A 254,277-nucleotide genomic window follows, 5' to 3' on the forward strand; every position below is an offset into this window, starting at 1 on the left:
TCTCTGTCTCTGTCTCTCTGTCTCTGTGTCTCTCTCTGTGTCTCTGTCTCTCTCTCTCTCTCTCTCTACACACACACACACACACACACACACACACACACACACACACACACACACACACGTATGGGGGGATTTATTGGAATGACTTACAGGCTGCAGTCCAACAATGGCTAGCTGTGAATGGAAAGTCCAAGAATCTAGTAGCTGCTCAGTGCCACAGGGCCGGGTGTCTCAGCTGGTTTGTATATGTTGTAATCCCAAAGAAGCATGCTCCAATGCCAGTGAAGGAATGGATGTGCTGACAAGGCGAGGGCAAGCAGGTGAAGGACAAACACACCCTTCCTTCTTCTGATGTACTGGTATAGGCTTCCAGCAGAAGGTATGGCCCAGATTAAAGGTGTGCCTCAAGATCTGGATCAAAAGAGTGAGTCTTCCAGCCTCAAGACCGGATTAAAGGCCTGTGTCATCCCACCTCAAGATTCAGATCAAAAGCCTGTGTCTACCTGCCTCAAGATCTGGATCACAGGTGTGCCCTCCATTTCTGGACTGTAGTTCATTCCAGATACAGTCAAGTTGACAGTCAAGAATAGCCACCACAGAGCCTGTACCAGCTAGCTTCTGTAACCAGGCAAGGCTTCCAGTGGTGGGACTAGGACCCTAAACCAGCCACTAAACCTTTGGCCCAACCTGTCCTGCCTGCAAGATGTGCTGGGGCAATGGTGGAGCAGGGTTTGTGGGAGTGGCCAACCAATGGCTGGTCTAATTTGAGGCCCAAACCACGAGAGGGAGCCCATGCCTGGATGCCCAGGAGCCAGAAGCTGGATGGCCCAAAGACCTAGAGTGGAACCAAACATGATTGACAAAACAAAAGAAAAAGTCAATGAAATGTTTCCTAATTATATTCTGCTATACTCATAGATCAGTGCCTAGCCCAATAGTGATCAGAAAGGTTTCCTCCAGCAGCCGATGGAAGCAGATGCAGAGACCCACAGCCAAACATTAGGCTGAGCTCTGAGAACCCCATGGAAAAGGGGGAGGAAGGATTGTAGGAGTCCTTTTAAAAGTGTGTTGTGTGCATAACACATTAGGGTTGGGTAATGCATGGCTTTTAGCCCCGTGGACATCTCTACACTGCCATTTATTCGTGTTCTGATGATCACATAGAGATGCAGACTAAATGTGTTTTGCTAGAGTTCTGCACTGGCAGCTCTTCATTCCCCATTGCTGTCGGGTACATTATAGTCTCGTCCTGCTCTGTAAGTACATCTTTGGACATCACAACATTCAGAGCTACAGAGGCTCTTGGTAGTTTTCCCTCTAATTGAAAATAAATGCATCTTTTTGGGGGACTATAAATTCCCATTCTCAGTACAGCTTTCTGAAAGATGGCCTTACTGTAGAATGTATAAAGAACTAAAAATTCTTTGTATGCATTGTTTTAAAGACTGCTTAAATTTGTAATCCACCTCCAAAAGTGAACATTCTTATAACAAGGACTTTTTAACATATTAAGTGGATCAATAAATTCCAAGCAAATGGTGCATGGTAAAGGCATTTCTTTAATCATCAGGTGTAATTATCCAAGCAGGTTGATGATTCTAACAAAGTGGTACAAAATTACCAGTTAACTTGAAAATAGATTCTCTCTGAAGCCCGTATGGAAAATGGCAACTTCATTACCTTGAGGTGTAGCTCATTCAGCCGAAGCACTGATGTTCCTGCAAACCCAATGTTTCAGTTTAGAAGCTCTATCTAGTCCTCTCTGGGGTCCTCTACTAGAAAATCAGAAATTCCTTCGCCTCTCTGCCAAGTCCGTCTGACATTAAGAAGCGATTGCATATACAGCAAGGGTTCATGAGATTCCTTTTCTCTGTATTCATCACGACTGTCATCATTTTTGTGTGGGGTAGGAACTATGTTCGCTTTCATTCATTTTACAAGGCATACAAAGCAGAAAATTCCAGAATGGCCTGTCACAGTTCCCTTACGTAGTGCTGTCTCCTGACAGCAACAAGCAGCCATATCCTTGGCCCATGGAATTTAAATGACCTTATGTTTTGTCTTTAGTTAAAAAAAATGAAATTATAAAATAGAAAATTCTATGAAAATGTTACATCAAGTTATTTCAAGTAGTTACAGACATTCTGTTTAACTCTAAAAGACCTATTTTTGCTTTATTTTGTTTTAGCATTTTTACAAATTTGAAAATTTCATACATGTCGTAATCATATATACCCCTCAGCTCTTCCCCTGAACCCAGATCCACCCCCACCACCCTAGCCCCCAACTTTATGTCCATCAACTCCAATTTGTGCCATCCAGATACTCCTGGGTATAGGACCGTCCACTGGAGTGTGGCCAACCTACCAAGAGCCACGCTTTGAAAGGAAATTTACTCTCCCTCCCTTAGAAGGCATTAGCTAGCCATAGCTCTTCAGCTGGGGGGAGGGCTCATGAACCCCATGCCAAAATGTTAACTGGCTTGATCTTGCATGGGTTTTGGGCAGGTTACCATACTGTTGCCATGAGTTCATGAGTGCATCCTTGCAGTAAAATATATGAAATTAAACTCCTTAACCTTAAAAAAATTTTTTTGGGGGGACAAGGTTTCTCTGTGTAGCCCTAGCACTTGCTGGTACTCAATCTGTAGATCATACTGGCCTTGAACTCACAAAGATCCGCTTGCCTCTGCCTCCCGAGTGCTGGGATTAAAGGCGTGAGCCACCACACCCAGCTCCTTAACCATTCTTGTGTGCACAGTTCAGTGATATTAAATAGTTCACATTATGCAACCATCACCACTATTCATCTTCAGAACTTTTATTTCTTCCTAAATTGAAACTCTGTACCAGTGGAGCACTAACTTCCCATTTCCCCTTCTCCCTAGGCCTTTACAGCCACTATTTTGTTTCTGTTTCTGGGAATCTCACTATTTTAGGCATCTCCATTCAGTGAACTCATACTTTTTCCTCTTTGAGACCGCCTTAGTTCACGTCAACACAATTTCTTTAAGGTTCATCATATTGTAGCATATGCCAGCATATCTTTCCCTTTTAAGGTTAAGTAATATTTCATTGTGTGCCTATGCTATATTTTACTTACCCATTCTCCCATTGCTGGCTGCTTGGGCTGTCTTTGCTTTTGATTCTTAGGGATGATGTGGACACAGATAACCATTTGAGTCTTCGTTATCAATGCTTATGGGCATGTACCTAAAATGGAATAGCTGGATCAAATGGTAAACCTATTAATAAGTAAATAAATAAATGTTTTTTAATAACAGGAAAGAAAAGAAAATTCTTGGGTTCTGAGGCTACCTTGTCTTTCCTGGGCCTCAGAGCACTGTATCAGAGAGCACTGTATCAGAGAGCACTGTATCGGAGAGCACCACACAGGGTTTGAAGGTGATGTCTCTCTTAGGATAGCTGGTGAGAGAAAAGCCCCCCCCCCCCGATATCTTTTGAATGCCTTTTTTTCTATTTAGAGAAAAGTTACCGATTAATCTTTGAGGATCTGGTGTAATGTTTTCCATAGTAGCTGTGGCGTTTTCATTTCCTACCAGCGGGACACATGTCCTGCTTGGGTTTTGTCAACTTGGCACAAAACCAGACATATCTGAAAAGTGGGGATCTTAATGAAGAAAATGCCTCCATCAGATTGGCCTGTGGCAGGCCTGTGGGGCATTTTCTTGATTAATGATGGATGTGGGAGGACCATCCCAGTGTAGGTGGTACCACCCAGAGAGGTAGTACTAAGCTGTACAAGAAAGCAAGCCAGTAAGCAGCATCCCTTCACCTCCTCTGCTTCAATCCCTGCCCTCAGGTTGTGGCCTTGAGTTCCTGATGTGACTCCCCTCAGTGATGGAATGTCACCTGACAGCTGTAAGATAAAATGAATCCTTTCCTCCCCAGTTGCTTTTGGTTGTGGTGTTTTAGCACAGCAATAGGAAAATAAGACAACACAATTACTATAACTTTAAGCCTTACCTTGACTCGATGATCTGGATGCAAAACGGACTAACTCAGGTCCTGGGTAAAATAGCAACATGAAAAAGCCTGGTTTTCAGAGGCCATAAGTGATCCTGGACAATGAGACTTACTGTTTGAGTGTCTTGATTACTTTTATTATGTATCCATGGTTTCCTTCATTGGATGAATGTCTTGGATAATTCATTCATGGAAGACCACTTAACTCAGCTCTACGAAACCTATATCCTCCACATACCGATGGGGACATTAGTGGCAGATATTGAGATCACCTTTCTGGATCAGCTACTAGTTTGAGTAGGCACTTCCAGAAAGAGAGCCCTGTTCAGATTTCACACAGAGCCCCAGGAGAACTGCTGGTGACCTCCTTTGCAGGTGCAACAAGGCAAAAGCCTACAACAGCGCTTTAAAGATAATTCTGAAGGCTAAGGAAGGGGCTGTATAATGCACTCAAGGAGACAGCCAGTAAAGACAGCATGGATCAGGTCTACAGAATTTCAAAAGCCTTGTGTTCACTTTGATTCCCTAGCTCAAAAATCTTAAGCCACATTAAACAACTTGTTATTCCCTATGAGACAGGCTGGAAAGAGGGAAAGGTTAACAGGAAGTAGGAGAGAAAAAGAGCTCACCTTCACCCTCTTCGGTCGACTTCTGTCTTGCTGACTAGAGACTGCCCGACCCAGAAGCTGAATACAGACACTGTATCCCTTTCCCAAGAGACCACAAACAAGACCGTAAGATCACTAAAAATCGTGTTCAGGATAAAAACATACGTCTTAACTTCTCTGAATGACCTATGGATAACAAAATTACTTTGTTTATTTTTACAATTTTACTCATGTTTTTACCTTTGTTACATTTCTTCCTCATATGCAAGCCTGCTCAGTGCTGTCATAAATCACCCTATAATTTCATTTATAAAAAAATTCCTGTGATAAGAAGTAAGTAGGTCAACACATTCTTCTCTCTTTCCTCAAACTTAGTTATATATTAATCCTTTAAACAATATGACTCCCAGAGCCCCAAAGTTCCTGATACAGCTGCTGCCGAAGCATTTAGATGTATTGCTTCCTTTCCTAACACTTGTACTTGACTCTCTTCAGATGTATCTCCCTTCTCCTCATCAATAAATCCACCATTTGCATTCCGAGTCCACCTGAAATTCTTTTCTGTAGCAGCAGCATTCAGTGAAGAAGCCTGGCTGCACTTGAGAAGCGACCTGAGGATCCCTCAGCAGCAATGTTGAACTTTGACCCCTCATTGCTTGTAACACCCATACCTAGTGATTATGTATCTTAATATTATCTGTGCTCTTATAATCATCTTATCTTCATGTGTTGACCTCTTACAGTGTCAGCCCTCAATCCATAGAGCTTCTGATTTTCTCTAGAGTCAACCATTTCGTCTTCTATGTGTCTTCAAAATATCACCCAAACCCAAATCACAGCTCAAGACTAGGCCAGCAGCGCCTTGCCTCCACGGCCACATAGTCCACTTAAAACAGGGCCCTGGGAGGCAGGGCCTCTGCTCCTGTAGCCTCCCTGCCCAAAAGGAAACCCACAAATCCTGTCTTCACACTGATTGCTTTGAGACATCTCATAGGCAGAACTCAAGTCATATTGCTAGTCCCTAATGAAATGAAAAAACAGAGTGAACTTGTTCCCTTATTGGACGGGCAGATTCAAGGCATCAATTTCTCTAAACAGAAAAAGGCCATTCAGTAGGTACTGGGTGCCTTCTCTCACCAGGTATCTTTGTAAGGGTGACATTGTCAGGTGGAGGATGGTGGTGCATACCTTTAATCCCAGCACTCCAGAGGCAGAGGCAGATCTCTTTGAGTTAAAGGCCAAGCCTGGTCTACATAGAGTTCCAGGACAGACCAGGCTCTGTAGAGAGACCCTGTCTCAAAAAAAAAAAAGAAAAGAAAAAAAAAGAAAGAGTTTTTAAATCTTGGGTGATATTCTCTGACACACTGCTGTGGAAGGCAAGGAGGCCTGGGAGTCCAGGAACTTTCTTTTCTTAAAAAAAAAAAAAAAAAACACTACTTTTTTGGTATGTGTGCACATACCTGTGTCCTGGATTGTGCATACAGGTCAGAGGACAACTTGCAGGAACTGACTCCCCTTCCACCATGGGGGTGGAGGGCGGGATCCTGCATGTTTCTTTACTATCTCAGCTTCCAACTTCTAGATTATTATCCAAAATACTTCATTGTGGGCTCTAAGCAGATGCCACAGATGCTTGTGTCCCTCAGAGAAGGCCATGGTTGAGGTATGCAAGAAGACCATGATGTATAAGACCATTCCAGGTCATCTGGAAACAGCTCCACTCTGGAGAAACGGCTGTCTCTTACACAGTGAAATGTAGGCTTTGTGTAAACCATGGAGAGCATCTTTACAGTCAGATATATTCCTGTCTAATAAAATGCCAGTCATCGGCTGTTCTGGTACTATCATCCCATGTGAAGTCACTGCTAGCGCGGCCTGTAGACATCACCACTATTCAAATCTCCAGCAGGCATCATTGGAGTACTGAGTGTGGACACAGATAAAGACTGGAGACCGTGGAAGCCGGGAAGCCGGGCTGATGAACAGGCAGAAATTTCCCCTTTCTTTGGGCTGATCATCCCAAGTGTTTGACGATGGTAACAGCAGCCATGCCACGCTTCACATCACAGAGAAGCTGCATTTCTGTCTCCGGGAGCATGCTCACGATCTTGCCAGAGTTTGTCTATGAGTGTACATGCTTTATTAGTGCTTTCTTCTATCATCAGGAAGCCCTGGCTTTGTAGAGAACAAGTACACCTTCCCACTTGCTGAAAAAGTCAAGGCCTTCTTGGCCGATCCTTCTGCATTTGCGGCTGCTGCCCGGATAGCCATGGCTCTGATCTCTAGAATCCTTCTTTACTTTTTATTATTTTTTATATTTTTTTTGTGTGTGCCTGTCTGGATTCTCTTACATGCGCTGTTGGCTAGTGCTTAAGTGCCTTGGTCCTATCTACCACCTCATAATGCATGTGGTACTTAGAGGGGACCTAAAGTATATGCAGAGACCATGAGACTTATCCAGAACTTTCTCTCAACCCCTCTTTCCTCTACACCATACTCTGTCCTCGGGGTAATTTTCCATAATCTTTTCAGTGAAGTTATAAGCATAATTTGAATTTTACAAACATTTTCTGAGAACTTACAAATGATATATGCAAATCAGGGTGCTTATCTGGGCATGAATTGCTGTCTTCGCTTTTAAGAGTCAAGTCCCCTGGGTCTTTTTAAATTTTTTATTTTGTTTATGTATGAGTGTTGTGAGGTCTCGTTTTTATGTCAACTTGACACAAATTAGGGTCATCTGGGAAGAAGGCAACTTCATTGAAAAAATTCTCCATAGGCTTGGCCAGTGCTCTTAACCATTGAGCCGTCTCTCCAGCCCCTCCTCGGCTGTTAACTCAGGAGTCTTGGGAAGCTTGCTGTTTTGGTTACTAGGAAAAGCCAGTTTTTCCTAGTAACCTTTCAAAAACAAAGCACAAAAGGCCCGTCTTAGCAGAGGCATTTAATGCAGGGACTGCGGGCAGAAGCATGTGTGTATAGGGTCAAGTAGGAACATGGGGGAGAGTCAGGAGGCTTGTGTTCCGTCTCCCTCCCGGAGGATCGGAGCGAACCTCTGGGCCTCAGTCTTCTCATTCACTTGTTTTGCAGCTTTAGTTCCCCCTTGGCCCTCAGGCCCATGCCTTCAGTTGGACTTCATTCCTTGTCTCCTGGGCTCCCGATGCTGCTGTGGTTTCTGGTCGGCCCCCTCTCTCTTCCTCTGCACGGTGCTCCTGCTGGTCTTCCTCCCTCTTCTGTATTCCAGCCTTCCCCCTGTCTGCCTCTCCCCGCCCCCCTCGACTTGCTCAGGTTTCTTCAGTATCAAAACTGAGGCCCTGCTCTCCATCCTGTGCACTCTTAACTGACTCCCTTCAGGGAGCCGTTTACAAACAGAATTTCACCCCTGCAGTTCACACTTCCCCACTTATGAGTCACTAGCCAGGCCTACGTCCTTAGGCACTCCACTGCCACCACTTCGGCAAAGTTCACGAGGGCTGAGTCTGAGACCCTCCAGGTTCCTCCATACCTGGTCAGCACTGATACTTTCACCCCCTTCCTCCTCTAACCATTCTTCTCTTGTCCTAAGTTTCCTGTGACTCTCCTCTGCTCTGGTCGCTGTTTCTTATTGTTCCGTGTTGTGATGTGGCCTTAGTGTTCTTTCCTATGACATCTGATGTGGTCACAGGAGGCACAGCACAGCTAGAGAAAACAAAGTTTATGGTACTCACAGGTGCTAGTGACCCCACTCAGGACCAGGAGATCAAGAGGCAGAAGACAGGGTTATTGTGCGTATCAAAGATGGGCTTCTGGCTGAACCCTTCCGTCTTAAAAGTTGACTACCCCTGGGTGGGAAAGATCCTCGGTCTCACCCAAGTCAGAAAAGTTTGTTTCTTCTTTAAAAAAAGATGTGATACTTGAGCTGGGGTGTAACTCAGTTGGTATACGTGCTTGCAGGTGAGGGGGGGTCTATGAGGTCTTGGGTTCAATACTCAGTACCGCATGAAACCAGGCACGGTAGTACATGCCTGTAATCACACCTCAAGGAAAGAGCCACACAGCAGCCTTCAACGCTGGTGTCTCCGTGACCCTGAACACTCTCGCTGTGTTGTCTGTGCAGTCTGTCCCCGGGTCGCTTCAGCTTCCGTCTCTGTGCTGATGACTCAATGATGGATATCTTCAGTCATCCATCACATCTGAGCTCCAGACTCGTAAATACTCCTGCGTACTAGAAATTTCCATCTGGAGCTCCAGCAGGCATCTGCAAGATATGTCTAAAAGAACATTCATCTTTCTTCTAGAACCTGTTTATCTGCTTCTGGTCCACTTTCTAAAGAATTCTTCCTTCCAGTCCCCAATGCCAGAAGCCCAGTACGCTTCCTGATCCTTCTCTTTTTCTCACCACACACGCACGCGCACGCGCACGCGCACACGCGCACACGCACACGCACACGCACACGCACGCACACGCACACGCACACGCACGCACACGCACACGCGCACACAGTTCCTCCCTGATTGCTGTGGACTTCATTCAGCCCCTGGGCATCCATTCCTCTTCTTTGTGTCACTCTTAATTCTGGTCCTCATCATTTCTCATACAGGATAGCATCTGACTGATCCTTGTATTCAGCCCTGCTCCCCACTAGACCCTCCTCTACACTACACAAACAGTCTTACTTGTATGAAATATACAGACTTGATAATAATACAACTGTTTCATGGATATCTACCAGCCAGCTCAGAGTAGGTTTTTCTAGAAGAAAAAATTGATCTACCCCATGATCTGTCCTTTTAGTGACTTCTTTCCTCACCCCAGGACCAGAAATCAAACCCAAGGTTTCACATGTGCTAGAAGAGTAATCTACCAACAAAGCTGCATCTCTCGCCCCTTTGATTGACAGATAATTGCTTCTAGGAAACAGTTCAAACTCTTCAAAGTATAATGCACAACTATTAAGATTTGGCTAGTACTGGGGTACAGTTCAGTGGGAGAACACTAGCCTAGTGTGCACTAGTCCTTGTGCTCTGGTCTCCTACCACCCTCCCTAAAAGACCTCAGTGCACACCCCTATGAGACTGTAAGGTCCTGGCAGACCTCGGGCTGTGCTCCCCCACTCTCCTGTAAACTTTAGACTCCTCATCTTTAGGAGGGCTTCTGTAATAGCTACCTCCAAGTAGAGGCGATCATTTCCTCTTTTGTGTCTTTCACATATATAGTTACAACTTTGTCACAATCACTTGTGATTCATTTACAGCCACCTACACTATGAACTCTTGGAGCGGAGCCTGTATCTTTCACATCTTTAGAAATTAGCATAGAGCTTGGCAACCTGAGGCACAGTCGACACTCAGTTCCTGCTTGTCAATCTGGCCCCTGATTACTTCTCCAGTTTTGCATTTGATAAGTCTTTTCCTACTTACTTCCTCCTCCTAAAGTAATCACCCAGCCATGTATCTAAAACTTATCTCTTACGAGTCCATTCCATTTTAATTTATTTGAGTAGGTAGGAGTTAGGCAGTAGGTAGAATTAGAGGGGTCATGAACAAAAGGGGGCTCCTCCATCCTCCTGCTTCTGATCTCTAACTCCCACTGACTGACACCCTGGAATTTCAACATGGCTAACTAGACTACCCGCTAAAGCACCACACACTCCTTTCTGAGAAATCTCACCAATGAGGTTAAGAGGGCCAAAGAGCCATGTCTTACGTCCAGCCCTCCAGTGACCTATGTGTAGGACTTCCTTTCACTGAGGCTTTTTACTAGTATACCCCCTTCTCTACAGGAAGGGCTTCACAATGTGGAAGGCTCCTCTTCAAGGACAGAATTCTGTGAATTCAAAAATATGAGTGCCGGCACATGCTTCCCTTCATATCTGAACTTGGTGGGACTACCTTTGAAAGCTGCTGGTCATAGGCATGACTACTGCTGAGGAGCGTAGGGGTCCTCTCCTCACGCTCACGCTGGAGTCTCCTCTGTCCCACTCTTCTATTTAATCAATACACTCAATGGTTTTGTTCCCTATGACCTGAAATTCTTTCCTGTGTTGGGAGCCAAGATTCTGCTGCACTGAGTTGGAGATCTCTGGGGATTTGAGGGGGTCTCAGGCTATACTGCCAGCAACATCCAGTTGCATTTCCAGTTGCCGGTGACATTTTTCTACCCATCTGCCCTGCTGGAACATAAGTGCCAGGAGTTCAGGGACCATGTGTGACAGATATCCTGCATCTCCAGCACCTAGTGCTGGGACTGCCACACCGAGGAGCAGGCAACATTTGTGAGCATATGAATTAAAGACTTAGACTTGCTGATTTCCAAGGTCTCTTCCAAATCCCAAACTGTATTATTTATGATTCCAAAAACTGTGACATAATCTGAAAGTTCCCCCTCAGCAGATGGTCTGAACAGTTGAAGCACCAATTCAAATGGTTGGCAGATATCAAAGTAAACATTGAAGCCAGTGGGTCGGAATGAGGGGAAACACCCCAAAGGCTTAGGAACACGAGCAAAGCCGGGTCTCGGCGTCACAGGTGCCCCTTTGCACCTGATGGTGGCTCCCATATGTTCCCTCTGAAAACGTGTGTGCTGTGAGAGCTTCTTAGGTGGTTGTTTAACAACCGTCCTGTGACTAAACTCCACTGGCAAGAAATGAGCTGTAAGCACGTTTCTCTGCAGGAAAAAAAAAAGGCTTTCCATGTTTCACTCTAATTTGCTCACTTTTGCAAACTAAACACAAAATTATGTCATTCATTTAAAATTATGTTTCTATTCTGATGGAACTCTAGGAAAAAGCCGCCAATATAAATATGCTTCTCCCTCCCCCCCCCCCCCACACACACACAGGGTTTCCCTGTGTAGCCCTGGCTGTCCTATAGACCAGGCTGGCCTCAAACTCAAAGATCTGCCTGCCTCTGTCACCTGAGTGCTAGGATTAAAGGTGTGCACCACCACCTGGTAATCTAAATATTCTTAAGATTATGAACTTGCCAGGCAGTGGTGACACACGCCTTTAATTCCAGCACTCAGGAGGCAGAGGCAGGCGGATCTCTAAGAGTTTGAGGCCAGCCTGGTCTACAGAGTGAGATCCAGGACAGGCACCAAAACTACACAGAGAAACCCTGTCTCAAAAAAACAAAAGGTTTTAGGTCTACAAACATTTGTTGACATCCATTTTATTTTTAGGCCTAGCATCTTGGGGTGTGGAGAGAAAGCGAAAAACATGTAACACAAACATTCAGATTAATTGAAGAATCAACCATAAGATAGATATGATGTAACAACTGTATGTCTACATTATTATAAAATAGCTTATGACAACTTAATAGGGCTCAGAAAAAGACATTTCCTACCAGATCCATGAATATAGAGGGTCTTCATTTAGAATGATGAGCAGAGCAAAGGAGTTAGTGAGGTGAACAAGCTTATAGACTTAACACAACACACACACACAACACACCCCCCCCCCCACACACACATACACACACACACAACACACACACATACACACACACATACACACATGCACACACACAAGGCTGGATATGGATTGTTGCAGGTGAAGACTGGCCATTCTGCTGAATATGATTTAGAGAGTGACTCTAGCTGTTACTGTCGCCCCATGAGCCCCTTCACAGGACTCCTGACTAGTCCTTTCTCCCACGTCCCACCAGGAGCCCGTGTGTGATCCTGTCCCTGTCATATTTGGAACATGATCCAGGCTCACTTGGAGAAATGCACTTCTCAGATATCACGGTGTTCCATTTGACACTGTTGAACATTAATTCCACTACCCCACCCCACACCCCCTAACCCCCACCCACACCCCCCACACCCCCACCCCATCAGACTGATGCAGAGCTCATGCTCTGTGGAGATCTTTGGTGTTTTTAGATGGGAAGGGACTTGACTCCAAGCAGACAACCTGAGTGACTTTGACAAACATATTTTTCTGAGGCTTGGTTTCCTAAATTCTGAAAGGAGATTATTACTTTCCGTGACCTAAATTATAAAAATTAACAAGCGTTGATGGGCAGTTTGCCTAAGGTCACACAAGCTAACTGGAAAAAATGGGATTTAAGCTTGTCCGTCTCTCTCAGGCTTGTGTCCTACGTAGGAAGATGCTGAGGAGTCTGCAGAACACGCTGGAGCTGTAGTTCTGGGAACTAGGAGCTGTAGAGCAGGCTGGCTCAGATTGTTCTGTGGTAAGAGATTAGAATGCAGATGTTTATGGCAGTCGGTAAAACAATGGAATGTTGGCTTTCATTTTAGACTACTTGAGCCAGAACTTGACATCTATCTGGAGTCCAAGTGACAGGTTCATAGTTCCTTTTGTTTCATCCCTGAAGGCCAGAGAAAAGCAGGTGGAGAAGAAAGCAGGAGACTCCTGTTGTCTGCCTCTTTCCTACCTCCTGGCTGTGAACGCAAAGACGGATATGTCTTTACCGCTCGCACAGACTGAGATGTCTACTAGGTCCAACACACATAGAAGTGTCTTCATTTCTTTGTGCCCCAGAACAATTTATACCATCATCCAAACCAGCCCCAGGACCCACCTCACCTGAGTTAACACCTACACCCGAGGCCCTGAATTCTGCTGCACAGCACGGGACAGTCTTCAGTTCTCTGCACCCTGCCTGATGGTCTAAGGATTTCCCAGCCTGTATTCACCTGAGTGCTTTCTGTGGAGCAGCCTGCCCACACCTTCCTAAGGTCTGCAGGCATTGAAACTGAAGAAACTGAGGAATGCACCTTCTTACGCTCATAGCTAGGGACCGCTGCACCCTGAGGTAGGAGTATAGGAGTTCTTGGATAGCTTCCTGGTGAGTTTTAGTCCTCAATTTGACATGGTCTAGAGTCTGTGAGGAGAAAGCACAGTTGAGGAATGCTGTGGGAATGGATGTGAAGGATTCTCTTGATTATGACTAATCAGTTCATGAGGGCCCAGACAACTGTGGGTGGCATCATTTTTGGACAAGTGGTCTGGGATGTATAAAAAAAGCTAGCTAAGCATGATCCAGAGGGCAGCATCCCCCCAAAGTTTCTGGTCCAGGTTCCTGCCCTGACTCCCCTCAGTGATGGAGGATGATCTGTAAGATGAAATAAACCCCTTCCTCTCTTAGGTTGCTTCTGGCTGTTCTGTTTGTCACAGTGACAGAAAAGAAGCTAGCTGAGACCAAGATTTTGTTCACAGAAGAAACCCAGAGAGACAGAAAGCAGACCCATGATGGACAGGGGTAAGACGCAGGAAGGGGGTTTACTACAAAGGAGTGATGGAAATGTTCTAAAACACATCACACCAGTCCTTGAGTTCACTACAACTCATTAGCCAACGTGCAGTGAATTTTCTGGTCTGCAAATAACACCTTGGAGAGAGAGGAAAGAGACAGAAGGAAGAGAAAAGACAAGGAAGAGAATGAGCTCTGGGCTAAGAGCCAGACCACGAGCTTGAACCCGGGGAGTGAAGCCCCAGGATGATGGCCTCGGGACACAGAGGGCAGCCAGGAGTTCACAGTGAAAACCAGGATGCAGACGTCTAACTCGAAGGTCACTCAATTCCCAGTGTAAACTTTGGAAAGATGAGAGTTGTAAATCAACAATGGCCGTGGCAGAGTGGGTAGTTCCCATATCCATTTTCTTCTTCCACGACAAAGTTTTGCGGCACTGGTCCAGCACTGGGCTGAATTTACAGCCAGAGATTGGTAGAAGAGCTGTTGTTTCTTGCTTCCAGGAATCCTCTAAATCTATTTGAATTTTAAAATGAGTTCACAGCCAAAGTTACATCTACAGAACAAGGGCAGACTGAAGCCAGTTGGCCAATCGGGCTACAGACTTCTATCCTCCTACCTCAGTGCTACGGCCACCAAACTGTATTTAAAAATGATGTCAGTTCCGTATTTGTTTTTTTGTCATAGAAGGATAAGGCTGAATGACTGACAGAAACTGAGCCTATGTTAATCACTGTTCTATAGCTGCTCCTCACTCACTGCCCCCAAACACACACAAAACCTCTGGAAAGAAGAATGGCACACCCAGGCAATCATAAAGGTTACCGTCTTTAATTATATCTTCTCTTTTTGGACAACACAGATCACATATGGAAATGAGAAAGGACAAACTAGGAGGCGAAAATTGTGCAGCCACAGATACACTGTCCTGGGCTTTTTTAAACCAAGGAAAGTCTATTTTGTCATATAAATCTTCTGTATACTACAAGGAATAGAAGATAGTAGACACATTTAGTTTCTTTTCTAAACATTTCTTTTGTTGCTGATTTTAATTTCCTTTTTATTTAAATAAAATATAATTACATCATTTTCCTCACCTCCCTGTCTTCCCTCCAACCTCTCCTATGTATCCCCCGATTCCCCTTTCAAGTTTATGACCTATTATTCTTTAATTATATTTATATATATATAATTATATATATTCTTTAATTACATATATATATATATATATATATATATATATATAATATATATGAATAAATATGTACAGCCAACCTGGAAAAAACAATGTCAGAAAGTGGTTGCCCTCCCGCCTGCCCTGCCTGAACAGATGTCCTTTTCTCTCTGTCTCTCTTTCTCTCTTCCCCTCTTTTTTCCTGCTTCAGAATTCTTGAGAGAGAAGAGACAGGAATTAGTGCTGTGTGTGAAACAAAATCATTCCCAATACCAGGAGGGAGACGTGGGCTTTTAATATACTCCACCCCTACCCACAGCAGGGCATGACCCAGCATCTAGGTGCGAGCTGAGAATTTCTAGAAACCCAGTGTTGCTCAGCATCAAGAACTGACTTTTGTTAACCAAACTCCCCATACTCTTAGTAAACCAGATGCCAGTTTATTAATTGAAAACGAGAGACGTACCTTCCTGTTGAGCGATCTACTCCTTGCCAGGGATCCAGGGTACACCATTTCTTCCATCTGGGCAGCCTCGTGCTAACAGAGCCACAGACTAGATTTCCAACAGACTCTGGAAAACAGTTGGTGCTCAATAAACATTTGCCAAGTGGAATTTAATACTGCCAGGGTCAAGACTTTTTATCTAAATCATTTTTGACTGGACAGGAGCTGGGGGCATTTTAATCCACCACCATGTGCAAAGCTGCTTGGCCAGACTGAGGTTTGGGTTTCTTTTCTTACACAGCCTTCTTTAGAAAGGGTATTATTCAGCTGGGAGAAGTCACCTGGCAAGATGTCACTCTGGTTCGTTTGTTCTCTTTACTTTTGAAATGAACGCTATAAAGGGTTGCACCAGGTCTTGGGTAACAATAGCGCACACAACTACAGACTGTCCACTGCCTGTCCCTGAAATAGATTCTCCAGGAGGAAGAACAACGGAGCTGTCATTCACTGAATTGTATGGGGAAACAAGGATTGGAACCGAAGACAAAAAAAGAAGTATGAGTCAGTAGCATCCAATTTAGCCTTGAGGGTAGTATGAGGCATGCAATTAGGTCCATTTTTGTGAAAATTACATTGTTTGTAACGGAAGTGTCCTGTCTGTTTGTCAGAGCCCTGGTGATGAGGTCCTTGGCTGATAAGGAACCTCTTCTCAGGATCCAGAACACAGGCCTCTCCTTGGACCCTCTCAAGTCATTTGCTGAACAGGAAACCCTAAATTTTCCCCAAACCTCCTATCCTTCAGGCAGGAGGAATTCCGGGTCTGAGATTGAAGAAGCATTGCTGGGTTCTCTTCGCCTCTGTGGTGCTGCTCTTTCAAGATGGGGGGTGCCTAGGACGCTGTCCTGGGCCTCTCCTTATTCCACCGTTCACCTATGAAACCATACCTATACCTATAGCTTCGGCCAACACCTGCACTGTAGAGGGTGTGGACACTCAACACGTACACCCCACTGACAATCTCTTTCACTCTTTACAGACACCTTAGGTCCCTCTTCAGCAAGCTCCATGCTCAGGTCACTAAGCCTCTCTGGCAGGATCTCCTTGGGTTTGGAGGATGCAGAGATTCAATTCTAGCCAGGTGTGACGGTCCCTGCCATCTGGGAGTCTGAAGCAGGAAGATTGTCATGAGTTTGAGGTCAATCCAAACTACACAGTGAGTTCCAGGCTAACCTGGACTACAGAGTGAGACCCTGTCTCAAAACAAAACAAAACAAAACAAAATCTGTTAACAACTAAGTTCTAGTATATCCTTCCCTTAGTTAATCTGCAGAGATTTTTGTCTAGATTTTTTGCTGTCCAGTACTTGCTGGAATCCAGAAGCCTTAGCTGTTGGCCACTGGTCTTTCTCTTCCTGTTCCCTCTCTAAGCTTTATCATTACTGTGGCTTCAATCTCATGAAGATAATTTCCAATAAGCATGTCAGGTCCCATGCCTTACCTGCCTTCTTTACCCTATGCAATAGGATGATTTTGTTTCCTTAAAATAGCCATTTACCATAGCTTCAGCATCCGATCCCCACTTGGAGGCGGAATGGAGGAGATTCTGCCATATATGTCACACTGTCTATGAAGGCCAGGTTAAGCAGCTCTTTAAAATGCTTACAACCACTATGGATTTTTTTCCCTGCTTCTCTAATGCACTTTCTCAGTTTCCGCAGTAAGGAAGTCTTCTATAATCTGGAAAAGGGTAAGAGAAGAAGCCAGTGGGACAGTCATTCTCGAGGTAGAGGGGAAGTGACGCAACAACGTATGGTCTCCCTCGCCAGCGACGCTTAGCGGCCAATAGTTCTCATGTGCCAAGTACATCCTTGCCAACAGAGTTACACTCAGCTCAAGCCCTTCACTTTAGATACCGCTTTCCCTTCACGTGGCCTGGCTACGGAGGGATCAGAGATTATGGTCAACTTTGAACTTCTCATTTGTTTTCCTCCTCACACAGGAAAGTCTTTTCCAACCTCGCCCTGGAAAAGGGACCGTATAGTATTCATTTTGTAAGCCCAGAGTACTGAACTCACTGTAGAGCAGAGGGTAAACTAATAAAATACCATGCCTCTGTGCGAAGGAAAAGCCCAGAGGCCAGAGAGATGGCTCAGTGGTTAAAATCACTTGCTGCTCTTGCAAAGAATTGGAGTTTTGTTCCCAGCATTCATGTTGGGTGACCCATAACGGCCGTTAACCCCAGATCCTGGGGATTCAACACCCTCTTCTGGCCTCTGAGGCCACCTGTACCCATGTGCCATAAAATTCATAGACACACACACATAAAATACACCTTTTTTTTAAGAGAGAATTTTTTGTTGTTGTAGAACCATCTCCAAGATGTGAGTGAAAAATGAGCAACTTCAGAACAGTGTGTATAGTCCTGACCACTAGACTGCATGCTTTCAAATGCAGAATTTGGGCTGACAAGATGGCAAAGGACATAAAAGCACTTGCTGCCAAGGTTGATGACCTGAAATGATTCCCCAGAACAAATTTCCTCGTGGTGACCTCTGGCCTCTGCATACACATCATGGCATGTACCAACACTCCCCCACACACACACACACAAAATAAATGTAGAAATAAATATTTCTTAAATACATTTTCTGTGAATTTTACAGTGATTTTGCACGTGACAATGATATAAGTGAGTGGATGAAGGACTAGAATGCATATTAGAGTTACAGATGTGTATTGGATGACTCGTCCACTCAGAGAGAGTTCTCTGTTTTTCAAGTTTTCAATGGAAAATTCCATACAGAACTAGAACAGTAAACTGGGCCAGGCCGACCAGAAGTGTCAACAATCAGCCACTCATAGTCGCTCTAGCTTCATTTTTACCCTAGCCCCCTTCTCTCCCACACCTGTTGGTTGGCCTTGAAGCAAATGGCAGAGACTCAGGACTTAGGAAAACAGGGTCATTTTGCACATGTCTGTAATACGTTGTCATTCCTAAAAGCTGAGTTACTCCTTAAAAACCATCAAAGCAGCCAGGCGGTGGTGGCACACGCCTTTAATCCCAGCACTCGGGAGGCAGAGCCAGGCGGATCTCTGTGAGTTCGAGGCCAACCTGGTCTACAGCGCGAGATCCAGGAAAGGCGCAAAGCTACACAGAGAAACCCTGTCTCGAAAAAACCAAAAAAAAAAAACAAAAAAACCATCAAAGCATGGCATTAAATTTCCCAGACCATTTCACAGACATCCTTTTTAGACTTACTGCTTTGTGATTCGTAAAGACGCCAAACCACTTTCCCCAGAGCAGGCCACTGAATTCACTGTCAGCCATTGTGGGAGCTTGAGTAAGTCAAGTCTCTAATCTGAAAAATGGGTGCAGTGTGGGCAAGTGCCGTAGCATTTCATTCCTACTCAAACCTTTTCCAAAGTCTTCCTGAGGAGCTCTTTTGTGTGCCGTGGCTCTCAGTGCTGCGCAACAGTGGATGCCAGTCGTGAAATGTCCGGGAGACCATTGAGATTCAAAAGGAAAGTTGCAGTTCATTCCTGGGGCTCTGCAGGAAGAACTTGTTCCTGCTATATACCCCTGTAGATGGAATTTTCTCCGGTCCTGCCTTACCCAGCAGTCCAGACAAATTTCTCTCACCCACAGTCTCACAGCCGCTTATAAAATAATCACTTAGAGGCTTATATTAATTACAAACTATATGGCCTATGGCTTCAGCTTCTTGCTATCTAGCTCTTTCATCTTAAATTAACCCATTCCTATAATCTATATGTTGCCATGTGGCCATGGCATTACCGGTCTGCTGGCATCTTATTGTTCCTTGGGTGGCAGGCTGGTGTCTCTCCTGACTCTGCCCTTCTTCTCTCTGTATCTCTGCTTGGATTTCCCCCTCCCGACTGTAAGCTTTCTTACATAGGTCCAAACAGCTTCATTTATTATCCAGTGGGAACCACACATATTCACAGCATACAGAAAGACATCCCACGGCAACTCCCTTCTCTCCTGGAGACTATAGTGAAACTCACTTTGCACGTTGTCCAGAACTGTACCCCTGGTTGTCCGCTTCCTAAGGTGGTCAAGGAGCAATGGGCTTCATGTGGACACCACAGGTGACAAACAATGCTGTCTAAGAGAAATTGTGGAATTCAAGTCTTCTTCTTCCTCTTCTTCCCCCCATCCCCCCCCCCGTGTGTGTGTGTGTGTGTGTGTGTCTGTGTGTGTGTGTGTGTGTGTGTGTCTGTGTGTGTGTGTGTGTGTGTGTGTTGAAAGCATTTACTGACCCACATAAACATCTATTTCTATTTTCTGCCCAGTGTTGGATATGGAGCCCATAGCCTGGTGCACGCTAGCCAGGCACTCTACTCCTGAGCCCCGTAAGTATGCATTTCTATATAACTTCTTCTAAGGTTGACTTGATTCTTTTATTTTCTTCATTATACTTTAGCGAACTTTCCTCTTGATCGTGGGCCTGTTGTCCTGGCCTGCACCAGATGCTGTGTCCCCAGATGCTCTGAAGATAATGTCCCTCTTCAGTGTATTCTCGCTGTTCTATTTACTATACGGTGCCTGTTCACTGTGCCCCCAAAACCACCATTGGCTTATCCACCAGGAGATCAAGTCCGGGACCAGCATAGACTCAGCTCCCATCAGGAGACTGCTGCTGTGGCTTCACAATAACTCGGTGTGTGTCTTCATCTAATCCTTTCTGCAGCCGTTAGCAGATGGGCATCTTGAGGCCCAGAACAGATAGATAACATGTCTGGAGTTAATAAGTAGGAGATCCCAGATAAAAACCCAGACATCTCACACACTTAGCTATTCCCTTCTACCACTTAACCCCCAAGTATGTGGTTCTGAGAAGTGGCAGCTGCCTGCTTCTTCAGAGTCAGTATCCTTTATTTCAGCATTTCCTGACGTGTCTTCTCTGGGAAATCACTTATGGCTTCATTGCTAATAAATTCACTTAATTTAGGAAATGTTGTACATTGTGTTCATTTTGAGGCGTTTCTGAAATCACACGGATGGGTTAAAGGTTTGCTGCAAGACAAGCATTGAAGAAGTCCATGTGACACTTTTAGGCCAGTGTCCCCACACCTAAGAAGCTTGGGACCTTTCCTTAGCACGGAGCAGTCACTGGTTCCCGGGAAGACCCCACACTGTTCCACAGGTTTTGTTAAGACAAAGCCTTCCTCGTCTAGAGGAGGTTACAGGCTCTGTACAAAGGGCATTCATCGGTCTGATTGTCCTTCTGGCCACTGCACACCGAGGCAGTGGAGGGGATCCTGTGGTTGTCTTGTGTTGTGCTGTGTGCAGGCATAGGGAACACTGGAGCCACCTGACCAGTGAGCCTCCCGGCTCCACACCGCTGACTTGTATCAGAAGGGAACAAGGTGAAATTTAAGCTCCGGCAATTATTGTCGGTATCCAATGTCTCCTTCTGTAAACACTACATCAGATTCCATAGAGATAAGCTTCCCAACTTATTTCCACGAAACGCTCCAACTGGATCCGGAGGTAGAATATGATGTCACCGGCTGGCTATAGCCATTCTCTAATTAATACCTGGCCAAAGGATACATGGCTCTTTTGTTCTAAATCAGGACTACATCTCATAGCCATTCCTCCACGGCAGGGAACCCAGACAGGGATGGGCTGCCAGGACACGGGATCATCCGAGGCCGTGGTAGTAGAGATGGACGTAAGAGGCAATGGTGGAAGATGTGGAAGAAGGAGAACCAGAAGACACACAGATGTCTCGGGCCCCAAGGACCTGCAAGGGTTTGTGGCTACAGCATTGATTGGAGGAGCTCCTGAGAATCTGTAGTGAGTCTGGCTAGGACTTTACTGTGCAGCCCTAGGCAGCTTACTCAGCTGCTCCTTGCTAATGGAGCACTTCCCTTTATCCTTTCCCAAGGATCACTCCAGGCCATTATGAAACACGCACTTTCTCATAGTCTGCCCCAGCAGGACTGAATTGCAAGTTCAATAAATGCCTGAATGAGTCAGGTGATGAGGCAAGTTGGGGGAACACTGCTGCAGTTGTTCAGGGATCTTATTCAGCAGCAAGGGCCTCAGCCCATCCCTCCTTCAACTTAATTTTGTAACCCGGATTGGGATGCCACGAAAGTCTGGTGGCAAAGCAGAAGAGACCATAGGCCTCATCTTCATCTTCTTAGGGTTTGGGAGGGACTCAGACCCTGCAGCCAAGGTCAAGACTTAGTGTGATTTAGATTCAGCTAGAATAAGTTCATAAATATTTTTTTTTCCCTTCTCTGTAGACCAGACTTCCTTGTTGTGTTAGTAGGAAATTCTAGAAGCGGTAGCTTGAAGAGCTGATATTAGTGCTATTTCAATATCTTTTATATTAAACTTCTCATCTACTCTGACTAGCCAGGAGTTATTTATTTATTTTGAGATGAACTTTTGCTGTGTTTCCCAGGCTGCTCTTCAGCCTGTGGTATCAGCAATTTTTCTCCTTCAGCCTTCTGAGTAGCTGGGATTACAGGTGTGCCCCATGATGTCAGCTTTAGTCAAGGTTATTCATGGGACATTGCTGTGGTTTAGATAAAGCTAGACTTCATACCCCAAAGGTCACGTGCTAGATGCCTGGGGAGTGTGGCAGTGTTGAGATGGGGTGGAACCTGTAAGAGAGGGAGCCTAGTGGAAGGCAATTAGGTCACGGGGCACTACCTCTGAGTTAGTTCTCTGAGGCTCATTGTTATGAATAGAAGCCACATGACCGCCATGTAATATGTGCAAAAATAAGAGGAGAAAGAGAGGGAGGCAAAGAAAGGAAGAGGAAATAAGAGAGAGAGGGAGAGGGAAAGAGAGAGAGAGAGAGCCATTCTCTTGGCCTCCTAAGACCTTCAACTTCTTTTCCACTTCTCCACAGAGCTACGGTCCCGACAGGGATTAGCAGCTGCAGCACAGGGGTCTGAGCAGCCATGGAGACTCCTGCCATGTCTTACACCTTTTCTGTTTGTTTGCTTTTGGGTTTTTGTTGTTGTTATTGATTTTTTGTTTTGTTTTGTTTTGTTTAAAACTGGGTCTCACTATGTAGGTCAGGCTGGCCTTGAATTCAGAGTACTCTGAATTCAGTCAGTACTCTGACTCTTAAGTATTGGAATTAGAGGCCATACCCAGCCAACCTTCAATTCTCTAAGCTAATATATATATATAAAGTTTTAAGTTTGGGGTACTTTGTTATAGCAACAGAAAATGGCCTTTAAAAAGTACATGCTACATGCAGAACTAATAATAAAAATTAGGTTAATATGTCCCTACTTTCTGAGTATTAAAAAACTTAATTTGGCTGGCAGTGGTGGCTCATTCCTTTAATCCCAACACTCGGGAGGCAGAGGCAAGGCAGGTGGATCTCTGTGAGTTCAAGGCCAACTTGGTCTACAAAGGGAATTCCAGGACAACCAGAGCTACACTGAGAAACCCTGTCTTGAAAAAAACAAAAAACAACCCCCCAGACCTCACTTATTTTGATTTGGGAATAATGAAAAAGTCCAGAAGGTGAGGGTTACCCAATACTGTGAATATACTCAGTGTCGCTTAACTGACTGAACTGGTAAATGTTATATATTTTGCCCCAGTTGCAAAAAAAAAGCAAAACAACTTGTTCAGAAGACCAAGTAATAAACCCGTTAACATGTAATTTAAGGGGATCTCTGAGGAAAGTAGACCAGACACCCAGCTTTGTGATGGTTTGAAGAAGGAAAGAGTCAGTGGACTGAAGAACTTCACAAAAAGGAGAGACAGAACGTGCAAAGACAACAAGAAATCATACAGAACAGAACAAAAACGTGCAAAAAGAGGGAGTCTGTTCAAGAGGCAACGCTCATATTATGAACTAGCGTAGGGGTGGGAGGGATCCGGCAGGCGCATGAGGGGGCAAGGAACCACAGAGAAAATGACGAAAGGGTAGTCTCTGTGGGTGGGACATGATTGGGGGACCCGCTAGTCTCTGTGGGCGGGACGTGACTGGGGGACCCGCTAGTCTCTGTGGGTGGGACATGACTGGGGGACCCGCTAGTCTCTGTGGGCTGGACATGACTGGGGGACCCGCTAGTCTCTGTGGGCGTGACATGACTGGGGGACCCGCTAGTCTCTGTGGGCTGGACATGACTGGGGGACCCGCTAGTCTCTGTGGGTGGGACATGACTGGGGGACCCGCTAGTCTCTGTGGGCTGGACATGACTGGGGGACCCGCTAGTCTCTGTGAGTGGGACATGACTGGAGGACCCATTAGTCTTTCACTTAATGTGACTAGAGCGATACCGTCTTGATTCCAGGAGGTGCTCTGCAGACTATTCTGTTGTGTCATCCTTGCTGTGACTGAGTGAGGACAGCCACAGACTCAGCTGTGGGGGAGGTGTGTAGAAAGGCCATCTCTTTGCTGCCCTTCTTCCCCAGCCAGCAGCCAGATCATCCTTCTCTGCCTTGCACAGGAAGTAGGAAAGAGCCACGGGTGGGCCTTAAAACAGTAGCCAAGGATTGGGATGGTGGTGGGGAGCAGCATAGGCCAGGGCTTTGTGTGACAGCCAAGAGAGCTCACCACTGAGCCGCAATGTGAAATCAGTGGTTTCCAGAAAAGATGTTACCCACTGTGAGGACCTAGACTTGCAAGAAGACTGTTTGGAATGGGCGAATTAGAGGCAGGTTCTAGGAACCGGAACCACTGAGGTCTCCCAGATGGGGCTGGGAAGAGTGTGGGAGTGGGACTGTGTGCCTGATAAACTAACCATGCCAGCCAAACCATCTGTGGTCAATATGGCACTTAGTAGGCGTTCAGTAAATATTTGCTACGTTGAAATGGGTGGTAAGCCTACATGTGTCTTGCTCTGCATTGTTTGGGGTTTGTTTTGTGTTATTTGTTTGCTTTTACCTTACTGACAAAGGATCTTTTCATATTTTAACAGTTGGTATTTGATGAAGATAAATTGGGGCAACGAGGGATTGATGTACATCTAGAACTGGGTGGTCCCCTGGGTACTAAGACCATGATTTCATCCCTACACTTCTCTCTCTGGTAAGACCACCCTTGTCTTCCCTGTGCCCACTTGTGTTCACTTAACACACTCTCCTGCACTCAGACACAAGCTCTCAATGGCTCTCACGTCTCCCTTCTGAACAGTTGACATATGATAGCTAACTGCCTGCTGGCATGTCCTTTTTCTTTTTCTCAGGGCCTGGTGCATGCTGGGAAAGTGCCCTATCATGGAGCTAGATCCCTAGTTCAAGGATGGCACCTCTTGTTTGTTCCTTAGATTCCCGTATCCCAGCATGTCTAGTGCCTCTTTCCCTCCTGGATTCCACATACATGTCCACATACATGTACCACCCTAGCATCTCCAGGCAAATGTCCCGGTGCCACACATAACTTCCAGGTTCTCTCATCTTGTGGATTCTGCCTCAGACACGGCTCTGGGGTTCAGCCTCATGTGTTTGTTTCTTCACTAATTTTCTTGTTTAGTTAGTGACCTGGTATTTGCTGTCAATGCTCTGGTAAAATGCTGACCAAAGCCAATTTTCATCTTACATGTTACAGCGATTCGTTGAGGGAAGTCAGGGCAGGACCTCAAAGCTGGACGCTGGAGGCAGGAACTGGAGCCGAGACCGCAGAGGAATGCTGCTTACTGGCATGCTCTCCGTGGCTTGCTGGGCTTGCTTTCTCATACAACCCAGGAGCGCCTGCCTAGGGGTGGAACTGCCCACAGTGGGCTGGGTCCTCCCGCAATCATTATTCATCTAAAAAGTGTTCTACAGACATGGCCACAGGCCAGTCTGATGGAGGCAATTCATGAGTTGAGGTTCCCTCTTTCCAGGTGATTCTAGTTTGTGTCAAGTTGAGAAAAAGTAACCTGCAGTTAGCATACAAAGTAACGGGTTCATATAGTGTTGTACTTCTTTCTCCTTCTCCATGGCTGGTCCCCTTCTTCACCCCAAGATGTCCCTGCTTCTGCTTTGGCATCACATGTTATGTGACTCACATATGCTCCCTCTCTTTTCTCCCTTCAGACCTCTTCACATCTACATATGTGTGTGCAGATATATGCACACCTATAGAGTTGAAATATAAACTCCACACATGAGGAAACATGGAGTAGTTGTCTCCGTCTGATTTCTTCTGCTCAACATAATGATCTTCAGCTCCGTCCATTTCCCTGCGAATGTCGTGGTGTCATTTGTCTTTGTGGCTGACGGAAACCCCGCTGTGTCTATCTATCTCATTCTGTCTACTCATTCACCTGTTGATGGACACCAAGCCTGGTTCCACAGCTTAGGCCTGGCCTGTTTGAACCTGACCCATCCCAGCTAGTCCTGATTTACAAACATGTGCCTGTCTGCTCTGTTGCTTCCAGCTACATACAAACCGTCCACACAGCACTGGTGTCTCCTGGAGAGAGCAAACGGAATTCAGAACTCACTTTTTTTCTGCCCTGTGTCTGTAGGGTGTAGCTAGAGTTTTCCTGCCTGGCCCACAGTCAGGACAAATCTCTCTCACCTGCCAGTCCCACAGCCACTCAGACCCGACCAAGTAAACACAGAGACTTATATTGGTTACAAACTGTATGGCCGTGGCAGGCTTCTTGCTAACTGTTCTTACAGTTTAAATTAATCCATTTCTATTAATCTATACCTTGCCACATGGCTCGTGGGTTACCAGCATCTTCACAAGCTGTTTGTCATCATGGCGGCTGGCAGTGTCTCTCTGACCCAGCCTTCCACTTCCCTGCTTTATTCTCCTCCTTGTCCCGCCTACACTTCCTGCCTAGCCAATGGCCAATCAGTGTTTTATTTATTGACTAATTAGCAACATATTTGCCATACAGAACATCCCACAGCAGTAGGGAGTATCGCACCCGTCTGGCTTCCCAGAGTCCTGGGATTTTTTTTCCTTCTGCAGAGCCCTAACTCTCAGGATAGCCCAGACAATGAGCCAGGATGTGTTCCTTTTATCACTAACCATTTGCAAATGCCTGGAGCTCCGGGGCTACTGTCTGCTTCTCTTTGGACATCAGTAGTCTTAGAGAAGGCTGCACTTTGAAATCCTCTGGGAAGTTTAAAGGGTAACTGATGTTTGGACACCTCTTGGACCAGTTACGCTCTCTGGAGGGGGGCCCTGGTGTGAGGAGTTTCTCAAGGCTCCCGGGGTGATTTTAATGTTTAGCCATGGTCGAGAAGAATGTGTTTGAAGCATCTATTTCTACTTCTTCTGCCTGACAGGCTCAGCACTGTGTCCAGTCTCCAGATTGCTCATTGCAAGTTCCCCAGGAATAGCTTGACTCTGTCCTCTGTCTTTCATCCAGGAATTCATCTGTGTACTCTGTAGCTAGGACTGGGAAACAAAAGTAATTAGACATTCGGGTGGGCATTGGATGTGTTCTTGCTGCCACCCCAAATCTACTATTCTTGATTTTCTTCTAGGTTTCTGCTTTAGTCTCCGTCTCAGACAATGGCTGTCTTGAGAAGCTGCCCCCGTATCTCACCCCAGCTTGCACGTTAAACAATCCATTTCCCCCCAACCACAGTGATGGGCTCAGCATGCCTGTCCCCAAGGCAGGCCTGTCAGTCACAGTGAGATCCAATTCTAACATTTTGGTTTGGCCTGTAGTTCTTGCTAGACTTGAACAGGAGACGGGGTCTCAGAAGAGAGCCTGTCTAAGCATGGGGCCCAAAGAGAAAAACAAACCTAGTCCAGGGGAGGGACCCTGTCCTTGAAGACCACAGTCCAGTGGAGGAGATTCAGATGTTGAAAGGAACAGAAGGAACGGAACAGGTGACGGTGCAGGACAGCTCAGGGCAGCACGACCTGGATGCCCCTGTGCCCCTGTAGGCACTTTGAGCTGGCTGAGCAGCTATGGTCGTTTCTATTTTTGCCTCAGCGTGTTTGAGTCTGTTGGGAGTCAGCCAGTGAGGTCCAGCCTCTCAAGGTTGTGGGATTGTTAGAGGACCAGCCCCTCCCCCCAGCAGCAGCAACTCCCCGCCCCCTTACTCTATTCATACCTGACCTTCACACTGATGCAGACCCCTTCTCTCCTTGCCTCATCTTGACTGAAGCCTGTGTCTTGTAGGTCTTTTTTAAACAAGTTTCCCTTGCCTCTGGTCTCTGTCCTTCTAGATCATTCTGTCCACTGATGCCAAGAGGATCTAAGACATACAACTGAGTATGTTGTCTCCCTGTATCAGGACTTATACTAGGTATTCCCTGCAGCATACAGAATCAAGTTCAAACTTCGCACGTGACTCTCTGGCCTCTTCCCACCATCCGTCACTGAGTCAGCCACCTGGGCATTTCTGTCACCAATGTGTGTTTGTGTCATTCCCAGTAACACCCTTGTATCTCTCTGTGTTGGCTTTCCCTCCCAAATGCCCTTTAAAGCCATATACGCCTTTTCTGCAGCCTTATTCCGGCAGAGGAGGACCTCATGAAATTTATTAGTTTTCTTTCCTGGCTAAGTTGTCTGAGGTCCCAAGCCTGCTCAGAATAGGTGTTCAATAAAGGTTCAATAAGTGGATAAACCTTATCAACAACCTTGGGGACTTTGGGGGTGGATGGATTTGAGAAAGATGCCGGCCAATGGGAACACTGAAGACTATTTATAGCTCACTTTTCTAAGGGAAGGTACTTAGCTAGTTTGGAAACTGAAAGGTTGGAGGTTGGTGATCCAATTTTATCTAGTATCTCAAAAGAGACAGGTTATCACTCTTCTTTGACCACCGTGGAAGGCTTTCCACACGGGCGAGAAAAAGTATGTGGCAGGGAGTGCATGAGCTGCTTGTTGAGGGAGTAGCCTCCAGCATCCTCTGACCCGAGATAGGGTCTCAAACTCACCATGCCCTTTAGGATGGCCTTGAATTCCTGATCCTCCTGCCTCTACTTCCCAGATGTTGAGATCACACACAAGTACCGCCACACCCAGCTTCCGGTTAAAATGTTGATTATTGTGACCACATCAATTCAGTCACACTAGGAAAACAGAAATGTCACCCTACTTCTGCCACCAGTCAGTATACTCACAGCGAGTATGCTCTATGGATGACGTAAGGCAACAGGGACTGACCAGGGCCCAAACAGTCATTACCTCATCTACTTGTCCTAACGTCCAATGAAGCGGCCCACTTCAGAGATGAGAGAAGTGAGGCTGAGAGAGGGAAGACGTTGTCCAAGGTCACAGAGACGGCCAATGGCTGAGCCAGGTCTCCTTCTGCTGCCGTCTCTCGGCTGTGATCCTGAAGCCCCATCCATATGCACCATAGTTAGAGAGCAGCTGTAACCCAGCTTATTTTATGAACTCATCTTTACACACATCGTACACATCACGCACTCCTGATCACATCAGTCCCTCTTGGATCTGAGGGACTTTTGTCTTTTGTCCTGAGATGGCTGTGGCTGGCTTGGGACCTGTTCTCGAGCCTCTTTAGCTGGTCTCTGTGCTTTCACTCTTATTTTTCCCAAGCCAAGTTTCAGCTGAGATTCCTTTTTTAGTATGTTTTATTTATTCTTTGAGAATTTCATACATATATACAATGTGTTCTGGGTACATCTACCTTCCGTCCGACTCCTGCTGAGACTCCCCGTTCCCAATGCCAATGTCCCTCCAAACTTCATGTCCTTTTATTTTTTCTTTTTAGAAACTCACTGCGTCCAATCAGGGCTGCCAGTGTTCACGCGGGTAAACGGTGTCCACCAGTGGTGTCAGCCCACTGGACTCTAGAGACTAGAGCATGGACCACCAACCGGGGACTCTGCCTCTGGAGAAATCTGACACTTCCTCCTCCCAAAGCTTGTTCCTTTCTTGTCCTTTCTCCCAGAAGGCAGAGTGACCTTTCACAAACGGAAACAGAGCGTGGCATTTTCAGCCCGTTTTTGGCTTCCCATTGTGTTTGGATAAACCGCAGGTTCTCAGGCTAGTCCCAGGTCCTCACCTCTCTCACCTGTCTTGTGTTTGCTGGACTTTCCTCGTTGGAACCACACTGGCTGACCGACTTCAAGTTTTCCACATGCCTTATTCTCTGTCACTCCAGAAGTCTGTGCAGTTTTCTCTGCCTGGGACCTCTTCTGCATACCCTTCCTGACTAACGCATCTTGGCCTCAGGCTTCCTAAAGAGACCATTCCTCACTAGCCTAAATTAGAGCCCTCAGTCACCCAGGTCACAACTTGGTATCTGTGTAGTCAGGGTTAGTCTAGTCCATGCAGTCTTCCAGTGAGATGACAGGAGGACTGTGGCTTTCCTTCTGAGCACTTCATGCCTAGCACCCATCATGGAGCCAGGTACACAGTAGATGATCAATATTTGTTGAAGGAATAACTGTTTTTCTATCTTCACAAATATGGCCTAATAGCTTTATAATATTTAATAGTTATCCATTAATTCATGACTTTAATAAGGCATTTGTTTCATATGCAATTGAGAATTGGACTATCTCACGGTTGGAAACAATGTCCCGTCTCTATCAGTAACAGCAGAAACCCGGCTCACTAGTATCAGTTTAGTAGGCTATGAGTAGGCTGACTTTAGAGACGACCCAGAATGAAGTGTCAGAATGTTCTGCAGGCGAGAGGAGAAGAATTATCTTGTGTAACTTGTTTGCATTTGATGAAGACAAAACTGGAGCGTGGAAGTATTTAGCTGTAGTATAAAATATATTTCTTACTTGGTTTCAGCTTAAAACACTGAACTGTGTTGATTTCGATGGCTTGATGTGGGAGTCATGCAAACATCATTAAATCTTCAGGTCTTGCCTTGCTGACACAGAGACTGAACATGCTTCAAATCACTTGTTCTGGATACTCACCTTTCTGGTACTGCAGCTGGCTAACATCTGCAGGACTGAGCGCACAGGAGGTTCTCAAGAATGTTCCATTTCTTTTCACAGTTATTGATAGTAGTGTGTGTGTGTGTGTGTGTGTGTGTGTGTGTGTGTGTGTGTGAAGGCAATTTCCAGGGTCAGTTCTCGTCTTCCACCATGTTCCAGGGATTGAACTCATGTCCTCAGGAGTGGCAGGAAGTGCCCTTACTTGCTGAGCTATCTCCTCAGTCTGACTATTTATTTTTTATATTATTTTATACTATTTTAGATAATTTTAGACATTGGGGAAAGTTTCAAAAATAGTATAGAAAGCCAGATGTGGTGGCACACACCTTTAATTAATCTCAACACTTACGAAGCAGAGGCAGGTAGATCTCTGTGAGTTAGAGGCCAGCCTGATCTACAGAGCAAGTTCCTGTTCATCCAGGGCTGCATAGTGAGACTCCATCTCAAAAACAAACAAACAAAAACAAAAAATAGTAGAGAGCTTTCCCCTGGTCCCTTTTGCCAGCCACCCCCTTTGGTTTTTGTGTTTTTAAGGCAAGGTCTTAGTATGTATCTCTGGCTGTCCTGGAACCCACTCTGTAGACCAGGCTGGACTTGAACTCAGAGATCTGCTTGCCTCTTCCTCCTGAGTACTGGGATTAAAGGGGGAACGTACTATGACTGGCCTAGCTTCCCTTTTAACATCTTATATTACCATGGAATATTTGTTATAACTAAGGGACCAACATGGTACATTATTACCAAACTCTAGACTTTGTAGGGCTTAATTTTTCTTTTTTTTTTTTTTTCGAGACAGGGTTTCTCTGTGTAGCTTTGCGCCTCTCCTGGAACTCACTTGGTAGCCCAGGCTGGCCTCGAACTCACAGAGATCCGCCTGGCTCTGCCTCCCGAGTGCTGGGATTAAAGGCGTGCGCCACCACCGCCTGGCATTTTTCTTAATCTTTATTTATTTTTTTTTTATTTACTATTTGTGGGAGCAGGGAGGGCTTTCGTGCCATGGTGCACACGTGGAAGTCAGAGCACATTTGTGGAGTGGGTTCTTTCCTGTTGACATGTTTCTGGGGACTGAAGGTTAGTTGCCAGGCCTGTTTGGCAAGCACCTTTACCCAGTGAGCCCTCTGGTCAGCCCAAAATTTTATCAGCTTTTCTCCTGTTTCAGGATCTAATTTAGGCACCACATTGAGCTTTGCCGTATGCCCCGTTCCTTAGTCTCCTCTGGTCTTGGAAATTTGTCTGTCTTTTCTTGTGTGTGATGACTGTGACAGCTTTGAGGACTGGTTCGGTGTTTTGAGGACAGTCCTCACACTCACTTTGCCTGCACTTTTTCTCACTAGTAGACGGGTGTTATGGATTCGGGGGGACTATCACGTAAGTGAAGGCTCTCCTTCATCCCCTCTTAGAAGAAGTATGTACCGGCCACGAAACATCATTGGTAATACCGACCTTAGTCAGTCTTGTGGTTAAGCCAGCAGCTGGGAGCGGCTTTCACTCTAAGGGAACTCTTCCGTTTCCTGTAGTCTGCTCTGGAGTCAAGTCACCAAGCCCTGTCTATGCTTAAGTGGAGCAGGGCTGAGGTGACGGCGATGGTGATTTTTAAACCATCCTGCATATACTTATTTTATACATCTCACTGTTAACTTGTGTATCCTTTGTGATGGTGGGGGCGGGGGAGTCAAAGTCCCACTATTTATTTAGCCCTGATTGGCCTGGATCTTCCTGCCTCTGTCTCTGAACTGCTGGGATGGCAAACACACGCCATCACGCCTGGCTATGTATCTATATTTGCTGCTATAGTTGTATACAAGTCTCTCCGTCTCTCAGATTGTCACTCTGGCCATTGAGAGCTCCTTCAGTGGAGCCCTGTACTCTGTGGCATGGTGGAGGTTTGTGTGTTTGGAGAGGGCGTCTCCCAGCACAGCCCAGGCTGCCCTTGGACTTGCGCTGCTCCTCCTACATGCTGGGGTTACAGATGTGAGTGCTCAGCTATAGCTGCAGTCTGGGGGCATGTTCTTATTTGTGGGCATGACGAGATGCTTTGGGGAAGCCAGCAAGGTGGCTCAGTGGGTAAAGTTCAACACCCAGGACTCACGGTGGAAGGGAGGACTCCCTAAAGTTGTCCTCTGATCTTTGCATGTGCACCGTAGCATGTACATACTTGCACTCACACAAATAATGCATGAATAGTAATAATAACGATAACTATAAAGATGTTTCAGGGATCAACTTGTCACTTTCCTGACTCACATCAGCTGTTTCTCCAAGAGCTAGCTCTTGAGAGCAGGAAGCCAGAGAGCTGTGGAACTCTGGCTTGTTAGGGAGTGTGCACAGTGCTTCTTTGCCCAGGGGGCTTTGGTTGAATTGGTGGGCACAAGGGAGCTGCTCTGTTTCCTTTTGTTTTTGTTTTTTTGTTTTTTTGTTTTTTTTTGGTTTTTCGAGACAGGGTTTCTCTGTGTAGCTTTGCGCCTTTCCTGGAACTCACTTGGTAGCCCAGGCTGGCCTCGAACTCACAGAGATCCGCCTGGCTCTGCCTCCCGAGTGCTGGGATTAAAGGCGTGCGCCACCACCGCCCGGCTTCTGTTTCCTTTTGTTGTGACACTGGTGGTGGAGTTTTAAGAACGCCGGCCGAGCACTCTACCACTGAGTTACAGCCCCATCCCTTCACTTCCTTATTATTACTGGCTTGGCTATAGCTTGCTGATGAGCTACCCAAGGTTATGTGATGATGTGGTCCAGTTAGAACGCAAACTCCTCAGCCCAACATTTGTGCCTAGTGGTCTGTTCTGGAAGCCTCTGGTGCTTGCACAGAATGACAAGCAAGTCCCCGAGCTTGTGGTGGTCCACGCCTGGCCTCCAGCCTTCTAAAGCACCGCTTGCCCTGCTCATTCCCAAATATGGCTGTATCCTAACACTCACTTGCATTTTCTCAGCTCCTCTGCTTCTCATTGGCTGTTTCCCCATCTGTTCCCTCACACTTGCTCACTAGGTATCCTTGCTTCCTCAGATGCCCTACAGGTAAACATCCCCTTGGCCCTCCTGCCTACTGAGGCAATACCTCTTCCTCTCTCCAGGACTAGCTCCTACTAGGCCTAGATCCCATCTTCCCCTGCTTTCTCCAAGGCCACCTCTTTCTTACATCTTCAGCTGTCCCCATCACTGGCTTCTCTTCTACCCAGTTTTTATCCTACATAGGCTCTCTTTGGCCGAGCCTCAACCACCAGCCAACACAGATTCTCTCTCTCTCTCTCTCTCTCTCTCTCTCTCTCTTCATTTTGGCCTTCTTGAAATAGTAGGTTTCACCCATCATCTCCATTGTCAGCTAGGGCCACTGAGATCACAGGAGGAGAGATGTTCCACAATGAAGTTTGCCTGTACTGGCCTCCATGGAGGGCCTCAAATAGGGAAATGAAATGCCCATCTCTTGGGAAGAGTCCAAGATGATGAAAGAGGGCCAGAAAAGATTGTTCCAGAGGATGACACCGAGTACAGAGCCATCAGACAAGTCTCCAGAGAAGCCACCAGCCTTGGTTGAAGGAGAGGAGTAGAGAAGCAGAAGCCACATTCCCCATGCCTCACCTCTTGGAGTAGCTCGGAGAAAGTGGAGGAAAGAAAGTGCGTCCCTTTCCAAACCTTGAGTCTGGTCGCCTTTCCTCTCCCCTCCCCCAGAGCCTTCTACCCAGAGGACAGCCAGTTTAATCACAGAGCACTTGACCTCCAAGGTGGTTCTGCCCCCCCTCCGCCTCTCCCCCCGACCGTGAAGCAGCCAGTGTGATTCACCACCCCACCTGTTCAGCCTCATTGCATCTTGCCAAGCTGATGTGGGTGTATCTTCTCCATCCTTGGAGCAGAAGGGAACTCCCAGCCAGAGCTGGGGGCACTACTGGGCTCCTTCACTCAGAGATTCTTGTCTTCCATACCTCTAATACACAGGAGCTGGCTCCTGCTTGTAATTCCCCATCTGCTAGCTTCTTTCTTGGCCCCTACTAGTGACACTGTCCCCATAGGCACCTTGGCACAGGCCTGGTCTTTGGAGTTTAGCTTATGTTAGATGTGCCTTCTCCAGGACTGAGTGGTTATTGGTCTTGGGTCTCAACAGGCTCACCTGTGTGTACAGACCCTGATCAATGCTGTGTAGAAGGGGCTTGGTCTATTTGCTTATGCATTCAACAAATATTTGTGGAAGACTTTGAATATCCATTGTAGGGAGTGGGGCTACAATGATGGGCAAAACACCATGCTTTCTAAGAGTTTGCAGGTGTGTCCGGAATATTAAACCAATAATTTTACAGTGGATACTGCTAACAATGCGTGCAAGGAAGAAAAATACACAGGAACAATGCCATCCATGGTCTCAGGTAAAGCCTCCGAAGGAAGTGACAGCTTAACTGAGATCTGAAGTCTAAGTAGGAAATACGAGGAGAAAATCTTCCCAGTCAGAGAGAATTGCACATAGGAAGGCTGAAAGAATAGCCAGCTGGCTGGAGCTCAGAGAACAAGGGCAAAGTGAGGGGAGAAAAGACTGGAGGTGGTAGAGGACTGGGCAGGCTCATCCCAAGGACAGTGGGAGGGAAGCCACTGATCAAATCGCACTTGAGAAATTTCTGACCTCAGTTTAGACAGGGGCTGGTGCTCTCCTGAGGAGAAGAAGCTAGCTAGCAGGCAACAGTTGCCCAGAGGGAAATGAGGCAGGGGTAGGGTGGTGGTCCTCTTCCAGTTGCTTGTCCTTGCCTTCCCCCCATCCCTGTCCAGAGATGCCAGTCCATGTGGGCAGCATGCGCTCCGCAGCAATCCTGTGGAAGGCCCAGGGAGGTGATGGTTAGGTTGGTACCAGTGCTGGCCTTCGGTAGGGAATCAGGATTTGGTGTGTGGAAGGGGGCTGAAGAGACCGCCTTTAAGCCAAGGTTAAGGAAGTCTCTTAAATTTTGCCAACCCGCTATGTTGAAGGTGTGCGATTCTGTCTTTACCCAGCGAAGAGTCAGGGCACCAGCTTTGGACTATAGGAGCCTCCCTGCTACATTAGCCTCCAGGATTTTAATGGGGTTGTTACTCTAAGGCTACCCAGCCAGACAGTGGGCAGGAAGACGGAGGTGGGCTTTAAGGAGGGAGGTGGGGCAAGTCGTGGTCCTACTGATCTCAGCTCTGTGGACCTGAGCTCTACCTGAGTATATGACCTTGGTCACATCATTTCTCCTCCCTGGGGGGCTTGGGTTCCCTCATCTGCAAACTAAAGGTGGCCAAAAAGTCCCCGCCAGCTGCGACTTCAAGTCCAGCAGCAGGCGGGACATCCCGCCCGAGGCGCAGTGCCAAGCCTGGCAGGGCGCGCGGGTGCGGGGTCGACCCAGGAGAGGAGGGGGCTGCGGGAAGAAGCGGCGACTGCGCGGCGGCGTGCGGCGGGGTGTGGGGGAGCTCTGCACACGCTGCCGCGCCCCCGGCTCCAGGCGGGCGGCGGCGGCGGCCCGGGGGCCACGAGGTTACGTAAGGAGCGGGCGGGAGGCCCCGGCGGCTCCGCCCGAGCGCGGCCGCCCAGCCCCCGGCCGCCCAGCCCCCGCCCTCCCGGCCGCCTGCGCCTGGCGGCGGCCCCGACACCAGCACAGAAGCCGCGCAGCCGGCGGAATGGAGCGGCGCCGGGGCTGAGCCGGGCGCACTCGGGCCGCCGCATGTGCCGCGCGGGGAGCAGCTGCCGAGCGGGCGGACAGCGAACGCCAGGGGCCCCGTCGGAGCGGCCGCAGGAGCAGCGCCGGAGATGGGGTGAGTGAGCTCGCGGGGCGCCCGCGAGGGGCTCCGGGCCGCCGATCGCTTGCTGCGGCGGGAGCTCGGGGCACGGTGGGGGGGGGGGGGGGTGTCCCCCCGGCCTGGGCGCGGACTTTGCGCCCGGAGCCCACGGCCCTTTCTTTCTCGGCTAAACCGGCGCGGAGACACCTGGCGGGGACCCGCACCCGGGCTGGTCTCGGCGCTTCAGCCATTCCGCGGTCTCCTTGCCCCTGGCGCGACCAACTCCAGGGCCTGGGTCTGTGAGTGTGAAGAGCAGTTTGCCATTCTTCACGGCTGCATGTATTGCCAACGACATTGAAATCGAAGTTTTCCTGGAAAGGAAACACACCCAATCATAACCCTTCGGCGTAGGAATAGTGGGCTTGCAGGCAGCGTTGAGATGGCTGAGGATGGTGGAAATCTGTAAGGAACCTAGGTGAGGCTCCAGATGCTCAGTTGAAGTGACTAATGTTTCTGAGTATATAAAGTAATTTTCAAAGCGGGATTGATTTCTCCTCGGCGTCTCTCCGAGCACTAGGCGCTGTGAGTCAGGAGCCACTGTGCTAATAACACTGTAACTCCTTACCTCTGCTCACCGATGCGAGCGAGCGCACATTCACGGTGCTTCTCCATGCAGGGAATGCTTATTGTGCTTGCTCTCCACCTGAGGAAACCGAGTCCAGAGTAGTTGGGTGACTTCTTCCAGCTTGCACAGCTGATGCATTTGTAAAACGGGAGAGTCTAGTGCGTGGTTGCTCATCGGCAGAGGCAAGGCCACTGCCTGACAGGGACCACGAGGATGGTTGGAGTGAACCAGAGGTCTTGAATCTCTGTCCCCTGCTGCTGAGCCTAGAATTCTTCGAACAGCCCTTCGTGGGACCCAGGGCCTTCTGCTGTATAGGTCTAGAGAAGTTGCTTCTCTTTGGGGATAGATTAGTGTGGGAAGGCATGGGTGCAGTGGAAAGAGGCAAGATTGCCCTGGTGGCCTGACCAGTCCCTATGGGTCAGCGGCTTTGCTGTGCCTAGCTCCGGGCAAGTCTCTGGAGTGGCTTTCTCCCGGGGGCAGGTAGAGTTTTGGTGGGAGCAGAGGCAAGCAAGGGAGAGCTTGGAGAAGGAGAGTGGAGGGCTGTGGCCAACAGGAACATGGGGGACAGAGGGGCCCAGCGGAAATTTGCTTAGGAATATTGATGCCTATCCAAGAGATTTAACATGTTGGGCAACTGGGGTGGGGGGTGGGGGGACGTGATAGACAGAGTCACCCTAGCTGGGTGGCAGATTTTTATAACATTTTCAGCCATCTCTCAGCAGATATGAAAGAGCTGAGCTCTGAGCAGTGGGAATCTTTGAGGCTCTCAGATTTCATACTTAAAAACAAAATCTTTGGGAAGGAGTTAGCAAATGTAGGTCTCAAGATGGGAGATAAAAGGACCTGGAAATTTTAACTCTTCTCCTGCGCCTCCCCCTCAGCTGACACAAACCCAGAGGAGCCCACTTGCATATCAAAAACAAACATCGAAACTCTGTGGTTAATGTGGTTAAAATACGTCGGTGGAAATGAAAATGTTTACTCACAAAAGCTTAAAGAAAATACCAGAAAACAGTTTTTGTTTGTGGAAAAACAGGGAGGAGTAGCTTGGGCATTTTGTTTTAAACATAGAACATGTCTTTCATGTAATTTTAACATCACTCAATAAATGTGCATTACTCACTTCTTGTAGCTAATAGCTGATTTGTAGCTCTTAGCTCTCCCTGCCATTTTAAAATATAGTCCCTTCTGTAGTTCGTGTGAATGTACAAGCCATGACTGTAAAATGAGATGGAGTTAGAGGCTAGGTAAATAGTCCAGGCAGAGGAGGTGGATGGAGGGAGCCATTTTAATAAAAAACAGAACTACTGCCATCCTTTCCGAGAGTTGTGTAGGATGGGAAGGACGAGCAATAACAGCAGCCTGTAGCAGACCTGGCTGGGGTCCTTGTCAGAGCCCCATCAGACCGGACAAGGATTTAAGGAAATAAAGAGCCAGCCACCTGACTTGACTTCCTCACTGAGGCTGCATCCCCCCTTAGGTGTTTCCTGCCCTTTCACTTCAGTGAAGTGTCCTGCATTAGGGATGTGATGTCTCCAGTGTGTGTGACAGCATTCCGAGGCAGCTGCTTTGTGCGGGCTCCTTTCAGGCATCGCTCAGACATTGCTCGACCTTTCCTTCTACACCCCTTGCCTCCCCTTTTGTGGACAAAGTAGCAGCCACAGACCGAGGCAACCCCTCCATCTTCCTGCCTGTCCTACAGCAAGAGCGAAGCTGCCACTCCCCTCCTGCCTGTTTGCTGAAAGGCCAGTCTTTCCTGCTGCCCATCAGCTCTCTACTGGTGTAGACTCCGCCCATCCCCCTCCACCTTCTCAGAGGACCACTTTCTTTTTTTTGGTTTTTCGAGACAGGGTTTCTCTGTGTAGCTTTGCGCCTCTCCTGGAACTCACTTGGTAGCCCAGGCTGGCCTCGAACTCACAGAGATCCGCCTGGCTCTGCCTCCCGAGTGCTGGGATTAAAGGCGTGCGCCACCACTGCCCGGCAGAGGACCACTTTCTTAAGGCCCTATCAGCGTCAATATAGGAGCTCCCCCTAGTTCAGAACCGTAGGAGAGAACTCTCTGGCAGTGTCAGGAGTGTGCTAATCCATATGGTCGGTTACAGCAGCCATCAGCCACTTGAGGCCACTGGGCACTTGAAATGTGCCCAGTGTGACTCAGGACCTGACTTGAAGTAGCCACATGTAGCTAGTGGCTGCCATATCATCGGGCAGCACAGTTTGGCCTTTCTCATCTTCAAAAGAACTCCCCGTCCCCATCCTGCATACCTGTCCTGCTTCTGTTCCCCTGCCTCGTCCTTCTGAGGATATCTCAAAGATAGGGCAAACCCATCATCTCCATTCATTTTCTTTTCCTACCGTTTGTTTGACTTCCACACTCCAGCCTGGCTTCTTCCTTTACCTCAGCATAGACACTGCTCGATGTCCGCCCTTTCCCCACCCCTCCTCAGTGTTCCTCACCAGTGGTCCTTCCTCCCTGATTCCGCGCCCTCCCAGCTCTTCTGACACCACACGCCTCTGTTTTTCCTCTCATGTTGTTGATGGTTCTGGTTCCGCCTTCCTACTGCTTGCTCCTTTATCTGACTCCCGGTGGTGGCGATGCTTAGGAACTTGTCCTGGTTCCTCTTCTCTGTCAATACTCTCTTCCCTGGTCATCTTATCTGATTCCTCAACTTACCCTCACAGCCCACATGGCTTTAAGTATTACTTCCGATATGTCACCAGCCCTACATTTTTATTCCCACCACAGACCTTTCTCTGGGTGTCTAATTCATCCATCCCTGGAGCTCTTGCCTCTAGTTCCCATCGTCCCTCTCTCCTCCCACCCAATCGGTGGCCCCACTGTCTTTCTGATAATTTGCCCATCATCCTTGGTTCTCCCCCGTCCCATATCCAGGCTGTCATTGGCCCTGTGAGTTCTACTTTCCAGGTTCATCTGGAGCACGCACACTCTCCAGTAACCATAGCCCTGGCCCCAGCCCTGGCCACCATTGCCTCCTTCTTGGATGGACGTACTTTTCGACACCCCTCACCCCCATCTTCCGCTCTGGGTTACCGTCAGTCCATTCTTTTCCTAGGAGCCGAGGGACTGGCTTTTAAGATTGCAGATCAGATCTTGTCACTCTCCTGTCTAAACACCCTTCAGCAGACAAAGGCATGGGCCTCTGCCTTATCTCCAGCGTCACCAGTCACTCTGTGGTGCCACTTACTACATTCTGAAGATTCCTGGCCTCCATTCCAGAGGAACCCTCCATCCATCGCCTCCCAACTTTCCCGACGATCTCTTTCTTTCTTCACTTCCTCTCAGCCTCAGTATAGGAGTAAGGACGTTCTGGCTCAGCCTTGTCCTGCAGAATTCTCTCCAGTGCCAGGAATGCGCTCATCCGTATTCCTGGGGCCTTCGGGTGCCTGAAACCCTCCTACCCTGGCTTTGCAGACATCTTCTCCCCTTCCTTCACACTATGACATCCAGAACACTGGTTGCCATAACTCTCACACAGTCCCACCTGTGTACCCTACAGTCCCTTGCCACAGCACACCTGTCATCGTCCGGGTTTTGTTGATTTATTTATACCCCATCACCCTCTGATCATTGCACAATGATAGGACTTACCTCCTCACCCTTGCATCCCAACGTGCGGTTCAGTGGCTGACCTCATAGGCCTGCCGTAAAGAGCTTATGATTGAGTTCCTCTCTGCATGGTGGAAGCCTTGCTTGGATGCCAGCCTGAAGTTATGATGCTTTTTGGATTCCCTTCTATATGATTTTCTTAAGTGGGGAGTCACAAGACCAAGAGAGAAAGGAATCACACTTGGATACAGTTTTGTTTTAATGCCAAAGCGGGCATTCTGCTTTGATTGTGATGTGGGTTCCTTGTCAGGCAAGTATTGGAGCTGTAGATTATCTTCTTACTGTCTATAAATGGCCCGCAGAAAAGGCATCTTGTCAGCTGTTGTGACTCGCAGCTGATTTCGCCAGTGTTTACAAATAAGATTGGCTGTATTACTGGCTTGCCTGTGTTTTGTTGAACTACGAATGCTTGCGGTGGACGAATGCCACAGTCTTGGTTATCTGATACAGTTGGCTGCCTTTCAGGGATCTATACTGCTTAACTTCTGATGTTCTTTCCCACCTCGGAACCACACTGTGTTCTTTTACAAGTTACAGGGCTTTACTTTGGGCTCTTAGTTAACTAAAATAGAGTCACTCAGGGGCTGGAAAGTTGGCTCAGTGGTTAAGAGCACTGGCTTCTCTTCCAGAGGACACAGGTTTAATTCCTAGGACCCACATATGGCTCACAGCCATCAGTCCCAGGGGTTCTAACACCCTCTGCTGGCCTCCATGGGCACCAGGCCCGCACATGGTACATAGACACATAGACATATATGCAGGCAGACCAAACATCCATCACATAAAATAAAATTTAAAAATATTTGAAAATGAACTTGTCTTCTCTTGGTCCAGGTTTTTTTTGTTGTTGTTGTTATTATTCAACTTCACTAAGGTTCATTCGAATCCTTCATCTGTGAGACAGTTGTCCAGTGCTGTCGGGGACCCAGAGATGAGCAGGCCCACTGGTTAATTCCTGCCTCTGTGGGTTTTATGTATTTAAAAAGAGAGATAAGCCACATATTCAGGTACTTGCTTTGTGTTTAAATGCTGTGATGGAAACAAAATGTTATCATCTGAAAGGTCTAAGATTTGATGGTGGGATATCCATGTATTTGGGGAGTCTAGGGCAGATGTCTCACTGGAGAGGTACCAAAAGGCTGTTGGCATTTAGGATCACTCTGGTTCAATTAAAAAGCAATCTCCCGGGCCGGGCAGTGGTGGCACACGCCTTTAACCCCAGCACTCGGGAGGCAGAGCCAGGTGAATCTCTGTGAGTTCGAGGCCAGCCTGGGCTACAGAGTGAGTTCCAGGAAAAGCACCAAAACTACACAGAGAAACCCTGTCTTGAAAAACCAAAAAATAAAAAATTAAAAATTAAAAAAAAAGCAATCTCCCTCAGTGTCTGCACCGGGAAAGACCCAGAGTTTAGAAGGGACTAGATACCAAATGCATAGATATCAGCTGAACAAATAAACAGGTATGAAAAAAATGTTCTCTTTGGACTGTTTTTGTTTTGTTTATAAAATTCAACTGATTAGGCAACCTTAAAAATTAAGGAAATGAGCTCCACGATCCTGGGGCAAAGTAGGTTTTAGATGAGCAGTTGGAAGAACTCACTGAGAAAGAGGTTCACAGACCTAGAGGAAGAAAAGCACACCACATCAGAGATTTGAGGGGAGAGTGTTCTTGGTAGAGTCAACAGCACGTGCAAAGGCCCTGAGGCAGGAGCATGCCCAACATGTTAGTGAACAGTGAAGAGGGCCAAGTGGCTACACCAGAGTGAGTGGTTAGAGGTCAGAGGGTAGCAGGGGCTGGACCAAATGTCTGCGGTCACTTCTATTTGGGGGAAATGTTATCATCCATACTGGAAGCCTCCCGCCATTCTTAACCTTGACGGTTATAGGACTGGTCATGGTCCCATTTGTGGCTTTTGCACAGTCCCCTGAAGAAGGACTTGGAGCGGAGCAGGTGGTTTGCTGTTCTTAACAGTCTCTGGTTTGTAGACATTACCATGTCTCTTTTCTGTAGTGCCTCTTGGGGAGTTTAGAGTCAAGCACACTCATCAGAGCTCATTCCTAACTGTTCTCCTAGCTCAGGTTTTTGGTGTGTGTGTGTGTGTGTGTGTGTGTGTGTGTGTGTGTGTGTGTGTGCGCGCGCGCACATGCTGACCAATATCTACACATGTGGAGGGAGGCAAAAGGTTGGTATTGGGTGTCTCTGTGTGCCTGCGACTGACTGTCTCTGCATCTCTCTCTCTCTCTCTCTCTCTCTCTCTCTCTCTCTCTCTCTCTCTCTCTCTCTCTCTCTCTCTCTCGTGTTTTTGAGACAGGGTTTATCACAGAATCCAGAGCTCACCATTTCAGTCAGATTGCCTGGCCAATGAACCCCTGGGATCCACATGTCGTGTCTCTACCTCCACATTGTAGACATGTCACCACACCCAACTTTTTTTTTTTTTTTTTTTTTTTTCGTTTTTCGAGACAGGGTTTCTCTGTGTAGCTTTGCGCCTTTCCTGGGACTCACTTGGTAGCCCAGGCTGGCCTCGAACTCACAGAGATCCACCTGGCTCTGCCTCCCGAGTGCTGGGATTAAAGGCGTGCGCCACCACCGCCCGGCCACACACCCAACTTTTATGTGGCTGTTGGAATCGGAACTCAGGTCCTTAGTGCTTCTGCAACAAACACTTTACCCTCGGGGCATCTCCACAGCCCTCTAATGCTCTAACACAGTTTTACGGCCCCATCCTTATGTGGTCTTTACCCTTTCTCATCTACTGTGTTTTTGTTTTTAAAGAAAATGAGAATAGCTTTGCTTTTTTCCCCCTAATTATAAGAACATTGCATGCTTGTACTAAAGAAGAACAGTGTGAGGAAGGAAGTGAAAACGACTTGACATCCCACATCTTAGGGATAACCTCATCAGCAGTTGGTTATCTGTCTTTACAGCCTCTTTTCCATGTGTGTATGACTGTGTGTCTAGATGTATGTCTACCAAGGGAAATATATTTTTAACAAGATGAAATCATTCGGTATGTCTGTTTTGTAGCATGCTTTTTACAACAGCATCAAAAAATATTTCGAGTGGCCATCTTCTCCTGCCAATAATTATAAAAACACATCATCATTTAAATCTACACCTAATTCTAAGTTGTCCTTTTGCCAAATTGGATACATTTTTGTCAATCTGCTAAGAACAAGGCAGAATATTTTTAAAAAGACTTTTCAACAATTCCTTAAGGCGGTTGTTGGCTTTAAATGAATTACTGAAGGGAAAAATGGCAGAGAAGACCAAGATCACAATTAGCGCTGGGTAATTTGGGGAGCCTGGGTAATTTTGGGTGAGTCACTGCTCCTGAGTGAATCGTGGTGAGGACATTAAGGACTCCTTGTCGTTGCTAAGGGTGGGTGCTGGACTGAGACCCAGCTGCTCAAAGCATACATCCTTGTTTAGAAATACCGGGCAGAGTAATTCTGCTTCAAGCCTCAGATGGGATAGTTCCTTGCAAGCGAAAGCACCGTGCCCCATTTAGAAATCTTTTTGTGCTTCAAAAGACCATTGTCCATCTCTTCAAAGAAAATTCCCTTAAGGAAAGGATTGGCAGATATGTACATGCAGGAAGGACATTATATTCTTTGCTTTAGTTTTAAGACCTTTTTTTCCATACAAAACAAACAAGCACCAGGACTGGGGGGTGTAGCTCAGTGATAGAATCCTTGCCTAGCGTGCACAAGGCCCTGGGTACTATTCCCAGTACCACAGAATACACACACACAACACGCAAGAGTAAACGCACATGTACATCAGCAGTGTCTCCTCAGCCTGAAGCATTTAAAGCTTCGCTTTGGCTCGTGGGATAGACACAGAGACTTCATTTGAGAAGACAAGAACTCCCCTCAGCTTCGTCGACTGTGAAGCAGAAAGCATGCACACAGTGTATTTACAATAGAGAAAAGGGGTTTGCAGAACACCAGAAGTCCCCAGTGTACGAGCCCTGGCCTTCTACATCGAGAGAGTTCCATTCTGCTTAATGAATTGAGCAAAGAGATGCATGGCAGGGGCCGGAGCAGGAGGCTCGGGGTGTTGTTTCTGATTCCCTGGCCTCTTCAGCACTGCTGTGCTGTGTTCCTGCATCTTCTAGGTACTGGGCTTGCGGGCGGCCCCCAGCGTATTTATAGGTTTGGAGGTGAGAGCTGGCATCATGCACCAGTCTCCTAGCGGGGTGTGTTCTGTGTGGGAAGAGGCAGGATGGAAGCCTCTTTGAAAGCTCTATGAAGTCTCCAGTACTTCTGCCACCAAGGTGCTGTTAGTCATATGGTATCATTCTGGTAGAGATATAATTATTTAAATTATATTTCAAATTAGCTTGTTAGAATAAAAATACACTTGTGGGGAACACATTTAGACATTTGTCAAAGACTAAAGAGATTTTTTTTTCAACAACATTTTTATTCACAAACTTGATAGTCTTCTTATTATTCCTCAGAGGAATGTGAGAACATGGACTCTCTGACTTAAGAAACCGTTTGGTACATGGGTGCCTCCTGGCCAAGGGAACTATTGATCCTGGCTTTCCACTGTGCTGGAGTGAGGGGGCTCAGGTAGGCTCTGCTGTTTGCCCTTCCTGGGAAACCCTGGGTCTGGATCCCTCATGAGAGCAGCTGAGCCCAGCCAGGCCTTTGGGAGCTCTGGGGCATCCTGTCTGGGTCATGGGGTAGAGCTGTCCACAGGGACCTAATTAGTGAGGAACACTGCAGAGCCACCGACTCTGCTTTGGAGCCCTTCCGAGGTCTTTAATTGGGAAAGTGTTTAATTGGAGTTGTTCAGATAAGTGGAGAAAAGAGGGTTGCTTTGGCTTCTGCATCCTGGGAGAGAGGGGTAACTGAGAAGGGCCTCATGGGAAAAGGGATGCAGCCTGTTCCAGGATGTTCCAAGGGGCAGGGCAGGGAGCTGTTGGTGGTGGCGGCATCGAGTGTATTTTAGCTCAGATGACATGAAGAAGTGGCCCCTGCCTCCTCCAGGTAGATTCAAGATAGGTGCGACTGTCTCACCCACTGAGGACTGTGTCCTCATGCAGGGCTGTCTGTTGGAGCTAGAGAGGGCACAGATGAACAGATCAATCCCCAGGCCCCTGGCTGCTGTGTGAGCATGGATAAGTCATTTCATCTCGGTAAGAAGCCGCCGTCTCGCCATCTCGTCCACCGAGCTACACCAGAGCCTCAGATCCACTGTCCTCCACCTGTTAGCTGATTGAGATGGTCAGGGATCGGTTAATCCTGCTCTCAGAGTGAGGCCCGACCTGGGCAGTGGGGGCCCTGGCTTGGAGATAAAGAGGTGTAGAGGGCCAAAACATGCTGTCGTTGGACTTCAGTCTGTGGGCAGTGAGGGGATAGTTTCCACTCTGAAGGGAAGAATAATTATTTCAGGGAAATTTTTCTAGAGACAGTGATGAAGGGCAGCATAGAGACTTAGGAGATTAGAAAGAAAGAGACCTACAGGAGTGATCCTCAATCTTCCTAACACTGCGACCCTTTAATACAGTCCCTCATGTCGTGGTGACCCCCCAACCATAAATTATTTTCATACCTGTAGTTTTGCTACTGTTATGGATTAAAATGTAAATACCTGTGTTTTCCGATGGTCTTAGGCGACCCCTCTGAACGGGTTGTTCAACCCCAAAGGGGTCGAGAGCCACAGGTTGAGAACCACTGCCTTACAGGAAAGAGCCACAGTCCAGGCAGGAAGTGAGGAAAGCCGAAAAGGAGAGAGCAGACACGGCACAGACAGTATCGTGCAAGCCTTGGGATGGTTCCAAGGTCACTCCAGGAGTGCACACAGCGCAATAAACATGCGTGTGGGGATCTCAGCGGGGTTAGGAGGGGTCTTTCTTGTGTGCTTGTCTAATCTGGACACAGGTAAACACATCAGGGGAGACTGTGATGTCTGTCCTCTGACATCTCATTTCATCCTGGAGACAATCCTCGCTTTCATAGTTGAAACTGGGTTCGGGAGATTCGGCAACCTGTTCAAGCTCTTAGCCAGGAAGTGGCTGAGTTGAGAATCGAGCTTAATCCTGTTAGAGAATAAAATTGTTCTCTGGGCGCAGTGGCTGGAGGCTGATGTCCTCATGATAGAATTGCTGGAATGAGAGACATAGGTTGAGTTGTCAGCAGTGTGGACGCTTCTAGGGTTGGTGGCTGATGGTGGTGACCCTGGCTCAGGCTCGGAGCGGAAGGGAGCGGAAGGGTGACTTTCCCGGAGGAAAGGCTGGGAGTTCAGTGTCGGGTGGTGAATTTCCATGTGTGGCTGTCTGTCCACTCTAGAAGTACAAACTCAGCAATTGGGATAGTCACACAGTCTTGGGAGCCTTCACCTGATAGAGATTGACCACCCAGCCAGGGAAAGAGTAAGCTAAGACAAAACGTAAAACCTAGGCAAAAAACCACGCTTGCAGGGAAGAATCACCAGGTCAGAAGGGAATGAGACTGGGAGACTCAGATGCAGACGAAAGCGGAGGAGACGGGCCGTAGAAGCGATGGAAGATAATGCTATTAAGTGGGCTATCCTCAACAAGACCAGGGACTTCCTAAAGCTTAGAGGATGGTGGACCCAGAAGGTGGCTGCTGCTAAATATAGTGGCAGTGGGAGTGTCAGGGCATTGATGGAATTTGAGAGGGGATTCAGCTAAGTGGGAGAGCCCAAATCCACTCACAGTTGGAGAGAGAGTAGAAAGTGATTGCAGACGAAGGTGAATGTGAGGATAAGTCGGGGTCCAAGGAAGGGTGAGTTTCGTTTTGTAAGTAGAACGCGTTAGGAGGCCGAGAGCAAAGCAAAGGGGGTATTGGCGATGTTAGAGAAAGAGGCGGTGAGGTTGGAGGCAGGCAGGAACGGAACTTAGGAGTCGTAAGCCTCTGGAAGTTCTCCCTCCAGGTCCCAGAAGAACTTGAGAGCAGGTGTGTACTGTGGCACTTTGGTTTATCCACTTGCTTATTTTGCAGTGCTGGAGATGGAAGTCTGGGCCTCACGCATGTTGGCGAGGGCCCCACTGTGGAGCTGCACTCCCATCCCCATAGCGTTATTACACTGGCAGGAAAGAGGAGGGGGCTGGGTCTGCTGTTCCCTTTCAGGGCTAACTGAGGATTAGCCAGGAGCTGGGGGCTAGATCGAGAAGAAAGGGAATGAACTGATGAGCTGCTGTAATGGATTGGGGCAGGGAGATAGCTAGAGCAAAGACAGATTTATCACCAGCCTTCAGGGGGCTCTTGAAGAATCAAGAAGATTATTTTAAAGGTGGCCACAGCTAGGCAACTAGCCAGCATGCTGAGAGATCCAGGTGCGGGAGCAGAGGCAGGACGCCCTGGATCCCATGGTCAGTGATGGTGGCTGCTCTGATCAGATTGGGAGTGCTTTGCCATCCATGGATGGGGGACCCATGCAAGGAAGGAGCACTTGCTCCACCCTATCTATGGGTGACCTCTCTGCCTTTGCATCTCACAGTAGCATTGTTCCGTTGTTAATATTCTTCCAGACTTTTTCTCTTAAAAAATGCATTAAAATTCTCACCAGCATGACCTCTTTGAGTAATGAGATCTGTAAGTTTATTAACCTCTGTGAGAAGTGGATTTTCTTGCTCCATGGGAGCGGATAATCTCCTGGAGGGAGTGAACATTAATGTTCAGACTCGAAGGGCTGGTTGAGAGCAGAAGTAGTGTGGGGGTGGCTGTGGTGTTCTGCTCTCTCCCTGCACTGTGTGACTTAGCATTTGTGCCATGGAAGATGGACTGGTGATTTCCCCACACTGCTGTCCCTCAGCCCGCTCGGAAGCCCCTCGTGGAGACGGCCAGAGAAACCCTTGTTTCTTCCAGTAATTCCAGTTTTCTGAGTATGGGAAGAAGAATGTGGAGATGGTGGTACTGAGTCCAGACAGCATGCTACCACACGGCCCCGTATGACCATGTTGAAACACATTCTCCTTTGTTACCCCAGTGGTGGCCTCCAGATCTGCATATGTGTGGATACTTGACAGAAGCCACTTGGGAGGCATTTGGCTAAGTAGTGATGACTCATGATTTCAGACTCATTAGTTTGACATGTCCAATAAGTTGTCACCTAGCCCAACCTATCTGTCCTCTCTGCACCCTGAGACATCTTGTGCCCCTCTATATTGTTTACCACATAAAACATTTCATTGTCATTGGAAGTTAGGTCACCAGTGCCATAATCTGGGATGATACCACTGCTGCCAACCAGTACTCTCTAACAGAAACATTTCGGCCACATTGATAATTAAATAACGTCACATCAAAAAGAAGGAGAAGGAGGAGGAGGAGGAGGAGGAGAAGAAGAAGAAGCTAAAATTTTAATGTATTTTTTTTTTTTTTTTTTTTTTTTGGTTTTTCGAGACAGGGTTTCTCTGTGTAGCTTTGCGCCTTTCCTGGAACTCACTTGGTAGTCCAGGCTGGCCTTGAACTCACAGAGATCCGCCTGGCTCTGCCTCCCGAGTGCTGGGATTAAAGGCGTGCGCCACCACCGCCCGGCTTAAAATTTTAATGTATTTTAATCCACTATGTCCAAAATACTGTTCCACATGGAATCATTGATGAGTAAAACAGATATGCCCTACCCCTGAAATTTGCATTTTAGTGAGTGAGACAGACTCTGCTTGCTCCTGTGAGCAAACCCTCCACCTCCAAGAAATAAATCCTGCCAATGAACCCAGCAGTAAAAATCTCTGCAAGTTGTCCTCAGAGGGGAAGAAGGGCGTGAAGGCTGACAGCAGCTTCAGCATGTGTGCTTAGGAGACGCACCTCTGAAGGAGCCACCATGGGAAGCAGGGAGCACAGTGTCCAGGTGGACACAGTGTCGGGCGCACAGACCGAGAGTGGAGAGAGCAGTCCTGAATGCTTGAAAAACTGGCATCAGACTCTAATGGCAGGATCTCAGCAGGGGACGGTAGGACCCCGGGCAGGGGTTGGAGAAAGAAGTAGGCCAGGTCCAAATCAGATGTGACTGGGGAAAGTGGCAGAGACACGGGTATGATGAGACTGGAGGAAACTGAGTAGGACTGGCAAGATGGCTCGGTAGGTAAAGGCACGTGCCGTCAAGCCTGAAAGCCTGAGTTCAATCCCCGAGACCCACCTGATGGAAGGAGAGAACTGACTCCTGTAATCCTCTAATCAGTCAACTAATCTCTCCTCTCTCTCTCTCTCTCTCTCTCTCTCTCTCTCTCTCTCTCTCTCTCTCTCTCTCTCTCTCTCTGTGTGTGTGTGTGTGTGTGTGTGTGTGTAGAAAGCTGAGTAATACTGAAGGTCTGTGACAAGATCCTCGTTAGGTTCCACGACAGTAGCAGTGGCTCTGTGGAAAATGAGTTGGAAGGGGAAAGGCTGAAGCAGGGTGACTCTGCAAGTCAGAGCGAATGCTGAGGCTGGAACGTCACATAGGGGATAGTTTCCGTCCATGGTCTGTTAGACGGTCCTCGGGATGACATGACATCAGGGTCAAGAAAAGAGAGGAAGTAAAGGACTTTGGCCTACGTTGCTAGTAGCGGTGGAGGATCCCGGAAGAGGAACCGTTAGGAGGCAGGCAAGGAAGCCCAGTTCAATACCAACATGACCTCTTTGGGAGCACAGCTGGGAAGGGAGTTGTCGATTATAAGACGGGGCTCAGCAGGGGTGCTGAAGGGAAAAGACTGGGCAGTGTCGCTCAAGGAGAGGACAGGGATGAGCCTGGGAGCTCCCATCCTTTACTGAGTGGCCAGGTAGGAGAAGGAGCTACCAAAGAGGATGGAGGAGGGGTGGCTGGCCGGGAAGGGGTAACCTAGAGCAGCAGCTGGTGGGGAAACCTCCCTAGAAGCAGGGCTTTGGCATTGGTTGAGGGCTCCTGAGAGGTGGTGTGGTGGCTGCTGGTGTCCTGGCGTAAGTCAGTCTCAAGGCAGCGTTAGGAGCCAAGTGTGTTGGAAGGTACATGGGAAGCAGGAAAGGAGGGGCGTATAGGGGAGCCAGGAGGTTTTTGATATGGGGGAACTACAGTGAGCATAGTTTCAGAATGGGCTGGCTGCTACAAGAGAAGCCAGGCAGCGGAGGAGCCTCATCCTGGAGATGATGAGAAGCTTGGTTCAGAGCAACAGGGAAGGGTCGTACCTCGGAGGAGGAAGAGGGACATCTTTCTCTAAAAAGGAGGCCGTTGTGAGGCTTGGGCGTGGTGGGAAGGTACAGGAGTCCCATGCCTCCTGCCTTTGACGAGTGGGAGGCTGGGTCATGGGCTGAGAGCGGGGTGGAGAATGAGGTGGGAAGTTAGAGGAGATGGTAATGAGGGAGTTGTCAGGGAGTGGACGGCAAGCCTGCCGAGGAAACACGAGCCTGTGAGCCATTGGACGGATTCAAAGCGAAACTCACCCACCCAGTTTGCCCAGTGGCTTGGGTGTGGGCTGCCTACATTAGGTCGGGGTGCCGCCTGATTGGGAGGCTGGGTTCCTCGGATTGTAGCAGTGATGGACCACAGGTGGGTGTGGGCTATCCGATGTACAGTGTGAAGCTAGGCCATGGCTGATGGAGAGGGCTTACGTCCAGATTGGAGGGCCCTGTGAGGCGGGAGAAGTTTGAATGGACCAGAAGGATGGGCCATGAGAAGGTGGGAGTGGGCAGTTCATATTTCAAGGTGAATGGGTCCAGCATGTGGCTGTGAGTCACTAAAGGACCCAGCAAGGGTCACTGAAGGAGCATGTGGAAGAAAGCATTGGCCCGGAGGGGCCAAGGAAGCTGGTACAGTGTGTTTGGGTCTTCTATGAGGATGCCTTGACAAGATTGGTAGAAGACGCTGAAGCTTTGGGTCAATGACAAAGTAACTTAGAGGCAGGTGCATAGGAAGCAGGTGCCTGGAGTGGCCTGGCCTCCCAGGACTGGGAGTGAGCTTCAAGGTCACCAGCTGCCCCCATTTGTGTTCAGTGTGCTGGTGTGAGAGGGACAGAACAGCTTGTGGTTTTGGTGGGACTTGTCCTCAGGGTCATCTGGGTTTAGTTAAGGGGTGAAGGGGAATATTTGAGCAGGGGCAGATGGTGCTGGCTGAATTCCAGTGTTTTCAGAGGGCCCATGCGGACTTTGGAGAATAAAGGAAGGAAGACCCACCCAGACTTGGAATACACAGAGCAGGGGGATCTTGGGTGATGGGTGACCAGTAGCACCGGTGGGTTCTCAGTGGGGTGGTGTGTGGATGTGAGACAAGGCTTTTGTGATTGTGAGAGGGACCTGGGGATTTCCAGAGATGGTGAGTTCTCCCTGAATCATCTTAGGGAGGTGGTTGCCCCAAAGGCTGAGTAAAACCCTGAAGGCTTTAGCTAAAGTGTGAAGGAACTATAGGGAAAGAGGCAGCAAGCAATGCTACGTTTTGGTCCTGGGTGGGTGCCCAAGGTCGTTTAAATGCAGACGGTGGAAGGATTTTTTGAGAGGCAGAATGAGAGGGTCTGGGCATATGTTCTACAGAAATACTTAAAGAGAAGGATTCTGTTGTGTGACTTTTCCTGGGGAGATAAATAAATGTCCATCCCAGATCATCAGCGACGGACTGGAGAAACAGTTACACTCAAGTCTAGCTTGGTGAGCCAACGAACTTGGTGGGGGTTACCTACGGGAGCATGGGTGGGGGTTACCTACAGGAGCATGGGTGGGGGTTACCTATGGGAGCATGGGTGGGAATTACCTACGGGAGCATGGGTGGGGGTTACCTACAGGAGCATGGGTGGGGGTTACCTACGGGAGCATGGGTGGGGGTTACCTACGGGAGCATGAGTGGGGGTTACCTACGGGAGCATGGGTGGGGGTCACCTACAGGAGCATGGGTGGGGGTCACCTACAGGAGCATGGGTGGGGGTCACCTATGGGAGCATGGGTGGGGGTTACCTACGGGAGCATGGGTGGGGGTTACCTACAGGAGCATGGGTGGGGGTCACCTACAGGAGCATGGGTGGGGGTCACCTACAGGAGCATGGGTGGGGGTTACCTACAGGAGCATGGGTGGGGGTTACCTACGGGAACATGGGTGGGGGTTACCTATGGGAGCATGGGTGGGAATTACCTACAGGAGCATGGGTGGGGGTTACCTACGGGAACATGGGTGGGGGTTACCTACGGGAACATGGGTGGGGGTTACCTATGGGAGCATGGGTGGGAATTACCTACGGGAGCATGGGTGGGGGTTACCTACAGGAACATGGGTGGGGGTTACCTACGGGAACATGGGTGGGGGTTACCTATGGGAGCATGGGTGGGAGTTACCTACGGGAGCATGAGTGGGGATTACCTACAGGAGCATGGGTGGGAGTTACCTACAGGAGCATGGGTGGGGGTTACCTATGGGAGCATGGATGGGGTCACCTACAGGAGCATGGGTGGGAATTACCTACAGGAGCATGGGTGGGGGTTACCTATGGGAGCATGGGTGGGGGTTACCTACAGGAGCATGAGTGGGGGTTACCTACGGGAGCATGGGTGGGGGTTACCTACAGGAGCATGGGTGGGGGTTACCTATGGGAGCATGGGTGGGAATTACCTACGGGAGCATGGGTGGGGGTTACCTACAGGAGCATGGGTGGGGGTTACCTACAGGAGCATGGGTGGGGGTTACCTACGGGAGCATGGGTGGGGGTTACCTACAGGAGCATGGGTGGGGGTCACCTACGGGAACATGGATGGGGTCACCTACAGGAGCATGGGTGGGGGTCACCTACAGGAGCATGGGTGGGGGTCACCTACAGGACAGTGGGTCACTTACAGGCAGCTCCATCACTGAAGAGAGTACCTCCCACTTCAGCACTTCAGATGTTCTCTGAGAAGGCCAGGCCCAATGTCCCCTTCCTTCTTCCAGGAGGGACTATAATGGGCCCATCTTGGCAGGATCTTGGTGGGTAATCCTAGTAGCTCTGACTGAAAGGTGGCAGCAGCTGTATTGGGTCTGGAGGACAGAGTTCCCTAACAGGGTTTTTCCCCCCTTTATAATTCTGATTTCTTCTATTATAGACTTTCCCTTGTCTACTTCAATAAATATGTGTGAATAAGTTTCTTTTTTAATTGCTAGCATATATTATTTGTACAAAATTATGTGTTTCACTGTAACATTTTCACCTGTATGTGTGAGATAATTTGATCCTATTCAGCCCCCTGTGTCTTGTCCCCGACTCCTCTTGTTCCCCACTCTATCCAACCAGGCCGCCTTCTATTTTCATGTCTTTAAATACATATTTTGCATTTGATAAGGGCCCCTTTTCAATGTTTTAAAATATTTTTATTCTTTGAAAATTTCATACAATATATTTTAGTCAAATACCACCCCCCATTCCTCTCTCCCACTCTTTCCAGGTCCATCCCCACCCCTTTACCCACCCCAGCTTCCTGCTTTTGTTGTTGTTATTATTAAGTCACTCATCAAGGCCAATTTGTGCTGCCCATAAGTTCTTGGGTGTGGGGCCGTCGGCTGGGAGCTTAGTTAAACTACCAGGGACCACACCCCTAAAGACAACTGATGCTCCCATTCCCAGAAGCTGTCAGCTGTCATTAGCTCCTCAGTTAAGGGTGGGAGCTTGAGAACCCCTTCCCCCTCCAGGCTAGAATATTGGCTGGCTTGATCGTGTGCACATCTTGTGCAGGGAGCCACAGCTGCCCTGGGTTCGAGTCCAGTGGTCTCGTGGTGTCAGGAAAACACAGTTATCTCTGGCTCTTTCGGCCTTCCCACGCCCTCATCTCTGATGGTTCCTGAACTTTGTGGGGGTGGGGCTGATGAGAAGAGGGGTTCTCAGTGTGGACTCTGGGACTCTTCCTCCAACAACGAGTTGTAGATAGGTATGTGCTCTTCTAGGAGGGTGCCCATAGTTTTGTTTTTTGTTGTTTTTTTTTTTTACCTGTTTCTAAAGGGTCCTTGACCCAAAAGGTTGACATTGCTTAAAGAACTTGGTGTATATGACCTAGAGAAAGGAAACCTTGGACCCAGAGGTGGGGATAGGGGCAGGAGAGGGCTATCTCCTCATAGAGACGTGGGCAGGTGTCCAGGACTACTGTGCTTACCCAGCCAGTGGAATGTAGGTCAGCAGGGAAAAGTACCTGTTTGGTTCCCTCTCCTCAGCCAAGGAGCCCGAGAGCATCTGTTACCATGGGTCTGCACAGGGCAGATGGCAGAAGTAGGCGGCCTGTGATGCTGGCAAAAACTTTGTCTACAGCTTCTTGTGGGAAGGAATAAACACGTCTGAGTGCGGCCAGTTTTTCCTGGTCCTCAGGAGATGAGGGCTGAGCTCCAGCAGCGGCCACAGAGCTCTGAGACGCCCAGGTGCTCAGCTGAAGCACAGTACACCTGCCCACGTCTCCTTTCTGGGGACAGCTTGTTAAACACCGCCTTAGTCAGTGGGTGGCCCTCAGTGCTGAGGGTCCTCAGCTCCCTCCTCTGCAGTGGGAAATGTTTTATTCGGCGCCTTTAGGTGTTCGAGCCCACCATCTTGTGACCTCAGTCACCGAACTACCAGGTTCTCTCCTGTGATCTGGAGTTGGGGGTCACAAAGCCTGGAGTCAGCCCAGTTTTAGCTCTTCAAGCACCCACCCAGCCTAACACCCGGCACTCTGTATTCCCAGTGATGGTTAAGGCTTCTCCCTTGCTTTGGCACCGACAGAATCCGTTTTGCTAAATTTAAAGGTGGCTCCCCTGGGATCAAGCTGCTGATTAGTACATTGGCTTTTTCATGCTTCCTTCTCGGGCTTTTCCATTCTTTACCCGCTCTCAATTTGTTTTTGGTAGTTTTTGTTCTGTTCTGCCCTGTTTTGTTGTTGTTTTTGTTTGTTTGATTGCTTCGGACACAGGGTTTTGCTGTGTAGCTCAGGCTGGCCTTGAACTTGCCTCAGCCTCAAGTGCTGGGATCACAGGCTTGTTCTGCTACCCTATACCTGGCTTGGTTTTTGTTTTCTTTCTTTTTATTTTCTTCTCTTTAAGCAAGAATGCTTTATCGAGGGTAGAATATTCTGGAAAACTGGAATTGAGGACTGACTGAAAGACATATCATTTGCTTCAAGGGAGGGAGCTAAAAAAAGCTACTCCTTGGCTTCTCCCATGAATTTTAAATGCTCAGAGAGCTCTGCCCCATGAAGAAAACAATGCCTCGTGGCCTTAAATAATTAAATGGAGAACACTGAGCCCGGCAGTGTGAGCCAAGCTGGTCACACCGGGGCCCCAGAACTCTCTCTCAAGGGTAAAGCCAGCTGGGGGACCTAAGCAGGTTGCAAAAAATCGATTAGCTTCAAATGCTGCCTGCTAAGCATTTGGCAAAATTGGCACAAGTGTGGAATTGTCACAGAAGAGGGGGAGGTGGCGTGTGTTACAGAGCATCCTCTGAGCGGCATCAGCTGTATCAGCCAGTGACCTCTTGGCTGGTCTTATCTGCTGCTCTGCTGCCAAGGGCTGGCCGTGTGAGATGACGGTGGCCTCAGACCAGGTCTCTGTCCTCCCCACCACGGTAACGTGGACACTGACTTCCTCACATACTCAGTGGAAATTTCTGGAGGATCTTTGAGGGAAGAAGAAGGCTACTTTTTTTTTTTCCCCGACAGCTTTCCTTCACTGTCAATGGTGACATTTTGGGATCAGCCCATCATTTCTTGGCTGCCTGCCCATTCTGTGTCTTCACAGGCTTTGTCTTTGAAGCCACAGAGTGATATGGTATACAGACATAGGGTTGGCCACAAGGTTGTTGTGGGACCTCGTGAGTTCTGCCGGGACAAGGGAGCTAATCTTTCTTCATCACTTATATGCAGTATTTCATCTAAGTATTTCAGCTTCACATTTCAGAAATAAAGAATTTGGAGCTGAGAGAAGTTAAGTCATTTGATTCAAGTCACACAGCCAAGGCTTTGGATGAAAGTGGTGGTTTTATATGTTGTCCTCCTCAAAGACATGCCGCTCTAAAGTTCATATTGTGTCAGACTTTCACAGTTCCGTGAGGAAGAAAAAACAACCTTTATTTCAAGGGAACATCTAGAGGTCTAAAGGGGGAAAGCAGCAATGTGCCTCAAGGGGCTTGTGGCCACAGAGCTTTAAGAGCAGAGGTCGGAAGAACAGATTTACCCTGACGTGAGTCAGTCGCCCGACTCCATCCGCCCAGATTATACGATAACACGGCTATCTTCCCTTTCCCTTCTGTCTCCCACCTCTCCCCTGGTCCTTCTCCCAGATCTCAGTGGAGATTCTCAGAATGGCTGGACTTCCGTTCTATTTATTGCTTCTCACAGCCACACTTATTAAGGTGTTAATTCAGATTATGTCACAAGAATCCAAACGTCAAATAAGTAAACCTGCTGGGCTGGATCGGTGGCTCTATTGAATCGATCTTGACCTTGACACAGAGCGTGGTTATAAGCCTTCCAGAGACCACACTGCTTGCTTGCTTGCTTTTGGCTGTGACTCAGAATCCTTCCTATGCTCCTTCTGTCCACACTCGGTGGTGGTTACCTTCGTTATTTGTGTGTGAGATGCCCAAAAGCTGGCCTCTCCTCCACTGTTGAACTGGAAGGAACCTGTAGCCCGTAGGTTTCAGGATTTGGTCCCCAATCCTTCATAGAAGTTGGGAGCTTCAAGCCTTGGTAGTCACACTGGCTTCTCTTTGCACATCTTACAAAAGTTATTTGATTTGTCCATAGGCTCTTTCTCCTAGATCAAGTCCTTTTATCCACCAAAGGGTAGATTAACCGAGTGAATCATGAATTCAGTTGGTGAGGAACTCAGACCCTGGACTCACGTGATGTGAAGCCTACACAGGGTCTCTCTAAGTGTTTGTTCCTGGGAGAAACTCACGGTGGAGGCCCTCTGAGCAGTCTCTTTAGGAGGAGAGTGTCAGGTAGCCTCTGACCCTTTTCTTGGCAGAATTAGTTTCCCGTAGACCCTTGGGATCAAATGTTGGGATGGCTGAGGTAGATGTATGCTCTGAAGGCCTCTGGTGCTTTATGCTGGGGCTTCTCAGAACCAACAGCTTTGTTTAGGTTGCCTGCATTCGAGTGGCAGCCATTGAGAACAGCTGCCCTGGAGCCCCCCAGGCGGAGGTTAGCCTTGCAAAGACAGCAGAGTGGGCCCAGCCACTCTGTGCTCAGCTCCCCCAACCACCCATTCAGTCAGTTGATATTTACTGTGCATCTCCAGGGTTGCAGGGACAGACTTGGCCTGTCTTTGTCACCCTTACAGTTAAGAGAGGCTGAGAGAGGAAGAAACCCACGCCTAAAAGGCTGGTTGGAAGGGTCATCTGTGTCTGCACAGAAATCACCAAGAATCAAAACAGAGGTGGCGGGGGAGAGAAGGACGGTGATTCGGGAGCCCAAGTCACCAAGAAGCAAGAGGAGTAACAGGATGTTCGGAGTTCTGGAGCAAGGAGGGCTTCTGGTTGACAGTCTCACGATGAGTCAGGACTTGACCATCATTCCTTTTGGCCTGGAATGATGCACAAGGATGAACCTGGTTACTCAGATACCAGCTGAACGTCTCCAGAGCACTTCATCCTGAACATGGAAGAGAGGCAAAGGGCTCAGGGAGTCTGGAAGGAGGGTAGGAAGTACAAAGGTGTGGCCAAAAGGAGATACACACAGTGGAACGGATGTAAAGGGAACCTGCAGCATCATAGGGATTAGGTGACGCGGGCACCATTGTGTAATGAATGGTGTATGAACTCGGGCAAGCTACTTAATCTTTGCTCTTTGCCAGTTTTCCTTTGCAAAATAGACCATCTCAAGGTTGTTGGGAAGATGACGGAAGGGCAGGTGCACGTCAGTGGCCAGCATGATGCCCGCCACATAGGAAATAATTGGTAAACATTGCAACTCTAGAAGCTGCCTCTTCCAAAAAACTGCTGAGACCTTGGTAGGGTGGATCTCAGCATTGCTATGGGTCCGCAGGAAGGCCTTTTCTATTTAGAAGACAGATTCCTTATGAAAGGAATATAAGCTGTCCTGAAGCCTGACAAAACGTGCTTGGAAATAAGCAAATAGAAGTTTGAAGTGCGCTTTGAGAAGGTAAAAATGAAGTGGGGACATGTTGGCACACTCAGAGCAGCTGGCCCTGTGAAGTAGCTGGGTGACAAGCCCTTAGTTCATGGGAACAAGCACGGGCTGTTCTGAGCCAGACTGGGGCCAGGACATATGAGCCCCAGCTGTCTGGACCCTCCTGCTGGCAGGAGAGCCCCCAACCTTTTCCAAAACAGAAAAGGGCTCTAGAAAATCCTGTGTGGAGGCCCAGCCTGATTGGTCATGACCCGTTATCCACACAGCAGCCAGTGTATCCACAGGGTGACAGGAAACCATGTGATTGTTTGCTTTGGGATCATTTAGATCTCCCAGAGACGTCTGAACAGAGCCTTACTAGGTGTCTGTGGCCATCTCCTCCCAGTCTCCCTCTCTCTGGGTGCTCTTCCCTCTAGCCTCTCTGTTGACACAAGCTTTGGTGTCCGGCTGTCTTGAATCTGGCTGTGAAACAGGAGGTAAGACAGAGTGACAGCCTGTGAGTTTACCCAGTAAGCAGTGCTTTTCGCCTTCTTTTAGGCCGGGTAGGGCACACTGGGAAAGGTCACTTATGCAGGACATAGGGAACAGATTCCCAGTAGGGAAGCGCACATTAGGGTTCCAGATACATGAGCGGAGAGGGTATAGGACACTTGGGCATTCCCATGTGTGTGCATGTGAGTGCTTGCATGCTGGCATAGCCGGCAGTCCTGCTACAGAAAGTCTCAAGTTCCACAAGGGTCTGCTTGCTTGACTTTTGGAATTATGTTGGGTCCTAGTGACCTGGTATTCGTTTCTCTGCACTATATAAGTCTTGGGTTTAGTCAACCTCTCTAAGATTTACTTTTACAAGTTAAAATTGTGTGCATTTGTGTGTGTGTGTGTGTGTGTGTGTGTGTGTGTGTGTGTGTGTGTGCTGGTATGTGCACATGAGTACAGGTGTCAATGGAAGCCAATGGAGGCCAGGGTGTTTGGGTCCCCCCTGGATCAGGATCACAACTACAGGTAATTGTGAGCTGCCTTATGTGGGTGCTGAGAACCTGGGTCCTCTGCAGGAGCAGTAAACACTCTTACCTGATTATGAACCATCTCTCCAGCCCCACACTTCCTCCTCTGAGGTACTTGAGGGTCCACGGAAGAGCAGATCTGATCCCTGCCTAGGGGGTCCAGAGCATTATTGAAGGGCTACACCTAGAGCTGCTCTGAGATGAGTCAGAATACTATACAAGGGCTACAGACGAAGCGCAGAGAAAATTGAACTTCCGTGGGAGAACTCAGACTGGCGGTTCTGATGGAAGACCTGACTAATTTGTACTGGCCTTGAAGGGAGATAGAGTTTTGACTAGGGGGAGTGGGCTGGATTGGGGGTTGTGAGAAAGGCATTTCCGGGGAGGGCGCAGCTCATGGAAAGACAGGTATAGCCTGTCAGGAGCTTCCATTGTGTTAAGCCTGTTGGCTGAATACAAAAATTGAGGAGGAGGAGGAGGAGGAGGAGGAGGAGGAGGAGGAGGAGGAGGAGGAGGAGGAGACCTCAAATGCAGATGGAAACTGTGTTGGGTTTCAGGTCAGGAACTGCTTGACAACTGGTTTATGAATAGCATGGCAGGGTGAATGCCTATGGCTGGAGAGAACTGGGCATGGATGGCCCTGGCTGACAAAAGGAGCCAAGCACACAACAAAGGCTCTCTACCCCAATTTCTCACTTGTTTGAGGTCCATGAAGGCTTTGTGTTGAATTTGGCCTCTCTGGGTATCCTCCAAGCCAGCATACACCCCGTGCCACTGGGCTCTGTGGAGCTGAGGGCACGAACTATTTTTGTATTCCTTCAAATGCCCATGTTTATTTTTAAACCCGAACCTTTGTAAAGCAGGGATGTATCGTGAAGTCTCTGCTTTTGAGTAAAAAGGTTCCCCGAGGCCGATGGAACGAACCTGCAGAAGGTGTCCCTGAGCCGTTGCAGTAGCAAATGGCTGCCTCTGGCATTAGAAGGGAGAACTAATTTGCTTGAAAACAAATCCTGGAAAGAGGAAGTCCTCATGTGGTCGGCCAGTTCTTAATGTGTGCTGACTGATCTGTGGCAGGCAGCAGTGCCCAGCCATGGAAGGGCCCTGTGTTGGAGGCAGGGCCAGTTGGCAAGCTGGGCCGTACATCGGAAGCTGCCGCCAGTCTTGGAGCTCACCTACTGACAGGAGCCTGCGGCTTTAGACGAGAATGTCTGTTATCTTTTAAGCATATGCAAGCTATAACTGAAAATTAAAGATTAACGTAGAGTTCAAGATGGAGGATTCATCTTGGGCGTATTTATACCTTCTCTGCCCAGAACCCATTAAATAATAATAAAGAGATTAGGGAAGTATAATCCCAGGGCACCCAAATGAATAAGAGGGAATTAACAGCGATGGAAAGATTTCGACAAATTTCTGGATGGCAGAGAGCGAGGGGAGGAAAGACAACGTCAGAGAACGCACGAGGAAGCCGTGCAGCCTGCAGGTCCCTAGAGCGTCTTTCGGCTGAGCCCACCCATCAGAGAGGGCAGGCGTGAGAAGTGGGGCTGTAGCTGGGCCTTTATTTGGAGGCCTGAGGAACACGGTGCTTATCAGAGGGATGAAGACATCATTGAGTCATCCCAGGCTGGAAGTGTGGGAAGGCTCTCTAGAGTAAAGCCTTCCTCCATCCACACAGAATATCCAATACTGGGGACGGAAGAGGAGGAGCCAGTGCCCCAAACCTCACCTCAGATGAGATGGGTGCATGAAGAGTTAGGCAAGGCCTGCTGAATGGTTCCTGAGAGAAAGTAAGATTTCAACCTGCTGAAGAAATTATTATTGCCAGGCGGAGGTGGCACACGCCTTTAATCTCAGTGCTCGGGAGGCAGAGCCAGGTGAGATCCAGGACAGGCACCACAACTACACAGAGAAACTCTGTCTTGAAAAACCAAGAGAGAGAGAGAGAGAGAGAGAGAGAGAGAGAGAGAGAGAGAGAGAGAGAGAGAGAGAGAGAGATCTGTGTGTGTGTGTGTGTGTGTGTGTGTGTGTGTGTGTGTGTGTGTGTGTGTATTATGAGTGCAGCTATGTGTATGGCAGAGCCTGAAAGCGGAGGTCAGAGGCTGACCTCGGGTTTGGAGCCTTACCTTCCACTTTGTGAGAGGATGTCTCTTGTCATTTTGCCGTTGTGTGTGCCAGGCTCCTGGGCCTTGAGCTTCCCAGGATTCTGCTGTCCCTGCCTTCTGTCTGGTTGGAGGGTCGCTGGGATGACAGATGTACGGCACCATGTCTGGCTTATGGATTCTGGGGATCTGGACTCAGGTTCTCACACTTGTAGAGCAAACAGTCTGCGCACTGAGCTGTCCTTCCAGTCCTGCCCTTGAGTCGTCTTTGCAGAGTTGAGATTGTAGGCATGAGCCACCACACCTCGTTCATGTGGTGCTAGGCTTGGACCCATCTTCTCATGCCTTCTAGGCTAGCACTCTACCAAGGGAGCTACATCCTCAGCCCAGATTTTATACCTGCTGTGGTAGGCTGAAAAGTATGCCCCGAAGATAGCAGCCCTAATCTCTGGTGCCTAGAAATCTTACCACAGATGGTAGAAGTCTTTGCAGAGAAGAATAAGCAAAGGACTCTGTTCGGGGAAATTATCCTGAATTACCAATGCAGTCATGAGTGTGGGAACAGAGAGGACAAAGGAGAATTTATTACAGTCAGAAGATGGTAGTGATTGGAGGGCCTGTGCAGAGAAAAACTTGGTGCTGCTTTATGGCAGAAGACAGAAGAAAAGGCCATGAGCCAGTGAGCTAGTTCCAGAAGCTGGAAGGGATGGGACAGTCTCCCTGTAGAGCTTCTGGGGGTGGGGTGGGCTGGGCTGGGAACTCTACTCTGCCGGCATCATGGTTTCAGCTCAGGGAAACTTGTTTTGCATTTTTGGCCACTAGAAGTGTTTGGAAATAAATTTAAGTTATTTTATGGCAGCAAGCTTGTGGTAATTTGGTACAGGAGCTTACAAAACTGGTGCTTCCAGCTACAGCAACCAAGTGTGAGGGGAAAGTAGAGAGACAGGATTTCCGGTTGCCTTCTCACGCACCCTGAGGGTCAAGACCAACAGAACAGGATGAAGGCTATGAAAGAGGCAGTTGGCAGGTAAAAAGATTCGTGGCTTCTGGGAGAAGAATGAAAAGAATTCCAGACAGAAGGCTGTGGGTGTGCCATGAAGTGCTCAGGCCAAATTAGAACAGGAAGTCATAGGTTCCATGATTACTGTCTTCAGGGCAGAGACTGGGCCGGATCCTAGACAATGGGCAGAGCAGACAGGCTAGAGAATGCTGGGACGGTAGGAACATGGACCGTGTTTCTTTTCTCCTTAACAGGGGCCAATAGAACAAATTGGCACAGTGACTCAGCCTCCTCACGAAGGTGCTGTGTGCTTTGGAACAGCTGGGGGAGACTCAGGAAGGGCATGTTTCCCTCTGACCTCCATGCTAGACATGTCTCCTCCGAGTGCACTCAGGGCCATGACATTGGGACTACACAGAAAGAATTCTAATCCCAGCACATTTCTTGCCTCTACAGGGAACAGTATTTATCTAATCCAATGATGTTCTCTTTTTAAAATGGTGACATAATGCTCAATTGTGTTTGTTGACTGACTGAACTCTTCCTGGACTTAACAGTTCATATCTGGTTGACCTTTTACAGATAGTGCAGGATTTTGAGTTCATTTTGATAGTGAACCTCTCTTTATTGGATCCATGGAAGAACTGAATTATTGTATTCGTAGCGTATAATTTATGTAGTGGGAGGGGCCCCAAGAGCACAGGTGCCAGCTGAAGTCTGAAAGGCGGTGGTTGATTGGCATAGCTAGTGATTGGTCCATTTAGTGGGCAGAGCCATTTGTCCTGGGCATCTGGCCAGGAGAGACCAGCCTGTCCCTGGTCCGGTATTGACGAGTAGTCTGTAGTGACTTTGCCAAGTAGGGCCCCGGGGCCAAGGAGGATGCTGGGTGGAGCAGACGTGCTGCTGACTTAGAGGTGTCAAAGGGAGAAACCCACACTTGTGTCTCTGCCAACAGAGACGATCTAGAAACAGAGAGGCTAGTGTGCTCTAGCCAGCGTTTCCCAATCCTCCAGTGGCATGGACACATGGAAAATATTTGTAGAGCACCTAGGCAAGTAGACATGCCGCCGTGGACTCCTGTTGCCTTGGCCCTGCACTGCCCCTCAGGGTTAGGACATTGGCCTTCCCAACAGGCCACTTCCAGCTCAAATGGCAGCTTTCTACAAATTGGAAAAAGCCACTTAACTTCTCTCTCTGGGCCCCTTCCAGATACCTGTTACTTCCCAGGCAATTGACTAGCATAAGAAGTGTGCACATCCCTTACTACCATACATTGCTTGGCACCCCCGAGCTGTGCGTTATGCAGTTTTTAACACTCCTGTGGCTCATGGGAGGCAACCGCACTGGGAAGGAGGCTGAGAGCCGGGGCTGCTGGAGAAGACAGACACAGAGGGGCGTTTCTACCCTGTGCTTGGTAGGAAACTCCCAGGATTCTGCCATGGGGACAGATCACATGGTGCGGGTCACCATGCAGGGAGATGAGGTGCATACGTGGGGTTCAGGAGAGACATGTGAGCTGGAGATATATATCTAGGCATTATCAGGTAGAGACAATAGTTAAAGCGTGGAAGGGAGCATGGCGAAGAAAGTCCGCAGACAATAATTTGGGAAACAAGTTCCCAGCGGACTACCAAGCCTTGTCTGCTTAGGGAGGTTCTAATATTTGGGTAGAAGAGGGAATCGGTCCCAGCTGGAGGGCAGTCTAAGCACAGTGGTACCCCCTGGTATCACGCTGTCCTTAGAGCGGTGTCTGCTTGGGATCCTTCTACACCTGTTCACCTCCTCTCTCGTCTCCACAGCAGCCCCTGAGAGGTGGAAGGACATCTAGTCTGGAGCCACCATAGCTCCTCCTTGTAGGCAGGATGGGGCTGTCTATGCTTCTGGCCTTGACAATGTGGGAAGTAATAGAATGGAGTCTTGCCTTCTTGGACACATGAGATATAACCTCCACAATATGTTAAAGTCAAATAATTAGGTTTGTTAAGGGTTTGGATCTTGAACTCATGGCAGTCCTCTTGCCTCAGCCTCCCAATTTGCTGGGATTACAGGAATGCACCACTACGCCTGGCCATATTATTAGCTCAGAGGATATTTTGGACCTTCTGTGTACTTAGGGCTCCAGCAGATAAAGGGCTGGTGGGTAGCATACTGTCTCCACATCACAGTAAACTTGCCATGGCTTTAGAACAGTTGTTCTTACTGACCAGGCCTCCTTCCTGGAAGACTTCCCTTAACATGTCAACCTTCTGTAATACTAAGTTCTCAGCACATCACTTCTTTGTGTATATCCCAGAACTTGTTGCTGTCCCCATGAGCAGATCTGCCTTGCTTCACATTTCTGCACGTGCCCTGAGTGCCATGCCCTGTGTCCTTGGGTGTGAAAGAAAAGGCTGGCTGTTTAGCAGTCCTCACCCAGGGGCCTGGGAGAGGGGACAGGTGCCCACAGGACTCTCTTCTACCCAGCAGACAAAAGGCAGCTGTTTTGCTTCGAGGCAGCTTGAGCTGGGAACCAGCACACCTGCATTCTTGAGGCCACGTTGGTGGATTCCTGCAGAATAGCAAGCTATTTGGCAGTCACATGTGACTTGGACCAGTCACTGTGCAAACAAATTCTCTCTTCTTTGGGATTTACTGCTGTGGGGTTATCTATTACCTGTGTTTTTGTGGGTGTATCTGACTTCCTCAGGTTGGAATTTTCCTTCTAGTGCTTTCTGTAGGGCTGGATTTGTGGATAGGCATTGTTTAAATCTGGTTTTGTCTTGGAATGTCTTGTTCACTCTGTCTATGGTGATTGAAAGTTTTGCTGGGTATATTAGTCTAGGCTGACATCCATGGTCTCTTAGTGTCTGCATTACATCTGTCCAGGTTCTTCTGGCTTTCAAAGTCTCCATTGAGAAGTCGGGTGTTATTCTGATGGGTCTGACTTTATAAGTCACTTGGCCTTTTTCCTTTGCTGCTCTCGTTATTCTTTCTTTATTCTGTATGTTTAGTGGTTTAATTATTATGTGGCGTGGGAACTTTTTTTTGGAGGGGTCTAGTCTATTTGGTGTTTTATAAGCTTCTTGTATCTTCATAGGTATTTCCTTCTTTACATTGGGATAGTTTTCTTCTATGATCTTGTTGAATATATTTCTGTGCTTTTGAGTTGGTATTCTTCTCCTTCTTCTACCCCTATTATTCTTAGGTTTGGCCTTTTCATGGTATCCCATATTTCTTAGACATTTTGTGTTATGCTTTTTGGATTTGGTATTATCTTTGACTGATGAATCCATTTCCTCTATTGTATCCTCTACACCAGAGATCCCCTCTTCCATCTCTTGTATTCTGTTGATTATGCTTGCATCTGTGTTTCCTGTTTGTTTACTCAGATTTTCTATTTTCATCATTCCCTCTGTTTGTGTCTTCTTCATTGTTTCTATTTCACTTTTCAGATCTTGAACTGTTTCCCTCACATGTTTAATTGCTTTTTCATGGTTTTCTTGTCTTTCTTTAAGGGATACATTGATTTCTTCCATTTTTTTGTTTGTCTTTTCCTCAATTTCTTTAAGGGAATTTTTCATTTTTTCTTTAAATGCCTATAGCATTTTCATGAAGCTATTTTTAAGGTCACTTTCTTCTGCTTCTTCTACATTGTGATGTTCAGGTCTCTTTTATAAATACTGCCTGAAAGACTAAAGTCTTTCAATCACCCCCAGGGGAAGGACTTATCTGGACTTTGCATGCATTCAACAAACTGATTCTTGGTCTTTTCAGTTCTGTGGTCAGCATTTGGTATGCCTTCCCATGCACACAGGTGCTCACATGGGCAGCAGGGAGCAGCCTGGATTCTCAAGTAAAAGTGATTACTGTCTCCGTTCCTTTACAGTTGTAGCCTAAGTATTTGCTTATTAGTAAGCGTATTTATGAGGATTGGCATAGAATAATACTATTTTGTAACCTGCCTTTTCACTTCATAATCTGAGTCCTAGTGTTGACTGGTTATTGTTGGAATTCTGGAACCTCTGAGTTCCGGTTTGGGGTGTGTTTGTGTGTATGCATGCATGAGTACGCGTGTGTGTATATGGTGTGTACGTATATGGTATGTGTGTATGGTGTGTATGTGTATAAGGGGTGTGTGTGTGTGTGTGTGTGTGTGTGTGTGTGTGTGTGTGTGTGTGGTTTTAGTTCTTTGAGGCAATAGATACCAAGTGATCAAGTGATATTCAAATCCTTCAAGGTCTGGTGAGTTGTGTTTGGTAGAGGAAGGTCCAGAGGACTGGGGAGATGACCCAGTGGATAAAGCGCTTGCTGTACACATGCGAGGACCACAGTTCAGATCCCCAGAGCCTCATAAAAATGGAGCAGGCATGCCAGGTGCCTCTAATCCCAATGTTTTGAGACAGAAAGGGGATCCCCAGGGCAGGATGGCTAGCTAGACTAGCTGGCAATTTCTGAGTTCGACTGAGAGACCAGGTCACAAGAAAATAAAACAAAATGAGAGAAGTCAAGGAAGACGCCCAACATCAACGCCGGGCCTCTCCATGAAGGCACACACGTGCATGAGTGTTCACACGTGTCCCCACACAGGCAAACACATGTGCACACACGCGTGCACAGCAGACAGACAAAGAGGGACAGGGAAGGGACTCCCAGTCTTGGACTCAGCAGCAGTTGGTGGCCTCCTTGTTCTGTAACAGTGAAGTGGAGAACAAAGCACAATGGCCTGGGCTTGGTGTCATAAGCCTGTGACCTCAGCACTTACGAGGTGGAGGCCCGAGGATCAGAGTTCAAGAACAACCTCTGTTATATATCGAGTTCAAGACCAGCCTGAGCTATATGAGCCTTTGTATTTAAAAAGAAAAAAACTAAAATCAAAGCTGAAACTACACAAGCCCTATAGTAGGGAAGGTGAAAAGAGCGTGTTTCCATGCAGGGGAACACTAATTAGAGTCGGTCATCATCTTACAAGGTGACCATTTTTTGTTTTGTTTTGTTTTTTAGAGACAGGGTTTCTCTGTGTAGCTTTACTGCCTTTCCTGGATCTCACTCTGTAGACCAGGCAGGCCTGGAACTCACAGAGATCCTCCTGGCTCTGCCTCCCAAGTGCTGGGGTTAAAGGCGTGCACCACCACTACCCAGTGAACATTATTTTTTCATGAACATATACTTTAGCCATTGCCCAAGGTGTGTTGGTTATTTGGGGTTTATTTTCACTTATTCTTGTTTTAAAGATTTATTTTTATTATTTTTAATTATGTGCATGTGTGGGTTGGGGGTGTGTACACTTGTGTGTTGTATGCCCCTGGAGCTGGAGTTGCAGGTAGTTGTGAGCTGATGGTGTGCTGGGAACTGAACTCTGGCCCTCTGCACTCACATCTGCTAAGCCTCCTCTCTCTCTCTCTCCAGCCTCCATTCTTGTTTTTAATAAGCAGCTCTTCGGTGACATTCCAGAAGATCTCTGCAGTGTCCTTTTTTACTGCCATTCAACACACTCTTCGAGACAGGGCTGCTGGGTTCAGGAGCACGCAGCATTAAGTTTTTGACATGTGACAGTCACTAGACTGCTGTAGAGATCTGTCACATAGCACTTGATCAACAGTGGTGAAGAGACAGCCGAGCACACAGCAGGGGTTTCCGATCTGTTTTTTTTTTTTTTTTAATTGTGGTAAGATGTACCCACCATGGAACCATTTTAGTTTTGGGGGGTACAGCTCGGAGCACTGCCCACATTCGCACTGCTGTGCGACTCCACCAGCTCCAGGACGTCTGGTAATTTTGTTTCTTTTCGACTTCTGCAATTTGATGCTAAAAAGGACCTCATTATCTTACCTCACATTTCTTTTCTCCTGAGGTGTAATTTTTTTTTTCAGTTTGGGGAATGGAACCCAGTGCCTTGTGTGTGCCAGGCAAGCGCTCCACCACTGAGCCCGAGCATATGTGACTTCCTGTCAAGTGCTTGTAGCCAGTTTTGTTTCTTGGGAACTCTCCAGTCCTCACCCCTCCTGGCTCCCCTAAGTCCTCTCTCCCTGCAGACCATTCCCTCTCAGAAACTGGGCTTCGCCACCTCCCAGAATGTGCTTGCCTTGTTCCCTGTTCCCCTTGCTTGCCTGTCTTCCCCACTGACCATCTGGTCTTCCTCTGGCAATAATGAGCTGTTCAAGGTCACCCTCCCTCCCCTTCCTTGCCCTCCTCCTGAGGACTCATTCCATCCCCAACCTCATCAGGAGTCCGTGAGCAACCAGCACTTTGTTCTAGCGAACATGCACAGTGTAATGTCCTTGTCTGGTCACTTTCCAGTCCATGCCCGTGGACCTCAATACCTTCACAGCATGGCTGTCACCACAAGGAGAAACTTTGTACCTGTTAAGCAGTTATCCCACCACCACCCAAACCAGTAATCACTATTCTTTCTGTCTCTGTGAATTTGGAAACTTGACTCATATAAGTGGACTCATGATATTTATCCTTTTAAGGATGGTTTGCATCACTTAAAGCAGTCTTTGTAAGGCTTGCCCATGTTTGTAGACTGTATCAGGTGTTCGTTGTTAAAGAACACGTATACTGCCGTGGTGGCGCACGCCTTTAATCCCAGCATTCAGGAGGCAGAGGCAGGCAGATCTCTGTGAGTTCGAGGCCAGCCTGGGCTACAGAATGAATTCCAGGAAAGGTTCCAAAGCTACACAGAGAAACCCATTCTTAAAAAAAACCAAAAACAAAACAAAAAAAAGAGCATGTATCATATTTTTGTTTATCCTCTTACCTCTAGATGGCCATTTGGGTCATTTCTACCTCTTGGCTATTGCACATAGTTAGGCTTTGAACTTGGATATATAAATTACCTTTTTGCATCTCCACTTTCGATTCTGTGGGTCTGGATTTGAAGCAGAATCGCAGGACCATGTGCCATTTCTGTACTTATTTCTTTCAGGTATCATCAAACTGCTTCCCATGGTCTTAAGCACTCATTTTGGACAGCCTGAGAAACTCTGACACAGGAGGGAGTTGACAGACAGACAGACTCTGCCCTGTAGGGAGGGAAGGGCCTTTGGAGGACCTGCAGCAGGAACGTCTCCCAAGGCAGCAGAGCTCGACTGTGTGGCAGGTCCTTCTTGGGCACCGCCTTCTGTTGTTGTTCTAAGAGCCATAGGCAGACATCATTGCTGTTGGGATGAAATTACAGAATCGAGGTGTGGTGGAGATGAGGGCTGGAGAGGCCTGTTGCTGTGGGCACCTAGTGAGGAGCCACATGAGGGGTCCCCCACCTGCCCTAGGGAAGCTCCAGAGGAGCTGAAGCTCGCTTTTCCACACAGCTTAGGCTTTCTCGAAAGTAATTTGGATGCAAAGTAAGAAAAATGAAGGTTGTTCTTGGCACTCAGGCTTTTCTAGTCACCCCTCTATAGGGGCCAAGCCTCACACGCAGAGAATGCAGAGCCTAGAAGGGTGGTACCTGCAAGCATGTCTCCCGAGGATGCACTGCATATAAATCATTTATTACGCTAATTCTTGACCCCCTCCTGTCCTCTCCATCCCCGGTTCTCTTTGAGTTTTTGATATAATCCAAGGTGTTAAAATCTTTTCTTCCGTTAATAAGAGACCCTGCAGTGAGCAGCCAGGTGTGAGGTGAGCTCCCTCCTCCTGCAGGAGCTGTCCAAGGGTGGCGGTGAGGATGCAGAATAGACACACACGAACTGCCTGGTTGGACCGCAGAGTGCCTTCAGATAGGCACGTGACTTCCCTCCGAGGTGTGCTCAGTATCCTCTCCTTACCCACACCCAGCAGGAGGGCTGAATCTAAGAGACAGACAATAACAAGTGTTGACAAGAAGGTGGACAAATTGGAATCCCGATATATTGCTGGTGGGAAGACAAAATGGTGCGGCTGCTTTGGTACCTCGTAAGTTAAGCACAGAGTTACTAAATCGCCCACAGCTTCCACTCCTGGATATGTATCCAAGAGCCAGGAAGGCATTTGTCTATATAAACCTTGTACATGAATATTCATAGCATCATTATTTATAACAGCCCAAGTATCTGTCAACTGAAGAAGGCATAAGCGAGGTGTAGTATACCCGTACAGTGGAATATTATTTTACCATAAAAAGAACGAAGTGCTTGGGCTAGAGAGAGGGCTCAGCAGTTAAGAGTACCTACCTCTCTGTCGAGCACCTGAGTTGGGTTCCCAGCTCCCATGCACCATGGCTCACAGCTTCAGCTCCAGGTGAATCCAATGCCTCTGACATCTATGGGCACCTACACACACACACACACATACCACACATAGACATACACACACACACACACACACACACAGAGAGAGAGAGAGAGAGAGAGAGAGAGAGAGAGAGAGAGAGAGAGAGAACCAATGCATGCTATATTGTTGATGAGCTTTGAAAACATGCTCAGTGGGAGGAGAAAAACAGAGAGCTAGAGCCACATGATAGATGGTTTCCATTTTTTTCTGTATGAGTCAGAGAATGATCTATGATAGCCAGACTTTGATATTTGAATGAGTGAGTTCATTAAGTATATAGCAATCCAGAGTAAAAAATGAATAGCAAGAGATAGATAGACGATGGGATAAAAATTATCCAATTGGGTGCTCAAAACAGCCAGGAGAAAAGCCCAAAAGAGGCTAGAGTTGCTGATGGAGGCCCAGGTGAAACAGCGTCTCCTTGCATGGAGTAAAGGAACAAAGAGCAGCAGACATGGTCAGCATCACCAAATCGAGGGCTCTAAGACACCCAGCAGAAGCCAACTGAGGGCCGGGGTGGTCAGCTGGTATCCCCAAATGAGCTTTCTCTCCACGAATGAGTTTACCTGGCCAGACTCTTTCCCACTGCAGACATTTTCAGATCATGGGATAAACAATAGTACCATCTGTTGGAAATGCTCTACCTTCTAGCTGTTCTCGAGGACTTGGTATTTTCACTCTCGGGCTATTTTGCTCTTCTCTCCCCCTCCCCTGCCTTGTCACAGAATTAGGGGTTTGGCAGCCTGTCCCCAGATAAGGAGCCTTAGAGGACACATTGAGACAGATCTTCTTGGTTCTGAACAGCACAGGCAGGGAGAGGACCACACATGCAGAGACAGCTTCTCAGTGAGCTCTAATGGCACATGACAGTTTCCAATGTAATTTACTTCACACCGTTTATACGAAATGGCTACAGTAGGCAGTTCCATAGACAGAAGCCAGAGCAGAGTTATCACAGAGCTGCTAGTGAAGATGGGCGCAGAGTTGCCCTGAGTCTGTAGAGATGCTGGCCAGTTCCTGTGAAGGCCACCAAAGTCTGGACTTCAAAAGAGAGGATTTAATGGCATCTGAATTTATTATACCTCAATAAAAAGTTTAAAAAATATTCACTGTTTTTCTAAAATGCAAATGTAACCAGAAATCCTGTATTTTTAATCTACCAAGTGTGCCAACTCTATTCTTGCGGTTTATTTCATGAATAAAGCTTTATTGGAGCGCGTACACACACGCGCGCACACGCGAACTCACACGCACACGCACACAGAAAATAAGCATTTGCCAGAGAGACCAAGTGTTAGCGGAAATAAAAACATCACAAGCATTCCTGAGGCATGCTTGCACCTTTGCTTTTGTGTTTTACACTTTTTGTAATTGACTTGGCGAGTCGCCAGCCTCTTCACACCATACATTCTAATTTTAAACAAGTGTGATTCCTCAGAAAACAAAAACAGCATTCCCCCCCTCAGCCGGAAGTCAAGGTGGTAGCCACTCCCCGGAAGTCAAGGTGGTGGCCACTCCCCGCAAGGGCTGTCTTCTAGAACCGGGACTAGACTGCACTCTGCAGCTGCTACCTAGGATCCTAACAGGTACAGAGGACTCGTTAAAACAGCCAAGACTAGTCCCACTAATTTGGCAGTCAAAGAAAAAAGCCCCAGAATTCTGCTTTTTTTAAACTTAGAAAAAAATTAAATTATGAAAGCACACTGTTATTCCTTTTGAGGATTTCTTTGTTTAACTTGTGATGATCATAGGGAGAGGGAGCTATTACAGGTTCTTTGGGCTGGTTCAGCTGTCTAAGGGAAAAAGGATTCTGTGCAGTAGTGTGTTCTGACTGTAATTAACGTATTACAGTATTCCCTTAGCAGGTTGCCCTTCATACCAAAAAGGCATTTTTATACATGCTGTCATGGCTAATCTTTTCTTGTTTTTAAATTTTATTTTATCTAGTCCTGCCCCCATACTCACGGAGCCCACTTAGTCCTATCTGAATGTGCAGGGGTGGTAGGTAGGCCATCTGCTGGAGCATCAGTTACCCCAAAGAAAATATAGATCGTTCTTCCAGCAGCCATCAAGCACCAAAATCTCATAAGGATGGGACTTCAGGAGCCCACCTCCCCCCCAATCCATGGTGGGATTTTGGCTGGCTTGATCATGTGACAATTTCGTGCATGTATCCGTAGCCACTGTAGGTTCATGTGCACAGCCGCATGCACTGACCTGTCCAGCAAATACAGTTCTGCTCCAGACATTTCCTCCTTCTGTCTCTTACATTCTTTCTACCCCTTTTTCTGTTATGGCTTCCGAGCCTTGTGTGGGGGTGCAGCCTGACAGAGATGTCTCAGTTAGAGTTGTGCGTTCCACACTATTATTCTCTGCATGCTTATTCATTATGGGTCTGTGTATTAATCACCATCTACTGCAAAAAGAAGCTTCTCTGGTGAGGGTTGAGATGTGCTAATCTATGGATATAGAGATAAGAACTTAGGGAGCAGTTGGTTACTATGTCCATTTAGCAGAATTATAGTACTAGGTTTTCCCTCAAGGTCTGTGTCCTAGCCAGCTGCAAGTTTTGGCTCAGCTATTGATACCAGACATAGATTCCATCTTGTGGAGTGGACTAAAGACCACTTCCTAGGCCCCACCTTCTAGAGGTTCTATTTCCCAAAAGCACCACCTGGGTGTGAACAAACCTTTGACACATGGGTTTCTGGGGGGATATTCATCACCTATGAGTTAGCATTTATTTTCTCAGCAAAGCTGGCAGACAACCACAACAAAAACAAACAACAACAAAGGAAAAACTAAAAAAGGCAGGAACAAAAACCTCCAGAGAGTTCTCATGTTATCGCCCATTTAACGTCTACTGCATCCTGAAGGGATTCAGAGTAACTCTGAAGACAAACCTCTCAGTATATGTGAGGGTCTGTCCTGAGAGTGTAACTGAGGAAGGAACACACACCCCCACCACCACCCCCGCCCAGCGTTGGCGGTCGCCATGTCTTCCCGCCATGATGGACTATATCCTCACTCCGTGAGCCCACAGAAACCTTTCCTTTCCTAAGTTGCTTTTGTCAAGTGTTTTGTCACAGCAATAGGAAAAATAAGCAGCATGGACGCTGCCGGCGTCCTGTGCCACTGTCTACATCCTCTACAGTCAGTGAAGAAGCTACGCTGGCACGTCATTGTCGCCCCGTGTCTGCGGTGTACGGGCTCACTCCTGGGTCTGTACCTCCTGTGGGTGTGGATAAATGAGGAATGAGAAGTGTAGGATCATACCCAGGAGTTTCACTGCCCTGAAGATCCTCTGTCTCCTCCCCCTCACCGGCAGTCACTGATCTTTTTAGAAGGTCTCTGTAGATCTCTACAGGTTCGCATTTTATAGACTGTTGGACAGTTAGGATCATACTCTGATTCTGGTTGTACCTACAGTTCATCTATCTATCCACCCACTATGAAGGACACCTTCGTTGCTTCCATGTCTTGATAATTACAAATGGAACTTGAATAAACATCCACATTCAAGCTTCTGTGTGGCTGCTTTTCCATTCCTTTGGGTAGGTACCGAGAGGTACGGTTACTGGATCATAGGTTAAAAGAATGTTCAGCAAAGCTGTTTTTCGAAGAGCTGCATTTTTTACCAGCAGTGGATGATGGTTTCAGGTGGTCCACATCCTTGCCGGAATTTGATGTTATTGGTGTTTGGGATTTGGGTTACCCTAATAAGTAAGTCATGGTATATTGTTTTCATTTGCACATGGTAACATATGATGTTGACTGTCCTCTTATAGGCCTGTTTGCTGGCTGCTGTGATTTGAATATTTATGTCTTGTTGAAATTTCACCCTCATGCAACAGTATTGCGGGTGAGGTTTGGCTTTCAGACATGATTAGGTCATGAAGGCTGTGCTTTCGTGAGTGGATTAGGAGCCCTTGGAAAAGAGCTCGTGGAGAGGCAATTTGCCCCTGTTCTCTTCTTCCACTGGTATTCAGTGCACCTTGGAGTCAGGGATTGGACCCTCAGCAGACAATAAACCTGCCTCGGACCTTGGCTTCCCTGACCTTTAAAGCTGTGAGAAATAATTTTCTGGATTGTTTTTTTTTTCCATTTAAATACATGGAACACTTCACAAATTTGCATGCCGTCCTTGCACAAGAGCCAGGCTAGTCTTCTCTGTATTGTTCCAATTTTTAGTATATGTGCTGCTGAAGTGAGCACAATTTTATGTTTTTTTGAAATTGTTCAGTCTATGGTATTTTGTTATACAGAACAGAATGGCCTGAGAGACATCAACTATATGTCCTTCTCACCGATGCGTCCTGAGCATCACCAGATGTTAGGTATTCCGTGTTAGGTGTGTGGAGGTCACGCTGTGATGTCCAGTCTATTCTTCTCACCGATGCCTCCTGAACATCACCAGATGTTAGGTATTCCGTGTTAGGTGTGTGGAGGTCACGCTGTGATGTCCAGTCTATTCTTCTCACCGATGCCTCCTGAACATCACCAGATGTTAGGTATTCCGTGTTAGGTGTGTGGAGGTCACGCTGTGATGTCCAGTCTATTCTTCTCACCGATGCCTCCTGAACATCACCAGATGTTAGGTATTCCGTGTTAGGTGTGTGGAGGTCATGCTGTGATGTCCAGTCTATTCTTCTCACCGATGCGTCCTGAACATCACCAGATGTTAGGTATTCCGTGTTAGGTGTGTGGAGGTCATGCTGTGATGTCCAGTCTATTCTTCTCACCGATGCGTCCTGAGCATCACCAGATGTTAGGTATTCCGTGTTAGGTGTGTGGAGGTCACACTGTGATGTCCAGTCTATTCTTCTCACCGATGCGTCCTGAACATCACCAGATGTTAGGTATTCCGTGTTAGGTGTGTGGGGGTCATGCTGTGATGTCCAGTCTGTTCTTCTCACCGATGCATCCTGAACATCACCAGATGTTAGGTATTCCGTGTTAGGTGTGTGGAGGTCATGCTGTGATGTCCAGTCTATTCTTCTCACCGATGCGTCCTGAGCATCACCAGATGTTAGGTATTCCGTGTTAGGTGTGTGGAGGTCATGCTGTGATGTCCAGTCTATTCTTCTCACCGATGCATCCTGAACATCACCAGATGTTAGGTATTCCGTGTTAGGTGTGTGGGGGTCATGCTGTGATGTCCAGTCTGTCCTGGAACTCCAGAGCTCAAGAGATTTTCTTCTTCCTCTGCCTTCTACATGGATGAAAGAAAGAGGGTCGCATCGCCTGTCCTGTTCGGTTTCAGTTAGGTCCATGTTCTTATTGTTGAGTTGTAAACATTCTCTGTATATTTTTGATAACAATCCTTTCTCACATGTGCCTCTTGGAAGTGTTTTCTTTTCATTGTCTGTTTATTTTGCTAAATACAGTCTTTCATGTAGGAAAAGTTTTAGATTTTTAAAGATCTTTCTGTAGTACAGCCTTTGAATTCACGACTCTCCTGCCCAGCCCTCCATGTGTTAAAATTACAGACATGTACCACCATGTCTGCTAAGAGTTTTAAATTTTAATGAAACCCAGCTCATCAGTTATTTCTTTCATAAATTGAGGCTTTGGTGTTGTATTTTGCAGTCATCACCATACCTATAGTTATCTACATTTTCTTCTATGTTATCTTAATCTAGGGGATTTTATAGTATTGTGTTTTACACTTAAGTCTGTGATCACGTTTAGTTCATTTTTGAGACTGGTATAAGATCTGGGTCTGGATTATTTCCCACATCTGAATGTACGGTTGTTCTGGCAGCATTGTTGAAAAGATTATCTTTGAACCATCTTAGTGCCCTTTGCCCCTTGTCAAGGACCTGTTGATATTTATGTGGGATTTATGGGGGACTATTTCTGGGATTCTGGATTCTGTTCTATTGATCTCTTTTATTTATTTATTTTTTCAAATTTCACACAGTCTTGAGTATTCTGTGTAAGTCACTCTCTCTCTCTCTCTCTCTTCCTCTCTCTCTTTCTTCCTTCCTCTCTCCCCTCTGACTTTACTCTTGGGGTGGGGTGGGCATTGAGCGAGGAGCCTCCTGAATGCTAGGCAAGCACTCCACTACTGAACTGCACCCCTAGCCTCTAGTAATTCTTAAAGATGCCAAGAGTCTTTGCCTCTTTGTTTCAGTACCTGTTCAGTTTCTCAATATCTACAAAATAACTTGCTGGCATCTTGACAGGGTTGCACTGAATCTGTTGGTAAAGTTGTGATGAACTGACATCTTGACACTCTTGACTCTTCTTGTCCATGAATATGGAATATATCTCTGCCACAGTTTGGACACGGTCCATGTTGTGATATAGGCAGTGGTAGAACCTTCTAGGAGGTGGGACATAGTGACACGGTCATTGGTGGGGACATGGCCATTGGAGGGGATGTGGCCATTGGAGCCACTACATCAGAGAGGGTTGATGCCACATGGAGGAATTAGTTATAAGAGAGCAAGCCTGTCTCCTCAAACCCTGCCAGCTTCCTTCCTCATGGTCTTCTTTCACGTGTGTTCCCACCATGATGCTGTCCACTGTGTGACCCAGGCACTGGGTCTCTCCTCAGGACTAAACCATCTCAACAATAGAACCAATACAGGCTCTCTTCACCTAGTCCTTTGCTATTTCTTATCAGAGTGTTGCCGATTATCTACTTGTTTAGTTCAGTTTAGACCTATGTACTGCCATTGCTTACTTGTTCCAGAAGTCTATTCGGAATTTTGAATTTTCTACAAGACTATGCTATCTGTGAGCAAAGAAACTTTTATCTATTTCTTCCTAATTTGCATATCTTCGTTCCTTTTCTTGACTTACTGCAATAGATAGGGCTTTCAGCACAGTGCTGAAAAAGAAAGAAAAAAAATAGTAAAACTTCTGAATTTCTCACCACTGATTGTTCCGCTGGTTGCCAAGTTTTCTGTAACTGTCCCCTGCCAAGCTGAGAAAGTCCTCCCTGGTCATCGCTGATTGACAGAAGTTTTTCTTCTACATGAATGAGCATTAGATTTTGTCAAACACTTTTTCTTTACTGATATGATAATGTGATTTTCCTTCACTATCCTATTGATGTGGTGGATTATATTAATTGATTTCTAAGTAGTGAACCTGCCTTATATATCTCGGGCGTTTCACTTGGTTATCATGCATAATAAACCCTTTCCCTCCCAGGTTGGTTTTGATCAGCGTTTTAACTCCACAACAGAAAAACTACTACATCCACCTTGTTATTAATGTCAGGTCCAAAGGAGACGCTGATTCCCCGGACTCCAAAAGGCAGTCCAGGTATCCAGAAATGGACTCAACCTGGACCAAGAAGACTTTTGGTGGCTAGATAAAAGCCAGAATCCCTCAGGAACTTGTGAAGCTGGTTCCCCTCTACTGAGAAGAGTCATTTCACTTGTCCCTGGAAGAAGGGACAAATGACTGTCTGTGTCTATTAGCACACCAAAGCTCCTGCTGGCCTCCAGGCTCCTTCGGTATCACAAGGACCTGTTACATATTTCAAAGTTCATGTTAGCATCCTAGCCCTTCTCACCTCCTCCTCTACCCTAACCTTCCTCCCGCTCACAGGCTTCCCTCCCCCCAGGTACTCATTCTCCTTATAACCCTGCTATTTTATATGCATTCATCTTCTCTATCCCCCTCCCTCCCTCCCTCCCTCCCTCCTTTACTCCGCTCCTATCTTGCTGTCTTCTCTCTATTCTCTACTCCCGCTACTCTCCCCACTCTTGTAGATAGCCCTAGCCATGTCCAGTCTGCTGGCCACGTTCGGTCTACTGCTTTCTCTCTCTGCTATGAACTCTTTCAGCTGCCTCTGTCTGTTCTCTCTCTCTCATATCTATAATAAAAATCTTCCCTTAACCATACCGTGGGGTGGTCATGTCATCAGTGTATACAATTAATTTCTAATTTAATTCCACTCTTATGAACAGACATTATGCGGCTTTTATTCTTTTAAATTTGTTAAGATATGTTTTGTGGCCCAGAATGTAGTCTTGTCTAGGTGAATACTCCCTGTGAGCTGGGCTGTGTGTAATCTTGTTTTTTCATGAAGCAAGCTGTGGCTGTCACTCTTTTCCAGCTGATGGATGGTGATATTAGGTTCATCTGTGTCCTTACTGATGCCTTTGCCTTCTGGATCTGTCCGTTTGTCGTGGGGGTTGTTAGAGTCTCCGGCACTGATGGGTTTGTTTGCCTTGCCCTGGGTTCTCTCAGCTTTGTCTCATGTAATTGTGCACTGTGGGAGGTGCACACCCATCAAGCATTCCCTGTCTTCTTTGAGTAGTGACCCTCAAGAGTAAGGCCCCCTTTAGCCTTGATAACCTTTAGTGCTTCTACATCTGAACTTAGTCTAGCTGGCCTCTTTATTGATGAGTTATGAGTATGATGTATCTTCCTGTTTTCACTTTTAATCTATTTTTAACTTTTATGTTTAAAGTGGAGTTCTTGTTGATAACATATATTTGGTTTTTTTAAAATCTAGTCTGATCTCTCAACTGATGAATTTAAAACGTTGACATTTAAGGTGATTGGGATACAATGGAATTAATGTCTATCAGATACGTTAATTTCTACTTGATTCTCTGTGCTGCTCTTGTCCGCCCCTCCCCCCCGCCTCTTGGCTTTATACTTTTCTTTTATCTTTTGTGGTTTAAGGAATGCAAGGGCTTTGCCACCAAGCTACATTCTCACCCCAAACCCACTTTCAAATAACAGTGTCGTGCTTCACAGACAGACGACGTGTCTTACAGCAGTGAAATGTCCCTGATTCCCCCTCCACCTGTGCCATCCCTGTCTCCTGTCACACTTACATATGAGTGTGAGCATATGCATGCACAGCAAGGTACACTGTCTGCTTTCACACTTACATATAAGAGTGTGAGCATTGTATGCACAGCAAGGTACACTGTCTGCTGTCACGCTTACATAGAAGAGTGTGAGTGTATGCAGGCACAGTAAGGCACATTGCATACACTCCTGTCTGAACACCCTGTTATCTGTCTAAGGCAGCTGAGAATAAGGGACAGTGTGATTTCCCCCTTCACTTATTGTGCCTGTCTCTTTTTGTACATCTCAGTTTCTGACATAATCCTGTTTCTTTTTCCCAGCTCCCTTTAATGTTTCTCGCAAGGCACATTGATTGTCAACGAACTCCATCAATCTTTAGCCGAGGTTCTTTTTTTCTCCTTCACCCCCAAAGGATAATTTTGCAGAGTACAGAATTTTAGACTTGTGTCTTTTCTCCCTCAACACATTAAATACTGCACCCCACTCTTGTCTTGCTCGTATGGTATGTGAAGCAAGGTCAGATGTTGTTTTCATATTCCATCCCTTATTGGTAAGGTAGGTCATTCCTCTCTCACCGGCTTCTTTTTAAGGTTTTATTTCTCGTTTTCTGAAGTTTTAATGTGATAAGTATTGGAATGATGCTCTGGTTTATTTTTTTGGTCAACCTGACACTAACTATATATTCATTTGGGAAGAGAGAACAACAGTTCAGGAGCTGCCTCCATCAGATTACCTGTGGGCAAGTCTGTGGGACATTTTACTGACTGATGATTGATATGGGAAGGCCCAACTCACTGGGAAGTGCCACCCCTAGGCAGGCCTTTGGTTGTATAAGAAAGCAAGCTGAAAGCCAGGTGGTGGTGGCACAAGCTTTTAATCCCAACAGGATCTCTGAGTTCGAGGCCAGCCTGGTCTACAAAGTGAGTTCCAGGACAGCCAGGGCTACACAGAGAAACCCCGTCTCAAAAAACAAACCAAAACAAGAAAAGAAAGAAAGGAAGGAAGAAAGGAAGGGAGGAAGGAAGGAAGGAAGAAAGGGAGGAAGGAAGGAAGGAAGGAAGGAAGGAAGGAAGGAAGGAAGGAAGGAAGGAAGGAAGAAAGAAAGAGAAAGCTGAGCAAGCCTTAAGGACAAGCCAGCATGCAGCATCCCCGCCATGGTCTCTGCTTCTGCTCCAGGTTCCTGCCTTGAGTTCCTGTTCCTGTCCTTCAGCGATAGATGATAACCTGTAAGCCAGATAAGCCCTCCCTTCCCCCAAGTTATTTTTGCTCAGTGTTTTATCACATCAACAGAAAACCAAACTAGAGCTTATGGTTTCATTTAGCCCTTAATTTGATGTTCTTTGGTGTCCTGGATCTGTGGTTCTGTGTCTAACATTAACTTGGGTGAAATTTTCTATCGTTGTTGCTTTAAATGGTACTTCATTTCTTTCTTCTAGTAGTCCTGTTATTCATGTCATACCTGTCATAGTTTTCCCTCAGTTCTTGTATTGGGGGGATCCCCACTCTTTACTATGTGCTTTTCAGCTTTGAAAGTTTCCATTGTCATACCTTAAGCTTGGAGATACTCTCCTCAGCCTTTCAGTTTGTTTCCATCATCATCACCATCATCTTCATCATCACCACCACCACCATCATCATCATCATCATCATCACCACCACCATCATCATCACCATTATCATCATCATCACCACCACCATCATCATCACCACCACCATCATCATCATCACCACCACCATCATCATCATCACCACCATCATCACCACCACCACCATCATCATCATCACCACCACCACCATCATCACCACCACCACCATCATCATCACCACCACCACCACCACCACCATCATCACCACCACCATCATCATCATTATCAATTTGTGCATGGTGCATATCTGTGGGCACCACTTGCCACCACATACATATGGAGGTCAAAGGACAATCTTGTGGAGTTGGTTCTCTACCTCCACCTTTACTTGGATTCTGGTGATGAAACGTGGGTTGTTAGACTAACACAGTCGTCACCGACTGAACCATTGTTGGCCCCTGTGGTGGTTTAATCTTCAATATTCCTGCTTGATTCTTGCTTAGACTCTCCTTTTCTCTGCTCACAGTAACTACCATCTGTTTTTACCTGTTGTCAACTTTTCCCATCACACCTTTTTAATGTATTAATCACAGTTTTGAAAACTCCTGATCTGATTATTCCAATATTCCTTCCATGTAATTTTTTATTGAAAGATAGACATGGCATATAGGTATAGGAACTGCAGTGAGTCGGTCTTCAGCAGTGCGTTGGTATGCCGTGTTGGGGAGAGGGTCCTAACAGTCTCGTGATGGATTCTTAGTCTTGGTGGTCCAGCAGCTCCACTGCGCAGGTGGGACTAAATAGCTGAGGGGTCTGGAGTTGGGTATCCCCAGTCTCCCGGGTCATTTAGGCTCTGATAATGCTCCTAGCACGTTCGTTTCTCCTGAGGCAAACGTTGTTAAGGACAGAACACTGCTGGTGTTTTTAAAGGCTACTTTCCTCTCCACCTGCTAGAAGTCTTGGGTTTTTCTTTGATCTTCCATCGGAACTTGGTGGGGCTCCAGAAAGTAAACAGATAAATGAGTAGAGGTACCCTGTGTTCACTACTTTTCTCATCGGGTAACAAACGAGTCTAAAGGAAGGAAGGCTTCCTTTGTGTCTACGGTTGGAGAAAGATGGACCCCAGTGCGATGTGGCAAGCGGCAAGAGCATGGGGTGGCTGGCCACATTGTGTCCACAGTCAGGAAGCAAAGAATGGGTAGGGAGCTCAGCTTGCTTCCCCCTTTTATTTTGTATTTAGCCTGACACCCTAGTCTTTGGGATGGTGTCTCCAGCACTCAGTGTGGATATTCTCTATAGAGACCCCCTCACCGGTATGCGTTTCTCCTATGGGGACTTCAAATCCAGTCAAATTGACAGTGAAGATTAACCATTACAACTCCATCCTTCTCAACTCAACACCCCCAAACATCACTACCAACCATAATACAACTCCATACTAGTCCCCACGGTGTTTAACCCGCAGACTTGTCCATAGTGAGACTTCAGCAGTTCATGGGCTGCCATGCAGATTTTCCTGCCCTGATTAGCACTGGGTTTCTGCTCTGGGGAGTTGTGACTCTGTGTCCAGTTAGAGAGCCGTGGTTTGCTGTGGCCTTTGTGACACAGGGACAGTGTGAAGCGGTGACAGAGCCTGGTGACAGAGCTAAGCGCAGGTTATCGCTTGATCAGTTAGGATGCACGGTGACTTCTCAGTTGTGTACCTGTTGAACTAGAAACCCGACATTCTCCTAATGCCAATTTTGAAGTCTCAGTGGCCTGTTCCTGGTGGCCTATTCTCATTGCTCGTGACCAGGCATTCGCCTCTCCACTCCGGGAGGGTTGTGCAGTGGTGCCCCAGGAGCAGCGTTTGGTCCCTTCCTTCCGTTTGTTCTCAATGCAGGTGCCAGACCCCCCTCTGCATTGCAGACACCCCTCTGCATTGCAGACACCCCTCTGCATTGCAGACCCCCCTCTGCATTGCAGACACCCCTCTGCATTGCAGATACCCCTCTGCATTGCAGATACCCCTCTGCATTGCAGACCCCCCTCTGCATTGCAGACACCCCTCTACATTGCAGATACCCCTCTGCATTGCAGATACCCCTCTGCATTGCAGACACCCCTCTGCATTGCAGACACCTCTCTGCATTGCAGACACCCCTCTGCATTGCAGATACCCCTCTGCATTGCAGACACCCCTCTGCATTGCAGACCCCCCTCTGCATTGCAGACACCCCTCTGCATTGCATTTCTGGACTGTGCTACTTCTTTGCTCTAAACACAGCATTTTCTAGTTACCATGAAATAGCAACTTTCATTTTCAAATTTTAATTTAATTTATTTATTAGGCATCGTTTTGAGGCAGAGTCCTACCATATAGCTCTGGCTCGCTTGAAACTTGCTGTGTAGACAAGGCTGGTCTCCAACTTGAGGTGATCTTTCTCTGCTGCCAGTGCAGGTTCCAGGCATGCATCACCACACCTGGCCCATCTTGGTATATTAACGGGAGAGCAACAGATCATAAAACTTGACATACTCCGAGGTAAAGTGGGGGGGAGGCAGCAAGATACGATCTCACAATACTTTCATTGCTACTGATTAGTCACACTTATTTATAACACTTCTTAACAGTATCAGGGTGAAACGTCAAAGAAAATTCTAGCTTATTAAGACAGAGTGCTTAGTCAAACATCTAATGTATTTTTTATTATAGGTGAATATAAGATCCCTCAACATTTAAAACTGAGAACATTATTTCCCTAGTCTTTAAAAAAATCCTCCTTGCTTAAGATTAGAAATGGTGTTGCCAAGTCACAGCCTTGTGTAGCATCAAGTCAGCTCTAAGGTGCTCCATTGTGGTCTAATATGGAAATCTGTGTGCACAGATGTGTTGTAGCAAGAAGAGGCACACACACTGTTCCTTCAGCAGGATTTGTCCCTCTCTTGAATTAGGCTGTCCCAGAGATCATTAAGCATCGTGAGCCTGGCAATTCACCACCTGCTTTTTCCAGAAATCATTACTTGGATGTTTTCCAATTCTTGGCTGTGAGGTTCACAGTTTGTGAAGTGTAAAATTCTGATTTTTTTTTTATTCAAAACTCGTTCTACTCACCATGATTTTTTTTTTTCCAGACAGGGTCTCATGTAGCCCCGATTGGCCTCAGATTCACTACTTAGCCAAAGGATGACCTAGAATTTCTGATCCTCCTGCCGCCACTGCCCGAATACTGCAGTCACAGCCATGTGCCAATCATACCTATCTTAGTCAATGCTAGGGATTGATCCAGGACTTCGTAGATGCTAGGCAAGCACTCCATCAATTCAGTCATATCCTCAGCCCTGGGATGAGTTTTTTTTTAATACAATAGTTTAGATACTCAATATGCTTTCTGCAGAATAAAATGATGAGTCGTGCTGAAATTCTAAGATACTTTCTATGGACAGCATATAGTGAATAGAATGTCCGTGCATGCCTACGGTAGTCTATAAGTACACCTTACACACTGGGTGTAGCTCACTTGACAGATATGTATCATGTAGCATCCATGTGATTTCCCAGCAGTATTGGGTTAAGAATGCCACTTCTTAAAAGTGTAATTGCATAATTATGGGAACAGATATCTAAATGCATTTAACATTTTCCCTACATATGTATTTTTTTGGAATGCATTTGGAATAGAAAATGGCTTTGATATAAATTTTCTGTGGAGCACAGTCGACAGATGCTGGCCTTGAGATGAAGACTGGTTTCCTTAGCTTGGTGTTCAGGATCCACTGCTGGCTGTGTCCTGCCCTTGGCCCCATCTCCTGATAGCCCTTCCTGTAAATGCCCAGCAGTCCTAGCGAATGAGATGCTCACCTCTGTCCAGGAGTGAGGGAGGATGTGTGGAGGTGGGAGAGGGCTGTCTGTGGAGAGGGGCCCATTGAACAGGGAATGGCATTGCAGCCTTGTAATGAGTGGCCTCACCCTTTGCTCACCTTCTCACCTCCCCCATAAGTTCTTCACTACCTTGCATCCTCAGAGCGAAGCTTCACTTCTGCCCATGGACATACTTGCTTTCATAGTTCATTTCTCTACTATTGGCTCTCCAGATCCAAAGCACACGAGAACGGATCAGATGTCCTCCCTGGGGCAGCCTTGGCCTATGGAACTTAATTAGACCCACATCACAACAGGAGAATGTGTGCTGAATGCTCTTTAAAAACTGCCAGACACTCCAAGGAATAAGTAGCATCATTAATCAAGCCTGTCATCGTTCATTGGGGGCACTTGTCTCTTCTGCTCTCTGGTGTAAATGTGACCTTAAAGGGGAAATCCCCTGTCAGTGAACTAGGAGGATTTATGGCAAATGCTTTCACTCTGAGGTCTCTGATTTTATCAGGTGTGATAATTAGCATCTGGTGATGTGTAAAAATAATTTAGCCCAGTGAGGCAGCTGTGGTCCACTTGAAGGGGCTCAGACGGGCAAGGGAGATGGGTTTCTGAGTCAAGCCTGGTAGGTTCAAGTTCCCTGCATAGCTGTGCATTCTTGGAACAAGATGTGTGGAATAATTCTTTGTCCCTGAAAATGGGCAGAACTGCCTGTACCATGCACACAGTTCCGGAGGCTTCTATTTATAGACTGTGTTCTCTTCCATGAATGTGTCTGCATATTTGCTAACACTTCCCTTTTTGTTTGCTGTTAATTTTATAATAATGTATTTCAATATCTGATATATCTAAATATCTCCCATTGCTCTTCATTTTCAGATTTTTTTGCTTTTTGGACTTTGTTCACATAATGAGTTTTCTATATAAATGACCTTGTCCAGTTCTAAAAATATTTCTGCTGATATTTTCATTATATTACTTACATATTAATTTAGAGACAATTAACATCTTCATATTGATTGTCTTATGTAAGAATGGGGTATGTCATATTCATTAATGTTTTCTTCCATGTACCTTGGAAATTTTTATTTTTAATATATTTTGCATACTTTTTTTTTGTTTGTTTTTTTGTTTTTTCGAGACAGGGTTTCTCTGTGTAGCTTTGCACCTGTCCTGGAACTCACTCTGTAGCCCAGGCTGGCCTCGAACTCACAGAGATCCGCCTGGCTCTGCCTCCCGAGTGCTGGGATTAAAGGCGTGCGCCACCACCGCCCGGCCTGCATACTTCTTAAATAGATCCCTAGACACTGTATTTTTTGGTTGCTATTGTGAATAGAACTTTTTAAAAAATCATAATTTCTGTCTAATTTGTACATAATTTGTACACATTGGTTTGTTTTTAATTAGTGATTTTATACCTCATCGCCTCACTAAATTTTGCTATTCATGTGTGCAGTCATTTCTGCAATAGTGGTGACCTACTATTTGGATGTTGTGTGAGAGTAGAACCCCAGTGTGCTTGTGAATTAGATTTTCTGCTTGAGAGAATACGTGAGGCTTTCTGTCTGCATCTCCACCTTCCTCTCTTGTATCTCTCTGTCTGGTCTCGGGGTATTTGGCCTCGCAGGCAAGGGGCCTGTTAGCCATCTGGAATGCTGGCCAGGGGCCAGGTGAGCAATGCTTCTGGTCCTTGCTTGTATCCTGAGAGAGGGCTCTGAGTGTAACATGGTAATGGAGGATTGCCCGGCATTTACAAGGTCTCAGGCACTATGAAAACAAAACAAACAAAATAAAAATGGATTACACGTCAGACCTCGTGAGATGCTGTGGTAGGACTTGACTCTTCTGGCTAGCTGAGAGCGGAGATTTTACATCCAGAAATGGCCCTGGCTGTTGGTATGGATATAAGAAAGTAGAGATTTCAGAACTTCTGGAAGAAGGCTGGGGCATTTTAGTTGCAGAATGCCTGCCTAGCATGTGTGAGGCCCTGGGTGTTCCCAAACAACAGAAGTCCTAAAGGAAAACAGCAGAAGACCCAGGGTGGTGGCTTACTTGCTTCATAAGTGCGAGGACCTGAATTTAGATTCCCCAGAACCAATGTAAAAAGCCAGGCTTGGTGGCATGCTCTTGTAAGCCCAGTAATGGTGTGGTGGGAGGCAGGCAGGAACAGGCAGAGGCTAGAGCTGCCTGGCTAGCTAGCCTGGCCTATGTGGTGAAGTTCCAGGCCAATGAGAGACCCTTGTGTCAAATAAAAGGTGGGAGGTACCAGAGAAATGACCCCTGAAGTTGTCCTTCAAAGCAATATGTACACACATGTGCAAATGTAGACCTGTACACACACACACACACACACACACACACACACACACACACACACACACGAGAACAGCAGAAGTCAGTTTGGTGACAGGGCAGAGCAAGGCAGGTGGCCTGGAGCCTGTGAATATTCCCAGTGCTTGGAGCTGGCCCTGTGAGGGGTAGAGCAGAGAAGCCTGTGGTGCTGGCCAGGTAGGACCTCACCATCGAGGCTGGGAGACTCTCCTCTGGGTACTGCGTGGATGTTTATTTGAAGGAGCTCAAGAGTCAAGACAAAGTAGGGAACGCCATGAGACTTTGAAATGTTTAAATAGCTGCAGAAATAATTTCTGAATCACTTTTTGCAATTCAAATCAAATAGAAGTAGAAAAATAAGAATCACGAGGCTTCATAGATTCATGTCAGAAAACAGCCTGGCACTGAGCAAGTGAAAGATTATGACAAGTTAAAACCTCATTTTTCTTTATTTTCTGCAAAAAAAGGGGGGAAAAAGTAGTCCTGCCAGTTCTTTTGCAGAATCACTTCACGCGGAGCCAGAAATCATTCAAAGCCGAAGCGGCGGCTCCGACGAGTGGTTTTCGTGTTCCAAACGTGCATATGTTGCACAGAGCATCTAATTATTCTTAGGGACAATTACTGTCAGGTTCCAAAATGTGCTCAATGAGCAGCAATTGGTGTTTATTCAGCTTTTAAAAGACTATGCAAGGGAACTGTAGGTTATATTGTCTGCCTGAAGAAGCGTTTTGCCATCCGGAAACATCTGCTTTCTATTTAAAGCTGTGGAGAAGGGATAGGAGTGTTTCAGATATACTCCCTGAGCACTGAACACCAAAGAAAGGGGGATGAGACTGGGTCTGAAGGTGGATTCTGCTCTCTGATCCGCACTGGTCCCTGCTGGGAGGGATCTGCAGCCCCGTGGGCTGGGAAGTTCTGATTCTGTTGACTCCCCTTATTCCGATTTGCACACACATAGGACCTGACAGCGATGTCCTAGATACAGCACTTGTCCTCTCTCAGGTGAGGCTAAATTAGCTTTCGAAGTTGGGGTCCGTTTCTCCGAATTGAAAGTACTCCAATTCTGCTCTTTTTGTTGCTTGGCATCACCTTGTGACCCTGCGCTCTCTGTGTGGCTAACGCTGCCCACGCACAGCTGTTAGGAGGATCTGATGAGGATATTGCCCTCCGTGTGGTGTGTGGTAAACTTTCTGTGAAGGACACGGTCTTCGTTATCTATCTCACCGTAATAAACCACAAATTCAGCAGCTTAAGCAAACCGTGTTCCTGTAGGGCAGGAGTCTGAGTGTGTCGGGTGCCGTGGTCAGGTATGGGCTGAAGTCTCACATGAAGGCTTGATTATAGAAAGATCTGGTTTGGAACTCACATGGTTGTTGGTAGTATTCTGTCCTCTGGGGCTATTGGACCAAGGGCCTCAGTTCTTCTCTGGTTGCTGGCTTGAGTCTTCTCGATGCCTTCCAACGTAGGACTCTTAATATTCCCGACAGCCAGCGAGGGCGAGTTAGTTGAAAACAAGTTACAATTCTGTATAACTTAATCACACACATGGCCACCCATCACCTTTGCTGCGTTCTGCTGGTTGAGAGAGTCAGACTGAAGTGTAAACCTGTAATCCCAGTGCAGGAGGTCGAGGTAAGAGCATCACAAATTGGAGGGCTGTGGGGACTAACACAGACCCTGCCTAGGAAACCCTGGGCCCCAAACACACAAACAAAGACCAGAATAAATGACATCTTCCCTGCATGCAAGGGGAGGAGAGTACATTGGGAACCACGCTGGAGTCTGTATACTGTCCACAGCTACTGTCTTAACTATTCTTATAGTTAAGAGGGAGTTGAAGTTTCCAGATACGCCACCTATTGTGGGACCCAGGCAGGTCTTTTGGCCATTCTGAGCCTGTCTCCTCCACCTGTACAGCACTTTCCCCGCAAGATTATTGTGATCCTAAATGAGGAATCCCATATGCAGAATGCTAAGCAGTTGGTAAATGTCAGCGCCTGGCTGTTCTTTTCATCCTGGTCTTTTTTTTTTCCCCCACTTGAAATAACATTAGACTTTTTGAATATCAGAAGAATAGCTTGAAACTCCCCAGTACTCTCAGATTGGGTTATTCATGTGGAAATCCCAGTCCTGTAGGTGGCTTTCTGGATACAGAGCTTCAGTTAGACTGGATGTGAAGGTCCAGGTCCTGTGTGTCCCCATCCCCCACTACACATACCCCCACCTGTGTTTGCCGGGACCTCAGGGCCAAGGAATGCAGCTCTGTGGCCTCAGTGGAGCCACAGGTTTTTGGTACAGTGAACACTCAGAATGGGTCTGGTGAGAGTCCCCACAGTATCCTCCTCGGCCTCTTTCTGTAGAAGGCCTGGCTGTGGTGACCAGGGGTGTCCAGATGAACCCCCGGACCTCCCCACCTCTGTGTATTTCTAGTTGAGGTTCTGATGGCAACTCAAGGCTTTCAGATTCCAGGTCTGAGAAGGCCAATTTGGAGATGGTGGCCTTCGATCTGACTGCTCACCAAGTCATGCCAAGCAGACAGCAGGCTACTTTGGCCGTACCAAGTCTGCCATTGTACCTTACCTTCCAGTCTCTCTCCCCACTTTGACTGAGTGCCTGACTTCCTCAATGCTGCCTGCTTTGAGGACACAGAGTACGCTTAGAAAGTCATTGTGGAACACAGCGGGCCTCCTACCTTCTCCCCCTTCCTCCCTGGTCAGAGCCCCGTCCTCCGACCAGAGCACCTCTGCCTTCCTTCAGCCCCCTCTCCCAATCCCTCGCATCCACAGACTCGTTCTTGGTCCCACGGTTGACTCCCAGGGCTGTAGGAGACTTTTCAGGAGTAGATGAGCCACTAACAGTCAACTGTGTCATTCTGGGTAAGGGATGCTGGCTGTGGGGACCACGTCCTCTGTTGTTTCCTGAATCCTTGGGTAGTGTCTAAGGAAAGCACTCTCCCAGATTTTCAGAAGGTAACAGTTACCTAGAACTCTTGTTGTAGGAGAAGTCCTTTTACTAGAGAGTCATGTGCCAGGAGTTAGGACAGGCTTGGGAGCTGGTAATTTTAGTAATCATGGATAATTGCTGTCATGAAGGTTTAGCAATCAAGTGTCCACATGTTGCCTGCTTACCCCCAGCCCTAGCCCTTCTTCCTTCTTCCTTGAGAGCCTGGGCTCTGTCCCTGAAAGGGGTCCTCTCTGACCTGTTGGCCTACTGTTTAGTGTCGAAGGAAAGGGCAGCAGAGATCCAGTACAGTTTAACCTGCCAGATTCTCTGTAGTGACAGCTGTTCAGCCCTCCTTCCCCTCACATATGCAGACCGTTGCTTGAGAATGTGTTTTTCTTTATAGTGTTGTATTTGGATGATTAGAAAGCTAAACTGTTGGCTTGTGAGTGCCACAGCTGGGACATCCAGACGGCAGACTTCCCCACCTCGTATTCATGAGTGTGTGCTCCACACAGCTTGGCCTCTGGACAGCAGATGTGAAACATTACAGCGAGAATCTTCCTTTTGTTTCAACAGCTGTCACTTCAGCCACTGGAAGGCTGTGGGTTTGGGATGAAGCAAGTGAACTTGAGGATCATTAAAGGAAATGCCTGCTCTTACTTTTTCCTGCTCCCTGGGCCTAGAGAGGCACAGGAGTGCCAGCCCCAGGCTGCTCTTCTGGGATACCAGCTTTAGAAGCCGCTCTATTGGCATTACATTCATACCGTTCTCTTCCAGAAGTTTCCTCTAACACTGTGCCGATATCCGTGATATTATCTGACATCCCTTGTATGAGGCTCAAAGAGTAAATTGCTTTCCTAGAATAAAGTTTTCCCTTGAGAGCTGTGTTTCCAATAATGCATCTTCTGCAGATGCTGTTGGGGGAGCCGCATCAGGGCCAGAGACCCCTCTGCCCAGCACCTCCCCACTGAAAGCATAGCACTCCAGACTTGGAACTTCTGTGTCCACTGGGAGAGCTTCATCATCTCTTCTGAATTGTTGGGATTTTAAAAATTCATTTGACTAAACCAAATCAAACCTTCTAATTTAATTTTGCATCTTTAATCAATGTTTACTATAGTGTTTTTTGTTTTTTTGTTGTTGTTGTTTTTTCGAGACAGGGTTTCTCTGTGTAGCTTTGCGCCTTTCCTGGAACTCACTTGGTAGCCCAGGCTGGCCTTGAACTCACAGAGATCCTCCTGGCTCTGCCTCCCGAGTGCTGGGATTAAAGGTGTGCGCCACCACCGCCCGGCTAGAATTTTTTTTTTTTTCCCCGAGACAGGGTTTCTCTGTGTAGTTTTGCGCCTTTCCTGGAACTCACTTTGTACAGCCCAGGCTGGCCTCGAACTCACAGAGATCCGCCTGCCTCTGCCTCCCGAGTGCTGGGATTAAAGGTGTGCGCCACCGCCGGGCTATAGTGTTTTTTTTAACTTTATTTTTGCATGCTGGTAACCCCAACCCCCCCACCCCCCGCCTCATTTTTGTCTTATTTTTGAACACTTAAATAATTTTTGAGATCGCTTGCCCATAAAGCTTTTCTTCAAAAAGCAGATTTTGTGATGAATCTGTTTCATTTTTTTTTTGTGACTTTGTTAAGTAGGTACTTCCAAGTATGACTGTGTAGTGAATTCTGTTACAGTTTTAAAATCTGTCTTAGTTACTAGTGCCTGTTTTCAGGACCTAATTAATTCTTTACTAAACAGGAACAGCATCGATAACATGTTAACTTGGTTAGTTATTTTTTAGCAGTCACAGGAAATGATCACAGGCTTGTGGGATGACAAAGATTGCAGGTCAGTGTCAGACTGGAGAGGAGAGGGTCCGATAGAGCATGAAACTAAAGGGAGAGCTACACAGAACGCGAGCGAAGGCCCCAACCAGTAAAGCCCTTACTGGTTTCGAAAGCAAACTGGCACTTCTTCCAAGGACAGAAAATAATTCGGTCATTCAAAACACTCCCTCAAATTTGAGAAATACTCAGATGAAATATTAAGCTTCAAATGGGTTGCAAAATCCTAAAGTTGACGCAGAGTCTCCCAAAATAAATTTGTTAAAAATTTTCTAAAATGAATTAGTTCCAAAGTGCCCCCTCGGCCTCAGAAATACCAATAGGATGTCAGAGAAACAAACAATAGGACACTTGACAGGGATGTAAAAACTCTCACCAAAGGGTTTCATTTTAAGCACATTGCTCATTAGGCCAGTTGCCCAGCAGCTCGAGGTAGCTGCAGTTAAATGGAGTGTGGGTTGCAGAAGCTACTCGCAGGGTATCTCTCTCTTCCTCCTCCTCGTTTTAATTGTTCTCATGCATATGTATCTTTGCCGAAAAGCTATTTAAAATCGTATGAGACAGTGGGTGGCCTAGAAATCATAAATTATACATTAGGTCAGGTTCCATTAATTCACACACGCACATCTGTCCTGTTGCAGAGAACAGCCCATCTTCACCACTCGAGCGCACGTCTTCCAGATTGACCCCAGCACCAAGAAGAACTGGGTGCCCGCGAGCAAGCAGGCCGTCACTGTTTCCTATTTCTACGATGTCACCAGGAACAGCTATCGAATCATCAGTGTTGACGGAGCCAAGGTACTGCCCTGACAGACCATCTTGACATCCTCCCTTATTTTTATTCCAAAGCAATATGGTGTATTTGAAAGATGAAGGGAAGAGCTGTATCCCCCAACCCTGCCGTCTTATTGCAGTAAGATAACCATAACATCTGCATAATCACATATCTTGCTCTTCCTTTCCCACCTAAAATCATGACAAATGAGAGCAAAACAGATTTCCCTGTTAACCTCACTGTCTTCATAATTAACATTTTAATGCCTATGCAGTGATTACATGAAGGGCCTATAATGATCTTAATTTCTTTACGGTGTCTTCAGTTTCTTGCTGTTACAGATATTAAGCATTCCCATGTAGTGAATATCCTCAGTTGTTCATTATGTACCTATTGCTTCCTTTTGAATATTTCCTCGGGGTAGATTTCCACAGGTGATATTATAGGTCATGCTATTAACACTTTATGGGCCTGGATGCATACGGCCAGAGCACTTCCCAAAGGGTTCTTTGGCCTGTATGAGGATGCTAGTTTATTACACCCTTGCAATCCATGAATGTTTCCTCTAATCTGGTTCTGGTATTATTAGACATGGGAATCAATTTTTATTAAATAATTTGGGAATATTTCTTTTTTTTTTAAGAGCAGGATGTTATTATGTAGTCCAGGCTAGATGTGAACTAGAGGCAATCCTCCAGTCTCAGTCTCCTGCGTACTGGCATTACAGGCATGTACTATCATATTTGACTTAGTATTTTATACAGTACTTTTCATTCCTGATATCTCATTATTTTGCTTTCCTATCTGTATATATTTTTGCCACATTATTTGTGGAAAGAGGAGGAAGGGATGCCAGCAACAGTACTACCATGTCTTTAAAATTAAACAGCTCCTCTGCACTATAGCCTCTCTGTCTGTAGTCCTGTCCACCCTGCTGGTAATTTTTCTGTGTCACCTGAAATCCAGTGCGTTTGGAGGTGGAACCCATTTACCATCCAAACCACCTCTATGTTTTTATTTTCCAGTATTTGGTATAAAAACCATAGTTTGTCTTCTGATTGTTTTTTTTGAACTGTAGCTCCTGCCAGGCAGTAGTGGCACACGCCTTTAATCCCAGGACTCAGGAGGCAGAGGGAGGAGATGAGTTCGAGGCCAGCCTGGTCTACAGAGTGAGTTCCAGGACAGCCAGGGCTACACAGAGAAACCCTGTCTCAAACAAACAAACAAAAACCCACAAACAAACAAAGAAACAGCAACCACCACAAAGTGAGACAAACAAACCCATCTGCTGTCAGCAGCCTCGCAGCATTACTTTGGCTGGCGGCTCCTCACCTCCTGTCTGCGGTCCCTTGTGGATTCTGCCCCTAGGTCAGCTTTCCTAGACAACAGAGTAGAGAGCTGAGCAGTAGTGTCTCCATTAGAAGGTTCCCCAGGTAAGACACCAGACCCACCAGGGCCTCCACATCTGACGCAGGCCCCAGGGTCCTCTTCGTGTCTCCTTTGGGCTTTCAGCATCACGATGTCTAGAGATGAGGGTGAGTGGTCTCGTGGCCCTGTCTTTCCCTCCCCATTTCCACAACCCCACCTCCCTCAGCAAAGGACCCAAAATGTCCTCCTTTTTTATAGCTGAGGTCTAAGTACAGGTAGTGAGGTACACTCTGGGGTGGTATGGTGAGCTGGTGCTGGTGTCCAGTCCCTACACCAGCAGCTCCTGACTTGTTGGTTTGGCACACAAGGTTCACTCTGACAACCAGAGAAGCATTTCCTGAGATTTTTCAGGCAGGGACTGTGTGGCCCCTCTCATTCCAGGGAACAGCAGTTGGTCTGATGAGCGTCTTCTGAGACGCAGCTGAGATAGACCATGGAGGCCATCGTAAGGGGTGGTCAGTAGCAAGGAAGCTGGACATGTAATGGTGTCTCATCTGGAAGGTGCCTTGATTTGCAAGTGCTGTATTTGACTTTATTTTTACTTCTGGGAGGCACAGTGGGGCTGCAGTTGTAATTGCCGTGTCTCTGTGCTTCTGAGCTGGAATCACTTGGGCTCTTTCCAGGACGTTCTGACGGGCATGGAGAACGGAGCTGACCTGCTTCCTTTCATCTGTAGATTCTGTCAGTACAACTGCCATCCCTAGATGGGTTTCTACCCTTGTCTGCTGAGTTGCCCAAGGATGCATTGGGCTTAACTATAGATAAAACAGCATCCTTACAGCAAGTATGCTGGTCATTAGGGAGGCTTTTAGTCATTTGTCAAACTGTCAGCCACTGTATCATTAGGCCTCTGCAGTCCCTGCAAGAGGTGGCAGTGTGGTGGAGTCCAAGCCAGCTGAATTGGCTCTGAGGAGTCAGACGGGTACGGGAAGGTGAGCTACGTGGTAATGGTGTAGTGGAGGTAACTCAGGCCCCATGTAGGCTGTTCACTGACTTAGAGCGGTGCTGAGGAAATGGGAATTGGAAATGTAGACTGTGAGCAACCCTGAAATTCAGAGACTAAGCCAGAGCTTCTTGGGCTACCTCCCCGCCATGTCCCTACCCTAGTCACCTTGTGTTCTTGAAGTCCACCTAGAGTGCCAGCTTGACCACTGCAGCACAGAGAACTGGGGCAGAGCCTCGTGTTTCAAAGGGAGCAGAAGGCCAGGGAATGTGGAGATGGGTTAGACTGAGTCACTGGGTCACTACCCCTTGGAGCCAAGAGCTGGGGGCGGGGGCATGTCTTGGCTCAGTAGATGTGGTTTCAACACTACCCCAGTCCTGCTGGACCCTCCCTTGACCCAGCAGCAAGTCAGATGGACAGGCAACATCTAAGTGAACCTGCTTCCAGCTTCCATAGTTAGGTGGGGCATGGAGATAGGGCCTCAGACCATAGTAGCTATTACCCCCGGCTTGCCCTTCTCTGCCCAATCTGAAGTCTGGAAGTCTCAAGTCCCAGCTCCTGCTCTGACTGAATAAATTTCTTGTCTTCCTTCCCGTGGCTGTGATAAATGTAGTATGCTGAGCTGATTGCTAGGTGCCTGTGCTGACACGAGGCCTCCACTTCTTGACTCTGGCCTGTCGACTCCCCTCAACATCTCTGTGCAAGCAGAACGGCTTGTTTCTGGTTTTGAACAGCCATTGTGGTTCCGTGTTCACTTAGGCCTTGCCTCCCGCAAGCCAGACATCCACGGTCCAGCCACCGTCTTGTGAGCTGACCACTCGAGCATGGACGCACACCAGCCCCGGGGGAGTGTGGCTACTCTGTCACTCCTCATCATTGTGTTCTCCACCACGTGAAAATGACTCTGTTTTGTTCAAGGCCTTTGATTGTAGATGCTGATCTGAATTGGGAACCATGTCTCAGCTTGTGGGCCAGACCCTTGATTACCCAAGGCAGGCCGTGGTCCTGCTCCTCTTTGTTAGCCTGTACATATCAAACTCATGATCTCAAGCTTCTGCTTGGCATGTGTTGGGCCAACTGTGTCTCCCAAAGCACAAGGTATTGCTTACTGGAAAAGCATATTTGTCTTGTCCCTCTTGGATGGAGCAGATGTACTTTAGTTACAAGTCGCTGGGATGGAAAGGGACTCGAAGGTCATTTTGAGCTAAGGCCACTCGGGATGCAATAGCTGTATGAACCCAGCTGCTGGAAGAGCACAGGCTCTCCTGGAGGGAAGTGCTGGAACCAGCAGCTAAGCATCCCGTCCCAGGCACTGCAAGTGTCTCTTCCCTGAGGTGCACCGAGGGCCTCGCCTACCTGAGAGCAAGCGGGCTGCTTATTATAGGATGCTCTAATTCCACCCTGTTCTTTAGTTTTCTTGAAACATTAAGACAGGTGCCATGTGTCCCTTCTAGTTTAGTCTAAAGACATGGCCTGGTGAGAACCCTGCTGTGTGGTACCTCAGTATTTCCCAAGCCCTGGGAGGGGGATATGGATTCCATGTCTATGTGGAACTGCCCGGATACCGAGTTCCTTGCAGATGGGCTTGGGGAGAGGTATGCCTGGCTTACTTTCTTGTCTCAGAGCCAAGCCGGAGTGGGTAGCACCGTAGACAAGGTGGAGAGTAAGATGATGGAGGAGTGAGCTGTGCGGAGGTCAGGCCTGGCTCCCCCTCTCCACGGTGCAGCAGGTGTGCTGTGGGCACAGAAGGAGAGTGAGCAGGGGTACAGCCACTGCCAAGGGTGAGCCAGGGAAGGTTCACCCTGTTCACAGATGACGGACAGGTGGGGGCCACAGACGTACAGAGCCGAATTCCCAGCTTCTTAGCCCACCGCCGTGAGCCATGGCTGTCACAACAGCCACATGACTGGTGGTGAGCTCTGCACAGGATGGCCAACTCCGTCACGACGAAGCTCCATTTCCAGAGCATTTGTTAACTGGGCATTGCAGCCTCGATTTCATTGTGCGTTTGGCACCCTTTGTGGACCAAGTTAATCGCTGCCATCCTTCTGAGAAGCTGCCTGTGCCTGTGGGCAGGGCTTGCTTGGCACAGGTGCTTCTCCCGGGGGCTCTGGCTGACTCTCCTGCCCTTGGCTCCTGGTTATTTATAGGATTACAGAAAAATCCACATTAGCAGAGACCTGAGAGGTCGTCTGTTCTACAAATATTTAGCGGTGCTCACTGTGCCAAACGTTCTGCCTGATGATGATAGGTCAAAGGGCAGAAACAGATGAAACCCTAGAATGCTTAGGGTGTTCTCGGAATGTAAAGTTGCTTTCAAAGACACCATCAGGAGCCGGGGGATGGCTCAGCAGGGGCGGGTGCTTGCTGCCAACCTTCAAAGCCTGGCTTTGGCTTTGGTCCCTGAGACCCACATGATGGAAGGCAAGAACTATCTCCCGAAAGTTACCCTCTGGCCTCCATAAATGAATAGTAGCATGCATGTTCTCTCCCCTCTACCCCCCCCACACAAATACATGTAATATTTTTTTAAAAATTAGAATACAGTTCCCATCTTCCATCCACCATTGTCGTTTCCTCTTGAAAAGAAATGCCAAGTCCCTCTGTTAAGGGATTGAGTTTCTGGAATGTTCCTACCACACAGTAGGTTTTCTGTGAATGTCAGATTCTTTTCTTCCACCTCTCAGGCATGAAGAAGACAAGGGATGGGGAGGGAAGCATCTTGCTAATCCACACTGGGAACGGGCAGCCCACTTTTTGCTGTACCTTGTAGCTTCTCATGGAAAACTAAACTCTTCCAGCCTCCGATTCCCGAGCTTGGTAACATCCTCTTCCTGGCTGGCCTTCTTCCAAGACCTTGTCACCGTGTTTGGGGCATCCTAAGAAAACTTGGCTCCAGTGACCTGCAGGGACTAGATCTTTTATCAGGACACTGTTCCATGGGGAGGTGTATGGAGGAGTTGGCCGCCCACCTTAAAGTCTGTGCCTGGGATGCTTTACAGAGTAGACCCCACTGGGCTCTGGTTCTCCCCAAGTCTTCTCCTCCCTTGTGCCCAGGAGGCACAGTTCTTCCCTGCTCTGTCGACTCTCCCTCACCCTGCCTCTGTTCTTCCTCCAGGGCGTCCCTGCCTCTGTCTTTGTGTCTGACACCTGTTCTTCCTCAGTTGCTTCCTGAGGGCAGTTTCCTGCCTCAGGCTCCATGTCCCCTTCCTCTGTATGATACTCCCCCACTTCTGTGACCCCTTCCTCGCTTGCCCCCGTCTGCTTGGACCCCACCTCTCCTCTTAATATTAGACTCCATAAGTCCAGCCCCCTCCTCTGTCCTCAGTGTGACTTGCCAGTGTCTCAGGGTACATCATCTTCTCACCCTGAAGATGAGCCTCCACAACAACTCTGTTACAGGCTTGTGTAACAGTTATTTTTAAAGTATTAATACTAAAGTGAACCCTTGTGTATCTCCTCCTCAGTTGAAGTATGTCCTTTAGTACAGAGGCCCTAGTATACAACTCAAAAAACTCAGGACAAATTGAAAGAACACAGCAAAGCACTGCATTGAACACACTAACTTACTGAATACCCCAGCTCACACTGCATTGAACACACTAACCACTGAATACCCCAGCTCACACTGCATTGAACGCACTGACTACTGAATACCCCAGCTCACACTGCATTGAACACACTAACTACTGAATACCCCAGCTCACACTGCATTGAACACACTAACCACTGAATGCCCCAGCTCACACTGCATTGAGCACACTAACCACTGAATACCCCAGCACACAGTGCATTGAACACACTAATTACTGAATACCCCAGCTCACAGTGCATTGAACACACTAGCTACTGAATACCCTAGCTCACACTGCATTGAACACACTAACCACTGAATACCCCAGCACACAGTGCATTGAACACACTAACTACTGAATACCCCAGCTCACACTGCATTGAACACACTAACCACTGAATACCCCAGCTCACACTTCATTGAATACACTAACTACTGAATACCCCAGCTCACACTGCATTGAACACACTAACCACTGAATACCCCAGCACACAGTGCATTGAACACACTAATTACTGAATACCCCAGCTCACACTGCATTGAACACACTAACCACTGATTGCCCCAGCTCACACTGCATTGAACACACTAACTACTGAATACCCCAGCTCACACTGCATTGAACACACTAACCACTGAATACCCCAGCTCACACTGCATTGAACACACTAACCACTGAATGCCCCAGCTCACACTGCATTGAACACACTAACTACTGAATACCCCAGCTCACACTGCATTGAACACACTAACCACTGAATGCCCCAGCTCACACTGCATTGAACACACTAACTACTGAATACCCCAGCTCACACTGCATTGAACACACTAATTACTGAATACCCCAGCTCACACTGCATTGAACACACTAACTACTGAATACCCCAGCTCACACTGCATTGAACACACTAACTACTGAATGCCCCAGCTCACACTGCATTGAACACACTAACTACTGAATACCCCAGCTCACACTGCATTGAACACACTAACCACTGAATGCCCCAGCTCACACTGCATTGAACACACTAACTACTGAATACCCCAGCTCACACTGCATTGAACACACTAACCACTGAATGCCCCAGCTCACACTGCATTGAACACACTAACCACTGAATGCCCCAGCTCACACTGCGTTGAACACATTAACTACTGAATGCCCCAGCTGAGCCAAACAGGTGCTGCCCGGTGCTGGGGTTCACCGTGGTGACTCTGTAGCTGATTGTGGCACACTGCTGCTGTCCAGCAGAGGAACATGCGGGATATCACTAGCTGGGGAAAGATCAAACTTTAGAGGCTGTCGTATAGCTCTTAACTGCATGCCCAATGCTCTGTGTTTCAAACCCAGCACTTAAAAAAGAAGATAAATAAAAATGTGAAGTATGATTTCTAACCATATTCCAGAAGTATGTGTGGGCCTCTCCCTAATTACACAGTCCTCCATCCATCCATTAAGAGAGTTTCCTCTCCTGAAACTGTAGCAAGCATTCCCTTGGTAGTTTTGCCATTAGTGTGTGTGTGTGTGTGTGTGTGTGTGTGTGTGTGTGTGTGTGTGTCCATAAACCAGAACTTGGTAAGCTCAACAAGCCAGAGAGTAATTTCCCCTATGACCTCTTGCCGCTTTTCTGTTTCCTTTGTGGCAAGAAAATGCTCATAGACTCACAGACTGTATGTAAATGGTCAGCTGTAATCCAGTAAAACTCTATTTAAAAACCAGACTGTCTGTTGGCTTTGGCCTGAGGATTATAGCGTGTTTACCCCTGACTTAAATAGTATGTTATTTATTTTGTCTGTTTTGACTTCTATACAAATAGACATCCCATGTGTGTTCAGTGATATCCTTTTTTTAAATTAATACTATGTTTTTGTGACTCACCTATGGTAATGCCCACAGCCTTGGTTAATTTTCCTACTAGATAGCTTTTCATTATGAATATGCTACAGTTGATTATATGCTGTGGGATGTTCTGTATGGCAAATGTGTTACTGATTGGTCAATAAATAAAACACTGATTGGCCATTGGCTAGGCAGGAAGTATAGGCGGGACAAGGAGGAGAATAAAGCTGGGAAGGAAGGCTGAGTCAGAGAGACACTGCCAGCCGCCATGATGACAAACAGGATGTGAAGATGCCGGTAAGCCACGAGCCATGTGGCAAGGTATAGATTAATGGAAATGGATTAATTTAAGCTGTAAGAACAGTTAGCAAGAAGCCTGCCATGGCCATACAGTTTGTAACCAATATAAGTCTCTGTGTTTACTTGGTCGGGTCTGAGCGGCTGTGGGACTGGCAGGTGAGAGAGATTTGCCCTGACTGTGGGCCAGGCAGGAAAACTCTAGCTACAATTATACACCCTGCCGGTGGTGGATGCTGCTTCTGCAAACCCGGCTGCTGTGAGCATTCCTGTGCCTTTCCCATACTCTAGGCAGAGGCTTCTCATAGGCACAGGCTCAGAAGTGGAGCTGTTTGTTTTAATAGTTTTGCTTACCTCCAGCAGCTCCATTGCTCCACACGCCTGCCCAAACCCTGGGTAGTACCTGACTTCCTTTGAATGTGTTGGTCATGTATTTCCACATTGCTAGAAAAATGGAGCTGATAAGTTCTGCCCATCAACCTACCCCAGCTCATTGTCTCTAGTCTCCCAGGAGCAGATCATTCACGTGCCCAGAACTGAACTGCCCTCAGTCCCTAAGTTCCCATCTCTTCGTCCTGAACCTCAGGCTCCTGCCTACCCAGCTGCACAGGGCACTCACCATTGTGGACCCTCACAGCATATTAAAAGGTCTTTCCAGGGGGCTGGAGAGATGGCTCAGTAGGTAAGAGCACTTGACTGCTCTTCCAGAGGTCCTGAGTTCAGTTCCCCTCACAACCATCTTTAATGGGATCAAATTCCTTCTTCTGGTGTGCATGAAGACAGAGCACACTCATATACATAAAGTACATAAATAAATAAATAAATCTTGCCCCCAAAAAAGGTCTTTTCAGCTGGTTTAGAGGTGCATGCCTACATTCCAGCACTTGGGAAGCTAAGTCAGGAGGTTCTCGAGTTCAAGGCCAGCCTAGGCTACAGCAAGGTACTTTTTCAAAAAACAGAAACATTGCTTTTCAAAGGATCTTTTTGTAAGTATTCATGTCCTTTCCTTCCTTCCTCCATGCCTGAGAAGGGCGAGCGCCAAAGCTGAGCTAGAGTCTCCAGGAGAAACACAAGCCTTTCAGGTGCAAACACATTTAGGCGGAAGGAACAGACAGAGCCTGGGAGAGGCAGATCCAGAAGGAACAGGCCTTAGCAGCTGCTGCCCAACCTGTCTGAAGGACTCAGTCTCCGTGGACAAGGCAGGTATAGCCAGGGGCTGTTCCCATGTCAGCAGCAAGAGAAGGAAGGATCCAAGGCTGGGGATCTTTTGACAGCATGCTTACGGTGTGTCATTCTTGCTACTCTTGAGGTCGACACTCTGGGTTTTCTGGGAGGGTACCCAGCCAGCTGTCTCCTTACATCTGGACTTAACTACGCTGGCTGTGACATTGCTCGGACTGACTACCTCGGCTAGTTAAGGCACAGTAAAGTGATGCTGTAGTACTCAACGATGGCTTCCTTGCACTGTTTCTTTTCTCTCCTCCCCTCTCTTCCTTCCTTCTGGATCTAGGAAATCCCAGAACCTTGGGTAAACTGTTAAGAACCAGCTAAGGCACTGTGGAGCCTGCAGGGAGCCAGTGTGAGGAATTACAAGGGCAGTGTGGGAAGTGTGGCTTTCACTTTTTCCCCTCCTGGCTCGCCTCCAGCTTGTAGATAAGGGCCCTGGCACCCTCACGCTGATGACAGGGAGCGGTAACTACTGAGCAGACCTTTTAATGAGGAATGAAGCGGATGCTGCAGCTCCCCCTGCAAAATCCTCCTGAGTTCTGCGAGGCCAGCATCTCGTGTCCAAAGGACAAACAAATCTTGTGTTACCTGTGGAGGGGAGTATACCGAAGAATTGTATGGATAGGAGGAATGTTCTGGAGTTACGGACAAAGACACAGGACTCCTGGAGACAGGAGAAAGCTTGGTTCTGACTGAGTAGATGGACCCTTTGTTCGGGAGACAGAAGGGAAGGAGACAGGATGAGCCTGTGGGGTATGCGCTGTGGTCTGACTGCTCCTTGCTCTCTCTGCTTTCCATCATGTGCTCCAGATGGAAGAGGAGAGAGATGAACAGCTGGCGAGTAGTCTGGAAGTTCTGCTTTGAATGAATACAGGCATGTTACTGAGCTTGGAGAGTAGCTGAGCTTAAACTCATACCAACAAGCTCGGCTGGCATGCCCGAGCCCAGTTTTGCTTAAAGGACATGAAAGCAATCTTGTGAGAGATCGCATGCTTCCCATAAACACTGGAGAATAACGTCCAAGCACATGGTGAAATGTGTGTCTGGGTTGGTCCTGATTCATCACTTTGCGTCTAGGTGGGGTATATAGCTTCTCCTGGGCCAGTGTTCTCTCCGATAACAAGTGAGAAAATGTGACTTTGGGGGGCAATATTGGGGAATTGAACGTGTGACTCAGGCACTGAGCTGCATCCCTATTCCCATAAATGTGATTTAAGGGCATCAAAGAGCTACAGAATGATGAGGACTCCAGAGACCAAGATTCTAGAGAGATGGGACCACTCAGAGGCAAGCTGGGCAGCCTCTCTCCTGTAAACATTTGCCAGTTCCGGATACAGGCTGAAGGCTGGGGCTTGGCTCTGGCAGAGATACTGCTGGGGGACGGGAATCAACACTTAGCAGTGACCAAAGATATGAAACTAGAGACTGAGAAACTTCAAAATGGCCGACTCTCCCTCCCCCACCCAAGACATTTTTCTTAATTTACAGTGTATAGAAACCAAGTTCCTGCCAAGGGTTTACAATACACAAAAACATGGAAGTCCCAGAGAGAGTATGGAATGGACATTGGGACACCGGGCTCCTACACACCCTGTCACCTGGGCACTTACTGCCTAGGGACAGCTCAAGACTATATGCAGAGCTGGGTCCTGCAGAAAGGCTACTTCTGGTAGAGAAACCAGTGGAGATCTTGATGATCACATTGCTTAAATGACAGAAGGGGAGATTTGAGTAACCCCAACACATGGCCAATTTCCCCTTCACAGTTTGCTGGTTGGGTGGGCACTTGGTAGGTAGAGGCAGGGGCATTAGGAGTTTAAGGTCATGCTCAGCTACAGAGCAAGTCTGAAGCCAATATAAGAGGCCAGCCAAGTTGGGAAGATATGTGGATTTAATAGGCTACAAAAGCAAGCTGGAAACGTCTCACAGAGTACTGACTCCACAGTCCTTGAGGGCAGAGGAGATGAAGATGCCCATCTCTCTTTTGAACTCCTTAAAGAGCCTACTCTAAGTCCGGGAGGGAACCAAAGGTAGACTGAGTCTCATGGGAACTGAAACCCAGCCTGGCCCTGGGATGAAGGGATTTCCTGTCTGCCTAATTCATCCAGCAGAGAAGAGGGGGAGCTTCCTCTGGCAGATGGGCACATTCTATGGAGTCTTTGCATATTTCAGCATGAGATTAAAAAAAACGACTAGATTTGCAGAAAGATGGGACCATATGCCTTGAGTCAGGAGGGGAAATCAGATAATATAAGATTCAGAGATGGTCCAGGCATCAGCGTATGCATCAAGGATTTTAAAATAAATACATTAATATGTTGAGGAGATAGGGAGGAAATGAACAAAACAGGCAAAGGGAAGAATATCCTCAGGGATTTAGAATATTGATTGATTTTGATTGAGACCAGGTCTCACAAAGTAGACCCTAACTGGCCTGGAACTCACTTTGTAGATGAGGCTAGCCTCAAACTCACAGAGATCTTCCTGCCTCTGCCTCCCAAACGCTGGAATTAAAGGTATGCTCTACCATGCCTGGTCTTGGGATAGATTTTTAAAATATCAAATATGCTAGATTTTAAAAATAACTCAATGGAGGCAGGAATGGTCATGAATCCCAGAACTGGGGAGGCTGAAGTTGGCAGATGGTGAGTTCAAGGCTAGTCTGAGCTACATAGCAAGACTAGCTGACTAATTAAAACTCCTTCCTTCTCTGTTCACTCCCTCATGCCCCCCACACAAGGTACTGAGTAGGTAGATTTAACCACAGATAGACCATATCAATCACCAAGATCAGTGAAGTAGAAAACAGATCTATTAAAAATGCCCAGACCGGGGCCTGGAGAGATGGCTTAGTGGTTAAGAACACATAATGCTCTTCCTCAGGACCTGTTTCAATGGCCAGCACCCATGTTGGGTGGCTCACAACCACCTACTATTTCTCCAGCTTCAGGTCATCCAGCACCTTTGACTTCCACAGGCACTCAACAGACATACCCTCTCCCCCAACACATACACATAATTAAAAATAAAAAGTAAATCTTTAGAAAATGCCCACATTAAACCAGAGAGAGCCATGATGAGAAGGGGGTGGTAATTGGTCAATGTAAGACATGTTCAGCACACTCATAAGGTCCAGCATATGTATAACCGGAGTTGCGGAAAGAGAGGTGAGGAGAAAAGATACACAGAAGCCATCTGTGAAGAGAATGGCTGAGAAGTTTCCAAAGTTGATGAGTTCATAGGTCAAAGAAGCGGAACTGATCCCCAAACAGGATGAATAGGTCTTGCTCTCGGAATCAATTAACCATTGCTTTGAGAGCCATACATTCATCATCCACACCCTTTTAACCACTTGCTGGTTTATGACCTTGAACAAACCATTTGACTTTGTTGAGCCTCATTTTCCCCTTCTCTAAAGATAAGATTAGATAAAATGCCTTACGAAAAATAACTTAGACATCGTTTCGTTTTAAAGAAATAGTGCAGTGTGGCTAACTCTGGGAAAGCCTGTGAGGGGAAAGTCTGAGAGCTGTATGCTATATTCCATCAGCCTTCACCTACTGGCATTCAAGGAGCCCCTAAGGATGTGTATGTGACTGACCCAGGGGCCATCTGGAACATGTTGCTTTCATTCATTCATTCATTCATCATTCAAAACATTGGACATTTACTTCATGGCAGCAATTCTGTTAACCAGAAACACAAAATTAGAAAACACATGTTCACTGTGCGGGGGTTGGGTGGTGGTGGTGGTGGTGGTGGTGGTGGTGGTGGCGGTGGCGCACACCTTTAATCTCAGCACTCGGGAGGCAGAGCCAGGCAGATCTCTGTGAGTTCGAGGCCAGCCTGGTCTACAGAGCGAGTTTTAGGATGGGCTCATAAACTACACAGAGAAGCCCTGTCTCGAAAAACCAAAAGAAAGAAAGAAAGAAAGAAAGCAGGTGTTCCATCTGACCCTTCCTCCCAGGGTTTGTGGCCTCCACTTCTTCTTCCATTTGAGGTCAAGGGGTGGTAACAGCCAGCACCAGGCTCCTCGCCATCCCTTACGATCTCCCTGCTCACACCAGTATGACTTGTCTATTTACTAGTTAGCCCTCTACCTACTCTCTGGATCAGAACCTTCTCTTTCCCCTTGGGAAGCAAAGGACCGGCTGCTGGTGGAAGTACTAACTGTTTTGCTGGATGTTAGCGTGCCTGTGATTTCAAACCGGAGGTGGGGTGCGGTGTGGGGAGGGCAGTTCTTCTGGGAATGCACACGTGACTAGCCTTTCAGGGCAGTTTGATACTCGGTATCTGTGGGGCAATAAAACATCAGTTTGGGAAGCCATTCTTGTGTTAGGAGAGATGCTTTCCTTTTGGTAATGTGAAATGGAGTGTCTGAAATTGCCCTTTCTCGTGGTTGTGTCTGCCCTGGTAAGAACAGCCCAGGAGCAAATACAGCATGATAGAGGAAGTCCCCGTAGCCCTGGGGTTTGTCGGGAGAAAAGGCCTGGTTCAGAGTTAACACTCTCCCCCGGGTGTCTCCTCACAGGTGATCATAAACAGCACCATCACCCCGAACATGACGTTCACCAAAACCTCCCAGAAGTTCGGGCAGTGGGCGGACAGCAGAGCCAACACAGTGTTTGGTTTGGGATTCTCCTCAGAGCAGCAGCTCACGAAGGTAAGTGCTCCTCTCCTCAGAACAAGGGAGTGGTTGGATGCCCTCTCCTCCATTAGCTGCCTGCTGTGGTGCTGGGGGTGAAGAGACGCCCTCTCTCAAACAGCAGACTCCTTGAAAACTGAGCAGTCTGTGGAGGAAAGGAAGTTCATCTCCAGCAAATGCTGTTCCCTTGGAAGCCAAAGAAGCTTGACAGGCCTGGTGGTTCTTTGGGCACCCACTAGGCCACTTACCATTTCCTGGGGCCGAAAAATCTCCAGATCACAGAGTCCAGACACACAGGGCGAGAAGCAGAGGAGTTGAGGTCAGGTACAGTTAGAATGGGGAATGTCCCCCCAGGTCATGCTGTTTGGGAAGGTTGTGGAATCTTCAGGATGTGGGGCCTCGATGGAGGAAGTGCGTCACTAAGAGCCAGCTTTGAGATTTTATAGGTTGGCCTCACTTCCTGTCCACTTTCGGGGTAACCAGCTTGTACCTCCCACCGCCGTGCCTTCTCAGCCACCATGATCCGCACGCACCCTTTATTAAGCTGTGATCCCTTCCTCCCAAAGATCCCTTTGGCCACAGCAGCGAAAAGAGTAACTAAGTTACCAGGGCATTGGCTATCAGGATGGGACTCTCCTTCTCCGCCCCACCCCGCTATGCCGGACCTGTGGACTGTGACTCCGGAGGGCGGATGCTTTAGTAGGGACAAGCGCAGTGCCAGCCTGTTACTCTGCTGGATAAAGCGTTCCGGGGACCTGAGGGTGCTCTGGCCGGCAGACCCCTGCTTCTCTGCATTTAAGAAGCAGCAGTCTCCACAGACTCCCCAGGTCTGCAGCAGCGTGGTGTGGTACATAAGGCACTAGGTGGAGGTGTGAGGAGCGGGGCAGGCAGAAGCGTGGCCATCTCGTCTCGGAAGTATGATCTCTAGTGAAGTACTACTCTGGAGAAAGCTTCTCCACGGAGCACTGTTCACTGTGCTCCATGATGCTCGCTGCTGCTGGATGCTTTGTGGGGTCAGAGGTCAGGGTGACTATGGAGAGCAGGAATGTGTCTTCTGGCACCATGGCCAGTTTATCCATAGGTCTTTTGATCCTAAGAGGTTGTACCTGGGCATCCACAGAGCCCTGGCTGCTGTGTAGCTAGAAAGATTGTCTTCTGCAGGTTGGGGATCTAAGTGGCAGTCATGTGGAATATGACTGTTTTTAGCTCTCCGGTTACACTTGAGCCCAGGAACTTTGCTAGTTCCAAAGTCTTTTTGGCACTAGTTAGGGACAAAATTGTCCAACTCTGTTTCTTCCCTTCCCATACACCGCTGACCTTGACCATTTTCCAGGGTCCAGTGTAGATGTGAGTCCAGGCCCCAGGGGTGTCCCACTGTCATCCCAATGGCAGGAAGCAGCAGCCACAGCTCCAGCACTGGCACCGTGATGTGTGCCCCAAAGGGGAGCTGCAGACGCCTCACCCAGTCTTCTCTGATGTGACTGCTAGAAGCCAGCTTTGAGTGGTCTTGTCGGGTGTGCTGGGACTTCTGAATCCTATCTTGTGACCTTAGGAGGATTCTAACCCCAAAGTGGAGTGATCAGATTTGCATTTCAGATATTCTTCCCCCCGCCCCTTTCTTAGAAGCAAGTCCGATTCAGTTCAGGGTAGAGCTGATAACGGTTTGAGGAAGAGATAGAGAATTTTAAAGAACTTTTAAAAATTGACAGGTCTTTGTCAGACAGATGAGGGAGGCCAAGACTCTGGGATGATGATGGATGGATGCTGACAGTGTCGTCTTCTGAAATGGGGGCGGGAGCAGGTGCAGTGTAATGGAGACCTCTGTCTGAAGTGGAGCATGGCTTTGTGTGCTTTCCAGGCCTGCCTGGTAGGGAGAGGAGAGACCAGGGAGCCCCCACTCATCACCCAGCACTCATGCCCACACCTTCTTCGTACCTGCAGGCCTCAGGCTGCCGGACAAGCATCTGGTGGTGTCTGAGCCATCTCAGCAAAGGCTTCTGCTTCTATCTAGGGCCAGAAGTTCCCTGGAGCCCAGAATAGTCTGAAAGAACCACTCATGGCTGCCGGGTCCACTCACTTTCACTCTGTAGAGGAAACCAGGCAGTGAAGACAGACAAAGGGAAAACATCCGTGAAAAGGAATCAAAAGGAAAGCTCCAAACAAAAGTAGGACAGTATGAAAGTTCAGTTCTTCCTGCCTTGGAGAGCTGAAAAGACCTTGATCCCTGCTACTTCCACTTCCTCCCAGACGAAGAAAATGTCCTATTATTAAGGAGGAGTGTCCGGTCTTCCTGAGTCACTCTGGCAATGCTGGCATCTCTGCTCTGTGACTGTGACCTGCCATCATCACAGAGAGTTCTGAAACAAGCTCTCAAATATGTCCTTTGTCCAAAATATTTCACGTCAGCGTTTCCCTTCTCTTTGAAGGGAACGATTAACCACACACCGATAAATTGCCATGAATAGAGACCAGCAGCCTCGACAAGTGGCAATTAGCTGGCACAGAGGGAGCCTGGGCCTGAGGGGTTCCTGAGGCTTGTGTGCTGGGGGACAGCTGTGACTGAATATCCCTGACTTCTCAGCACAGCCACCCACAGACCTACGAGGGGATCAGTAATCAGACGTTGTGGGCTGGACAATGAAACACCAGTGTGGACATTTTCACTTAAGAACGCTTTAAATGTACTTTTCTCTCTCCAGCCCCCAGAAAGAAAATAGATGCCTTGTGCTTAGCTTTCATTTAGAAGGACCACTCGACAGCCACCTCCCAGGAAGTATCACGCAGACACTTTTTGCTCTTTAGACAGGCTTTCCAAAAATAATAAAAGTTGTATATTCCTGGCTTGGAATTGGGGGCCGTGGGTCCACTGGAAAAGACACGATACTTCAGCCCACTGAGGATTGTTGTAACGGAGCATGCATTCTCTGCTAAGATAAGGTCATGGAAAGAGACCAAAGGAGGTAGACCATGAAGGTAGAGATGGTCATTAACATTTGGTCTTTCGTCATCTGACCTCACATGCCCACCATCCTGAGTTTCCTTCCTTCTCATTTATTGCAGACAAAGGAAACATGTTCTTTCATTAGGGCGAATAGCCCAGAATAGAACCTTCACTACTCTATGGTGGATGCATCTCAACCACATCCGCATGTGGCCTTTGCCACAATAATGTGGTGATTATCTTAACCGTCAACTTGACTCGGTGGAGACTCGCCTGAGAAAGGTCTCAATGAGGGACTGCCTATGTTATGTTGTCCTGTGGGTGTGTCTGTGGGGGACGGTCCTAATTAAGTTCATTGATGTGGGAAGACCCAGCCCACTGTGGGCAGCACCGTTCCCTAGGCAGGAGGTCCTCCACGGTGTGAGAGTGGGGAAGCTGAGCACAAGCAAGCACGTGAGCACGCGTCCGTTTCTCTCTGCTGCTGACTGTGGAGAGCTCCTGATGCTGTGACTGTCCCACAGTGATAGGGCAGAACATGGAATTGTGAGCTAAAACGAGCCTTTTCTCCCCTAAGTTGTCAGAGTATTTTAACCTCAGCAAGAAACATGGAACGAGGGCAGGGTCCCAGTGAGATGTCTCGGTTGATATAGGCGTCTGCCACCAAGTCTAATGACCCGAGTTCAACCCCTGGGACCCACATGGTGACAGGAGAGAAATGACTCCTGCAAGCTTTTCTCTGAGTGCCGCATGCTTGTCGTGGTACGTGTGTATACACGGTAAATAAATGCAATACAAATTCTAAATTAAAATCATCTCTTGCCCACATGTCCCCTTACGTTTCCTTTATTAATTCAGTATAGTCCTAAGAGTATGACCTAGCCTCATGTCTCCCGTGCATCTGATCTAAAGGCCAGTTTTCTACCTGGGGGGCTGTGAGGCATTCTTCTAATATATTTTAATTAGAGTGCTTTTGGCTACAAGTAACAGAAAAAAAGTAATCGCAGTGCTTAAAAGTATAGGATTATTCTTACTATGTAAAGAGAAGTCCTGAGACAGGCTGTTGCTTGCACTGTATGGTTGGTTTGAACAATAATGGCCCCCATAGGCTGATATATTTGAATGCTTTTTAGTCATCAGAGAGTGGCACTGTTTGAGAAGGATTAGAAGGATTAGGAGGTGTGGCCTTGTTGGAGGAAATATGTCACTGGGGGTGGGGCTTGGAGGTTTCAAGCTCATACCAGGCCCAGCATCTCTCTCTCTCTCTCAATCTCTCTTTCTCCCTCTCTCTTTGTCTCTTTCTCTCTCTGTCTCTCCCTCTCTCTCTGTCTCTTTCTTCCTCTCTGTCTCTCTGTCTCTCTCTCTGTCTCTCTCTGTCTCTGTCTCTCTCTCTCTCTCTCTCTCTGCCTATGGATCAGGATGTAGCTCTCAGCTACTACTCTAGTACCATGCCTGCCACCATGCTTCCACCATGATGATAATGTACTAACCCTCTGTAACTGTAAGCAAGTCCCCAATTAAATGTTTTCTTTTTAAGAATTACCTTGATCCTGGTGTCTCTTCACAGCAATATAACAGTGACTAAGACAATGTATGTGCATGTATGTATGTATGTATGTATGTATGTATTTTTGAGACAGGTTTCACTGTGTAGCCTGGGCTGGCCTCAAATTTGTCAGCCCCCTGCCTCTACCTTCTGAGTGCTAGGATTACAGGTGTACATCATCATGCCTACCTATGGCTGTTGCATTGAAGAGATTGTAGAGGAGGCAGGTATGGAAGTGTGACCCTTTAGGAGGCTATAGTACAAACCCAGGTCACACATGGCAGTGGCCTGGACCAGAAAAACAGCGAAGTGTCCACATGGATCAGATTCGGGATCTGTTGTGAAGGAGGACCCAAGTAAATGCTTCCTTTCCTAAGAGTGGCCTTGGCCGTGGTGTTTCCTCACAGCAACCGAACCGTGACTGAGACACCCTGGTTCCACACTGTCGGGTCTGAGAGTTGGCTGCCTCGTGTGAGTCTTCTCAAGCTGTACTCATCACATCTGCATTCAGGGGAGAAAGCAGACTGGAGTGGGGGAGAGGGGGTGTTAGAGGGTGGGGCCAGCACTTTCCTGAGAAACGCTGGGACAGAGGTCATCTTTGGCTCCCCTGTCAGCCCTGGGTCCTCAGCTCACCCCACCAAAATGAAATAAATTAGTAAAGTAGGTTGCCATTATCAGCCCAGACGGCTCTCATTCCTCTTCACTGATCCAGACAACTATGAGATTCTGTTAAGCTAACAGACAAAGAAATACTCAGTTTTTAATAGGCAAGCAATAGGGTCCAGGTCTTCCAGAGTGACCCCACTCCAAAGCAGGGACACATAAGATCAGTTGGTAATGGTCTCATTTTTCATAAACAATGATAATTTTGGTTAGAATTATTACAACTTTAGAAAATGATCTCAGAATTTAAAAAACAAAACAAAACGTGTATTTGGCAATATATTGCAGAAAACTCTGTTTTGAATATCTTTCGATCCATGAGTTTCACTATAGGAAGCTGTAAGGAAATATTGGTGGCAAGATGCAGCTTCTATGAGGAATTCCTTGCAGGATCAGAGAAAGAAACAGACAGACAAACTGAAAAATCCAACAACAACAAAAAATTCAACATAAGGAAACTGATTAACTGGACATGCTGATGTATGTCTTTAATCCCAGCACTTGAGAGGGAGAGGCAGGCAGATCTCTGAGTTCCAGGCCAGTCAGAGCTACATAGTGAGACCCTATATTAAAAAAAAAAAAAAAAAAAAAAAAGGATACGTGAATTGCTCTGGAAAGGGGAAATGAATGAGATTTCCATGAGCAAACTGGGGGTGATGGGGGAGCAATAGAGGGTAGGGGATGGAGAATGAGAGCATAAGGAAACGGGATGGTCGAGCTGGAACTGGACGGAGTGGGAGACCAATGAAAGAGATACCATGATAGAGGGATACATCATGGGGATAGGAAGAAACTTGGTGCTAGGGAAGTTTCCAGGAATCCCCAAGGATGACCCCAGCTTAGACTACTAGCAATAGTGGAGAGGGTGCCTGAACTGACCTACCCCAGTAATCAGATTGGTGAATACCCTAACTGTCATCATAGAGCCTTCATCCAGTAACTGATGGAAGCAGATACAGAGATCCACAGCCAAGCACCAGGCCGAGCTCCAGGAGTCCAGTCGAAGAGAGAGAAGAGGGATTCTATAAGCAAGGGGCATCAAGATCATGATAGGGAAACCCACAGAGACAACTGAACCAAGCTAGTGGGAACTCATGAACTTTAGACCAACAGCTGTGGAGCCTTGATGGGACTGGACTAGTCAGTCTATCTGCATAAGTGAGACAGTTGTGTAGCTTGATCTACTGAAGGGGCCCCTGGCAGTAGGATCAGAATCCATCCTTGGTGCATGAGCTGGCTTTCTGGAGCCCACTACCTATGGTGAAACACCTTGCACAGCCTTGAGGCAGGGGGAGGGGCTTGGACCTGCCTCAGCTGAGTGTGCCAGGCTCTGCTGACTCCCCATGGGAGGCCTTACCTTCTTGTAGGAGGGAATGGGGGGTGTTGCAGGGGAAGTCTGGGGAAGCGGGAGGAGGGAAGAGAGGGGGATCTGTGGTCAGTATGTAAAATGAATAAAAACTATTTCTTAATAAAAAAATTCCAAAAAAGGGAAATTGATTAAATATCCAGGATAATATTGTGTAGCAATTAAAGTAATTTAGTAGAAGAGCTTATAAATGCTTGGAAGTATTGACGCCATATTATTAATTTCAGAGGTGGTTATAAATGAGATATACAGCATCATTTCATTTTTTAAAAATGTGATGAATACATATATGCATATGGAAAGCTTATGTGATTAGTGCTCATCTCTGATGAGACCATAGGTTTTTAAAACATCTTTTGGAACTACTGAGATGGCTCAGCAGGTGTAAAGATGCTTGCCCCATGTCCTGAGTTTGATCCCCGGCGCCCACATGAAAGTGGAAGGTGAGAACTGACTCCGTAGGCCATCCTCTGACCCCCATACAGACACAGACATACACACACAGACACAATAATAGCAAAAAATTAAAACAGTATTTTTCTAAGCTTACAAGTGTATGTGATTTTTTAGTATAGTAAAGGAGAAATATTAGAAAGCTTTAGACCTGGAGGCAGTCTCTACCAGATGATAATTTTTTGAGGACTCCATACCTGGCTCTGCTCTCCCAGCAGTCAGAGACTGTGAAAGGATCGCTCCCCCCAGCCTCACAGGGCCTTGGATTGCTTCCACTTTTTCATTACTGAAGATAATGCTAGAATTATGATCATTATATTGAAGGCCCCTTTTTTTCGTATTCTCAATTATTTTCTCTGCGGTTTCCCAGAAGCGATATCACTGCGTCAGTAGGTATGAATATTTTTGTCACTCACAATATGTGCTTCCAAATTGCTGCTCAGTGGGGCTGTACCAAAACTCACTACCAGAAAGATCTCGCCAGCACTGGGGTTTGTGATTGTATTTAGTGTGCGCTAATTTTACAGGCAAAGAACAGCACCTCATTCTATTACTTCAGATTTCCAGCCAGGCCGAACAATCCTCCTCAGAGATCATTTATTTACTGTATTTTTACTCATGGATTTTGCCATTTATCTGTTGGCATTTTCATCTTGTGCAAATTCTGTGAAAAAATAAGTTTTTTGTTACATTGTCCTGTCCTGGCTGAGGGCATTTTCCCTGGCTCTTGTTTCCCTTCTGAGTTGAGTATTTTGTTTTGTTTTGTGTTGTTGTTGTTTTTTATTTCTGCACTCAAAGCTTTGAATGGTTATATAGTCAAACCTGTCATGTCTGTGGTTTTCTTTCATGGCCTCCAAGTTTAGAGCATTACTCTCCTACCCCTCAAGCAGCAGGCTGATGAAGGCTTGATTCTGTTTGCACCCCGGTCTGGTTTTTTTAAGTTGGTCTTTCTCGTAGCTGCCTTTTAACTCATCGGGGGCTCAGCACACTTTCCCACTTACCGTAGCTGGATAATCTTCTCTGTTTGCTGATCCTGCTGCCATCGGCTCACTGCTCAGGCGGTAGGGCCCGATTCTCATGGCTCCTTCTGCTCTGTTCTGTACCAGCTGGCAACACGGAGTTTTGTTTTGTTTGTTTAGTTTTTTGTTGTTGCTGTTTTGGGGGGTTGTTTTTGTGGTTTTGAGATAAGGTCTTACATTACACTCCAGGCTGACTTAGAACTCATTGTGTAGCCAAGGCTGGTTGGCTTAGAATTCTCAGTAATCCTTCTGCCTCAGGCTCTCAAGTGCTTAGATTATAGGCAGGAAACGCCATGCTCAACTTATAGTGTATTTTAAATGAGGACTTCTTCGAAATGTATCTGATAGGGCTTCTCTTGTTTATAAATATGCATTTTAAAGATTTATTTATTTTTTAAGACTTATTTACTTATTATATATAGTGTTCTGTCTGCATGTACGCCTGCACACCAGAAGAGGACACCAGATCCCATTATAGATGGTTGTGAGCCACCATGTGGTTGCTGGGAATTGAACTCAGGACCTCTGGAAGAGCAGTCAGTGCTCTTAACCTCTGAGCCATCTCTCCAGCCGCTATTTATTTTTATTTTATGTGTATGAGTGTTTTGCCCGAGTGGATGTATGAGCACCATCTTCATGCAGTACCTGCACAGGCCAGAAGGGGGCATCAGAACCCCCCGAAACTGATAATAGAAATGGTTGTGAGCTGCCTTGTGAGTGCTGGGAACCAAACCCCTGCCCTCTACAAGATCAACAAGTGCTCTCAACAGCTAACCCATCTCTCCAGTCCCATTCTCCTCTCTCACTACTTTAAAGCTTTTTTTTTTCTTTTTTTCCCTGAAATTTCCTTTTTCATTTGTGTCTGCTTGAATGTAAGCAAAATCCTTTATAAACTTGGAGTTCCTTTGTGGAGTGGGGCCAAGTCTTTGACATGATTGTTTCCTTTCTCAGTAAGCAGAAGCGCATCCATTCAAGAATAAACACATGTGCCTGGGACTGGCACGGGGTGGGGAGTGGAGAGGGCGGCGCAGTTTGCCAGAAGGAGAAGCAGGGCCCCTCCGCATCAGGGTTCCCCAAGGAGGCGGTAGTATTCTCCATTCCCAGGGAGTCTCATCTGTTTTAAGCAGCAGATAAAGTGATTTTCTTCTGACAGCTCTGGAGTGGTCAAGTCTGAAGCCCCCATGTCTGTAGCTTGCTTAGTAGGCCTGCAGGGGAACTCGGGCTGGAACAGGAAGGATGCCCTTTTCTGCTCACTCGGGGGCCTTCAGGGGAACGCAGGCTGGAACAGAAAGGATGCCCTTTTCTGCTCACACGGGCGCTCTGGGCTTGCCAGCACCCACTCTCTGTCAGGGTTCTGCTCAGAGGGCTGCAGCCTGCTGGCTTTTCTTGTCTCAGGGTTGCCCTTTTACCCCCGATTTATAATGCCGGCATCCTCTGTCAAGCCCTTCTCCGCACTAACAATATATTAAGTGACTCAGTCCCTTGCCAGTCAGTGGCGGTGAGCCAGCAACTGATAGGGTTTTCCTGTGACTTTAGGATTTTTAGAAAGATTCTTTAAATGTCCCCTTTAAATTACGTGTATATGCTTATCTGGGTGTGGATTTGTGCACTGAGTACAGCGCACAGAGACCCCAGAAGAGGGTGTGGGGTCCCCTGGAGCTGGAGTTACGGGTGGGTGTGAGCCGCCTGACATGGGTGCTGGGAACCAAACTCGGGTCCTCCACAAGTGCAGTTCGTGCTCTTAACTGCTGAGCCACCTCTCCAGCCCTGACTTTAGGACTTTTGAATTATGGAAATATTAAAACATTTTTAAAAAATAGAGAACAGAGCAACAAACAGTGCGCGTATCACCTAGATTCCAGTGTTCATTGTATTGGTTCCTTTCCTTATTGCTGTGATAAAAGCAACCCAAAGGAGGGTTTGTTTGGGCTCACGCTTTCAGGGTGGGGCGGACAGGAAGTGGCTGCCTGGTCCGGGTGCATCTGCAGACAGGAAGCAGAGAGCTGAATGCTGGTCCTCAGCACCTGCCCGCTTCATGTATTCTGAGATCCCAGCATATAGGATGGTATCTACATTCAGGGTGTGTCTTCCCGCCTCAGGTAAACCTCTCGGGAAACACTCTCGCAGACGTACAAAGAGGTGTGTCTCCTAGGTGGTTGCAAATCGAGTCGAGCTGACACTGATGGTTAACCATCACATCAGCACTTTGTCACGTTTCCTCATTCTTGCTGAAGCATTTAAAAGCAAATTATGTGATAATTAAAGATCTAATCATAGGCTATTTATTGCATTTTTCTATTTTTGTACCTAAAACTACCCCCCCCCCCCAATATTTTAGGCGTTTGTTTTGTGGTTGCTGCTGCTGTTGCTTGTTGGGGTCTAATTGTTCATATCAGGCTGCCCTAGACTTCTTTATATGGCATGAGCTGGCTTTGAACTTTCAATTCGGTCACCTCAGCCTCCCAAGTTCTGGAGTGCCAAGTATGCATGCTCCACCAAACCCAGCCTCGTTTTCCTTTCTCATGGCGTTAACTTCCAAGTTCTTGAATCCCTTTAATGGAGTTTGTGGATCTTCCCTCGGGTTTCTTCAGTGGGGGAGCTATTAGGTACTGTTAACCAGAGGATTGCCAATTTGTGCTTTCTCTTAGTTAACTGCATCCAGCTGGCATCAGTAACTTTGAAACTGCTTCCCATCTGACGGTGGCCATAGTGTTTAGTGGAAAAGGGGATTTCTTGTCTTTGTTTCCTTTTAATGACAGATAAAGATTTTCCGCCATTTGTACCTAATTTATAGGCTTAAAATGGATACAAAATAATAAAGGTAGCTACTGAATATGACCAGGAATAAGATTAAAGTAAGTCCTAATAACTGTTCTGCATGTTCAGTTTGCAGAGAAATTCCAGGAGGTAAAAGAAGCTGCCAGACTCGCCAGAGACAAGTCCCAGGAGAAAATTGAGACCTCGAGTAATCATTCCCAAGTAAGTCATTTGTCCCTGAAATAAATATGAGTGTGATCAGTAATTGAGATTCCTTATTCCTTGTCACTCTTGGCAAGAAACAGGTAATTTTAGCAGCAGGGCATTCTGAAGGCATTTTTCAGCTGTTAGCCTGCTCTCCAAGAGATGAAGTGACATGTTTTTTATGAGACTTTGGAACTTCTCCGGTGTAGGACTGTATTCTTGACAGAGAACTGTTGATACACTCAACTCTGAGTTGCCTGTTCCCAGGCCAGGGAGAGCTTGTGCAGTCACTACGTTTAAAGGTCACACTGTAACTAGTGGTAGAATGCTTACTTAGTCTGTTCAAGACCAGGCTTTGTGCCCGCACTGCAGAACGGGGCGGGGCTTGGTTAGTGCACAGTGTCTATGCTAAGGCCCATCATGCTAGGTCAAGGGCAATGTTGTGCTTTCTTGAACTCTAGCAACCTTGAGGAGAGGCAGTGTGAGTGGTGAGGCAATGTTTGATGACTGTTGGGAAGTCCATAGTGAGATGTTCTTCAGTGACTGCAGGCACCTCCTGCTCACTAGGGAAAACGCTTAACTGAGGACAGGTGGGAGGTGGTATTCCTGCACGCTCTAAGTCTGAAGAGATCTGGCTTTGCCAGGATTTGAGTAGTCTGTCTGCTTAAAAGTGTGATAATGATGGCTGTAAAAGACCCATTTAACCTGAGATTTAAAAAATACTAGCGTGTCTGGTGTCTTTGTTGATGAGAGAAGGCTTGACCATCTTATAGCTAGAGACAGGGAAAGGGAGACTCCAGGAGCAGACATGGGATTTGGAGTAAGCATGATGGATGAGCCAGACAACCTGGGTATCTGCCTTGTACACTTCTGCATCGGGTATGGAGATAAAGCCTGGAGATGCTGTGAGACCGGGGATTCCTCATTATCATCCATTTCATTAGCTAGGTGGTCAGCAGACATCGGAGTCGTTATATGACTACTGATGTGGAGTTGACGTGAGCATGATGTAAGAGCGTGCTGCGGGATGTGTCTCAGGAGAGTGCTGGGGGGGAGGGGTTGGCGCGGAGAACTCTTTGGCCTGGGAAGCTGTGGTGCAAGTGAGCAAGGGTTGGCTGGAGGGCACAGCGCCTAGGAAAGAACCAGGAAGACCAGGCACCTGAAATAGTTGTGTTCAACACCCGACCTGACCACGAGCCAAACAGAATAGCTGAAGCCTGGGACATAAGGAAAAGAGGAGGTCGGGAGTGAGAGCTCTGGACAGGAGAGCCCTCAGCAATCACTCGGGATGAGAGAGTCCGCCGGGGCTCTGGTTTGGCCGGCAGACTTGGTGCCTGCCCACACTTTGTCTTTGGCTCGCAGTAAAAAAAGACAATCCAGGTAGATTTATGGGATTGACCATATGCCAGGCTCCAGGTGGACGGGAACTTCCCCGGACCTTTCTAAATAGTCCTTAATCCAAGTGACAGCTTGATTTCGTGGAGTAATTATTGAGTAATCACCTAGGGTGAGTTCTTGAAATGGAAATGTGGGTAGAAACTATAGACATTTTCTCTTTGTTTTTTGTTTTTTAAATTTTATGTTTAATCATGTGTGTATGTGTATCTGTATGCCATGTGTTGGGGGTGGCCGAGGAGACCAGTAGTATCAGATCCACTGGACCTGGGGTTGCAGGCTGTCATAAATCACCTGATTCACGTGCTGGCAATTGACCTGGGGTCCTCTGGAAGAGTACCACACCCTCTTAACCACTGAGCCATCTCTTCAACCCCCACGCCCCATGGGCATTTTTAAAACTTCTTAAAGCTTCCTCAGAAGTGGTCCCTAACAAGCACAAGGCCCCGAGTTCAAACCCCAGCACTGGAAAACAAGCTCAAGGCCGTGCGCTGTATCGCCACTGGAGGATGGGTTGGTAGTATTCGAAAGTGTATATTTTTATTATACCTTGCTAGTACATTTCTTTGTATTGTTCTTTTTAACCTTTCAAGAAAATACTTTGTAAGTCGTGATCATTTCCTCCTGGTTTCCAGTATTCACTTTCAAAACTGCTTTAATGCTCTAGTAATATTCCAGTTTGTATCATGCCTTATTCCCTTAACCTCCTACAATTTGGGACAGCTGGTTGGTTTTTTTTGTTGTTGTTGTTGTTGTTCTCACTAACATAAATACCATGGTGATGAACATCCCTCCCCATCTCTGAGCATTTGATCGTTCTCTGCAGGATAAATTCTGGAAATGGAAACACGGGTTGAGGTGTGGGCATTTAAAGTATTGAGGTGTCTCCTCTTAGCCTACAGCGTGTTGAGTTCCGACTCCCACCAGCAGTGAGTAAGGCTTTTTCTTCCCACACCTCACTAAGAAAACTTGTTGATTTGACAGATGGAAAGTGTACCTCCATTGGCTTTTTCCATTTCTAGAGACACTGAATGTTTTTATGCTATTGGTTACATGCATTTCTTTTTTTTGTAATTATCAATAGTCTTTCTTTCCTTTTAAAAAGAGTTAAAGTATTCATACATCATTTTCTAAGGGATTTACATATTTTAATATACTATTAAATATGTAATACAATATTTTATTAATTCTTTGAGACTTTCATATAATGTATTTTGATCATATTCACCTCCCAACTCCTCCCATATTCACCCCCACGTCCTCTCCCAACTTTTGTCCTCTCTCTCTTTCTTCCTTTCTTTTTTCTTAAATAACCTACCAAGTCCACTTTGTGCTCCCCTTATACCTTTGGATGTGACAATGTCCACTGGCCCATGGCTGACCTACCTGGGGCCACACCCTTAGAGAAAACCCGTTCCCCCTCCTCCACAAGACACCGACTGTCAGTAACTCCCCAGTTAGAGGTAAGGGCTCTTGAACCCCGCCCTCCATGCTTGGCTGTTGACTGGCTTGATCATATGCCTGGTCAGACAGCCGCAGCTGCTGGCTTTACACACTTTTTAATATGTGTGAAAATGTTGGACTCATCCTGTGTAATGACCCTCAGTGCCCAAGTGTTTGGTTTTGGCCCCTACTTCTGCTGCCTGGCCCATGTTTTAAAGGCAATCCAAGGTATCTTAATAGATCCAAAAATATTTCAGTATGTAACTCTAAAAAATGAGGATTCTTGGGCCAGCAGGTCAGAGTACTTGCCATACAAGCCTGATGAGCTGAATGACTTCTGCTCAGTCTAAGGAACCTGCAGCTGAAGAGAATGGATTCCTGAACGTTCTTCTCTGACCTCCACATATGTGTTTGCACGTGTATGCAAATTTTTTACAATGTAAATAAAATCTTAATTTTAATGTAAGAAAATAGCTCAAGAGATTTTCAACATGGAAAAGATCTTTAAATTTCACTTTTAATACCTGCTGCATATATTTTCCCTGGGGTTTTGTTTGCATTTTAATTTTATTTATGACTTCTGTTTTGTAGTGCAGAAATTTAAGTTAGTTAAATTTATACATTACTCTCTTCACACTGCCTCTGTGCCTATTGGAGGCTAAATAAGATCTCAGATCGTATTCAAGACTAGATGAGGTTTTCCTCCTGGTGGTTGGTTTGTTACAAAAAAACACTTCAGGATATTCATGAGAATGCTAAGCAGTATTGAAGCCAGCAAACACTGTATCTGGTTCCTGTGTTTTTAATAAATACGTTGGTCTAACTCTCCATAGCCGGGATCTGTACGTCAGCTCTGTTTCTGATACTCTTTCTGTATCCTCAAGGATTTGCTATTCCTCGGGCTCTTTGTTTTTTAAAGCAATCCCTTTGTCAATTGTAACTTCTGTCCTGGGGTAGTTAGGGGACCAGGTATTCAAGCTTGGCAGGCAGGGATTGAACACAGAAAATAGGAACTTAAAGTTTGAATTAAAAAGCTCTGAGTGGTGACCCAGGTATTATGTTGTTAGTAAATTCCAGACTTTATGAACTCTGTGTGGTGTGTTTGGGGTTTTTAAGTCCTAGGATTATTGTCTTGGTCAGCCTTTTTGCTGATTGGTCTACACTGTATTCTGGTTCAATGAGTCGGTTTGTCCAGACTCATAAACACATATTTTCTCATTATGCCTAATTTGCTGCCAATGTAAGGACAAGCAGTAACATGTGAAGATAATTCACTTTGGCCAGGAATCTGGGCGTGAAACCCCATCTTCCACTCAGGCATCCAGCGTCAACGGGACGGATGATGAGAAGGCCTCGCATGCGAGTCCGGCTGACACCCACCTCAAGTCTGAGAATGACAAACTGAAGATCGCTTTGACACAGAGGTGAGGCTGCTTCCAAATCCACACCCTCTGTTCTTTACGCTCTGTTTTCCCTGGAAGCCTTTCCGGCTGGGCAGGGTTTCCGGAACTGGAAGAGAAGACTGTCCTGCTCGGAGAATCACATTTTACCTCCTCCTCGGTAAACTCAACTTTACCAGTTGGCTTCACTGTCTAGCTGTCAGGCCAATCATTCAGTGTGTATGAGTGTGTTAGTGAGAGGAAGTGTGTGTGGAGGATATAATTATGTGTGAATGTGTGTGAGAGAGTCTGTTTTGTTTTTTTAAGAGAAATATTTACCATTTATTCATCTAGGACAAGAAAGAGTTAAGCATCCAAGAGAAGCATATAAAACCCTAAGAAATGTCAGCTCTCTTTGAAAAGCCAACACCCACGCTCTCAGGTGTGCCCTGTGCCTTCCTATTAACCACTGTGCTTAGGATCTATGAAAAATACCTTTCAATAAACTCCAATTCTGCTTTAAAAAAATCTAAAATATGAAAAATAATATGAAATCACATACAAAACCAATAATAATCCTATCTATAAAAAGGATAGGATAGTATTTGAAAAAGAAGTTTCCTTTACAGAATTAACTAGAACCATAAACCCATGGGAATAAAGTTGGTGAGGAGCATCCAGGATGACGTCAGCACATGGTTTCGGCTGCTGTTTTGAAGCAGGATCTTTAGCATGAGTAAGCCCCACCTCGCTCTGTAGCTGAGGACAGTCTTAAACTCCAGTCTCCCTGCCTCTGCTTCACCGGTGCCAGGATCATAAACACGCGTCACTTTAAAGTGATTTTTGAGGGTCACAAATGAATGATTTAACACGTCAACATATGATTTCTGGTCTTTAAAAATATTTATGGGGAAAGATGAGAGGGGAAATTTTTATGGAGACTCGCGAGATGGCTCACCGATAAGAGTGCTTGCTGCTCTTGCAGAGAACTTGAGGTCCGTTGCCAAAACCCGCACCGGGTGCCCCATAATTGCCTGTAACTCCAGCTGCAGGGGATCCAGCACTTTCTTTGGCCTCTGAGAGCCCCGGCACACATGTGGCACACGCACAAATAAAAACACAAGTCTTTAAACATATTTATAGTTAACACATAGTTCTACATACTTACTGCATACGGTGTGACATCAAATGAACATAATGTGTGACGATCAAATCAGAGTCAGCCGTCCCTCACTCCAAACCCAGGTGGCTTCAGTTGAGAAGAGGTAGGAAGCAGGGTGGTTCTCAAGGTTTGGGTTTCTTCTAAGTGGTTCTGTACGTTAACAGGACACCCATACTGATGACAAAAAGACTGACATTTTAAATGACAACACAAGCTATTGTGTTTCTGGGTCTTCAGGACTGGCCTTGGTACCTTCCGACTTATTCTGCTCACCTGGCTGGGGGCTTTGGCCAGATGCCTTCAGTCTCCTTGTGGCTAAGAAGGTTCTCTGCTCTCCCTAGACTTCCCCACGTCAGAGCCGGCTCACCTTCAGGCCTGTCCGGTCTAAATGCCTGTTGAGGACACTAGGCACAGTTAGTAAAGTGACTCCCTGCCAAGGTCACGCGGTTAAAGCGAGCCTTTCCATCTCCCAGGTCTGCCTTGTTTGCACTCAGCCCTGCAGATAGTCTGTAGCCAGCCGCGCCCCAGCTGGAGCCCCCAAAAGGGCTGCCATTCACTGGCCTCGCTCAGCATCCTAGCTGCCGCTTGGAACGTAACTCCTGTGGGCTGACCTAGAAATTCCAGAAAGCACAAGAGACTTTTAGATCCCACCTTCTGCGTCTGGATGCTGGTTCTTTTTAGGTGCTTCAAAGACAAAACTGACCAGTCTCTTTTCTTACCTATCTTTGGTTGTTTAACTCACAGTGGGATGCCCAGATGAAAATATTCCAACTCCAAAAATAAATGTTTTCAAGTCCAAGTTCAGTGAAAAGCAAGTTAAAGGAATAGCCCTGAAGCCATTCCCCTAAATTGGCTTAATTCTCAATCATCACCTCTAAAATTCATCAGATAAAAACATGTTACTGGGTTTTTTATTCAGTCTGTGGCATTTAAACCCGAAAGCATGCATTTCCCAATCAAATCATAGATTTATGAGGCAGTAGATAGAAAGATAACACTGTTCAGATATGGTGTATATATTTCAATTTTTTCTTTCAGTCATTAGAAAATGGGCATTCCTCAGCTGAGCAGAAATTCTCTGTGTGTGTGTGTGCAGGTTCCTGTGTGTGGAAGTGTGCATGCACTTGAGTGAATATATGTGTGTGGGGGTGTTGTATGTATGCATGTATGTGAAGACCAAAAGTCAACTTTGTATGTTGCTCCTCAGGAATCCTCTACCTTGGAGACAGAGACAGACATCGAATACTGTATGTGTCTGTAGAGAGCGAGACTGACTTACTGTGTGTGTCTGTGTGAATGGGGTACGTGCATGTGTGTGGGGTGGCATGCACCTATGCGGACGTACAGAAACCAGAGGGGATGTTGGCGTTTTCCTCTATCACTTTCTACCTTATTTTTTGAGTCAAGGTTTCTTGCTGAAACCTGAAGCTCCTGATTTGGCTGGGGTGGCCCACCCTTTGATACGGTTCCTGTGATCCGGTTCTGTCTCTGGCCCTCAAAGCTGGGATTACAGGCACATGTGGCTATCTGCGCCCAGCTTTTACATGGATGCTGGGGAATGGAACTCTGGTCCTCTTGCTTTCACGGCAATCACTCTTATCCCGTGAGCCACCTTTCAGCCCCATTTTTGTTTTTCTGTTTTATTTTAGACAGGTCTCTCTGTAGCTCTGGCTGTCCTGGAACTCACTCTGTAGACCAGACTGGCTTCAAACTTAGAGACATCCACCTGCCTCTGCCTCTCCAGTACTGGGATTAAAGGCATGCGTCACGATGCCTAGCTCCCATTTTGTTTTGTTTGTTATGGTTTTTTTTTTTTTAATTTTGAGATGGGGTTTTTACTGAATTTAGAGCTTACCAATCATCTAGACTGTACAGCCAATGAGTCCCCGAGATCCTACTGCCTCTGCCTCCCACCACGGGGATTACATCATGCACCACTGTCCCTGGCTTTTACATGTGTGCTATAAATCAAACTCGGGTCCTCACGCCCATGTGACAAGCCCTTCAGAGACTGAGCAGTCACTGCAGCTGTGTGACAAGCCCTTCAGAGACTGAGCGGTCACTGCAACTGTGTGACAAGCCCTTCAGAGACTGAGCGGTCACTGCAGCTGTGTGACAAGCCCTTCAGAGACTGAGCGGTCACTGCAGCTGTCAGCAGAACGTCCTGTGGGTTTGTCCTTTCCAGCTCTGCTCCATCACCTCAGGTCACATTCGTTATTGCAACTCTCTGGACTCCAAGACACAGAAATGAAAGGGGACAAAGCGGAGCAATGACCCAGGGAGGCCTGGTTCCGTTTGTTGGAAGGGTCTTCTCTGGGCACAGAGATCAAAGGTGAAACAGGAGGCCGTGTGTGCTCTTAAGAGCGGAGCTACCCCTGCCTTCTTCTAGGGCAACTCTTTAAGAAAATGACTGGATAAGGTGACATGTTCCCACTAGAAAGAGACTCCAGGCCCCCTGGGCAGTTGGTGCGAACAAACCCAACGGGAATGAGCTGACTGGTAGACAAGGGTTTGAGCTTCCCTTGGGGTGAGCCGAGGAAGGGCAGAGTTCCCATCCCCCGGCAGATGGAGGTGCGGTGTGATGGACACCACTCCTAATCTCTGCCCTCCCTCGTCCCCCTACAGTGCTGCCAATGTGAAGAAGTGGGAGATTGAGCTGCAGACCCTGCGGGAGAGCAATGCCCGGCTGACCACAGCCCTGCAGGAGTCGGCGGCCAGCGTAGAGCAATGGAAGAGACAGTTCTCCATCTGCCGAGATGAGAATGCCCGGCTCCGAAGCAAGGTGGGCTGACAGAGGGCCCGGGCAGCCGGAGTGGGCCGTGGGGGAAGAGCCGCTGGAGGCCCTTTTCCCCTGTCCTCGTTAGCCTCCACCCCACAGGCAGGAGAACGCCGTTTTTATCTTCTCCTTGAACATCTTCCTGTCTCTCCTAGCGGGATCAATGGTATCAATGATTGACTTTGCATTCCTAAGGAAGAGAAAAGTGAAGCAAAACCCCCTCCCAAGGGTCCCCCCATAGTCCTCCAGGCTGGCCTTTTGCTGTAGGTGAGATTCCCTTAGCATCTCTGTGGCTTGGGCTTTCCAGTGGAGGAAAGGGAACCCAAGGATAAATGAGAAAATTGATCCAGGATGCTGAGGAGTCTATTTCCACAGAAACCCTGCTCCCATCCAAATCATTTTTTCTAAAGATGTAAATTTGGAAGCCAAAGGAAGAATATACGTTTAGTAGGAGAACGTGGGTGTTCTGCGCAGAGCTTTCTGTTGTCCGACTCTGATGACTGAGGGTTTAAATTGTCCTCACAATTTCCCTGTAACCAACCCTCCGGTCACCTTCATCTGTTGTTCTGCGGCACTGATATGGAAGTCTGGGATGCTCAGAGACGCCCCTGGAGAGGTTCTCAGGTTTCTGTTTAGACTGTATTATGTATGAGCCCTGTAAGTGCAGACTTTTGGGGGGATCTGTCCCTTGACCCACATGTATCCTTTGCCCTGACTGGCCTGGGCGGAGCCACTGTGGCGGAGCCCGACTCCATCTCCTTCCTTGAGTGCTAATTACCACAGAGCTGCCTTGTGTCATTTTTATTTCCCATCCCTGTGATGAGCAGGCTGACAGTCAGGGCACCGGGCCAGTTGCTGACTTTGCGTGCTCCTATCTGAGCCCTGGCTGGTCTGCCTGCTGGAGGGATCAATGGCACCTCCTTTTCAAGCAAAGAGCTGATTTTCTCCCTCTGGTCTGAGCGTGATAGCCAAATGCAGTGCTGAGGTGTGGGGTAATGTCACCCAGAGTCCGGGAGGGCATGGGCCTCCCTAGGACGAGCTCTTTGAGTCCTTGATTTCCAGGCTGGAGGTAGAAGTTGGGATCATCAGTGTCAGTGGGGCTGAGGGTTTAGGTCCTGAGGCTTGGTGCGGCCACCACTAAGAAGAGGCGTTGTGTCAAAAACTGGCTTTGTCTGAGTGTAGCAATCAGTGTGGCTGCTTTGGACTATATATTGGCTCCACTCCTGCTACCCGCTCTGCACACGCATTTTGGTTTCCACAAAATGCTGAGCAACTGATGAGAGTGTCAGTATGTGAGGACTCTGTACTCTGCCTGATTAGCCTTTTCCAGGCTCAGGCCCATGAAAAGATGCAGTACTGGAGTTTGCTAGTCAATCTTAAAGACAATACCCCCATACACTGCTCCCCAGCCAGGACCTTTCTGTGAGTATCAGTGGGTGGGGGTCATCTTGAGCTGCAATGATTGAGATGTCTTTGATTTCCTGTCCAGCAGCATTGTTAAATTCTACTCGGCCACCTTAAACCCTTGAGATGAAACTAAGTAATTCAGAACATGATTAAAATGATGTCAAAGCCATTCTTGGGGAAAACAGATCAATTCAGGGGACGTCTGGCCTGGGACAGATATGTAAAGCGATCCTGAACCTACTCCCACATGGCCATAAAGAAACCCAGAAGCCCAGCACACAAGCCGGGTTTCATGCCTTACTGGCCCCGCTGACAAGCAGGGGCAGACAGCACAGGGGAGCTGCGTGGTGCCTGCTTGGGGAAAGCAGAGAAGTGGGGTCGTCCATGGCTCATTTGAAATGAGAGCATGAAAGGAGTCAGGGCAAGCTCGTGTTCAATGATTAAACCTCACCCTCGCCCCAATTGTCCTTTAAGATCGAGCAGCTGGAAGAGCAGTGCAGTGAGATAAACAGGGAGAAGGAGAAGAACACCCAGCTGAAGAGCAGGATTGAGGAGCTGGAGTCAGAGCTCCGAGAAAAGGAGACGGTGAGTAGAGAGCGCTAAGTGGGGCCCTCGGTGACCCTGGCCTTGCACGGTGACCTCTGTGACCTGCGCCCCTGGCAACTGCCTGGACTCCAGGACAGGGAATCAGGACTTGCACCATGGCTCAGCTTCTCCAGAACCAAAACCTCACACTGGCCCTTGCAGCATGTGTCTATGGCACTCTAGAGTGAACTGGGGGTGGTGGACATAGCTCAGAAGGTCGGGTGCTTGCCTAGCATTCAGGAAGCCTTGGGGTTTGATCCCAGTACCATGTAAACCCACCATGGTGGCATGCGCCTGTAATCCCAGAGCTCAGGTGTAGAGGCAGGAGGATCAGGAGTTCAAAGGCCATCTTCATTGAGGCCAGCCTGGGATGCATAAGATGCTACCTGGGAAAAGAAAAAAGAAAAAAAAAAAAAAAAAAGAGAGTTCCCAAAAGCCCTGGACGGTCTTAAAGATCACCCACCAGCAGAAGAGGCGTCTGCAGTCAGGCTCCCACAGCTAGTGTTTCCATTCTCAGAGGCACAACACTGGAACATGGATAAGTTAACGAATCCTCCCTAGGCCTCAGTTTTCCCCGCTTCAAAACAGCAATTCACAGTTTGTCAGATTTCATGCGATGATGCATCTAATACACCACACCCTTAGAGTCATCTGATGCTTCAGAATAACACTCCTCCATTGTTATTCATGTGAGCAAGACAGGTTCCAAGACCCACTAGTACACACACAACTCAGCAATTTTCAAGAGTATGTTTTTAATCTGGAGTGTGTGTGTGTGTTTAAAATTTTCTGTCTCCCCCAGGAGTTGAAAGATCTCCGAAAACAAAGTGAAATCATACCTCAGCTCATGTCCGAGTGTGAATATGTCTCTGAGAAATTAGAGGTAAGGGGATGTGAGTTGGTCCTGAGGTGATTGGCATGTCCCTGATTTCTCCACTCTCCCTCAGTTTTACATCTAGGAGGGTCAAGGGTGGGTTTCTGCTTACAAAATGCTATGATTGTGTATCACAAGCACCCCTGGGGGCTGCCTCAACAGTGTTGGGTTTTTGGTTTCTCCACTTAACAAACAGAGAATGGGTGACAGAAAACCCCTGCAGAACCACAGCTGATTAGGAAAGGGGCAGATGGGTAGCTTGGATGTACCGGGTCAGGTACAAGTTCACCTTGGCCGCTCCCCACCTCGTGACTTCGGGTGCTGACCTTAGACAGGCCTTCTTCACTGGCATCACCTTCCTGTCCGCAAAATGAAGGGTTTTCTTCACCCCTGGTGTCTCCTCACTTCAGTCCCCTTGAGATACACAAGGGGCACTTTCTTGAATTGCACAACCCCAGTTACAGCTGTATTGGTAACCAGTTGCTGGGCACATGTTCAAGAAAATCCTAGTTTAAGCCCACAGAATAAAGCTCTTCTATGGCACTAAAAGCCCTCCCTCACGAAGGACTGGAGGTTAGCCCGGGGCCGAGGAGGGCTCTTGTGGAGCCAAGGAAGCAGGCCCCGTTTGTTCTGGCTTTGGTAGGATATAAATGACAGGCGGTCTCTGCCGACCACTCCGGGACTGGGTCCCAGATGTCAAAGCTTCTCTGTTGGAATCTTTGGGAAACCCCTTGAGCGGGACTCTGCAGTCTACATTTCTGGTTGCTGCTTAGGGTGTTCAGGCCAGCTGTTGGCCACCTACCCCTTTTAGTCCTCCTTCTGAAGAACCATCAGGAAAGGAATTGGCACCACAAGATGGCCTGCTTTCTGGCTTCAGGGCCCAGATGTTTTGAGTGACGGCTCCATCCATCCCTGTCTTCCAGACCCTTGCCCTCTTTTGTCTTATCAGGCAGCAGAACGAGACAATCAAAACTTGGAAGACAAAGTGCGCTCTCTAAAGACAGACATCGAGGAGAGTAAATACCGACAGCGCCACCTGAAGGGGGAGTTGAAGAGCTTCCTCGAGGTTCTGGATGGAAAGATCGACGACCTCCATGACTTCCGCCGAGGACTCTCCAAGTTAGGCACAGACAACTAGGCCAGGCGGAGCCTAGGTCCTGAGTCTCAAGTGTGTGTGTGAGATGAAGTAGGCATAGGACATTCTCCATTTCTGTTGCTTCTGTAAATGCAGGTGCAGTCTGTCTGTCTCCAGACCAGTTGTGCCGTCCACCCACTCCTCCAGAACAGTAAATCTCTCATTTCTCTGGCCTTGGGAGGTTGTGGACAACTGGAAGCTTCTGACTCAGGAATCCAGAACTTGGTCTACCTTAGCCATTTACGCAGTCAGGGCAGGGATGTTTATATCTTTTTTTTTTTTTTAAGGGCTGTTGCAACCCTGTGAAACCCTGGGAGGGAAAGTATTTTCTAATCCAAGTATCAATATCCTTTACAACAGGCCACTGGGCGCCTTCTATTGCATAGCATTCAGAGTGTGTGACTCTCCGCAGATTTCAGTCCATGGGCACATGGAGGGAGTGTCTTTTCTCAGTATGCATTTGGATGCTTTAGCAGATGTATCTAACCTTTTGATGTTGTGATACAACATCATCATCCCCAGAGTTCACACTCAAGGATTGCAAAATTGGCTTACCCAAAAAGAAGTAATTGTCAAAAACAAACAAACAAACAAAAACCTTACAATGTTTTAAGTAAATTTACTATTTTGTGTTGGAACACATTCATAGCTATCCTTGGCTGCATGTGACCCTCGGGCTGTAGGCCAAGCCTACCTAGTTGAAAGGAACCATTTAGTGGAGACTTATCCAGAGGGAAGAAAACCCAGAAGTTTTGGGGTACACCTACAGATAGGGGACCACTCGTACCCACTGTGCCCCATCCTCCCCTGATTTGTATGGTTGCGACAATGTCCCTTTCTTGTTTTTTTGTTGGTTGGTTGGTTTTTGTTTTGTTTTTATTTCAGAGCATATGCTTACGCTGTGGGAACAGATGCAGGAGGGTGCCCCACACAGTGCCGGGCACACAATAGGTGCTTAATAAACATTTGTTCAACTAAACATAGAAACAGAATTTAGTGTTTTCATCAAAGCCCACAGCAGAGTTGAGACCCTGGTTGAATCCTACATCATCTATGTTGTGCTGAAGTGATCAGAAACGAAGGCAGTTTACTGCAGCTACCCCAGACTTGGCTCTGAGGCAGGGACTGTGGCAATGGAGCCATCACGGACTACTCTGAGACCCTCCTGCAGGGAGCCCAGCCATGATCCCCCTAGAGGTCATCGCCTTTGGGACCACCTTCTCTTCCAGGCAGAGGGCCCATAGTGTGAGGCTTCTAGGATAGTGGGAGAGCCTGGTATAGGAGCTATCCTGGGCTTAGAAGCTTGGCTGGGTTCCTATCATGGGTTTGAACAATTGAGAAGATATCCCTACAGGCCATGAGGGTAAGAGAGCTGCCCAGGAGGCAGCCCTTGACCTTAGTGACAGAGCATCTCTGTTCTACCCAGGTCTGCCTTTCCTTTCTTAGTTCCTGCTAAGGAAGGACCTGGAGCCATGTAGCTCTCCTCTCATAGAGACTTCTTAGTGTACCATTGGGCATTCAGGTCTGAGGTATCCTTCCTTAGGAGAGATTGTCCATGGGAGACAAGGGGTTTTATGTCCGGACCCCCAACACTTCTGAATGCCTTGGGCAAGGGGAACTTTGGTATTCCCTGCCTCTCTAAGAACCCTCTAGACAGGACTTCACACAGAGTAGAAATTCTTCCTCTTGACTTTGCATGAATGAGAAAACAGCCTGAGGAAGGGCCTGGGGCCGGCATGTTCGTGAGCCAGGCCCTGTGGTGATTTCCAAGTCCACATCTTTCCTTGCAGTAGCTGAGCAGTCACTCTGAGCAAGGGACTCAATTGGGATAGGAAAGGAAGGCAGGCTGGCGGTATGGAATGCTGAGGTGTGTTAAGGGGAACCCGTCAAGTGGAGGTGTCTTGTGCAACCAGAGTGGTCACCTGTGGGGCAATTCAGCCCGGGCTGCTGCTGGCCCTGCCTTTCCCCACAACTCCCAGTAGGCCTCAAACCAGTTGTAGCTCCACTTTGGAGAGCAAAGATTGCATTGGCTATGACCCAGCTTGGGGTGAGGGGGACTCTTCCTAGGCCGTCTTGTCCTCCCTGTCTGTCAGCAGCCTGGACACATGGCTGCCCAAGAGCGCTGGACACTAGGATCCTGATCTTAGGCTTCGGGTGAGCCTCTGTCTACGATGACATACTCATCTAGAAGGAGCTCTCTTGGCGGCTGGGGTGGGAGCTGGTGACATGGTGACATATGACGATAGTTGCCAAAGCCCCTTCTTCATCCTCATGGCAGTGACGTCCAAAAGTGACGAAAATGGGAATGTAGAAAGTTCTGGAAGTCATTGCTACAGTGGGCTGGCTGTAAGGTTGAGACCATGATCTCTACTGTTAGCCGTTGAGGAGTTTGGCAAGCTTCTTGTAGCCAGTAGGTGGGGAAAACAGAGTCTTTGTGCTGTTAGACTCAGGCATCCCCCAGACTGCCACAACCCAGGAGCCTAAGAGCAGCCTAGGGGCTCCCCTACAGGGTGATTTAGGCTCCACAGCGAACCCACAAAACTAAGAAAGCACTGACCTTCCCTTCCATCTGCTTTCTCTAAAGAGCTCATGTTTCTTCATTTGATTTCTTTTTAAGAACATCATGACCCAGGAATAGCCTGAATGGTCAACGGGAGACTGGCCCTGTCTACAGCCTCTGGCTCTGTACAGAGCAGATGACCCACTGAAATTGGTCAGTATCCACCCACACTGGTGTGGCATGCCCTCAGTTATTGTCTGGGACTGTTGTCATGACCTCACACCCTGTGCAGGTGGGTGTGAGCGCCTTCCTCCCAGCGATTACCGCTGCAGTGAGCCGCCTGCAGAACCAGGTTTCACGTGAGCTCTCCTGGCCTGGGCAGCTCCACGACTGGCAGTCTGTGCCTTGATTAGCTTACTTTCTGCAGCTGTTCGCAAGGGTCCTAAAAGAGGCCAGGGAAAACTCATAACCCTTTAACCATGATCCTTCTGTATTTCTAACTTAGGGCTGGGCAGGGAGAGGACCTGTTTCTGGTGCCTAAGGACTGTGAAACCACTAGAGGGACAGGGTGGGAGAGCAAAACAGAGCCCAGGCTAGACCTCCGATCATCTTCAGTTATGTCTCCCCAGGAGCTGTCACTGTAGACCTTCACTGGGTGAGAGAACTTGGCAGAGATCATCAACAGGAAGTGGAGGCAGAGTGGCATGCCCAGGGGAACCCAGCTGTGACCAGCAGCATGGGCTCTCGGGTCTCCTGACTTTGATCCACTGTTCTCCTATGCACCATATTATTCACCTTTATGTTCCTTAGATGCCAAGAAGAAATAAATACCCATCTGCCCTATTAAAAACACACCATAGCCACGTTATTTCAGTGTGTGTCCACCACAAAGGACAGCTGACAGAGGAGTGAGGCAGAATTGTGCTCCTGTTCACCATACATAGTGAGGGTCGTTTTTGAATGATTCTGGTTTGTAGGGAACTCTTCAGTAACCTCTCTGCTCTGAGAGGCCAGTCCGGTAGAACACAGACCGGCTTTAAGTTCTTTACTGAGGTTTTAATGGAAGCACACGCATCCTTTTCAAGAGGCAGAAGGCCTCTGACCTCAGAGATATAAACAGTGTTCTGGCCTAGAGATGGCCAGTCCAGATGAGCCACAGCTGGGGAGGTGCTGACTTGCCCAGGGCTTAGAGCAGTTTGCATGCTCGAAAGGCTGTCCCCAGGGGTAGCTGCTCTCCAGCCTGCAGGCTCCACAGCCACAGCCTTCAGCGGTGTGATGGGCAAGTGCATGCTCTGCATTTGATGTAAGACATCAAGGAAAGGGGGGCATATGATGCCGTTCACGTGCGGCCGGCCGTAAAGCATCATGATCTGCCCGTTTTGCAGGGCCTCTTTTTCTACAGACAAGTCTCCTCTCCTGCAGACACCAGGGGCAACTTTGAATGAGACCCAACCTGAACCTCACATGTAGCCAGGTGCATGCTTGGAAATAAGGCAGCCTGATATGGGCTCAAGGGAGGCTGCCCTTGAGGGAGCGCCAGCCACGGCTCTTTGCTAACAGCTGGAAGTGAGTCACTAGAAGTGGCAATCCTTTGATTCAGGGGACCATCACTGGATTCTCTGAAGCCCTTGCGACATGAACCAGAAGCTTTTAAATCAACATCCGTACAGATTATGATTTAAATAGACCATGGCTTCTGAGTACATGGCTTCCCCAAAGAAATAGACTATACTCTGGGGACAGTGGGTGTGACGGCATGGAGACGGAGTCCTAAATAGAAGTGTGAATGACTTACATGTCTTTTCCTTACACCTTTCTAAAGATGATAAATCCCTCTTTAAAAGCAATCCTGGCAGGAAGGTGACTTTGGTAGGAATTCTGAGCTGTACGAAATGTCCGTGTGTGTGTGTGTGTGTGTGTGTGTGTGTGTGTGTGTGTGTGTGTGTGTGTGTGTGTAAGGAAGCATGGGGGAAAGCCAGGGAAACCATTAGGAGAGTTCAACCACAACTCCATAACCAGGAGGAGTCTTCGAGTATTTCTGGTGGTGATGCTGAATGTTCTGGAATCCGCTTACAAGACTGTGGGTCTTCTGTTTTTGTGTGAAATTGTACGGTGCCCTATTCTGACCGTATGGCCCTTGCTGCAGAGTGACCTCCGGGCCACAGGGACCCCTACACAGTGGAGACCATGCTTGTGCACTTTGTCAGATTGGCAGGAGACTGATGTTTCACAGCTGTTGGGGTACATTGCTGTCTCTACCCCCCCCACCACTCCCCTGCCCCGTATCATTTTGGATAGGAAGACCTGGCTTTCATTCCATTGTGTGGTGTCTCATGATAGGACAGCAGGAAGACGTCTCTTACATCTTTGTAAGACCTTAATGCCGTGTATGGATCGGCTACGCAAATTATTTCTTGAGTACCATTTTTTTTTCTATCTAAATGCTTTTTTGGAATATAAGTAATAGATACTTTTTAAAAAAAGAAAAAGAAACTAAAGATAAAAGGAACAAAAAAAAATCACCTGTTGCTCCACCGTCTGATGGTAACCACTGTTAACCCGCGTGGCTCTTCAGCTTCTCCTCATAGCTGCTCTGTTCCTTTCCCATGCCGTACCATCTCATGCATACTTTCCTCATCACTCACCTTTCCTCGTCGGTACTCTAGCGTGAATGTACTTCTCCATCGGGAAATATGTAGCTACTACTTTTTTAACAGCTGCCTAGGTCAGACCTTGGATATTTAAGCTGCTTCCAATTTTCTATTCTTGTAGTCAGGACATGATACAATTGTTCTGACATCTTTGTAAACTGTTCAGAATCTTGACTTAGAATAAATTACTAAAATTAGTCTTCCCTGATCTCCAGACCCTGGCTCCTTTCCTTCCTAGACATGAGAGACTCCACTCACCACCTCCGCTGTGGTCAGTGATTTGGGGCCCTGTGAGTGATTGCAGTCAATGAGACATGAGCAGAAGTAACATGGGAAACTAACCAGGACTGGAGAGTGTCCCGTGCATGATTCCAGTGTCTCTGATCCTTTGCCTTAGCAAGTGGTGACACCCCAGGGTAGAACGTCTCCCAGCCAGGGTCCTTGAGTGACTGTGTGGGACAGCTCCTTCCTGTCCACCCCACCCCGCCCCCAACCCATAACGGATTGGGCACCAGTAGAGATAAACCTTACTGGTTTTACCACTGAGGTTTCAGGGTTGGTGTTTTTACTGCAGCATAACATGGCCCTTTTTTTAACTAATAAGAAAAAAGGCATGCATGTTTTTAGGGTTTTACACATATTTCAAATTGCCTTTCAGAAACATGCCCCCCACCTATACCCCCATTAGCAGTGTGTGTGAGTGCCCGGCTCCCTCTGTAACACTGTCATCAGCATGAACGCGGGAGCTAACGGGGTGACACTTTTTAGTAGAATCTGATCCTCGTTAGCACACTATTTATCAGACTGTATGTTTCATATCTTCTGTTCATCTCTGGCCAAATGAGGTCTTTAGTAGTCTCATTGATACTTTTTTTTTAATGTATAGGTGTTTTGCCTGCATGTATGTCTGTGCATCACTTGTGTGCCTGATGCCCAAGGAGGCCAGAAGAGGGCATCAGATCCCCTGGAACTGGAGTTACAGAAGGTTGTGAGCCACCATGTGGGTGCTGGGAGTCAAACCCAGGTCCTCTGAAAGAGCAGCTAGTGCGCTTAACCACTGAGCCATCTCTTCATTTTATTTTATTATTTTTTTTTTGAAACAAGGTCTCAACTATGTAACTGTGGCTAGCCTGCCACTCACCATATAGACCACACTAGCCTTAAATTCGTGTGTCCTTCTGTCGCAGCCTTCCAAGTGCTGGGATTACAGGCTTGCCCCACCACATACAGTCTCATTGATTTCAAAGTTTTTTCATAAATATTATAAAAATTACAATTGTATTATGGCTCTTATAAAAAATGCTTAAACATTACAATGAAACCTTTTTTTTTTTTGGTTTTTCAAGACAGGGTTTCTCTGTGTAGCTTTCCTGGAACTCACTTGGTAGCCCAGGCTGGCCTCGAACTCACAGAGATCCGCCTGGCTCTGCCTCCCGAGTGCTGGGATTAAAGGCGTGCGCCACCACCGCCCAGCACAATGAAACCTTTTAAATCAAATCTGTCTTTGCCTTTATAGTTAGTCCTTTGCTGTCACGACGGTGAAACTCTTCCAACTCTGATTCCAGTATGTTTTACTCATTAATATTATCCTTGCATAGTCAATGTTTCTTTTTCAACTGTTGAATCTCTGATCTAGGCCAGGCATGATAGCATATTCCTGTAATCCCAGTACTTGGGAGGTGGAGGCAGGAGGACAGCTGCACAGCAAGGTTAAGAACCAGCTGGCTACAGAGACCCTGTCTCAAAATAACAGCCAGGTGTGTGGTGCACGCCTTTAATCCCAGCACAATTAGGAGGCAGAGGCAGGTGGGACTCTGTGAGCTCGAAGCTAGCCTGGTCTACATAGGAAGTCTGAGGCCAGCCAGAGTTGCGCAGTGAGACTGTCTCTAAAACAAAATAAAACAACAAAATAAAAACTACCTTTCTATTCTACTCACAATAGTTCTAAATTGCATCAACACTATTTGGCGGGGGGGGGGGGGGGGGGGGGGGGGGGATGATCCTTTCTCTACTGATATTAAATTGCATTTTTGTTATGCACCCCACCCTTCCAGTGGGTGTGAACATGCCTAAGTTGCCCGTCTGCATATTCTAGTGCTGGTACTACAGTGTTTGGTAATCCTAACTTTAGGTTTAAAATCCCCAGTAATGACATTTTCTGAATTTCCTAGTCTATTTTATATACTAATATTTCCAAAAGAAATTCAGGGACCATTTTATAAATTTTGGAATCAGTGAAAATTGGATTATATAATATTTCTGTATTGCAAAAGAAGTAACATCTTGATAACTTCTCATTTCATTAGATTTATAATGCTCAGTTTTATGTCCTTGGTGTATTTTTTCCAATAAAGGTAATTTTTTCATTGTGGTTACTGTTGTAAATCTTTTCCAGCAGTTTACATTACTTAGGTGTAGCACCGCTTTGTTAATGGAGAGTCTTCCCTTCGTTTTCTAACTGAGGACACTACATACAGGTTACATAAGTTTAAACAAAATAAAAAATACTGTAGAAAATCAGTGTCTCTTATAATCAAAATTCTCTCTGATCCAAGATACTCAACAATTATGTAAAACACACACACACACACACACACACACACACACACACACACACACACACACGCACACACACACACACACGCACACACACACACACACACACACACTCACACTGGGGTTTTATCATTTTGACAGTCTGATACAGCCTTTCTGCTACCTGCGTTCTTTCCTCGGCAGACGATCTTGGCCACCAGGAAGCATCGATCTACCTCATTCTTATCTTGCACAGGAAAGTGTGTGTCGGCAAACGAGTCATTTCATTCATCTTCATGATTCTTTTCGTTCTAATACTTTTATTCTTAATTTCCTTTGCCTTCTTCGTAGGCGATAGCTTTGATTAGTGCTGATAATTTTACATCCAAATTTGTCTAAGTGTACTGGTCTTGAACCTGCTTCTCCATACTCTTCCCCTTGGTGAGGATATTTTCTTGTGTCTTTACAGAAGTACCCACGTGACTGTGTGTTGTGTTTTCAAGCCATGCTCTTACGTCTCTAGTGTGCTGGCAACTTTGCCAGTAAGGGGTCTTGGGGTTTTAGGAAACGAATTTTAACTTCTGTCAAGCTGATCAAATGGTTTTTTCTCTCTCATGACTTACAATGAGTCATCGTAGTAGGTTTGCTAATATTAGTAAAGCCCTCTTCCTGTTTCCACAAAAGCCTGATACAGTCACAGTATGTTCATCTTTTAATATACATCTCCTTTCAGAGTTAACAGTGGTTCCTCATGATCGGTTGGTCTGTTGGACATTCTTACTTTGTCTTATTTGTGCTTTCAGAATTTTCTATAAAAGTTGCCTGTTACTTGTGTAATAAAATTAAGAGCTTTACAATGAGAAAATACTCTTCTTGATTTGGTGGGTTCCTTTTATTTTAGAATTTCATCATATCTTATTAATAAGATGAGTGTGATTTCTCTGCTGTCTTTGTCAGGTGTTTTATGTGAAATTCCTTTAAAATATATCTTGGGACACTTTCTATATCTTTTTCTATGCCCTGGGATAGTTCAATAATATTCAGAACTCCCTGCTCTTTGAAGTTTTTATAACAACTATAAACTGTCCAAGTCTAGTGCCTTTTAAAGAAATAATCTTTTGATATTTACAAATTTTCTTTCCATGTTCATTGGCTCCTCAGAGTTTCTTCTCATTCTGTAAGATTTTTGACAAGTTAAATTTTCCAAAATGATAATTATCTTTAAGATTGTTTTTGGGACCTGTTGACATGAGGTTGTATTATTTTTCCCTTAGTGTTGTGTGTCTATGCTTTCCATTTTTATTCTGATTATTTTTCAGTAGTCAATTTTTATTCATCTTTTCAAAGAACCAGCTTTGGAATTTATATGTAAATTTCCAGTTTTATCGTTTTATGATTGTTGTTTTTTTCTATTTTTTTCCCTTGGTATTTTTCCACCTTTTCAAGTTAAAGGCCATCTTAACTTCCTGTCGGTGGAAGGCACAGTAATTCATGTTGCAGGACTGTGACCTTTCCTCTGAATGTATCTGTATCCCATAAATGTTTATGTATGATATGATTGTTATAAATAATTTATCATTTCAGAGTGGAGTCTATCTTTCACTGAGGAGTTATTTTAAATTATATTTAGATTTCCAATCATTTTGTATTTGTTGCTGTTGCTTATAACATTTATTACAAACCTCTGCTTTATTACCTTGTTGTCAAAGAGGATATGGTCAGTACAATTTGTGTGTTTTGAAGTTTATTAACATTTTGTTGAGACCTAATAAATTTTTAGTTTTAATAAGATCCCCAGGAAGTTGGAGAAAGTATATTCTTTGAAAGCAACAATATTTGATCTATGTGTATTAATTTCACCTTACTAAATGTACTATTATGGACTTTAATTTTTATTTACTTGATTCATTAAAGACTAAGAAAGGCTCATTCCCGTTATCACTGTCTGTCATTCCTGCTTGTGTGCTTCTGTCTGCCATAGAAAAAAATGGCCCTTTTATATTTAAGGGGGAATTGTTTTCTTAAACTTATTCCCTTGGTTTTACCCAGCTGTTGCTATGGAATTGTTTATGTAGAAATACACAGCTCAGCAAAATCTTTGTGTGTGTTTTTAAGCTGACAGAAACCTCTTGGAAGTCCTTTGTGCCTTGAGGTGTTTTGGAAATGCGTGATGTCCTTCAGCAGGCCAATGTCCTTCCAGAGCAGACCAAGGGTGCCAGTCTGGGTGGAGGCTCCCCAGCTTTTGGAACAGAATGGGGCTTCTTTTGAGCATGCAAACGTTTTCACTTCCTGTTTGGGGGCAGCCCTATGCATAGGGACACATAGGGGTTGGCTGCTGTGAAGCTGGTTACATTTCTGCCACTATGGGTCACACCGTGGCTGCTCCCCCCCTCTCCATGATGCACTTTTGTGCAAGGACCAGCTGTCTGATAGAGGCAGTAAGCATGGATGCCAGTTGCCTGGATACAGGGGGGGAAAAAAGCCAATCTCAGAGACTCGTCCTACGAGAGCAGACCTTTCCAGAAGAATTTCAACAGGCTCTGCACACAGCAAAGTCTGTGCCAGGCACAGAACCACCTTTTCCCAAATGTGTAGGAGGTGTGAATCCCAGCCCTGGCTCAGGAATGGAAGAAATATGACCTGTTGTGTCTTCATTTAATTTCTATTTTAAGCACTGTTGTACCAGGCTCATGTAATTCTGGGTTCTGTCTTTCTCTCAAGGTGAGTCTTTGATGGTTTGGGGAGGGCTTACATCTTCCCCGGGTGGTTTTTTTTTTTTTTTGCGGGGGGGGTGGGGGGGGGGGGGGGGGGGGGGGGTGGGGGGGGAGCATGTGGAAGCAGCCCAGGCCATATCTGCTGAGATGTCCTCTGCCCAGTTCTCCCAGCTATTCTCTCTCTCTCCTCTCTCTCTCTCTCTCTCTCTCTCTCTCTCTCTCTCTCTCTCTCTCTCTCTCTCTCTCTCTCCTCTCTCTCTCTCTCTCTCTCTCTCTCTCTCTCTCTCTCTCTCTCTCTCTGGCGCATGGGAACACAGGACCTGCTCAGATGCCCTCTGCTGCAATCACAGTGGCTCTGTGCTCTTGGCTCCCTGGGCCCTGTCTGAGCCATCTTCTGCCTGAGGCCAGCAGGCTTCAGGTTGTGGTGAGTTAATGGTAAACAATGGGGCTGTGCCATAAACCAGATGAGCATTTGCATGGGACATCAAATCACCAAGTAGCAAAAGGATTCCCTGCCCACTCCCAGCACAGGCTGCCTTTGCCGATGGCCACAGCAGTGGGCCTCTACGGTCCCTCTGACTCTTTCCTGGTCTGGTTTCACTGGGTCTCCAGTGCTTTAGCCTAGGATGTTGCCCTTTGGTCCTTCCTCCTCAGACAGCCTGGTGGTGTCCCTGGGCAATTTTCAATGGCTGTTTGCACCTAGCACACTGCCTTGAGTGTGTTCATGCTGCCACACCTCACTTGTGTGTACAGGCCACCTGTGCTCCAAGGCTGGCCCTGCTGGCAGCGTCATGTGCCCTTCCTTGCTCACACCTGTGCTCACTGCTGCTGTGATCACACCATCCCTGCTCTCTTGCTGGTCCCCTCACTCCAGGATCTCCTCCATTTCCTGCTTATTCTTACACAAAGTTACCAGAGATTTTTTTTTTTTTTTTTTTTTTTTTTTTTTTTTTTTTTTTTTTTTTGCAAAACCCTGGAGTAGATCAGCTTCCAGATCCATCTCTTATTGGCTTGTCTACCCGAAAAGGTCATACTGAAGAGGTCTGGCTGCTGCATATTCTCTCTGTCCTTTATTCATGTTGTTCCCGAAACCTGGAATGTTCTCTTGTTCCAATTCCACTCCTCTTCTTAGGCCCAAGCTAAAGGTCCCATGAACTCCAACCACTCTTGGGGGCTTCTCATGCTCTGAGTGACTTACCATACATAACAGGGGTTTGTTCTGTTGGACAGTTTTGTGTATCCCAGGCTGATCTTGACCTCAGACTCTGACTTCTGTGGATAGTGTTAGTATTTTATTATTAATGCTCTGTTTTTAACTATTTTCGTGGATCTCGAAGGGGACAGCTTGTAGCACTTGAGAATCTTGAGAAGAAAAGAACAAACCCACGATTGTCCAAGTAAAGCAAGCTGTATTTGGGGGTGCAGCCAGGACTGGCCAGCCGGCTGTCTCACCCTGAATTGGGATTTGAGAGGGCAGCCCCTGCAGGGCTCTTGAAGTCCCTTTTATAGGAGGGAGAGAGAAACTGTTCACAGGGTGAGGGTCGGCTGTTACACCTTGTTGGAGAAATACAATGAAAGGGAAGGAAAAAGGCTGAGGAGCTACATCATGGGAATGGGCTTGCAAATTCAGTGTAGGTTGTTAAAAAGCATGTTTTGCAATTTACATCATATCTAACAAACAGGAACTTTTTTTTTCGTTGTGGTTTATCAAGACAGGGTTTCTCTGTGTAACAGCTCTGGCTGTCCTGGAACTCGTTCTGTAGACCAGGCTGGTCTCAAACTCAGAGAGTTCTGCCTGCCTCTGCCTCTCAAGTGCTGGGATTAAAGTCATGCGCCACCATCACCCAGCCAGGAACTTCTTAATTACAAATAGAAACCTTAGCTTGCAAGGATTTCACACGGGATGAGCAGGAACTTATTCTTAACTGTCTTAACTGAAAACAGAAACCTTAGCCTGCAAGATATGTTGTTCCTGTTTTGGTCTCCTACATGTGGTCCCGGGGATTGAACTCAGGTTGCCAAGCTTGGTGGCATGTCTTTGAGCCATCTCACCTGATGGTAATACTCAGTGGGTATGTTTGTGTGTGCCTGTGTGAATTTATGTGTGTCAAGTGAACACAGGTGACCATGGAAAGAAGAGGGTGTTAGATCCCCTGGAGCCAGAGCTGAGCTGGTTGTGAGCCACCCAACTCAAGTAAAAACCAAACCCATGCTGTTTGCACAAGCAAGTGCCCTTCCTCACTGAGCCATCCTGAGCCCCCAGATGTTAGAATTCCTAAGGATGGTCTCTGAGCAGCTGCTCTTCGGGTCTCAGCCTACTTTAGAAAAACTTCCTAGCGTAAGTCCCCTGCCTGGCAATCTGCCTTAGGCAGAACAATGGCCTCAGAGAGGAACCTATGACTGTTTGAGGCAAAGGGATGGCAGGTGGGCTTTACCTATATTGTCTGGGTGGTCTTATGTAATCACATCAGTTCTTATAGATGGAATCACCTTCCAAGCAACTGTCAGAAGTAGATGTACAGTGGTAGAAGGGCCAGGAAGCCACACACTGCTGCTTTGGAGACAGGAAGGGGCCACAAGCTAAGGAACTAGGCCAGGAAGGGAATGGCTTTCCCCTGGAGACTTCAGAAAGCACAGTTCTACTGAAACCTTGATTTTAGCCCGTAAGAACCACGTCAGACTGCTGCCCAACAGAACCCAATGAGGGTTGTGTCTGGTGAGGCATGATGGCATGTGCCTGTCTGTAATCCCAGCACTTGGGAGGTAGAGGCAGACAATCAGTTCAAGGTCGTTCTCAGCTACATAGTGAGTTCAAGGCCAGCCTGGGCTCTATGAGATTCCCAACTCTACATAGTGTGTAGCTTTAAGCCACTGTGTTGGCAGTGGTTTGCTAGGGCAGCAGCAGAAAACTGGCCAGTCACATGAACTTACATGGTTCCACAGAATGTGTGGTAATTAATCATTCTCACTCTGCCGTGAATTATTTCATTTCAGATGCAAATGAATATTCAGATGAACAAATCTATTTGACTGGTACAGCTCAGTCTGCTCTAGTAGAGTTCAGAGAATGTTGCCAGTGTGTATGGCCACCCCAGGACCAGCTCCATCCGCAGTCCAACCAGCTGGGTATACACACTGCCCACTGACTATCCACTAATTTATCTCTGAGGCTGGGTCTTCAGTATCCAAGGCTTGCCTGACTTAGGATGTAGCCAGGGATGACGTTTACTCCAGCCCCTCCTGCTGATACTTCCCACCTGCTGGAATTACAGGTGTGCACCACTAAGCCTGGCTGTATGCCATGCTAGGAATTTAAGTCAGAGCTTCATGCACATTAGGCAGGTGTTCTACCAACTAAGCTACCTCCCCAGCCCATGGGATTACTGTGGAGGACCAGCCCCCACCCTTATTTACCCCAGGAACTCTTGAGGAATGAGGGATAGAGACTTAGTTAGAGACAGAGGGGAGAGAGAAACAGAAAACACAGGATGGACTTGGGTGGGCCTGGATCCTCATCCACGGGCCCAGAACTTTATTCCAAAGGTCTGTTTATAATAATGCCAAGGGGTGGAGCAAATGACCTCCCCCTTGCTAGTTACAGTCAAGTGTAGACCCTTACAAACACCTGGTACCCAGACCCGTGGTCCTATCAACCTCTCCATGCAGACCTGCTGGGTACAGCCACTAGGAAACCTAGTGGGCTCCAACAGTTTACCCTGTAGTCGTGCTGTGGGTGAGGGGTCACACAACACTGATGTCCAGAAGAAGGTTTAGTGGCCATGTGAGAGAAGGGGGCAGGGAAGATCCCAGGAAGGAGACAGCTATGGACAGAACGTGTCTGAGTTTGCCTAGATACAGTGTGTGAGTGAGTGTCTGTGTGTGTGTGTGTGTGTGTGTGTGTGTGTGTGTGTGTGTGTGATTTAAGCTTCAGAGCCACACTATGGGGCAGAGAGACAAGCACTATGAGGACATAAGAGTGTGTGTGTGTGTGTGTGTGTGATTTAAGCTTCAGAGCCACACTATGGGGCAGAGAGACAAGCACTATGAGGACATAAGATCAAACCCCGCAGTAGGAAAGGGAGCTGCTCGGGGGACCGCAGCCAGTCCTTGGAGAATTTGTCTATCAGGTGCAGGGCTGGCCTTCACCCCATGTGGGTTGGAAAGCCAGGGAGATAGTTCCAGAGGCACAAATCGATGGGCAGTGCTCAGGAGGGCACACTGGGAGGTTTGGAGTCAAGACTACAGCGGGCACACTGTTCCCCTCCATGGTCCTGAGTCCCAGAAGTCAGAGTATGCGTTTACCTCAGGGCTGAGCCGAGAGAAGGAAGGGCAAGGGAAGAAACAAGACAGAGATGAGCGAGAGAAAGTTCTAGAGAAGTTTTACAATACTAAAGACACAACTGGATTAGGAACTTCGGAAAAACTCACCTTTGAAAAGAGTCACTTTTTTGAAGGCATCTCAAAACCATTGACAAAAGCAAACTTTTGACAAACTCTTGTTATCCAGACCTGATGAAGCTTCCCAGCCCCTTACAACACTGAAATTGTGGTACAGAATGAAAACACAGAACCAACTCAAAGTCCTACAAAGTTGTGATGCTTCTCAAATTCCAAATTCATTCCAGAGGCCCAGTTTTCTGCCTGTGGTGAGAGAGGAAGCCTGAGGCAAAGCCATTTTATGCCCAGCAGGCCACATGCCCCACCACAGACACCCCTGAACCTGTGAGGGAGCAGGTAAGAGCCAGTGTGAGCCGGGGCACATCAGATGTCAAAGCCAGACTGGCAAAGAAGCACCTTCAGCAGTGTTAGCCCTGGGGATGTGACAGGTGGCAGACCCATGGGCAGCCTGGCAGTGGCCACACAGAGATCTCCAGCCAGGCCACAGAGGCAGGTCCAAGTACAGCTGCTGAAGGACTTGGATGCCTCCCAGCCACACTAGGTTGGTACAGGCCAGATGGAGTGCAGAAAAACTGAAGGTGGGAAACAAGGCATGTGGGTTCATTTTGTTTGGTAGAAATTCAGGGCTGATGTCCCAAGAGTTGGGATAATGAGGTTAAGGGACACCCAGGCAGTCTGAGCAGTGACTAGGCTACTTTGTATTGGTCCCTTCCCAACTCCTGACCAGTTCCTGGGGTAAGCAATGCTGTTCCTGTACCCTTAGCACTTGCTCAACTAAATGCTGAGCTGAAATCTTAGAAAATTTTCAACCCACCCAAGCAGAAAGAACTTTGCTTTCATAGTGGGCCAGAGAACATTTCTTCATGACACAGATGTATTATAATAGTGTTTATTATGAGTTTCTGTAGTGCTGATACACAAAATAAACTTTATTTAAATATTTAAAGTAATTCTGGAATATATGCAATTTCTTCTGATTACTGCTAAAATCATGTTCACATTTGAGCCTTTAAGTCTGTGGAACCAGTGTTCACACACATGGAAGCACACTGTTTAATGTATACCACAGGGTTGCACCTCCAGGTCAGACAATGCCTCGAGCGTAGACACAGTTCTGTTCCCATGGCCAGCCCACCCACCTGTGGGTTGTGACAGTCACCCCGCCTCCACCGCTCTCCACGTGTTAAGGCCACATCAAAGCAGTAGTCCCAGGGAAGCCTTGCTGGTCTAAGGTTTATGGGTCATTCTGCCTCTGTCACCGGGAGACCCTAGTGGTCCCACTCGCCAGGACTCTGCTCATCACTGTCCTCTGAGTCAGCAGACACTCTCTTAATTCTTTCCAAGGCTGCCCTGATGCTCCTCTCCAGGTCGCTGGTTCGCTTCTTGCTGGGCTCTACAGTTGCATCTGGGTGGACTTTCTTCAGCTGCACCCCCTGCCTGATGGCAGCCAGGACCTGTTCATTGACTGAGGTGCGGGGAGGGGGCAAGGTAGGTGCTTCGACTTTCCGGAGAGAGGCCCTGCCCTGCCGGAGAGAGGCCAGCACTTCATCCATAGAGCCTGAAATTGAACAGACAGCACGTATGAGGAAGAAGCATACCATGTGTTTCGTTTCCAGAACACATACCCGTTTATGCCATGACTTAAACACCCACGGTGCGGTGATCTGCTGTCAGAGCAGAACCAAGATCCTTGTTTCAATCAGGACCACCTGGCAGCTGATGTTTTATCTTGACTGCTTACCACCCACTCCTTCAACTCCACTGAACTTCAGGCCACAGCCATACCCATCTTTGGTTGAAACGACCTAAGACACCCTCGAGTTAAGGACGCCAGCAGTAGAACAATGTGATCACCGGGTGAGACTTAGCTTCCTCTGAGTTGGATCACCTCCATTTCCTTTCCCATTAAAAACATCTTGAACATGCGCTCTGCATCCCTCTACTTCAGTCTTGGCGATGAGTCATGTGACTCACCCTGACAACAGGCACTCAGAGGTTCCCACACTCAAAGGCTCAAAGTGATAAACTTGTCGGGCGCTCAGTGAGCCCACAGGGAGGCACTGGCGCATTTCCTGTACAGCGGTGTTTAATTCCACCCACCTTACCTGAGGGGGCTAAGGGCTCGATTTTTGAGAGTATGAAATGCTGTCAAAATACAAATTAGCTCAGAGTTCCGAGACACTAGTGAGAAGCTGTTTTTTAAAACTCTGGCACCCTGAGAGGTAAAACCTTTCTTCCCTTGCTTGCCAGACACAGGGCATGAGTACAGTCACTAACTTAGACATCAGCCAGGTAAGCCTTCAGGATTAACAGTCATTTCCAGTTGGGGACTGAAGAGCTGGGCTATGGCTAACTAGTCTGTTCCATTCTGGACTCAAGCCCTCACCTTGTAATTCTGATTACAACCCCCTTTGAGAACTGACTGGGCAAGTTCCACAATCAAGGGTTCACACCTTATCCTCCAGTGCTGCATAGCATTTGTGAATTGAGCAGAGTCCTCGCCCTGCAACCCCCCTTGCATTCAGCCTAAGCTGAGAATACCCACCCCCCAAACACTAATCTAGGCAGACAGGAATCACTCTGTATTCACATTGTATTACAAACCCTACAGATGGGCCGCCTGCCACCTGACCCTGTGGACGCTCTCCTTCACACCCTGTTCTGGGTAGTGGAGCGCCAAACTTACAGTAAGCAGAGTGCTCAATTAACCAAACCCAGCAGGTACGTCCCATGAGCTTCATTCCTGCTCACTCCTATCCTGGTAATTGTGTGTTCTAGGTGGAACAACTCAGCCAGAGCGCAGCATTTTACCAGGCTTCATCTAAGACAACCCTCCCCAAAGCAGTAGGCGCTGAGTCTTGGCAGGTTTAGGCCAGTGTCCCCAAAAGCCAATGTCTAAAGCCATAATTAGAATTATGCATGAGAACTGTGGCCCTCACTAAACAAGTACTTGAGTGTATTCAGTGTGAAGACAAAAGGTGGCCTAATTTTCCAGTATTCTCGATTAAATTCAACACTTCAGAGATGTAACACCATTTAAAGCTGTATTGAGAAACACTAGCTGAACTCAAATCCATGCTGAAGTCCGGGACAGCCTGAAGAGGACTCTTTAACAGCCTTAGGAGTGTGGCACTGTATGATCAGCAAATGCAGAGATGTGTCTGCAGGCTGATGTAGCATGTCAAATTCAATCTCGCCTAGACTAATCACAATAAGAGTACTAACTAACAAAGCAACAAAGGGTGGGCTATTTGGAGACTAGAGAATTTTGAAGATGATTCTAAATTGAAACTATTGAGACTTCTTCAACAGCTTAAGAACGCACAGGGAGCGAGAGCAGAACTGCAGGGGGTTACCTGGACACTGGAAGTCTCCTAGACGAACACATGGTCTTTCAGCAGATGCCTCACACACTAGAGAGAGTGGCTGGTCCTCTGTTGCTGAAGTCCTGAGTCCTAAATTCTGACGAGTAGTAGCTTGAGAAGAGGACAGAGCTGGGAGAGGAAGTGGTGGGGGTGGAGGAGGGGGTGGTGGGGGAGGAGGGGGTGGTGGCTGTGGCGGTAGTGACAGATCCTCACTGAATCGGGAGGGTGTCTGGTCACCAACTGGAACAAAAATCTGGACAGGAATACCGCCAGAGGAGTCTTGAGGCTCAGGGGTTTTCATATTAGCTTCAGGTAAAGGAGTAACACTTCCAATTTTGCTAGAGGCAGGGTGAGCTATCTTGTGATGAGCTGCTGAGGACCTCCTGGGAGAGCGTCCACCTGAGAGGTTTGGCACCATGGTTTCTGAGCAAGCTGTTCTCAGTGCAGACGGAGGAGCTGGACGCTTCTGAGGATGAAAAACTAGTGAGAGATTGGCCACAATGGAGGCCATCAAAATGGTGCAGCTTCGCACACAGACCTATAAACCAACACCACCCTGTGCACAGGCATCCTAACCCATGAGAACTGCTGGCCACCAACACAGAGCCGTGCCACTGAGCCTGTTTTCACAAGTTCAAGGAGCATCCCAGGCACGGCTGCTGGAGTGCAGCCTTGAGCTCGGGACCACCCTGGGCCAGAGGGAAGCCCTAGCTTTTTCAAAACAAAAAATAAAGACAAAAAAAACAAACAAACAAACAAACAAAAAACCAAAAAAACACAATTATATTGTTTGACCAAGAGACCATATAATAATTTCTTATAATAAAATGAAGATGGCCAGGTGGCGGTGGCACATGCCTTTGATCCCAGCACCTGGGAGGCAGAGGCAGGCGGATCTCTGTGAGTTTGAGGCCAGCCTGGTCTACAGAGTGAGATCCAGGATAGGCACCAAAACTACAGAGAGAAACCCTGTCTTGAAAACAAACAAATAAACAAACAAATAAATAAAATGAAGATGAAAAAGATGCATATAGATAAAAATAATGAATATAGATGAAAATATTCATCATATACTCTTTTAGAGAGAGAGAGAGAGAGAGAGAGAGAGAGAGAGAGGAAAATAAAAACCTTCATTTCAGCAGAGCACTTGGGTTGTGGTTACATGCCAATGCTTCCTCAACAGTGATATGTTAGAGATGTATTACAAAGGAAAAGGAAGCTGGGGTACTTTACTTAGGTAAAGTACCTGTGAAAACAAGAGAACCTGGGTCCAACCCCGAGCCCACACTAAAAGCTGGTGTGGGGGCAGGTGCCTTTAATCCCAGAGCTGAGGGGACCTGTGCAGCTCCCTGGAGCTTGCCGGCCAGCCAGCACGGCCAGCTTGGTGAGTGTCAAAAACCAAGGTGGGCCAGGGTGGTGGTGGTGGCGGCAGCGGCGGTGGAGCACACCTTTAATCCCAGCACTCGGGAGGCAGAGCCAGGTGGATTTCTGTGAGTTCAAGGCCAGCCTGGTCTACAGAACAAGTTCCAGCAAAGGCTCAAAGCTACACAGAGAAACCCTGTCTTGAAAAAAACAAAACAAAAAAAAACCCCAAGGTGGACAGCTCCTGAAGGAGGACACCGGAGGCTGTCCTCTGACCTCCACAGGCATGCGCGTGCTTACATGTACACACTAAAAATAAAAATGAAGAGAAGTCAGCTAACACTAAAGGCAGTCAGGAGCCATTCAGAAAGGCGAGCAGGAACCCGAATTTGCTGTGATGTCAACAATAGCGCTGTAACCAGGCATGGTAGGTAGCACACACTGATACAGCAGGTGGGGGCTGATGCAGGAGGACTGAGTTCTAGGCTACGCCGGGAGTCACGGTTTGAAAAGCATGGCTCACTATTTGAATGCTTGAGGAACTGTCCGCGAGACGGGAGTAGGTGCAGTCTTACTGGAGGAGGTGGATCACTGGGACAGGCCTTGAGGTCTCAAAAGCCCATGCCAGGCCCAGACTCTAGCGCTCTGTCTGCTGCTACCGCTTATGCCTGCCAGCCTGCTGCCATGCTTCCCGCCATGACGACAGTGGACCCCCATGAAACTGTAAGCCAGCCCCCAGTCAAACACTTCTTGTCTAGGTAGCCGTGGTAGTGGTGTCTCTTCACAGGAACTAGGGACATCTTAAGACCTGCCTCAATCAAAAGAAAAGAAAAGCCAGCGGTTCCTACTGTGGCTTTCCAAATTTTTGTTCCCTGTTGTTAATAGCATTTTAAAATTTCTTTGTTATTGGGATGGAGAGATGGCTCAGAGGTTAAGAGCACTGGCTGCTCTTCCAGAGGTCCTGAGTTCAATTCCCAGCACCCACATGGTGGCTCACAGCTCTACAATGAGATTTGATGCTCTTTTCTGGAATGCAGGCATACATGTAGACAGAATATTATTGTATACATAATAAATAAATCTTTAAAAATCCTATGTTATCTGTTCATAATACATTACACTCTTTTCTAGGGTGGATAAGGCTCATTTATCTCCCCAGATAAAGAAGGTGAGTCTTTCTGGAACTTACCTCCCTATAAGCTCTTAGTCGCTCAAGTGTTTTTTGACGTTCATGGTTTATCCATTCTTTTTTCTTTTGTTCCTCTTCTTTTATTTTGTCTCTTTTCTATACATAAACAAACACATCCTTGTAAAGGCTCAGAATTTGTCATGTATGTGTAATTCGCCACGTATGTATTCATGAGGAAAGGAGGCCCACCCTCATCTGTCCCAGCTGTGTAGTTTCCATAGGCTAGCCCATCGATCATCAGGTACTCACCATCTGAATATTGTGGTGCTGGTGAAAATGTCTCACGCTCTCTTTAGCCTGCTGCAGTCTGAGCTGATGATTTTCTCGGCAGTGATCCTGGTGGGATAATACAAGTCACATACATGGTTTTTAGTAAAACATGAGATGCAGTAATGTTGGAAGCATTGCATTTTTGACTAACATGTAAGGTGTTCAGTTTCCACTGAAGGTCAATGATAGGTCCTCCTCTACAGTCGTGTGACAAGGACTGCCACAGGTGGCATCTGTTCCCAGCAGAGTGCTTTGAGAGATGAAGTGTCTCAACCATCTGTTTTAGTACATTTATTGATTGATTGATTTTGGTGGGGGAGGAAAATGCACACATACCATAGCACAGACAGAGGTCAAGGACAGCTATCTGGACACACACACGTGCCATAGCACACAGACAGAGGTCGAGGACAGCTATCTGGACACACACACGTGCCATAGCACACAGACAGAGGTCAAGGACAGCTATCTGGACACACACGTGCCATAGCACACAGACAGAGGTCAAGGACAGCTATCTGGACACACACATGCCATAGCACACAGACAGAGGTCAAGGACAGCTATCTGGACACACACATGCCATAGCACACAGACAGAGGTCAAGGACAGCTATCTGGACACACACATGCCATAGCACACAGACAAGGTCAAGGACAGCTATCTGGACACACACATGCCATAGCACACAGACAGGTCAAGGACAGCTTGCTGGAGTCAGTTTTCTCCTTCTATCATGTGGGTGGGTTCTGGTCATCGTGCTCAGCAGAGTAGGCCTTTATAGTGCAGCCATCTCACAAATGTTTAGACCCACTTCCCCATGTTATAGATACTGAGTATATATTTCCAAACTCATCTACAAAAACATAGCCCACCTAAAAATACCTGGAAAATGATGTTACAAACTGTACTTCTCCCACTTAACCACTCCCCTAACCCTTCATGTACAGGAATGCAGCAATATTACCATTCCCTGGGTGTGTTTTCAACCTCAGCTGCAGAGCCCGTTACTCCACGTTCACTGTGAAACCTGTGTCATTAGTGTTACTGTCTTCCAACAGATGAAAATCTCAGCTGAAGAGAAACTGGAGGGAAGGACTGGAAGGTGGCTCAGTAGTCAAAAGTACTCAAACTCTTGCAGAAGAACGGAGTTCAGTTCCCAGCACCCACACTGGGCAGCTCACCATGACCTGTAACTACAGCTCCAGGGATCTGATGCCTTTCTCTGGCCTCCACAGGCATCTGCATCCATGTGCACATATACACATGCAAACACACATACACAAACATATAAAAATAAATCTTAAAAAAAAAGCTGTCAGGCGGTGGTGGCGCACGCCTTTAATCCCAGCACTCGGGAGGCAGAGCCAGGTGGATCTCTGTGAGTTTGAGGCCAGCCTGGTCTACAAAGTGAGTTCCAGGATAGGCTTCAAAAACTACACAGAGAAACCCTGTCTTGAAAAACAAAAAAAACAAAAACAACAACAACAAAAAGCTGTCAATTTGCCCTTGAAAGGTCATGAGTGGCCAAGCTATGATTTCAACTGACAATGGAATTTGAAAGGGGACCTCAGCTTCCATCCTGTTAGCCCAGTGGAAGCTAGGCTGCACAGAGGAAGGCCACCATCTGCGGGGCAAGGGTCAATGCTCCAGGTCAGTATAAGACAATGCTTCTCAACCTGTGGGTTGTGACCCTTCGGGGGTCAAATGACCCCTTCACAGGGGTCACTTGACCCTTCACAGGGGTCACCTAAGATCATCCGAAAACAGATATTCACATTATGATTCATAACAGTAGCAAAACTACAATTATGAAGTAGCAAGGAAAAAAATGTATGGCTGGGGTCACCACACCATGAGGAGCTGTCTTAAAGGGTCGCAGCATTGGGAAGGTTGAGAATCACTGGTAGAACAGCCCCTAGCCCAGAGACTACAGCTCTAGGGCACAGACCTGCGAAGATCAGTCCAGGAAATGACGTTTGGGTGAGGAGTAAGACCCTCAAAGGCTAGAAAGGAAGGCACAGCTGGGCACCTGCCTGACATCCAAGCCACTGAGCATGCTGAGGTCGGCAGGCAGCTCAGCAAGGCCTGCCCTCAAAGGAAAACCAGGCTGGGCGTGCGGGCTCCAGCTGACCGGCAGAGCACTTGCCTAATAAACAATCCCAAATGCAAAAGAAAGGAAAAAAATTAAAACTCCAATAATAAAGCACAATAAATATGAGCAATTACATAAAATATAGGAACTTTCTCTTCTACTGGAAAAATTATATTTCTCAATGTTTTATGTAATTATATTGTTCTAGAAGAAAGCAATTGAGTTTCATTTTGCTTTGTTTTTTAATTTTTTTTGCCTTATGGATCTTTTGCTTGTTTATTTTAATTTTTCTGTTTTGTTTTGTTTTTTAAGAGAGAGAAAAGAAGAACATAAAGTTGAGTGGGTAGGGAGGTAGGGAGCATCTAGGAGGAGCTAGGAGAGGAAAACATGATCAAAATATATTGTATCAAGTTTTTTTCAATTAAAAAGAGAAAACAGGCCGGGCGGTGGTGGCGCACGCCTTTAATCCCAGCACTCGGGAGGCAGAGGCAGGTGGATCTCTGTGAGTTCGAGGCCAGCCTGGTCTACAGAGCGAGATCCAGGAAAGGCGCAAAGCTATACAGAGAAACCCTGTCTTGAAAAACCAAAAAAAAAGAGAAAACAAGCCAGGTGGTGGTGGCACAAGCCTTTAACCCCAGCACTTGGGAGGCAGAGGCAGATGGATCTCTGAGTTCCAGGCCAGCCTGGTGTCTTCATAGTAAGTTCCAGGATGGTCAGAGCTACACAGAGAAACCCTGCTCAAAAAACAAAACATGCCAGTCAGTGGTGGTACACGCCTTTAATCCCAGCACTCAGGAGGCAGAGGCAGGTGGATCTCTGTGAGTTCAAGGCCAGCCTGATCTACAGAGTGAGTTCCAGGTCAGGCACCAAAACTACACAGAGAAACCCTGTCTCAAAAACAAAACAAAACAAAAAAAGTACCATAGAGTAGAAATTCAATAAATAATTACTGAATAAACTAAAAATCTAGATATTATGGTACACTTAACTCTCAAAAGAAACAATTTTTTTAGCATTTTAAAATCTATTTGGCTCCAGCCACAGAGATAAAAACACACAGAACATTACTCACTATACACACATATACACATACATATATACATAGTAGATAAAACCTTCCATTCGAGGGAAACCCTAGCCGGAAGGACCGTACCCTCCTGCTCCTGAGCTGGGCCCTCCTGGCACAGATGCGGCCCCGCTGAGCCTCCAGCTGCTGCCGCTGCTGGCTGAGTAATCTCAGCTCTCCACTCTCACCGTGCTGCAGCTCTGGGTCGTGGGCCAGGCCCTTCAGCTCCTCTGGGCTTTCACACGGGTCGTAGTAGACCACTTCATCCTGTTTCTCTAAAAAGATGAGTGATTGTCTTAGACATGCTTTACTATAAGAAATAATTCAAAGATGTCTTTAAATGTAAAGAAAGACTAGCTGTAATTACATCATGTAGAGGAAAACAGCATTAACATTACATACACACACTTCTGACATAGCAGCACACAGTAACATGTTCTGTGTGCTGGAAATAGCATTTTAATGGCCACATAGTATTCACTAGCTCAAGCATTCTCAGAATGTCCCAGTATTCTGTTATTTCCGATTTCATGATGATAAACATCTCTACACATCAGTGTGTGTGTGTGTGTGTGTGTGTGTGTGTGTGTGTGTGTGTGTGTACTTCTTCCTTAGCGAAATGAATGTTCAGGGTTCTTTATGCCAAAACGCCCCAGCACAGCAAGGCTGTCTTGCCGGTCTTCACTTTTGATTATTGATTTTTTTAAACCATGCTTGTAACAATTCCAAACTCTACAGAAGCACACAGAATAAAGTTTTCTAACTCATCCCCAAACTTGAGTCCCATCCCAAAGGAAAACATCCTTCCAGATTAACTATTTAAAAATAAAATTTCCCCATGAATGTATAAAATGTTCACAACTGAAAAGAGCTGCCAAGGTTTTGGGTACCAGGATTAAGCAAATGCTGAGGCCCTGCATGAGGACCACTAGACTGGAAGGGCCTGGAGAAAGAGACTGAAGATGTGGAGAGACCTACCATGATCTTGGGTGGGAGGAATCAAAACTGCAAGACGACAATTCTCCCCAAGTAATCTCTAATTTTAAGCACAATCCCAATCAAAATTCCAGGGAGTTTTTGTTTGATTCTAAAGTTCATCTGGAAGAATAAAGAAGTGAGAGAGTCAGAGGACATGGAGCAGCAACAAGGGGTGTTAGCGTGAGCTCCGCAGGTACCGCAGGTACACAGGAGTGCGGAGACCTCGTTCCGAAAACCCGAAGCAGTCAGTAACGTTGTGTGTGCGAAGGCAAGACAGCGGAGGAACTGCTGGGAAACAGAGGAGGGGACATGGGGTGGTAAGGACAAGGACGGCTGTGAGCAAAGCTTGTGTAAAAATGAAAACAGATGTGAGGTGTGGTGGTGCACATCTGTGATCGGCCCTCAGCGGGGCTGAGGAAGGAGGGCTGAAGTGGGTTTGAGGCCAGCTACAACTACATAGTAAGACCCTGTTTCAAAACACCAAAAAGAGGAGAAAAATGGGGTGGGGGGAGAAAAGGTAAACTTCTCAAAGAAAAATGTCCATTAAGTTATTTTCACTATCAATTGTAATTAAATAAACAACTGTAAGATGCCGTTTTCTCTACCAAGTATCTGGAAATTCAAAGAGCACGGCGTAAATGTGGAAGGTATACCTCCACCCACTGATAGGGTATCCTTTTGTGCAGCCTCTCTAGGGCTCTTAGGAAATTCAGGAGCTAGAAACAACAGAGGGAAGAGGAAGATGTATTTCAGATTCCTGTTCTAATGCCATTATGGTAGACAGATATTAAAATGTTAATAAGCATTGCCCTTAACCCAACCATTCTATCTTTAGAAATTTATCTCATAAATTATCAGGAATCTGCATAGGACACACAGAGGAAAGTTTTCTGCTGCACTGATATTCAAGACAGGGAGAAACCAGAAATCACAGTATGCCTGTAAAACGGAATACTATGCAGCCATTAAAATTCTGAGGGTTTTTAAAAATTATTAATACTTAAATGAGTTTATTGGGTATTAGGTTAAAAAAAATGAGGTGACTTGGTAGAGTATATAGTTTTGGTTTTAAAACCCAATACTAATTTCTATGCATGTAGCACATTTTAAAAACCCTCCAAAGTTACCAGGAATTTGCTTTCACTAAACACCTCTACACAATGGTCACAAGGTTTTCTTTGTTTTTTGTGTGTTTGAATACACTGTTGAACAATAAAAATTCTGAAGGGAAATTAAAAACATTCAATAGATTTAACGGGCCATTTATAAGAAGAAATTGATAATCGGTCTATATTTCCTCGAACATGTGACTCAATATTTCATTCTAACACAAACTTGAATGTTACCTTTTATAAGTCTCTTCACAGAGTCCAACTGTGTGACAAGGATCATCTCTTCACTCCTCAGGATCTCAAGTTTAACCTCGTACAACTCCAACTGAATCTCATAATACTGAATCTCTAGCTCATCGACGACGTCTGTGCTCTTCCCTTGGCCTGGGAGATCCTCCATCTGGTTTGTATGGAGAAAGGGAGGAGGATGGTTAGCACAGTGCGAGCACGTGGCCATGCATCTTCCTGGGGCGGACTGTAAGAGAGGAGACGTGCCGGGACACTTCCGCCTCCTCTCAAGACAGAGCTGACCTCCTCCAGCATTCACACACCCCACCTTAGAGCAAGTCAACACATTCATGGTCTAGAAACATAATGGCAATGAGACCATGTCAGGGATGGAAGGTGTCACCCCAAATTTAAATGCTGGCACTCTAGGCCCCAATGGGACAGAGTTGAGGGAGCCTTTGGAGGTGATGAGGTCTGATGAGGTTGAGGGGTAAGACCCTGTGGTGGGAAGGCTCTTAGTAGAGACAGGAGAGGCCTGTGAGCACACAGCAAGGTGTGGTCAGATCCAGGAAGACAGCCCCCCCACCAGATGCTGAATCTGAAGAAGGCACCTCGATCTTTGGATGTCTAGTTTCCAGAGCTGTGAGAAATAATTAAATATCTTTGTAGTCAGCCCACATAGGGCATCTTCTTACAAGCAGCCTGATCTAAGACAGCTAATGACAAGATTCTGTTTTGAAGCTCCAAGATTACAGAAACTACTTACCTGACTACGAGCTGATGAAGAGCCACTTAGATTAAGATATGGTGGAGCACACGCTTAGCTATACTGGGCTAGGAGAGTGGTGGAGCACTTACATAGCACCTGCATGCAAGATGTTGGCTCCAGGACACTGTCACAGAGCGTGTGTGTGTGTGTACATGACTACATACTGAACATATTGCTGGATTGATTTTTTTAAAGAGAATCCCCCCATTCCAATCCTAAACTCAGTGTTACAAAACAAACCCTGGGCTCTATTTCAGAAACACCTTGAGAAGCAGGAAGGGAAGCATCGTGGCCCACCTTCATCAGCAGCGTATCTACAGGAAGCCTGTGTTGGGAAACACAAACAAGGGGAGCTGGTCCCCAGGGCCGAGGGGGAAAGGACAATGTGCTCCGAGGGGGGGTGTGTGTCTGCTCTCATCTCACCTTCCTCTGGATTTCAGCGCACCTGTGCTTCAGACACAGCTCTTTGGCTCGCATAAGCTGCAGAGTCTCCCGAGCTAACATGAGCTGGAGACTCTCTAGCCTGGGCATGGCTGTGGCCCAGGCAGCCTGGCCAAATCTCTTCCGGTCCTGCTCCATCTGTTTCTGCATTCCTGAGTTTATAATTAACAAAAGGAAACAGAAGTGCAACGCATTAATGAGTCCTGAGTTCCTTCTTCAGTGCATTTCTCTTTATAAACATCCTTTCAAAACCTCTTTATAATTTTATTGTCACACAAGTAACACTTGGTCACTGATAGAAGGAAGATTTTTAAAAGCAGGACAATAACAGCTCATGATCTACCTCACTGAGCCACCTGCTTTTACAGCTTGGTCCCAGACTATTTCTACGGCTAGACAGGCTTGTGTGAACAGTCTGGCCAGCATTAAACTCATTACCCTGCTTCAGTCGACTTTCAGATCCTAATATACTGGTGTGCTGGTTAGTTTTCATCAACTTAACGCAAACTAGAGTCACCTAGGCGGAAGAACGTCAACTGAGCAGTTGCCTCCATCAGACTGTCCTGTGGACAGGTCTGTACAGCATTTTCTTGACTACTGACTAATGTAGGAGGGCCTAGCCCACTGTGGGTGATGCCACCCCTGGCAGGTGGTCCCCAGTTGTATAAGAAAGCAAACTGTTGACTTCAGCCAGGGAAGCAGCCCCCAGCTCCAGCAGGCACTCTCTGGGAACCCACAGGCCACTGTGGCCAGGGAAGCAGGTGGCTAACTGCAGATCTTCACCTCTCCCTCAGCTCCCCCAAATCCAGTTCCCCAGTCTCATCCCCAGCTCTGCAGCAGACCAGCTGCTGAGGCCAACCTCCGCACCCCCAGCCCATCTCCAGTGGATCACACAGATCTTCCCTTTCGAACTCCCCTCCTGACTCGCTGCTTTATCCCAGTCCCCAACTCCAGCAGGCACTCCCTAGGAACCCACAGGCCCTTCCAGCCAGGGAAGCAGGGAAGCCAACTGCCCATCTTCACCTCTCCCTCAGCTCCTCAAGTCCAATTCCCCAGCCTCATTCCCAGCTCTGTAGCAGACCAGCTGCTGTGGCCTCTCCTCACTCTCTGCCCCCATTCCCAGGGGACTAAGCAGATCCTGGTGGAACACTAGGCTTTCCTCCCTCCAGTAGACCCCCTCACATCCCCCTCCTAGCCCATCCCTGTTACGAAGTGTCAGCTCCCACTATCTAGAACACCTGCCAGCCCCAGTGGCCACAGCTGTCAGGATCCCAGGAGCATTTCCTATTAGGCAACACACAGCCACCATACTCTCCAAAGAACCAGAGAGGGCATCAGAAACCAAGGAACAAAACACATCACAAAGACCAGATATCAGCTCCTAGAATCGCAATCTTCCCAAACCCAGATGCCTAGATGCCAGCATAAAAACACAATTAAAACAGCCAGGACAATGTCTCTACTAGAGCCCAGCAACCGTACCTCAGCAGGCTGTGAGTATTGCAACTTAGCTGAAGCACAAGAAAAAGACCTCAAAATAACCTTTATGAATATGATAGAGGTCCTTAAAAAGGAAATGAATAGGCCGGGTGGTGGGGGAGGCGGCAGCATACACCTTTAATCCCAGCACTCAGGAGGCAGAGGCAGGCAGATCTCTGTGAGTTTGAGGCCGGCCTGGTCTATAGCATGAGTTCCAGGACAGGCTCCAAAGCTACACGGAGAAACCCTGTCTCAAAGAAAAAAAAAAGAAGAAGAAGAAGAAATTAATAAACTCCTTGAAGAAATCTATGAAAACACAGACAGTGGAAGAAAATGAATAACACAGTTCAAAATCTGAAAGTAGAAACAGAATCAATAAAGAACACCTAAACTGAAGGAAATCTGGAGAGGAAAAATGTAGAAACTCTGATAGGAACCTCAGAGGCAAGCCTCCCCACAGAATACAACAGATGGAAGAGAGAATCTCAGGTACTGAAGACAAGAGAGAAGAAATGTGCACCTTGGTCAAAGAAAATGTTAAATCCAAAAAAAATCCAGGAAATCTGGAACACTACGAAAAGACCCATTTTAAGAATAACAGAATAAAGCCGGGCGGTGGTGGCGCACGCCTTTAATCCCAGCACTCGGGAGGCAGAGCCAGGCGGATCTCTGTGAGTTCGAGGCCAGCCTGGTCTACAGAGCGAGATCCAGGAAAGGCGCAAAGCTACACAGAGAAACCCTGTCTCGAAAAACCAAAAAAAAAAAAAAAAAAAAGAATAACAGAATAGAGAAAGGGGAAGAAACCACAGTCAAAGAAAGGCACAGAAAATATTCTCAACAAAATTATAGAAGAAAATTTCCCTTACCTAAAGAAGGAGATGCCTACATATCAAGGTTCAAGAAGCATACAAGAACACCACACAGACTGGACTAGGAAAGAAAGTCCATGGAGCTAGCACATAACAATCAAAAAAAGTACAGAAAAAGAGAGAATATTAAAAGCTGCTAGGGAAAAAGACCAAATAACATATAAAGGCAGAACTATTAGAATAACACCTGACTTCTCAATGAAGACCCAAAAAAACCAGGAGGGCCTGAACAGATGTTCTACAGAGTCCAAAATACCACACATGCCAGCCCAGGCTACTACACCCAGCGAAACTTTCAATCACAATAGATGGAGAAAATAAGATATTCCATGATAAAAAACAAATTTAAGCAATGTCTATCTACAAATTCAGCTGTACAGAAGGCACTAGAAGGAAAACTCCAGCCCATAGAGCTTAACAACACCCAAGAAAACACAAGGAATAAATAATCCCAGACTGCAAATCAAAGGGGGGAAACACACACACACACACCCCTCCACCACCACAACAAAATAACAGGAAACAACAAACACTGCTCATGGATATCTCAACATTAAAGGTCTCAACTCCCCAGTAAAAAGACACAGGTTAACAGAATGGACTGAACACAGGATCCATCCTTCTGCTGCACCCAAGAAACACATCTTCACATCAAGGATAGGCATCACCTCAAGATAAAAGGATAGAAAAAGATATTCCAATCAAATGGACCTAAGAAGCTAGCTGGTGTAGCCATTTTAATATGTGACAAAAAGATTTCAGTGGTCTGGCTTTAAGTTCTCCTATTTGCCAAGTTCTCTTGAGCCACAGGGCCTTTGTAAATGCCCGACTCCTCTCCATCCCCGTGTACTATTCAGGTGTGGGCAAGCACACCTCTCAGAGGCCGTTCCTGAGCACCCCATCAGACCCACTTGCTTTCACAGGATCTCACAGCCCTGTTTTTCCTCTTCAGTGTGGCTTACTGCCTCTGCCATTTACCATGTGCCGAACGAACATCACTGCTCTCTGCTCATCAGGCTAGAAAGTGGTCATGCTTATCCTTCCACTGAATTCCCAGTACCCAGCAATTGTGGTTCCTGATACTGAGGATGCACGCAAATGCTTCCCGAGTAAAATAAAAGTTACATATCTTAGTACAGTAGTTTCAGTATTACCTGTTAATGCTGTGACTGTTTCCCTAAAATAATTCACAGTGATATCTTGAATAGAGACCGCTGCTTCTTCAGCCCGTCTGGTCCATTCATTGACTTCCTTCTGTAGAGAAACTACCCTTTTAGGACCCAGGTCATCCTCATTCAGGGACTTCTACAAAAAAAGAGAAGTAGTGCTATTAGGAAATTCTGAAGCGGCTGTGTTACTGTTGTGACCACTCATGTTACTGCGCATCAGTCAGTTCCTGACTGAGTATCAGTGAGCTCGGGAAGACATGGGTGTACTCCACTGGGTACAGAGGGAAAACACTGACTTTGCATTACTAGAACTTTTCCAGGGTACATGGTTGTGCAAATGAGATGTCTGTGGTTCAGCACTCTGAACTCAAGTGTTGCTTTTGCTATAGTTTCTTTTAGGAACCTTAAATACTTAGTGCTTAAATTAACGCAATATGGTCACCTAAAAGATATTCACATCTATGTATTCAGAGTGATGACCATCCATACCTATGGACTGAATGTTTGTGGGCCCTGAAATTCATATATTGAAGCCTACATCCCCAATTTGACTGTATTAGGTCATGAGGATCCTGCTCTCATGATTAGGATCGATGCCCTTATAAAAAGGAAAAGGCATAGGTCTCTCTGCTCTTTACTATGTAAGGACACATCAAACCAGCCAGCCAAACGCCAGCAAACGATTTCCTCTCACTAGGTCTGCAGCGCCTGTCCTTAGACTTCCCAGCCACCAGAACTACAAGGCCAAGTTCTCTTGTTTACAAGCTGCCTGGTTTGCAGTACACTCTTCCAACAGCCTGAACTAAGGGCTCCTGTGCAGCCAGCATCCAGATTCCTTCTACAAAGCTTGATTCAGTGGCACTGGCAGAGTGGGTTAGTGTTACACAAATGCAAGCCAAAGCTACAAGATACCATTTCCCACCCACTAGGATAAAAAGACAAACAGAACTAGTGTTGAAGGCAGGCATGGTGACACATTGTAATCCCAGCACTTGGAAGCCTGAGGCAGGAGAACTGCTATGAATCAAGGCTAATATGGGCTGTATAGCAATATCTGATCTCAAAAAAAAAACCCAACAAAATGTATCAATGTTAGTGTTGACACAAATATGAGCTTACACTTAGGTGTACTAAACAGTGCACTTGATTCGGGAAACAGTCTGGCAGCCTTCAAAAGGTTACACTTTTTAAAAAACAAGATAAACATTACAACGTGACCAGCAGTTCCACTTCCCAGTGTATACACAAGAGAAACAAAAGAATGTAAGGCAAGTGGGGCTTGTGCCTATAATCCCACACTCAGAGGCTGAGGGAGGAAGACTGCTGTGAACTCAAGGTCATCCTAAACTAGTGGCCAGGTCAGTCTGAGCTATGGTTGAGATCCTGACTAAAAAAAATGGGGAGAGTGGGGCAGTACAGGTATGTATACACATATGTTGATTGCAGCACTATTCATATCTAAAAAGTGTAAATGATCCAGGTGTCCAACAAGGGTTAATGGGTAAGCAAGATGCAGTATATTCTTATAATGGCAGTTATCTGCCAATAAAACGAAATGAAGTCCTGACGGCTATGCATGGCCAATTCTAAAACAAACCCACACACATTGTAGAGTTCCAATTATCTGAAATTTCTGTGGGCTGGAGAGAGAGCTCAGAGGGGAAAGTCCTTGCCTTCCTTGCCTGAGTTCAGATTCTAGAACCGACCTAAAGTAGATTCCAGAATCCATCTAAATCCAGACACAAGAATGTGCTCACAATACAAGTGTTATGCCAAAATGGGCAGCAGATCTCCAGCAGCTCAGGGGTCAGCTAGCCTGCATTCACACATAAACAAGCACAAACACACACATCATATACACAAAGATAAAAAAATAAAAATAATAAAGTTTCCACAACAGCCAAATATAGAGACAAAGTAGATTAGGGATTGCATAAGGTTGGAGAAAATGAGAAATGACTGCTAGTGGGTATGAGGTTTCTTCCGAGGGTAAAAGTATTCTAATATTGTTGGCTGGTAAGATGGCTCTGGGGAGGCTGGAGAGATGGCTCAGCGGTTAAGAACGCTGGCTGCTGTTCCAAAGGTCCTGAGTTCAATTCCCAGCACCCATATGGTGGCTCACAACCATCTATAATGAGATCTGGTGCCCTCTTCTGGCCTGCAGGCATACATGCAGGCAGAACACTGTATAGGTAATAAATAATCTTTAAAAAAAAAGATGGCTCAGTTGGGTAAAAACACTTGCTGCCAAGCCTGATGATATGAGTTCAATCCCGGGAACCCATGTGGTGGAAAGAGCAAACCTATTTTCCATAAGTTGTCCTCTGACCTCCACATGTGTGCTACACCACACACACACACACACACACACACACACACACACACACACGAAAAAAGTGTTCTAATATGAGAAAGTTGGTAATGGTCACACAACCTGAATGTATTAAAAAGTCCTGAATTGTACACTTCCCATGCATGGTCTATGAGTCATACTTCAATGATGATCTCACACACACACACTCCAATCAACAGACTTTCCCAGCAGAGATGAAAACAACCCCGTCTGAGGGTTAGAGCAACATGCACAGAACTTCCTGCCAAGGTCACAAAAGCGCCTAGGGAAAGATGGCCCAGTGCAGAAGGAGAGCGGGAATCTGGCTGTCGTCTCCTGGTTCTAGCTGGTTGGACAAAAGGCAATATTAATGATGCCTTTTCTAAATGGGGTCACCCTAATGGAATCAGAATGACAGCAATTACTCAAGTTTAATTACTGATTACAATCCAGGGCCCTGCTATTTAAATTTGCATCTCATTTCTAAGAAATCTGCATGTGTTCTTACAGGTGGAAAATAAGTCAAAGGAAATACACGTCATATAAAAACCATTCATTAGCAAGGGCAGTGTCGATGCCGGGATTGGTAAAATGAGCAGCACAATATCTTCTCTTTCAATCCTTGATCTCCCCCTCTTTGGGGGAGGATTTGCACATGCTCAGCAGGCAGTCCACCACACAGCCACAGCCCCCACCCCCCACCCCATCCCCCACCTGCCCTTTCTCACTCTTTATTTTGAAACTAGGTCTCACTAAGTTTCCCAGGCTGGCTTTGAATCTCTGTTGCCCAGGCAGGCCTTATGCCTCCCTCCTGAATGGCTAGACTCACAGACCTGTGCCACCAGGCCGGGCTGTTCTTGTTGTTTGCGGTTTTATGTCCAGGGCCTTGGACATGCTGGGCACAAAGCTCTACCACTAAAGAACACTGCCTACAATTCCAGCCTTGGGAAGTGGAGGCAGGAGGATCAAGCGTCAAGGCTAGCCTCAGCTTCATTGTAAATTTGAGGCCAGCCTGGGCTACATGAGACCTTGTCTTTAAATAAATAAATGACATCATCTAAATATAAAGATCTCAGAATAAAAATACAGAATGAACCTTATATGACTAACAGAACGATACATTTCAGGTAATAAGATAAAAATATCAGGAAACATACCAGAATATCAAGCTTACATGAGGTCGCAACTTCTCGCATATCTCTAAATGGCTGCAGTAAATACTGGAAGAACATGGTTGCCGTGGTAACTAATTCTTGATATGCTTCATCTTCCTCTTGATAAACTTTCATTAATGCTACCATGGTGTTGGCTTTTCTGTGATCTTGAAGAACCTAAAAGGCAAAAATGTAAATAAAGCTTAAGTCTGGACATTTAAAATCATACCAAAAATAAATAAAAGATACCCAATATTCTTGATTTTTAAACACTAAGTAAACATAATGCTCTCCAACTAAAAAGATAAGTAACACAAAAGTAGTTAAATAAGGCGGTTTGTCCATGGAATAATACTACTATTACTATTTTCACAGTCATTCAACACTGTTCTTTAAGACTGTTAATCACATGAGGACTTAGCTCGATGGTTCAAGCCTATAATCCCAACACTTGGGAGGCTAAAGCAAGAATTTTACTCTGAGTTTTCGGCCAGCCTGAGCTAAATAGCTATTTCCAGATGGCTGGGCTACAAAGCAAGGCCCAGTCTCAAAGAAAACAAACAAGCAAAGATACTATGTACATTTCCATGGGCTCGATAGCCATAGCATTTCTATCCCTCCAACCCCATGTGTAAGTTCCAGATCCACAGGTGAACTATGCACATGAACAGCTCACTAGTATGAGTTAGATTAGAACTGTAGTAGCTGAGAATGAACTTGAACTTGGAGGAAATGTAACTTCCCAGCATACAGATGTGAAGAGATTAAGGCGCGCTGGGGGGTAAGAAATGAAGTGTTAAAAGAACCAATTCTGAGCTAAGTCTGGTGGAATGGACCTGGAATTCAGCTACGTTGGGAATATAAAGCAAAAGTGGCTCAGGCCTTAATTACAACTACTTTAGGAAGCTGAAACCCGTTCAATCCTGGAGCAGGAAGCTTCTAAAAAGCATGGACTATCAGAAAAGTAAAATAAGGCCTCCAAGGTTGGACTGTAGGATGGCAGGCATGGTGAGCGTGAGGTGGAGCCTGCCTGGGCTACAGAGAGTTCAAGGCCGGCCTGGGCAACTGAGTAAGATGCTGCCTGAAAATAAAAAGTAAAGGCTGAGGAGGTAGTTCAGTGGTAGAGTGCTTGCCTAGCACCCACAAGGCCCATCTCCAACACTGACTAAATAAATAGCCAGTCTGATATAAAATGATCAGCTTAAGGATCCAAAGCTGGCTGGTCTGAAAATCTCCTGTAGTTTCCTGGTATTATAAAGTGAAATCAGCACGGGAAGAAGGTGTGTGAGCTACGCAGAATAAAGTGATTCCAACTGAGCTAGGTGTGGTGGTGGCACAACCTATAATCCCAGCACTTCAGGGGCTGAAGCAGAGGGTCACCACAGTCTGAGGGCAGCCTGGGCTACATGGTGAGTTCCAGAACAGCTTGGGCTACTATGTGAGAGAGACCCTGTCTCAAAATAAAGACTCCACTAACAGAAACCTTTTATAAAGCCATTTTAGCTTATAAAAGACTCATTCTATATTTAGCTTAAGATAGACAACCACCAAGATTTTGGCTGAATTCTTACACCTCTCCTTCCTCACAAAACAGCAAAACCACTGCTTAGTAATGGCTGTCATAATCGGCTTCAGCTGTCAACTTGACACACCAGGGAGAGGGAAACCTTAATCCAGCAACTGCTTCCATCAGATATATGTCTGTGGAGCATTTTTTTTCTCTTTAAATTGCTAAAGTGATAGAAGTGGACCTAGCCCATTGTGGGTCTTTGGACCCCTTCGTAGGTGGTCCTGGGCTGTCTTTTTTTTTTTTTTTTTTTTTTTTTGGTTTTTCGAGACAGGGTTTCTCTGTGTAGCTTTGCGCCTTTTCCTGGAACTCACTTGGTAGCCCAGGCTGGCCTCGAACTCACAGAGATCCGCCTGGCTCTGCCTCCCGAGTGCTGGGATTAAAGGCGTGCGCCACCACCGCCCGGCGGTCCTGGGCTGTCTTAAGAAAGGTAGCTGAGCAAACCAGAGAAAGTAAGGCAGTAACCAGCCTTCCCTTGATAATGGACTGTAACCTGTAAGCCAAATAAACCCTTTCTACCCCCAGGTGTCTATCACAGCGACAGAAAACAAACTCATGAGAAACGGGGAATGTCCAGGGAGTGTCCATGCATAGAATGAAGCTCTGACACTGGGCTCTCTTCGGGAAACGGTTGCTGGATAAAACATACATTCTCCCTAAATCTTTCAGTGAACTTTTCAATGCCTCCCTCCCTTTGGAGTCTGTAAGTGTACCACACAAATAATGAATTGGTGTATCTCAAGCTATATTGTTGTCATTCCAAACTGACAATAAAGCCTCACTTCCCGAGGGCTTTCCATTTGGTATGTATTGCTTAAAGAATAACAATAAGCCGGGCGGTGGTGGCACAAGCCTTTAATCCCAGCACTCGGGAGGCAGAGCCAGGCTGATCTCTGTGAGTTCAAGGCCAACCTGGTCTACAGAGCGAGCTCCAGGACAGGTTCCAAAGCTACACAGAAAAACTCTGTCTCAAAAATCCAGAAAAAAAAAAAAGTCACTCATCCTCTAAGACATTTTTTAGCCATCTCTCACCATCCCCAGAGGACCCAGAATTGTTGCCATTGAGCTTTTTTTTTCCCCCCTACGGGTATGCGTTGTTTTCAGTTTTGCTTTCGATATTTTCTGGCCTTTCCCATTACAACATCCTGCTCTACCAAGACCAGGGAAAAGGTGAAGGGCGGAGCCTGGCTCAAATCTGCAAGTAAACTTCTAAACCAAGAATGGTGGCGCCCGCCTGTAACCCCAGAATTTGAGAGGCTGAGGCAGAGGACTGCCGTTGAGTTCAAAGTCACCCTAGACCACAGAATGAGACCCTGTTTCGCGAGAAAGAGAGAGAGCGCACGCGCCGTGGCGCAGAGACGCACTCTGATAATCCCAGCCCTTGGGTGGGAGAGGCAGAGGAATTCAGGCCAGCCTGGGGTACCGGAGACCCTGCCTCAGAAAACAAACACCCGAAAACGACTCTGCGGCCACAGCACCGGCCTCCGCTCCCTAGCAGCCAGGGCGCAGGTGCTCTAGCGACACCGGGCACGCGCAGTGTCCCGGGCACCCGCCCTCGGCCCGGCCGGGTGCGGGCATACCTGGCGCAGCCGTGCGGCCGCCCCGTCCAGCCGCGCGCGGAGCGTCTTCTCCCGGAACTCGCGCAGGCCCTCGCAGTCCGCCGGGTCGCCCGGGGCCGGGAAGAGCACGTCGCGCACGGTGGCGCCGCCGCAGCCCTCGGCCGCCTGGCCCAGGTAGCGCTCCAGCTGGCGGCACAGCTCCTGCAGCGCCGCGTCGCCGGGTTCCGCGGGCGCCGGCCACATGAGCGCCCACAGCCCGCGCCCCAGGCCCCAGCCGCGGCCGCCCGCCGCCTCCACCTCGGGCGGCAGCGGCGGGAAGCAGCGCTCCAGGGCCGGCCACAGCGCCGCCAGCTGCCGGTGCGCGCCCCGGAACCCGGCGGCCGACAGCAGCCCGGCCCAGCTGCACCCCCCGCCGCCGCCGTCCGGCGGCCCGCGCCTCCGCTGCGCCGTGCGGTCGTGACAGGTGACGGCGAACTGGCCCTCCTCGGCGTTCCAGGCCACCAGGAAGCGCAGCTGGTGTCGCTCGGGCTCCCGGAAGAGGTCCTCGCGCAGCGGCACCCAGCCTTCCAAGCTGTCCGGCTGCTCGCAGTCCATGGCCGCCGCGCACCCCCAGACCCCGCCGGGCCGGGACATTTTTCGCGAGCCGCTACTGCCGGTCAGCTGCGCAGCAGTTCCCGCCCCCTTCCTTCTGATTGGCTGTCTGGGGGAGGCTGTCCAGAGTTGATTAAATGAGAGCCAATGAAAAGTCTTTTGGAGGAGGCGGGACGGGAGGAGGGGTCTCCCTTTTTACAGCCCTAGCTAACCGTTTTAACTCACTAAGTAAACCACGCCAGCCTTGAACTATTAGAGATCCACCTGCCTCTATCTCGTGAGTGCTGGAATTAAAGGGGCACACTGTAGGAGAGCAGCTCCGACCTGTCGAAGGGTTCTTTAGGAGAGGAGAGAGGAATGAGGAAGTATTAGATAGAAATACAGACGGAGACAACAGCATAGCTTCCGGAGAGCCCTGGGTTAATACCCAGTCGCCCGGAGTTTTATTCTAATGGGCTTTTTATACACTACCAAGGGGAGAGAGTCAAAAGACCTCCCCCTTTCAAGATCAAAGTACAACGTACAGCCAAGTGTAAACTTTTCAAAGTACCTGGCAGACACGCCCCTGGCCAAACCATCCTATTATGCAGCCCTGCTGGGTAAAGCAAGCTCAGATTCTCTGACCTTGAGTAAGGCCTTACTAGGGAGCTTCTGTGGGCCCCCACAGTACACCACCATGCTCGGCAAAGATTTTATCTTTAACCTTGGTGGGGGGGGGGGGGGGAGCAGAACAACATTGTTCCTGAGTACAGGTCCCAGAAGAGGGCGTCTAATCCCTTAGAACCAGATAAGATGTTGTTTGTTTGTTTGTTTGTTTGTTTTTCGAGACAGGGTTTCTTTGTGTAGTTTTGGTGCCTGTCCTGGATGGATCTCGTAGACCAAGCTGTCCTTGAACTCACAGAGATCCGCCTGGCTCTGCCTCCGGAGTGCTGGGATTAAAGGCATGCGCCACCGCCACCTGCAAGCCGGATAAGTTTATGAAGCTGTGAACTGTGCACCGCCTGCCTAATGTAGGAACTTCAGGTCTTCTCTAAAAGCAGTTAAGTGCTCTTAGTCTCTGAGCCATCTCTCCAGGCCCCATCTTATTTCTCTACATTAAAATGACAATTTCCCTTATCAGGACCCTATTAAGTATGTGGCTTCCGCCACAAACATACTGGTAAGATCACATTTTTGTTTGAACTCAGTAGTTATTGAGAGCTTCCAGGTGTTAAGGACTGAATCGCAGACATATTTTTTTTGCCAAGTTTGCAAAGCTTTTACTGAGCCTCCGCTGTGTTGTTGGTATATTGAGGAGGTGGGCAAGGGGAAAATACCTTGATATTTATAACAAGCCTGAAAAATGTGCTTTTGCTAAAAAGCATTTCCTAACGTGGGCCGTACAAGACCCCTAAAGATGCCTGATCCTAAACCTACAGTCACCTTAGATTCCAAGAACAGACCCATAAACACCTTTATTATACAAGCAACAGTAATCCTTAAAGAGTAGGTCACACAGCTGGGCAGCGGTGGCCCATGCCTTTGATCCCAGCACTCAGGAGGCAGAGGCAGGCGGATCTCTGTGAGTTCGAGGCCAGCCTGGTCTACAGAACGAGTTCCAGGACAGGCTCCAAAGCTACACCGAGAAACCCTGTCCTGAAAAATAAAAAAAGTAGGTCACATCCCCGCAAAAGAGTTAATTATCTTTGATGATGAAGCTGCACCCTCCAGCACGAGTAATTTACTCCTTTTCATAGCACAACCTGTTGGGAAGGACCTGGGGATAAGCGTCAACCAAGCCACGCCTCTTTTTTTAAAATGCTGGTTTTTTTCATGCGGGGAGTCTTTGTCCATTTGGGCTCTGTATAGAGCCTTGATGCTGGATGCCAGGTTTTGAGCTTCCTTCAGATTCAAACTGGAAGCTTCGTCCTCCTGGTGTCTGATCTGTTGCCCTTCGCCACACCATCAGCCCTCCTTGGTCTTCAGCTTGCTAACTTCAGAAGTCCCCATAATCATATGAGCCAATTTCTCAAAATAAATTTCTCCATTATATAAATGCTCTGCTGATTTATTTCCTTTAAAGAAGCTGGACGTTAATACAGTGTGTGTACATAGGAAGATATACCATGGACCTATCCACATTAAAGAAATGTAGGCATGAGGCTAAGGGTATGACCTGGTGGTAAAAACATGCTTAGCATGGACCCTGGGTTCAGTCTCCCAAAACAATAGACACCTATATCATTGTTTTTAATATTTGCAAATGTTGAGTTGACTGTATTACAGTTACCTAAGGAATCACATATTGATAAAAAGTAGATTAATTTCTGGTTTCTGCCTGTCTAAACAAAACTATACGGGGCTGGATGTAGCTCAGTGGTATGACATATGCTAAGTATACTTCAGGCCTTAGGTCAATCCCCAGCCCCACACCAAACCCCCAAAATATAACAGTATGAAGTGATGAAATTCTTGTACATCCTTCTTTATGTGGGCTCTTTTTTTAACTTCTTGCTTTGTTTGATCTGTTTGAGACAGGGTCCTTCTGTATAGCCCTGGCTGGCCTTAAACTCCACTGATCCTCCTGCCTCAGTCTCTCAAGTGCCCAGATTACAAGTGACATGAGACACCAAGTCCAGATAATTTTTTTCATTTTGTTTCTAATATTTTTGGATATATTGAAGTAATGGCATTTAAAACAGCCCAAACAATAAATACAAAAATCCCCATATCAAATAACTACATGCAGACTTTGAAAAGAAATCATTTTCCCCTAGTCTCAAGCTGCACACATCTCAACAACTTCTATAGAGTCAGAATGGCCATTCCGAAGGCATGGGGCTTTGCTCAGCATCTTACCCTTTCACTATCAATTATATGCTTATGCATGTCCATCACAAATAAGTGTGACAGATTTGGAACTAGAAAAACAATTAGCCAGGTGGTGGTGGTGCATGCCTTTAATCCCAGCACTCAGGGGAGGCAGAGCCAGGTGGATCTCTGTGAGTTCGAGGCCAGCCTGGTCTACAGAGCAAGGTCCAGGACAGTCACCTACACAGAGAAACGCTGTCTGGAAAAACAAAAAAACAAAACACACACAAAAAAAAGAAAAGAAAAAGAAAAACAATTAGCTTTGTATCCTCTTTCATGACTTAAGTATTCTGTTGCCTGCATCCTGTCCTTCCTCATCACCTAATATTACTCAAAGGAAATGGTTTAGAACCTGAGTCACGTGTCTTGGGCCTCTCAAATGAATGGAAAATAAATAGGAAAATAAATTAATTAATTTAATTTAATTAAAAAGACCTGAGTAGAAAAAAAATTCTATCTAGGATAGAGGCCACTGAGACAGACTCTCTGGAGGGAGTTGTCAGGCTGGAGAGGGTAGGCCATGCCTCCTTCACCCTGTGTCCCTCCTACCCCACAGCCCCTCCACCCCATGCCCTTCCACCCCACGCCCTTCCATCCTGTGCCCCCTCCACCTGGTGCCCAGAGATGGGTCCTCAAAAGGCCCCTTCAGAGAGCTGACTGTGCTTGTTACTGTTGGAGGGAGAGCTCAAGATGAGAAGATGAGCTGTTTTGGTGGGGTGGGGAGACTCACTGGGATCACTTGGGTCTCAGGGTTTGCCAGGAGCAAAGACGGGGCCACCAGAAGAGAGAGACCGCCAGGAGTGACCTATTCCTGTTCCCAAAGGCCACCTACACAAAGGAGGAGCGCTCATTGGTGGCGGGACACCAGACAACTTTGGGGAGGGAGAAAAAAGACTTTTGGGGAGAGAAGGGCTGTCTGCCTGGTTGTGGGAACTTCAGGATCTTCACAATGGTTTTCTCTCGACGTGGGAGAGTCACAGCTGAGAATGAGACAGGCCCCTCAGTTCGGTGTCAGCACCTGTTGTGACATCCACTCACACATCAGTTAGCCACCTTCGCCACCACCCTTACATCCAGCCCTCTGCTCTCAGACTGTGGGGACAAGAGGCCCATTGCACCCTCTCTCCTGAGACAGGCATCCTGCTAAAGGACCAGCTACAGAAGAGAGATGTTGATGCTTCAGTAACTAGGTTTGGCCTTTGAACAAAGCTATAGAACTGGACGCTCAATTGCTGACTTTGACGATACCTAAGACTGTGTCACCTAAGAAGGAACAGAAGTCACAGGCTTTACTGGGTCTTCATTCAGAGGTAGGGGAGCAGTTCCCACACTGCAAAGGATGATGGGGGAGAAAGCAAGTTTCCTTTGATTGCCTACGGAGCTGTTTGCACAAAACACTTGGAGAAAACCCCAGGACTGTGAGGCATTTCCATTCTGGCCCGGCCCTGGCAGTTCTAGCCCTCTACATGTGGCCAACCATCTGAGTCCTGGGTCTCCACCCCCACAGTAAATGAGGTACTTCAGAGCCCAGCATGTGACCTCTCCTGGTGACACTTGAGTGGTAAGAAGCAGCAAGGCTGCTGTGGCAGGTCTATATTTGGACTGTCACTCATGGCAGGCCTGTTGCTATTTGTGGTGGGAGCTAGCTCATATTACCATCCAGCTTTGGCACCCTGTTTCCTAGGGTCGACTAGGCAAAGTCAGCCTGCAGAGCATGCAGAGGTCACCAGGAAGGGGAGCTGGCTGAACAGAAATCCAATTTTCCAGCAGAAACCTAGGACCTCGGAGTTAAAAGACGAATTTATTGGCCTTTAAATGATCAGGCAAGTTTGGGGATTATTATATTTTGTAATGCAAACTGTATTATCTCACTGTAATAACACAGCCACTATGTTAATGGACCATCTTTCCTTTAGCTGGGAAGGGATATCACAGGACGCTACAAATGTAAACTACACCAGACAGAGGCCATGTTTTCCATGCTTTCTTGAACTTGCAGAATTCATATTGCCTGAATGTACCAAGCATGAAAAGTCTCTTAAAACTTGGGAGAAGGTGACAAATCTTTAAAAAAAAAAAAAAATTCTTGACCTGTGTCTTTCAGGTGTTTTAAGTGCAGGAGTTCTGGACACACCTATCATTTGGCTATGGTATTGTCTTGATAGATACTTTTAGATTTGAACGTGCCAATGCATTCTGAAAGCTCTTTATTTCCATGCTTTGATTCAAACATCAGTGCTTTTGCTGCTGTTTTCTGAGTGAGCGGCAGGCAGCCTGCTCTTGAGGAAAGCTCTGGGGTCTGTGCTGGGCCTGGGAAACTGGTCAGAACCATTAGCTGCACTTCAGGAATTCTAGGAGCTATGCAGATGGACATTTATAATTATATGCGGAATGATGGCCCTCCCATCATGGTCTCACCTCTAGGGAATTATTTTCAGTAGATTCTCTGATGTGCTCAGGGTCCCAAGAAGGTTTAAAAAAAAAAAAAGGAAGGAGACTTTTCCAGTTAAATCATCTAAGACACATCTCACACATAAGACTTAAACAAATGTCTTCTTTTTAAATAGATTTCTTTTCAATTATATGTATATGTGTGCGTGCACGTGGGTATGTGTCCATGAGTACAGGTCCCCATAGAGGCCAAGGGTGTCAGAGCCCCGTTGAGCCGGAGTTACAGGCAGTTGTGAGCAGCCTAGTGTGTGTCCTAAGAATCAGACGTGGATCCTTTGCAAGAGTAGCAACATGATAAACAGCTGAGCCAGGACTCCAGCCCACATGCACCTTTTTAAAGCTGCTCTCTTATAGCAGATGAAGCGTCTCCTAATGTGTGCAAGATAGACTAGTTTATTGCTGTCCTCCCCTAAGGCTTCATTTCATACTTGATAAAATGACAGTTTGTAGTCAGTGTTTCCCCTCCCCACGTTCTGATTCCACTAAGAAACTGAAGGAAACCTGAGAAGTACAGGAGTTGAGGGGAACTGCATGCTGGGGTTGTCCTGCAGGCTTCATGCTTCACTGCTGAGCACGCAGACCAGATGACATTCACACCCAGAGAGCAGATGCTGGTGTGGAAGGCTGTGCTCATTAGCATGTGCGTTAAAGGACGCTCTGTTGGTCTTCTTGTTGGAATCTCCCCGTGGCTCAGTTTGGTACTTTGAGCTCCATCTTTGAACACACACTCGGAGGTGCAAGTTTTATTTTTAGAGAGCTTATCCTCCATACACGGGAAGCCTAAGGTTGGATCTCAGCTCTCACTGGACTGGACTGGTGGCTAGCTGTCAGCACAAGACTAGATGCAGCGGAGCCAGACAAATCCTTATTAAACTGATCATAAAGAAGACCCTTGTCTTCCCCAAAACTCAGTTTTGACATACTGAAATCTAGACATTGAATTAGGGGTCCTCCAACCCTAAAATACAAAGTCTCTGCCTAGGCCACTTGAATGCTTTTGTGTAGAGAACGGGGATCTCATTAGGCAATGTCTCCAGCTGAATATGAGGGTACTCGGCCTTCTCCATCATCAGTCAAATGTTCCTACAGCAGCTGACTCCATGTTGCTGTGGCCTTTCACTCCCATCCCTGGTCCCCACACTCCAGGTGTCCAGGTAGGAGGCTTCTAAACTGGCCCAGGTGGGAGACGCTGCTCCAAATAATTTTTTTTCTTTTTTTTTTTTAAAGGTTTATTTATTATGTATACAGTGTTCTGTCTGCATGCCTGTAAACCAGAAAGGGCAACAGATCTCATTACGGATGGTTGTGAACCACCATGTGGTTGCTGGGAATTGAACTCAGGACCTCTGGAAAAGCAGCCAGTTCTCTTAACCGCTGAACCATCTTTCCAGCCCCCCCAAATAATATTAATAACAAGAACAGGAACAAAAGCATTGGGTGTTTACCGACAGCTTAATTTGAGCCAAGTGATATATAGAACAGTTCACATACTTACATCATTGCACTTAAATGCCAACCTTATGAAGCCGATTGCTAATTAATCCATGAAAGTGAGGTCTAGAGAGGTGGTTTTGCAATGTCACACTGTCAAGGTATCTCGAAGACAGAATGTAAACCCAAGGTTATCTAAATCTAGAGGTCAGTGGATTTGGGGAAGGGAGAAGGTCTGTGTGTGTGTGTGTGTGTGTGTTAGCTACAGATTCTGTACCCAGAGCCAGTGTTCATATTAACTGGCCACTCACAACACTGGGTGATACCAATGAGTTCACTCTGGTTTGGGAGCTGGAGGAGGCAAGCGTCACACTATTAGTGAATGGGTAGAATGGTTGGTCTTCATGGAGGGTGTGGCAGGCACTGGCTGGGTAGGGGAGATTGGTGGCTAAGGAGCCACAGAGAAGGAAGTAGGAAGCTCTCAACAGGAAGACCCTGGGCAAGATGTAACTGGATGATACTGAAGGGGTGGAAGGAGCACAGATGTCCACTAGTGAAGGTGTGTGTGTCATCACTTTGAGAGTGAAACACTAGGAATGGGGGTTACACCAGGGATCCCAAGGAGCTGAGATGGGCCAGTGATGGAGCCTCTAGAATTCAAGATGGCTGACTACGCATCTCCATGTCTGTGCCAGGCAAACACCCACTGCAAGAGCCATGGGGCCCACAGTCAGAAATCTGGAGAAAAGATGGCGTAAGGAAAATTTCTGCTTACAGAGTGGCACTCAGGTGTGATATTAGAGCCTTGGGGAGAAACTGTGACTTTAGTCTATGAGTCCAGAGGCTAGGCTTAAGGAGGGAGAAGAGACCTGGGATACCAGGGGAGAAGGAAGGCAGCATCTTTGGGAAGTCATATCCCAGCCCCAGATGGGGCGATAATCACTTGATTGTCTGGGATATCCTCAGGAGCAGGACCGTGTCTCACTCCTTGTGTCTAGGACCTGGTGTCCTGTTCTCTGGAATCCACACTTTGCCAACCCCAGAACCAGTCAGTGCTGGAGCAATGAATGAGACCCAGTATTATAGTCCAAGCACACGGTGAGATCAGCAGAGCTGGCAAAGGATCCCAGGATCCCCCTAGATGATAACTCTGAGAGTGAAGACTTCCTGGTCATTCTACATTGCCAAGGTGACCAGAACCTCTGGAGTGACTAGGGGCTTGAGAGAGTTGAGGCAGCAGCCAGGGGCCCAGGTGGGGTGAAGCCAGGGTATCTCTGAAGCCCAGACTTGCTGCTGCTGTTGTCTGAGATGTGGCCCCTGGGGAAGGCTGTGTGCTCATCTTCTCGGGTTCTATTTCCAGATTACTGGCCCTCTTCTTCATCACCTCTCCTCCCCATGAGTCAGAGCTCACAGCAAGTATTAGCAGGGAGACCTTATTTTCATGCAGTAGGAATGCCCGATTAGCTGAGCATTCAGACATTCAGGACTGAGAAAGCAGAACTCACGGCCTCTTAGAAAAGACTGAATTGTTTGGTTGAGAATCATCCAATAAGGAGTAAACGGATCTAGGATGGATCATGATGAGACGGACCGAGTTTAAGTTTCCATGGCTGGGAGGCAGTTTTGGCTTTGGAAACCATCAAGGGAGAAATGGACTTTCGTGCAGGCACTGTGCATGGCAGCCTGGAGGAGCTGCTGATCCTCTAAAGATTTGTTATGTAAAAGCATGTTCTATGTTAGAACTGTCATTTGTTGATCATCTCTGATGTTTTCTTCAAAAAAAATATGCATATAGGACTTGGGACCTAATTTTTCCTTATTTTTTAATAATCACAAATCTCTAAATAATAAGTAAACTCATTTTTCTATTGAATCAAGTTACCAACATAATTTTCAGTTGGGTGTAAGCAGAACAGCATGTAGACATCACAATTTTTGGTAAATAATTTAAAAATAAAATGGAAATGCATGTGTGTGGGGTGGGTATATGTGGGTGTTTATATGAGCAAGTGCACGTATGCACATGTGTGTGTAAGGCCAGATGTTGACATCAGGTTCCTTCATTGATTGCTTTCCCCATTATTTTTTGAGACAGAGACTGTCACTGAACCTGGAGCTCATCGATTGGGTCAGGCTAGCTGATCGATGAGCTCCAGGGATTCACCTCTGTCCTGCCCCCACCTCCCAGGGCTGGTTTACAGAGACACATAGCTGCTCCTGGCTTTCACATGATCTGAACTCCAGCCCCACCTCCCCCGACCCCCTCCCCAAAGTGCTTATGTGGCAGGCACTTTACTGACTGGGCCATCTCTCCAGCCCTAAAATGCATCTTTTAATAAAGTGAATGGGACTTTTTGTTTATTTGTTTTTAAAAAAACTCATGCCCAAGTTTGAAAATATCACATTCTAGAATGCAACAGGAATGAGTTTGTATTTTTTTTTTTTTTTTTTGGTTTTTTGAGACAGGGTTTCTCTGTGTAGCTTTGCGCCTTTCCTGGGACTCACTGGTAGCCCAGGCTGGCCTCGAACTCACAGAGATCCGCCTGGCTCTGCCTCCCGAGTGCTGGGATTAAAGGCGTGTGCCACCACCGCCCGGCTGTATTTTTTTTTGTCTTGTCCATACAAACACAGAGTGACCATGCTCACCTACATAAGTAGATGGGAAGGGAAGCAATTTATAACAATGCCATTCCATTCTGTCAGCTCTTTCTGAAATGTACGCCAAAATTATATAATGACCTATCATGAACATTTATTTTAAATAACGTATCAGCTGACAACTTGATTAGATCCTCTTGCAATTTTGTTGGAAGCAAAGAGCTGAAAAGCACTTACCTTGAAAAAATTTTTTTCTTACCCATTCATTAATGTCACTCACTCTCAGCATCGATACTGATCCTTTAGAGTCCTTTCATCTAGTCTCCTGGAGGTTTTATTAAATTCCCAAGCAATGAAATCTTACTGTGCAATGTCACAGTCAGAATGCACAGGAAGGATATTTTTGCTTTTATAATAAAGAAGAGAAGGGCTCTTGAGAAAAGAGAACCTCAGATGCTGGATCATTCCCAGGCAAAGCAGCTCCAAGAAAGACTAAATTCAAGCCCGAGGATCTGAAGCTGTTAACCCCTCTTAGCACTGGTACCTGCATTCCCCACAGAAAGCCTCATATACATGTGCCGCGGTGTAAAGATCAGTACTATCAATGCCGTCTTTGGAAGGAGCCTGAATATGAACAAAAGAGAGAGAGGGAACTGGTAGCAGAAGGGAAAGAAGGTTATATTCAGGCTGATATCATGCATACTATTATTCATAACAAATTATCCTACAGTTTGATTGCTTAAAATAACTGATATTTATCATCTTACTTAGTTTGTGAGGGCCGAGGATTGAGACAAGGTCTTCAGTGTGACTCTAGTTTGGGGTGGCCCTCCCCATGCACCTTTCTGCAACAGGGTCTCCAGCTCCCTCTGCTCACTAGCCAGCCTTGGGTCACCTGTGTCTCCGCGTGTTTTCTTGATTGTTGAGTAATTGTGAGACAGTTCCAGCCCGGACAATTTGGTGAATTTGTTTGCCATGATGTGGGCTGTGACCATAACTTCTTCAATGAAATCTGAACCCATGCCTTCTTGGGAACTGATGTTCATCTCTTCTGTGTCCTAGGACTCTGAATATTCACTGACTGAGAAGGATTGTTCTGTATCAATGGAGGAGGAAACAGGGGAGGAGCCAGGGCTGGACAGGTCAACGGCCTCCAAAGACTTCCACTTTTATCACATGGACCTGTATGACTCTGAAGATAGACTGCAGCTCTTCCCAGGAGAAAGCAGCAGAGTCAGGAGAGAAGTAACCCAGGCTGAACTGACCAATGAGCCGAGAGGGGCAGGGGACAGTAAGAGTCTTCAGAATGAAGTGGATGAGCTTGTCCATTTATACGGACTTGAAGATGATCACGAGTTAGGGAATGAGTTTGTTGACGAACACAGACTGGGGACTCTGGGATATCCTTCTTATGGGATGAAGAGGAGAGACCCAGCCAGGGAACAGAGAGACTGGGGGCTTAGCGGTGAGACAGATGAGGCCGAGGACCTGGGCTATGGAGGGCAAGTCCTTCCCGGCCAGTGCCAAGACCTTCGGGAAGCTTACAGGTACACACATGGCCGTGCCAGTGAGGAATATGAATGCTATGTCATCCCAGAGGAGGAGGATGAAGAAGAGCCTGCTGACATCTTCTGTGTCACTTGCAAAACTCCAGTAAGAACTGTTGAGAAGGATTTTGAAATACACAAGGAACATGAAGTAACACCGCTCAGCAAAGCACTGGAAAGCGCCAAGGTAACACGTCTCCTTCTGTCTTTGTCTGGAGAGCGTATGTGTGGGCAGGGAATGCATGCTAAATACCTCTGCAAGGATGGAATGGGGGACTGGAGAGATGGCTCAGCAGTTAAGAGCACTGGCTCCCCTTATAGAGGACTTGGGTTCAATTCCCAGCATCCACATGGCAGCTCACAACCACCCTTAACTGTAGGCACACGGGATCTGATGCCCTCTTCTGGCCTCTGTGGTCAACACACACACACACACACACACACACACACACACACACACACACACGATGTACAGACATACATACAGACAGACATTCATATACATTTTTTTTTAATTTAAAGAAGTTAGAACAAACATAGCATTGATGCCTTGTTCGTCCTGTTCCCTAGGATGAAATTCACAAAAACATGTGCAAATTGGAACAGCAGATTATTGAGATGGAAAATTTTGCCAGCCACCTGGAGGAGGTGTTCATTACGGTGGAGGTAAGAACATGCTTGGTGAGTTCATCACACATGTAGCTCCTGTCTGTGGCCACATCAAGCAGATGGTCCTAGTGAGCTACCGAAGCTTTTTCCTTGAATGTGAGGTGTCACCTGCCCCCTCCCCTCAGCTATCCGTAGACCTTCCACCACCCCTGGGCAGCCACAGAGGTGATGGTCACTTGTCTGCATCCTCTACTCTGTCCTCTATGTCCACTAGGTGGGAGAGGCTGATGTGTGTGTATCTCCAGGCCTACTACATGGGATGTTTCAAAGCAAGTGTATTATACATGTTTATTGCACAGATAAATAAAGCAGAAATTTTAAAATCAAAGTGCCAATTTGTTGCAGTAACGCCTGCACTACCGCCACCCATTCACCATATCCGAGCGAGGGGCTGTGGACTAAAAAACAGAGACAAGAGACAGCCAGTTATTCGCCACAGCAGAATGCCCAATGCTGTTTATTGAAAGAGGGAGGAAACCTTAAATACAGGCTTACAGCACAATGGGAGAATCCCAGAGGGCAGAAATTCGCTACCGAATGTTCTACATACTTGCATCTAAGCTGTTAAAGCCCAATATGCAGGATACACAGACAAGGAACTTCCCTTAAGCATTCAGGAGGGTGGATACTGGCAGGGAATTAGCATAGGGAGGACGTCTGGTCAAGGTCGGCAAGCAGGCAATGGCTTTATTCAATATGGGAGGAGACCAGGGCCCTACACCAATTGCATGGGGTTTATATATAAATTAAAAATTTAATTAAAAAATGTTTTTAATTCTGACAACGATGACTCCATGGTAGCACAATCCAGACGGTGAAATGAACAGCTTTCTTCTGTCCTTGGAGTTGGTGTGGGGTGGGGTTCATGTGCACCTGTGTATACAAGTGTACATGCACATGTATGTTCATGCATGTGAAGGTCAGAGGTCAAGTCTGGGTGTCTTCCTCAGCCACTCTGTACCTTATTTTTTGAGACTGGGTCTCTCACTGACATTGGAGCTCTCTAATTTGGCTAGCCTGGTTGGCCAGCAATACCTGGAGATCCCCTGTCTCGGCTGCCCTCAGTGTTTGGATTACATAGGATCACTGCTGCACCTGGCTTTTTTTTTTTTGGTTTTTTTCGAGACAGGGTTTCTCTGTGTAGCTTTGCGCCTTTCCTGGAACTCGCTTTGGAGACCAGGCTGGCCTCGAACTCACAGAGATCCGCCTGGCTCTGCCTCCCGAGTGCTGGGATTAAAGGCGTGCGCCACCACCGCCCGGCAGCACCTGGCTTTTTATGTAGGTGCCGGAGACCCAAACTCAGGCCTTCATGCTTGCATGGCAAGTGCTCGACCCACTGAGCCACTTCTGCAAGCCCCTGTCCTTGGCGGGCTTTTTGTTTGGTTGGTTGATTTTGTCCTCTTCTTTTCCTTTTCCTGCTCTTGGCCCCAGCCTGAGATTCCCTTGGGTACCATCTGATCCTGCGTATAACCAGTCATGGCAGGCTTCATGTTGTTGCCTCGATCTCTGGAGTTTTAAATTTTAGGTCTTCGGAGTACCATCATGTCACTGTATTCAATCAGGTGTGAACTGCCAAGTTTCCTCCCCTTTGAAAATGTTTGTTGTGCATCATATTCATTGTACATTTTATGTTACACCAGGAGGTTTTCACACATGTATATAATGTGTGTTGAGCATGTTCCCCAGCTCCACTCCCCTGGGGCTCCCCCTTAATATCCTCTGTTCCCCAGACTCTTTCATGCCACATATACATACATGATTTTATGAATCTATGTAAGATTTAGGAACCACAAATGAGAGAGAATGTATATTTGTCTTCTGAGACTAGCTGAATTCATTTAATTGGATTATCTCCACCAGCATCCATTTTCCTGCAAACAATCCCATTGTGCATATACACATTTTCTTTGCCCATCCCTCTGTTGATGGACACCTAGGTTAGTTCCATAACTTAGCTTTTCCGAATAGCCTCAATAAACAGATATGCAAGTGTCTGTGGCAGGCTGACTTGGACCAAATGGGAGATGTATTTTCAGTTTTTGAGGAATCTCCATACTGATTCCCAAGGCATCTGGACTAGTTTACATCCCCAGCAGGGGTGTATGTGGATTTTGTCCACACACTCACTGGTATTTATTTGTCAAGCAGGTTTCAGCTTTTCATGCAGCAACACCCCGCCCCTGCTGGTTCCCATTCCTCAAACACAGACACACTTCCAGCTGTGCATGGGTTAGACAAATCAGTATCTGTGCTGTACCTTTTAACTTAGCCATTTTGCAGGCTTTGCAAGATTGGTAAGAACTCAGACCTCCAAGACTGGTGGCTGCGTTCTGGGCCGAGTGTGTCCAGATTCTTGGTCTGTTATTAAAAAAGGAAATGAAAACCCACACAAATTGCCAAGTAGCAAGAAAATTTTACTTAAAGCAAAATGATAGAACAGATTAGAAATACACTGTTTATACTGACAGCAGGACTAGGCATGGTGGCACATACCTTGATCTCAGCAGGCAGGTGGATCTCTGTGAGTTCAAGGCCAGCCTGGTTTACATAGTGAGTTCCAGGAGAGTCAGGGCTATGTAGAGAGACCCTGTCTCAAAAAAGGTTGACAACAGGATACATGAGTGAGAGTACTCATACTCATTATTGTTGGGGGGGTTCCCTTTATGGGGTTCAAGAAGAGGTATTTGGGGGTTCCCTTATGGGGTTCAAGAAAAGTGTATTGGGGTTCCAATTATGGGGTTCAAGAAGAGTTTGGTCATTTGAGCAATTCGCTATTTTACTGACAGTCTTAGATTACATGAACCTTAGTCACTGCCCATATCCCTTCGCATGATGCATCTGATTTTAATCAGTGTGCATGCCCTTTTATACATAAGCATAAGAAGGTAAATACAAGCCGGGCGGTGGTGGCGCACGCCTTTAATCCCAGCACTCGGGAGGCAGAGCCAGGCAGATCTCTGTGAGTTCGAGGCCAGCCTGGGCTACCAAGTGAGTTCCAGGAAAAGGCGCAAACTACACAGAGAAACCCTGTCTCAAAAAACCAAAAAAAAAAAAAAAAGAAGGTAAATACAACATTCTCTCTTCTCTCTGAAAGTTCACTTTGAGGACACAGTTTAACTTAATATGCTTGCAACCAAATCCAGTCTAGGCCAGATCAGTCCATTGCCCATAGTCCTGGATTGTGTTCTAGGATGTGTTAGAATGGAAGTGGGTGTTATCAAGGGTTGCAAAGAGTAACTATTTCTATTTTCAAAGCATGTATATATGCAACTCTATGCAAACAGGGGTCCTAGATTGCTAACAGGTTGCTAGGTGCATTGTTCAGAGTCTAGGGGTGTGCAGAGCCCAAGACAAATGGAGTCCAAGGCTGCTAAGCTATTCCCTGTGTCTGCATTGCCTCAAAAGGGACTCCTCATCCTTTAAGGCCCCCTCTCTTCCTGTTCTGACATGGGAAGAACGTACGTTCTTCATTCATGGACCAAGATTACTGAACTGGAAGCTGATCTTAGTTGCCCATTGGCCATACTGTCCCCTAGAGCTCCACAGAGCAAGAGCAAATCCTCTCTCCTGGCCAGCTTTAGTTAAACACTCATCCTTGGCCCTCAGCCTTAAAGGGAGAGAGAGAGCGCTGCCCCACTATCCTGTGGATGGAGTGGGAAGGATGGAAGGCCTTCTACTTCCAAGCACAAGGTGGTAGGAGGAGGGGTAAGAGTGAGCTAGCCAGGGCAAACATGTTATGCTAGGACTGGAGAGATGCTCAGAGGTTAAGAGCACTGTTGCTCTTCTGGAGGACCTAGGTTTGATTCCCAGGTGGCTCACAATGGCCTGTAATTCTAGTTCTGGGCATCTAATGCCCCCTTCTGGCCTCTATGGGCACTGCACCCATGTGGTGCACAGACACATATGCAGGCAAAATACCAAACTTTTTCCTTTTGAGTTCCCTGTGCTCTATTCTGTAGTCTGTCATCTGTCATACTCTCAGATCCGAGTATCTTCATCCCAGTGAGGACACCAGGGACCTTCTGTTATCACCACTTGAGATTCATCTATTTGCTTTACCCTCTCACCATTCTGAGTGAGTCTTATGCACACTGTAGGTGCTTAGTAACAACTCTCTGAGTGACTTCTAGAAGTCTCTTCTTTGGAAATGTCCTTGTCATTGGATGAAAGTGGCAACAGTCAAAAACCACTGAGTTTCACATGCTTCCAGTGTGAGAAGTGAATACCAGAAATCTATCTGCTCTACTCAACATTTCCCAGCCTCTGTGTTCCCGGTTTAAATACTATAGGTATCAGCCGGATGTGGTGGTGCATGCCTGTAATCCCAGCACTTGGAAAGCTAAGGCAAGAGCATTGCTGTGAATTCCAGGCCAGCGTGGCCTGCATAGTGGGTACCAAGCCATATAGGGTCACCTAATAAGATGCTGTGTCAAGAAAACCTACAGATATGTAAACACCAGACATACCAGATTCAATGTCTACATTCTTCCTCCTGCATTTCCTCATTCATCAGGCAGTGCCGTTTGCCACAACCCTTTCTTCCCTGCTTCCATATCTCTCCTCACTGGCATGAACCGAGTGGGTATACTCCTGGTGTGTATATAAGCCATGTATCAGTTGTGGGGGCAGATATCGTGAGATGTGAGAGCATGGGAGGGAATGGCAGGTGGACATCTCCCAGGGCAAACATTTCTGCCTTGAAGTCAAAGCTTCCAGCAGCAGGCTGATTAACCATTGATGAGCTCCCAGGCTGGTTGCTATGGTAATAGGAGGTCACTGAAACAGGGAGAGGATTGCAACATACTGCCAGGAAAGATAGCGGCACTTTCTGGTGAGGGTGTTCAGGGCTGGGGAGAACACATCTCAGCTGGTGAAGTTCAAGGACCTGAGTTTGACCCTGAGAACCCACATAGAAAATTTGGGTGCGGCGACACATGCTTGTCATCCCAGTGCTGGGAGGCAGGGAGAGGAGGATCTCTGGGGCTTGCTGGCCAGCCAGCCTAACCTAGCGAGCACACTCCCTGCCAGTGAGAGACTCTGTGGATGACACTTGAGGTTGTCCTCTGGCTTCCACATGCACAAACATGTATGTACGCATTCATGTTCATATGCATTAACTAATTAAATAATTCCTGGGGATCTGAGAAGGAGTCTCCTCTGTTTTCACTCCCCCAGCATCCACTCCAGCATCCTGCTAAGAGATGGGATCGAGTGAAGGGATGAGCAAAGCTCGGGGCAGACGAGTTTCATGTCCCCAGTGGCTCTAGCCAACGTATCACACGCACTAAAATGATGGTTAAGGTCAACTGTCTTGCAGGAGAATTTCGGAAAACAAGAACAAACCTTTGAGTCACATTACAATGAGATTTTGGAAACCCTTGCTCAAAAGCACAAAGAAAAAATTCAAGCTCTAGGAGAGAAAAAGAAAGAGAAGCTGGAAGCTTTATACGGGCAACTGGTCAGCTGTGGAGAAAACCTTGACGCCTGCAGAGAGCTGATGGAAACCATAGAGGAGATGTGTCATGAAGAGAAGGTGGAGTTCTTAAAGGTCCGTGATGAAACAGAAAGGAAAGGAACAAAACCATGAGATGAAATCCCAGGTCCAGTCCAAAGTGGGCTAGCCTACCCTCTCCGCTCTCAGAGGTCTGAGTTGACTGTGATGGCCAACATCTATCTGATGTCCACAGTGGGAGGCTGTCCCTACCTCTCCACATCACTTCATTAGTGGCCAAGCAGGCAGGGACACCCAGTCCTTTCCTTCCACCACTCCCCAGGTACATCCAAGCTTTGTCCCTCTGTCCCCTGATCATTGACTGTCCCTTGATCATGGAGGCGAGCAAAGACAGTGTCCTGAGACTTTTCTGGCTGCCTCTGGTGGCTTCTCTAGGATCTCTGGGAGAAAGTTGGTTCAGGTTAATAAGGTACCTTAAATTGCCCTGTGCCAAGGCAATTGTAACTTCATACATATGCCAAAAATATCCACTTCTTAATTATATTATACCAAATCATATTAAATCTGGCCCAAACCCCCATATAGCAGAGTTATGGGAATTTCAACCCCATTTAGAGATCTTGCAAGGTCCCATGAGGCTATGGGGCAGACATGGTTTCACAAAGAAGTCTTCAGGATCTCTTAGATGCTAAGTATGACCCCCTCATTGTCCAAGCTCATAGCTACTCCTCAAAGCCCAATCATACCTCCTTCTCACCACCATCATGGTAAGAGACCCGTGAATAAAGGTAGAGAGCAATCTGGCAAGAGCTGTGAGAGGAACCGATGCTCACCCTCTTGAGCCAGTGGTCCCCTGGTGCCACCGTACCTCAAATACAGAATGTAGAAAACAGCGCATTACTGATGATGCATTGTAGACAGCCACCGTGTCTTACACCAGAGGAACCACAAAGTAAACAATGGTGTTTCTAGGCAACGATCCCTTGCAGTCTTTGTAGTCAGTGGTCCAAGGGACCCTGTGTGACCCGGGAGGTGCAGGACTGTGGAGGGAAATGCACAAGCATGGTGGTTTTGTTGGGGTGATCCTCCCCACTTTCATAATTTCCAACTTTAAAAAATTTACACTTTATATTGTTGAGAAAAATTATTTCCTAAATCGGTTTAATATTTTCTTTCCTTTTCAGGATGCAGTGGCTATGACTGACAGGTAATAGTTTTGTCCTGACCTGGCTTCTGTTTCTATTCCTTTCACTTCTAGACTCCCCTGGGTCATCTGCTTCCCTTCTCAGCTCCGGTGACCCCATAAATAAAATAGTCCCGACTTCGGAATGGCAGTGTGGGGTCAGTAGGCCCTTTGGTGTTGAATCTTAGAATCTCTGGGCTGGAAGGGAACATGTATGGTGAGGCCCACCCAGCAAGCCTGCGCTCAGGTCCTCCTCACACACGAGAACTTTGACTCACTGGGAGAAACTGAGGACTGGAACATGTCCCCATCTCTCTTCAGTCCTTGGTCATGTTGTGGCAGAAAGCATGTATAGTTTAAAGTCATACACAGCGGAGCGTGACCCCTGCTTCCACAGTGACCTTGGACAGATCCAAGTCCAATGTCCCACCTTCCCTATTTACAAACAGGGGCAGTTCTGTGAGACCTTACTAAGACAGTGTCCATAAAGCAACATGGGAACTTAATAATGGAAGGGCCTAAATACACGCGTTTTGGCAAAAATGGACCTGGACTTCAAATTCCATGTGTGCCACTTAGAAGCCTCGTGACTTCCAGGGAGCTGGTGCAGGACCATCTGGAGCCTCTGGTGCAGCAACGTGAGGGCTCCTGACCATATGGAGTGTGAGGCTCCAGAGTAGAACCCCCAAGTGCATGTGGGGATGTGGAATGATGTGGGAGTGAAGGAAATGTGGGTCTACATCCTGCTGATATGTGGATTTCCCCCCATTCTTAGGCCCAACCCTTCCTCTTGCCCCTGGGAGGGATTAGACCAACATTTCTCAACCTGTAGGTACAATCCCTTTGGGAGGGTCAAATGACCCTTTCACAGGGGTCACATAAGACCATCGGAAAACACAGATTGTTTCCATCACAGTTCATAACAGTAGCAAAAATACAGTTACGAAGTAGCAACAAAAATGATTTTATGGTTGGGGGTCACCACAACATGAGGAACTGTACTAAAGGGTCACAGCATTAGGAAGGTTGAGAACCTCTGGGTTAGACATTAATGGATGGTTTGGATGGGAAGTGTTCCCTGAAAGGCTCATGGGCTGAAGGCTTTGTCCTTGAAGAAACTATGTTCAGAAGTGGGGTTCTGGGGAAATGGTTGGATCAGCAGAGCTCTGATCTCATGAATGAGGGTCCTTCGATGGGTTCGTAATTCTATGGTACAATTGGGAGGTGGGGGAGTTGAGGAGTTGGAGTCTAGTTGAAGGAAGTGTGTTACTAGAGGTTTGAAAGGTATATCTAGTCCCCCTTCTTGCCTCTCTTTGCTTCCTGGCTGCCCAAGATAAGCAACTTTCCTCCATTTTGCCCCCACCCACCCCCACCCCCACCATGCTTCCACCGAAGGCCTAAAGAGCAATGGAGCCAGCTGACTGTGGACTGAAACCGTGGGCCGAAGTAGAGATTCCCTCCCTTTTAATTGCTTATCTCAGTGATTTGTCAAAGCCACGATGTTCTAGTGAGGTAACCTCCTGGCCCATCATCAAATCAGATAGCAGAATCCAGAAGCATGTGGAGAAATGCAAGTTTGGCAAAGAGGCCCTCCATTTCCTCCTAGTGACCTAGCACTAAAGACGTACCCTAAGAAGAAAGCCCTCCATCTTTGTATGAATTTGTGTTATTTTTTAAGAACATGCATGAGTGTTTTGCCTGCATGAATGTCTGTGGATCGTGTGTATACCTGGTGTCCACAGAGGCCAGAAGAGGGTGTCACATACCTTGGAACTGGGGTTACAAAGGGTTGTGAGCTGCCATGTGGGTGCTGGCAATTGAACCTAGATCCTCTGGGAGAGCAGTCAGTGCTCTTAACTGCTGATCCCACTCCCCAGCCCCTGGCCATGTCTTTTCATACCCACAGACTGGGGAAATTCCTGAAAACCAAAACAGACGTGGAGCTCTCTACACAGCCTGAGTTTGAAGACCAGACCTTGGATTTCTCTGATGTGGAGCAGCTGATGGACTCTATCAACACCATTCCAGGTGTGTGTGTGTGTGTGTGTGTGTGTGTGTGTGTGTGTGTGTGTGTGTGTGTGTGTGTGAGAGAGAGAGAGAGAGAGAGAGAGAGAGAGAGGAGAACATGAATGGACCTAAAGGGACAGTATAGTAAGTGGAACAAACCAATCACAGAAAGATAGACACTGCATGCTTCTCCTTCCGTGAGGTGCCTGAAGAAGTCAAACTCACAGACTCAGCCATGGTGGCAGCCCCGGACTGGGGTGCAGCCCCGGACTGGGGTGCAGCCCAGGACTGGGGAGGGAGAGGTGGGAACTGCTGAGTGAGTAGAAGGACTTATTCTGTAAGGTGAAGAAGATCTGAGCAGCACAGCACTTGGAGTTAACAATACGGTATCTGTCACTTCCACAAATGGGAAGAAAGTAGATCTGATGCTAAGGGATCTTAACCAGAATGCCTCCCTGCCCCTCATGTACATGTGCGTGCGTGCGTGCGTGCGTGCGTGCGTGCGTGTGTGTGTGTGTGTGTGTGTGTGTGTGTGTGTGTGCGCTGGGGGTGGAGTGTACACTCACATGCATTCATGTGTATGTGGAGGCCAGAGATTGACATCAAGCATTTCCCTCTATTGCTCTGCACTTCATTTTTTGGAACAGGGTCTCTCACTGAACCTGGAGCTCCCAGGTTGTCTAGGCTGTCTAGCCAGGATGCGCCTGGCTTCTTATGTGGATGCTGGGGCTCCGAACTCGGGTCCTCAGGCTTATTTGGGAAGCCCTTGGCTGCCTGAGCCACCTCCCCAGCTCAGGTTCTTTTCTCTTCTAAGGCGCAGTAGTACCCCGTTGAGTCAACACACCACATTTCCTCCTCCATTAATCTGTTGATGGACACTGGGTTGTTCTCTTATCTTGGCCATTGTGAATACAGCACCATGAAATGAGTGTGCAAAGTATCTAGGATCCCGACTTCAATTCTTTTGGCTGTATACCTAAAAGTAGGACTGCTGACCGATCTGAGAGTTCCCTTCTCTCCCTCACTCTGTTTGCAGTGCTGGGGACTGAACCCAGCACCTCACACATGCTACTCAAGTACTGCGTCTCTGAGCTACATTTCCAACCTCCCCCCCCCAACCCCCCCTTTGCTTTAAAGCTGAGATCTCACTGTATCACCCAGATGGCCTTGTACCCCTGGACTTATGTGATCCTCTGTGGTATTGTGGCCTCTTGGATGTGACATTATGCTAGCAGTTCCTTTTTAACTTTTTGGTGGCTTGCCATGCTGTTTTCCACAGTGGCTGTACGAAGGTACATTTCCCTGGCAGTCCACATGGCTTCCTGTTCTTTACATCCTTGCCAACACTTGCCATCCTTTGCTTTCTGAGCGCAGCTGTTCTAGCAGGTGTGAGGGGATAGCTCACTATGTCGGGGGACGCTTTATTTGTTGTTTTTAGTTTTGCTCAGACGGGTCTAACTCCGTACCTAGGCTAGCTGTAGAACTCACAATGGAGCCCAGGCTCACCTCACACTTGTGATCCTCAACCTCCCAGGTGCTGGGATTACAGGCATGCACCACCATGCATGGCCCTCAGGTCATGGTTTCTATCTGCATTTCCCTCATGATTAGTCATGTCGAGCACCTGTTCACACTCTTGGTGGCAATTTGTATGTCTTCTTTAGACAAACATCTGTTTGAGTCCTTTGCTCATTTTTAAGTGATGTGATTTAAGGGGTTGTCTGTTTTGTTTGGCGTTGAGTTTTGGAGATTCTTCGGTGTTTTGAATATCAGTTATAAGAATCTCTTGTCTGTCCTCCATGGGCACCAGGCACACACATGGTGCACAGACATGCATGCAGACAAAACACCCATACACGCGAAACCATACAGTCAAATAAAAAGCAGCTGCTCCCCACACCCGCACACCTGTCTCCTCATTGTTGACTTCTCTCCCTTTGTTTGTTTAGCTCCCTCTGCTCCGGTGATCAATCCACAGGCCCCCAACTCAGCCACAGGGTCCTCCATCCGCGTGTGTTGGAGCTTATACTCTGATGACACCGTGGAGAGCTATCAGCTGTCCTACAGGCCAGTGCGGGACAGCTCACCCGGCAAAGACCAAGCAGGTAAGGTTAGAGCCTGGCAGAGCTGCTGCTGACCAGAACGCTTCAGGGAATAGCCCCTTGCTCCCTTTGGGCAGCTCTGGGCCTATCTTCACCCCCAGGGGAATGGCTTGTGTGGCACTAGGGCTGGGGTCACCCTTCCACCAATAATCCATCCATCAGTTCTTCTCCTGGGAGCAGTGTAGCTGTATTAGCCATTGGTTAGTTACTTTTCTTGTTGTTGTGAACAAATACCCGACAAGAAACAACTTTGGGAGGCGAGGGCTTATTTTGGCTCACAGGTTGAGAGTGCAGTCCAGCACCTGGTGGTGGGGGTGGGGGGGTGGTAACAGGTACATGAGGCAGCTGGTCACATTGAACCACAGTCAAGAAACAGAGAGCGATGAATGCTGATGTTCTACTCACCTTCTCCTTTATAGTCAATCTGGGACCTCCACCCACAGGATGGTGGCACCCACATCCAAGGTGGGTCATCCCTCCTCAGCTAAACCTCTTTGGAAATGCCTTCGGAGATACCCAGAGGCCTGTCTCCTTGGTGATTTGAAATCCCATCAAGTTGAAAATGAAGATTAATCTTCATAGACAGCTTGCTGTTACCATAACAAATATCAGCGATAAATCAACTTTTGAGGAAGAAACTTTAGTAGCCCATAGTTTCTGTCTTTAATGACACAGTACACTACGACAGAATGTGGCTGAAAAGCTGCTCATCTGAGAGCATCCAGGGGGTACCAATATCCCTCTCAAGCTTATCTGAGAAACAGGGGGTACCAATATCCCTCTCAAGCTTATGTTCCCAATGACCTAACCTCCTCCCACGAGGCCCCACCTCCTAAAGAGTTCACCACCTCCTGGGGTACTGGGTTAGGGACAGCCTTCAACACACAGCTGTTGGGGGCACTCCTTTAAACCATAACAGGAAGGGGAAATCAGACTGTAGGAAAACTACCCCCCAAGTCCCACAAACCTGAAGCAATGAGGATGTGGTCCTGCTGGTAGGTCTGTCCAGTATGAGTCAGGTCAGAGTGAGCTTGACGGGCTGGGTGATCTCCATTTCACAGATGAGGACGGTGGAGGCTCAGGGAGAATTGACCTGTCGGTGAGTCACCGTGAGTTGTGGTAGAACCAGGGTGAGAACCAGGTCTTCGGGCTCCCTGCCCAGAGCACTGCACGCTGTTCTAGGATATGTGGGTGGGGGCTCTGGGAGGTAAGGACATCATTTCTGCCCAGGGACCAAGTAGGAGGAGTTTAAAAAAATTTTTTTTTGGTTTTTTTTTTTTTTATCTTTGTTTTTTGAGACAGGGTTTCTCTGTGTAGTTTTGGTGCCTGTCCTGGATCTCGCTCTGTAGACCAGCTGGCCTCAAACTCACAGAGATCTGCCTGGTTCTGCCTCCCGAGTGCTGGGATTAAAGGCGAGTGCCACCACTGCTGCCCAGCTAAAAATATTTTTTATTATTTGATAGTTTCATACATTTATACAATGTATATGTAACTGTAACTTCTGGGCACACGATCATCCACTGGGGCATGAGCAACCTACCAGTGGCCACATCCACAAAGCAGAGTGACTCTCTCTCTCATTCAGATGCCATCAGCTGCCAGTAGTTCCTCCACTCGGGTGGAGGCTCCAGGGCCCTCTCCAATGCAAGCTGGAAACTTGACTGGCTTGATGTCGTGGGGATAACACAGCTGCTGTCAGTTGCTGTGGGCAATAACCACATCATGTCTAGAAGTCAGCATTTCACGGTTCTCCTCCCCATTTGCCCCCCTAATTCTCTGCCCTCTTCTTTGAACTTCTCTGAGCCTTGGATGGTGGGACATTGATATCGACCACCCATCCACAGCTAACCACTCAGTCATTTATAGTTGACAATTTGACCAGTTTCAAGTCTCTGCATGAACCACTACCCACTGCCCAAAGAAACTTTCCTGACCAAGGTTGAGAGCAACACAAATCTTTGGGTGCAAACATAATGTTCGGAGTGCAGTTTGACAGCATGACCGTGTATCACAACAACAGTAAGTTCCCCACTAGGGCCTATGATCTCCCTAGTCATGGACTTCTGACCAGGTTTACAGTGCCAGGCACGAAATCACTCCTGTGGAGCAGACCTCGTAACAAATTAGAAAGTGGTTGGTTACCCTCATAACTATCAGGCCACTGTGGCACCAGTGTGTCTGCCACCAGCAGGTCCGTGCTGTAGCACAAAGGTCCAGTGCTGGGAAAGATCACTGATGCCTTTTTCCCACAGTAACCCACATAGTGCCTACTGGCACTGTGCGGGCTAGCCAGCAGGAAGGAAGTTTCCATCCTAGTTCCAGCTTGATCTGTCTACGATCTGGGAGCAGGTCCTGTGTTGTTCTCAGCAGCAGGATGTGACCATCTCGTTTTGATGGGCATCCAGCAGCGGTGGCAGCTGCCTGTACTGTTTCATGGGGTCTCAGAGACCTCTGACAAACGACTCCCGGGAAAGTAGCTGTGGTGGCCTGAGCGACCCATGTCCCCTGGCCAGGTATTGGAACACTTGGTCTCCGCTGGTGGTGCTGTCTGGGGAGGTTTAGGCTGTCACCTTGCTAGAGGAAGTACATCACCGTGAGTGGGTTTTCAGAGTTCGTAGCCTCACCCTGCTTCCCTACTCCTCTGTCCTTTGAGCTTGTGGTAGAGGATGTGAGCACTCGGCTTCCTGCTCAGCCTTCCCACCTGCCTCCTTCTGCGCCTCCCTATCACAAGCGGCTCTCACCCCTCTGAAACCACACGCCCCAATAAACTCTTTCTTCCATATGTCACATGGTCACATTGTTTTGTCGTAGCCAATGCAGTAGCCTATTCCTAAAACTGTGATTTCATTAATAACCCCTGGCTTCTGAGAGCAGATTTATCCATGCACGCAGGGTCTCAGTTTTGTTTGCTTTTAATTATTATTAGTTTACCAAGTAACAGATTCCTTTAATGCTTGTTTTATACCTTTTAATTGGTTAGATTTCTGAGAGAAGGTCTAAGTAACCCAGAGTAGCCTTGAACTCACAGCTATTCTCCTGCCTCAGCCTCCTGGGTACTAGGATTACAAATAGGCACCACCATGTATTAGCCTTGTGCCAGTTAGTTTTTGCTCTGTAACAATACTTCTGCCTCCAGATTTAGCGGCTTAAAATAACACACATTTGGCCGGGCGGTGGTGGCGCACGCCTTTAACCCCAGCACTCGGGAGGCAGAGCCAGGCGGATCTCTGTGAGTTCGAGGCCAGCCTGGACTACCAAGTGAGTTCCAGGAAAGGCGCAAAGCTACACAGAGAAACCCTGTCTCGAAAAACAAACAAACAAAAAAAAAAAACAACAACAAAAAAATAACACACATTTATTGTTTTATAATTTTATGGGTTGGTTAGACAATTCAGGACTGAGACCCCTGAGTGTGATCAGATGATCCAAGGTGGCCTTATTCATTATGATAGTTTATCTCCATGGTCAACTAGAGGGATTTAAAATCACCATGGAAACATCTCTGGGTGTGTCTGTGGAGGTGTTCCCAGAAAGGTTTAACAGAGCAGTCAAGACCCACCTGATGTCCCAGACTGACTGAGACAGAGGAAGCACGCTGAGCATCAGCGCTCAGCTCTCTGCTTCCTGAGTGTGGATACAATGTGAGCAGCTGCAGCCTGGCCTTTCCTGCCCTGACCACAGGAACCCCCTCCTTCCTTAAGCTGCTTCTTACCAGGTAAAAGTAACTAATGTCTGCCCTTCTGGCCTAAGCCTAGGCGGCTGGTGCAGGGGTGGGGGTGGGGGACCTTCTCCCCGTGGTCTTGAACTCTCCAGAGGGTGTGCTCAGACTCATTCCTAGGTAGCAAAAGCTTTCCAGCAGTAAGTGGGGCAAGCCTCTCCTGTCCCAAGCCTCCTCTTGCATAGTCCTGTCTGTTGTCACCAACTTAAGCCCTACTTCTGGCTAGGAAGCCAGAGCCTCTTTTACCGTGGGACACAGTAAAACCACGCGGCCTTTTAAGATCTGAATTCTGACTTTTTTCTTTTTCTTCTAGAATTTACCATGACAGTCAAAGAAACATATTGCTCAGTGAGAAATCTTGAGCCAAATACCCAATATGAATTTTGGGTGATAGCTCAGAACAGGACCGGCCCCAGCCCCTCCAGTGAGCACGCGGTGTACATGACAGGTAACGAGCTGTTCGTTCTCGTTCTAGGCGGGCCAGGAGTTGCAGGTTTCTGGATGTGACTGGGTTTTCAGTTTCATTTGAAAGATAGAAAGTGCTGTGTGGGGTTTCTTTCCTTTTCTTCCTGTATTCCCTTTAATGCATTAGATCTACATGCCTGGTGGTGTAAGGACATTTTTTTTTTTTTCAAGGTTGGCCTGCTACCCACAGTTATACTGACACTTGGGACTTGTATTAAGTTAATTCTATTAAACACCATGTCCCAGGCAACAGTTCCAGAGGGATAAGAGCCGTGTCAGAGACATGGCAGCAGGTAGAGTGGCCGAAGCAGGAAACTGAGGGCTCCTATCTTGAACTGCAAGTGCTAGCCGAGAGAGTGAACTTGAAATGGTGTGAGTCTTTACATTTTCAAAGCCCACCTACTGTGGCACACTTCCTCCAAGGCTACACCTCCTAAAACTCTCCAAACCGGGTTACCAACCGGGGACCAAACATTCAAATGCCCTAGACTATGTAGGACACCTACTACTCAAACCACCACAGGTTTAGTGAGCATCCTCAACCCAGGAATGTCTGAAAGGGTCCCAGGTGCTACAGGTTTAGTGAGCATCCTCAACCCCGGGAATGTCTGAAAGGGTCCCAGGTGCTTCAGGTTTAGTGAGCATCCTCAACCACAGGGAATGTCTGAAAGGGTCCAGGTGCTGGCATTGCTGTGGTGTTTGTCCATGGCTCTAAACAAAATGGCTGGGACTGAACCTAATGACTGCTCCTATCTCCTTTCTCCCGCGTTTAGCTCCTTCTCCCCCCACTATAAAAAGTGAGGCAATCAGAAGCTGTGAAGAGGCTGCACTCATTTGTTGGGAGTCTGGGAACCTGAATCCTGTGGACTCCTACACAGTGGAGCTGGTCCAGGCAGAAACGCCTGAAGCCTCGGGGGTAACTGAGTGAGTCTGGAGGACCTTCACAGGTTGCTAAAGCATATGCAGTGTGGGGACAAGGTCAGAATTTGTGACACATAGCACCTTAATTAGGATACTTAAGGTTCCCAAGAAGTAGCTAGAATGCTAATGATCAGGAAAGATGAATACAAGTGACAAAACCCTGTTAGCTTTTTTTTTTTAATCCAATTAAGGGATGGGAGGGTGATTTTTGTTTTGTTTTGCTGTTGTTGTTTTGAGACAGGCTTTCTCTGTGTATCTCCAACTGCCCTGGAACTCACTCTTATAGACCAACCAGGCCTTGAACTCAGAAATCCCCCTGCCTCTGCCTCCCAAGTGCTGGAATTAAAGGCATGGGCCACCACCGCCCGGCTCTGGGTGGGTAACTAAGGGCACAGTGGGTCAGGGTGCTGCTGTGCAAGTGTGAATGTCTGAGTTAGGATCCCCAGCACCCTTGTAAAGAGCTGGGTGTGGCTACTCACCTGGAACCCCAGTGCTGTGCTGGATGGTGACAGAAGGACCACTGAGGCGTGCTGGCTGCTAGCCTAGCTCCAGGATCAATGAGAGACCCTGTCTCAAAGGACTGAGGCAGAAAATGGCAGAGAACCATCGCCGTCCTCCTCTGCCCTATGTGTGTACACATGGGTACATACACCTACACACACCTACATGTGCACAGACTGCACACATTTGCACACTCGAGCACACCTGTGCACACGCACAGATACAGTGTAATCAAGATTTATCTTTAGGCCAGGCATAGTGGCCTAAACTTGAGAGACTAAGGCAGAAGCATTGCCAAGAAATGGCCTGGGCCAAAGAGTGAGACCTTGTCTAAAGAAACAACAATAAAAACAAAATAATCACTTGCCGTTAATCCCAGCACTCGGGAGGCAGAGGCAGGTGAACCGCTGAGTTTGAGGCCAGCCTGATCTATAGAGTGAGTTCCAGGGCAGTCAGGGATACACAGAGAAACCCTGTCTCAAAACAAACAAACAAACCAAACAATCAACCCCCCAAAACAAAACAAAAACACACAATCTAGGCATGGTGTTACAATCTATAATTCCAGCACTTGGAAGGTGGAGGCAGGAGGATCCGGAGTTCAAGATCATCCTCATCATCTATATAGCAAATTCAAGCCTAGCATTGGTTTGAGATCCTGCCTTAAAAAAAAAAAAAATTTTCCTTTTCATTCATGTACCAAGCATCAAGCACTGAGGACATTAGAGAACTAGAAAGACACAGTTCTTGCCCTTGGAGCTCATAGTTCAGGAAGAAAAATAAGCACAAACACACCTATAAACCATGTATGAAATACACAGTCCAGAGAGAGAGAAACAGGATGGAGGGAACGCTAGTGGAGGCGGGGTCTGCTTTTTGATAGACATTCAAACTGAGTCCAGGATGGGAGGACTGAGCCCGAGAGGGGCAGGAGCAAGCCAGATGTTTTGGGAGAGGAGAAGGACTTGGTGGACAAGACCTCGGGGACAGGAGTGGGCTGGATACACTGCAGGAACTGGGGTAAGGTGACTGAAGTTAGAGCACGAGAAAGAGGGCACAGGAACGACAAACGAGACTCAATGTACAATGTGCAAAGGACACAGAAGGCTGTCTGGAAAGTGGGAGGCCTTTCCAAGTCCATGAGGACAGGACATGGTGGCCGCCAGGGTCTCCGGGTCCCAAGAGGCCATGGCGAGGCACCACAGAGGAAGTATGGCTGCTCCTGGCTCATAGCCAGGCAGTTCTAAAGCATACAGATCAAGGACTCATCCAGCTGGGCAGCCCGGCCCCTGGCAGAGTCCAGAGGAGCTCTGCTGTGGAGTGCAGGGATGCACTGAGCTGCAGGGAGAGAATGGAGACGGCCTTTGAGGCCAGCTGCTAGGGAGGCAAATTCTTTTATTAGTGGTAGTAATTTATTTATTTATTTTACATCCCAACCTCAGCCTCTCCTCCCTTCTCTCCTCCCACTCCCTCCCCCCTCTTTCCTTTTTCCCCCCACCCCCAATCTACCCGTCCTCCATAATCACTCAGAAAGGGAGGCAAATTCTAATGCTTGCCTTGTATGGGAGCCTGTGTAAGAAAGTGTGAACTTACTGTAGACTTTGGATGGGGCAGAATGCAGAATGTCCTTCCCACAGGGGACCTTCTATAAAGACTTGTATAAACTATGATAAGCAAACGCACTTGAAAGCAAGGCTATGAAGCATGTCCATATGACCTCTGTGGGAAAGGCAAAGGCCCAGGAGGAATAGTCTTGGCTCTTCTCTCATGACCAAAGATGATGAGACACAACATCGGTGTATTCCCTCGCTATGCTTGGATTTGCCTAAGCTAACTGTAAACGTTACCCCGTGCTTTGCTTGCTCTAATAATAAAATGAGAATTGTTTACACTACTCTCGAGCTCAAATATTTGGAGTCCCCTGGTTATCCCACACAGATCTTTGGCATTTTCCTTCAATCTGGGGAGACTCAGCATCACTGGCCGGGCTGGTTGACAGCCACGGAACCTACCATGTATCCTATTTATCTGTCCTTGCCAGATCTATGTGCCTATAACCACATCAAAAGCTGACCTTTGCTTTCTACTTCTAAAGATAGTCAGAAGTCGGGGAGGGGTCCACCACAGTGATTCAGGTTTCCTTTGCTGTTTATAATAACCTGGGACCTTGGACCAACCCATAATGATGGAGCCCTCAGAGGAAAGGTCAGCAGTTTAGGTGTTCTGAGGTGGTGCTCACTCTCCCAGAACAGAATCACATGTCCCATCGCTGAAGGGAAGGTGGTAGCTTCTTCACAGGCTGTGGCTCTTCATTCCTCCATCCCTCATCCCATACTAACAACCCTTCCTTCTCCGGCTCCTTCTTGACTTTCTTCTTGTCATGAATAACATGGTGGTCTCTTGAGAAATGCCTCTCTTCCCATACAGACTGCAGGTTCCCCAGGACTAGGGATTATGTTCAGTTTCCCCCAGGGCATATATAGCACCTGGAATGGAAGATGCTTTATTAATATCTACTGAATGAACAAGCAGACCTGCTCCTCTGGCCCAGAGCTGCAGCCTCCAACACGACATTATGTCCTTGGCTGGGTCAAGTGTCATGTCTGTGCATGAGCACCATCCTGAAGACTTCCCTTGTCCACTAAACTGATAGGAGTTTGACAGCCACAGAAATCCAGATGGCACTATTATGAGCTTGTATTCTCATACAGTCTGTAGGAGACCAGCCCCCACCCTTATTTACCCCAGGAACTCTTGAGGAATGAGGGATAGAGACTTAGAGACAGAGGGGAGAGAGAAACAGAAAACACAGGATGGACTCGGGTGGGCCTGGATCCTCATCCACTGGCCCAGAACTTTATTCCAAAGGTCTGTTTATAACAATGCCAAGGGGTGGAGCAAAAGACCTCCCCCTTGCTAGTTACAGTCACCTGGTACCCAGGCTCATGGTCCAATCAACCTCTTACTCAGTCCTGCTGGGTACGGGCACTAGGAAACCTAGTGGGCTCCAACAACAGTCCAACTGAAATTGGATTACTCTGTGGCAGCTGTTTTTAACAAGGTTGTCTGTTCACAGACACACACTGAAAGGCTTCTATGGGTCCAGAATTATTCTACAGTGAGTGTACTCAGTCCCGCCCTCAGGGAGGTCATGGCCCTAACAGTCAGAAACAGACACAGGGTGCATACTCCATGGCCCTCCAGTAGACACTCAGAGCACAGTGCTAGGTGCTTGGGAAACCTGGCTGAGGAGCTCGAGATGGCCAGACACAGACTAGCAAGCAAGCAGCGAACTGTGGGAGGCCTGCTCTGGTGCCACTCCTGGCTGTGCTGCTGTGGGTGAGAGCACAGTGGGTGTGAGCCGGATGGCTGCTGCTCGGGCTCATGGTCACTCTGCTTCTGTGCACAGGTCTGTTGTCGGCATCCCAACCTGTGAGGCCCTGATACGGCTGCAGCCTGGACACAGCTACACGATCTACATCCGCGCCCTCAATGTCGGAGGTACCAGTGCCAGGAGTGAGCCCGCCACAGTGCACACCACAGGTCTGTGCCCCAGCTCCACACTCTTGGCGTGCAAGATCAGCCACTTTGTTGTAGACTCAGTGTCTACAACTCAGTGCTAAGAGTGCTCCAGAAAACTATCACTTATGGACCCAAAGGGGCTCCGGGGTCATCAAAGCCCTTGCTCTCTGTTTATAGATGAAGGCTCAAACCCCAGAGCACTTGGGTTGGCTGAGAAAGTGCTAGAACTCAAGGCTTATCTCCATGCCCCTCAGGTACCAGAGGCCACTGGGTCTGGGTGGCCTATATCCTTATCTACTTTTTTTGTTTTTTGTTTGTTTGTTTGGTTGGTTGGTTGGTTTAGTGTTTTGAGATAGGGTCTTACTCTGTAGCTTGGGCTGGTCTGGAATGCAATATGTAGTCAAGCCGACCTGGAACTCAAGGTAATCCTCCTGCCTCAGCCTTTCCAGGGCTGGGCATTATAGGTGTGAGGGCACCCCTGGTTTGCAAGAGGGTTTTTATGACATCCTCAAGAACTCCAAGTAGCCATGGCCACCTCCCGGCTCCTGCTGTCAAACACACACACACACACACACACACACACACACACACACACAGTTAGAAGTCAACTGATTCAGCCTCCTCCCTGCCTCCATGTTCTGTCTGATCATACTAGGTGCTGACATCCCTTCTCATCTGCCTTCATCATGTCAGAGAACTGGCAGGTCCCATGTCCAAGTCCCGAGTGAGCAGAGGCCTCATTAGAAACATCCACACCCCCATCACCCCCTCCCGGGGAAGTGCCACAGCTCTGCACCTTGAGCCTTGCCAGGCCTCCAGAAGCTTCGCAGAGAAATCCAGTTCAAACTGGCTGAGTGGGTGGCCTCCAGGTGAGCAGCAGAAGCAGAGAGCCTAGCCAGTGTTTGGGGACAAATTTCCCTTGGCTGAGATCTTTCACTGAGACACACTGTGCCTCCTTGTCCCCATTTCCATTGGCAGGAGAGGGCTGCCAGGAGAACCCACTTCCCACTGGCAGAGAGCCCACATTCATATTCTCGCCACAGAGATGGGAGAAGCAAGTTGGGTGTTTTGAAATAACAGATGCTGCTCTATAAACAGACAAACAATGACACAGAGGGCAAAGGACAGCCAGCTTTATGTCCTCTCTTTTTTAAACAGCAAAGGATTGAACCTTGGCTCACCACCCAGCATACAAAAGGCTGAGGCAGGAGGATTGCTACAAGTTCAGAGCCAGTCTGTGCAACAGAATGGTTTCAGATGGGCCTGGGCTGCAGTCTGAGACCCTGTCTAAAACATAACAACAAAACACAAGTTCTCTCAATTTTGTTTTCTTTGGCAAGGTTAGAAATTCTTACTTGGGTACAAACACTCACAGCCTGTGAAGTAAAAACCTGGTCTCTAGAATCAGAGGCGAGAGTTCAATCTGAGTGCTGTTACTTGCCAGCCTATTTCTTAACCCCCTGTGTCTTAGTTTCCTCATCTACACAATGAAGACAGTAACACCTGTGTCTAGGTACAGCCCTCAGGACTAAGGGGGAGAAGGTGTGTGAACTGCTGCATGGCACTGAGTGTTCAAGTCCCGCCCCACAATAGTGGCCATCCCTATCCACAGGTCGCTCCTGAGTGCCAGGGGCGGGCTTCTGTGCATCCCTCTGGACTGGACCGTGTGCTTGGGTAATGCCACCAGGCCACGCTGGGAAAGTCCTTCAATGACTGGCCGGGGCTTCTAGATGTTCCCTCCCTCCACAGGAAGCTACTTCCAGCTGAACAAGGACACCTGCCATCCCTGGCTGACCATTTCTGAAGATGGGTTCACAGTGGTTCGAAGTGAGAAGAAAACTTTCAGAAGGGAGCCGCCACCCAGCAAGGCCCAGTTTTCCAGGTACCTGACTGGCCACTGGATGGAGCACTCGGGGGAACTTACCTTTGTTATTTAGAGGAAGTTGGATTGTGACAAAAAAGATGCAGCTGTTGGGGAGGGACCCAGAAAAGGGAAAGACTGTGGTGGCCTCTGCAGAGGGAGGTCCCAGGCTGTGGGGACTCTGGGATATGGCCAGGCTATCAGGTCACATAGCACAGGGGTAGAAACCAGACTGTGAGCACTTCCCTTTGCTGTGAAGGGCTCCCCTTAGGTCAGTGGTTCTCAGCTCCTTTGGGGGAGTCTAACAACCCTTTCACAGGGGTCACGTAAGACTATCCTGAATATTGGAACATTGTGATTCATAACAGCAGCAAAATTACAGTTAGGAAGTAGCAACAAAAATAATTGTATGGTTGGGGTCCCCACGGGAGGACCAGTCTTAAAGGGTCGCAGCACTGGGAAGGCTGAGAAGCACTGCCTTAGGTCTTGTCCTCCCAGTACTGGCAGTTCATTTGACAAAGCAGTTCACACACCGCAGAGCTGAAGGGAAGGGACCGCAGCACAGTGGGATCCTCTGCAGCTTCTTAATGAGTTTTCTTTGTTTGGTTTTGTTTTTTCAAAATATACTAGATTGTCTTACTGAGTTTTATGAATTTTTTTTCCCTTGGTTTTTGAGACAGGGTTTCTCTGTGTAACAGCCCTGGCTGTCCTGGAACTCATTTTGTAGATCAGGCTGGCCTTGAACTCACTGAGATCTGCCTGCCTCTGCCTCCCAAGTGCTGGTATTAAAGAAAATTGTGCACCACTACCGCCTGGCTAGTTTTGTGAATACTTATAAAGCAGTCGGCAGGTGTCCCTTTTCCCTCCCAAATCAAGGTAGACCAGATCTCCTTTTTTTTTTTTTGGTTTTTCGAGACAGGGTTTCTCTGTGTAGCTTTGCGCCTTTCCTGGAACTCACTTGGTAGTCCAGGCTGGCCTCGAACTCACAGAGATCCGCCTGCCTCTGCCTCCCGAGTGCTGGGATTAAAGGCGTGCGCCACCACCGCCCGGCCCCAGATCTCCTTTTTAGAGTATTTCTTCTGAACCTCTAGGAAAGCCAAGAGGAGTCAAAACCATGATGTAAGTGATACGTGATGTCAGGGTTTCTAAGGATGAAATGAGTGCATGTGTGTGGCAGTTGGGGAAGCATCCTGGATCCTTAGTTTCTGGCTTGGCCTGAAGAACTGCAGACAAAGATGTTTACCATTCTGCCCCCTAGGAGACAGGAGAGAAGCCCTGGTCCTCACCTCTGCTTACCTGCCCCATCACCCTCACACAGTGGTGCTTTAGACCAACATGGTGGAGTGGGCGAGTCCGAAAGTGGGTGTAGAAAACTGTCTTTGCCCTTACACAAGACCTGAGGGCAGATGTTACCTGGGAGCTGTCTGTCTGTTTGTCTGTCCAGCTTGCTCGTTCCTTCTAGAGCTCCGTACATTATGTTGAACTATTTACCTATGCCATTCTTTCTCCAAGGAGATACAAAAGGCTTAAAATCAGGGCTGCTATACAATAGGGGGAAAAATAAAAAGCAACAGAAGGAAATGGGCAGATTAACTCTCAAGGCTGAACCAATAGCCAGGCTTTAAACAGTAAACATGGCCTCTCCTTCCAGGTAGTCAAAAGTTAGAGCTCAGAGGACCTGCTGAGGAAGACAGGGGCTCAACCACTGTCAGCAGCAGCTGGAGACGCAGCTCCTGGCTGCCAGCCAAGGAGAAGCCCAGACCACAGACAGTTTCAGGATGCGGCGGTATTAAGTAAAGGTGGAGTTTACTAAGAGAAGCCTTTCCTGTAGAGCAAGCATGGACAGAGGGGCAGATGGAGAGAGTTTAAGAACAGCTGTCCGTACTCAGGGAGGTGCAGGTGCTCCCAATTGAGTCTCACTTAGGTGGGTTTTCAACTTATTTTGAGAAAGAATCTCCTGTGGCTGTGGAATGCCTCGAATGCCTTATCTTTGTCCCTGCTTCCCAAGCACTGGGAGGACAGGTGGTATGCCAACATACCTGGCTCTGGAAAGATGCTTTTTTACCATCCTTTACAGGTTTTGCTTAGGCCACCTAGCACTTCATCTTGAGATATGGCAGCATTTAAGACCCATTGTCTTGGCTCTTTAGGGGTCCAGCTGAGTTAGAGAGCCCCATTTTAATCCACAATTCCATTGTATCTGTTGTCCTGTGGAATGGCTGTGCTGTGTGTAAGGATGGAGAGGAAGATACTGTCTATGCTGTCTGCTGGGACTCTTCAAGCAGGTACAAGTCAGACATGTCTATGAAAGACAAGTCATTGCTGGAGCCTGTCCTGTGTGCTTTCCATTGCTGTCCCCATGGCCAAAGGCTGTCCCCATGGCCAAAGGCTGTCCCCATGGCCAAAGGCTGTCACCATGGCCAAAGGAAGAAAGGGCTTATTTTATCTTACACCAACCTCAGGTGTTCTCAGGAGCCATCCACCTTGTTTTTGAGACATGGTCTCTTACTGGGCTGGGGCTCAGCTAGTAGGCTAGACAAGCTGACCCAGGAATATGTCACACCACCATACCAGCTCTGTGTGTGTGTGTGTGTGTGTGTGTGTTTCTTTCTAAGACAGGGTTTCTCTATGTAGCCCTGGCTGTCCTGGAACTCACTTTGTAGACCAGACTGGCCTCAAACTTACAGAGATCCGCCTGCCTCTGCCTCCCAAGTGCTGTGACTAAAGGCAGGCACTGTCACTGCCTCGCTACTTTCTGTATTTTTAATTGTATTATTTTGTGTGTGTAAGTATTTGCCTGCATGTATGTCTGAGCACATGTGCCTGGTACACACAGAGTCCAAAACAGGGTGTCAGATCCCTGGAACTGAGTTATAGACTTCTGGGCTGCCATGGGGGTGCTGGGGAACAAACCCAGAGGTTAAGTACACAAACACGGAGCCATCTCTGCAGCCTCCACGTTTTTCAGATAGAGTCTGGGCCTTGAACTCAGGTCTTCACAAACACAGAGCCATCTCTGCAGCCCCCACGTTTTTCAGTAGGGTCTGGGCCTTGAACTCAGGTCTTCATAGTTACAAGGCAAGGACTGTACCAACTGAGCTAGCTCCCCAGCCCCTGAACAGTGAGTCTGTTAGCCAAAAGGAAGATCTGAGAGGTACATACCCCTCTCTGTTATACTTTAAACAGGGGCCCTGGCAGGTGAGAGGGGCAGGAACATGATGGTTTCCATTTGAGTCGCTGAATTTGCAACAGGGAGAGATGTGGGCTGCCTTCCCAAAGCTTTGCTCGGGCAATCAAACAGGCTTAAAGAGTGGAAGAAGATGTTTGATGTCAGTTGGACAAATCTTCCCAGCTGGAGGCTGCATTAGGTTTGGCTAGAACAGGAATCTTGACACAGATCAAACATAGATACTTTGGAGGTTCTGATGTGACCCCACTTGCAATGGAAATCTTCCCTCTGTTGAGTACTTTGTACACCAAAATGTCCCTCTGAACTCTCAGTGATGGTTCCCAGTGGAGGCAGGGGGTCAGCTTTGATGACTGGTGAGGAATGTGCTATCCTGCTTTTAGGTCACTCTATGAATTTCTTTCAAAAGTTTTATCATTCTCATCCAGGCACCTTTAATCCCACACTCAGGAGGCAGAGGCAGGAGGATCTCTGTGAGTTCGAGGCCACCCTGGGCTACAGAGCAAGATCCAGCAAAGGCTCCAAAGCTACACAGAGAAACCCTGTCTCAAAAAAAAGAAAAAAGTTTTATCATTCTCATTATTAGTGTGTGTGGTGTGCACGTGTGAGTGCAGACAGACACACGCCATGGGGAGGGGGTTGGAGGACATCACTGTGGAGTTGACTCTTTCCCTCCACCTCCTGTGGGATCTGGGGGTGGATCTCAGGTTGTCAGGCTTGCACAGGCCCCGTCTATACCAGCCCAACCTCTGGAGTCTGTCACCCCGAGCATAAAGGTTACCTCAGAGATCTTTATTCTGTATGCAGAACAAGGGCTGGCGCTACTTCGGTCCCTCCCACCTTACAATGAATCTACCTTCCTGACTAGAAATGCCATAGCCATTTCTAAGAGGCAACAGAACCTGTTCTGTGGGTTTCAGTGTTAACCTCCTCCACTGCCAGATGGTGTAATATTCCAACCTTCAGCGTTAGTGTGGCATCCCAAATGAAACATGTTCCCACCTTTTTTTTTTTTTTTTTTTTTTTTTTTTTTTTTTTTTTTGGTTTTTCAAGGCAGGGTTTCTCTGTGTAGCTTTGCACCTTTCCTGGAACTCGCTTTGGAGACCAGGCTGGCCTCGAACTCACAGAGATCCGCCTGGCTCTGCCTCCCAAGTGCTGGGATTAAAGGTGTGCGCCACCACCGCCCGGCTGTTCCCACCTTTTGATGGACCCCAGGGCCTTGTGCATACTACACAAGCACCCTCACACCCTGCTCCCCCGCCCCGTCCCCCTCCACTCCCACCGCATGCTTCTATTTTCTAAAACCAGGTGTGTTGCTGTCATTGGAAACCTGATTCCAGTCCGAGGACGCCATTACTGGGAGGTGGAGGTAGATGAGCGTTTGGACTACACTGTTGGTGTGGCCTGTGAAGATGTACCTAAACATGAAGACCTGGGAGCAAACTGCTTGTCCTGGTGCATGAGGCACACATTTGCCTCCACAAGGTAAAGTCAATCTGCACACCCAAAGTGAAGGTTGGAAAGATGCAAGTAAGAGGTTTACTAATAGTAATCAAGGCACACACGTTTGCTTAGAAAAGTCACAGGTGTTCCAAGAGTTGTTACCACCCACTTCTGAAAGAGAAACAGCAGCCAAAGCTCATGCTGTGCTCTTCAGGTACCAACAGTGTCCTATACAGTTGTTTTTTTTTCTGTTGAGTCAGAGTCTCACTGTGTAGCCCTAACTAGCCTGGAACCCACTCTGTAGACCAGGCTGGCCTTGAACTCAGAGATCCACTTGCTTCTGCCTCCCAAGGGTGGAATTAAAGGCGTGCTCCACCATGCCTGGCCTGTACTGTCCTGTATTTCTACAGTGTGATCAAAGGCCACCCTCACAGCGGCTGGATATTCCATCCAGTACGGGTGATCAGAGCTTTGCTTCCAACCCAGGCACTTTGGCTCCACAAGTGCAGTTCTTAACCACTGGCTCTTTCTTCATTTATGTTCAGCTCCTGTATTCCAACAGCTGCTGTAGAAGCCTAATTCCATCTTGAGTCAGTGTGGCTAATAGTTCCACTGTGTAGAATAGCTGCATGGAATGGTTCCATGTGGACGGAGGAAAAAAGTCCCAGAGCCCTGGCCAACGCACAAAATGTTTGGACTTACAAGGCCATGGCAACCACCTTCCTTCACTTGGAAACTTGCAAAACAAAGCACACATGCATGCCCCCCAAGTCCCAACTACTTTTTAAGTACCTCTCATAAGATGCAGCCTCTGGCCGGACAGTGGTGGTGCTATGCTTTTAATCCTAGCACTCAGGAGGCAGAGGTAGGTGGATCTCTGAGTTCAAGGGCAGCCTGGTCTACAGAGCGAGTTCCAGGACAGCCAGGAACCCAAAGAGGGTGGAGGGAGATGCAGCCTCTGGCACTTTTTGGCTTGATGAAGCCTGGCCATGACCATGTATCATGGTCTTAGAATGTTATTGCTCATGTCCAAGCATAGAGAGAACAGAGCTTTCCCTGGAGAGAGTTGGACTAGACTGGACTCTGCTAACCCTCAGAACCACTTTAGGGATGAAAGAATTTCTCTGCATATACTTAACCTGAACCAAGAATAAAGCTGAAAGGCTTCTTTAGTTTGGAAAGAACAAGGGTTAGAGCCAGAGAGAGAAGATAGAGGAAGCATGGGAGTTGGTTGGGGGAGGGCAGGGAGAAGGGGGCCAGTGGAGGATGGGAACAAGACCTCCACTAGACCCATAGTTTTGGTTATGCTCTTGAGTCCATTGGTAGAGAGAAGGAAGGGACTCATTTGCTTTCTAGTAGCTGCTTAGTTTAAAGGAGTGCGAAGGTGAACAGAGATGGAGACTAGCTGGCTCGCTGCCTCAAGTGTGGATCTAAGGAGTCTGAACCGACGTTCTGGACAACAGTTCTTCAGATGTCTATGTCCTGTGGCTCGTTTTGATTTGGGCCACTTTCCAAAGCACACAGGTTATATAATAAAAAGGGTACAGGTAGTGCTCAGCCCTCACCTGTGACAGCCAGGTGCCTGCAGGCTCCTGCTCAGCTGCAAGTTTAAGAACTGGATGTCATGGAGTCCTGGTTCAGTTCATAGAGAGAGCCTGTTTCTCATGAAGGCCCACGCAGCTCCCTGTTTCAAATGTCTTTACTCCAAATGAGCCACACACTGGCTTCAAATTTCCTCTTTCTGTACAATTCTGATGCAGTGGGAGTCCATGGTTCTGTAGAAAAGCTTTTTTTAGGTGCAGAATTCATTCAAGAAATTCTGAAACGGCTTTGGGACGAATGTTAGATAAAGTAGTTTGGAAATGTCATGTTACTTGGTAGTCAGGGCTTACAAGAAAGGGGCAAAATCGCAGGAGTATAACTCAAGTCAGTACTAAACACTGCAAACAGCTCACTGCAGTTTCCAAAGCTCTGCTGTATCGACATTGCACTTTCAGGCACCGGTATGAATTTCTGCACAACAGGACAACTCCAGACATAAGAATCACAGTTGCTCCAAAGAAGATCGGCATCCTGCTAGACTATGAAAACTCCAAGCTGTCATTTTTCAACGTGGACATTGCTCAGCACCTATACACATTCAGCTGTCAGCTCCACCAATTCGTGCATCCCTGTTTTTCTTTGGAGAAGGCTGGACGCCTAAAGATCTGCAATGGCATTTCAATGCCAAAGCATGTCGCTTTTTTTTAGGCCTTCTGATGGTGTTTCAGGTCTTCCTGTCCTCTCCCTCGGTCACCTTGCTGGCTGCCCTTGGTATTCAAGTTTGCTGCGGCCAGCACAAGCTCAAGTTCACGGTAGTGCCTGGTAGATGGTGCACTGAGCCCATTTCACCTGATGTGGACTCATCCTGTGTGCTGCTCCCCGTGCGATGCCAGGGGAGCCATTATCAGACCAGGCTGTCAGATGCGGGGTCAGACTCTGAACTCAAAGGGCTCTTGTGGGGTCAAACTGCACTTGTCTGTTTGTGGACATGTAAAGTATTTTCAGTCTCCCAACCTATAGATCTAGGGATTGGGTCAGGAAGTCATGATGGCTTCAGTAGCCCCCGCACATTGTGACATTACACTATTTACTAAGAACAGACCCAAGAAGGCAAAAAACTCTGCAGAAATACCATTTTGTATTTTTCCTTGTACCAGGAAGTCAGGTACTCGTCTCCAGACCATTGTGGTAGATTGAGTAAGAATGGCCCCCACAGGCTCATCTATTTGAATGCTTGGTCATCAGAAGTGGCACTGTTTGAGAAGGATTAGAAGGATTAGGAGGTGAGGCCTTGTTGGTAACGTGTGTCACTGGGGGTAGGCCTTGAGGTTTCAAAAGCCCATGCCAGGCCTAGTCTGCTTGCCTGCCTGTCGATCAGGATGTACCTCTCAGCTCCAGTGCCATGAGTGCTACCATGCTTCCCGTCATGATGATAATGGACTATGCCTCTGAAACTGTAAGCCAGCCCCCATTACATTTTATAAGAGTTGCCTTGGTCATGGTGTCTCTTCACAGCAATAGAATAGTGACTAAGACAGAAGTTGGTACCAGCGACTGGAGTACTGCCATGACAGGCCTGACCATGCTGTCTGTTGGAGGGATATGGAAGAATCTGGGACTTTGAACTAAAAAAGTGGTTGGACGTTTAGGTGGGGCTTAATGGGAGCATGGAAGACAGTGCTGAGGGTGATTTGAATGGTGGGGGCCCAGATCAAGAAGTTTGAGAGGGGATGAATATTAGTAAGTGACCTACAGACCACTCTTACACCGTTTTGGCAAAGACTCTGGCTGCTTCTTGCCCTTGCCTAAAATTCTACCTGAAGCTAAATTGAACTTCTGGATTAAGAATTTATCAGAGATTTCAAGACAGCCTGGCATTGAGCCTGTCATGTGGCTATTAATGATTGCTCTTATGCAAATTTACAATGAAAAGGAATAAGAGCAAAGAAAATTACAAAATGCAGTTTGAGGAGAAAAGGAGCACTGGGAAAGGTTTGTTAGAGCCATGCCCTGTGTTCAAGGAGACGAACCGTTTAGAGAAAAGCCTGATGCTAGTTGAATAGAGTGGGACCTCAGGGCAAGAGCACACCTAGCTAAGCTTCCAACTTGTGAAAGGGATTAAAGGAAAGCTTCAACAGTGAAGGAAATCATCCACAACAGGAAGCTGATGCAAATGTAACTGAGTGAGGGGGCCATGTTCCAGCCCCATCAAGCAGTAGAACTTGGCAGCTTCGGCCACGTAGTTTAGCTTTTGTGTTTTTTTTTTTGTTGGTGGTGGTGGTGTTTTTTGAGACAGGGTTTCACTGTGTAGCTTTGGTACCTTCCTGGAACTCACTCTGTAGACCAGGCTGGCCTCGAATTCAGAGATCTGCCTGCCTCTGCCTCCCAAGTTCTGGGATTAAAGGCATGCGCCACCACCATCCAGCTGTGGTTTGGCTTTTGAGTCAAGAATACAAGGGTTTGTGGAATCTTCCTCCACAGCTAAGGATATCCACTGAAGCCAGATGTGTGTCCCTGCATGGAGGCCCAGAGAGAGTGTGAAGCTGTAAAGGTTGACACCTGATTACCTTGAAAACCAAAACATGTTGGGGATGCCAGAGCTGTGGGATACCTGCCAAGGAAAGCTGCTAACAGGGAGTAGAACCAGCCCGAGAGAGACATGTGCTGCAGTCAACATGACTGAAAGGAGTTGGGGTTCTGAAGAGTGCTTTGATATAGACATGGAGATACAGAATTTAGTTAGCTCTGCTGGGCTTAGGTCTCACTTTGGTCCAGTATTTCCTCACTACACTCTCCTTCCTTTGAAAAGGTAATGTATATTCTGTGCCACAATATGTTGGAAGGAAGTATGTGATCTGCATTTTGATTTTGATTTTACAGGGGTTACAGTTAAGAGATTGTCTTGAGTCTCAGAAGAACTCTGAACTTGTAAATAGTGTTAGGACAGCAGTAGAGGAGTGACTAAGGCAGCCATCCACCCCCATGTTCCTAACAAGTTGGCAGCACCGTGGCAAGTTCCTCCCAGTGTACATGTTCTGTAACACCTGGTCTTCTCCTTCACGGTGGTCCTAACACCACTCTAATTTTGAGATTACCTCTATGATGCCTAAGGGCAGGACAGTTGTGCCTTGTTTATAAGTCGACCTTGGGGGCTAACACATCCACAGGTGCACACCCATACATGCTGCGTAAACAAGGGCCTTCTTCCTCCAACCACTGCTCTTTGGCTTCATGTTGCTCTTGGTGGGAATGATGGCAGGGCTCTTTCAAAACTATAGCAAAGCACCTATGGTGGGAGGAAGAAAACCTTAAGGCAGCGTGAAGGAACAGAAGGCACCTGCGGCTCAGAGGAGCATTACTTACACACTTACACTTACACACACACACACACACACACACACACACACACACACACACACACGATCTACTTGTGAATGGGGCCAGAGATAGATGGAGATATAAGAAAGAACATTAGTGATGATTCATTCTAGGTATTGTTACAAAATGTAAGCAGCCAGATTTGAAACCAAGAACTAGGTCTGATTGCTATTTTGTACCTACTTTGCCTAAAACCTTATGGACCTGTTTCCCTTCAGGCATCATGACAAACCTAAGTGCCAAGTAATAAATGACACATGGTATATTTATGATGTTTCAAAGTAATCATCAGCCCACCAAAGTCAAAGCTGGGTCCTAATGAGAAGAACACACTCTAGCCAGCAGCTCTCAGGTGCCATTTAGTGACCACGGTACCTGGCTCCATCAGCTGCATTCCTGGCTCCCCTGTTCACATTTCCAATATCCTGTGCATGTCACTGTCAGAGCTCAGGACTCCAGCTACAGAGCAAGAAGTCCACTTGTAAAACAGCAGGAGACTGTTGAGTCCCATGTCCCACGATACCACCCAACACAGGAAAGTCCTACTCTGACTACCCAGGGTTTTGTTGAAGGGAACATCCTTCTCTTTAGAACTAACTTTCTTTCTTTTTTTTTGGTTTTTCGAGACAGGGTTTTTCTGTGTAGCTTTGCGCCTTTCCTGGAACTCACTTGGTAGCCCAGGCTGGCCTCGAAATCATAGAGATCTGCTTGGCTCTGCCTCCCGAGTGCTGGGATTAAAGGCGTGCGCCACCGCTGCCCGGCCCCTAGAACTTTCTTTTCTAGACTGTCAAATTCTGACACAATAACTCTCATCTCCTGCCAGGCTATACTTGTGTGAGCACCAGTTCAGGCTACGATTATCACTTGAGAGTTTAACAGCTTCTCTCTGTGTGTCTGTCTGTCTCTCCCTCTCTGCCCTGTCCCCCACTCCCCCCCACACACCTGCCCTGCCAAGTTGGGCCTCTAACCTTGCACAGAACTGGCTGAAACTGTTAATGAAATATACATGTGTATACAGTGAAAGGTATTCTCAGCTACTGAAATAGAAACCACCAAATGGGAAAAATGGATCACAGACATGGCCAGTTTGATTTCAGAGTTCTAGTGGGAATTCCTGGAATGTATCACACAGAACACAAACATGGGTAAATGGCAAAAACATGACACCTGTTAAGATTTTAATACTTTTTTTAATTTAACAAGATATCTAGATCTTTGACATTTAAAATTTACCTAAACTAGGGGTTGACCAACTTTAAGAATCACAGTTATGAACCATAAGGAACCTTTGTTTAAGCATGTTATCTTCTTCAAGAAGAAAGGATAAATCTAAAAAACAGGGGGAAACCTGCTGGATTTTGTGATATATTCCATGTCCTTACAATCCCATGCAGAAGCTGATGAAACTAAATTTCAACCAGGGGCAGTGTTTACCTCACGGTCATGCTCAGCTGCAACCTGCTGATAAACCTGTTAAAAAAAAAACAAAAACAGAATAGCATTAAAAAAATTTTTTTTGTGTGTATGAGTGTCTGTATGTTTGAGACAGGATCTTACTATGTAACCCTGGGGGGCATCCTGGAACTTGCTATTTAGACCTGGCTGGCTTTGAACTCCTGCCACCACACCCAGGATAGAAAAGTATTTTTAAAAGCAGACCTCTATGACCACGATCCCTGACACTGGGCAGTTAAGCCAAACTACATTAACATCTGCTCTTCTCCCAGCTGTCCCTGTCTCACTGGGTAACTCCGGTGATGACTGGGTCACCACAAGTGCTGGCTCCGCACCCTAGCAAAGGGGAAAGAACCCATAAAGCCTTCACAGGGCATGGTGGGAACTAGCAAGCATTTAGTAGCCAGGCTATCCAGAATGTAACACCTTTAGCAGATAGAATGACAAGTAGTTAGGAATGTGGGATATAAAACAGTACTGACTTCTGGTCAAATTAAAGAGTTTTTATTTACAGATTTTTTTTTTTGTTTTGTTGTGGTTGGTGGTGACGGTTTGGTTTTGGTTGAGACAGTGTCTCACTAGGTAGCCCAGAATGACCTTACATGTGTGGCAATCCTCCTGCTCAGCTTCCCAAATGCTGGGATCACAAGCCTGAACCACCGTGAATGGCAAAAAGTGTTATGTTTGATTGGCTCCTGGGTCTGGAGATATGGTTCAGCAGGTAAGGTACCTGATGACCTGAGTTCAATCCCCAGAACCCATGTGATGGAAGGGAAGACCCTGCAAGTTGTCCTTTGAACTTTGTATGTTTATCATGGCACATAAACCCCCTCTGTACTCCCCACACACACACAAAGTAAAAATAATGGGTTCCCTGCTGGTTCAAATGATGATAATCACTTGTACGCATGCAGTGAAATATTTCTGAAGCATGTACTTGGCTATCAGTACAAAACGGAACAAGTTTATCGGCCGTTGGGCATTCTCAACTTCCCAGCCTCAAATCTGGTAAAATCACCACCCTACATGACTCACTCACCAGAAGCTGTACACAGCACAATTTACTCTGTCTGCTGTGGCATTCTGTAAATGCTACGATTCTCAAAACCTGCACTACAGGAAACGTCTTCTCAACTTTCTAAAAGCCCCTGTCTGGCCTCCAGGCACCTTCCTATCACTAGCAGAATGAGACTGTGTCCACTCTGGCTGGCTTTCCCCACTGCTCTCACCTGTCAGTTCACTCCAACTATCTCCTGTGGTAAGACAGCAGAAAGGAGGTAATGGCTGTTGGTAGATGAGTAGGTCTTGAATTTATTTTGCAAACAAGACCTGTTCTATCTACCTTTTCATTTAGGAGGCTAAAAGCAGAGTCAGCTTGACTTCAAGGACTCTTGTTTTCTTAGTCTCCAGAAGAATATGACTAAATCCACCAGTTAAAGCATTATTATTATTTAGCTGGGCATGCCTGTAATCCCAGAACTTGGAAGGTAGAGGCAAGAAGATCAGGAGTTCAAGGTCATCGTCACTACATAGCAAGTTTGAGCCAGCCTGGGCTACATGAGACCCTATCTGAAGAAACTAAACGGTAGGCATGGTAGCTCACCCCTGTAATCTCAGCACTTAGGAAGCTGAAGCAAGAGGATTGCCCCAAGTCTAAGGCTAGTCTAGACTACAAACCTGTTTTTAAACCACTGTTCTTAAAATGCCTAGACAGTAAAGAAAAGAGAATTCAGAACTTTAGGCATTAAGAGATCTCAATATTGCAGACACGGGTCCCTTACTGCCAATGGCTGACAGAGTTAAACGCAAGGCGACAGTTGGCCAGTCAGCACCTGTCATTAGCCAGGAGGGTACCGATGACCCGGCACCACTGCCACTCAAAAGAGCTGTGGCTGCATGGTTCTTGTCAAGTTCACTGTGTCCCATCACGTCACTGTTTTCTGCTGACACCAATCCTGGAAATAAAGGAGCTCAACTCACAGGTGGACTGACTTTTCTTCCTAGTCTCAGACTCTGTCAGAATCCGGTTTCTCTGATGTTTTCACTCACTCAAATTTGGTAGAATTAAACCACCATTTACTTGAGTTTTTTAAATTAAACAGGTGATTCAAACAACATGCAGTTACTAAGCCAAAATACTTCCATAGTATGAACTAGGACCCAAATCTGCCCTTCCCCCGATTCCTGAGCCTACATTTGGATCTTAAGCGATTTAAACAGACGGGTTTGGAGACAGGAATGTAATGCACCCACTAGGAAAGCACCCGGCCAACAAAACTTGAGTTTCCCAGTTGTCTCCTTTAACAAAACAGGAGCATACTTCTTAGAAATGGACCGACTGGATGTGGACATTACTTTCCATAAGCCTGCCCCTCATTCTGCCGTCTACTCTATTTCCTTCCACATCCCAAACACTAATCTGAAGGGGGAAGTAGCAAGAGAGAAGGAAGAAACAAGAAGCAACATCCAAAAGTACAGAGAGCACGTTGGAAAAAGTTAAGATACTCAATACTGTCCTTTTATCATTTACACTTTATAAACCATCAACTGATTCCTAGACACCTAGAGTGGACCTCCTCCCCTCTGTTCTCCTAATGCCTGTATGGCTCAGAATCACTTCTGGGAAGCACTGCCTAATTCCCACCTCTCTCAAGCTGAGTTACATGCCACACACTCACCGTTGACAGAATACTCAAGTAGCGATATTACAACCACTGGCCTGTGTCTGCTCCCCTTGAATTATGCATATCAAAGGCATGGTTATGGCTGCATAATCTCTGAATACTCAGAGCATGGAAACAACTCCCTGCTTTCAGGGAACTCATACCTGTAGAGAAACACAAGACATCAAATTAGCTTACAAATCAAAGGAAAAGCTTTTTCATTAGAAATCAAAGCACTGTCAAGTGTATGCTCTTGGGGGCTGTGGGATGAGGTTAAAAACATGGACAGTACTTCTCTTCTGTTGAAATACACCTAGGGGCCTGACAGTCCCATTAGTAACTGTGGTGACTTCTAATTTGTGCCGAGCGAGTGCAGAAGAACCAAGGGTGGTAGTGAGTGTGATACAGAATGGCCCCCCATTACTACAAGAAAACTCTGGCACTCACATTTAATACTTGGTATAGTTCTGATATCTGCAGGGCCAGGCTACACCTGCCCCCCCAACCCTTATAAACAGGACTGGAGGTGGCTAATAGCCTAGTGACCTTTGCACTATCTATATGACTGAAACCACACCAGATCCTTCCCAAAGCCCTTTAACACATGTAATCTATCTACAGAATTTATCTCTATAGAAGAGGTGACATGTACTTTGAAAAGAGTTTCAATGTAATTATACCTTATTGTGCACACGGGATTGATAGTGTTACACAAGGAAACTTTTTTTCCAAATTGTACTATCTTGGGTTTTTTTTTTTGTTTTTTTTTTTTTTTTCAGGACAGGGTTTCTCTGTGTAGTTTTGGTGCCTGTCCTGGATCTCGCTCTGTAGACCAAGCTGGCCTTGAACTCACAGAGATCCGTCTGCCTCTGCCTCCCGAGTGCTGGGATTAAAGGCATGCGCCACCACCGCCCGGCTCCAAATTGTACTATCTTAAATATGCCTAAAATAAACCACTTTAGGGTCACACTCTAGAAGTTTGAGCCAACGCCAGCTACTGAGTCATGCTGAACCAAACTGCCTTCTTGCCTCACATGGATTGACACTGCTGGCCATGGTGTTTGCAGAGGCCACTCCCACAGTTTATAATCTAAGGTTTTTGTAGAGGAAATTATACCCTGTAAAGGTAATGGCAAACTCGTAAAGACCACAGCTATTTACTGGATTCCTTTTTCAATGTGAAGTGTCTTTAAAAATCATCTTATAGACCCCCTCACAAAGTGACAGAAAGCAACAAGTAACTCAGTACTTAGCAACAGTCCTTTTCTCTAAACAACTTTGCTCAGATTTAAATATTCTGAGAGGAGAAATCCAACAGAAGCACTCATCATTTCATCATTACTGAAATCTCATCCTTTTTTTTTTAATTACTTTATGTGCATTGGTGTGAAGTGTCAGATTCCCTGAACTGTAGTTACGGACAGGTGTAAACTGCCATGTGGGTGCTGGGAATTGAACCTGGGTCCTCAGGAAGAGCAGCCAGTGCTCTTAACCACTGAACCATCTCTCCAGCTCCTCATTCTTTTCTAACAAGGCAGTGAATGGTCAGAATTTTCATAGTGGGATCCTGAAGTCCATTATTTTAGGCCAGAAATGTATTTTCCCAGCTCTTCAAAGTACCCTAAGCCAATTTCTCAAAAATAACATTTAACTGACAAAGATTTCTACATAAGAGTTTATGGGTTCTCCCCTCCTTCCACCTTATATGCTGGGGATCAAACCCAGGGTCTTGCTCACACAAGGTACCCACCTTGCCAGAGCTACATCCCCAGCCCAATGTAAGAAATTTTAAACAACACTTACCTACTTACATAACTACAGTCAACAACAGGCGTGTTTTTGTATACTTACCAATTAAACATTCATGAGCATGCTAAAGAGAGAAGGGAGGTGGAAACGGAACGGAACACAGCTGGTCACCAGCAGAAGGTAAGACACAGCTAACGGGCCAACAGAAGGAGCAGAAATGGAAATGACTTGTCGCTGGTCCACGTCCCAAGCCAATGAACTGGTAAGTCTCTAGAAATAGGTCTGAGTCATTTACTTAAGACAATAACAGCAGTGAAGGCTGGGGCTTCGGCTTGCACACATGTTTGAGGCCCTGGTATCGATCCCTAGCAGGAATGACAGGCAACAGGATTGTTAAAGAAAATACAAAATGTAAGCCCATTTGTATCCTTGTGTCTAGAATTATACAGCTTCTAATACTGTGCATATTACTGCATTTCAGGTGCTACTTCTGCCCATGTCACAATTCAACATATACATTTGCCTATACAACAAAACGTCATTGTGAGCAATATTATATGGGTGCTAGGAACCAAATTCCGATCCTCTGTAAGAGCCACAAATGCTCTTACCTACCGAGCTATTAAACTGGTATCTAAATGTCCCTCACCACCCTCTTCACTCCCTTAAGTCTCCAACCTCCTACCCATACACCCATACCATCTTAAAGCAATTTAAAAGCAGTTTGCATAGACTACTGTGTACAAGGATTCTGAGCTGGAAATGAGATTTTAGTCATGACTCCATCCTTAACAAACCGTGCGCCTTCCCACCGACCGGTCTCCTTGCTGCTCTTCAGTTGAAGCTGAAATAAGATGTATTATCAAGATGTCTTCGTTCCATTTCTAATACCAAATGACGTTGCTGACATATTCAAGAAGCTTAAAAAATCACCAACTCCGTGAGTGTGCGCGTGCGTGGGCGCTTAAAATGACTGCTACAGGTGATTCCTCAAACAAGAGTCATCGACTCGGAATGCCTGGATCTGTAGAGCCGATACTCATCAGCCCTGTGAATGTGAATACGTACGTGTGTATGCATGTATGTACGTACTATGCATGTGTGTGTGCTTAAACTTTAGTCTGTGTGAGTGCGTATGTCTTCTTGCACATTTACCCACTACCGCAGCTCCGTGGGCTTTCAATCCGCTTTTAAAAAGAAATGGAGAAAATAAAGCACAGAGAAGCAGGATCGACGCCTGGGTAGCTTACCCATCTCTTCTACTCCCATTCCTCTGACGCCTGCCACGCCAGCCAGCCTACCGGGACAGCGTCGCCGCCGCCGCCGCCGCCGCCGCAACAGAAGGCCAGATGATGGCCCAACTTCACGCGACAAGAGCTGCCAGCATCAGGTGTCTGGCTCCTGGTCTCAACTTCTCTCTCCTTCCGGTGGAAAATTAGTCCCCTTCCGGTCTCGGGCGTGGGGAGGAAGTCCCGCCTCACGCAGCAGCGCGGCACCAATCACTGGCTTGCTGCTTGGCGACAGGGCCCCGGAGACTTAGGGACAGGCTTTCGGTTCCTGGGTGGGTGTGGAGGGATGCTCCACGGCTTGAGTGTGCTATTCTCAGCTTCCCCCGCAGGAGCCACCTCGGGAACTGCAGCATGCAGCCCCGCCCCGGCGACGCTCCTTGCGGCCTTGCGCCACCCAGCCCTGGCTGTTAAGCTTCTTAGTGTTGTTCAGTCTTGCCACCCTGCTTATAGAGCACTGTCTGCTCTGCACCTCCATGAAGCCTTTACTCGGTAGCCTTTTTCTCCCCCGGGCTGCAAGCTCATGCATCTTCGCAGAGGAAGGGACAGAGAGCGTCCTGGCCTTCCTTGGTCGGGGACGTGGTAATTTTGAGTCTAAGAAAATAAGTAAAATCCCTTTTGGATTCGGTTCGTGGGGGGGGGGGGGCGCGGGGGGGGCAGGCAGCCCCAAGAAGGCCTCAAATGCTGAGAGCTTAAGCCACAGACTTGTTTGACATTTGCATCAGGCTTCCTCTGTCGTTTTGAACAGATTTCTTTGCCTTAGTTTCCGGTGATTGCTAGAATCATGTGTGAGCTATGTCTTGGAGGAGCCTCACCCCGTTCTGTTGTTCTCAAACGGCCTTCTCCCTATTTCTGCTTGTTTCTGTGTCTTAGAAAAACATCAATGCTATTGGATTAAAAAGCCCATCTGGTTCCAGTATAACACATGTGCAGTGTGGCCTTATTTCCAAGTAAGTTCACATTGTGAGGTTACAGGAAAGACATAAACTTCAGGGGCGGCACTAGCCACCCCAGTACGCTGTCAGAGTTCTCCAGAATATGCAAACCAAAAGCTGGCTGTAGGAATGAATTCAAACAGTTTCTTTGGAGCCAGATTTTGAAGCAAAAGGAACAAGATAAGGAAACAAGAATTGGTCCATGAAAGCAGGTTTAAAAAAGAAAGGATCTTACATACAGTCCAAGGTGTTGGATTTTATATACAAAATCAAAAGCAAAAATGTTAATTTGTTACCAGTTTGAGCCAAACCCATTTAATTTTTCTTACTCATTTAAGAAGATGTAACTTTCTGGGCATGGTAGCACACTCCTTTAATACCAGCCCTGCAGGAGACAGAGGCAGATCTCTGTGAATTGAAGGCTAGACTTGTCTCAGTAAAGAGTTCCAGGCTGACCAGAACTACACAGTGAGAAGGAGGAGGAGTAAGAAAGACAGAGAGCCAGGGAGATGCAGTGAGACCCCACTCTAGGCATGGCCTGTGCTTTTCTCACCCTGGAATAGGCACCCTGGCTCCTCTGCCTGGAACACTGCCATCAAGTTGCACACATTTACCTGCCTGATTTGCTGTCATGGATGCTGTATTTTAGCATAAGAAAATACTCATCATTTACTAGCCTTAGTGTCTTAGTTGGGGTTTCTATTGCTGCAACGAAACACCAGGATCAAAAAGCAAGTTGGGGAGGAAAGGGTTTATTTGGCTTACACTTCAGCATTGCTGTTCATCACTGAAGGATGTCAGGACAGGAACTCAAACAGGGCAGGATCTTAGAGGCAGGAGCTGATGCAGAGGCCAAAGAGAGGTGCTATTTACTGGCTTACTTCTCATAGCTTGCTCAGCCTGCTTTCTTATAGAACCAGGACCAGCAGCCCAGTGATGACACCACCCACCATGGGCTGGGCTCTCCCCCATCAATCACTAATTGAGAAAATGCCTTACAGCTGGATCTCAGGAGGCATTTCCTCAATTGAGACTCCTTACTCTCTGTTGACTCTAGCTTGTGTCAAGTTGGCACACAAAACCAGCCAGTGCAGTTAGTGTTTTAATTACTAAACCTGGCAAAGATAGCTCAAGAGAAAACTTGGAACTAAACTCACCTAGAGACAAAGCTCTAGACCGATCAGCAAACCTACCTTGCAGTCTATCTAGATAAGTGGTTCTCAACTTATGGGTCGTGACCCTTTTGGGGGTGTCTTTCACAGGGGTCACATATTCCTGTATATCAGATATTTACATTACAATTTGTAACAGTAGCAAAATTACAGTCATGAAGTAGCAATGAAAATAATTTTATGGTTGGGTGTCACCACAACATGAGGAACTGCATTAAAGGGTCACAACATTAGGAAGGTTGAGAACCACTGATGTAGATAGATAAAGCATTGGTTTCCCCAGAAATAATTAGAAAACCTATCACTGCGAGTTATTGTGTTAATAATTTAGAGATTTAGTACTATACAATTATCTTAATGGCTAACATTTTAAAATCCAGTATCTTCTTAGCAAAATGAGAATAGATAACAATTTGATGAAAGCTTTTTAGCAGAAACCTATTGTACACATGACTTAAAAGACAATTATTGTCACGAGAGAATGTGAATACCTATTTTTACTGCTAATATTCAACATGGTAGTGGATTTTCTATCCAGAGTCCAAAAAAGAAAGGCAAAATCATTAGGAAAGGGCTGGAGAGATGACTCAGAGGTTAAGAGCACCGACTGCTCTTCCAGAGGTCCTGAGTTCAATTCCCAGCAACCACATGGTGGCTCACAACCATCTGTAATGAGATCTGGCACCCTCTTCTGTATATATAATAAATAAATAATTAAATCCAAAACAAAACAAAAAGAGCATGGGATCCTCTTTTTGAGGACCAAGGTTCGGTTCTCAGGACCCACACAGCAGCTCACTACTGTCTGTAACTTCAGCTCTAGGGCGGCCCAAGAAAAAAAAATCATTAGGAAAGAAAGAATGAAAATACCATTTTCAGATGACATGATTTTCTTTCTAAAAAGATGATAGTGGTAAACTATTAGAAGGTTCAGCAAAATGGTTGCATAGGTTAATAGTTAAAATTTGTTATAAACCAGTAACAAAGTGTGAGAAAATGGAACCTATCCAGGTCAGCGAGATGACTCAGCTGGTAAAGACTCTTGCAGCCAATCCTGATGATCTGAGTTCAATCCAAACTCTGTGGTGGAACTGACTCCTGCAAACTGTCCTCTGACAGCCACACATGGGCTGGGGGGTGTTTGCACATGCGTATGCAAGCACACACACACACACACATACACACACACACACACACACACACACACACACACACACACACACACAAATAAATAAATGTAACCTTTTAACTAAAAAGGAATCCATCTAAAGGTGGCAATATAAAATACCTATGAATATACTGAACAAAAGGTATAGAGATTTAAGGCAAATATAAAATATTGTTGAAAAACAGTGATTGAGTAGGTAGGAGATTTTATCTTTTCTGCTGGGAAATTTCAGTGTTTTAAAGATAACATTCTATTGTAAATTAATGAAACATTTTGATTAGAATACTCAGAAAGTCTGCAAATAACTCTTAGGTCAAAGTATGTTATTCTTTTGGGACACCATTAGAGTCCATGTACTGATATTTAGAATCTGTTGTGAGTGAGACTGAGATGCATGCCCATGACTCTACTATATTAATTAAGTGCTAGTATTTAAAGCTATATTAGATTCCTTAAATTGGGGAGTGTGGGAACCGAGTCCAAGAATGGAGTCCTGTGAAAATTCTGAATACTTGTGAGAAAACCCCAAGAAAATAAGACAAGAATCTTGTGATCTCAGTTTCTTCAAAACACAGAGTTGTTTTTGGAATGTGTTTTCATGCTCCTTCAGGTGTAGCAGTTAGGGCTGAGTTTACTTCAGCTGCTGTTAATTCACGTGCCTCTATAGGAAAACACATGTGACTTGTCCTTGTTTGAACCCCTTACTTGTGTGACTCTTCTTAACCCTCAGAGTATAAATTGTCTGTGCTCTGAATAAAGTTGGCTATTGCGTGAGACATTTGTCCACCTCGTTTTTAGGCTCCACTTCCAGGTCCCACTGCCTTTAGAGTGGTAAAAAGGAGCATTTCATATTGTTCTATGATCTGAAAAAACAAAAGTAAGAAACGTTAGGATAATCTTTTCTTTTACATTTGGACAGAAAACTGAGTGTGAAACTGTCTTGAAACTTGATACATTGCAGTGTAGATTTTAAACCACCTATCTGACAATGGGGATATTCAACCTCTACTCTTCTGGGATTCTGATAAATTGTATTTTGCTTGGAAATCATCCATTGATAATATGTTTTCAAACTGTTAGCCAACTACAGCAGAGGGTAAAATGGGAGGATTCCTGGAGTCCATGAGTTCCAGACTAGCGTGTGAAACAGCAAAGATTTTGCCACAAAAACCAAGCAAAATTCTGCATCTGACTGTTTACACTCTCATATGTGATCTTACACACATTTGCTTTCCTTTTTCCTAAATCAAGTTCATAGACATTTATTCTGTTCTCTCTCCATCATACAGGTCCTGGGAACTCAGGTCATCAAGTTTGGTGACAAGTGTCTTAACTAACTAAACCATCTCTCTGGCCCAGCTGAAATTTATGTTGTTGATGTCTTGAAAGAAGCAGCTTGGGGATTTAAACTTTCTGCTATAATTTGAATTTTTCTTTTTTCTTTATTTCTTTCTTTGTCTTTTTGAGACAGGGTCCTTCTACATAGCCCTGGCTGTCCTGGAACTCCCTATGTAGACCAGAATGGCCTCAAACTCACAAAGATCTGCCTGCCTCTGGGATCAAAGGCGTGTGTCACCATGCCTGACTCACCTTACAATTTTAGTTTTTGTAATGATTTTGTTTCCTCTTTTGCTGTTTTTCTAATGTCTTTTTGTTTGCTTATTTAAAATTTCTTTTATTACGTTGATTGATTGATTGGGTTGGGACTCAAGTGTGGAGGTCAGAGGACAACTTACAAATGTCAGTTAGTTCTCTTGTTCCACCATGTGGGTCCTGGAGATGGAATTCAGGTTGTCAGATTTGGCTGTATGTGTCTTTAACCACTAAGTCATCTCACAAGGACCATGTTGGTTAGTTGGTTGGTTGGTTGGTTTTAGCAATGCATTGCATTGTCTAAGTGTTTTATAATTTATCCTTTGGCTTACTGAAGGAAATCTTGGTTACTTCTAAGCTTTCTCATTTATAAATAAAGCTACTATAAACAACTGTGGTGGTTTGGATGAGAACGGCCCCCATAAGCTCATGTATTTGAATGCTTGGTCCCAGTTAGTGGAACTGTTTGGGAAGGATTAGAAGGTGTGGCCTTGAAGGAGGAGGTGTGTCCCAGTTAGCACTCTGTGCCTCTTGCTTGTGAGTCAGATGTAAGTCCTCAGTGCCATGCCTGTTTGCTGCATGCCTGATGCCTCACTCTCTGCCATGATGGCCATGAACTCTACTACCCTCTGGAAACGTGAGCCCCAAATTAAATGCCTTGGTCATGGTGTCTTATCACAGCAATAATAAAAGTAACTAAACTAACATCCATTTTCAAGGTTTTGTGTGGAGAGTTTTCTACTTCTCTAGGTCAATACTAAGGAAGGCAATTGCTGGGTCATGTGATAGGAACATACATTTTTTTTCAGTATTGGATTATTTTGCATTCCTACCAGCAGTGAATGAGACTTCCTATTGATTCAAATGTTCACCAGCATTTGGTGCTGTGGTCCAGGTTTTGGCCAGTCCAGGAGTGTACAGCAGTTTCTTATTGTTTGCATTCCTCTAGTCTGTGATGTGGCCATCTCTTCCTGTGTGTCTTTACCATATAAGCACATCTTCCCAGGTGATGTCTCTGTTAAGGTCTTTGGTCTCATCACTTCCTTTAAGACAACTCATTGGGACATTCAAGAATTCCTCTTCCTAAATGCTAGGCTATGTATAAATATTGTCTCCCACCCTACCCTCCACCCTACCTCCGATCATTTGGCTCACATCCATTGAAAATGTTTTACTAAAAATGTACTTTAAACTTTTTAAAATTAAATTATATTTGTTTACTTATTTGCTTTTTTTTTTTTTTTTTTTTTTTTTTTTTTTTTTTTTTTTAAGGCAGGGTCTCTCTATGTAGTCCTGGCTGTCTTGGAACTCAGACATCCTCCTAACTGCTGGGATTAAAGGTGTATACCACCACACCCTGATACACTTATTTATTTGTTTGTTTTAGAAACAATTTTTTTTATTTTATGTGCATTGGTGTTTTGCCTGCATGAATGTGTGTGAGGGTGTCGGGTCCCCTGGAACTGGAGTCACAGACAGGTGTGAGCTGCCATGTGGTTGCTGGGAACTGAACTCAGGTCCTCTGGTAGAGCAGCCAGTGCTCTTAACCTCGGAGCCATCTTTCCAGCCCTTATTTATTTATGTATTATGTATGCGTGTAGGTAGGGCATACTCGTGTCTTGGTACAAGTATGGCCGTCATAGAAACCTTTGGAATTCCTTTGTCCCTTTGCACCGTGAGGGTTTCAGGGTTCAAACTCAGGCTCTCAGGCTTGGTGGCAAGTGCCTTTACCTGCTGAACCATCTTGCAAGCCTAAAAAATGTGCATTTTATAGGTAGATATGGAGCCTATTATTTTAATCCGCTCACTTTATTCATTCATTTAGCAAACACTCATCAAAACGGCCTGTGCAGATCCCAGTATGTGCAGAGAATGTGCTGCAACCCTCCCCCGCCCCCCCCCACCCCCCCACCCTCCCACCCCTCACCCCTGCCACCCCCCGCCGCCCCAGCACACACCTGTGCACTTGGGGATGGTTGCAATACCTCTCGCGGACTGTTGTAACTGAGGCGCACTCCAAGCCGTGGGGCTGGCAAGGCTGCTGATTACTACACGGTCCTTGCTGAACTTTGGCGGACGAATGACGAGCAGACTAAGCAGAAACAACGAGAGGAACAAAGATTTCAAAAGTCCGGAAAGCCAGTGAGTGAGGGCACTGACGCTGGTGAAGCGTGAGCCAGGGGGAAAGAGCCGGAGCCAGCTACAAACATGGGGATACCACGTGATGTGTGTCGGAGGAGCCCTTCTAGCCTTTAAAGCTGCTGTCAGTGTGAAACCATCCCATTTCTAAACACGGGGTGGGGGTCATGGGAGCAAACGCAGCTTGTAGAAGGAACTCTGGGTGTTGACGCAGGAAGTCCGCTGAGGCTGACTTGATTCTGTTTTGTTTTGTGTTTGTGACAGGCACTCATTGTACAGCCCAGGGAAGCCCAGAACTCATGATCTTCCTTCCTCCGCCTCCCAAGTCCTGGGAGTACAGCTACTAAGCCCAACTGATTTGAGTCTTCCTTTTGCATTGTTTGTTTTATTGAGACCTGGAACTCACTCTGTAGACCAGGCTAGCCTTGAAATCATGGAGATCCGCCTGCCTCTGCTTCCAGAGTGCTGGCATTAAAGGTGTGTACCACCAGGCCTGGCCTTCTTATCCAAGCCCTCCCCACCAGGCCTGGCCTTCTTATCCAAGCCCTCCCCACCAGGCCTGGCCTTCTTATCTAAGTCCTCCCCACCGGGCCTGGCCTTCTTATCCAAGCTCTCCCCACCAGGCCTTGCCTTCTTATCCAAGCTCTCCCCACCAGGGCTTGCCTTCTTATCCAAGCTCTCCCCACCAGGCCTGGCCTTCTTATCCAAGCTCTCCTCACCAGGCCTGGCCTTCTCCTTATCAAGCTCTCCCTAGGGTTTCCACTTGCATCACTTTGAAGGAAGCTGAAGTGTATTTCTACGCAGCTACCAGGTGCCATCCTAGTCAGGATCATCCCCTCAAAGACTCTTGATTATCTTCCAGGCCCTTCTGAAAATATCTCCTCTTTGACACTGAGGTAGGGAAACTAATTTCTCTTTATTAATCTCTATTTGAGCTTGTCACGTAGTGTTGTAATTATTTCCTTAATAGGTGTTTTATTCTCACCATTATATCTGCTGTAACAAAACTACCTTGATCATCACAGTCAATTTTGCATCCAGGCGAGATAGAATATCAGGAACTGTCACACTAAATAGTGATAAAAAGAATGAGCTAGATGAAACAACAGATTGCAGGACACCAGACATCTGGCAAAAAGGATAGTTGTCTCCAGGGGAAGGAAAACCTGAGAGGGCCCTGTGATTGCTCAGGTTTACAGTTTTTACAAAGAGTTGCCAAGCAAGAGCAGAGGGAGGGAGAACTCCAGCAGAGCCCACTAGGCTCACAGAGGGGAAGAGAGAGATCTGAGAATCCAAGGGAAACCAAGGCATATAGAGTCTCTAGAACAGTGTACCCTTGGAGAACTTCTAAGGGGTTGCCGTGAGTATTCAACTGAATATTGATCAGCTTATGTGTGTCAAGAAACTACCTGAGCCTTTTGAGATGGGGTCTTTCTCTGTGGCCCAGGCTGGCCTGGGACTCTTGCTCCGCCTGAATGCTGGTGTCACATACATGCTTGGGTAGTTTCTTCCTTTTTTAAAAACTATTTCTACACTCTCTCATGTTCTTGAAAGATGGTCTCATGTACCTCAGGCTGACTTTGAATTCTCTTTTGTAGCTAAAAATGACCTTGAACTCCCGATTCTTCTTCCCCTACTTCCCAAACACTATTAGAATAACAGATATGCACCACCAGCCTAGGCTCAGGTAACTCCTTGACACACATAAGATGTTCCGAAAAGAACACAGAAAAAGAAAAGAAACTTAGTTCTCACCTGTAATCTCAGCACCTTGGAAGGCTGAAGCAGGAGGATTGCATGAGTTTAAAGCTAGCCTGAGCCACACAGTGAGCTCCAACATGAACTACTGAGTGAAACCTGGTGTTATAAAAGCAAAAGAAAGGGATGGAGATGGGGAGGGAGCATAGGATGGGGGAACAGAGGGATAGAAATTACCTGAGACCTGGAAGAATTCGAGCAAAAGGTACCCGTGTTCTGAGGCTATTGAGGGCACTCATTCCCATGATGAAGACTGGAAAATCTCTTAATTCCTTGAATATCAAAAGTGTGCTGTAAATGCCCTTGCTTTGTGCTAGAGAATAATTACTCCCACTCAAAACCCACAGATCTCTACCTCGCAAGATGTAAAAGCAAGATCTAGAAAGAAGAAACTGTTTCCAAGCTTAACCACATCTGTCAATAAAGCTCCACAAGCTTTGTAGCAATGCAACAATACACAGCAGCTAAAAAGTAACAGGACAACCTCTGATGTCCAAGTGAGGACCACTAGGCAGGCGAAGACCCTTCTTACATGTACGGTGGGGTGATACAGCAGCCAAATCCAGGTAGGAGAATGCAGCACATAGCACTGTCAACAGTGAATCAGTCAAAACGAACCAAGGACACAATTTTTAGAAAAAGATATTACTACAACTGTATACTACACGTTCAAAAATAACTGGATTAATGGATTACTAAAAATATCCCAATGGAAATTCTTGTGAAAAATGCCAGCTCATATTGAGATGAAACTAAGTTTAATTGGATCCACATCAGGTCTGACAGCACAATGGACTGGTGAATTTTAAGTGCTACAAATGAAACTATCCACCATGAAACAGAAGAAATATGGTTTGAAAGTAATGAGCAGTGTCAGTGAACTGTGGAGCAATTCCACAGGGCCTTGTATACTCGTTACTGTCCTTGAAGGACATGTGATAGGGCCTTGTATACTCATTACTGTCCTTGAAGGACATGTGATAGGGCCTTATATACTCGTTATTGTCCTAGAAGGACATGTGATAGGGCCTTATATACTCGTTATTGTCCTAGAAGGACATGCGATAGGGCCTTATATGCTAATTATTTTCCTAGAAGGACATGTGATAGGGCCTTATATACTCATTATTGTCCTTGAAGGACATGTGATAGGGTCTTATATACTCGTTATTGTCCTAGAAGGACATTTGATAAGGCAGGACAGAAAAAAAACATTTGAAAATTTAGTAGTCAGGTATAATGGCATATTCCTGTAATTCCATCACTTTAAGGGCAGAGGCAGGAGGTTTGCCACATGTTGAAGTCTAGCTTCATCTATGTGGCAGGCTCTAGGCCTGCCAGAGCTACAGAGAAACACCCTGTCTCAAAAAGGAGGAGGAAGCAGAGGGAAAAAGAAAAAAAAGGCAAAAAACAGTGACCCAAAAGTTTCTCAAATGGATAAATGCTATCAATCCACAGAAGAAAGATTAATAGACACCAAGGGATATGAAGAAAAATATACTGTATGTCAATTCAGAGCATAGTCAAATTTCTCAGGACCAGCTAAAGGAAAAAAATTGAACAGCAACCAAAAGGCTGTTCATGGCCATGCATGTACTTCCAGGCAGGTAGGCTATGAATTTGGGGGCAACCTGGTCTACATATCGAGGCACAGTATAAAAACAAACAAACATAAAGCCAATCAAACAAAAAGCAGGCCCATCTCTTGGACTATCGTCACAAACTCGCCACCCTTCACACTCCATTGCTTTCCCACCAACAATGAGCTGAATCTTTGCTCACCTTAAGCTGCTCCTGCAAGCATATTGTCAAAACAATGAAAGAGTAACTAATACAGTAAGTTGGTATAAAGGAGTTAGGTCACTGCTGTAGTAAATATGGTCTCGTGGTTTTTAGGCCTCTGGAATAAGGTGGAAGAGTTTGGAGGCCAAATTAAAAATGCCAATGAAAAAAACTTTAAAAAATGCCAATGAAGGGGTTCTCTGCTTTAAAAACAACTTCTTCAAAAGCAAAAACAAAACACAAAGACATGAACATGTGCTGTGGGTTGGTATGTCTATACTCTGTGAATATGCGTTGCTACCATTGGTTAAAAAAGAAGCTGTTATGGCCTTTGGCAAGGCAGAATAAAGCCAGGCAGGGAATCCAAGCAGAGAGACAAGAAGAAGAAAGGCAGAGTGAGAGCAGACACCAGCCTGCCAACCAAGGAGCAAAATGCCAACAGACTGGTAATGCCATGGCCAGGTAACAATACATAGATTAATAGAAATGGGTTAATTTCAGATGAAAGAGCTAGCTAGCCAGGAGCCTGAGCCATAGACCAATGAGTTTGTAATTAATATAAGCCTCTGTGTGTTTACTTGGGACAGAGCAGCTGCGGGACACAGGAAAACTTCTGGCTACAAACATGGGACGAGGAGTTGGTGGCAGGAGGTGGGGGAAGTTTTGGAGGGTGAGAGGCGCATGAGAGAGAGTAGAGTGATGAGAGTGAACTGAATATATTACATATATGCATGAAATTATCAAAGAACCAACATTTAAAATACTGCTTGGAAGAGAGTTTCCCAGGCCAAGCCTCTAAGGTGCACAGAAGCAATGGCAGTTGTGGTAGAAGGGACAGAACACATCTTGAGTTAGGAGCAGAACTTGTCACCTTGAAGGTGCTGGATTAGCAAGATGTGCAACATGCAAGAGTCATGAGGTGGTACAGGCTTCTGCCAAGGTTCCCAACGCTGCTAAGACCAGGCAATGTATGGTAGGGTCAGATTCCCTACAAGGAGGTTGTAAGAGGCCATTGTAAGTGGCAATGGAGACCCCAGGATGTTGGAGATGCTGGGACTGGAACATTCTGCAAAGAAGATACATGTGTAGATGTTTGTGAGGGTGTTTCCAGAGATAGTCAACTGAATAGGGAAGACAAACCATGCATGTGGATGGCATCATTCCTTGTGCAGGGCTGGGGAAAAGGGAACAAGGAGAAGCCAGCTGTATTAGAGGAACGTGTCTTAGGGTTTCTGTTGCTGTGACAAGACACCTTGTCCACGGCAACTCTTATAAAGGAAAACATGCAATTGAGGGGGCTACAGTTTTAGAGGTTTAGTCCATTATCATGGTGGAACACGGTGGCATGCAGGCAGACATGGTGCTGGACAAGGAGCCGAGAGTTCTACATCTTGATCTACAGGCAACAGGAAGCAAACTGTGTCACTGAGTGTAGCTTGAACATAGGAGACCTCAAAGTCCACCCCCCACAGTGACACACTTCCTCCATCAAAGCCATACCCACTCCAACAAAGCTGCACCTCTAATAGTACCACTCCCTATGAGATTATGGAGGCCAATAACATTCAAACTGCCACAGAGCAGAAGTGATAGAATGAACATATATATTCTGTCTATCAATAGAAAGTTCAAGAACCCAGGAGTTGTTCAGTACATGAGGTTGGATGTCTCAGCTGATCTTCAGTATACACTGGAACTGTCTCAGCTGGTCTTCAGTCTACACTGGAACTGTCTCAGCTGGTCTTCAGTATACACTGGAACTGTCTCAGCTGGTCTTCAGTCTACACTGGAATTGTCTCATCTGGTCTTCAGTCTACAATGGAATTGTCTCAGCTGGTCTTCAGTCGACACTGGAATCCTGAAGAAGTAGGCTCTAATGTGGTGAAGGTGCGATCTTGCCAGGGACAGCAAGAGCAGTCAGGCAAAGAGCAAAGCTTCCTTCTCTCTTGTCCTTTACATAGGCTGCCACAGAAGGTACGGCCCAGATTAAAGATGGATCTTCCCACCTCAAAAGATCCAAATTAAAGGTGGGTCTTCCCACTTCAAATGATTTAATTAAGAAAAACATTCCTCGAGCCAGGCAGTGGTAGCACACACCTTTAATTCCAGCACTCGGGAGGCAGAGGCAGGCAGATCTCTGTGAGTTCGAGGCCAGCCTGGTCTACAGAGCGAGATCCAGGACAGGCTCCAAAACTACACAGAGAAACCCTGTCTCAAAAAAACAAACAAACAAACAAAATTCCTCACAGTCCTACCTAGACATTTGGATTTTAGTTAATTCCAGATGTAGTCAAGTTGACAACCAAGACTGCCATCAGCCCAGTTGAGTCCTAGCATACATTTCTCTGATTCCTGACTATGGACCAGTGTGACCAACTATGCCTTCACCACCATCATGGACATATCCCTTCTTAAGCCACAAGCCAAAATAAATCCTTCAAAACAACAACAACAACAAAAACCCCAACTCATCCCTTACCCCAAATCATAGTAAGTTAAATAAAAAAAAAATTAAAGTGAAGTGTAGCAGGAATGTTAAAGAGTCTTATTAATAAAATCAAACCTGAGGCCAGTTATTGAGGTGAATGCTGGTAGATCAGATGCAGAACAAGCCACAGCTAACCTCACCTGGCCAACTTCTCAGCTGATCTTGTTTCCTCAGACTGGAAGCCTCTGAGTCCTCATCCAGAATGAATCTCAGCTGGACTGTGTTGCTTCAAAGCCTGAAAGCTTAACCAGCCAAATGCTTCTAGTTTCTGGTCCTCACGCCTTATATATCTTTCTGCTTTCTACCATCACTCCCTGGGATTAAACGCTCGCTTTCTGAGATTAAAGGTGTGAGTCACCATGCTTGGCTGTATCCTTGAACAGATGGATTTCTGCCTCTGGAATGCTAGGATTAAAGGTGTGTGCTACCACTGCCTATCCTTTATGTTTAATATTGTGGCTGTTCTGTCTCTGACCCCAGATAAGTTTATTAGCATGCACAATATTTGGGGGAATACAATACCAGGCTGGGGAAATGGCTTGTTAAGTACAGTGTTCGCATGAGGACCTGAGTCCAGATCCCCAATACCCTTGTAAAAAGCCAAGCATGGTGACATATATCTGTAACCCCAGCAACGGAGGTGAGTCCTGAGGGGGGCTTGCCAGCCAGTCAGCCCAGCTAAAACAGTGAGACCCAGATTTAGTAAATGACCCTATCTCAAAGAATAAGATGAGGGTCTCAAACAATAAGAAACAAAAATAAAGTGAGAAGTCTGAAATCAAGGAAAACACCCAACATTAACCTGTGACCCCCCACACATGCATTCACACATACACAAACACACATGCACACTGCACACGTATCTGCACACATACACATACACCATATTAAAAAAAAAGTGAACATGTATCTATGAATAATGCAAGATCAGGCAGGGTTAGAAATAACATTTCTACTTCAGTTACTTCTTAGGGGCGAATGAATCACGTAGTATAACTAACTCCTTTACTTAACCTAGATTTTTCCCGGTTTTCAGTTTTCTCCATTCTAGACTCTCACATGTGAATCTATGACTTTGCTTTGAGACATTTCTCATCCATGCCTACCTTCTGTGTAGGCTTCAAGGATGTTTCTCACTTCCGGTTGGTGTGAAGGTCTTGACTCTGTCCTCACAACTCCAAACTCAGCCCCCTCCTCCTTGGAACTTGATGGGGTGTGCCAGCAGAACAGGCCTGCAGAACCGGCCTCCAATCACAGCTTAACACATGTACTCAAGAATGGCACCTAGAAAAGCAGCTCAGAGTGGACTGAAGTGCTGGCTTGTGCGGACTGTGTGCTCAGAGTTGCAGTCCTCCCTTGTTTTCCGTTGTCTCTTCCTCCAGGAGGCTGTCTTAGTCAGGGTTTCTTTTTCTTTCTTTTTTAAAATCTATTTATTTTTATTTTATATGCATGGTGTCTTTTGCCATGGGTGTTGGGTCCCTTGGGACTGGAGTTACAGACAGTTGTGATCTGCCATGTGGATGCTGGGAATTGAACCTGGGTCCTCTGGAAGAGCAGCCATTGCTCTTAACCCCTGAGCCATCTCTCCAGCCCCCTTAGTCAAGGTTTCAATAGCTGTGAGGAGACACCATGACCATGGCAACTCTTATAAAGCAAAACATTTAACTAGGGCTGGCTTACAGTTCAGAGGTTCAGTTCATTGTCATCATGGTGAGAAGCATGACGGCATGCAGGCAGACATGGTGCTGGAGAAGGAGCTGAGAGTTCTACATCTTGATCCACAGGCAGCAGAAGGAGACTGTGTGGCACACTGGGCATAGTTTGAGCATAGGAGACCTCAAAGTCTGTCCCCACAGTGACACCCTTCCTCCAACAAGGCCACACCTCTTAATAGTGTCACTTCCTATGGGCCAAGCATTCAAACACAGGAGTCTATGGGGGCCATTCCTATTCAGACCACCACAGGCAGGAACACCCTGTTGGAAACAGTTATTAGACTGCCTTCTCTCAGAACGCTGCAGGTGATTAGCCTGCAACAGGCCAGGAGTAAAACTCCATGAGATATGTATTCTACTTTCTCAGTATCACTGGGAACCCACAGACAGTGGGTTTCTCTGTACAGTTACCAAAGATGAGGTGTGGAGTCAGTGAAGAGAAGGAGGAGACTGACATGATCTGAGGGCGAATCAGGTTGGCTGCCACTTTATTGAAAAGAGGCTATACCTTTTATACTCTGTAATTGTACAATAGTTTAGCCACAGGCAAGATTGAAAGCAGGCTCAATGATTCAGGGACAAAAGCGACTGTTAACTTCATTACAGCATTTTTCCTGAGACAAAAGTGGTAAATTCAGCAACTATCTAAGTGCCTGTTCTCTAAGGTTCAGTAACTCCACCAGGTGCCCTCTTACATCAATGGAATTGCCTTCCTTTGTGTCTTAGTCTTACTATATGGGACTATTCCCCTCATAACGCTCCCCAAAGGGAAGGTCCTAGTGGCTTACTCTTTTCCCATTATACCATACCATTCTGATTTCTCTAGACTTAATCACTGAACCCTTGCCCCTAATGGCTTCAGGCTCTGGATCTGGATTGTACCCTTTTCATTCTTGGGATAAGGAGTGTCCAGTTAGCAAATCTTCTGTTCTTGGTGTAACCAGGAAGTGACAATGGACATTCCAGTGTTGTGCAGAGTCATCATGCTGTATGGATCCATGTTGACGGACATTTTTTCCAAATAATTATTTTGTTTAAAGAGGCTGCCATTTTCATCCTTTAAAACCTACACAACATTTCCTAAGGTAAAGACATAAGGGAACTCCCATAACACATAGTGAGAATCATTAAAAATGAAAGTAAACCAGGTGGTGGTGGCGCACACCTTTAATCCCAGCACTCGGGAGGCAGAGGCAGGCAGATCTCTGTGAGTTCGAGGCCAGCCTGGTCTACAGAGTGAGTTCCAGGACAGGCTCCAAAGCTACACAGAGAAACTCGGTCTCGGAAAAAAAAAAAAATGAAAGTAAAAAGGTGCTGGAGAACTGTGATCGCAGCGTTGAAATGCTGGAACTTTGTCAAGCAGCAATGGTCACCATGTGGTCCACACCAGTTATTCATCAGGTTCAGCTGTCACGGCATCTCAAATCAGTCATTGTTACAGCACTTTGAAAGAGTATAAAGCGATGTGTTTTCAAGTGGTTAGGATAGGAATCAAAGACTAGGGTAGAAGGTTAATCCCTAACCTACTTCAGTTGGGAAGACTGAGGATGTCTGGGGATAACCACTTAAAGGATTCTTGGGGATCTGTTACCTCAGTCTCTCTCTATGTTCTTTTCCTTCCTTCTTCTGCCACTGCTTTGTTAATAACTAATTGTTTATTCCTGTGTCCTCATTGGTGCACTCTAAAACACCACCAACAACAGAACATCTCTCCAGCCGATGCTGGTTTGTTCTTGAGATGGGCTCTTGCCTTATTGACAAAGTTGGTCTCCGATTAGCATCATCCTGCCTCAGTCTCCCGGGGCTGGGATTACAGGTGTGCCCCTTAATGTTTGGTCTCATACTATTTTACCTGTGTTATTTACATAGACATTTATTTACAACTTGAAATAGAAATTGTTTAGGAGCATCACATGATCAAAAACAAAATAACCACACACCAAAATTATCTCCTCTGAAAAATGAAATAAAAAGTGGATCTTGTACAGTGTTATGTCGGAAGACACCCGACCACAACCTCTGACCTTCCCAAGTGAGCACCCAGGCATGAGCACATGCACACATCACACACACACACACACACACACACACACACACACACACACACACACACATACACACACACAGAGATCTTGCAAATACTGATGAGTTTACTTCCATAAAAGACAGGGACATAAACATCTTTAATCCCAGCATGTGGGAGGCAGAGGCAGGCAGATCTCTGAGAGTTTGAAGCCAGCTTGGTCTACAGAGTGAATTCCAGGATGGCCAGAGCTACATAATGAGACTCTGTCTCCAAAAAAAGAAAAGAAAAAAGACAAGGACATATATTTTTTTGCCCTGCTCAGTATAGCTCTGAAGAACACTGACATTTACTTAAAATTATATTACTTTGTACATCATGGGTTGTTTTATATTCATTTTAATTTTTTAAATAATGTATGAAAATACTGTTTCTCTTTTTGATTTTTGAGACTGAGTTAAGCATGTAAAGCTGGCTAGCCTGAAATTCATGATGTAGAGAGGCTGGCCTCAAACTTGTAGTGATTATCCTGCCTCTGCTTCCTAAACGATGGGATTATAGATACGAGCTGCCATGCCTGCATGTTTATCTTGATTACTGGGATGTTTGGCCCTTTTTAGATCATGCATCCAGGACTAGTACTTTTCTTACCTCTCCTGAGTCCTGGCTGTGAATTCGCTCCTCCTTTGCGTTCAAGGTAAGGATTCTTGCAGGAGAGAACAGAAGAGTCACAGACTTAGTCTGTGTCCTGTGTACAGTGCATTGAACCAACTGTGGCAGGATACTCATTAGCAAGCAGACACTTTGAAATCAAGCAGACCTGGGTTTTACGACCTTGAACTAATACTGGTTTTGGACTCGCCCTAATCTTACTAACTACAGTCATGCATACCTTACTGACTGATATATCCTGAGAATTGCAACATCATGGTACTCTGTCATTGTGAGTTTAAGTTACCTATTGTAACTATGGTGTCACTTTGTGACCTGTAAGCCTATGCCACTACGTTAGAACATGTGATCCGCTGTTGACCAGAATGCCAAACAGCGTGTGCCTGGGGTTGAATCCCCCAGCATGGTCTGGCTTCAAGTCTGTACAGGGAGGGGCTGGGGGTAGGGATGATACTCATCTGGCATCCTACTCCTGGACAACCCATTGCCCCTCTAGTAACAGCAGAGAAAGATAACACACCCGCTGCAGACACCGCAGCTACCAGGGTTTCCGGCAGCAGTTTACCCACGCCTTGTCAGATCATACATTGATGAGAAGACTGGACACGAGTGAGTCCCAAGACAGGGATCTGAGGTCCTGGTCTTCACCAGTTTCCGTGACGCTTGGCAAACTGCACCAGTATCAGAGAATTAAGGCATTGAGCCGTTCACTACCTTTTGAACAGCCAGTATCAGAACTGCTTTTGAGTCACAGAGGCAGGATCAAGTGTCAGTGGAAATCCCCAACTCCACCCTATCGTGACCACTAAGGGAACAGCAGGCACGCTCTGCTGCCTACCCACACCCACTTGCACTGCCAGAAAGACATTAGTCTTGCAAGACACACAGAGACAGTGGGTTGTAATATAATACACATACAACTAAAGAAGCCACAGAGATATTAGACATACCCCAAGACACATCATTGAGATGCCACTTACTAAGAAGACCTTCCTGTGGACTTGGAAAAGACAGTCCTTTCAACAGATGTACACCTCAACATAAAAAACACAACAAATATGAAAGAATAAGTAATGCAGCACCTCATAAAGTTCATAACTCTATAATAACAGATTCGAGAGATACCAAAGTGAATGATAAAGAATTCAAATACATTTTTTAAAAGGCTCAATAGTGCCTATGAAATTACATATAAACAGTTGAATTGATTAAGGCAAGCAATTCAAACTATGCATGAGAGATTTAGTAAAGGAGAGATTTTTGAAAACAAACAAACAAAAAACAGAAGTCTTGGAATGAAAAGCTTAGTGAGTCAGATTTTTAAAAATCAGCTGAAGCTGGACAATGGTAGTGCACACCTTGAATCCTCATACTTGGGAGGCAGAAGTAGGTGGATCTCTGAGTTTGAGGCCAGCTTGGTCTACAGTATGAGTTCCAGGATAGCCAGGACTATAAAGAGAAAAGCTGTCTCAAAAAACAAAAATTAAATAAATAATATATAAAATAAGAATAATTAAATAAAATAAGTTAAAAAAATCAGCTGAGCCGGGCGGTGGTGGCGCACGCCTTTAATCCCAGCACTCGGGAGGCAGAGCCAGGCGGATCTCTGTGAGTTCGAGGCCAGCCTGGGCTACCAAGTGAGTTCCAGGAAAAGGCGCAAAGCTACACAGAGAAACCCTGTCTCGAAAAAAAAAAAAAAGAAAAAAAAAAAAGGGTGAGTTATGGATGGCAAGCGGGGCAGGAATGGGGGGCACGGAAATCTCAAAACTGCTTCCTGATGACTGGGGGCATGGGTCATCTTTGGGGGACATTGGAAGTCAGAGTCGTGCACAGCAGGAGGTATGAGCGAAGGACTGAAAGGGAAAAATCAGTAGCCATCTTGAGAGACGCTCCCCCGCCCAAAGGTATTTGCTGCCCAGCAGTTTTAGAACTGACCAGAAGCTGAACTCATGGGAAGATAAGGCTGGAACAATGAATCTATATACCCTGGACTTGGTAAAACAGGACATGGGGAGTAATGGACTCAACTGGCCAGAAATTGAAGTTATGGGAAAATAGGACTGGAACAATAAATCTGAATGTATATATCCTGGGTGCAGCAAAAGCAGGACATAGAGAGTAAAAAATGTATGTCTCTGTAGATACCCTGAATCCTGTTAGCCATCAGTAACCTCATGCTTATAGTTCAGCCAGTAACTTCAAAGAACTACCTCACCCCTAACCCCCTCGTCCAATCCCAAGATAGGTAACTCTCTGGATGTAAACCTTCCCTATATAAACCCCTTAAAGTGAGTGCTGGGGGCCATGCTCCTCTACCCACTGTGTGTTTGCATTGGATATTGGCTCTGTGGTGGTCTTGCTTGGGGATATTGCAACCTGGGGGTATTGGGACCATACAGTTAGCTGTCATCTTGGAGACCTCAGGCATCTGTTCCTTGAGGGAGCTGAGAAGGCAGGTTGCTAGGAGAAAAAAAATAGATTGTTATCATGGGTCCCATGAGCAGGGCTAGCCATGGGAAGAGTGATAACAGTCAGAAAGAGTGGAACGGAGAAGTCCCCTGGTGTACAGAAGAGGCAAGGGTGAGTGAGTGAGACACGAGAGCAGATATGCTCTTCATTAGGACATCTTGGAAAACCAGGTTCCAGATGCTGGTAGGTGCCCACTTGAACCTGGAGAGGTGGCACTAGCAGTGAAGTCCCAGGAGCTTGGGGGAGTGGCATGCCAAATGAGGGATGATGTGTTCCAGGAGTACCTGAGCCATCACATGTACTGTTTCTCTGGGAGTGGGCAATGCCCCATCCATCCTGTAACAATGTCAACAAGTTAGGAGATAATGGAGTTTTTATGAGTGGGCATGTGGGTGGAGTTTACCTGCCAATATTTGCATCCTCAGAGCTGGTACAGGGGCTTGCATATCTGGAGGATCCCCGTGGATCAGCCTTGGCACGAAGCTGGCACAAGGCGTGGACCTGTGCTGGAACCTGCAGGTGTCTGTAAAACAACTGGAACAGGTTTATATGTTGGTGTCATAGCAAAGGGCTGGGAGGCTTCCATACCCTCTCTAATGTGTGGGGGAGAGCCATTAACTGGCAAATCTACCAATACCCTGGCCATCAAATATCATCAGATCTGAGGAGGACAAGTACATGAGCAGGAGAGAGACAGCTTTCCTATCTTTACATAAACAAACCTTAGAGGACCATCTTTTTATTCAATTTACGAGGAGATACAGTAAGTTCATCTCTCTTTGGAGTCTGGTAGCAAGGTGCACTGTGTCTCGACTTAGTATTAGCTCTAGGAGGCCTGTGGGTTTCACACAGAGAACCGAGAAAGCAGCTGAAGCCTTGGTTGCTGCTGTTGAACTGACAAAGCCTGGCCATCAAACAGCATCAGAGATCTGAGAAGGATCACTTTTACCTGAGTTAGGGATTGAAAGCGACAGAGAGCCGGGCGGTGGTGGCGCACGCCTTTAATCCCAGCACTCGGGAGGCAGAGCCAGGCAGATCTCTGTGAGTTCGAGGCCAGCCTGGACTACCAAGTGAGTTCCAGGAAAGGCGCAAAGCTACACAGAGAAACCCTGTCTCGAAAAACCAAAAAAAAGAAAAAAAAAGAAAGTGACAGAGACTTACTTGCTGGCTACCTAGACAGCCACCCCAGGGTTCTCCATGGTTGATGAGTTCAGGGCAAAAACATCAGAATTCGGCTACCAGGTCTAGGCCTGCCAGGCCTCAGAAGATCCAACAGCTGTGTGGTAGGAATTTGCGGGGAGGACCAGCCTACCTTGTGTAGGTAAAAGTGAGGCGATGGGTTCCCCAGAGTGCTGCTGTCCATGGTTTGAAGAAGGCAATGGCAGCAGTCGAGGCAAAAGGCAGTTTTGCTCAGTGGCTGGCATTGCCACTCTTGGAGCAAGTTCGGATGGAGGTTCTTCAGTGCTGCCAGAATCTGGCATGTCTCTCTATCATGAAAAGCTTTTTAATTCAACACTTTAAATGCCATATTCTGCAGATTTCTGAGCATCTGAGGACTGTCTATTAGATATGAATGAGTGACTATCAACTTACATTCCCTTACAGTCTTCAATGCTAGCTGCTTTCATTAGACTAGGACTTGCATTCCATTTCTGTCAGGTTTAGCCTTAAAATAGGATTTTGAATAAAGAAACCAAAATAACCATTACGTGGTTAAAAACAGGACAAGTTTGTATCAAACTGGTAAGGCTGTCCCCTGAGAAGGCAAGGAACAGTGACAGGGGAAGGATCCCAGGGCCAAATGGGAACAGGAGGAAAGGGGACTTGTGAGTTGGGTTGTGGCCCAACTCTGAGAAAAGGACCCTCTCGGGGGACCAGAAATTCTATTATAGAATGTATATCTTGTTTATCAAATATCTTATTTATCAAACTTATGCCACCTGTCAAGCCAGGCAGTGGCACATGCCTTTAATGTCAGCACTTGGGAGACAGAGCCAGGCGGATCTCTGTGAGTTCAAGGCCAGCCTGGGTCTACAGAGTGAGATCCAGGACAGGCTCCAAAACTACACACAAAAAAAAAACCCAACCTGTCTCAAAAAAAAAAAAAAAAAAAAACCGACCAAACAAAACAAAACAAAAAACAGCCCAAAAAACTATGCCACCATTTATTTAAACTCTCTAGAAGCTTGGTGTGGAACACTTGGCAAAGATATAGGTGTAGATACCTGTTAGGTTTTGTTGATCTGAACAGATCTTTCGAATTTTTATTGTCATATATAGAGTATATTATAAACCAGAGTTGAATCAAATATAGAATGAGATAAAATAAACAGATAGGACTTTAACCTTAATAAACCTTAGTAAAAGATGGCTGCCAGTCACGTGGCAGTCTGCATCACAATGAGGTCGGGAAAAAACATATAATGGTATTTAGGCTTAACTTTGAAAGCATATATGTTAAATCTGGACATACAGTTTTCCAAATTAGTTACAGCTTACTAAGAAGATTAGACATATATTCTTAAATTTGGTCCTTGTTACCCTGAATAGACCTTAGATAAGGAGAGACCCTTTATAAAATTTTTAGGAATCATAAAATAGGAATATCTCAGTCTCGAAGTTATAATAAGGCAAAACCAAGTTTTAATATTGTAAACAATTTAGTACTTCTAAAACCAGTTATCAAAAGCAGTACTGTTTTAAGTCCTATCTTTTATAAACCTAGTTTTTAGGACAGGACAGGAATCTATCCAATAAAATGAACAGAGAGGTCTTTACCCTTAGTAAACCTTAGTCAAGATGGTGACTGCCCTTTTGATCACCCTCAAGAGAGATGACTATGAAGTCATATGACCTGTTTGTCTTTGACCTTCGTCAAGTTGGCACCTGCCATGAGGTCACATGGTTGTTGTTGTTGTTGTTGTTTTCCAAGACACACAGAACACATAATCTCAGACATTCAGAAATTGGTCAGAAACCCGACCATGTGGCCCCATCATTCACACTTTTCCATCTGCATACATGAAACGGACTTTTTAACAGAAAAATGGAAGAAGCTTTTCCTGGGAAATTGTCACCTGACCCCTTAAAAATCCTAAAGTAAGAGTTTACAGTATAAGGTAGTCAGTAAGAAATAATAATGGAAGCCGTTTCCGGTCAAGATGATGGAGTCAGTGGCGCCATGAGCCAGCCCGCTACAATTCTGTGTCCAATAGGGTGAATAAAATCAAAGATGTTGTTTTCAAATAAAACTAAGAGGGTTCACAGTGGCTGCCACACAAGAAAGGCTGAGGAATTTCATCTGTCTAAAGGGAAATAGTATTAGAGAAACATTTAGACCTCCATGAGGTCTTTATTCTCTCTTAAAATACACACCAGTTTAAATCAAAATTTATGAAATTGTCCTGTGGGGTGTATAGTATATATATGACAGACATAACAATATAAAAATCAACTAGGGATGGTGGTACCAGACCTACAGTACTGATGATCTCTACATTGGATGTGCAGTTGTAAGCTATATAATTAAGTAGTTTATGTAAAGGGGTTATTATTAATTAGCACCATGCTCTAATCAATTAAGTCAACTGGCCAGCCTGAAAACTAGTTATATTGTAATCTCTAAAGAGACTTAATATATAAGACAAAGAACTAAAATAGATAACTATATGACACAGGTTATATAACCCAGGCAAGAGTAACCCAGGCTGCTCTCAAACTTCCAGATCCTCCTACTTCAGCCATCTTAACATGAATTACTAAAAAAATTTAAATATTCCAAAAGGAGGCAAGAAAAGGAGAACAAAAGAACACACACACACACACACACACATACACACACACACACACACACACACAGAGAGAGAGAGAGAGACAGAGAGAGACACAGAGAGAGAGACACAGAGAGAAGGGGAAAACAGATAAATAATGGTAGACCGAGCCGGGCGGTGGTGGCGCACGCCTTTAATCCCAGCACTCGGGAGGCAGAGGCAGGAGGATCTCTGTGAGTTCGAGGCCAGCCTGGTCTACAGCGCAAGATCCAGGAAAGTCGCAAAGCTACACAGAGAAACCCTGTCTGGAAAAACCAAAAAAAAAAAAAAAAAAAATGGCAGACCAAAGCTGATATGATAACCATATCAATTACCACATTAATTATCTATGGAGTGAAAAGGAAGACCCAATTATATTCTATTATGTATGTATTTTAAATACAGTGATATAGAGCCAGGCACATTGTATGCATCCAAGGTTTACGATATTCACCAGGCTGAGATGAGATCACTTGAGCCTAGAGTTGAGACCAGCCTGAGCAACAAGTGAGACTCCCATCTCAAAATGAAAAATAAATGTAAAGACACAAACAGATTACAGGTCAACATGAAAAGGAAAGCAGATGAGTGATTAAAGACACAGAGGCAACTAGCAAGCATAGCATTAGGTAAAGACTTCAACTCAAGCATTAGCAGAGGTACAGGGGGACATTCATAATGATAAATGTCAGTTCATCCAAAGATGCGGTAATCATAAAGTGTTTCTACATGTCATAGGAGTTTCCCACTCCACAGAGCAAAGTACACGGGAATGAAAGAGAGACAATTCTGCACCTGTACATAGCAGGAAATCTTACCATCCCTCTTAACTTGCAGAAAACAGTATAGAAAATAAAGCTATATAGTCAGAGGTGATGAACAATATGGTCAACCACCTTGACCTAGTGTTTGCTTACAGAACACTACACCCGAAGCTGCAAAAATACACTTGTAAGGATGCAAAGCATGTTCACTAGAACAGACCATAGAGCAAACCTCAACAAATTCATGGGGATTGAAGGCTAGCTCTTGTTCTCTGGCCAAGGCAGGGTGGAGAGGAAGAGTTGAGTACCCTGAGGCCACTGAAGAGTGAGAAAATGGTGCTGAGGAGAAGGCAGTCACAGGATGTCAGATACCAGATGTGGAAAGGAGGGAGGAAGGAAGGAGGCACCATTTGCCTACCTGGACCCCAGCCCTCAGGCTCTGGCTTCTTGCCTGGCCCCAGGGTCATAGCAGAGGTGCTGCTGCTTCATTCAGATTGGCTAGGACACTGGTGCTCAGAATCTGCCCCCAGAACTTCCTGGTTATCCCCTTTATCTGCCAGATCCATGGCCAACTTGTCCTCTTTGCTCTGGTCACAGAAGACAAATGTCTCACATGGAGTGAAGTGTGGTGACTACTGTTTGGTCCAGGGGAAGGCAAATAATGGGGAACAGACCAGTAAGGTGTAGGAAACAGAAGCAAACTTTATTCCAGACATGGTGCGAAAAAAAGAAGCTTCCAGCTGACGGTGGCCACAGCCAGAGTTGGGGCTTCTGATACTGTGGCAATGGGGGCAGGGTTCAAGTCCCATTTTATAGTGAAAACTGAGCCTCAGGCGTGGGACAAAAGGATTTTTTTTTTTACAATCTTGAGGTTAAGCTTACAGTCACGTTTACATTTTAAGATTTACAATTTCTGCTTATAGGTTGTTGGCTTAAGGTATATGCAGAAGCCTGGAGCTATCCTGATACAGCTGTTCTTCCAGAGCTGAGAAAGTTACAAGACATTGTCAGGTGGAAGGTCACATAGAGATAAGCTGGGAGTGCCATAGAAGCAACTATTATTACAGGTTGACCTTGGTCCTCCACAGTTGTAAGGCAAGGGGTTTATCGTTGAAAGTTAACCTTTGGCTGCTGACAAAGCTGTGGGCTATAAGGCAAAAAGTTCATCTTTGGCTGCTGACCGGCCTGCAGGCAGTCAGGTCTCATCTCTCTAGGCTTCCAATTTTATATTCCTGGGCTCTTCACTACAAGGTAAGTGCTTACATTATGGGCTCAGATTCGGGTGGGATCCCAGTGACCAGAGGGTCTGGAAAGGGAAGGATGGTCAGAAGAGGCAGGCTGCCACTCTGACTTTGTTCTAGCTGTAGGTACCTGGCTGGGAGCAGTGACCCCAAAGCCAGTCACAGGGACGCCCTGCCACTGCTCTGTTTCTGATAGCCAGAGAGGGAAGGGCCCAGCCTCCAGGCCAGGATCCCCCAACATGGTGGGCAGTGTTGTCAGGTACTGGGCCGTGGAATTGGGAAACTTGTCTCCCAGGCTCTGATGGTTCCAGGGTGTTGCTCTTTCTCCTTTTAATATAACTAAATGAATGAATGCTAGATGCAAGGGTAGCTGCTTCTCTAGTCAGGAAGAAAACAGGGGTCAATACTTCCCGGTGGTGGGCCTGGAGGTGGGGTTCCATATACCATTCAAGAGGTCCCAGCATTCCAGAGTCAGTCCCATACCCTGGTTAAGTCAGATCACCTCAGTTGGAACACCGGTTCTACCATGTTTTAGATGTAACCTTAACAACCTCCCCAAGCCCCATTTTTCCAAATGACAATGACAGTGGACTCTACATGCCATTGTTGTTAGGGCTAACTGGGGCCTTCACATACCTTTTGGCAATGAGGAATATTTTCCACTATGGGTGGAACACCAGCCACGGACCTGGACCCTGTTTGAAGAAGCAAAGGCCCAGCTGACGGCAGCCAGAGTGCCTCTTGGCCCCCACCACCCAGTGGGAAATTTGAGTGAGAGTCTAGGCTTTCCAGTTGAGTGATTCCTTTTGATCTGTGAGGCAGGGGTCACAGGGAGGCCACCAGCCTTTGGGACACATTGTTCTTCTCTTCTGAGCTGAGAAAGAGGTATTCTCTCTCCCCAGCCTTCCACCTGGTGTCTGAATGTGCATGCTCAGGCAAATGTGTAAGTTCAGGAGACCTTATTACCAAACCCTGCCTTCTGGCCTTGTACGGATCACAAAGAGCTCTTAGTACCTCCCAATGGTCAGGTGATGCCCAGTTTGCCAACCTTACTGTCCCCACTTTACAGATGAGGAAGTTGAGGTAGAGAGAGAAGGGACTTTTTGATGTCCCATATGGAGAGGTGACATAGGTCTCTCAACCTGTCATCAGTATCTAGTGCAGAATCAGACACAGCACACAGATATTGAGCAGCCGGAACATGGAGGACACGGGAAGTAGTCAGTGGTAATGACTGTTTTCTCTCCCTAGATGAGCTTCAGGTCTGAGGTAAATGGAGCAGAAGTCCTTGACTCATCGCGTCCCCTCCCCAGGCAGGGTGGCAGCTGTCTCAACAGGGCCAGGACAGTCCACTGTCTTCTGTAGCTGTGACTTCTGCTTGGCCCAGTGGGTGTGCGGTGAGAGGGAAGCAAGTAGTAAGGTGCTGGATAATATGGGGTCGTTAAGGCTGGCTCAGCGCAGGGCCCATTTGTGGTTTTCAGGCCTCTGGAGTCCTTTAAGGACAGGGAGGCAGGTGTGAAGCAGTGAAGACCTTCTCCCTAGGGTCCTACCCCAAGCCAGGTCTACCATGTGTGACAAACAAAATCACCCGGCTACACCTCTGCACACACCTTAATGTCTGTGAGGTAAGTTCTCCTCTTAGTCTATCTCAGGGGTATCCAGCACCTTCGCATTCTTCTCTGAGACATCCATAAAAAAGCACTTCGAGGAACTGGACATAGACAAAGTCGAGTATCTGCCTGGAGACCTCTTCCTGTTCAAGTTGCAGAGTTCTATGGCACCGAAGACATTTCTCCATGTGGGGGTTTACTGTGGCCACGAAGAGATCATACACTACCAAAGTGAGAAAAAACAAATTTAGCCAGTCATGAGCGGGCTGCGCAGGGAAGAAAACTGGGATGAATGTGTAGGTCTTAAGGGGGGAGGGGCAGCCTGGATGTGGGACTTTGGTTTGAGGAAATGCTAGCTCTGATTTGCACTGGGCCTTCTACCCCTGCAGGCAAGATCTCCAGTGGTAATGAAATAAAAAAGTTTGTGGAGTACAGCGAAGGTATGGTTTCCAAAGAGGGTCTCCGTGCAATGAGGCATGACCGAGAACTCTGTCGTGTGCTTCGCAAACGCGGTGGCATTGACCCTAAGGTGCTCCAGCGCCGTGTTCGAGAAGCTATGAAGAATTTACCTGAGCCCTATCATCCTATGGGAAACAACTGCGTGCACTTTGCACTGAAGCTATTGGACATGGACTCAGTAAGCACCTCTCCTCTAGTCACACATATCCCAATCCCAGTCCCTGAGTTTGCTAAGAAATGCACCTAGCCAACCTGCTCCAGCAAAATTCAGACGTTCCCCTCCCTACTACACTCAGACCAGGTTCCTCAAAATTTAACATCTTTACTCTGGCAGTTCTAAAGTCCCCAGAAACAAACAGGGGTGTATATTTATTAAATTTACACACTACCAAACTCCGTTGAGCCCTTGCCAGGCAGGCCTCAAGCCCCAGTTCTTACATCCTGGCCAGACATATTCACTGAATACTACCAATCTCCTACCCAGGTGCTCGGCCAAACCCATCATTCTTTTCCCTTCAATAGAACTTTCTGGAAGACACACCAAGACCGAGTTCGCAGCACACAGGAGAATTCTTTGCCCCAGAGGGACAGAGGCAGAGGCCAGGAGACATGGAGAGGGGAGAAGGGGCAATGGAGAGGGGAAGAGAGGTTTTCCCCAGAGGAACAAAGGACAGCCTTCGGATAAAGCGGTTTATAAAGGGAAAAGGGTAACCCTGATGTTAAAATGAGGTGGATTATTTCGGTTGGGCATCTTCATTATCGTAGACAAAAGAGGCTTTTGATTGCTGGACTTCAATACTTTGATAGCTGGACCTTCGTCGTCAGCCTCAGGAGGAGATAGCACCCAAATAAGGGAATTAACCTCGGTGGCTAGCTTTAGGAATGAAATCTAACAGTTTAGCAAGGCAGAGGGAATTGGGGAGGGCAAGACCTACCCGAGCCTCATTTGCCAAGTTCCTGCCTATGAGAGCCCTTCACTTTCTTTTTTTTGTTTGTTTGTTTGTTTTTCGAGACAGGGTTTCTCTGTGTAGCTTTGCGCCTTTCCTGGAACTCACTTGGTAGCCCAGGCTGGCCTCGAACTCACAGAGATCCGCCTGGCTCTGCCTCCCGAGTGCTGGGATTAAAGGCGTGCGCCACCACCGCCCGGCGAGAGCCCTTCACTTTCTAGGGACCCAAAGCCCACCTTTCTGAGTTCCACCCATTTCCAATGAGACCACTAATTCTGATTCCAGAGACTTGGGGATCCTAGGTTCTACCCATGAAGACAGCCCTTGGGAACTCTTCCATTCTCCAAGTCTTGCCAGGAGTTTCCAACCACTCAACCCCATGTCCCAAACTCTAGCCCAGAGATATAACCCACACATCTGCATAGTTTAGGGCTTTCTCTCCACCCAGACTTACTACCTTCCTTTAGTAGGTACCTTCCCTCTGTCAGCCCTCCCTCCCTCCCTTGGGTGTTGGGAGCTAAGGTCCTAGAATCACCAAGTCCCTGAGACCTGGTGATTACACCAGACCCTAACTCAACCTGTTATTTCTCCCTTCCCTCCTAGAGGTCAATTAAATGGACTTAACCACGGATTAATGTGACCTTGGGCCCTCCTGAGTGGGCCCTCCTGAGTGGGCCCGAAGAGGCTTCAGAAAGCATCATTAAAGTCTTTTCTAAAACTTTCTTAGGATGTTAGATGTGCTCTCAACTTCCTCTGGAACCGCCCTGCTCCCAGAATGCACTAGGGCTTGCTTCCTGGGTCAGGCTGCCCTGACATTCCACTTCTTCCAGGAAACAACTATGCTTCCCACTTGGTAGGCAGGTTGCCCCCAGAGGGATTTAGACTCTGTGGACAAGGAGGTTGGAAAGGTACTATCCCTAAATCTCCAAGTCCGGTGTTCTACTGGTGCCTGCGGGTATGGCCTTCTTTCAGCTTATCCCCCTTCCTTCACTGCGTGGGTGGGCGGACCCCTGGAGGTCAGGTGATCTGGATGGTGACAGGAGGTCTGCATCCCTCCAAAGGCTGTACCCTCATCAGCCCAGCAGCTTGGTTCACTGTTCCCAGTGTAGGTGCTTGCAGTGGTTTTAAGTACGGAGGCACGGGTGTCAGGGGGTTCTGAGGGATTGGGCGGGGCGGGCACTGTTCCTTCTGCCCCGGTCTGCTCACCCCAACCCCTGCACCCCGCGGGTGGTGCCGGTGCCTTTAAGAATCTCAGCGCGCGGCCCTGATTGCTGAATCGGCGCACAGCCTCTGCGGCGCAGCTTGCATCTCTGCAGAGCTAGGCGTGCGCCCCCTGCCTCGGCCCTAGCCCAGCCGAGCCGCTCAGCCACCCGGCATCGCAGACCCATGTCGGCCGCCCCGGCCTACAGCGAAGACAAGGGCGGCTCGGCCGGCCCGGGAGAGCCGGAATATGGCCACGACCCGGCGAGCGGCGGGATCTTCTCCTCCGTCTATCAGCGGTGTGCCATTGAAATGCAGACCGGGACGCGGCTGACACTGGGGCACCATGGACAGCGCTCCGGGAGGCTTTGGGCCGCCGGACTAGCTCAGCCTGGTTATGATGATAGCCCTGCCACCCTGCCTTAGGCTACCCAGGGTATCTGAGGCTGGTGGGGACGAGGCCAGCCATGTGGGGTTCTCCAAGAATACCTGCTGGCTCCTGGTGTATCTCCTTTTTATTGACTGTTATTGGCTGGGTTGGCTCAAGGAGAAATCAAAACATAATCCTCAAAACCAGCACCGTGGGGGAGAGGTCTGAGTTCGTGAACTACAGTTTGAGTTTTGGCCACTCCAGGAAGCCCGCCCAGAATGTAGACTGAGAAACTGGCTCCTCCTACAAATTCAGTTCTGTGTCTCCCATACCTCATTCTCACTCCTCTTCACCCCATCTCCCATCGCGCTGATTCAGTCCTACTTGACTGAACTATGGTTCAGCCCCTTACCTTTGACTCATTCATTTCTGTGTTCATAAATTCAATGGCAATCATTTATTAAAGGCCTACGCATAGACCTGCTAGCCATGTAATACAGCAGTGAACAGGAGACCACAGATTGCTCTAACAGGGAGCAAGAATGCAGCATGACTATTCAGCTTTCAGGGTCAGGAGGGGAGTGGGAGGTGTGTTCCGTTTTAGGTAGGAAAGTACTCACATAAGAAATGGGAGTGGGGTCTCATGGAAATAACCACACAATCCGAAGCACTATGGGCAGGCAAATTTACTTCTGTAGAAGGGGCATTCAAGCAGGTAGGCCCAGGTAGTGGGAGTCCCTCTGTACTTCTATAACTGATGGAAAGGTGATCCTGCTCCTCACTCTGGATGGTCAGTTTTAGACCTCACATGCTTAGTTGGCTGCTAACAACAACAAACCCTGATAAGCAAATTGTAATTTTTGAGAACAGGATGCAGCTTGTGTGTGTGTGTGTGTGTGTGTGTGTGTGTGTGTGTGTGTGTGTGTATGTGTGTTGGAGGGTTTCTTATTGTTTTGATTGTTGGCTTGTTTGTGTTTTAGACAGGCTTTCTGTGAATCCCTGGCAGTCCTGGAACTCACTCTGCAGAACAAGCTGGCCTCAAACCCAGATCCCTCTGCCTCTAAAGTGCTGGGATTAAAGCTGTGAACCACCACGCCCAGCTCAGGATACAGCTTTGAGCCCATACTTTGGTCTTAGACAAAGGTTAGGCTATGAGCCTGTGCAGAATTCCCAGCTCCCTGGGCTGGCAGGCCTATGCTGAGAAGAGGAAAACCGAGACAAAGCAGAGGAAGCCTGTGTGCTCTCTCTCTATGTAACATTTTAGTAAAAACTCCCATTGATAGAGAAGATGGTGAGCCGGGGGTGTGATAGTGCTCACCTTAACCCCAGTGCTCACGAGGTAGAGGCAAGCAGGCCTTTTTGAGTTCAAGACCAGCCTGGTCTACATTGCAAGTTCTAGGACAGCCAGGACTACAAATAAACAAACAAACAAACAAGTTAAAGAGGATCAGCCCAAGGTTTTCAAACAGCTAACCTCAATTTATCCAGTAACCTTATAGGAAATGCAAATGATAGATATCCCCATAGCTGGGTAAGACCTGAATAAACTCTGTGCAAATGTTAGATCTAAGGAGATTCAAGGAAGCTATAGTCTCATATGGAATACATTCACCTTTTGTGAAGCAGATGTTAAACTTGTTAAACTTGTAATAGAATTATCCCTCAAGACTGGAGAGACTGGTTTACAACAATCTTGGGGCCAGGTCTGTCTGTCTGACTGACAGGTAGGGCAGAGGCAGGACTGGTCCAGCTGGTCTTTCCCTGAGGCTGAGCAGGATGGTGAGTGTCCATGGCCCAGACCTCCCCTGTCCACTGGAGAGAAGCGCACCGAGCTGGGAGTCTTTTCAAAGCAGGAACTCATTTTATTGCATCAGGAGTGGACTTATATAGGTTGGGGTGATGAGGGATGGGGTGAGAATAGCGGGCCAATGAGGTGATGCCATCTCAGCAGTTACTAGGTAGAGGCGATTCTAGGTTGGGTTGAGCTGAGTCACTGATATTTGGAAGTCATGTCCAAAGACAGGTCACTAAACTCAAGCTAGGCTTGGGAAGTTACACTGGGCCTCATGTGGCCCAACATGGTCCTCAATTTCAATGGAGAACCTGGTGGAAAGATGAGGCTAGGACCATTGATCAATGAAGTAGGGCCAGAAGTATAAAAATCTCCCAAGACCTACTTCTTGGAGAGGGAGATTATGCTGATGTACAAAGGCAATCTCCATATGATGACCACACCCTGGCTTTATGCTGCCTTGAATGATTGGAATAGATTTGAAGAAGTAGGAAAAAAAAAACTGTGTCATTACTAAAGTTATACAGGACCCAAAAGAAACCTTCACCAATTTCTTATGAATATTGATTTCAGCAGTAAATAGAATTAGACCAAATTTAGAAGCTAGACTAATAGTAATTGAATCTCTGGCTTTTGAAAATGCTAATGCACAATGCAAAAGGGTGATTAGGCCATTAAAGGCAAGATCAACATCCACAGAGGAGTGAATCAGAGATATAATCCATATTGAACCTCAGAGGTTGAAGGAAAACGGAAATGTCAGGTGTTTCAATTGTGGTAAACAAAGTCTCCTAAAAAGGGATTGTAAACAGGACATTCCTAGAAACAATGTTTCTTCTAAGAATAATCCAAACAATGCCCCTCCCTTCTGGAGTATACAGAAGGTATGGTAAAGGCCAACATTGGACCAATATAGATCAACAAGGGACAGTCAAGGTAACCCTTTGCCATAAGGAAATGCCTTGGAGGGCCTCTTGCAGCTCCCCCACACCCTCCCCCCATCAAATTCAGTTCAGTCGTTTCCTGTTACTTTGGAGGAAATGCCTTCACAGACCAATTAAAGAACCTAATGCTTATTGTAAAAGATTCATACTGCTCTGGATGATAGACCAGCTATAGAAGAGAGAACAAAAAATTTGAGGAAAAACCATAAATCAAAACTGACAAAAGATTAGATTTGAACAAGAGAGACTTCTTGATTAGAAGAGGTGATAGTTCATCAACCAGTGTGACCATTCAATCTAAACTAACTTTAAGACTAACAAATATTTTTCATTTGATCAGATATAACTTATCAAAATGGATCCTCCCCAAAGTTAGGGTTGGGGCAGGCTTTTGTTTTTGTTTTTCCAGGGAAATAAAAACAACCATCTTGAGGAATTTAAAGACCTTTGGGACAAAAGAAAGCATCCAAAGAAAAAGGAGAACTACCTGGAAAATGTTACCAAGAAAAGGAATAATCTGACCTAATTCAATATCTGAAGTCTCCAAAAGGATGATGGGGCCTCACAATGATGATTCCACCAGGACTCTCATAACACCACTAAGCTGACAAAGAACACCTAAAGATAAAGACTTTGGACTATAAACTGCTCAGGACTATATCAAGGTGGCTAGCTGAGATGATCCAGCCTCACAGACTACTATAGCCAGGACCTGAGACAAGCCTTGCACTTTCCCATTATGTAGAGACTCGACGACAAATGATACAGATACCTCTCCCAGGACTGGACAATTAACTCAAATTTTTCTTTTCAGGATCCCCTACAGATGCTGTTGCCCCCAGACAGTATGAAGTAAATTTAAGAACATGACGCCCATATTCCCAAGAGTTGGGGTGGGTGGTTTTTGGTTGTTCAGTGGGTTATGCATATTTGCTATTGTTTAGGGAGGTTGGTTACAAGTTGTTATTGGTAATGGTCAGGAAAAAAGCATAACAAAGGAGATTAGATTCAGGGTTCTTGTTCTGAAAAGAAAAAAGGGGCATATAAAAATGATAGGGTAAAAGGGTAGATTATTGAATCTACTCTGAAAAGAAAAAAGGAGGATATAAATATGATAGGATAAAAAGATAGATTATTCAATTTACATTTAAAAAGCAATTTCTAGTTTTTGCGTTGTTATGGATTTTTATATACTGATACAAATTTAAGGATATTTTGATTAGAACATACTGTACATACATTTCTACTCTTGTTCAAGGTTTTGTACCTATACAGCTCATTTAACAATGTAATGCAAATTTCTAGTCCTTGAAAGTTATTATTACCAACTAATTAGGATATAAAGAAATGCAGGTTAGTAGTTAGTCAACTATTACAATCAACTTGTAGTCATATTAGGCATGTTTTCAAGGTCAAACAGTGATATATTTTAGATAGACAGATTGCCTTCAAATACTTTAGAGGTATACAGAATATGGTACTTAAGATGTTTCAATAACATAGGTTCTTTTTTATTTCTATGACAATGAGACATGTCTGCTCCTGGCAGCACCAGTCTTCTTCAGAGAAGATGATGGGCATTGGAAAAACTCCTTATGGAGTTTACTTTCATTGTGGCAAAAGTTAGCCACTGGGCAAGAAAGTGCCCTTGCCTTGACTGCTGACAGTATGCTGTCCAAAATGGACAAGCAGGACACAAAAGAAAGGACTGCCAAATGTTACCTAGACAAGGTAGGACAGCCATTCAGAATACCTGCTTCACAAAAATGTCTGTCTGATATGCTAGGCCTGTAGGCCAAAGATGTTGCCCCAACGTTACAGAAAAACCTTCAGTGACTATCCAGGCAGCCAGCTGTTTCTGTCCTTTCTCACACTTTTTAGAAGTTGCTTGCTTGTGCTTTTTGTTTACTTAGGTAATATTTTTATCTTGGGTATCTGAGGGAGTTGAAGACTTTATAATTATGGTTTTCCTTTTTACAGATTCAGAAAAGAAACTCACTAAGAGGTCTAAAATTTATAGGTTTTAGAGACATTAAAAGACAATTTTGAAGCTGGGTGGTGGTGGTGCATGCCTTTAATCCCAGCACTTGGGAGGCAGAGCCAGGCGGATCTCTGTGATTTCCAGGCCAGTCTGGTCTACAGAGTGTGATCCAGGAAAGGCGCAAAGATACACAGAGAAACCCTGTCTCGAAAAACCAAAAAAAAAAAAAAAAAGACAATTTTGATAATGCAAAATAATTCAAATTAAGATATAACATGAATTAGGTGCAATCTTTTGGATAGATAATAGAGTATTTTCCCTTAATTTGTCAAATGTTAATGGACTAGACATTGTGGATGTAATTACTGCCTGCATATATTGTACATAGTTATTGTACTTATTGTATGTAGTATTATATTAGTTATAACCTTCTATTTTATTTTCGACAAAAAGGGGGAAATGTGATATTTTGTTTGTGTTCTAACAAAGTTTGCCTGGAGATCAGAGGGCAGAGCTAGTCACTAGTTAACCATAAAGGCACACACCTTTAATCCCAGCACTTGGGAGGAGACAACAGGAAGATCAGGAGTTCAAGGCCACCCTGGGCTATATGAAATTGATACAGTCTAAAAGAGAAACAGAGCCAGGCAGTGGAGACTCATGCCTTTGATCCCAGCACTTGGGATTTCATGCCTTTGATTCTAGTACTTGGAAGGCACACACCTTAATCACAGCACTAGGGAGATACAGACAGGATACGGCTGGGTGGAGAGAGGAATATAAGGTGGAAGGAGATAGGATTTCAGCCCCTCTTGAGGCTAAGGAGTTGGTGAGGTAAGAAGTGGCTGTGCCTTGCTCCTTTGTCAATCTGATCTTATAGCATTTACCCTGATATGTGGCTCCAGGTTTTTCTTATTAAGACCAATTAGGATTTGTGCTACAGGGCCAGTGTCATGTCTTAGATGCACAGAGTATTAAAAAAAATCACCTTTTAAATACACAGATCACATCTTTTCCTGCAGAAATCTGAGACAGACATAAATTGAAATCACCTAAATAGAAGGGCAGTAGGAAGAGTCAAGTCATCCAGAAGGGGATAAACCCCCTCACTATCTAAGTGATGCATATTTCCCCCCTTTTTTCCTCTGTGCAGGACCTAGATTTGAATTCATGAGCTCATGTGGAAGTCTC

General features: G+C 46.7%; 3 protein-coding genes, 2 long non-coding RNA genes and 2 other non-coding genes across 8 annotated transcripts; 3 read left to right on the plus strand and 4 right to left on the minus strand.

Moving 5' to 3' along the window:
• The first annotated feature begins 35,797 nt into the window (after window positions 1–35,797).
• Window positions 35,798–139,296, plus strand: Homer2 (homer scaffold protein 2). Of its 2 annotated transcripts, none has more exons than XM_052761502.1 (9): window positions 35,798–35,986; window positions 92,492–92,648; window positions 106,466–106,597; window positions 117,451–117,543; window positions 121,648–121,787; window positions 125,530–125,686; window positions 127,562–127,672; window positions 128,475–128,555; window positions 129,496–139,296. In XM_052761502.1, the coding sequence occupies exons 1-9, from the start codon at window positions 35,982–35,984 to the stop codon at window positions 129,682–129,684; spliced, it is 1,065 nt and encodes a 354-aa protein (XP_052617462.1). In that variant the 5' UTR covers window positions 35,798–35,981; the 3' UTR covers window positions 129,685–139,296. The 2 variants fall into 2 exon arrangements, with proteins under 2 accessions (XP_052617462.1, XP_052617463.1); XM_052761503.1 differs by having other exon boundaries at window positions 35,800–35,986; window positions 121,681–121,787.
• On the minus strand, window positions 74,633–74,740 carry LOC128095752 (U6 spliceosomal RNA). The gene has a single exon (XR_008213363.1). It is a non-coding gene; the product is annotated as a U6 spliceosomal RNA (small nuclear RNA).
• Window positions 139,297–145,354: 6,058 nt separating the features above from the next.
• On the minus strand, window positions 145,355–170,067 carry Whamm (WASP homolog associated with actin, golgi membranes and microtubules). Its single transcript, XM_052763538.1, has 10 exons — window positions 167,505–170,067; window positions 164,361–164,534; window positions 160,857–161,007; window positions 157,337–157,506; window positions 156,151–156,316; window positions 153,914–154,101; window positions 150,645–150,731; window positions 150,396–150,491; window positions 147,836–148,310; window positions 145,355–146,037 (listed from the first exon to the last, which is right to left on the minus strand). The coding sequence occupies exons 1-10, from the start codon at window positions 168,114–168,116 to the stop codon at window positions 145,748–145,750; spliced, it is 2,409 nt and encodes an 802-aa protein (XP_052619498.1). The 5' UTR covers window positions 168,117–170,067; the 3' UTR covers window positions 145,355–145,747.
• LOC128125810 (uncharacterized) lies at window positions 150,648–152,871 on the plus strand. Its single transcript, XR_008223233.1, has 2 exons — window positions 150,648–151,266; window positions 151,315–152,871. It is a non-coding gene; the product is annotated as an uncharacterized LOC128125810 (long non-coding RNA).
• Window positions 170,068–178,390: 8,323 nt separating the features above from the next.
• Window positions 178,391–211,967, plus strand: Fsd2 (fibronectin type III and SPRY domain containing 2). Its single transcript, XM_052711849.1, has 12 exons — window positions 178,391–179,138; window positions 179,522–179,617; window positions 184,938–185,168; window positions 186,257–186,279; window positions 188,162–188,283; window positions 190,212–190,367; window positions 194,396–194,530; window positions 195,321–195,471; window positions 199,379–199,512; window positions 201,241–201,373; window positions 205,848–206,024; window positions 207,980–211,967. Exons 1-12 carry the CDS (start codon window positions 178,509–178,511, stop codon window positions 208,230–208,232), a joined length of 2,241 nt encoding a protein of 746 aa, XP_052567809.1. The 5' UTR covers window positions 178,391–178,508; the 3' UTR covers window positions 208,233–211,967.
• Window positions 211,968–212,072: 105 nt separating this feature from the next.
• On the minus strand, window positions 212,073–225,126 carry LOC128093933 (uncharacterized). The gene is made up of 3 exons (XR_008212801.1): window positions 224,882–225,126; window positions 215,036–222,193; window positions 212,073–212,372 (listed from the first exon to the last, which is right to left on the minus strand). It is a non-coding gene; the product is annotated as an uncharacterized LOC128093933 (long non-coding RNA).
• LOC128095842 (small Cajal body-specific RNA 15) lies at window positions 213,640–213,767 on the minus strand. Its single transcript, XR_008213440.1, has one exon. It is a non-coding gene; the product is annotated as a small Cajal body-specific RNA 15 (non-coding RNA).
• Window positions 225,127–254,277: the final 29,151 nt, after the last annotated feature.

The sequence above is a fragment of the Peromyscus californicus genome, unplaced genomic scaffold (assembly GCF_007827085.1).
Source record: "Peromyscus californicus insignis strain IS unplaced genomic scaffold, ASM782708v3 Scaffold_4__1_contigs__length_199733344, whole genome shotgun sequence".
Classification (NCBI taxonomy): Eukaryota; Metazoa; Chordata; class Mammalia; order Rodentia; family Cricetidae; genus Peromyscus; species Peromyscus californicus.

Bases quoted from the DNA above. Each gene is read 5' to 3' on its own strand.
- Homer2 (XM_052761502.1), top strand. The intron at 117,544-121,647 runs GTAAGTCATTTG...CACTTTGGCCAG, and splicing joins CCTCGAGTAATCATTCCCAA to GAATCTGGGCGTGAAACCCC. The intron at 121,788-125,529 runs GTGAGGCTGCTT...GTCCCCCTACAG, and splicing joins AAGATCGCTTTGACACAGAG to TGCTGCCAATGTGAAGAAGT.
- Whamm (XM_052763538.1), bottom strand. From the start codon at position 168,116: ATGTCCCGGCCCGGCGGGGTCTGGGGGTGCGCGGCGGCCATGGACTGC. The intron at 164,535-167,504 runs GTATGCCCGCAC...TTTGCCTTTTAG, and splicing joins CGGCCGCACGGCTGCGCCAG to GTTCTTCAAGATCACAGAAA. The intron at 148,311-150,395 runs GTAAGTTCCAGA...TTTCATCCTCAG, and splicing joins GACTAAGAGCTTATAGGGAG to AAGCGTCCAGCTCCTCCGTC.
- Fsd2 (XM_052711849.1), top strand. From the start codon at position 178,509: ATGGAGGAGGAAACAGGGGAGGAGCCAGGGCTGGACAGGTCAACGGCC. The intron at 179,139-179,521 runs GTAACACGTCTC...CCTGTTCCCTAG, and splicing joins AAGCACTGGAAAGCGCCAAG to GATGAAATTCACAAAAACAT. The intron at 199,513-201,240 runs GTCTGTGCCCCA...CTCCCTCCACAG, and splicing joins CGCCACAGTGCACACCACAG to GAAGCTACTTCCAGCTGAAC.